Genomic DNA, 243,087 nt, shown 5'->3' on the forward strand with positions numbered 1-243,087 from the left:
AGGGCTAGCCAGGAGCTATGTCTGGTGGCCCCTAATGGACAGGAAATCAGTGACAGGGTTGGCGATGCCAGGTATGTCAGGAATCAGACCACTACCACCTCGGCCCCAGTGTTGGAGTGGGAGAAACCCCAAGGCCCTTGGTCCCGCATACACATTGATTTTGCCGGCCCTTTCCACGGCCAAACATTTCTAATTGTGGTGGATGCATTCTCCAAATGGCTGGAGATCATCCTAATGAAATCCACAACCGCGGGAGCCGTCATTTCAGCACTAAAACACCTATTCGCCACGCACGGGCTACCGGACACCCTCGTGTCCGATAACGGCCCACAGTTCACTGCAGCATTATTTGAAGGGTACCTGGCTGAAGAGGGCATCCGACATGCCCTCTCAGCGCCGTTCCACCCTGCGTCGAACGGCCTTGCTGAACGTTTTGTTCGGAGTGCAAAAGAAGCGCTATCACGAAGCAGCCCCGGAGACTGGCAGGCACAAATCGACGCATTCCTAACCGTCCAACACAGGACCCCCTGTGTGGCCACCGGCCGCAGCCCAGCCGAGCTATTAATGGGGCGGAAGCTAAGGTGCCCGCTAGACCGGCTACACCCGAACTACGTGCAGGACGGGTTCAAAACAAAACCAGATAGACTCCGGGAATTAAACATAGGAGACTCAGTGTGGGCACATAATTATAGCGACGGCCCAAACTGGAAGAGGGGGATAGTCATAGACAAAACGGGCCCCAAATCGTATCTAGTGGAAATAGACGATGGCAGAGTTTGGAGGCGCCACATAGATCAGTTAAGAAACAGATTGAGCGATAAGGCAGAATTAGGCGAGACGAGCCCTGACTATGATTTAATTAACCCCACAGCTGACTGGAACCGAGAACAAACAGAAAGCATAGAACCAAACAGAGACTTATCTGAGCCAGGCGAGGTCCAGCGACACCCTCAGGCCCCTCGAGAGGACAGCAGGTCCGAGCCGGCGAATAATCCAGGGCCGGATGGCCGGGAGGAGGAGCTCAGAGGAACGAAAAGTCCCTCCGGCAAGCTCGACTCAACTCCAGAAAGTGAACTGCGCAGGTCCGGGAGAGTCAGGAGACGCCCCACGTACCTGCAGGACTACGTAGAGAAGTAATATGCAAATATTGGCAAAGTGCCTTCTGGGAGGGAAGGAGTGTAATGTATTACTGTAAGTTTTGGCGGGAGTTTTAGGCGGGAAATATCTCGTTCCTGATTGGTTGCAGCCTCAGGCTGAAGTGTATATAAGGAGAGGTTTTTCTCCAGAGTTTTGCTGGGTCACACTATATTAAAGAGCTGTTGTCACTAACCTGGTCTCCTGCCTCGTCAATACCCGAACTTAACAAAAACCACTCATTTAGTGACCGTTCGAAGTTACAACAGCATTGAAAAAAGTGACTTATGACAATTGCAGCATCCCCATGGCCAAGAGATCGAAATTCCACCAGCTGGCAACTGGTCCATATTTATGACGGTTGCAGTGTCCTGGGGTCACGTGATCCCATTGCGACAAAGTCTACAGGGAAACCTGATTCGCTTAACATCCATTTTACTAACTTAACTGCAGTGATTCACTTAACTGTAAAACGAGGCAAAACCCACTTAACAAGTCTCGTTAGCAGCAGAAACTTTGGGCTGAGGATTCCCTATAAAACCTTTATTTTATGGAAAGTGGAGAGTCTAATAAAACCTTTAAATGAACATCACAACCTGACTCCTATTTTCCCAACATCCCCGTGAGGTGGTTAGACAGAGAGAGAGAGAGAGTACAACTGCCCAAGGCCACCCAACTGGCTTTCATGCCTAAGGCGGGACTAGAACTCACATCCCCTGGTTTCTAAGCCTTCCATTATACTCATAAAGAAAACCCAGACCTGGGTGAGCGGGCGTCTTGAACACGCATTGACCCATCTTCTGTCGGCCTTGACTTGCAATGGATGCCGCTGCCTGATTGGTGAGATTCGTAGCTGCAGGACATGTATAGTCGTATTGCATTTATAACTTCCATAGAATTTGCAGCCAGTTAAAAATGCTGCAAAAGTAAAGTCCGCTTAATCGTGGAAAAAAAAGCAATCCCAAGAACTTTCAATTAATTTAATCAATCCCAAGAACTTCTTTCAATTAATTTATTCTGCTTCCTAGATGGACATGTGGACTCCTTAATTCTTTTAAGATTCCTAAAGCCCTCGAGTGGAACCGGTTGTTTTATTATATCACAATTCGTTGTTGAAAATGCTGGAATCGTCCACCATAGTTTTAGAATGTTCCTTTATAACAGACTGCAATCCAAAACACAACCAGAGTAAGTACTGCACACACATTAGCAACGGGAGTTTTGGTTTTTGTTCAGAAGCCTCCATTCCTTTCACAGATTGAAAAAAATAACAATAGAAGGCAATTCATAAATACAGTGTCAAACCAAACAAAAACAAAATCCAGATAACAGTCATTAGTCAGCATTGTGGAACACTGGTATTTCTCCTGGAGTGTTTTAAGGGGGGGGGGCAAAAAGTCTTTTTATGCTCAAAACTTCTTTTCTGCTGTCTCCAAAGTTCCAGGTGGGGGAAGGTTGACCCCAAACCAACCCATGTCCGTTTCCACGACTTTTTCTCACCCGGTCTGGAAGGGATTCCTGCAGGAGGGACCCTTAGTACAACAACCAGGGCCAGAATGCCAAGAGCGATGGGCGCAACGAGGAACTGCGCTATCTCTTCCCGAAAAGCTTCAGCGGGGACTCAAACTGCATCCAGCGGGCATCGCTGCGCAGCAACGAAGAGCGATCCTCCGCTCAGGATTGCGCGTCCTCTTTATTCTTCTCCTGCTGCTGCTGCTTTGGCCTCCCCGGGGCGAAGAAGCCCATGCTCGTGGCGTGGCCTTCCCGGAGCTGCGCCAGCTGCCTCTGCCCGCGGCGCAGCAGGTACTCGATGAGCAGCACGTCGGTGCGGGGGATGCGGGCAGCCCGGCGGAACTCGGCCTGCACCCGCGGCAGGAAGCCCGGCTTGCCTCGGCAGGCGCGGAGGAACTGCCGGTAGAGGCCGAGCACCTCGCGTTGCAGCCGGCTGTGCCTGGCCATGAAGCCGGAGCCGATGGGGCAAAGGAGCTCCGCCGCCTCCCGGAGCCCGGCCCTTCCAGCGGCGACGGGTCCTCCTGGTTGTCCAGGCGGTGCTGCCTCCTGCACGGCCAGGACACAGAACCAGCGCCGGGCCCTGAAACAGCCCCGCTTCCCACGTGCAAAGTGCAAACCCACCCGGGGAGTTTCACGGGCTTCAGTGCACGTGAAAAGGATTCCCTCCCCAAGCCTTCCAACTGCGGATCCCCCGCCCGGGATCGATGTCTGTCCGCGGCGGGAGGCGGGGGCAGGTGCAACGGAGCCCCTTGCAGCCCCGGCTTCGCTTCTCCTCCCCTCCCGCTCGAGGTTGCGTGCTCCGCTCACCGACCTCCCGGTGCTGGCGGGAAAGTGACCCCGCCCACGAGGTCGGATAGAACGTTGAGGCCTTTCTCTCGTTTCTAATTGGCCGCTGCCCTGGGGGCGTTGCCAGGATGCCTCTAAGAAAAGGGCGGTTTTTAAGAAGGGAATTCTTTATTGGCCAAGTGTGACTGGACGCGCAAGGCATTGGTCCTTGGTGCGATTTTCAGACCGGCCAATAAGACTTCAACTCCCAGGATTCCCCAGCCAGGAAAACAGGTTGAGGAATTCTGGGAGTTAGTCCCCCCCCTCTCCCCATTTGAAGGTAGCTGAGATTGCAAGATGCTGGTCCAGGGAAGATATTAGTGCCCCAGAGCATCTGATGCAAGAAAGGCCAGGGCAGCGATGGGAGGTCTTGGCTTGACCAGGTCCTGCCTTCAGGGGTCAAGTCACTTCCCCACATTGGTATCAGGGGATGAAACCAAATTATCCCTGCCTACTCATGTACCTAACTCTGTGATTGCTGTCTGGGTTGCTCGTGGAAGTGCAAATAGGTCAAAAACCATTGGATGGCACAAGACCAATCAAAAGCTTAGGGACCCCTTGAAAAGAGTCAAGTGGGACCCCCGTTTCCTGCCTCGACTAGTTAGGTGGGATGCAAGCGGCAACTGTATGGCTCTTCCACTGTTGTGATGGAGCTGTACGCCTCAATTTAGAACAGTTCATTTAGTGACCGTTTGAACTTACAGCGGCACTGGAAAAAGTGACACGATCGTTTTTCACACTGATCACTGCAGCAGCCCAGTGATTGCATGGTCAGAAGTTTGGCAATCGACTCATCTTTATGACGGTTGCAGGGTCCCGGGGCTACACCATCTCCTTTTGCAAAACCCCAACAAGCAAAGTCAATGAGGAAAACCAGACTCACTTTAACAACCTTGTGACTAACTTAACTCCGGCAGTGACTCACTTCACAACTGTGCTGAGAAAGGTTGTAAAACGGGGCAAAACTCATTTAACGATAGTCTCAACTTAGCAACAGAAATTTTGGGCTCAGCTGTGGTCGTAAATCGGGGGCTACCTGTAGTCCAGATTCCCAGGAGGGAGGGGCTGCATGCTAGACAAGCAAGGGGCAACTCGGCTCAGAGATTTTGTGAGAGAAAGAGGGCGAAGACAGCTCCTCCTCAATAATTCCCAGAGCATACGGCTTACAGGGGGGTTAGCATGCTTTAGTTTGGCAAGATTCTGTCAATGGGCAGAACAACAGAGGAATCTGGAAGAATCACAATTTGCCTCTCTTGAGTTTTGGCGCCTGACATGGTTCATTAAATTCATCTTGACAGAAGGGCTGCAGAACACAGGCCATGGAATCCCACTCCTCCGGCTAAACAGACCAAAAGCCAAGAGGAAGTGATGTCATATGCACCTCTCCACATTTCTTTCTCCCTTGCATTAAGACATCATCACCATCGTCGTTCATATGATGTCATCGCGGTTTGTACTGCCATCACCTTGGCTCGGCTTAAGACTGGATTTCTGAAAATTTCTTTTGCCCCTTTTTGCTTATCTGGAGAGGAAAAAAGAAACTCACACCGAAGCACACTTGTCTGGAATGTATCTGACCCCCCCGCTCCAAAACTTTAATTTGTAATGATCACATAGCATCTTCCAGCAGCACAAAAACAAAACGGAACAACAAAGACCCACAATGAAAGAAAAAGAAAGCACAGGCATCAAAATGATTCGGTTTAGATTTTGTTTTGTTTTGAAACCAGAGTTGTATATACATCTGTTCTGAATCCTGCGTTATCGGTTTCCACTCGCTGTTTGGGGAGACGTCATTGTTATCCCCCTCCCCCAAATGGTTACTACAATCAAAGACATTCTGGTTCTCTGTTACTGACCTATGGGGCGTGGCATGGAAACAGCAGCATCTTCACTGAACAACCAGGGCAAAGGGACAAACAACCAACACGTTGAAACACACAGTTCTTCCGTTTCACTCAAGCGCCCTCCCCCCCCCACTCGGGATCAGAGCGCAATGGCACACACTGTGGAAACAGCGGCAACCGAGGGGGGTTTCTGCCAGCAAACACAGGCCCCGGAGACCCTCTCCATTTCCTTCCTCCCGGTCTGCTCCCCTCACATTTCATCGTCCAGCCCATAGTCCTCTTCTGGGAAGTCCCCCACAGTGACATGCTGAGGCTTCACAAAGGCTCCGTACTTCGGCTGGCATTCAAAATATTGCTTGCCGTTGAGGCTGTCCAGGAGAAAGGGAAAGGGGAAAAGGAAAGAGAAAGGAGAAAGGAAAAGAAAGGAGAAAGGAAAAGAAAGGAGGAGAAAGGAGAAAGGAAGGAGAAGAAAGGAAGAAGAAAGGAGAAAGGAAAAGAAAGGAAAAAGGAGAAGAGAGGAGAAAGGAAAAGAAAGAAGAGAGAAGAAGAAAGAGGGGAAAGGGAAAGGAAGGGGAAAAAAAGAAAAGAAGGAAAGGAAAGAAGAAAAGGAAGAATAAACACCAAATAAGCAAGTGGACCAAATGTGGCAGACTGAAAAAAAAAAAGATTTCTATTTGGAAACCACTTTTGTACTTAGTGCTTGAGGTGGAAAAAATGTGGATTTGGGGTTTTGTTGACTAGGTAGGTTTGTTGTTATAGAAATGGCTGGCAGATATTATATAAAAGTAAAAAGTCCAGGTTTTATATTATTGCCTTATTCAGCTGTGCCAAAAGGAAGTCCACGCTTTTCTTTTTCTTTTCTCCTTTACCCTACACTTTTTCCTCTTTATTATTATTATCATTATTATTATTATTTATTCGATTTTTATACCGCCCTTCTCCCGAAGGACTCAGGGTGGTGCACAGCCAAAAGTAAAAACAAACAATACAATATACAATTTAAAATACAAATTAAAAAACTTATTTTATAATTGGCCTAAAAAACTTTAAAATATATAAAACTAAAACTCCATTAAAATTAATATTAAAAAATTTAAAATCGATAACATTTAAGCCAACCCCGCGCGAATGAAAAGATGTGTCTTCAGTTCGCGGCGAAAGGTCCGAAGGTCAGGTATTTGGCGTAAACCTGGGGGAAGTTCGTTCCAGAGTGTGGAAGCCCCCACAGAGAAGGCCCTTCCCCTGGGGGCCGCCAGCCGACATTGCTTGGCAGACGGCACCCTGAGAAGTCCCTCTCTGTGAGAGCGTACGGGTCGGTGGGAGGCATCAGGTAACAGCAGGCGGTCCCGTAAGTACCCAGGTCCCAAGCCATGGAGCGCTTTAAAGGTGGTAACCAGAACCTTAAAGTGCACTCGAAAGGCCACAGGTAGCCAGGGCAGTCTGCGCAGGAGCGGTGTTATGTGGGAGCTACGCGGAGCTCCCTCTATCACCCGCGCAGCTGCATTCTGGACTAACCCTTCCCCTTCTCCTTCCCCTATTTTTCCATTATTTTCATTTCTCTTTGTATTTCTCTATTTTATATTTTGATAAACTACAGTAATAGCAAGTTTAATCCCACCAAAAGAGATTTTAAGGAGACTGGACAGCCATTTGTCTGCAATTTGTCTGCTTGAGCAGGGGGTTGGACTAGAAGACCTCCAAGGTCCCCCTCCAACTCTGTTATTCTGTTAAAAGAACTCTGACCTCAGCAAGGGGAGGGAAGCCCTTTTGTATATGTACATGAATATACAAAAATATATTTATATCAACGTACACTGAATATATTAAACTTTTTCCCCCCCAGTAAATAAATACCTGATTTTTGTTGATTTTTCCCCTTTCTTTTTGTATTGGTTTCACTGCTTTGTCTTTTTTGTCACTGTTGTTAGCTACCCGTAGTTGCTAAAGGTCATCAGCCATATTATACAGTACATCATCATTTACATACACAAGCACATAAAAGTTTAAAAATAATTAAACAGGTGTGTGCAAAGCCCCGAGTGCACTTATGCTAAACCGATGGAAATTGGCCTGATTTGCATAAACCTGCCATCCATTTTTATTTTACATTAGAAGTCGGGTTGTTTGGCTTATTTTCAAACAGGAGGAAGGAACTACTGTATTTTTCGGAGTATAAGACACACTTCCCCCCACCCCCAAAAGAGGCTGAAAATATGGGTGCATCTTATACGCTGAATGTAGCTTTTTCGAAGCTTTTTTCCAGCCCCAATGAGGCACTAGCGAGTGAAGTGATCTCTTCCGTGCTTTGCCTGCTTTTCTCACTGTTTCTCTTTCCAAAGATCAGCTGTGCTTTAGAAGTTGTTTTTTATCCCCAAGCAGGGGATAAAAACCAGCAAACTAATGTGCTGAAGCTGACCAGATTAAGGATGCTAGCCAGATGAATACCAGATAGGCAGATTTTTTTCCTTATTTTCCTCCCCAAAAACTGAGCTGTGTCTTATAATCTGAAAAATACGGTATATACAGGGGTCTGAACATTCTGCTCCTAAGAGTGGAAACGTTCCTTTTTCTCTTGGTCTTCTGCAAGTTCAGCATTCAACACTGTCTCTCAGGTAGATCTTGTGCAATAACAACCACTAGGCCCAGAGTTAACAGTATAACAGGAGCTGGAAGGGATTTTGGAGGTCTTCTAGACCAGGGCTCTCCACCTTGGCAACTTTAAGACTTGTGGACTTCACCTCCCAGAGTTCCTCAGCCAGTCTTAAAGTTGCCGAGGTTGGAGAGCCCTGGTCTAAACCAGGGCTCAGCAGCCTATGGCTCTGGAGCCACATGTGGCTCTTTCACCCCTCTGCTGCGGCTCCCTGTCACTCAAAATATGCGTCAAAACTGCCAATGTGCAACACCCGCCGGCATGCAATTTGTTGACCTTTTTAACCCCTGAAAAGAAAAGTTTCAGAAGAAACGGAACGTTTAATTCAACTACATAGGCTAGTTTTGTGGCCGCTCAAGAAATAGTAAGGCACGGGAAGGGTTTTATGGCTCCCTGTGTTTTCTGTGGGAAACGGGTCCAAATGGCTCTTTGGGTGTTTAAGGTTGCAGACCCTTGGTCTAGACCAACCCCCTGCTCAAGTGGGAAACTTTACGCTATTTCAGACAAAGTTATGTTGGTTTAACTCAGGGATCTCCAAACTTGGCAACTTTTTAAGACTTGGGGACTTCACAACTCCCAGAATTCCCCAGCCAGCCTTGCAAGGAATTCTGGGAGTTGGAAATCCACAAGTCTTAAAAGTTGCCAAGTTTGGAGACATTTGATTAATAAATAAAACAAATAAAAATTCTCCCCCCGTGGACCCTATTTTTTCCAGCCAGAAACTCAAGACACCCCTCCCCAAAAGGGGGGCTGTGGACATCCACAAGGCCAAAAACGGAGGGATTTACCTGCCATCATGTTTTCCCAACGGTTCGTCATACTTGATCCCAACCCAGTAACCAGGTTTGAATTCTGTTAAGCCTATGAAAAACCAAAGGAAGAGTCATGGGAACCGAAGAAGCTTCTTGGATGAGAAGTGAAACGTCTTCAAAGGAAAAACAACCACCAACAGAGCCCAGTTGCCTTTTGAAAAGCACCTTTGGGACATAAGTCCCACGAATACTCACCCACATACATGACCGTCCCCCGTTTGTTGGGCTGCCCCAATACTCGCACTTCACACCTGGCCCCCACGGAAATGGCCTCCGCCAGGACTTTCTCCTCCACCAGCTTCTGCTCTAAGTCAGGCTCCTTCCTCGACATTTCCTCCTTTTTGTACTGTCCCAGGTGGCTGCGCTTCATGAACGAGCGGGCCGAATCTGCAGGGCAGAGGCAGCGGCTTAGCAGAGGCCTTTTCTCCTAGCCTGGGCTTGCATGGGCTCCAAAAAGCCAACCTCCCTCCATTGGTTAAGCCTCTAAAAATTCAGTTTTCATGAAAGCATCTGCCTTGTGTGAGAAGGAAAGGAGGGCACCAAAGGGACCATCCTTTTCAATGTTTTCTGGTTCTCTCCAGCAGGTTAGAAGGCAAGCCAAATATTTATATATTTAATACATATATAATAGTTTAAATCAGGGGTCTCCAACCTTGGCAACTTTAAGCCTGGAGGACTTCAACTCCCAGAATTCCCCAGGCAGCAAATGTGTGTATGTCTATGTGTATGAATATAAGGTAAAGGTAAAGGTTCCCCTCACACATACGTGCTAGTCGTTCCTGACTCTAGGGGGCGGTGCTCATCTCCGTTTCGAAGCCGAAGAGCCAACGCTGTCTGAAGACGTCTCCGTGGTCATGTGGCCGGCATGACTCAACGCCAAAGGTGCACGGAACGCTGTTCCCTTCCCACCAAAGGTGGTCCCTATTTTTCTACTTGCATTTTTTACCTGCTTTCGAACTGCTAGGTTTGCAGAAGCTGGGACAAGTCACAGGAGCTCACTCTAATCCTAACCCCATTTCCATTTCACCCAGCAATTCCATGCTGGCCAAAGAAGTGATGGGACTTGCAGTCAAGTCGTAAAGTTGCCAAGTTTTGGCGAGCCCAGCTCTAAACCCCATTTCTGGGATGAAGCAGCGTTTGCTACTCCAACATCCCACACGGGGGACGTGACTTCTGGTTCTTACCTGCTCGCTTGCCATATTCAGTATCCGAAATCTGGAACTTCTCAACCTTGGAGACATCTTCATATTCCCCGATTGTTGCCCCGCTTCGGTCTATCACCTACAGGGCGAAAGAAGGTGTCCACTTCAGGTCACTGGTGGGTCCCAGTCCACAGAAGAAGCAGAGGTGAATGTTGTTCAACTCACTTAAAGGTCCCCCAACTGGCCAACCTTAAGACTTGCGGACCTCAACTCCCAGGAGTCATAGCTGGCTGGGGAATTCTGGGAGTTGAAGTCCACATGTGTTAAAGCTGCCATGTTTGGAGAATCCTGCTCAAGGATAACCCTGAGAGAATTAAAAACAGAAAATACTTTTTGTGATAGGGAAAATCCAAGAAAAAAACTCAAATCCAGGCAGACTCACATGGATTCGGCATCCATCGTCAACCGGGTAAGAGCCCAGCAAGGCCTCATCGCGGTCCAGCTTCATCACAAACTTGTCGTCTGGGGTGTAGAGTTCGAGTTCCATGCATGAGGCTGGGCTCCCGACAACAAGTTCCAGCTTGCACTACCGAGAGAGGAGAAAGCCCATCAGGAGGAGGAATATTCCTCATAGGTACAGGCAGTCCTCGATGTACGACCGTAACCGAGCCCAACATTTCCACTGTCGCTGAGCGAGACAGTCGTTAAGTGAGCTTTACCCCATTTTATGACCTTTCTTGCCACCATTAAGGGATCTCGCTGCAGTTGTTATGTGAATCGTGTTCGTTAATTGAATCTGGCTTCCTGTTGACTTTGCTTTTCAAAAGGTCACACAACAGGGGATCTTGTGTTCCCAGGACATTGCGACCGTCATAAATGTGAGTCAATGGCCAGGGGTCTGAAATTTGCTCAGCATGGATGTTTGCAACGGTCGTAACACTGAAAAACGGTCGTAAGTCACTTTTTTCAGTGCCGTTGTAACTTCAAATGATCCTTAAATGTTGTAAGTCGAGGACTACCTGTAGCTGGCAACACAACCGTCTCCCCCTCTTTGCCCTTAATGCTAGCAGGGACAACGTGAGCTGGGGAGTCCCCCAACCGGTCCATCCAAACAATTCAGTGGGGAAGCTATGGGCCTGGGAGGGAGAAAGAAAACCAGAATCTCCCGGCCTCCCCTGACCACCAGCCAGGATCCAGGAGGAGCAGTTAAAGCACCGTTTGGGATAACAGGACCCGCAAATAGAGCAACTTCAATGAGGTAAGAAGTGGGGCATGGGATTGCTCCTGAACTTGCTCTACGGAAATTCATTTATTTCTTTTACAGAATTTATCTGTCACCCATCTCGCTATCCGATTCTGGGCGGCTCACCATGGTATAAAAACACAGGTGTAGAAAGATTAACATTAAAATTGAGGTGAGTCACAAAGAAATGAATTAAATGTTAAAACCAAAGGACACGGATGGGATGGGGTGTGTGTGTGGAACGGGACTTTTGTCTCTCATCCCATCAATTGGCCCCATCCTTTTTAGTTCCCTGCAAATTTTCCAAAACAGATTTATTTCAGAGGGGAATTCCTCAAATCTACAGCTCTTACCGCCTTCCTTCCTTTCCTTCCCTATTCTTTCTTCCCTCTCCTAACCCTCCCTCCTTCCTTCCTTCCCCATCTTTCCTTCCCTATTCTTCATTCTTTCCTTTCCCTAACCCTCCCTCATTCATCTCCCTTCCCTTCCCTTGTGTTTGTGTGTGTGTGTGTGTGTCCATGCTTCTATATGGAGGATTCCTGCACTTACTGCTTCCCGTTTGTGTTTTAATCGCTTTCAAACAGAGGCTGGAAGTTTTTAATTTTTATTGATCTAGCCTGCAAATCTCCACGAGTCATCACTTCGGCAGAGGTGCTACAAATGAAGTAGCTTAAAAAAATAAAATAAAATCGGCTCTCCCGAGCATCAAATCCCGGTTTAATTCCCAGTTCTCTGAGTCGCAAATAAACCGCTGTTCCGATGCATTCTGGGCAGATACGATGCAGCCTGCCAAAGGGTGGCTTCAGTCCTAACAAAGGCAGAAGGGAGCAAGCGGGCTTGACAAACGTTATTCTTGATATTCTCTGCAAAATTCTCAGCACCAACATTAAATATATATATATGTATATAAATATATACTGGGGAGAGGAAACAAAAGCCAGCCCTTGGCAGAGATCCATAAGCTGGAGCCGTGCAAAGAGGGCACAAGGCTGAGTGGCAGATTTACCCAGCCAGGCAAGACATGCCAGCTGCCAGGCTGCAGTTAATCCCTGCCCGGCTGCACAATGCACAGACAATGCTATTCTGTTGATCTGGAGGGTTGCAGCTCAAAAGAGAGAGAAAAAGGCACCTGGAAAATCCATGGAGCCTTTCTTTTCTCCGAGGCTGGTAACCAAAGGTGCCAGGATCGGCGGGAGGTGCCTGGGTGGCTGAAAACAGCCGCTTTGCCCACCAAAATCAGGCAGAGGATCAAAGAGTGCCATCTGTGGAGAACCTTCTGCTTGTGTGTGTGTGTGCGAGAGCGAGCGAGCGAGCGCCATGCGTTTATAACAATCGGGATGATCAAGAGTGCACAATCTGGTGTTCAAAATCTGCTGGGATGCACAAACTCCGGGGGCGTCGCTTCCCTCTTCTGGGCATGGGAATTTTTCTCGTCCTGGGCAGACACCCCTCCCAAAAAAGGGGTAGCATTTTTAGGGTGCTTTTAATCCTCAGATCAAAACCAGCACGCCCACTGCAATTTGGCTGCCATGACAGACAGCAAAGTGGCACAGGGATGGCTCTGCCGTCGCTGGTCCCCAAGACGCAGTACTGGGTCTGCAGCAAGCAGCCGATGCCAAGAAGCCCCTTCAAATTTAGAGGTGGGGGGGGGAGGCTTGGCTGTATTTTAAAAGCTTTGGAACGAATGCTTTAATGAAGTCCTCCTTTTTATTTAGCTGTTGTCACAGCAGCCTATGGAAACCAGAACTGGACAGTGGCCGCCCATCTCCTAGAATCTCGGTGTATATGAATGGAAAGGGATCTTAGAGGTCATCTAGCCCCATCTCTGTTCAGGATCCCTGAAACTATCAGAGGAGATGGCGGAAGCAAGAGGGGGGAAAATATACATTCTGATGAGGCCACAAGTCTCATTCCTTCAGCCCTGGTGGGGTCTTCCTTAGGGACCAGATGCGGGGGGGGGGGGTCTTAGGTGCAGGAATTTAAACCCTAACCCTTCAAGCATACTCTGGATCTGGGAGGCCTTGAGGTCCCATCATCCCCAGATGGCCTTCTGGACCAAGACATCCAGAGGGTACCTGCACTGCACATTTGCGCATTTAGATTAGATGGATGGATGGACGGACAGACAGATGATTGATAGATGAGTGTGTGTGCGTGTACACAAACACAAACATACACATTTATATTTGTATATATAGTTGTATGTGTGTGTACACACACATATATACATACACATGCATGTATATAAAAAAATCTCCACATATATATGTATGTGTGTGGGGTGCTTGCGTGTGTATAATTATACATAAATACATATAATCATATAATAATGTACTAATTTACTGATACATCTACTGGTGAATGAAGCCTGAATGCAGAGAGGTTCCCCTCTGGGCTGCCTTCCTCTTTTCCTTATTTTATTTTTTTTTGGCCTTGCAGAATATTCACAATTACAGGACCATTTTTGATGCTGATTCACCAGCCTGACCCCCCCCCGGCTCCCCACTTTCCCCCAAGTCATTTCTCCCCCCCCCCACACACAACAGCCCTGCCAGGTAGGCTTGGCAGGGAGGGAGGCAGGGAGGGAAGGCGGGCGGAGTGGCGCAGAATGCAGGGTCCCCCCCTTCCGCCAGAACCTGCATGGGGCATTTGGGGCATCTGGACTCCCACACCCCTCAGCCACGCCGGCAGAGCCCCATGGGTGTGGGGGGGTGTGGGGGTGTTGGGGGGGGCGGGTGGCACGCGCAGTCGGGGCCTGTGCCAGGAGCCGCTGAGGCGGATGGGAGCCGTAGTCCTCCAGCACAGCCGCCGCGGCCTCTGCCTCCCGTCGGGCTGGGGATGATGGGCGTGGGTGGCCGGGAAGGATCCAGGCCCTCCGCCCTACCTTGAACTCGGCGATGGTGAGGCCGCGGGCATATCTCTTCAGGGCGCGGAAAGAGTTGAGGCTGCTGCTGATGGAGACCGACACCACCGCGGGGGTCCCGGCCACGCTCATCCCGGCCGCCGCCGCCGTCGTCGCTTCTCCCGGTGGCGCCCCGCCTCGGGCCCCTTCACGGGCCGCTCCCTCCGGCCAGCCAATCGGCGCCCCGCCGCTCGCCCCACTGGCCAATCGCCGCCCCGCTCGCCGCGCCTGCCCCGCCTCCGCCCTCCGTCCTGCGCGGCTCGGCCTTTCTTTCCTCCTGCGGAGTTTCTGCCCTCGGCCCCGCCCTCCCCTCGTCCGCCCTTGAAGCCCGGGCGGGGAGGCCCGCCAATAGGAAGCCGCGATGCAACTCGCGGGAGCGGAAACGGCCAATGATGGGGCGCGATGGAGAGAGGCGGCCAAGGCCGAAGCCGGGAGGCTGGTGGAGAAAAGGGCAGGGTTCCCCTAGCGGCTGGGCGCGCAGGAGCGAAAGCTGCGATGGCAACTGCGCGGTGCTTTCGTGGTGGTGGTGCGAGGGGGTCCCGGGGCATCCTTGCACCGGAGGGCGAAAGAAGGGCTCCTAATTTGGTCCGGGAGAAAGAAAGACCCTGCTTTGAGCCTGGCGCGGATTGTCTTCTGCATGCATGATGGCTGGGAAGGATGGGACTTGCAGTGCAACGTCTGTCGAGGGTCCCAGCCTGGGGAAGGAAGCCGGGGTGGGGGGGCTGACTCCGATTCTTTGCAAAAGCGCAGGATGGAAAATAAGACTGAAAAATAATTCTGGTATTAACGATGTTCCGGGACAGAATGTCCAACCTTGGCCACTTTTGACTTGTGGGCTTTAACTCCCAGAATTCCCCAGCCAGCAAAGCACCAAAGTCCCTTCCAGCCTTAAGAATTGATGATTCTATGAAACCTGCCTTTGATAAATAAATAAAATCCATGCAGAGTTTCCACTGCTGCAGGGAAAGCAAACTCAATAGTGGGAGCTGAAAACATCACAGCCTCTCCTCCCCCAGCCTGACTTCAACTCCCACAATTCCCTTCCAACCACTTCTTGACTTATTTCTCAGACCTATTGATCGTTTGGCAGTTCTAAACTGGAAAAAAAATATCATTCCTTTAACGTGTGGGATGAAGTAACTAGTATTTTTTAAAAGGTATTACTGCAGATGAATCAGGCACCAGAACTTTTCAATGCTTGAGATACTTTTAATATCAATAGCAAAGTCACAGACGAAATCCAGCCTCTACTACCCCTAAAATGTCTTTGGTCGGATGATTCTGAGAGAGTCTGCAAGGGGTCACACAGGAAGGGCCTAGGAACAGTACAGGGAGGCAGAAGGAGGCTTGGCCATGGGGACAGCAACGACCGGGGGGGGGGGGGGGAGGGGAGAGACGACGACACACCAGTTCAGGGATGTGACCAGCCAGCCATCGCTACTGGTTCGGTGACCTTGGCCAAATTTCCACTCACTTGCCCCACCCACCATGTTCATCACCATGTTCTTCATGCACGCCCATCCCATTGCCTTGCAGTCCAATGGGATGTGCATCTGCAAAGAACATGGCGGCAGCTTTTTCCACAACCTCTGGTACAGCAAAGCTGGCTGGGGAATTTTGGGAGTTGAAGTCCTCCAGGCTTAAAGTGGCCAAGGTTGGAGACCGCTGTTCTGGAGTCCATTTAAGTTCATGCCAATTGCTTCAGTGACTCCATCCAGCCACCTCCTTCTGTGCCGTACTCTTCTTCTTGTTTTGCCCTCCATCATTCCCAGCATCCGGCTCTTCTCCAGGGAGTCCTTCTTTCTCATTAGGTGGCCAAAGCATTTGCATTTCCTCTTCAGGATTAATATTAAGTTAATTAACAGTTCTGCTTAAGTGGTGTAATTTGGTATAAATTGTCTCTATTATTCTGTCATATTTTTAAATCATCTTATTTGTGATGTATTGTTTGTTTAATGATTTCAGCTCTGCTAAATCTATATGTAATCCAAGAAGGAGAAGGAAAAGGACACCCAATGTTTTTTTTTAAAGAGTAAAAATAGCAACTACTGCTGCTCCGTGCCCAGCATTATGGGCCTCCCAAGGGAGATGGGTATTTCTTCAACCCTTCCAATTTCATCCTCCTTCCACCTTGCCCAGCATTATGGGTCTCATTACGGCTTCGGGAGAATTACGACCCTCGCGGCCTCCCGTAGACGAAGCGGCAACAGCCACCCTCGCCGAGAGTGCGCCTGCGTGGTCGTCCCAGGCGCGTGCGCAGTGGCGCCGAAGACCGCTCGGCGCGGTTGCCATGGAGCCGGAAGGGGCCTACGAGCCAGGCTTCGTGGGGATCCGCTTCTGCCAGGAATGGTGAGCGGGCGGAGGGGTCGGGGAGGGAGCGGTAGTCCGTCCCGGCTTCTCCGCGAGGTCTTGAACCGTATCTCCCACCCTCCCCTCCCCTTCGCGCTGTCCGGGCCTGTTTTTCGAAAAGCTTCACCGCCGTTTCTTGCTCCCTCTCGCCCAGCAACAACATGCTGTATCCGAAGGAGGACAAGGAGAACCGGATCCTGCTCTACGCGGTAAGTGGAGGCGGCCTGCCCTCTGCCGGCAGGCGCGGACTTCATCTCCCAGCATGCTCCGGTCCGTGGGCACGTGCTGGCTCGCTGGGGGATTCTGGGAGTTGAAGTCCCGAAACCCCCCCTTGAAAGAGAGGCCCTCACCAACCGAAGGGGCTGGATGGATTAGAAGCCATTGGAAGGGGAAGGGGAGCTGAAAATCTGGGATGGGCCTGAAAATCTGTGGGGGGGGGGTGTCTCAGCCTCTCTTGCCCCACTTTGAGACACTTTGCCTGGACCTGCTTCTCAAACTTGGACCCTTTAAAAGTCCCTCCCAGGATTCCCCAGCCAGCAGGCTAATTGAGTTGAAGGTGGATGCACTACAACTCCCAGAATTCCCCGGCCAGCCGGGGTCCATGTGCCCTCCCACTACAGGGCGTGGGAGTTTGATTTATTCATTTCCCCATGGAAGCCATCGCTGGGGCTGCCCACCCCATGGAAGCGTTTGGACCACGAGGCTTCCAAAGCTCCATCAACCATCGGAGGCCGAGACACCCGGGTGGTGCCGGGAGATCAGGATCTCGCACCTTTTTTAACTCTTTCTCTTCCTCCTTCCCGCTCTCTCCGCCAGTGCCGGAACTGCGACTACCAGCAGGAAGCTGACAACAGCTGCATCTACGTCAACAAGATCACCCATGAAGTGGAGTAAGTCCCGGAGGACCACAGGAAACAATTGCTCACTGGGGGGGACAAGTTTGGGGAGGAGCCCAACTGTCTGCTTAGCAGTGGAAACTTTGGGCTCAGTTGTGGTCATAAATCAAGGACTACCTGTTATTTCCTACTATTGGATTGATTTTATTTGTTATAAACCAAACCGCCCAGGTTAAATAAATAAATCTGCTATTTTGCTTCCAGCGAATTAACACAGATCATCGCTGATGTCTCCCAGGATCCCACTCTGCCCCGGACGGAGGATCACCCATGTCAGAAGTAAGTACTTGTTGCTTTAGCTTAAAGAATCTTTTTAGGCAGGGATGTCGTAGAAAACAGCAGCTTTCTTCTAAAACTGCACCTGGGTGGCCGGGGGAATTCTGGGAATTGAAGTCCGCCCTTCTTAAAGTTGCGCTTTTCTAAACCTTGAAAGTGAGCAGAATCGGGGGGCTTTCGTTGAGATTTTATCCTGATTTTTATCCTGAACCAGGCCAAGGGGCTGGGACTCCATCCATCTCTCTGTCTGAGCCTCAAGAAAGAGAGCTTTGCAAGAAGCAGCACAGAAAGGGGCCAAATATGGAGGGTGGGGGAAATTCCTGGCAGAAGAAAAAATAGATTTGGGCTCTGGAGAGGAGGGGCCAGCAGAAATAGGTGGGTGTGGACAGTAGGTTAGAATTCTGCTGACTGCCCCAGTTGACTCCCCAGCCCTCCCTCCTGGCCGGGTGACCCACTGCAGAGGGAACTCGCAGCCTGCCTAGGCGTGTGTGTCTGCCCGTGTGCACGCGCAGGTCCCGTGGATGATTCCGCCAACCACGTTCCTTCTGCACTCTTTCCCTACCTTGTTTGATGCCTGGCTTTGCCTTCCAGGTGTGGCCACAAAGAAGCCGTCTTTTTCCAATCTCACAGCGCCAGGGCTGAGGTGAGAAGATGCCTTTTTAACTTAGGGAGGGTTTCACGTTAGGATGACATTGCTCTGAATCGCCATGAGGGGTGATGGGCCTTTGCCACCCAAGGATGGGTTGCAGTCACAAACCTGGATGCCTTTGGAGCCCAGCACGACCTGCCCAGGAGTCCGACTGAGTTTTCAGTCGATACTATAGGAGTGAAAAGTACTCAGCCTGGGCTCTGAACAGAGGTGTTTGCTTCCTTAGAAATTGCTCAAGGCAGCACACATATCCCACAAACTTATTCCCCCCATAACAACAGTCCTGTGAGGTAGGTTGGGCTGAGAGAGGGACGGGCCCAGTCACCCAGCTTGCTTTCGTGCCTAAGACAGAACTAGAACTCACTGTTTCCTGGTGATTGGCCCAAAGTCACCCAGGCAACTTTCGTGCTAAGTTGAGGCTAGAACTCCCTGTCACCTGGTATCTTAACGACTAGGCCAAACTTTCCAGGAATTGGAAATGCAGATTTCGGGTTTTGCTATTGGAGGCCCTTCCAGGGGGTTTCAGCCACCTGAAACCACCCCCTCTGTGACCCTTGTGGGCAAAAGGATGATACCCCAACTAGCCTAGAGAAGACCAGGTCAGAAAGAGCCGATTTAGGAGCCTGCTGGAGATCTGGAGGAGGCCTTTGCTTCTCTGCTTTCTCAAGTGACCCTGTCTGCAAGAAGTGACCTCCAGAATCACAAAATCATGGCTGCCTTCCCCTCTCCTCCCCTTCTTCCTTTCCCAGGATGCCATGCGCCTCTACTATGTCTGCACAGCCCCCCACTGCGGTCATCGTTGGACAGAGTGAAGCTCTCCGAGATGATCACTACCTGCCAGGCCTCCTCCTGTCTCCCGGCCCACCGATGACTTCCCCGCTGCGATTCTCCGCTATTTATCCATTCAGCCTGTCTGAATTGTCCTTTGCTCTAATAAATGATTTATTTTTTATAGAAGACTCCGCCTCGCAATGGGTGGGTGGGGGTGGGACTCAGTTGAGTGATATTGTTTGCAACATAGGCAAACAATGATCAGGGGTCTCCGCTCTATTCCGCACAGTGTCCTATACAGGTAGACTTCGACTTACGAGCACAATTCAGCCCCAGATTTCCTTAGCTAGACAGTTGTGTGAGGTTTGCCCCATTTTACAACCGTTTTCTGCCACAGTTGAGAACCGAATCGCTACAGCCGTTAAGTGAATCATGTGGTCATTATGCAAATCTGGCTCCCCCATTGACTTCACTTGACAGAAGGTTGCCAAAGGGGAATCACGTGACCCCAGGACGCCACGACCATCATAAATGCGAGTCAGTTGCCAGGCGGCCGAGTTTTGGTCACATGACCACAGGAATACTGCGACAGTCGTAAGTGTGAAAACACTCATAAGTCATTTTTTCTCAGCATCATTGTAACTTTAGTCACTAAACGAACAGTTGTAAGTTGAGGACTACCTGTATTTTTTTTAAAAAAACAACAACCCAAAACACACAGCTGCCTGCTTTGGCATCTATCCGAGTAGAAGGTGCAATTGAGGCAGAAAAGCTGCTGGTCCAGGCTTGGGGAAGTCTTCCCCCAGGTGGAGCCCTGCGGAGTGGCCCCGGCGTGTATGCCTGTAGTACTCGTCGCTGGTGCCGCAGGTAAAGCCGCAGTGCTCGCACACAAAGAGCTTTTCCCGGCGTTCCCGGTAGCCGTAGGTCTGGGGGACGCAGTGGATTTTCTTCAGGTGAGACTCCAGGGAGCAGCGCTGGGTGAAGCCTTTGTCGCAGAGGCAACAGCGGTATGGACGGATGCCTGCAGGCAGCAACAGGTGGGAGTTTGCAAAGGTCCTCGATTTACAACCGTTTGCATAGCGACCTTTCAAAGTTGGCCCTGAAAAAAAAAGGGCTCGTGTCTCGCATTTACAACCTTCCCCAAAAGTCACACGTTCCAAATTTGAACCTTTGGCAACTGGCAGGTGCTTCTGACCGTTGCAACTTTCCAATAAGGAAAGTGAATCGGAGAAGATGGATTTGCTTAACGACCATGTGACTGCCATGATTCGCTTAACAACCACAGCAAAAAAACCAGTTGTGAAATCAGGCATAGCTGGATAAACAACTGCCTTGCTTAGTGGGGGAAATTCTGCCCCCCAGTGTCGTGTGACCACCAGTTATAAACCACTTTTTTTTTTTTAGTGGGCCAGCCACTTGGAACGGTCGCTAAATGAATGTTTGTAAGTGGAGGATTTGGCCATAGCAGACGTCAATCTGTTTCCCTCTCCGGTGGGCCTGCTGGCCCTCACCTGTGTGCGTCCTCAGGTGCCTCTTGAGGTCGAAGGTGTCATTGAAACCTTTGCTGCAATAGTGGCACAGGTGCTTCTTGACAGGGCTGTGGCTTTTGCTGTGGCGGTTCAGCATGCGCTGCAGCGGGAAGCGTTTGCTGCAGACGGAGCACTGGAAGCCCACCTGCAGGGGGAGACCCCTGCCCTGCAAAGAGGAGGGAGGAGTGGCACATGATACAGACCCAGACTAATTTACCTTACAAACCAGGTTGATAAAAAATACAGATCTGGGCAATCAGGATTTGTGTGTGAGAATGGTGGGCTTTGAATGGAGAATCTGTAGTCCTCTAGATATTGGTCTTTGCTTCCTGCACCATTGGCCAAATTCCTCCCTCCCTCCCTTCTTCCCACCCTCTTCTTCCCTTTTTCACCTCCCTCCCTCCCTTTTCTCATTTCTCTTTTTCACCATCCTTCCTTCCTCCCTCCCTTCCCTTTTTCTCCTTCCCCTTCCTGCCTTCCTTTTCACATTTCCTTTTTCCCCTCCTTCCCTCTTATTTCCCTTTTTCACCTCCCTCCCTCCCTTTCTTTCTTCCTTCCTTCCCTTTTCTCCTTTCCCTTTTTCTCCCCTTCCTTCCCTTCCTCTCCAAATATATATGCCTCCCACCACATCGACTAAAAGAACTCTGGGCAACAAACCAGGATCAAAAGGCAATTCAATTACCCAAACCAACGGGGGGAAGGCAAAGTCAAGTGCCCGCCCCCATCAAAATCTCACCGAACTCTCTTGCTGGGCTACCCCCGAAATGACAGGGCTAAGACCAGGCAGGCAACTGGTGAAGAGCCCCCCTTGATTTATGGAATTCGCTAAGGTCTCCAATCCAGCTTTCCTGGGGGCTTTTCATTCTGGGCTGGCCTTACCTTGTTCTGCGGAAGATGCTTCCCCACAGCAGGTGAGGGCAAATAAAGTGGGTTTTGGACCAGGTGGTGGGGGTCTCTGCCAATCCACTCGCTCCTGCTGCTGAGGCTGAGAATTGTGGGGTGAACGAGAGCCGGGACTGCTCTGGTCTCTAAGACATCGAGGGAGCCAATAAAGACACTACATTTAGTGACTTTTGCAAATACAGGGAGCCCTGAACTTACGACAGTTCGCCTAGTGACCAACGTTAGAACGGCGCTGGAAAGAGGGACTTATGACCGTTTTTGACACCGACGACCGTTGCAGCATCCCCCATGGTCACGTGATGAAAATTCAGGCGCTTGGCAACTGACTCACATATACGACGGTCACAGCTTCCCGGGGTCACGTGATCCCCTCTAGCGACCTTCTGACAAGCCAAGTCAACGGGGGGGGGGAGCCCAATTCGCTTAAGAGCTGCAGTGATTCACTGAACAACGGCGGCCAGAAAGGCCATAAAATGGGGCAATACTCACTTAACAGATGTCTCACTTAGCAGTGGACATTTTGGACTCAATTGTGGTCATTAAGTCGAGGACTAACCTGTAGAGGATCTCCAGGAATCTGCTAGGAAAATTCTCTCGCACTTCTTCCTCTCCCTGCTGGCAGTTCTTCCCCAACTGGGTGCCCTCCAGAGGTGGGAGTCCCTCATTCCCATGATGCTCAGCCAACACGACCATAAAACTCAGAAAGACACCATTCATGGAGGTTCACTTACCTGGTACGTACGAGTCCCCCCGGAGCCGGTCAGAGAGTTCCCCCCAATTCCGTGTTCCTAGCTCTGCTGATCTACGACGTTTTATCAGAAAGGACTTCGGCATAGCTGTTTGGATGGGTTTGGGTTTCTCCCAGGATCAACGTTGAACAAGGTGGTGAAGACCAACAATGGAAGGTCCTCAAAGTAGACACTGCATCTCCAGGAGGAAGAAAATATCTTTTATGGTGCTCACCCCTGTTCCTAAACCTGGAGGTCCTTCCATATCAACTTATTTCTTCTTGTAAAAGAATAACGGGATATCAGAGTCAGAAGGGACCTTGAAGGACTTCTAGTCCAACCCCCACATCTACCATTCAAACTTACTTCCCTGTCTATAATTTCAAACAATTTGAAGAGCCAGCTTTTTCAATGAACCATAGATTAAAAAATGCAACCGATTGCTTTTTTCTTTCCAAACCAGGGACCCCAATTCCTGCCTCTAACCCCAACCCCAGCTCTCAACAAGAATAGGAAGGCCTCCAGAAGTGACCGCCTCAACAGTCTATCATCCAGCAAAGTCCAAAATCTCAACACAATTCCGATGAGCAACTCTTGATATCCTGACAATTTGCATCTAAATTGGGGTGTGTGTGTGAGAGAGGATATCCCATGGCATCTCTTTTGCATATTGGGTGCTTCTAATTACAGACCTACAACTGCTTGCATTCAACCTATGCAAATTTTGCAATTTAACTCTGGAGAGCAGAGTTAAGGTCAGTTATCCACCCTTCTGGCTGCCACCGGTCATCTTATCTTCAAAAGCAGCGACAAAAATCAGAACGTGAGAAGACCAGCTAAGCCTTCCGCCACCAACAACACAACAATCCTGCGAGGTAGGGTAGGCTGGACAAGGGAAAGCCTCAAACCCAGAACATTTGATAATATAGTAAAAAAAAAAGTGACTTAAGCACAGAAATATAATTCAATGTGCAACAGAGACCTAACCTTTGCATTTCCAGCCTTCGTCAATCTTAGCAACTTTAAGACATGTGGACTTTAACTCCCAGAATTCCCCAGCCAAGGATGCACCAGGGACCCTCTTCCTCAAGGGTCATCTAGCTAAGCCTAGCCACACACTCGCTTTTTTACAGGGCTGGGAATAAAATTCAGTTTAAGACAAACCATCGGGGAAAAACGAAGCCAAATTTTGCTTGCAAATCAAATTGGGATCCCTGGACTGGATCAGTCTATATCAGGGGTCTGCAACCTAAAACATTCAAAGAGCCATTTGGACCCGTTTCTCACAGAAAAGAAAACACAGGGAGCCACAAAACCCTTCCCGTGCCTGACTATTTCTTGAGCGGCCACAAAACTAACATATGTAGTTGAATTAAACGTTCTGTTTTCTTCTGAAACTTTTCTTTCCTTGAATTTATCCATGGTGGGCCTACTGGGGGTTGAAAAGCTCAATGAATCTCATGCCGGTGGGTGACACACATTGGTGGTTGTGATGCATATTTTGAGTGACGGAGCTGCAGCAGAGGGGTGAAAGAGCCACATGCGGCTCCAGAGCATAGGTTGCTGATCCCTGGTCTATATTATCCATCTATAGTCCATCACTCTGCTAAACAAATAATTCCCTCAACACTGTCAAACTAGTTACTAAGTTTGCATTACTATTAATCTTCTAGTCGTCCCCATCACCCATCTCCTCCCACTTATGACTGTATGACTGTAACCTTGTTGCTGGTATCCTTAAGAATTATATTGATTGTTTCCTCATGACTATCATTAAGTGTTGTACCCTATGATTCTTGACGAACGTATCTTTTCTTTTATGTACACCGAGAGCGTATGCACCAAGACAAATTCTTGTGTGTCCAATCACACTTGGCCAATAAAAAATTCTATTCTATTCTATTCTATTCTATTCTATTCTATTCTATTCTATTCTATTCTATTCTATTCTATTCTATTCTATTCTATTCCATTCCATTCCATTCCTATTCCTATTCCTATTCCTAATTCTATTTCTATTCTATTTCTATTCATCCAATGGATCTCTGGGTTGTTGAGTCGTTATTTGGGGAGCCTTGTGTCCCCAAGATTTTTCTTCCTGCTGCTTTGCCCTTGAAAGCAAACAGGTCTCTTTTCAAACAGCACCAGATTTCCATGTCTTGCTGAGTGCTCCGATTTGAATAAACCTGTTTCCGTAGTCAGTTTTTGGAGCTGTGTGATTTTAGTGGGCGCATCCTTTTTTTTTTTTTTTTGATTAACAAACCACCCCGGGAAACGGCTCACCTGCAGCTGGGGCAACCGTTTTGTGGACAGAGCTTTGGGAAACATTTACCTGCAAGCCGGATCGAAAATAGGTGAAAGGCAGGTCGTCCTTAACTTACCAGACTTCCTTTAGTGACCATTCAAGGCTACAACAGCCCTGAAAAAAAGACCATTTTTCACAGTCATGACCCTTGCAGCATTCCCGTGGTCACACAATCAAAATTCAGAAGGTTTGTATATTTATCACAGTTGCTGTGTCCCCAGGTCACATGATCCCTTTACGACCTTCTGACAAGCAGTCAATGGGGAAGTCAGATTCACTTAACAATTGTGTTACTAACTTAACAATTGCAATGATTCACTTAACAACAGTGGCTAGAAAGGTGGTAAAACTCACTTAAATGCCTCACTGAGCAACTGAAATGTTGGGTTCAATTGTGGTCGTAAATTGAGGAGTACGGTACTGTATTAAATCCGGCCCCTTGCTTCCCATGGAGCCACCCACCCACTCTTCCTTGAACCAAGTGGCTGCAGGAATGCAATCCTTCCTCGTCCTGAGCTCTATTGCAGCATTTCTCAAACATTGCAAGATGGAAATGTGTGGACTTCAACTCCCAGAATTCCCTAGTCAAAAGTCCAAAGAACTTCAGCAGGTATGGAGCTGAAATCCTTCAGTGGGCAGTTTTCAGCCAAATCCAAGCAGGGTTTTCAGCCTGAAATTTCACTTGTGTGTGGCCTGTGGAGGGCTTTTCAGGGTCTCCTCCAACTCTGAGACAGCCCATGCTCCTTACTTTACTGTAGTCTCTCTATTCAGGGGATGAAAATCCCATTTGGAATTTGGCTCCCCTTTGTTAAAATCCCAGCAGGCACAGAGCTGAAATCCTTTGGAAGGCAACTCTTTCGGCTCCCCCAGAGATGAGAAGGAATGCTCTTGGCAGACGGCAAGAGCTTGCAACCTTCCCTGTTGGTTTCCCCAGTGACTCTCTGGGAAAACTGGCAGACATGATTGCAAATGGCAATCACAAATGCGAGGCACTAGGCAACTGGTTGTAAGTGTGAACAAGTTGCCAAGCGCAGAAATCATGAATGATTGTCTGTGTGTGTGTGTGTGTGTGCACGCATTTGCGACAGCCGGAAGTGCTTGATAGGCCATCACAAACCCTTTCTTAGGCCATAGTTAATTCGAACCATTGTTAAAGCTAACAAACGTAAATTCAAGACTATCTGTAAAGAGAAAACGAGAAGACGCCAAGTCTTTCGGATGGCTGCCCAGATCCATGGAAAATAAACAAACGTGTCATGTGAGAGATTAACTAAAAGGAAGGATCAGAAAAAATTCTGGTTTGGTGAGTAGGTTGAGAAATATAAAAATTTGCTTTTTGACGCCTTTTACTGGAAAACAGCCTAAGCCTGTACACGGCTGTACACGGCCTGTACAAACATAAGCCTGTACACGGAACTCCCCTGTTTAATTTCCAGTAAGCCAATTATGACGAACCATAAACTGATTTAAAATTGATGCCGCAATCATTTTGTCAATTTTTACGGGGCAAGGAAACTCGGCTGGAACAGGAAAGCACAGCTGCCTCTCTAGAAATTCTCTCCCGGAGATTCACGCATGACAAATTCAGTCTGCACCCCCCTTTCAAATCCAAAAATACTTTATTATATTTAAAACCTTTAAAAAAAAAAAGAGTAAACCATTACAAAGCCGAGCAGCAACCAGAGTTTAAAACAGCACCACAGGAGAATTTCAAGACGCCCCTTTTCAATTTTATTCGTCTTTCCTTGCCCTTATAAAAGCATTATATTTTCCCATAAAAGGTGGTGTTCAAATTGTCAGTGTTTCTGGGCAAACCTCTGAGTTTTTCCTATGGATGCAAACAAAGTGCTAAAAGGCAACCCGTGAATCAGTACTCATGTTGGACCGTCTCAGCTCCTCGGGAGTCACACCGAAACGGACATTGTGCAGAAAATGTGCGGAAGGGCAGGAACGGGGCCCTTCAAGGCAGGCTGGTTTTCCGGGCCTCCTCCAGCTTCTTCTGAACCGCGTTCAGGAGAGAGTCAGAGTAATGCTCCAGGAGTGCGTAGGCCTCACCTTCCTGGAAGCAGATCGGCCAGAAGGACGAGGGGTCGGTGGCAGTGGCGACGTCGGCCTTATCCTTGCTCTCTCTGGTCGCCAGCTCGCTCTTCATCCAGCAGAAGGTGCTAGAAAGCGTGTGCTGGACATGGGCGAGCTCCTCCTCAGTGCCAGCGGTGCAAGAAAACACCTGAAACATTGGAAGGCTTTCTGGCATGGCCATCTGCCTATCCCCAGGAGAAGCAAGGACTTCCTTGCCTCTCTTCCCGTGGCATCGTTAAAAAAAAAGAAAACCCCAAAGTAACTGGGGTGAGGGACAGGAGGAGGGTGTGGTCAAGATGGCCATGAGGTTAATAGCTCTATTTTTTTCAACAGGTGCTGCCATGTTTCATTGTTTGATCACACCTTATGGACAGAGATGATAAAAGTAGCATCTTCTAATATAACACAGAGGTGTCCAACCTTGGTCCCTTTAAGACCTGTGGACTTCCAACTCCCAGAATTCCTCAGCCGGCTGTTGGACCCCTCTGATGTAGCACAAAGCACATTAGTAACCTAGCACACCAAGTAAAAACCCATCTTCCCTTTTTTTTCTTTTTTGTAAAACACAGAGTCACCCCCTTACCTTATCGTACAGTTGCAAAGTCTCTTGAAATTTGAGGCGTAGGCTCTGCAAGCTCCCCTCAAAATTTCTGACGAGGCCCTGAACTTCTGAGAATGAGAACAGAGGGGGAAAAATAACAACAACAACAACAAAAACATGCCCCTGTTTGGAGATTTACCAAGGCTAAGAAAAGGACAAAAATCCAGCTGACTGGAATGCCCCCGACTGCATTCTTTTCAAGGGACAGATAAACAGCTCCAACTGATCTTATCAGCTGGCTGTTCCTTTGCAGGGCATCTACAAGGGAAATGACCACCCCCATTTTATCCCAAGAAAAGGAAAAAAGGGTTGCTCCAACCACCTACCTGTTTGTTCGGCCAATATTCTTACCTGAGACACAGGATGTTTTGGCATCGAGGCTTCCTTTCAGCTCGGAGTGTATTTCTGGGGAAGGTTTCTGAAAATCAGGTATTTCACAGAGGTTAGATAGCAACTGAGCAGGTTCTAGGCCGGCAGCTTTGTTTCCCTATCAAGTCAGAAGTGTTGTGATTGCTTTGATCGAGGCAAAAAACACAAATACCCTTGTTTCTACCTAGAAACCGCTTCTGGACTTTGTGCTTGAGGTAGAAAAAAAAATGAAACTTTGATTTTGGGCTTTACCAATTAGACAGATACTACTAGGTAAAACGAAAAAGTTGTGGTGGTTTGATGTTACTCCCCTACTCTATTGCACAAAAGGGAGTCGGATGTCCGCGCCTTTTCTTTATTTTCCCCCCTTCTTTTTCACACTTCCCCACTTCCCCTCCCTATTTCTCCTTCTTTTTGTTTTTTTATTTATTTTGAACATGTTATATCATAAATTAATAAAGTTGTTATAAATATTTTTAAAAAAGGAGTGTTGGATGGGGCTCCTTATTCCACCACTGATTTTATTACTTCAAGAGGTTTGGAAACAGGCTTTCAAGCCCCTTCTTGGTCCTAAATCACCCACCAGCTTTTCTGCAGGAAGAAATAAGAGGAGATGAGAGGCTCCAGAGCGCTCACCAAACCCTTCCCATTGATATTTGGGGGGAAAGCGCAATTGTTAAAATGTTCTCAAATCAGGTAAATTTTACGATGGAGTCCCTTTCGTCCCGGACATGGGAGTCAGAATGCAAGGCATCTACAGACAGTCCTCAACTTACAACCACCCCAGAATTTTGGCTCAATGGCTATGTGATGACCCAGAGCGTGGCAGGAAGACAACATAGCCAGAGAACCGGTATGAATCCCTTTATTGGCACCAACTCGGCCTGGAGAAAAGCTCTCCCACAAACCTGAAGACAATCCAGTCCCAACCGCTGTAAACAGAATGGCTGCAATCAGTCACTCCAGCAGGGCAAGACAAGGAGTTCCAGACGGGAAGAATAATCCCAGCAAGACAAGACAGGCACACAGTAGCACGGCAGTAATTCACTCAGTCAGGAGGAAACGCCAGGGATGTAGGCCACAACTCTCAGCACCAGATTAATTCAGCATTTCTTCCTGACAAACGCCCCACCCAACTGCCTCTCCTTTAAACTCCATCCCCAGGTGTGGCTTCTGAAGGGAATCGGGGCCCTTTCCTCCCTCGTAAGCCACGCAACCCACATTGCTCTCTCCTGCGTTCTTCCCTGCGTGCCCTAGGATGAGGAGGGGGTGGGCCTTGGTCTTCATCTGAACCCCCCCTCTCCCTTGTTCTACCTCTCCCCTGCTCTGCCCAGCCTGACTTTGCCCTTCCCCAGTTTCCTCCACAGCCAATGGAGCCACTCTCTAGCTCTCTGTCAGCTGCTTGTCTTCCATCTCAGAGTCACTGGGGCATGACGGGCTGAATGAGACAGTTGTTCAGTGAGTTTTGCCCCATTTTACGACAACTGAGCCCAACATTTCGGTTGCTGAGACATTCGTTAAGTGAGTTTTCTCTCATTCTGAATAAAAAAGGTAAAAACTCTTAGATCTCAGGCAGAGCTAGAATTTTTCCAGCACCATTAATAGATTTAATTTGGAATTTGAGGAATTAATCTAGGGAATGCCAGCAACGTCATGCTCCATTGTCCCAAAGGTGCTTTTTCAAGAGGCAACTGGACTTTTGGTTTTCCTTTGAAGGCATTTCGCTTCTCAACCAAGGAGAAGCCAACCAACCAACCAACCAGTTCTTCAGCTTCTTGGATGAGAAGCGAAACGTCTTTAAGGAAAAACCAAGAAAGTCCGGTTGCCTCTTGATAAAACACCTTTGGGCCAACCGTGACCTGGATGACTGAGAATCTCCGCAGAGGCCATGTTCCATTAATACATGCCACCCATCTAATTGCTGCACAGTGATTTTGTAGGTGGCTGTTAAAATATTTGCACCGCACGAACTTGCCTTGAATTTCGTGAAATCGCTGAGCGGTATGCACTCCTCCGAGAGGTGCTCGGCAGTGGCCGCCTGCGCCAACGGACAGACTCTTGGGGAAGATGCAGCCGCAAATCTGTGTGGAAGAGAGCCGTGCTCAAAGCAGGTTTTCAGGTGAGGCTTCCCCACGAACGGAGAGGCAACGTGAACAGAAGCAGCCAACCTGCAATTCTTCTGAGCGCGCGAGAGAAACCTGGCGGAGATGCTCAGGCGAGGATTCAGAAGTGGGCTTCCCCCGTCCTCACTGTCTTCAAAAGGCTGCCGATCTCTTATACAACCGTCAAATTTTTCTGTACACAAAGAGGGAGGCAGAGAATTTGTCCGAGTGCCCATAGAAGACAACGTTGGTAGCTCAGGGGCTCTTGATGCTCTCTGAGCTTGTTGGTTTTCTTGCCAATGTTTCATGACCCAACTAGGGAACATCATCAGTGCTAGAAGGGAGGGGGTTTGTGGAGAGGAGGGCGGAGGACAACAACTATGGAGTCCTTGGTGCTCACTGAGCTCGATGGTTTTTGTACTGATGCTTCATAATCCAATTAGGGAACAGAAGATTTATGGAGAGGAGGAGGAAGAGGGTTCCTTGGTGCTCTCTGACCTTGCTTGCTTTTCTGCAGAAGTTTCATTACCCTACTAGGCAACATCATCAGTGCAAATAGGCAGTGGGGTTTGCTGATGATGTTAACCAGTTGGGTAATGAAATGCCTGGGAGCATTTTGTACCTGCAGGACTGCCTCCTCCACAAGCAAACTGGCTGTTTAGCATAGGTGAGCTGAAAAAAAGATGCCACCAGACCTGGCATGAAGTTGAGGGGGGAGGGCTGCCCCAGTTTGCTCTTGAGGCTTGGCTTGGCTCCTCTGACTCTGGAAAGGGGCCAAGGGTATGTAGGAGATGTCAGCTCCCGGGTCCTGCTTCCAATGGGGATGGTGTGGATTCCTTGCCGTGCTTGTGGGCCTAGAAATTATAGGCCACTGTGGCACTTTGGCAAGGATGGCACCTGCAGCTGATCTACAAGAGAATCCTGGCAAGTGGCCTGGAAGCGGCCCCAGACTCCATGAGCCAATGGGCTGGCTGCATTCGTCACCCCTTCACCCCACAATTCCATGCTTAAAATCCCTCTCTGTAGGAGACGACCAGGCTGAGACGAAGCACGGGTTCAAACGCATCAACAGTTTGGAGTCCCTATGCCCCAGTAACAGACTTATGTCCTAACCCCCCCAACTGTTCTGTGGGGGCTCTGACACGCCTTCTTCCTGGCTTTCCACCGGCACTTGAGGCGTTGCCAGGAAGGAGGGACCTGGAGAGGGAGGCCTTGTCGGCGCCTCTTCCTCACGCTCCGAGTCACCCTCCTCCATGAGGACAGGCTCGGGGGCCGGAGTCACAACACCACCTTAGAAAATTTAAATTCTTCTCTGGTACCAATTACCAGCCTTGACCCTAAGTAGGAACTATTCCTGTGCGCAGGTAGCATGAAATAAAGTTACGGTGCTTTGGAACTCTATCCCGGCTCCTGATTTCTTGCGCCTGGCAGAGACCGTCTCCACGTTACCTTCAAGGGAGTCCCCGGCCAGAGTTTCAAAGTGATTCTTGAGGTATCTTTCCTGCTCCGGCGTCTGGGGCAGCAACCCGTTCTGGGAGAAGGTCTCCCCCAGGTTGGCCCCCTCGGCCTCTGCAGGGCGGAAAACAAAGGGGAGGCTCAGCTGATGGGAGGGTGGGGGAGGGTTCCTAGCCCCCGTTTCAAGCAACTCTTCCTTAACTCAGGTAGTCCTCGAGTTACGGCCACAATTGAGCCCAACATTTCTGTAGCTAAATGAGACATTTGTTCAGTGAGTTTTTACTTTTCTTCCCACAGTGGTTAAGTACGATTGTTAAGGGACTCTGGCTTCCCCACTGACTTTCCTTGTCAGAAGGTTGCAAAAGGGGATCACGTGACCCTGGGACACGGCAACCGTCACAAACACGAGTCAGTTGTCAAGTGTCTGAATTTCGATCACGTGACCCCGGGGATGCTGCAACGGTTGTAAGTGTAAAAAACGGTCGTAAGTCACTTCTTTCAGTGTTGCAGAAATTTCAAACAGTCACTAAGTGAAATGTTGTAAGTCAAGGACTATCCGTATTCCTCCTGCCAGCCGCCTTCCTCCTCCTCCTCCGTCAGGAGAGACTGTGAAATGTCCCCTTGCTCTTCCTTGTCCCTCACCCTTTTGGGGACGGATGGCAACTCAGTTCTCCTCCTCTTTCTCCCACTTGTTTCCGAGCAGAGAGGACAAGACCGACGGAGGCTTGGTGCTCATCCAGTGGTGAAATTCAAAAAATTTCCCTACCTGTTCTGTGGGCGTCGCTTCGGGGGCATGTGACTGGATGGGCGTGGCTTGGTGGCCATGTGACTGGGAAAACCAACTATCATACTTTACACAAAAATAACACAAAAGCTACACAACTGACTCGCACACAATGCAAAAGCAGCTGGACCTCACGGAGTCACAGAGAGCTCAAAAACAAACTATCACACTTTACACAAAAATACCGGTTCGGGCAATAAGTAGTAAAAAAAATGCTTTAAAAAGTAAAAAAAAAAAGAAGTTCTGACCATCGCATGGCACAGCTGATTGTCGGAACCTATTTTTTTACTTTTTAAAGCAGGGATCTCCAACCTTGGTCCCTTTAAGACTTGTGGACTTCAACTCCCAGACTCTGGGAGTTGAAGTCCACAAGTCTTAAAGGGACCAAGGTTGGAGACCCCTGTTTTAAAGCATTTTTTTTAATACTGGTTCAAGCGAACTGCCTTGAACCAGTCGCATTTCACTCATGTGTTAATCCATCATTGGCACAGAAAACACGATTTCTCTTCTACGGTCGGCTTTCAGATCGCCTTCCTCAACCTGGCAACCTCCAGAAAGGTGGGCCAGCTCCCAGAATTCTTAGCAATGTCTCAGGGAATTGTGGGAGTTGAAATTCACACCTAGAAGGCACCAGATTGCTCTTTGGAGCTGGGTTGGACATTACAGGAGTTCTAGCACCAGCGGCCGGCCGTGCCACGAAAAGAACCCGGTCGATGCAATACAAGCTGGAGAAGAATCCATGAGGTCCCTCCAGGGTTCTTACCTTCATGCTGGTGCCCAGAAACAGGTAGATCAGCATCCAAGGGAGCCCCAGAGCAGTTTATCTCAGTCACCTTGTCTTTGGGGCTCGAAGCTTCCTCCTCAAACAGAGGCTGATGGAGTGATCTTTAAAGAAGAAGAAAAAAAGGAATGTATTTCTGGTGCTTCTCAACAGTGGATCGACCCATCCAGGTGTCCTGCAGAACCTGAGAGGTGAGACTGAACAGATGAGGACAATGTAGACCCTCTGCCCCGGAGCCTGTGGACCTCCCAAGCTCCAGAATACAACTCCCAGAATTCCCAGAATTCCCCAGCCAGCTTGCTCTGGGAGTTGAAGTCCTCCAGGCTTAAACTTGCCAAGAAGTGGTGGGTTTCAAATTTTTTTACTATTGGTTCTGTGGGCGTGGCATGGCTTGGTGGGCGTGGTTTGGTGGGCATGGCAGGGGAAGGATACTGCAAAATCTCCATTCCTTCCTCACTCCAGGGGAAGGATACTGCAAAATCCGCATTTCTTCCCGATCAGCTGGGACTCGGGAGGCAGAGAATAGATGGGGGCGGGTCCAGTCAGAATTTTTACTACCGGTTCTCCGAACTACTCAAAATTTCCGCTACCGGTTCTCCAGAAGTGGTCAGAACCTGCTGAAACCCACCTCTGTTGCCAAGGTTGGAGACCAGTGGTGAAATCCTACCGGTTTGCACCGGTTCAGGCAAACTGGTAGTGATAAAACTACCGGTTCCGCCGAACTGGCATTTCCAACGATCAGCTGTGCCGCACGATTTAAAATAGCTAGAAAGCAGGAAATCCTGCTTTCTAGTGAATCTAAATCGCGTAGCACAGCTATTCCCCCGCCCCGCTGTTATATTTACCTTCCGAAGCCTCCTTATTCCACGTGTTTGGCATGTCCTGTGCATGCATGTGTGTGTGTGTTTTGTGCACACTATGCATGTGTGGCCAGTGAACCGGTAGCAAAGCAGTTCAGATTTCACCCCTGTTGGAGACCCCTGGGCCAAAGGGACCAAGGCTCTTGTGCAGCTGAGCGGGCCGCCTTGGGATTTCTTTCCAAGGACGTCTGCTTAGAGAGTCTGCAGAAAACCAACCTGTCCCCGAAGGAAGAGCTGCTTTCTGCTTGGGAGATGTAGAGGGTGGTCCCGCTGCCCTCCAGCTCCTGAGCGGTGTCCTCGTCAGAAGACAGATTTGGTTGCTTGAAGTCTTTGGTGATGTTGCTGGGAGAATTCTCAGCCTGCGGGGCAAAGCGAAAACATTCTCTCCCTTTCCTTCAGTTAACTCCTTCTCAGGACTAGGCCTTCGTGATTAAGAGGGCACGGGGATAAATACAGGGAGCCCTCAACTGAACAGCAGTCCGTTTAGTGACCAAAGTTGCGGCGGCACTGAAAAAAGGGACTTAGGACCATTATTCACATTTACGACCGTCGCAGCATCCCCCAAGGTCTTCTAGTCCAGCCCCCCCCCCCCCGAAGGCAGGAGACTTTAAACCATCCCAGTCAAATGATTGTCTAATCATTCAAAGGGCTAAATAGGAGTTGAATTTTATAGAATAAAATTGTGGGTTTTTTTAATGTGTGTGAAAAACAAATGTGCCTTCCGTGTTCTGAACCACATTCCAGTATTTAAGGGGCTGCCCCAAAGAAGAGGAAGGGGTCAAGCTATTCTCCAAAGCAGGGGTCTCCAACCTTGGTCCCTTTAAGACTTGTGGACTTCAACTCCAAGTCTTAAAGGGACCAAGGTTGGAGCTGGCTGAGGGACTCTGGGAGTTGAAGTCCACAAGTCTTCAAGGGACCAAGGTTGGTGACCCCTGCTCCAAAGCACCCGAAGGCAGGACAAGAAGCAACGGGTGGAAACTCATCAAGGACAGAATCAATCTAGAATGAAGGAGAAATTTCCTAATAGTGCTTGCCACCAGACATCGTGAGCGCTCCATGCCTGGAGGTTTTTAAGAAGAGACTGGACAACCACCAGTCTGAAATGGTACAGGGTCTCCTGCTTGAGTAAGGGGCTGGACTAGAAGACCTCCAAGGTCCCTTCCAGCTCTATTCTGAATAAGACGGATCGCCTGCTTCCTCAGACTAGGGGGGATGGGGGTCACTCAGCCAAGCAGATCACACACACACACATCCTCCCCCGCCAAGAAGCACCTCCAAACCCAGCCGGTCCATGTCCGCCTCAGCCACGCTGCAGTTCTGAATGGGGGTGAAGTAGCTCAAGTCGGCCTCCAGGATGGTTTTGATGGGCTCCTTGTCGGCTCGCTCAGCCCAGCGGCCCTGGGGCTGGTAGCTCACCCTGGAGGGAAAGGCGCTGCTCTCCGAATGGTCGGCTTCGCCCAGCTGGGAAGGAAACAGAGGGAGATGCCCGGAGAAGGGGGAGTCAGGAGACCTGGCTGGCCCTGCCCACCTTGCCCCCGCCAGCTGGAAAACCCCCAGCAAAAACCTCCGTGCCCGCCAGTCCCAACACCTGAAGGGCCAGGTGGGGAAGGCCAGCTGAAGCCATGAAAGAATGGCCGGCATGGGATGGGCCCAGCGGAGCCAAGCAGCACATCGCTCGTTATTACAGGGAGTCCTTGACTTACAACCGTTCCGTTTAGTGACCCTCTGAAGTTACAATAGTGCTGGAAAAAGTGAAGATTTTCAGTTATAAGCGACACAGCATGCCCAATGGTCACGAGATCCAAATTTGGGTCACAAGATCAAAATTTGGGTCGCTTAGCAACCATGGCATAAAGGTTGTAAAACCAGGTACGATTCAGTTACTGACCGTTTTGCTTAGCAATGGAAATTCTGGTCCCAACTGTGGACATAAGTCAAGGACTACCTATATTAGTAGCTGTGCTCTCTTCCGTCTCCAAAAATCTAGGTCTCTCTGCGCTCTACGGTGCAAACTCAACAATCGCCTGCGACCTACCAGTCTCTTTGCCCACATGGGCAGTTTGCCATTGGACAGGACATAAACAGGAGCTGGGAAGCAGCATGAAAAGAAGAGAAAAACCACATTAGGACAGACGGATGCACAGTGAAGGTATACAGCCTGGACAGGGAATCCCCCTCTATGTATCTAATAACCCAAAAAATTAAGTGTGAAAGTTTATGCAATGTGTCTAAGAAGCTGTGCTCCATAATAATGAGAAGGGGATTGAATTTCCTCCCCCCCAAAAAAGAGAAAGTTATTAAAAGAAATAACAGAATAACAGAATTGGGAGGGACCTCAGAGGTCTTCTAGTCCACCCCCCATCCCTTGCTCACTCAGGAGACCCCATGCCATTCCAGGCAAGCGATTGTCCAATCTCTACTAAAAAGGACAGACTGTCAGGGTTCCTCTTGTGTCTGAGTCTATGGGCAGTTCCGAGTAAGGTGGGTTTTTTGGAGACTAATAAGTTCTAATAATAATAAATGATTATGGATCATCACAGTCAGCCAAATGTTCAGGCTGGGTTTGGCATTTATGTCTACCTATCAAGCAGTGGTCAAATCTAATTTTTTTTTCCTACCGGTTCTGTGGGCGTGGCTTGGTGGGCATGGCAGGGGAAGGATACTGCAAAATCCCCATTCCCACCCCACTCCTGGGGCCAGCCAGAGGTGGCATTTGCCGGTTCTCCAAACTACTCAAAATTTCCACTACCGGTTCTCCGGAACCCGTCAGAACCTGCTGGATTTCACCCCTGCTATCGAGTCCTTTCCAAGGACCTGGGAGAGGAATATGTGGATGTTGGATGGTGTTACAGGTTGTTACTATTATTATTATTATTATTAAATTCACTTGCTGCCCATCTCTCTGGGCAGCTCACAGGATAATAAAACAGGAACAAGCATCAAACTCATCAGATATAAAATGAAAAAAGCAGAGAAAATTGTCGCTGAGATAAACGCCGGGTGTGTCTTGCCCCAAGACATACCTGGGTCAAGGTCGCCTTTAACTGGCGTCTGCAGAGCTAATTCTTCCTCTTCCTCCTCTTCCTCCTCCTCCTCCTCCAGGTCTGACTCAACCATGTCCCGGCGGGAGACCCTTTCGAACATTCCCACCCTGGAAAGGAAATACCTCCTTCTTTAGACCGCCGGGGCAGAGCTTCTGCACCTTACGCTGGACTCGAAAGGCAAGGCTGGTCCATACCTGACCTGGGGAGGCCACGCAGAGTCCCCGACCTTCTGCTGCTCCTGGATCTGTTCCAGTTCCCTCAAGTGCTGCTTCATGCAAGCGGTAATGGCCGGGCTCAGGCGCCACACAAAGATGCAACTGGAGAAGAAGAGCACAAAAATAGGGAGGCTGCTGGTGTGGGGCACCTGTGCTGGTCTTTCCAGCCTAGATCTGAAGCGGCCCCATAGTGCAGGCAGCCTCATCCAGAGGGGGTTATCCCTCAGAACTGGCCGCATTCAATTCTGCCACCGTCCTTTCTGGGGGAGCTGGGAATCTCACAGGTCTTGAAGCTGTATGTGCACCTTGGAGAGACCAGACTGCCCACCTGTCTCCCGAGACGGTGATCAGATGTTTGCAGTCGAAGGTAAATTTCATCCCCGTGATGACTTCTGCAATGCAGAAGAAGTGAATTATTGCGCTGTCCCCCTTGATTCATTTAAACGAAGGTCTTCTGGGTATCCCCTGTGTCACTCCTGCTCCCAGGATGGACCTCTGAGCATGGGCAAAGCATTGGGCCAGCCAGCACATGTCTCTGTTGTCCAAAAATTTTGGCTTGATAACAGAGTCACTTTAATGGTGAGAGGAGGAGGAGGAGGAGGAGGAGATGATGATCTTCCTCAGCTTCCATGAGGGCCAGGAATGATGAGAGAACATCCCTCTAAATGTGAGAAGAGGAAGGAGGGACTGTGAAATGCTTCCCCACAGAGTGAAGAGGCCTATCGGTTTCACGGTGGCCTTGTCTCGACACAGGAACGTTTTGGGAATGTGCCTCTTGCAATTGTTTTAGAGAAAATCAGAGAAATTCAGAATAGGAAGACTGCGAAACAAACCTGAGTGCCCAAACATTTTGGCCACACATTCTCCAGAATGGAAGTCGATGATGGAAATGCTTTTATCTGAGCAACTAGTGGCCAGGAATGTTCCAGAAGGATCAAACTGGACCTACAGAGGGATCAGAAACCAGACATTAAGCGGTCTCGTCTCTGCAAATTGCTCTATCTCATCCATCCATCCATCCATCCATCCATCCATCCATCCATCCAGAGAGGGACTCTGGATGATGTACAAATAAAATTACTGGCCAAGGGACAGTTAGCCAAATTTGTTTTATCTTTCCTGAGCCTCTTTGAGGCATTAAATTCTCATCTGGGGGAAAAAAACTGCAAGCCATGACCAGTCCCAAGTTTTGCCCTGGGGAAAAGGCATTTTTCTGTGCCTCTCCTTCACCTTGAGCAGGGATCCGTCGTCACTGTGGGCCCCTTTGTAGTAGCCCTTCTGCTTCCCGCTGACCGTGTTGTAGATCCTGGAAGGTGAGAATTCAGCTGGCCTCAGAGCCTGAAGAACCTGGTTGGCTCAAGGCCGAGGCCTTATGGGCAGGACCGGCCCCTTCAGAAGACGCCATTCCTCTTGGGAGCCTCCTGTCTCCACTGCACCCCTGGTCTCTTCCTCCCCTAAGACTGGACTCCAATCCCAGCCTCCCTTATTTTCTCCTCTCGGGAATTCAAATCCTGAAGATGACCTCAAATGCTGCAATTCCAGAGAGCATCTCACCTGACATTCCTGTCCTGGCAGGCCACAGCGACGTACTTCTGAGTTATATCCACATCCATGTCATACAGAGTGGTCTTCTCAGCAACGTGGTGAGACCGGATAAAATTAATTCCGCCTCCGACCTGGAGCGAGGAAGCAGACCCTCTAAGCTGGGGTAGGAATTGGGATCCAGCCATCTTAAGATTATGGGTAACAACCTCCACACAAACAGGGACCCTCCAAACGGCTTGGGTCTCAACTGGAAAGCAACTGACTTATAGAATGAGCCCACCAAGAATATAGGCCGAGTGAATCTGTACACTATGACTCCAGGGAAGGGAAAGGTCATTTTAATACAAAACGGAGAAAACCAGCAATATTCTGCTAATTATTACCAGGAATTCTGAACAAGAAGCTTTAGGAATACAAAGGCCAACCTAGTCTGTTCATCCAGATTTCTGGGAGAAGAGCACAGAGACCCCCTCACAGCAATTTGGGGTCAATGCAGACTATACCCTACGCAAGTCCTGCCTGACCATCAGTTGTCTGGGTAAATTTGCGCAGGAAAGTTTTCTTCCACCTCCTTAGATCAGCTTAAAGCAAACAGCCGACACAACCCCATAGGCCACCAAATTGTGAATCAACAGCTCATGTTTAACTAAATATATTCAATTTATATGCAGCAACTCCAGCCGACTCGATTCTACGCTTTATATTTATTTATATTCTGCCCAAACAGCCCTCCAGCTAAGAACCGTAATTGCATGTTTTATAATATAATGATAAATAATTCTAAGAACCTTTTGCGCGCTGCGAAAATAGATGCTTTTGTCAGCTCCACAGCTAATCATCTGAATGCCCTTATTTCCTGTTGGGGGTGGGTGGGTGGGGGAAATTAATGGGAGGAAAGAAAGTCAGACAGATCAGCCTTCTCATGTTCATGTAATTTATCTTTTATAATATATTTTTTTTAAGATTTATGCTTTTAATAATTTTTTTCAGATTTATGCTTCATCCCTTAAATAAAGCCCAGTTTTTCCATCCTGCAGGAAGGCTGGGCTTCACGTTCCTGTGATCCTTAAGCCCACGTAGTTTGAGAAAAAGACGGTCAGGAGGATTTCACAGGGCTCTGGGCCGAGGGGTCTTAAGCGGCAGCTTCCGGGGAAGTTATTTGTGCTGGCTCACCAGTGAATTTGACCGCTGTGATAGCTGAGGAATGGTCATCCAATGTCTGCTCTAGCTTATAATCGCTTCCCACGTTCAGAACGTGAATCAGCCGATCTCGACTGGCTGAGGCCAAGAGCGCAAGGCCTACGGACAGAGGGGGGAAAACCTTCACTTGCATCTCTTTCATAGGGAGTCAAAGCTGCTCTCGAAAATCCCAAGAATTGCCACGATAGAATTGATTGTTCGGATACCTTGGCCAGCAGGGTGCGTGTTTGTGGGTTGTGTGTGTGTGTGTGTGATGGGTGTGTGGGTCTGTATACACAACACAATAGAATACAACACAACACATGGGTGTCCAATCTTGCAGCTTGCCTGGGCCACACATACAAAATACAGGCAGGCCTTGACTTGCAACAGTTCATTTAGTGACCGCTGGAAGTCGCAACGGCACTGAAAAAAGTGACATGACCATTTTTCACACGTACAACTGTTGCAGCGTCAACCGACTCATATTTATGACGGTTGCAGTGATGGAATGTGATCCCCTTTTGCGACCTTCTGACAAGCAAAGTCGGTGGGGAGGCCAGATTCGCTTAACAATCGTGTTACTAATTTAAAACCTGCGTGGATTCACTTAATGACCATGGCAAGGAAGGTCGCAAAATGGGGCAAAACTCACTTAAGAAATGCCTCAACAGAAATTTTGGGCTCAGTTGTGGTCATAAGTTGAGGACTACCTGTACATAATATAGTTAATGCATATAAATCACATAATCATGTTCAAGGTTTACGACCTCGTGGGGCCGCATTACTAGCTGTTCAGCCTGCAGCCTGCATAAATTTCCAGATTTAAAAAGCAACCTGTTTCTGGCTTGGAATATTCTAAGCAGAGGACTTCCGAATCGTGGGCCTCAAATTTCATCACTTCTGCCATGAATTTTAGCTCATGTATCCTGCAAGACAAAAAGACAGTTTTTTTTAACGGTTTGAAAGTGAACTTATGGGAATCCAAGTTTGAAAGACTTCTCCAAGAGCACCGGGTGCAGAATCAGAAGTACAAAACCTGTCAGCAATACGGAAACCTACCGGCCACAACTGATGCTCCAACACCATCGAGGGAGCGAAATCACTAAGTGTGCCGGTGAGATTTCATGGTGGTCTTCAAATTATGACCACAATTGAGCCCAAAAAGCGAGACAGTTCTCATTTTATGACTTTTCCTGCCAGAGTTGTTAAATCAATCACTGCAGTTAAATTAGGAACACGGTTGTTAAGTGAACCTGGCTTGCCCCATCGTTAGAAGGTCACAAAAGGGGATCACGTGACCCTAGGACACGGCGACCGTCATAAATGTGAGTCTGTTGGCAAGCATATGAATTCTGATCATGTGACCAAAGGAATACCTCAACGGCCATACGTGTGAAAACCGGTCATAAGTCACGTTTTTCAGCGCCATCTTGTTTTTGGGGAAACACAGTACAACAGTTCTTTTAGTGACAGTTAACCTCAAACTGTTAACCTCAAACTGTCAGTTAACCTCAAACTGTCACTAAAAGAACTGTTGTACTGTGTTTCCCCAAAAACAAGACCCTGTCTTATATTTTTTTGAACCCTGAAATACGTGCTTGGCCTTATTGCCATGCACTCAAAAGCCCGATTGGGCTTATTATCAGGGGATGTCTTATTTTGGGGGAAACAGTCAAGGACCAGCCGTACTTGTCAGATGGATGAGTCGATGCCTTGGCCTACTGTGAGTGTCAGACTAAAGTTTTATCCCAGCGTGGAAGGGGAGCCTAAGTGGGTACCGCAACAGGCAAGACGCCCACCAGGGAAGGAATAACGCCGACCCCAGACCCACCTCAGATTCCCGGTTCTGTCCCCAGAGGCCAAGTGCTGACCATCAGGGCTGATCTGCATCACTCGGACGCCGGATTTTACATCAAGGTAGCCAACGTTGTCGTTTCGCTCCAGCAAATTCGTCGAGTCTTGCAAATACTGGGTGCCCTTTTCCACGTACACAACCTTCAGCAGGTTCTTGAGGGAGGAAAAAGTGTGTGATGCCACTTCGCAATAGAGCCAGTTAAAAGGAGGTTTTAATTCTCTTCGGCCCTTGAAATAAGCTCGGCCTCGTCGGTGAGGGGAAGCCCATCTGACAACCGCCTTGCGAGAAACTTACGTCGCTGTAGACGTTCCTCTTGAAAGGCCCACGCGTGTTGTTGCTTTCCAGGTTCCAGAACCGTATAGTGCTGTCTGAGGAACACGTTAGAAAGGATCCGGGGGGCAAACAGCCTTGGTGGCCTTCAAACTCAGGGTACACCTAAGATGGAGCCCACAAGAGACAAGTGAGAATATCGACACGGATGATCTTCAGACTCAGGTTTGAACCCGAGAGGGAGCCCACTGTGAATTCTTTGGGGTTAAGTTCTTTGGAAGGAACTGAAAGTGGAGAAGGGATATTGCAAAAACCACAAGACAGGTGGGAACATCAGCAATGATGATCTTCAAACGCAGGATAAATATGTAGCTACGAGAGGGCAAGTGGGACGATCGACACTCTAGGGGTGTTTACTCATGGCCCGGGGGCCAGATTCGGCCAGGGGTTACTTAGATCTGGTCCACGGGGCCACCCTGGAAACAGTGAAGGACTGGCTTGCGGTGTTTCTGACAGTGAAAATGGGCTCCCGAGCTCCGTTTTCGGCTGCCACGGCCTCCTGCAATCCTCTGCCAGTGAAAACGGAGCTCGGGAGGCCACACGTGGCCCTCCCGAGCTCCGTTTTCACTGGCAGAGGATTGCAGGAGGCCGTGGCAGCCGAAAACGGAGCTCGGGAGCCCGTTATTGCTGGGAGAGATTTCAGGCCGCCACACGCACCCCCAACATGAGTGATGTCAAGCTGGCCGCACACACACACACACACACAGGAGGTCAAACACAACCCTGATGCAGCCCTCAATGGAATCGCGTTTGACACCCCTGCTTTAGAGAGCCCCACGTTGGACCAGTTTCTTTTCCCCACTGCTGACCTGGCCGTCCTCGTCCCAGAATCAATGGGGGCTGAGCTCCGCAGGCCAGGGAGACCAGCTCAGGGTGCAGAGGAGGCTTTCCAGGGAGGCCCACCCAGGATCTTAGCAAGTGACTTCCAGGAAGTCACTTGCTTCCTGGCGTTTCCCCTTCCTCTCCCGGCCGAAGGAGGCCCCTTTACCTCCACGTTCCAGACGAAGGAGCTGTGGAAAAGGTCAGACCACACTTTCCTGATGTGGCCGATGTCCTTCACATCCCAAACGTAGACGCTGTGATCCTTGTACACGCAGGAGAGCCAGTGACGGCGAGGGTCGAAGACGACAGCAATCGCGTCTGGGAAGGAGGCATCCGGCCTTCTGGAAAACACCAAAGACGGGCGAGGAAGGAGTGGGAAGCACGAGGGGATCCAGTGCGCTGGATCGCAACTTCCACAAAACCTATTAGCTGCTCTGGCTGCGGTTGGAGGGGTGGCAAAAAGGGCCATTTGTTGTGGACAGAGGAGTCTTCCCAAAGAATCAGGAAGTCCATGCCTGAGGCTTACTCAAATGTTGGGTTTGGAGCTCGAAACGAGCAATGTTTGGGAGGAGCCACTATAGTCTTGTGCTTAAGGCTCCAGGTTAGAAACTGGGAGAGGGTGAGTTCTAGTCCCGCCTTAGGCACGGAAGCCAGTAGCGTGACTGTGGGCCAATCATCAGGAGACGGTGAGTTCCAGTCCTGCCTTAGGCACGAAGGTTGACTGGGTGACTGTGGGCCAATCGCCAGGAGAGTGGGAGTTCTAGTCCTGCCTTAGCCATGAAACCTGACCAGGTGATTCTGGGCAGTGAAGAGAGCACAAAAGGGTGGTCCCCTGTATTTTCCAGCTCAGACTGACCAACGCCGTACCTCAGGATGGGCTCTGTAGCCACATCGGTGCCCAGGTGGTGCGGCTTGGGCAAATCCGAGAGGTAGTGCAAGTTGTGTGCTTGGAAGAGGCGCACGGTTCCATTGGCACAGCCGCAGAAAATAAATTCTTCGCTGACACAAATGCAATTGGCCAGCGTCACCTGGAGGGAAGGAGACAAATATGCCTTGAGGGCGATCCCAAAGGAGCAAACGTCCGTCGCGTAGAAGCCGAAATGGCCCACTTGCCTTCAGATCGATCCATTTCTCCAGGACGCGCTTCTCGTTGAAGAGGCAAAGGAGCCCCGAGTGCGAAATGCAGAAGGTGCTGCCGGCCATTTTGCCCTGGCCACACGCCACGTCGCAGAAGGTGTTGTTGTGGAGCTCCCCGAGGAGTCCGGAGCGACCCACCAGTGGAACCGTCTCCTTGATCTGTAAAAGGCAGGGATCATCACGGTCTAGGTAGGTAGTCCTCGACTTACGACCGTTCAAACGTACCATGGTGCTGGCAAAAAAGGGACTTAGGGCCACTGCAGCCTCCCCATGGTCACGTGATCAAAATTCAAACACTTGACAACCGGGTCATGTTTACGACCGTTGCTGTGTCCCAAGGAGACGTGATCCCCTTTTATGACGTTCTCACAAGCAAAGACAACGGGGAAACCGGATTCACTTAACAACCAGGTTACTAATTGAAGAACTGCAGTGATTCCCTTAACGAGTGTGGCAAGGAAGGTCGAAAAATGGGGTAAAACTCACTTAACAATGTGGTTGTAAGTCGAGGACTACCCGTATCGGGGGGGGAGGGGGAGGGGGGGGCAACTATGGCTTCTTTATGACCCCTGGATTCCAACTCCAAAGAATTTCTGGGAGTTAGACTTCATCTCCCAGAATGCCCTGGTGGTTGGCTCAGGAACTCTGGGAGTTGAAGTTCACGGGTCTTAAGGTCGCCAAGGTTGGACACGACACCTGGTAGAAGGTGCAGCCTTACCTTAACCTCTCTGGAGCCATCCAAAAACCAGAACTTGACGTGGCGGTGCCCGACTGTCACAAAATAGCTGTCCTCTGAGAAGGAGATGGCCATAATTTTGCAGGAGGCTTTGTTGGATGCAATGAGGGTATCACTCTGTGGGGAAGAAACATCACCCAGCAATTGCGCTTAGAGGTGCACAGGAGAGAAATAGACTCTCGACTTACAACCGTTCACTTAGTGATCCTTCAAAGTTACAAGGGCACTGGGGGAAAAGTGACTTATGACCCAGGGCTTCACCTGATCCCCTTTTGCGACCTTCTGGCAAGCAAAGTCAAGGTTCACTTAACGACTGTGTGACTCACTTCAGAACAGCAATGATTCACTTAACAACTCTGGAGAGAAAGTTCATAAAATGGGGCAAAACTCACTTAACAAAGGCCTCGCTTAGCAGCAGAAACTTTGGGCTCAATTGTGGTCACAAGTCAAAGAGTACCTGTATCCTGAAAACAGAGTCTGTAAATCTGGGTGTGGATGGCCACGTAATGCTAGCTGCAGCATTTTTAACCATGATCGAAGGACCAAGCCATAACGTCGCGAAACCAAAACCTGACCTGTCGTACCAGGATCGTCAGGATGGGAGAACGGCGTGGAAGTTCTCCTGTTCTATCCGTTCTATCTGGATTCTTCCGCTGCAGAATTGGTACCTGGTCTCTCACGGAAGACACTTGTGAATGCGGATTCCTCCCCATGGAGGGTTTCTTACCTTCCAATCCCACACGTTCACTTTCATGTCATGAGGATACCCGACTGACACGAGGTATTTCATACTGGGAGAGAAGTCCACGCAGGCCACGCCGTGCTTGTGGCCATGAAGTTCAGATACTTGGGTCTTCTCCTCTACATCCCAGACTCGGACGGCTGGCTGATGCCCGTTCTATCCGGCAGAAAACCAGAAGAGAGCCAGTTTAGTCTACTGCAGAGGTCTTCAAACTTGGCAGCTTTAAGACTTGCGGAGTTTTATTTATTTATTTTATTTGCATTTATATCCCGCCCTTCTCCGAAGACTCAGGGCGGCTTACAGTGTATAAGGCAATAAGTTCAACTCCTAGAATTCTCCAGCCGGCTAGGCTCTGGGAGTTGAACTCCACAAGTCTTAAAGCTGCCAAGTTTGAAGACCTCTGGTCTAGCGCTTAAGGCACCAGGCTAGTAAGTGGGAGATGATGAATTCTAGTCCTGCCTTAGGCATAAAAGACAGCTGGGTGACTTTGGGCCAATCGCCAGGAGACAGTGAGTTCTAGTCCTGCCTTAGCCAGGAAAGTTGGCTAGTTGACTTTAAGCCAGTCCCTCTCTTTCTGCCCCACTCACCTCGCAGGGTTATTGTTGTGGGGCAAATAGAAGGAGGAAGGCATATTAGGTATGTTCGCCACCTTGAGTTTTTTGAAAGAATAATAAAGGCAGGATACCAGTAAGTGAACGATTAGAACAGGCCTTCATGTAATCCCCAGTCAACTCAATTAAGGAGCTGCCTTAAAGACTAGCACAAAGTCCTGTTTTCACACTATTCAGAAAGAAGGAAGCGAGAAAAACTGAACCTTGAGAGAAGAAACACAAAGGAAACGTATCAAATGCAGTTCAGACCAGCTTCAATCCATGCTTCTCTGTCCCTCTCTATCTTTGGTCCTATCACTTCCAATGCGTGCTTCTTGTTTAGCCTTTTGCTCTTGAGCTTCTCTTGGCCCGTCCCCTCTTTCCTCGTGCAATGGTTTCCACGAGTTTGATTCTCACTCATTCTCTTCACTGGCCAACCTCATTGCACTTCTTTCCTAACGGCCATTCGCTTTTGTATTCAATCCGCACTCCTCCTTAAGCAAGCCCTTCCCGTTTCATCATGAGCGCCTCTTAGGCATGCCATTCCCACCAGAGGTAGTCCTGCGATTTATAAGAAGGGCCTTACGGTGCAGGGCTCCCGCGGAAGAAGAACAGCAAACTCAACTGATGACTGTTAACAGGGTGAAGAGTTGATAAATAGAGCGGTTCTTCGCAACACCCCCCCCTTTTTTTAAACCTATTTTTCTGATTATTTTTACTTGGTGTTGCTTTTTAACTTTTTAATTGTCTTCTGTATTAAAAGAGTTACTCACCTCTCCGGTGGCCATGTATTTCCCATCAGGAGAGAAAGACAAAGCGCTCACGGTTTTCCTTAAGAAGAGAGAAAAAACCTTCATTACTTTCTGTCTTCATAGAAATGAATGCTAGTAGAATACATCCACTAAGGGTAGTCCTCGGCTTACAACCTCAAAGGAGCCCAAAATTTTCATTGCTAAGGAAGACAGTTATGAGTTTTGCCCCATTTTAGGAACTTTCTTACCACAGTTGTTAAGCGAATCACAAAGTCATTAAGTGAATCGTTTTCTCCATTGACTTTGCTTGTCGAAAGATCACAAATGGGGATCACATGACCCCGTGGGGCGCTGCAACTGTCGTAAGTCCATGCCAGTTGCCAAGTGCCTGAATTCTGATCATGTGACCATGGAGATGTCATAAGACCAGTCAGAAGTCCCTTTTTTCAGCGCTGTTGTGACCTCAAGCGGTCACTCAACGAACTGTTGAAAGTTGTAATTGCTGTAAGTTGAGGACTACCTGTATTGGCTGGCTGGCATCAAAGCATGTTTGCTATCCTGCTCTCCCAGACCTTTTTATCCAATGAATGCAACACTTTTTTCTACCACTGACAATTTCTTACACCATTTGTAAGGAAATTATAAAAAAAGCTTCCTGCACCTCTTGTCCCCAGTTAACTGACTGATTGTGGAGCAATTGAACCTCGTGGTCCATGTCACTGTCAGGGCCCCTCCCTGCAAAACTCTCAAAGCTTCAAGAAGGATCAAAATCAAAATTGTGGCTTACCTGGCCGTATTAAAGATGTGCTTTTGCTTGTTCTTCTGAGGACTGAAAATCACCACCACACATCTGAGGAAAAGATGAAAATGCCGACATGGGAGAAACTTTCCCAGGATTCAAAAGGGGAGGAAAAATTTGAGAACCCTTCATAGGCGAAAGCTCATCAGATTCACAGTCCTCTGGCCTTGAACAAGAAAAACCTGGAAACTCTTTTAAATTGTATATCAGAACTGAATTTGGTGAAACTGCAGCTAAATTATTTTTTTCTGAACACGCAAGTGTGGTTTGTGATACGGGCCCCTTTAACGGAAAACATAATGAAAATTAAACACATTCCCTTCTTGGGCCCTAAAGAAAATTGGCATTTCATTAAAAATGGGAGGAACTTAGACTTAGAATAACTTTATTGTCACTTTAAATGTACGCTAATCGGCATAAATTAAAATGAAATGTCATTGTATACAGCTCTCAAAGGGTTGCCACCACTAATATACAGTAATATAACTGCTTTCAAACGTCTTTCAGAGCTGCAAGAGAAAACGACAGACAATTTATGAGCCTGTGGGATTACCAAGTGTGTTCTCGTGGGGATAAACTATGGAAAAATATTAAGGTTAATGGCAGATAACTTCTTTCTTCTGGCCATGAAAGAGGGACCAAATAGCACCGAGGATGTTATCTAGGTTGGGTAATGAAAAGGATTTTGTAACCTGTCCAAAGTTTTTTTGGAGTAGGCAGCCATAAACAAATCTAACAAATTAGCTTAAATTAAAAGCTACATCTCCCCCGTGCCATTCCAGCATTCAACCACAATGTCACCCCGACTCTCAGAAAAATTTCACTGCCTTTGGTATAAACCTTGGCTGAAGGGCTAGGATACAAAGGCATTTCCTACCCCTGAAATTTGAAAACAGGTACACAGTGCCCATCCTCCACCCCATCTGCCTTTAAGCTTACTTTGTATAATATTTATTTGTGTAGTAATTTCTATGGTGCATCTGAGAGTTCCAACCCACAGTAGCAAAGGACTTACCCTGTTGGATACGCAACCTGTCCTGAGTTTGGGTCACAAGTTAAGCCATTGCTGGTCTGAGCAGTTATTCCCAAGACTCGCTCAAGGGTCACCTGGAAAACAGACAAGGCATTGAGGCTCCTACCAAGCCTTCTTTTCCCCAGGGCAAAATGAACCATCAAAGAGAAACCTGACTAAATTTTCAGTGTGAGCCCCTTTTGTGATAAATGAATGTATGTATGTATGTATGTATGTTATGTACAGAATAGAAGAGGCATGTATGTATGTATGAATTAACGTATATGTATGTGTTTGTGTGCGTATATACAATTGGCAAAAGAAAGCTCAGGACTATATAAGTTGGAAACATGCAGAAGAGCCCTTCGCCCTGCAGTGGATAGACAATGGCTAAAATTATATATATATATATATGGATACATACAGTATTATATAATATGTGTATAATATATAGATATATATCATTTTCTGGATCACGCCCTCTCTAGCTCCGCCCACAACGTCACCCCGCCCCGGGCTCCTCCCCTTTCCCGCCGGCATTCTGAATCCGCCCACCGCGGCGGCTCCACCCTTCCTTGGTTTGGCCCCGCCCCTCACCGCTTCCTCCGGCCCTTGCTGTTTCGACCTTCGCCTCAGGCTGAGGAGAGGTGGGGACTCGAGGTTTGGGTTCGTCGTTCGCGGGTAGAAACAGCCGCCTCCTGCTCCTCCTCCGCCGCCGCCGGCCATCTTCACTCCTCAGCCGCCACCGCGGCTCGGCGCCCCGTAACCGTCCCAAACAGCGCGCGGAAACGATGCTGCGCCGCCTTTGGCTGGCGCCGCGTCAATCACGCCCGGAAGTGGCCAATGGGAGGCAGGCTTTGAGATCAACGGCCTGCCTCCAAAGTAGAAGCTTTCCACGCCGGGCGCGCGCCGCCGCTTTCCTTTGGACCAATCAGGTGGCGCCGTCCCAGCCGCCGCCCTTCTACGTAGGTCCACGGGTTCGAATCTGGCCGGACCTGCCAAAATCTCGAATATTTTTTTCTTTTTTTTTTCTTTTTCATCTTTATTCAAGTTTTCTACATGTCGGCCAACTCGATTAAATCCTAGTTCCATTAAAATCAGCAAAGGGATGCATTTAATACTGTTTTTCGAACTGGGCCACTTTAAGATGCTGGCTGGGGTGTTGTGGGAGTTGAAGTCCACTCCTGTTCAAATTGCAAAGGTTGAAATAGAGATGCAAGTTGCTTCAATTCAAGCCAAATGACATTCAGCTTCAGTGGTGTGTGTGTGTGTATAATATATACATATAGAATAGAATAGAATAAAATAGAATAATATAGAATAGAATAGAATAGAATTTTTTATTGGCCAAGTGTGATTGGACACACAAGGAATTTGTCTTTGGTGCATACGCTCTCAGTGTACATAAAAAGGCAAGATACACTCGTCGAGAATCACAAAGCGCAACACCCAATGACAGTCATACGGTAGAATAAGCAATCAAATCTTTCTAGGAAACAATCTCAATATAAATCGCAAGGATACAAGCAACAAAGTTACAGTCATACAGTCACAAGTGGGAGAAGATGGGCGACAGGAACGATGAGAAGACCAATAGCAATAGCTATGCAGCCTAATGTGAATATTTTGACAGTGTTGAGGGATCCAATCCAATCCAATCCAATCCAATCCAATCCAATCCAATCCAATCTAATCTAATCTAATCTAATCTAATCTAATCTAATCTATACAATATATATAAAAGCGAATGGAGTGCTACTCCTCTTCCGTTTTCCTATCTCTATGGCCAACCCTGGCGGCCTCCGCCCGGCGGGCCAGGGCGTCACTTGCCCTCTCTGCGCAGGCGCGGGAGGCGTGGCGGTGCGGGAGGCGTGACGCGTGACGTCATCCGTCAACAAACGAGTCGGGCTCTCCGGAGGCGCCGCCACGATGACCAAGTACTGCCGGGCGCCGCGATGCTCCAACTCGGCCGGGCAGCCGCGGCGGGACCAGCGGCGGCTCAGCTTCTACAAGTCAGCCCCCTTGCGGGAAGGGAGGGTGGGTCGAGGGTCTGCTTGGGACGCCCCCTCGGGTCCACCCGCCTCGTGCCAGGGGGCGGGGCCAGACTGGGGCTGGGAGGGGGGCCAAGGGGGGGAGGAGACCCCCCCTCTCTTCCTTGGCCTGACCCCCCCCCACGCCCCCCACCCCCAGGCGGGCTTCCCTCGCCCCCCAGATTCCCCGGACTACAACTCCCAGGGGGAGTGGAGGGATGGGCTTTGTAGTCCGGCCCAGCTGGGGAGGGGGCGTGGGACTGTGGGGGCAGCGGGAGGGTCTCGGCCTTTCCCTTGTTGTGCTTTCGGGGGAGGTTGTGTGGAGGGGCCAGGAAACCTCTTCTCAAGGAGGGGGGGCAAGGGACCCCCTTCCTAGGAGGGATAAAGAGACCCCCTCCTCCCTAGCATTGGGCAAGGAGACCCCTCTGGATGGCCTTTTGTGGTCCCAGAAGCGCTCTTAATGGGGAAGGGGCGAACAGACCTTTGGGAGTCTGTGGCTGTTGCTTCTTATGGGAAAGAGGGGTTATCTAAGCAAGAGCCTCCTCCACATTTTACCCACCTGGAAAGGGAGAAGGGGGTCTCTAGGACTGAATGGGGACCTGAATCTGGGGCTTCTGGGCAGCCCCATTAATAAGTGTGTGGTGGTTGAAGTACCAGCCTAGAAAACGGGAGACAGTGAATTCTAGTTCCGCCTTTGGCACAAAAGTCGGCTGGGTGACTTTGGACTAGCTTACCCTACCTCACAGGGTTGTCGCAGTGGTGAAAATAGGAGGAGGAAGTTGTGCTTGATACCTTCTCCGTCTTGAGCTATTTGTAAAAAATAATAAAGGCAACATACAAAGAAATAAAGTCCAGGTTGCCTGGATCCACACTGACTGGGGCTTTTCAGAAATGGGGGAAACATCTGGCAGATTTTCTAAAAGTAACAGTTGACTTCTCCTGACTTCGTGGATGTGTCATCGTGGACCTCTGGACAAAAAGGAGAAGCGGTTGGTAGATGGTTTCTTCCCCAAAACTGTGGTTTTTGGTCCGGCAAATGCAACTCCATGACTTTCATAACACAAACCCAGAAACCTGGCTCCATGTATAAGGTGGCGAGGTCGGAATTTCTCTGTTAACACCAGACTGGCTAGCATCAACAGGCCTGTCCTGCCAGCAAAACAGATTTTAATAGTCTATTAAAGCAACATCACAGTGAGATGGGCAGCATATACATTTAATAAATAATACCGTCTCCTCTGGAGTAAGCCACAGTGTGTTTTATGGGGCCAAATTTTATAAGCATTCCAAAACAGGCAGAGCTTTAACTTCATGTCGTAGCTGCCATCTTGACTTCTGAAGCTTTACAAAGAATGGAAGGAAGTTTCTGTAAACGAGATAAGGGTGTCGGCAGAGAAACGAGGAATGCAGTGGGCAGAATACACCCTTGTTTCAGTGGCCTGGGTTTTATACTTAATAATATCTCATTAATCCTGATCCTTATTTTTCCATTCCCCTGCAGGTTTCCCTTACACAGCCCTGAGCGTCTCCGGCAATGGCTTTCCCAAATGAACCAAGAAAAGTGGATCCCCACCAAACACCAACACTTGTGCAGTGATCATTTTGCCCCCTCCTGCTTTGAGTACCGGTGGGGAGTTCGCTACCTGAAACCCGATGCTGTTCCCACCATCTTCCAGACGTCGGACAGCCCACTGGTGAGAATCCTGTTGCTTTTCCTCCATGGGTGTGTGTGGAGGGGGGGAATGACCTGTCGGAGGATATCAGGAGGGAGAGGAAACAAGGCAATTGAAGCCTCTCGTGTGCTCTCTTTGGCAGCACATATACTAAAATTGGAACGATACAGAGAAGAAGAGAAGATTAGCAAGTCTCTGTAGGTAAAGTTAGAGATTTATTAAAATGTGTAGACAAGTTAAAGCAGGCGTGTCCAACCTTGGTGACTTTAAGATTTGTGGACTTCAACTCCCAGAATTCCCATGGGGAAGTTGAAGTCCACAAGTTTTGAAGTTTCTTAGTTGAGAAACACTGGATTAGGTCAGGGGCAGCGGTGGGTTGCTACCGGTTCTCCCCGGTTGGGGAGAGCTAGTAGCGGAGATGTTGAAGTGACAGCAAACCGGTTCGCTCCGACCGTCATCTGGGCCCTCCCGCCCGCCCCTGCGCTATACCTACCTTTATTCCTCCATTTTTAGCCCAGCAGAAAGCTGCGGCAGAGCAGATTGCACTGCCTCAGCTGTTCAGAAAATCAATGCGCTTGCACGAAACTCAAGTTTGGCATGCATGGGAGCAAAGTGAGCATGCACGCCCAAAACAAACCGGTGGAAACACCGGTTAGAACCCACCACTGGTCAGGGGTCTCCAACCTTGGCCACTTTAAGACTTGTGGACTTCAGTTCCACAAGTTGAAGTCCACAGGTCTTAAAGTCACCAAGGTTGGAGACCCCTGGTCTACAGAACAATACAAAATAAAAGATCATACAGAACATTTACAAGTAGATGACATAAGAGACTAAAAAGCAAGAGCATTTTATTATTTATTTATTCTTGTGTGCCTCATCCTGAAACCTCGGGTTTCCTGTTCACACAATCTGATTCTGGGGACTGAGGGTCAGAGAATAAAACTGGCCGTAAACATAAGTTCAGGTTTATCTCCGCTTGGGAAAGATGAATATCAGGGTTTTGTTATTGTCCGTGTGTGTGTGTGTGTGTGTGTGTGTGTGTGTGTGTGTATTTGCTGATAGGCCTTTGATTTCTAAACAGGGCCCTGGCGGCCACAGCCAAATATTCCGGCTCTGTAGCAGGTTGGACTTAGATCCAGGAGTAAACAACAATTGTCAGGTGACTTTAAGTGCAGCAGCTTTAATTGCCCCTGGAGAGAATCAGGTTGAGAGACAGGTATGTGCCACGTGAGGCCTGGAGCTTGTTTAGGGATAAAAGATCTGGAATCTAGGCGAGGCAAAGCCCTGGATTCCAGGCTCCCAAGCACGGGAGATTAGAAGGCATCAAAGCGTTCTCCTGCCCTCAGGGGCTTTGAACTATAGGTCAACTCCCTTTGCTCCCTGACAGCCCTTCAAGTACTGGAAGATGGTTATCACGTCTCCTCTAATCCTCCCCCTCCTCCTCCATAGGCTGATCATACATTTAGTCCTTGACTTACAGTGCTTCGTTTAGTGCCTCCCCAAAATCCTCCTCCTCCCTGAAAACTCCCCTCCTAGCACTGATGATATTCCCTAGTTGGGTCATGAAAGGTTTGCAAGGAAACCACCCAGCTCAGAGAGCAGCCAGGACCCCACAGTCCTCTTCCTCTTACCTCCTTTCCCCCGTCCTCCTCCTTGCTCTTCTCTTCCCCTTCGCCTTCTCTTTCACCCCACAAACCTCTCTCTCTCTCCTAGCACTGATGATGTCCCCTAGTTGTGTCATGAAAGGTTTGCAAAGAAACCACCCAGCTCAGAGAGCACCCAGGACCCCACATTTCAACCCCGAGCTACAAACATTCTCCTTAATCAGGGAAGGCTGCACTGCATCGTTGACCACGGGGCGGCCTTTTTGTTTTGTTTCAGAAGAGGGAGGCTCCTGCCAGACCGGCTCCAAACACACCTGCCAAGAAGCTCATTCTCGAGTGTGATGGAGTCGGGGCCACCCCCGCGGCACAAACCCCGACCTGCCAGAAGCCCGACACCATGGAGACCCTCACCATAGCCATAGACCCCAGCGTGGCCGCCACCCCGGTCTACGTGGAGACTCCATCTTCGGCCCCCAACATGGGCTTCCAGACCCTCTCGGGACCCCTGGTCGGGACGGTGAACCTCCTTCCTCTGGTCCAAATCGTGGAGCCCCTCAAAGCCGTGACCCTGGCGGTGGCTTCCCCCACGCCAGCCGTGGCAGGCCAGGTTTTGCAGGAGCCCCTGGAGCAGCAGGTGGTGGATTTTGTGGCCTCGCTGCCCCCGGCCACGCTGGGAGCCTTGCCCAGCTCTTCCGTAGGGCTGGCCGGGCAGCTTTGCACCGAAGTGGCCTTGCCTTGTGAAGTGGTGGCTGCGGGCGATCAGACTTCGATCCGGGCCCTGATGGCTGAACCGGCAGCGATGGCTGAGCAGGGGGCCCTGGTGATCGAGAACGTCTCCATTGAGCCTTTCCTGGAAGGAGGCCCTTCCGTGGCCGTCCCGGTCCTGCAAGAGACCACCAGCACCACCACCGAGATGGTGGCCTATTTTGAGACCATTCCCACGGCTCCCGTCACCGCCGCGGCCTCTTCCGGGCTGACGCCCCCCGAGACGGTGTTGTCCTCGGCCCTCAGCCTGCCCATCGTCTCCACCCTGCCCATCGTCTCCAACCAGGTGCCCCCGGAGGCCGCCCTCTCGGCCGAGGACGTGAAGCTGGAGGAGGGCAGTTCTTCCGCCGACTCTTCGGAGGAGCCCCTGGAGGAACACCGCTACCACCGGAACGAGGGGACGACGGCCGAGCTGGTGGAGGTGGTGATGGGGCTCCAGAAGAAGGTGAAGGTGCTCCAGCAGAGGCACCGGCGGCACTGCGCCAAGCTGGAGGCCATGGAGGGCATGGTGGAGCAGCTCTGGAAGGAGAACCTGGTGTCGGAGGAGAAGCTGAAGGTTCTGGAGATGGTGAGTGGATGGGGCGCTTCCTCTGCCAGGCGGAGAATCGGGGTGCAAGGAAGTAACAACCACAAAGGAGCCCAACATTTCTGTTGTTAAGCAAGATGTTGATTAAGTGAGTTTTGCCCCATTTTATGACCGTTCTTGCCACCGTTGTTAAGTGAATCACGATGGTTAGGGAATCTGGTTCCCCCCCCACCACTGGCTGTGCTTGTCAGAAGGTCGCAAAAGGGGACCGGGTGACCCCGGGGCACTGCCACCGTCGTAAATAGGAACCAATTGCCAAACGTTCTGAATTTTGATCACAGGACCCCAGGGAGGCTGCGGTGGTCGTCAGTGTGAAATGCAGTCATAAGGGACCTTTTCTCGGGCCGTTGTAACTTCCCATGGTCACTAAAACAAACTCTTGTAAGTCTAGAACTGCTGCCGATACTTCAGCGGTCTGCCCATGGTTGAAATGGCCATTTCAGTCCCATCTGGACATAGTGGACGCTGCCAGAATCCTATTCAACTGGCCAAAGGCCGACCATCCGACGTGGTGCCCAGGTATCCTAAACCCCCTCCCCCTCCCCTCTCTTTTTCTTCCCTCACCAGGCCTGCCTGCAGTCCAGCACCTTCGTGCCAGAGGCCGGTGGCGCAGTGGCCATCATCTGCCAGGACAGAGACCAAGCCTTGGTCTACGCCATGCCTCAGCTCCCCAGTGAAGGCAGCGAGACCATCCTCCAGCTGGAAGAACAGTGAGCCAGGACTGAATGGAGGGAGGGGGGGGCAGCTGAGAACAGGCCTTTCTGAATCTGGTTGCCCCCTCAGCCCTCCCGAGGAAGTGGCCAGAGCCTGCCCCACCCCCACCCCAGAGCCCCCAAGAATGCCGGCCCAGCTCAGCCAAACCTCAGCTGCCTCTCCGTGGCCTTATTCCTTCAGCACCTTATCTTGTGATTTCTCTCTGGGGGTATTTGAGATGATTATATATAATGCACTTTCAGCCCTAATCCTCCTCGGGGCTCGGAGGCTGCTAATTTGCCTCAGCCCCAATCCGGCTGGCGTGGCCCAGGCCCAGGGTGATGGGGATTGTAGTGGAAAAGGGAAGACTTCAACCGCCGTTCCTCCTCCCCTGCTTGTAATTCTCGTCAGCGTCACCGGATTAGCGGCCAACGAGTGCCCCCTATGTTTTCATCTCCTAGAATTTTGCTGTCTGTTGGTGGTTTTTTGTTTCGAAGGGTTCGGATTGTCCTTCCTGGAGGGGCTGCTGCTGGCCTCTCCATTTTTCCTCACTGATTCCAGTTATACGGGAGAGATGGTTCCGTGCTGTTGATCCCAATGGAGCCTCTCATGCAGAGCTTGCAGTCCGATGGGTTATCATGAGGATGATGATGGTTAGGGGGTTGAATGGAAGGGGAGGGCAGGAAGAACATGTAGGAAACACGGTAAGGAAAGAGAAGAAGGTCTTAAACTCCCATGAACAACCAAAAAGGGAAGTGTGGAAAAGATTGAGATACAGCAACAATCAACAATAGGCCTTGTGCATTTGGAAATGTGCCTGTGTTTTGCAAGCCCAAAACCAGCTGCAGTTGTCCACGTCTGCCTTCTTTAACCTGGCACTCTTTAAGAGTAAATCCCAGAATTCCCCAGCGATACAAGATGGAGTTTTCTGTGAATTGTAGTTCAAAGCACTTGATGGAGAAACCATCAAGATGAATGCGAATCTCTTTGTCAGCAAAATTAAGAACATGTCACTGTCAATTCGAAGAACCTCTTGAATTTCTTTCTGCTTTTCCTCGTCGCCAATTCCTGTAATTGTCTTGAAGCCCAAAAGGTCTTCCCAACTAATTGCCAAATAAGATCCTGAATGAGTTTTGATCATAAATCCTTTCATTGGTGAAATCTTCATTTAAAACACACACACACACACACACACTTCAGTGGTTTCTGTGTACCTAAGCATTGGAGGACAGATTTCATCGAAGGTTTTAAACATGCATGCCCATCTTCCCCAGTCTGGCGCCTTTCAGATATGTGGGGCCTAAGATTCCCAGCCAGGGTAGCCAAAGGAACTCCGGGAGTTGTAGTCCACCCCATAATGGAGGCTGCCAGCTCGGGGAAGGCCAGGGTAAATCCTGAGAGAATTGAGCAGGGATGATCTCTTTGCATGTGCTGTGTGTTTATACAGTTCTGTAACTTAAATGAATAAAGGGAATCTGTCAGAAAATATTTTGGTTGGCTTTGATTACATCAGGAGGAGGAAATCCAGGACGTTGGATCCAGACGTGTCCACAGGGTGGAGTTTTCCAAAGTTAAAACTGAGATCGTGTCCCCATCTTGATTTTTTTAAAACTCCCGCTGTGCGAGCCATGCTTGGATCTATCCTTCCCCACCGCGCACGAGAAGTACAGTGGAGTATCCTAAAGGGGGTCAGCATTTCTCATCCTCAGCAGTATAAAGAGTCGTGCACGTCAGCTCCCAGAATTCCCCAGTCAGCATGTTACTGAAGTGGGAGATGAGTGGACTTCAGGTCCCAGAATTCCCCAACCAGTGAACTTGAAGATGTGAATTCCCAACTGCCGTGCTCCCTGGGGAATTCTGGGAGTTGAAGTTCACGCCTCTTAAAATTGCTGAGATTTGAGAAACTTAACGAACTGGGTATAATGATGCTGGCCCAGCGTGCAGCTGTTTGGAAAGCAGCCAATTCCACATTAGACTCGCTGGCCAAGGAACCAAGAGCAAATTTACTATGCTTTATCTCATCCCTTACATAAATCTACGGTGTGATCACACTTAGTTATATTTTGCATATGTCTGGTCACCCTCCCTCATCCATCACGAGGGTAGTTCAAGAGCTGGAAAAATTGCAGACCAAAGCAGATCCAGGAAGAAAGAGAATGGAGATTTTAAGCTTGGAAGGCAGCCAAAGAGAGAGTGAGTTATCATGGCGTATAAAATCAAGCAGGATGAGATTTATTTTCCCAGAAGGAAATGGCAATTCTTCCCCGCAGTTGGCGAGAAAAACCACATTCCTCCGGGCTGTGGATATCCCAATCTGGTTTGCGCTCCTGGAATTTTCAACTGGCTGAGGTTTTCGAGATCATCTATACCAGCCCAATGAAATGGTGGGATTCAAAAATTTTTACTACCAGTTCTGTGGGCGTGGCTTGGTGGGCATGGCAGAGGAAGGATACTGCAAAATCCCCATTTCCTCCCAATCAGCTGGGACTCGGGAGGCAGAGAATAGATGGGGGAGGGGCCAGTCAGAATTTTTACTACCGGTTCTCCGAACTACTCAAAATTTCTGCCACTGGTTCTCCAGAACTGGTCAGAACTTGCTGAAACCCACCTCTGGCCTAATAGGTGGCTCTTCGCTTAGCTGCCTTCCAACAGACCGCTGTGAAGCGGTGTTTCTTCTGGAAAATTTGGGGGGGGGGAGTTACGTTTGGTGTCGGTGAAGGTGCTGGCCAGTCACCAGGGTGAATTCTAGTGTGGCTTAGCCATGAAAATCAGTTGGATGACTTTGGGTCAATCATCAGGAGACGAAGAGTTCTAGTCCTGCCTTAGGTATTAAAACTGGCTGGATGATTTTGGGCCAATCACCAGCAGACGGGGGAGTTCTAGTTTCACCTTAGATATGAAAGCTGACTGGGTGACTGTCAATCACCAGGAGATGGGGTGTTAAAACCAGCTAGGTGACATTGGGTCAGTCACCAGGAGATGGTGAGTTCTAGTGCTGCCTTAGGCATAAAAGCTATCTGAGTGATTTTGGACCGGTCACTCATTCTCCGTCCAGCCCACCTAACAGGGCTGTTGTGGGCAAAAATAGAAGGAGGAAGGGAATGATGTATGTTTGCTTATAGAATAATAAAGGCTAGATAAACGTTTAACAAATGCAACAAAAGGTTTTTCATATCAGCCTCTCCGGAGGCAGGACCCTCTGGCTGGACTGCAGCAGGACTCTGTGTAACTTGAAAGGTGGCAGGTTGCAAATACTACCACTTGCCCACATCGGAGGGGTTTGCCGGCTCTCTACCTGGAAGATGGCCAGCTGAGGGGGGGGTTCCCCCAACTTCTCAGCCGCGGCTGCCCTGGAGGAAAAAACGGGCCAGCTCAGACTACCGGCCGCCCTTGTGCCCGGAGAGACCCCAACCCACCCCGGAGTGGAGGGAGAGCCCCGAGTCAGCAACCTTGCGGACCCGTACTAGCCGTTCCCTGGGCTCGCGACCCCTCGGATCCCCGCAGCAACGACCGTCTGGAAGCGGGGGCTGCAGCAGGCGGCGGGGGGGCGGGGAGGGGAGGCGGGCGGGGGGCGGCTTCTGCTGCTGATGCCGCTGCTGATGCTGCGGGCGGCGCATGAGCGCTGCGATCGCTGCCGCCGCCTCCTCCTCCTCCATTTGCGCTGCGCCCGCCGAGCCCAGCCGAGGGTCGCTTCTTCGCCGCCGCTGCTGCATCCTCGCCGCCGCCTCCTCCGCCCGGTAGGTGGGCGCGCTGCATCCCGGCCGGGGAGCCCTTCCCGGAGGATGCCCGGCTTTGGCAGGACCCTACCTGCCGATCTCCCTCTCCCCCCCCCACCCGCCCGTCCTTCCAGCGGCGGAGATGCTCCTGCGGGCCCCATCCTCGCGCGTTACATCTCGCAGGATTCCTGCTTCTGGTCCTACCCCCGCCACCGCCGTCCCCCGGTCTTTCCGACCCCCTCCCGTTTCCCGCCCCGCCTCGGCCTCCTTCCCGCCGCAGAGCTCGACCAGGACTTGAGACGCGCCCCGCCGCCCCTTCTCTCGACCGCTGGACCGCTGGGATGCTCCGTCTGCCCGTCCCGCTCCTGCATCCCAAGATGGAAAGGATGCTGCGCTCGCTTAAACCCCCCATATCCCTCCCTCCCCATTCATTCCCCTTCCGTCTTGTCCACCATTCCGTCCCCCCGCCCCCATCAGATGCTGGGAATTCTGGCTCGGCCCTGAGGGGACATGCCCCCCCTATTTGGGGGGGCTGGATCATCGTTGTCCCCCCCCCCCACCGCACCGCCAAGGACAAAAAGGCTCCCCAGGTTAAAGCTGGGCTCATTCAGACAGCGGAAACCCCTGGAGGGAGCAGGACGGGCTCCATGTCGGAGTATTACCTCTCCCATCATCCTCAGCCCGTATTGCTATTGTCCCAGCTGCTAGGAATTCTGGGAGCCGAAGTCCCGGCGGGTCTGGAAAATGCCAGATTGAGGATGTAAATAGGCCCGCAGGATGCCCTCCTGGCTGCAATCAAGGATAGGGGCATTTTTGAAAGAGAACCCCCCCCCCACACACTCTCCTGCCGAGGAGCCCAGATTTTACTCCCCCAAAGAGGGTTTTGTTCTGTTTTATTTCATTTCATTTCACTGATTTCATTTGAATTATTATTTTATATTCTTTATATTAGTTTTGTTTATACTATTTTATTTTGTTTCATTTTATTTCATTTATATGTTGTTCTTTCATTTCATTTCATTATTTTATTTTATTTCCCTCCTTTCTTATGTTTTTATGGGGGGAGAAGGCATATCTATGGGGGAGAGGGCCTTCTCTGTGGGGGCTCCCACCCTCTGGAACGAACTACCCCCAGGACTTCGTCAGCTTCCGGACCTTCGGACCTTCCGCCGCGAGCTTAAAACACACTTATTTATTTGCGCAGGACTGAGTTAGATTTTAAATTGATGGGTTTTAAACTGGGTTTTATTTTTATATTTTTAAATTTTTGGCTTTTAGAATAAGTTTTTTAATTGTTTTTACTCTGTATTTATGTGTTTTTAAGTGCCTGTTAACCGCCCTGAGTCCCTCGGGAGATAGGGCGGTATACAAATATGATTAAATAAATAAATAAATAAATAAATATCTCTTTGCAAAAATACAAATGCACCCACTAAAAGCAAACCTCAGGAGACCCCAAAGATCCAGGAATGGGGGGGTGGGTGCCTAGCCATGCATGGCATGGGAATGGCACACACAGGGCAGCCAGCACTCCTCCTCCGTCAGCCTACAAAATAGAGCCAGCTACCTATCTGGGAGACACCCAGAGACACGCAAACACGGAGACACACATCCACACATCCACAGAGCCAAGCCGTCTCTGCGTTGTTGAAAGCCCAGCTTTGACACATACAATCTCTGCCAGGCTGCGTATTGATCGACTCCAGCTCAGGGGCCTCTCGGAAGGGAGTGTGTGTGTGTGTGTGTGTGTGGGTTCTGTGCGGGGAAAGGAGAGTGTGTGAGTGTGGGTTTTCTACAGCGTCCATTCTTATGGAATCTGCTCACCATTAAATGGATCCCAGAGTCCCTTTATGGAGCTTTAATGCTCTGTTTCGGGAATCGGAAGACAGCGGAGTCTCTCCAGAAGAGTCAAAATGTGATAGTGTGGATTGCAAAGAGGTGACAAATGGGGTGACTCTCTTGAAGCGGAATGGAGCTGTTGGTTAAAGGAAGGGGGAAAAAAGAGATGTTTTTAGGGTGTTAAATTCTCAGTCGTTTTAAATGGAAAGCCGTGTGTTTTCAAGCTTGCTAACTTGAAGAGAGGTGGACTTCAATTCCCAGAATTCCCCAGACAAAAATCACAGCAGTTCTCTAGCTTTAATAGCCTCTACCTTGGAGCAAGGTTTTTCAACTGGGCTAACTTGAAGACCTGTGGGCTTCAACTCCCAGAGTTCCCCAGGCGACAATGCTGGTCCAAGGAATTCTGGGAGTTGGAGTCCACAGATCTCAGAGTTCAATAGCATGCAGGCTGGGGAATTCTGGGAGTTCAAGTCCCCACATGCTAAACTCAATTGGCACTGTAGTAAAGTGATTTTGACCAGGAATCGTACTTAAATGTATTCTGTATTTATATATATTAAATTCAGAGGGGCTTATTTTGAGATAAATGAATAGAATATTGAAGCTTTGGCAAGCTCACCCCAGAACAAGACAGAGCCTTTCAGACAGGTTTTTTTTTGGCTGGTTTGCCTCATCCTAGGAAGCCAAAGACCATTTGTTTTGTATTGGTTTAGTGCCATGTGCGAACCAAGCCATAAAGTTGGCCATGGTTTACAGCTTAATTTATTACAGGGACCCGGCTAATTATGGCTTAGTCAATAAAGCATAATTAAGCAAGCTGTGGCTTAACCCAATGCATAAAAATGTTTTGTGATTTGATTTCAGATAAAAAGGGGATTTGCAAAGCTTAGTCAGGAATAACTTGACTTCTATAGCTTCTCTTGTTCATATTCCATGTTTTCATGTTTTAATTATTTTTTTATATAAATATTTTATTTCGCTGCTTTTATGAGCTAGTAAACTGCCCAGAGTCGCTCAACAGTGAGATGGGCAGCATATGAGTTTAACAAATGTATAAATTTAATAAATAAATTTGATCAGGGAGGACCAAGAAGTTATCCAGAAGGGAAACTTGAGCTCATTCTCTTAAATATTTCTATGTTCTCGGTTTTTGGAGAGTTACTCCTTTTGTAACCCTTAAACTTGTCTCGTGGGTGGAATAGTGTCAGCTTGATTTAGTGGTTAAGGCATCAGCTGGAAACCAGGAGATGGTGAGTTCCAGTTCTGGATTAGGCATGAAAACCGGCTGGGTGACTTTGGGCCAGTCGCTAGGTGAGTTCTAGTTCTTCCTTAGACAAGAAGGTCAACTGGATAACTTAGGGCCAATCACCTGGAGACAGTGAGTTCTAGTCCCAGTTTAGGCTTGAAAGCTGGCTGGATGATTTTGGGCCAATCCCCAGGAGACGGTGAATTCTAGTCCCTCTCTCTCAGCCCAACCCACTTCATAGGGGGGTTGTTACATGGAAAATAGGAATGGAGGAAGGAGTATTAGGCATGTTCACCACCTTGAGTTACATATAAAGATAATCAAGGTGGGTCAAAACATAAATTAATTAATTCAGAGCTCCTGGCTCTGAGTTTCAAATTCCTTCGCTATCCCCTGGCTGACCGATTTCCCCTCTCCTGTTGGAACTTGCAGAGGGAAAAGAACTTCCCGCCACCATGACGAAAGATGACTCCACTGAGCTCCCTTCCGAGGAAGACCACCAGGCACTGGAATTCCAGAGCCCAACCTTGGAGAGGAGGAAGAAGCCCATCGTCCACCCTTCAGCCCCAGCTCCACTCCCTAAAGATTATGGTGAGTTGTTTCCTTTCCATCCTGTTCTTCTTCAGCCTCATCCTTCCCTGTGAAGCATGGACAGAGTTCCTCCTTCACCAGTTGACCTGATAGCAATAGCCATAGCGCTTAAGACTTATATACCACTTCACAGAGCTTTCCAGCCCTCTCTAAGCAGTTTACAGAATCAGCATATTTGCCCCCCGACAATCTGGGTCTTCATTTTACCTACCTTGGAAGGACAGAAGGCTGAGTCAACCTTGAGCTGGTCAGGATTGAACTTCTGGTAATTGGGAGAGTTAGCCTGCAATACTGCATTCTAACTACAAGGAAGGAAGGAAGGAGGGAAGGGAAGGGAAGGGAAGGGAAGGAAAGGGAAGAGAAGGGAAGGAAAGGAAAGGAAAGGAAAGGAAAAAGGAAGGAAGGAAGGAAGGAAGGAAGGAAGGAAGGAAGGAAGGAAGGAAGTTAGTTAGTTAGTTAGTTTACAGCGTCAGCCTCTTGACCCCAACAATTTGGGTCCTCATTTTACCCACCTCGGAAGGATGGAAGGCTGAGTCAGCCTTGAGCAAGTCAGGATCGAACTCCTGGCAGTGGGCAGAGTTAGCAATAGCAATAGCACTTAGACTTTTAGACCACAGTGCTTTGCAGCCCTCTCTAAGCAGTTTACAGAGTCAGCCTCTTGCCCCCAACAATCTGGGTCCTCATTTTTACCCACTTCGGAAGGATGGAAGGCTGAGTCAACCTTGAGGCTGGTGAGATTTGAACTGCCAAATTGCAGACAGCCGGCAGGCAGCAGTAGTAGCCTGCAGTACTGCACTCTAACCGCAGCGCCACCATGGCTCTTGGTGATATCATAAGGTGATAATGGTGATGGCGATTGGTAGCTCAGATGCTCCATGGACTACAGGGAGTCCTTGACTTACAACAGTTCATTTAGGGAGTGTTGAAAGTTACATCGGCACCAAAAATAGCGACTAATGACTGTTTTTCACACAGTCCATTCACACACACACACTCAAGGCCGAGCATCATGTTGGCATCCAGAACAATGTGTGTTGCTCACGGAAAGAGCAAACTGACCTGCTGATTTTAATTCATCAGCTGCTGAATCAGGTCTCCGTTGGCACACTCAGCAACGGTTGTGCTTCAAAATAAAAAAATAAAAAAACACAAAATAGATCCCAGGAGCTTCAAATCTGCCTGCTCATGATCCAAGGAGGCTGCTGGCGAAAGGAGAGAGAAGAATTCACGGGAGGGCAGCTGATCCATGGACTCCGGCCGATTCCTTCAGCAGTCACAGCCCGGGATGAAACCGGGACTTTGGACCCCTTGGGCTGCCCTGCACGAGAAGGGAGGGGAATATGGGACAGGTAGTCCTCGGCTTAGGACCTCAGTTGAGTCCAACATTTCCACTCCTCAGGAAGGCAGTGGATGAATGGGTTTTGCCCCATAGTGACCTTTTTTTTAAAACCGCGGTTGTTAAGCACATCATACGGTGTTTAAGCGGGTCCAACTTCCCCCCATTGATTTTGCTCATCGGAAGCCGGCTGGGAAGGTTACAAAGGGGGATCCCATCACCAAGTTCAACTGTCGTAAACACCTGCCAGTTGCCAGGTGACTAAATTTTGATCATGTGACCATAGGGAATGCTGCAATGGTCATTAAGTGTGAAAAATGGTCGTAAGTTACTTTTTTCAGTGACTTTCTCAATTGTGGTCCTAAGCCGAGGAGTACCTGTATTAGGTCTCGAGGGAGAGTATCTTTCAGGATTGGCTGGGGAATTCTGGGAGTTGAAGTCCGCAAGTCTTAAAAATCCCAAACTTGGAGACCCTTGTTCCAACTAGTGGCCCACCCACCTGCGTGCCCCTGTGGGGTAAAATCCTTTTCCTCTCCCCTCCTCCCCTCTGCAGCTTTCACTTTCTTTGATCCCAACGATCCTGCTTGCCAAGAAATCCTCTACGATCCCATCACTACTGTCCCGGAGCTGTTCGCCATCATCCGCCAATGGGTTCCCCAGGTGCAGCACAAGATCGACATGATTGGCAATGAGGTGAGCAGGTGTTGGGCAGATCCCCGACGTTAAGTGGTAAAGGCTCCAGGCTAGGAATCAGGAGACTGGGAGTTATAGTCCCACCTTAGGCATGATAGCCAGCTGGGTGACTTTGGGCCAATCACCAGGTGACAGTAGGTTCTAGTCCCGCCTTAGGCATGAAAGATGGATGAGTGATTCTGGACCAATCACCAGGAGGCTGGAAATTCTAATCATGCCTTGGCCATGATATACAGCTGGGTGGGCCAATCACCAGGTCACAGTGAGTTCTAGTCCCACCTTAGGCATGATATACAGCTAGGTGACTTTGGGCCAATCACCAGGTCACAGTGAATTCTAGTCCTGCGTTAGGCACAAAAGCCAGCTAGGTGGCTTTGAGCCAATCATCAGGAAACTGGGAGTTCTAGTCTTGCCTTAGGTATGAAAGCTGAATTTGCTTAACGACTGCATGATTAACTTAACAACCATGAAAATGGTCATGAAATTGATCCTGTATCATGATGACTCGCTTAGTGACCAAAATTCTGAACCCCCCTAGCGGTCGTAAATTGAGGACTACCGGTAGCCTTTTTCTTGTTCTTCTGTCCTCTTCAGATCCTGAAGCGTGGATGCCACGTCGATGACCGGGATGGGCTGACAGATATGACCCTCCTGCATTATGCATGTAAAGCTGGTGCACACGGAGTGGGTAAGGCACAAAATACTGAAATTCATATTTATTTATTTACTTATTAAATTTATTTGCCGGCTAGCTTGCCCCCGAGGTGACTCTGGGCGGCTTAAAACATTAAAAGCTATGCAACCGGAAAGCATGCATATTTGTAAAGATGATAAAAAAAGATGGATTTGTGCTTTTAGATGCGTTAGGCTTAGACTTGTGCTGAGTTGCCCAAAACACACACCTGAAGTCTGAATTTCCTGAGCCCCTTCTTGGCAAACCTCTCTTTTCTTATAAAATTTAGATTACAATGATCTGTGTCCTTTATTTCAGAAATCTGTCCTTGATTATTGGAATATGCATTTTTATATAATTTTTCTTAGTTTGGTGCTTGAATTTTCCTTACCAGGCAAAACTGTAAACATTTTTTTTTAAAAATCCTTCTCGTTGACTCTATTTTTTTCCCAAGAAAAGAGGATCATTGTAGTTTAGATTAGAATTTAGCTCACTGGGACTTGAAGCAGAATAAAAGGCCATTCCTAAAGTACTTGCTAATAAATTCTTTTTACTTCACTTCGCTTCACTTTTCACTTCACTTTTTAATTCACTTCACTTTTCACTTCATTTTTTACTTCATTTTATTTTATTTTATTTCATTTCATTTCATTTCATTTCATATTTTATTTTATTTTATTATTTTATTATTTACTTTATTATTTTATTGATTTATGTGCCCCCCATCTCACCTAATCATGATTTACAGGGTCAGTTCCCTTTAGGGAGGCTTTTGAGGGAGCTTACCTGTGCTCTTCCTCATCCCAGGTGATCCCGCCGCCGCCGTGCGCCTCTCTAACCAGCTGCTGGCTCTGGACGCAGATGTGACGCTGCGCAGCCGCTGGACCAACATGAATGCCCTCCATTACGCGGCATACTTCGACGTTCCCGAGCTCATCCGCATCCTCCTCAAGGCCTCCAAGCCAAAAGGTGTGTTTGCACGAAGGAGGTGGGACACGTTGCCCAGGTGATGGGAGGCCAAAATGAGCTGGCATTTTCGCTGAAGCTTGCTTCAGTCGCCATTTCTAAGTCAAACAATTCATGGTTTAGGACAGGGGTCTGCAAACTTGGCTCTTTTAAGACATGTGGACTTCAACTCTGGGAGTTGGTCCACAAGTCTTAAAAGAGCCAAGTTTGCAGACCCCTGGTTTAGGATGGTGTGTCAGGGTTCTAAGTAAACAAACAAACAAACATAGCAAACAAAACTCTGAGGCAGGTAGATTCCTCAAAGAATAAGTTTATTGGATATATAGCACAGACTGGTGAAATCCAACTCTGAATATTCCTACGATTTTCACCTAATTAAAAGTAAACCTTTGCCTTTTACTTTTGGGAAAATCTTCCCCAAAATAACCCGTTATATGGCCCAATCAAGATACAGTCCAGTTGGTAGGTGACATCAGTCACCTCCTTCCAAACACCTGCAGGAATGTCCTTGGTTCCCAAGAGTAAGTATTTTGTTTCAACTATACTACCCCAACTATCTCTATTCCCCCCTTCCTATCCCTCAGTGCCAGAGTGTCAGCACTGAAGTCTCAAAATTTCAGATGGTGTAGGGTTTCCTGCCTGGGCAGGGGGTTGGACTAGAAGACCTCCAAGGTCCCTTCCAACTCTGTTATTATTATTATAAAATGACCTCAGTCAGGCCATCTTTAGAGTTGACACAGTGTTTGGCAACCTTGGGACTCTGAAGAGGGGTAGACTCCAACTCCCAGAATTCCCCATCCCTCCTCAAGTATAATAGCACCCCGGCTGCGGAATTCTGGGAGTTGAAATCCTCATATCTGAAAATTCACTAGTATGCAGGCTGGGGAATTCTGATTCCTGGTTGCTAACCTGTGGGAAACTGTTCCTGGTTACCAGCGGCTCCTCTCCTGGGATCCTTCCACTCCGTGGCAACCTTCCATGTCAGAGGGAAAGGACTCTGTGCTAATCTCTGAGGTCTTTGATGCTCAGTAGAGCAGGAACCGATCTCAAGTTTTGCCCCTGAAATGCAAGAAACGGCAAAAGGGTTGGGAGACTTTGAAGCAGGAAGTGTTGGGCTGGCGCTTATGGCAGAGATGCTAAAATGTTGGTCAAATGTGGAGAGCCAGCCCTGTTGTCTAGAGCTAGGGTCTCCAACCTTGGTCCCTTTAAGACTTGTGGACTTCAACTCCCAGAGTCCCAGAGCTTTGCTGGCTGAGGAACTCTGGGAGTTGAAGTCCACAAATCTTAAAGGGACCAAGGTTGGAGACCCCTGGTCTAGAGTCATCGCGGGAAGCAGAGCACACAAATTCGTGCTAGCGACAACAAGGACGTAAGGGTTACTGGGAGATCTATGGTGCTGCTCTCCCCCTCAGCTTTCCTTCTCAGCCAAGATGGGTGGACTTCAACTCCCAGAATTCCCCAGCCAACAGGAGGGGAGGGCGATGGTCCTCTCCTCTTCAAATACAATAGCAGGCTGGTTGGGGAATCCTGGGAGTTGAAGTCCACCTGACTTAAAGTTCTGTAGCATCTTAACTGGGGAATTCTGGGAGTTGAAGTCCACACGTATGAAAGTTCAGTAGCTTGTATCTGCTGCTTGTATCTGCTGAAAAGCTTCATGGACATTGTGGTTGGACAAAGCGAACATGGGACATAAAGACCAGTGGTGAAGTCCAATTTTTTTACTGTGGGCGTGGCTTGGTGGGCATGGTGTGGCTTGGTGGGCGTGGCAGGGGAAGGATATTGCAAAATCCCCATTCCCACCCCACTCAGGCCCACCAGAGGTGGTATTTGCCAGTTCTCTGAACTATTCAAAATTTCCGCTACCGGTTCTCCAGAACCTGTCAGAACCTGCTGGATTTCACCCCTGATAAAGAGACTGGGCCTTCCGTCCCCCCAAGGCCAGGGGCTGTACAGAGCTTAATATTTTGCAAATGCAGCCTAAAATAATTCACAATCCCGACTATATTGTTTTTTTCCTGTAGTTCTCAACTCGACGTGCAGTGATTTCAACCACGGAACTGCCTTACACATTGCTGCTTCGAATCTCTGTTTGGGGGCCGTGAAGTGTCTTCTGGAACATGGGGCCAACCCCGCTGTCAGGGTGAGAAAAAAAAGGGGGGGGGGCGCAGAGAATGGGCAAATGTTTTTTTTTGGACTGAGAATAAGAAAGACCTGCATTTTCAGAATCATGGATCATCAAACAGTCAGCCAAATGTTGAGACTGGGTTTGGCATTTTTGTCTACCTATTGAGTCCTTACCAAGGACCTGGGATAAGCACATCTGGATGTTTGACAGTGTTACAGATATTTGCTGTAGGCTTCTTCTTCTTCTTCTTCTTCCTTCTCCTCCTCCTCCTCCTCCTCCTCCTCCTCCTCCTCCTCCTCCTCCTCCTCCTCCTCCTCTTCTTCTTCTTCTTCTTCTTCTTCTTCTTCTTTCTTTTATTCATTAAACACAGAACTCAGTTAACTGATCATTTAAAAATGTGTCACAAATACCACTGACTGGCACTAATGGTTGATACGGGTTGCTGCCAGCGTCCTAGGTATCAACCAAGTACCTTCTTAAGATGTACAATGTTCCGAGTAGCCCAGTTTTTTGCAGTTCTGCTGGTGTTATTGCAGGAAGCTGCAGTTTCTTGATGTATTTTGTAAAGTTCTTGGACATGGTGCCAAGTGGCCTGATGACAATGGGTATCATTGTGACATATTTCATCCCTAATCGTGTAGTTTCAATGGCAAGGTCGCAATATTTTGTGATTTTTTTCCCCAGTTCTTTTTCTTCGACTGTGGCATCTCCTGGTACAGCGATGTCAATAAATTGTACATTTTGGTTTTGGGCAGCTGTGATATCTGGCATGCTCCAAATGATGATCTGTCTGTATTCGAAAGTATTGTTGTTGTTGTTGTTATTACTATTATTAGCAATTAGATCTTCTATTAGATGCAGTTTGTTTGTTTTATGCACGTTGTGGACTTTTGACCAACCCCTCTAGATGGCTGCCAGGGGGACAAGACCCCGAATGATGCTCTCATACAAAAATGTGTCAAACCAGATGCAAAAATTAGATTTTGAAGATGCCATATAAATAGCTCAGCCTGTTAGTCAGGAGACTTGGTGTAGGACAGCACCTCCAGTAACACTGCTGTAGGTGATATTAGCAGAAAGAAAATGGTTGTCTTCACCGTACAGAGAAGATGCCGAGACCCTAGAAAGAGTGTGGAAAAGAACAACAAAGATGATCAGAGGACTGGAGGCCAAAACATATGAGGGATGGTTGCAGGAATTGGGTACGTCTAGTTTAATGGAAAGAAGGACTGGGGGGGGGGGCATGATAGCAGTCTTCCAATATTTGAGGGGCTGCCTCAAAGAAGAGGGTGTCAAGCTATTCTCCAAAGCACCTGAAGGCAGGACAGGAAGCAGTGCATGGAAACCGATCAAGGAGAGAAGCAACCTAGAACTAAGGATAGTGAGAACCATTAACCAGTGGAACAGCTTGCCTCCAGAAGTTTGTGTGCTCCATCACTGGAGGCTTTAAAGAGTGACTGGATAGCCATTTGTCTGGAATGGTAGAGGGTCTCCTGCTTGAGCAGGGGGTTGGACTAGAACAGGGGTCGGCAACCTTAAACACTCAGAAGAGCCACAAAGGTCCTAATCGGAAGCCCTCGTTCAATTCTGGAGCTGACCGGAAGTCCGGTTCTCCCCCCCCACCATAAAGACTCCTCCCAGTGCGGTGTCCTTTTTCCTCTACCTGCCCTAACCGAAAGCCCGATCGGTTGTGGAGCCGACCAGCAACTGGGAGCCGCAGCAGAGGGATGAAAGAGCCACATGTGGCTCCAGAGCCACAGGTTGCCGACCCTTGGACTAGAAGATCTCTTAAGATGCCTTCTGACTGTTATTCTGTTATTCTTCATTGGAAGCACCCAACTTTCCTTGGTCTTTCAGTAAGGCCCTTGCAATGAGAAGGGGGTCTCAGCAGGCCCCCTTCAACCCTATGAAGAGGGCCTTCAATGCAATTGGTGGAAAGACCCTGCGTTGTCCTTGGGTGGGAAAAAACTGCATTGTTCCCCCCCCCCTCTCTTTCTCTCAACAGAACAGCAAAGGGCAGGTCCCAGCTGACGTCGTGCCAGACCCCATGGACATGACGCTGGACAAGGCCGAGGCCGCCATGATCGCCAAGGAGCTGAAGCAGCTGCTGCTGGACGCCGTGCCTTTGAGTTGCAGCCTGCCCAAGGTCACCCTGCCAAACTACGACAACATTCCTGGGAACCTCATGCTTCTCTCTCTTGGCCTGAAGCTGGGGGACCGGGTCTTGGTGGATGGGCAGAAGGTAAGGAAGGTGCAGGTGCACAAGGACCTGGGGGAGGTTTGCCCCCAGGTCCCTTGCAGGCTCATTGGAATGGCCTGCTTTTTCATCCATTCCCACCTAAGGATGGGGAACCCCGTTGTGGAGGCTGTCAGCCCTTTGAGGGAGTCTGATAGTTCGAGAATTGCAGAATTGCTCTCTTGACGTTGTAGAGGATGATTAGGGAATCTTGAAAGCCGGCCAGATTTTCCTTCCATCCTCTCTTATACAGCAGAGAAACAAGGCAGGGCTATCTTGAGTTTCTTCCTCACCTTTTCCTCCTGTCCTGGGACAGAATTATATTTTCTGTTAACAGCTTCTGTTTACCTTTGCCAAGGCTAGGTCTGTATTAATCTACAGAGGTGCAGCCAAAGATAACTAACAGATCCCGAGATTACATTTGGCAGGGAAGAAGGAAAGAAAGGAGGGAAGGAAGGAAAGAAGGAGAGGAAGAGAGGGATGGAGGGAAGGAAGGAAGGGACATTTGTGTGCAGACATAGCCACTTCTGCAGCATCCCTGAAAATTTGGGAATCTCTCAGACAGTATACATTGTTTGCAAGCTGCAGAGCTCTTGAGGCTGGGCTACACATTACACTGCCATCCGAACATCCACCTGCTCTAGTCAGCTACCTCTGCAGGCCGCTGCTTCCCCATTGGATCACCCTTGTTGAATTAGGTCTTGGAAGGATCCCCAAGTGTCCCATTAGATTCCCAGCTCAGATTACATCTGTGTATCCAGAGAGGTGACGCACAGGTAATTTTCTGTTCTCCGAGCGCCATTTGACCCCATCATGTTGTGCTACTTACAGGTGGGCACCTTGCGTTTCTGTGGCACAACCGAGTTTGCCAGCGGCCAGTGGGTCGGCGTAGAGCTGGACAAGCCCGACGGCAAGAACGATGGCAGCGTGGGGGGAATCCGCTACTTCATTTGCCCACCAAAGCATGGTGAGATTTAGCAGAGGTGGCGGCACAACCGACACAGAATTCCCCCTCCGTCAAATTCAGATTTGTCAAATGTCAGAGAAGTAGAAACTCGTCCGTGGTGGAATTATTGCCAGCGTTATTAATCTGGGCTTCTCGTTTTCTTCTCTCTTGCCTTCCCAGGGTTATTCGCTTCAGTGTCCAAGATCTCCAAAGCTGCTGACCAAACACCATCGGTCACCTCCACCCCACGGACCCCCCGCATGGATTTTTCCCGCATGACGGCCAAAGGGCGAAAGGAGAAGGACAAGGACCGGAAAGGTGCTCTTTTGAGAGGGGGCTGCAGAAGGGGCCCCAGGGGAGAGGCTGCTTCTCTCAGATTTGACTCAACTGCTTAGGTCTTGGGGGGGGGGCAGCCCACAGCAGGCGGAAGGAGAAGATTAGGAAGAGCCATTTCTTCCCTCTTTGGGGGAGAGCAAAGGGGTACAGTAGAGCACAAAGAGGTGGGAAGGGGCTACCAAAGAGGGTTGGAAGAGGAAGCGGGACAGAGGAGGGGGAGCACCAGCACTGCACACCAGGTTGAATTTTGGAGTCCTGGGTGCTCTCTGAGCTTGGTTGTTTGCTTGCAGCCATCTCATGACCAGACTAGGTAAGATCATCAGTGCTGGTGAATGTGAGGGAACCCATCCTCTCCAGCAGCCAGCATGTAGATAAGCAGGGATTAATACCAGACAAACAATCAAGCAAAAACAATACTCTAATCAAGGCACTACCAAGGAGAAAACGACACTCACTAACACTGGCAAAGAAGGCAACTCTATATAAACAGGATGCAAACTCCATCCTCCCTTACTCTGATGAAGTTACCGAGTTGGGCAATGAAACATCTGCAAGGACTAACTTCAAAGAACACCAAGGACCCCACAGTCCTCCTCCTCCTCCTCCTCCTCTTCCCTTACACTCTGCAAACTCCTTCCCCTTCGAGCACTGATGGTGTTACCTAGTTGGGTAAATGAAATGTCTGCAAGCAAACCCCCCAAGCTCAGAGGGCAGCAAGGACTCCAAACTCTTGGACTCCTACTTGAAGGTCCCCCAAAACATGTCCTTCTTATTCCTCTCTCTTCTCCTCCCAGCTCTCAGAAAGAAATCCTTATCCGTCGGCAGCCTGGACCGCGAAGGACTGAAGATCGACATCGGGGATCAGGTGCTGGTAGCCGGACAGAAGCAAGGAGTCATTCGCTTCTATGGGAAGACCGATTTTGCCCCAGGTAAGGCAGGCTGGGTGTGTTGTGTCTTGCCCGCTCTCACCGCAGCCGGGGCCTTCTTATCTGCTTCCGGAAACTGAGGAATGTCCTAGTATGCCTCCCGGCCCCAGCCCTGGCTCCATGCCCAGACAGGCTGAGGAGGAGGAAGCACCTCCAGCCCCCAGCTCTGGCTCCATGCCCAGGCAAACGGAGCAACTAGACCCCTCCCCCTCCCCCACAGCATGTGAGCCTGAGGGAGGTCAATTACCAACAGCTGCCGACTGGAGTGACCCTCGCTTCAGAAGAATTAATAGGCGGCGGCAGCATCAGAAGGAAGGGAGGGGCAGGCCTGGATAAGTGCTGAGTCATGGAGCCACACCCCATGGCCTATATAAAGGACCTGCTTTCTGGCATTCTCTGAGTCAGGCAAAGTCTAAACATATCTTGCTGAAGTCACTTTCTGGTCTCCTGCATGCCTTGAGGACTTTGCTAGGACTTTGGCAGAGCTGCAGAGGCACACCTGATGCGGATTTCCTGACCCGGCCGTCAGCGGAGGAGTGGGACACGACAGGGTGGAGGCTGGATGGGAAGACTCTGGCTGAGGGCAGGGGGCTGAGACAGGGGACCTCAACCTTTTTGTGACCCTTATTAGGACCGCATGGAAGGTACAACATAAATCACAAGTACTGCAAATACTGAGATAATGTTTACGCTGCTCTCTATTGTCCGTCTGTCTTCGTCTAGGCTACTGGTTTGGAATTGAGCTGGACAAACCGACGGGGAAACACGATGGCTCTGTTTTTGGGGTTCGCTACTTCACTTGTGCCCCGAAGCATGGCGTTTTTGCCCCCCCATCCAGGGTCCAGAGGTAGGTTGGCTGTTTGGATGCTGGGAATGAGGCTCGGATCTCACAGAATCCTAAGTAGGACTGGAAGGGGACCTTGGAGGACTTCTAGTCCAGCCTTGGTCATTTGAAGACCTGTGGACTTCAACTCCCAGAATTCCCCAGCCAGCCACGTGACCATGGAGATGGTGCAATCGTCATAAGCGTGAAAAACGGTCATCCATCCCTTTTCTCCAGTGCCATTGTAACTTCAAACGGTCACTGAGCGAATGGTTGTAAATTGAGGACTCCCTGAGATTCCATTGGATGCTAACTTTGTTCTTAAATGAATTGCAATCCCGTCTCTTGCAGAATCGGAGGTCCCAAAGATCCCCAAGATGGCACTTCCGGGAAGAAGGTGCACCAAGTCACCAGTAGGTATACCCCGGATTTCACTCGACACTATTTTGGGGGAACGGAAGTATTGTGGGAAAGCAACATTGAGGGAATTGGCTGGGAACCCACACGGCTGGGTTTCCGGCATGCCTGACTTCCACCCGAAGGCCTTAAGGTATGGACTTTGTAGCACTTGCCATATAGAATAGAATACTTCATTTGGCCAAGTGTGATTAGACACGCAAGAAATTGTGTCTATGCTGCAGAAGCTCTCAGCGTACATGAAGAACAACAAAGTAATAATCATATATTGAAGTAACAATAATCATAATAATGATATCAATAAGAGAAGGAGGTGGAGTAGACAAGGATAAATGTAATACAGCCATACTATGTGGGTAAATAGACATACGTCCTGTAGCACGGGCTAACTAACATGGGTTTTCATATACTGTAAATCTGCCTTTTCCAAATATATTGTTAGTAATTTGTAGTAAGCCTTAACCTTCAAGAAAAACCTCCCTTTTAGTAACTAGGACTGGTAGAAAAACATTCTGTATATTCTATGTAAACATTTCAAAGACAAGAAAAGCCTTAACGTGGGTTTTCTTGTCTTTGAATGCAATGGTACTACAAAAAACACATTTCAAGTATTGCAAAGTCCATTTTGTGTGGCCCTCGACATCTTCTCCTGCAGGAGCAAAGATCCAGGGGCCGAGGGGGTATCCAACCGGTCCCTTTCTTGATTTTAGAACAATGTTGACATTTTCTCCTCTCTCGCAGTTTCACAGCCAAAGCGCAATTTTACTACAGTCAGATCTCCGAAAGACATTACATCGGAAAATTCCCTCTCTAGGTAAGGGCGACTGGCCATCTCTGGAGCTTTGATGGCTGGGGAATTCTGGGAGTTGAAGTCCACCCATCTTAAAGGGCCCAAGGTGGAGAACCATGGTTGTAAATCCACGCCTCTTGCAACAGGCCGTGGGGAGGGTGCAAAATGATTTCAGAGCCCCTGAAAGAAGAAGGCCATTCCCCTCTTGAGTTTTTAGATCCTTCCGCGGATGATTCGCTTCTTGGTGGTTGAATCTCATTCCACGATCGTGCCCGAGTATCCCTTGCTCCATGACTGGATGTCCTAATTGTGGAGTACGGTGTTTCCCCGAAAATAAGACCCTGTCTTATATTTTTTTGAACCCTGAAATAAATGTTTGGCCTCACTCCCATGTGCTCAAAAGCCCGATTGGGCTTATTATCAGGGGATGTCTTATTTTGGGGGAAACAGGGTAGTTAGTTGGGTCTTCTTCATGCGATGCTCCCATGGATCTCAATCCTACCCTAAGCCACCAAGAATTCCTTTGCCACTTGAGGTTTTCTCCATTGACTAGGCAGATCTTTCCAAAGGGTCTTAGAAGATCCGTGGCCTTCTGCAGCTTTCTTTCCCGCTATCCTTGAGGCCAACTGCACCCCGTTTCCTTTTCTCTCCCGCAGGATCCTATTTTGTTGCTGGTTCCCGTGGATGCTGCGTGCGGAAATGCAGCCGTAGAGTTTCCCCTCCCCCTGCGCCCTCCTCTTCCTCCTCTTCCTCCGCTCTTCCTCTGCTCTCTCCACGTAATCAAAGACTGCTCTTCGGATCTGTCGCTCACCTCTCCTGCTCCCCTCCTCCATCACCATCCTAGTGAACCCAGTGCCTTGCTAGATCACACAACCACCCCAGTAGATCGTGAGAAACGCTAAACCCCTCCCGTTTGTCCCCCCATTTTCTGAGCTGTGGCACCACCGGTCTCTTCTAGCACTTCTTTTGAGGATCTGGCAATGGCCATTAGAGTCATTTTCTACCGGGGGGTGGGAGTACCGGGGGTGGGGGTAGGATGTCCCTTCAGTTATGCTTGGGAGACCTGTCTTGGACCTTTCCCGCAGTCAGGAAATGTGTAGTCCAGCTCTGAGATCTTCACTGCAAAATCCACATTCACACATCGTGAATCCAGTTGGCTTCCTTGGACAACTGTTTGTCTGGGGTGGAATAAGATCTCCTGCCTTGGGCAGGGGGTTGGACTAGAAGACCTCTGAGGTCCCTTCCAGCCCTAGGGTTCTACGGTTCTAAAATTGAGTCTGCAGGCTGATCTTCCAGCCCTTTGAGTGACAGACATGGAAACGCTTGTTTCTAAACCTGCTGGCGCAGGGATTCTGGGAGTTGTAGTCCGCGCACATTTTTCACGTTGCCAAGTTTGAAAAACACTGCCTTGGTCCAACGTAGACCACAAATGCTCCATTGAGGAGGGCTGTGATCAAGGATCACTCTGTTTGGTTGACCGGTTAGTATCCTAGTCCCAAGCAGGTGGCTTGTTGAACGTCAAGCTAAGATTCTCTCCAGAATCACGGCTTGTTCTTCCATGCCAATGCAGACCTCACTAAAAGTCCTTGGCGTCTCCCTTCTATCTTCCTCCTAAGCTTTGCTTATCTTGTCTGTCGCCAACCAAACACTTTCAGAAGCCAGTCGCTTCTCGTCCGCCGAGTAGCAAACCTCTGCTGACTTTGGTGACTTAATTCTTCTTAATCAAGCGTGCCCATGAAGGCGGATTTGAACGCGGCTTGAAATCCCCTCCCTATTTTGCGACTAACGTGTGAGCAGGATGGGCCCAGAGTGCCAAGGCCTTTGCCCACTGATGCCGTACGTAGCCTCTCTCGTTAGCCGTCTTCCTTTCTAACCGAAAACCTCCGTTTTTGGATGACTGACGCAACAAAACACCTTTAAGGAAACCTAGTGTGTGTTAGCAGCCCTGCTTAGCTTATGTCTGTGCAAATGAACATACAGGGAGGGGTGTGTAGTGTTTGCGTGTCTCTCTGTGTGTAAATACAGTACCAGAAGTCTGCTCTCTTTTTTGTTTTTTGTTTAAAAAGCAAAAGGCAGGGGAAGATATTATAACTGAATCTGATCTTAATCTTGCATTTATCAGCTACGGAACATTAGATCTTAATCCAGAGTTGTTGTTTCCCCCCCCCACCGGCTGGGGAATTCTGGGAGTTGAAACCCACCCGTCAAGTGGCTGAGTTGGAAAAAAACACTTGTCTTAATCCATTTTAGAAACATGTCAGCCTTTTATTTATTGCTTCCTCTCTTAGTTGAACTGAACGTAGTTTCCACGGACTTTGGGGGAGGGCAAAAGGCCCAAATGGTACAACTCGGGGGGTTGTACTGCGCCTGGATTGCAGGGGTGAAGAACAAACTCCCGATGCAAACTCAGAAAGCAGAAACGAGGTGCTGATCGTAGAACGATCCTCTAGGGAGAAATGTTGATGTTTCTCCATTCGCTCTTGACTCGCGTTGAGGTTCTTGAGTCATCTGCTTTGAAGCCGAGCCTGAAGTCTAGAATTTTCTCCTGGCTTGGGAGGCAGGTCCCTCCCCTCCCTCTGGCCTTGAGCAAATTGCTCACCTGGCCATCCCTCTTCCAAATTTCTTTTCTTTATCACCTTGGTCAACCCACAAGAGAGAGATGGGAAGAACCATCTACTCATTGACTAGAAACGGAGGTCAAGGTTGACCCTCTATGCCTTCAATCTTTGTGCTGTTGTGCAGAAATCCAAGAAGGTTGGGCTTTGCAAGGACAGGTATCCAGGGGCAAGGACACTGGACAACCTATTCTCCAAAGCACCTGAGGGTAGGACAAGAAGGAATGGATGGAAATGAATCAAGGAGAGAAGCAACCTAAAACTAAGGAGGAATTTCCTGACAATTCCTACAGAGGTTGCAGATGCCCCATCACTGGAGGCTTTTAAAAAGAGACTGGACAGCCATTTGTCTGGAATGGCATAGGATAGGGGTGTACAACCTTGGCAAATTTGGGAACTTATGGCTAGCCAGGGAATTCTGGGAGTTGAAGTCCACAGGTCTTAAAGTTACAAGGTTGAATACCCTGGAACAGGGTCTCCTGCTTAAGCAGGAAGTTAGACTACATGACCTCCAAGGTCCCTTCCAGCCCTAGGATTCTATGCTCTGTGCTCTGTGCTGTATGAATGCCCCTTTCATAGGTGGGGCACTAAAACATACAATGAATGGTTGCAGGAACAGGGTATGACTAGCCCAAGAAAGAGAAGGACCAGGGGGTGACATGGTAGCAGTCTTCCAGTATTTGAGGGGTTGCCACAGAGAAGAGGGGGTCAGCCTATTCTCCAAAGCTCCTGAAGGCAGGACAAGAAGCAACGGATGGAAACTAATCAAGGGGAGATCCAACTTAGAACTAAGGAGAAATTTCCTGATAATTAGAACAATTAACCAGTGGAACAGCTTGCAACCAGAAGTTGTAGGTGCGTCATCACTGGAGTCTTTGAAGAAGACACTGGACAGCCGTTTGTCCAGAATGACATAGGGTCTCCTACTTGAGCAGCAGCGGGTTGGACTAGAAGACCTCCAAGGTCGCTTCCAACTCCGTTATTCTGGCCTTATGGTATAGCTGTTAAAAGACCACAATATTCCATTTGGAAAAATGGGGTGAACATCAGAAGGGGAGATGGTGTGGGCATCTATTTTTGGACTGATTTTAAAAAAGGAAAAATGAAGGGTGGCATTCGGGCCACCAGAAGGAACCCCAAGCTGGGTGAAATATTGGGGACCTTTATGTACAGATATATAAAACGATATTTTAAAATAACCCAAATGGCTACATCAAATCTTCCAATCCATTTCATCCCACATCCTTCCCACGCTCATTGTTGCCTTTTGTTGTGGGGAATCTGATCCTTGTGCCCTCCCCTCTCCAGTTTAGACCCTTCATTCTCATCGAAGTCCGAACCAGCTTTCCATAAACTGGCTCTCCCCAATAAATTGGAATCACAGTTCCCAACACTGCTGGAAATTTAAAATAAAAAAATACCAGACCCATCTTGGAAGATGCCAGATTATAGAAAAACTGCTGGAAACATTTCAATTCACTTGTCCACCCTCTTGACACTGACTAGCAATAAACAAACCTTTGGTTGACTTCAGTTTGACATCGGGCACAATCTTGGTTTGTGTCTCCCCTCTTCTGAACGGAGGGTAACCCCCTGCCCTGGATATTTATCCACCAAGACTGGCCTAAACCCTCAAAAGGCACAGACCAGTCTGGAGAGCAAGACCTTCCGATGGCTTTTCACAACTTTTCTTTCCGTAGAGCTCACGCAGGATTGTGTTCTTCCTGCCTAGATGTCACTTTCGTTTTTGTTTTTTTAAATTTTTCCAAGAGAAATAACTTTGTAAACTGTCAACGTGGGACAGCCTGCCGTGCCCGCTGCTAAACTCCCTGTGGACTCTTGCATGGTTTCTGTCTTCCCTCCCTGCTCATCCAGGCTCTCTGGAAGGAAAGAAAATAAAAATGAGCATGACAAAAAAAAAATCTCAGTATGTTATTGCTTATCTGTTATTAACAAATTAATAAAAGGTGTTTCTATGTGCACTGTGTCCGGGACTCTTCTTTTCCGCTCGTCGTCAGAGGTGAATTAGGACATGAGCCAGTTCGGAAATTTTGCAGGTAAAAATGCCCAGGTTGGAACAACCACGTAAGTGTATAAAGAAACATTGCAAGACGTTGCATATTGTTGTAACCCAGGCCCCAGTAGGTAGTAGGAAACTCAGTCAATGTAAAAACACAAACAAACTTTATTCGAACAGCTGAGAATTACTTCATTCCCAGCATCGTTCAACTCAAATTAAAGCAAATTCCTCCCAACACGAATTCCTTAGTCCTATCACAAACCTTGGTCCAATTAGGCAAACTGCCAAAGGCCTTTCTTGGCAAATGTTCAGAAGTCACCGATACAAAAATAAATGCAAGAAGATGAAGCTACCAACGTTGTTTTCCGGCATAGAGCCCAAACGCCATTGCTGGTCTTTTAAGCCTTATGGGAGGGGCCAATCATCTCTTGGCCTTACTCCTGAGTCGTCCTCTCTGCTTGAGCTGCTCTTCCCTTCTGGCAGCTCTTCTCATGTGTGCATTAGGAACAGGCTCCTCCTGTTCCTCTGCCTCACTACTGTCAACCTCTGGAGGCTCCGGAGTCTGCACATCACTCCCCGATGGCCCTGCCCCAACTTTGCCTCTGATGCAGAGCTCCCATCCGGGCCTTCCCCAGCCTCCAAGACTGGTCCATGTTATTCCTCAGCCTCACTGCTGTCTGACTCCAGCTGGCTGCTGGCAGACCACAACAGATATGTCTGGTTTAATGAAAAGAAGGATTAGGGGTGACATGGTAACAGGCTTCCATTATCTAAGATATCCAATATGTTCAGATGATATCCAATATCTGGGGAAAAAATTAACCAGTGGCTCCAGAAGTTGTAGGTGCTCCATCACTGGAGGTTTTCAAGAAAAGATTGGACAACCCATTTGGCTGAAATGGTAGAGAGTTTCGTGCCTGAGCAGGGGGTTGGACTAGATCAGGGGTCTCCAACCTTGGTCCCTTTAAGACTTGTGGACTTCAACTCCCAGAGTCCCTCAGCCAGCAAAGCTGGCTGAGGAACTCTGGGAGTTGAAGTCCACAAGTCTTAAAGGGACCAAGGTTGGAGACCCCTGGACTAGAAGACCTCCAAGGTCCTTCCAACTCTGTTATGTGGAATTCTGTTCCGAGAAATCCCCAGCCAGGAGGGCCAGTGCTAAGAATTCTGGGAGTGGAAGCCTGCACATCAACAAGCCAGCCAGGGTTACCTAGGACAGCGAGCTGGATGGCGGAGAAATTTAATAAATAAAACACATGAAGCGTGTTGGGTGCTCTGAGCTTGCTTGGTTTTTCCCCCCCAGATGTTTCATTACCCAACTAGGTTATATCATCACTGCGATAAAACACAAGTTTAAAGTTCCAGAAAGGTCAGCTGAAGAGCAGATCAAAAGCTCCGCCTGGGTAAGAATGAAAAGTTTAAAAAGACTCAAAATGGGCTATATAGACTCTTCCTCAGACTTCAGACTTCAACTCCCAGAATACCGAGCGAGCCGGACTTTCCTAATTCTGAATACGGATTGGTTCTCTCCACCCCCAGAAAGGCGGGCTCGGCACAGCTCGGTTTTGATTGGGCAAAGCGGCTGCCGCTCCATGGGCTACCCGGAAGGGAGCCGGTGGGGATCAGCATGTAAGTGACTCCTGGGACGGAGGGGGCTCAGCCTCCTGGGGAGTGGGAGGAGGGGGGCGGGGATCTCCTGAAGCCCCTCCTTCTGCCTGCAAATCTAACCCCCACCCCCTTTTTACAGGACCCTTGAAGCTGCAGGGCAGGCAGAAATTCAGCAGATGCTGCAAGGGCTTTTTTGGCAGGTTTTTATTTATTCATTAAAGTTGTATTAATGTTGCTTGATGAATTTTGTTCATTACATTTTTTGCAAGGTTGCTTCAAATAGAAATCGGCATAGCCTCCTAGGGTGAGAAGGAAACTTGGAGGTCTTTTAGTCCACACACACACATAGAGCCAAGGCAGGAGACAGAATTGAATTTTTCCTTGCAAAAGGAAAAGAGGACCCAGATTGTTGGGGGGGCAATAAGTTGACTTTGTAAATATACAAATAGAATGAGACTATTGCCTTATACACTGTAAGCCGCCCTGAGTCTTCGGAGAAGGGCGGGATATAAAAATAAAATAAAAACAAAACAAAACATTTTTGGGGGTGGGGTGGGGTGGGGGGAAGAGCCAGAGCTCAGGGCAAGATTATAACGAGCCACCCTTCCACCACCCCCACCCCCATTATCTTTCCACAGGTGAGAAGCGGAGGGTCACCTGTCCTGGCCAGGTGCGGAAGCCTCGGCTAGTAGGAGAAGAAACCAAGGAAGCTCTGGATGGCTGACCCTGGCTCTGAGAGGCCGAAGGTGTGGGTGATGGAGCCCTTTCGGGTAGCCAAGGTATTTTCCCAGGGAAGGTGGGTTTCTGGTGTCGGCTGAAGGTGTCAGCTGTGGACTGGATGAAGGCGGATTTTTTATCTATCTCTCTATCTCTCTATCTCTCTATCTCTCTATCTCTCTATCTCTCTATCTATCTATCTATCTATCTATCTATCTATCTATCTATCTATCTATCTATCTATCTACCTACCTACCTACCTACCTACCTACCTATCCCATCCATCTTATCTCTCTCTCTCTAAATCTACCATCTCTCTCTCTCTCATTTATCTGCCTACCTACCTACCTACCGTCTGTATTATTACAATTACAAATAAGGCAGCAAATATATCTAATACTCCATCCTCCTCCTTCCTCCCCACAACAACCCTGTCAGGTGGGCTGAGAGAGCGAGAGACACTGTCTCAAAGTTGCCCAGCCAGCTTTCATGCCTAAAACAGAACTAGAACTCACCATTTCCTGGTGATTGGCCCCAAGTCACCCAGTCGGCTTTCATGCCTAAGCCGGGACTAGAATTCACCGTCTCCCTTTTTCTAGTCTAGTGAAATTGCCAGGGTTCATGCCTCAGGCTAAGTCAGACCTCAGCACAGGTGCAAACCTAGGTTGTATTTTATCACCCTGGTTTGGGGGGCTAACCCTGACTAGGTGGCTCAAGTGGCTAAGAAACTGAGCTTGTCGATTAGAAAGGTCGGCAGTTCGGCGGTTCGAATCCCTACTACAGGTCTCCTGCATGAGCAGGGAGTTGGACTAGATGACCTCCAAGGTCCCTTCCAACTCTGTAACTGATTACTGATTAGCAACCTATCCCCCTGGCCAGGCAGCGCAGGTCTGTTAGGGGTCTCATTGGTTAAGAATTAATTCCTGACCTCTTTTCTGTTTACAGTCTCCACCAGCCGCCTATTATATTCCAGACTTCATAGATGAGGAAGAAGAGCAATACCTTTGGCAGCAAGTACGTGCAGATGTTGTGACCTTCCGGTGGCGCAAAGGGGAACCTTCGAATGATGATACCCTCCATGTGATGCTTTGAGAGGGAGCTGCGTGCGCTGGTTTGCCTCTCAAGCCAGCATTCCAGAAATTAATCTCTGTTCCCTTTCCAATTTCCAGATTTATAATGCACCCAAGCCCAAGTGGACACAGCTGTCTGGCAGGAGACTGCAAAACTGGGGTAAATGGTGGCAATAAAAGAGAATTTCCATATCTCAGGGGAGAATAGAGGGGTCCTTGGTGCTCTCCGAGCTTGGTAATTTTCTTGCAGGCGTTTCATGACCCAACTAGAGAACCTCATCAGTGCTATGGGGCTGAGGAGGAGGAGGAGGAGGAGGAGGCCTGTGGGGTCCTTCGTGCTCTCTGAGCTGGGTTGTTTTCTTGCAGACATTTCATGACCCAACTAGGGAACCTCATCAGTGCTAGAAGGAGGGGAGTTTAGAAGGAGGCGGAGGAGACCTGTGGGGTTTTCTTGGGGTTCTCTTTCTTGCAGACATTTCATGACCCAATTAAATAGCATCATCTGTGGGGAACTATTTGTCCGTCTGTCCATATGCAAGTTCAGGGGGAAAAAACCACACCTTTATTTACAAGGAGTCTTTGGCTTACAAGTTACATCCAGAGCTGAGAGCAGAACTTCCCGTGTTAAGCAAAAGGGCCAGTTAACAGCAGTGCCTAAGCGAATCACACAGCCATTAAGCGAATCTGGCTTCCTCTTTTGACTTTGCTTTTCGGAAATTGCCCGGGAAGGTTGCTAATAGTGATCATGTGGCACACACGCATACCCCGGGATTCTACAACTGTCATAAATACCTGTTGGTACACCTGAATTTTTGATCCCATGCCTATAAGCGGAAGGACTGGTTGCCGGTCATTTTTTTTCAATGCCACTTTAGTTAGAATAACAAAATAGAAGACCTCCAAGGAAGGGACCTTGGAGGTCTTCTAGTCCAACCCCCTGGAAAGGATTGTAAGTTGAGGACAACTTGTATGAACAAATTTATATGGCTGCCCAGTTTACGCATATAGTGGCTGACACCCAGGTCTGTATTTACATGATAAATAATCTTTCGTTTTGGACACAAAAAGGTTAGTTGATACGAGCGCACTCCGTTCAAAATTGGAAACTTTAATTAGACCCTGACTGATTAACGGTTCCAAGTCTCTTTTCCTTTTCCTTTTTTTTCCTGTGTTTATCCCCGCTGAGATTTCTCTCTTTTACAAATTGGTTTCAGTGGGAAATCACCTTTTGGATGCTCTAAGGTCCTTTAAGGATGTCTGAGAAAAGAGTTTATTTGTTTAATTATTACATTTATTGGCTGTCCAACTTACCCACAGGGCAACTCTGGGTGGTTTACAATATGAAAAAGTATAATAATATAAATGCAGTATCACAAAATATAAATATATAGTTAGCATGGTGTTTTTTCAGCCTTGGCAACTTTAAGACTTGTGGACTTCAACTCCCAGAATTCCCCAGCTACGTCTTTCTTCCCCAACGTGAGGTCCTTAAGTGTGCTAGGACTACCACACCCAGAATTCCCATAGTTTGGTCCCATGCTCATTTGGAATTCTGGGCAATTGAGGTCCTTTCTCTTTGGAATGTACCATTTGCGGGGGAAGAGAGTAGGTCTGGTCCATTCTGTCTCCATCAAAATCACTGTCTCGTTGGTGCCAAGAATTAGTGTTCAACATTGTCTGTGTGTTGCTCCCACCCCGCAGGAGGGCTGCCCCACCCAAAGGGGATGGTGGCAGAGAAATTGCCCCCCTGGCTGCAGCGTTACGTGGATCGAGTGTCTTCCCTCGGAGTCTTTGGAGGAAAGCCAGCCAACCATGTCTTGGTGAATGAATACCAAGCCGGCCAGGGCATCATGGTAACCATTTCCTCTCCCCCTCCTCTTTTTCTCTCAGAGTGGGGGTCCTTTACTAATTCTCGGTTTGCTTGCAGCCGCACGAAGATGGACCACTATATTATCCCATTGTTACCACCATCAATCTGGGGTCACACACCCTCCTGGACTTCTACCACCCCATCACCGGAGAAGCGCCCCCCGAAAGCCAAGAGGTGAGGTCAAAACACAAAAATCACAACCATCCTCCAACTTCACAATTAATCCTCGATTATGACCCCAATGGAGTCCCAAATCCCCATTTGCTAAGCGAGAGAGTTTTTAAGTGAGTTTTGCCCTATTTTACGCCTTTTCATCCCATAGCTGTTACGTGAATCACTGCAGAGGTTAAGTTAGTAACACCGTTGTTAAGTGGATCTTAAGCTTCCTCATTGACTTGGCTTGTCAGAAAAGCACAAAAGGGGATCGCTGTGAACATCATAAATATGAGTCATTTGTCAAGTGTCTGAATTTTGATCATGTGACCACGGGGATGTTGCAGCGGTCGTAAGCATGAAAACTGGTTATAAGTCAATTTTTCAGTGCTATTGAAAAGAGAAGGCAAAATAGAATAGAGAACAGAATAGAGTAGAACAAAATATAGAAGAATACAATACAATACAATACAATAGAAAACACAATAGAAAACACAAAACACAATACAACTGGTAGACTACCGTATATACTCGAGTATAAGCCGAGTTTTTCAGCACGTTTTTTGTGTTGAAAAACGTCCCCTCGGCTTATACTCGAGTATATACGGCTTATACTCGAGTTTTTTTTTTTCTTCTTTTTTTCACATTATACCGGATGGCGCAAACTTGGCGGGCTTTTGCATTAGCGCGGGGAAGCCCTGCCGGTGCAGTGAGAGGGCGGGGCGGGGGAGCCGCCAGCCTTCTCGGCTGAGGGAGGGAGGGTTTTCCCGACCGGTAGCTGCCTCATTTCCCACCCTCGGCTTATACTCGAGTCCCCAGTTTACCCCAGTTTTTTGGGGTAAAATTGGGGACCTCGGCTTATACTCGGATCGGCTTATATTCGAGTATATACGGTAATATAGAATAGAACAGAGCAGAACAGAACAGAACGGAATTCTTTATTGTCCAAATGTGATTGGACACACAAGAAATGGTCACTTAGCAAATGGTTATAAATTGAGGACTGCCTCTAGTAGCCTCTACTCCAGAGCAGAGTTTCTTCAGCCCCTCACTTGAAGATGGGTAGACTTCATGGCTGCATGGAACTGGCTGGCATTCATTTGATGCAGGCTTGTTAAAGGAAGAATCTGGCTCTGAGCATCTGGTGTTGTAAATTATCTTTTTTCCAACCGTGTGAGCTTTTTCCCTCTGCAGACTTCGGCCCCGCAGACCCAGGAGGAGCGCCACGCTTTCTCCCTCCTTCTGAAGCCCCGCAGCCTCCTGGTCTTGCAGGAAGACATGTATGTGCGCTACCTTCATGGCATCCGCCCCGTCTCAACGGACACCGTGACGCAGAAAGTGGCTAACGCCGGCCTGTGTGGCTGCGAGATTGGGGACACGTTGCCGCGTCAGACCCGGGTGTCTCTCACCATCCGCCACGTCCCCAAAGTGCTAAAAACGTCCATTATTCTCGGCCGGAGGAAGTGACCGGTGTTTTGCATGGCAGGGGTGGTGCCCCCAGGAGGCGGTGAGAGGGAAGAGCTGCGAGCCCCCCACTCAAAATCACCAGCGCTGGGTGCAGAATGCAGCTTCTAACAGACATTGGCATGCTTGGCCCACAAAAGGCTATTTTTTCCCCAGCATGCTAAAATTATGCAAATAAACTCCCAAGAATTGTACGCAGTTTATTCGGCATTTCCTAATTAGGTCAAGGATGAAACGATTTCAAAGCTTTGCCCTCCGGCCGGTGTTCAAATGTTTTCAAAGATTAAGGTTCTCCAGGTGTTCCCAGAAAATTATGTTTATGATGTCAGGAAGGCAGGCAAGCGGCTTTAAAAAATTGTTTTTAAAAAAAAAGGAAGAGAGAGAGGGATTTTTCTCAAACTGCCCTGGAGGCCAATTATGAACATCTTTTCTGCCTGTGATGGACAAAGTTTATTTTATTTATTAAATTTCCATACTGTCCTCCACACCTGAATTGTGCGATGTCTCCGTCAGCCATCCGACTAGCGGAGACAGATAATGGGACCTGTAGTTCAGGAACACCGAGAGGGTCATTCTTCCCACCAAACCTTTTTGGTTAGCCATCTATTAGGTCAGACTATAAATTGAAGAAAGAAAAATCACAATTACACACTCGGCCCGTTTTGATGCTCTTCTTGGATGCTTCAAACGCAGGTAGTCCTCCACTTAACGACCAGAATTGAGCCCAAAATTTCTGTGGCTAAGCAAGACAGCTGTTAAAGTGAGTTTTGCTCCATTGTACGATTTATCTTGCTGCCGTTGTCAATGTGAACCATTGCAGTTAGTTACGGGGTTGTGAACTGAACCTGGCTTCCCCATTGACTTTGCTTGTCAGAAGGTCGCAAAAGGGGACCACGTGACCCCGGGACGCTGCAACCGTCATAAATACGAGTCAGTTGCCAAGCATCTGAATTTTGATTACGTGACCACGGGGATGCTGCAGCGGTCATAAGTGTGAAAAACGGTCATAAATCACTTTTCTCAGTGTTGTAACTTTGAATGGTCACTCAAACATTCTTCCCAGTATCAAGTTCAAATAGAAATAAATTGTGGAGGGAGGTTTTCTTTACAAACGTTATAGTATTATCAATTTTTTAATAAAAAGAATGCTGTCAGAAATAAACAGTCTGCTGGATATCTATCTTTTGGGAGTCCTCGACTTACGACTACACTTGGCAGCAGAATTTCTGTTGCTAAGCAAGGCAGTTACTAAATGAGTCGTTCATGATTTTAAGACTCTTTGCCTTCGTGGTTAAGCGAATCACCTGGTCGTTGAGCGAATCCAGCTTGCCCCTTTGGTATTTCTTTTCAAAAGCCACCTGGGAAAGTCGCAAATTGTGATCACGTGACCCTGGGATGGGTCCTTTGAAGAAATCTAGAATAACATTTTTTTTTCTTTTTTAAGATGTTGAAAAATATCTTATTTGCACCTGCCTCTCCCAGATTGAAGCTTCTGCAAAAAAAAAAAAAATGCAAAACCTTTTAGTCTGTCGTCGGCTTCCTTGTTTGGTTTTGTGTAATTGTGATGATTTTGTCTGCTTTTTTGGACTCTGGAGCCCAGCTTTGGTGGCTGTTTGGGGCCAAAGGTCTTCCTGACTTTTACACTGTTCTAGGTTATCAGGTTTCCGAATTGTACTTCCTTAAACTGTGGTTGGGGCTTTTCGGTGCGAAGAAATAAAGCACATTTTGGGAAGTGTGGTGTTTGTAGCTACAGTGAATATGTTCCAGATGAATAGAATAGAATAGAATTCTGTATTGGCCAAGTGTGATTGGACACACAAGGAATTTGTCTTGTGCATATGCTTTCAGTGTGCATAAAAGAAAAGATGCGTTCATCAAGAATTCTAAGGTACAACACTTAATGATGGTCATAGGGTACAAATAAGCAATCAGGAAACAATATCAATATCAATCGTAAGGATACAAACAGTTTTTTCAACCTGAGCCACTTTAAGAGGGGTGGACTCCAACTCCCAGAATCCCCCAGCCCTCAGGTTTAGAAACAAAAGGCCGGTTTCCTATGCCTGTCACTCAAAGGGCTGAGTCAGTTGCAAACTATGGGGGAGACCATTGTCCCTCAGCCTGCAGATTCAGTTTTAGAACCATAGAACCCTAGGGCTGAAAGGGACTTTGGAGGTCTTCTAGTCCAACCCCCTGCCCAAGCCAAGAGATCTAATTCCATCCCAGACAAATGGTTGTCCAAGGAATCCAGCTGGATTTGTGATATGTGTGGGTGGGGTTTTGCAGTGAAGAACTCTGGCTGGGGGATTCTGGGAGTTGAAGTCCACAAATCTTAAAAATTGCCCAGGTTGGACACTTGTGTTAAAGGATCTCTGGAGGCTAAACCGTATGATGAACGACCGAAGGGATTAGACATGCCTACTCTAAACGAAGAGAAGGACCAGAGGTGACATGTTCATTGTCTTCCAGTAATTGAGGGGCTATTACAGAGAAGAGGGGGATCAATCTATTTATTATGGATTTGTTCTCCAAAGCAGGGGTCTCCAACCTTGGCAACTTTAAGCCTGACGGACTTCAGCTCCCAGAATCCCCCAGCCAGAGTTCTTCACTGCAAAACCTCATGTTCACACATTGCAAAATGCAGTTGAAGTCTGCCAGGCTTAAAGTTGCCAAGGTTGGAGACCCCTGCTCCAAAGCACCTGATGGCTGGACAAGAAGCAGTGGGTGGAAACTCACTAGAGAGAGAGAAGTAACCTAGAAATAAGGAGGAAGTTCCTGACAGTGAGAACAATTAACCAGTGGTACGACTCGTCACTAGAAGTTTTGGGGTGCTTCATCATGGGAGGTTTTAAAGAAGAGATTGGGCAGCCATTTGTCTGGAATTATAGAAGATCTGCCTTGAGCAGTGGGTTGGACTAGAAGACCTCTAAGGTCCCTTCCAATTCTTGTTATTATTGTCCAAAGCACCTGAGGGCAGGGCAAGAAGCAACAGGTGGAAACTAACCAATGAGGGAAGCAACCTGGAACTAAGGAGAAATTTCCTGACGGAACAATTCACCAGTGGAACGGCTTATCTCCAGAGGTTGTGGATGCTCCATCTCTGGAGGTCTTCAAGAAACATCTGGATGACCATTTGTCCAAGAGGGTAGAGTAAAAGTCTCCTGCTTGAGCAGGGGGTTGGACTAGAACAGGGGTCTCCAACCTTGGCAACTTGAAGACTTGTGAACTTCAACTTCTGGGAGTTGAAGTCCACAAGTCTTCAAGTTGCCAAGGTTGGAGACCCCTGGACTAGAAGACCTCCAAGGTCTCTTCCAGCCTTACTATCCTATGTTCTATGTTCTTACGTTCAACGAACCTCCCTTCCCTGGGTGGGGCACTCACCTGTCCAGCCCCACCGGGCTTGGAAAACGGCAGGTGGCATATGTGACTTTGGCACCGTGCCCTGCCGGAGAAGCAGCTGCCACCCAGAGCTGGAAATGGGTTGGGCCAGGTCCTTTCGCCCCAAGAGAATCGAGTTACCTGCCAACCCTCCCTGCTTGCCTTCCTGGCGCAGGTGAGCTGGAGAGCCGCTCTCTGCTTGAAGAGCAGAAGAAGCAAACCTGGGCAGGGTTTTTTTTTTCAGGTTTCCCCCGCCAAGCCTGTGCTGGGCATTTGCACACCTGTTTTCCGTCACGTTGGCCAAGGAGGAAGAGGATGGCGCTCTCTGTCCCGGTCCTTGTTTGTCACCCGTTTAATGATTGACAGGCAGGGGAAATGCAGCAGCTCAGAGAGAGGATCCTGGCTTCTGGATGGCAGGTAGATTCGGAGTTTCTCTTTCGGGGAGGGAGGAATTGCTGCGCTGCCTGAAGTTGGGGTCCCCTCTGAGCCTTGGGGGGGGGCAGCAACCTGCCAGGGAGGTTGCAAAGTCTCGGTGCCAGCCCTTTTCTCCCACGCGGGTTCTTTTGGTCGTGGGAGTGAGTTTGCAAAAGCTGCAGGACTGAAAATTGAGCGCCGTGAAAATTCAACCTGCTTGTCTCGATGATCTGTGCAAGGCGGGGCTGCAGGTTGAAATGACAGGTGATTGATGGACACGCTAAGAGGGACTGGAATTCTCTCTCTCTCTCTCTCTCTCTCTCTCACACACACACACACACACACACACACACACACGCGCGCGCACGCACAAGCATGCTCCGGGAAGGGGACGGGCGGTTTCTAAAGGTGATATATCAGTAAAAATAAGTATTTTTCTTTGAAGGCTGGTGGGTCACAGGGCTCAGGCTTGGGAAAAGGCAGGGCTGAATGAAAGGTGGACTTTTAGCAAGGATGGCCGTGTGATTCAGGGGCGTCTGGTACTTTCAGGGACTTGGGAAAAAATGCCCCAGCAGGAGATGGACAGGTTGCTCAGAGGTAGGCAAGGTGCGCTCTGTACACGCTCAGAGGCTGCTGAGGGGTGCAGTAATAGACATTAGAGAAAGGATGATTCCAGTGGAAAGTTAAGGAGAATTTCCTAATTATAAAAGCAGTTGGATAAATTGGGAGAAAGGCTTCCCTTCTTCCTTCCTTTCTTTTCATTTCCTTCCTCCCTCCCTCCATCCATTCATTCACCCATTCTCTCTATATTCCTTCCTTTGCTTCTCCTTCCTTCCTTCCTTCCTTCCTTCCTTCCTTCCTTCCTTCCTTCCTTCCTTCCTTCCTTCCTTCCTTCCTTCCTTCCTTTTTTACTCCTCCTTTCCCTTTCCCTTTCCCTTTCCTGGGTAAATTCCTCTGAATACAACAAAATACCTTATGCCACCAGACTTGAAATCTTGAATTTAGAAAACTTAGAACGCCGCCGCCTTCGACAGAACCTGTGTTTAACTCATAGAATCATCTACTGCAATGTCCTTCCTGTTGAAGACTACTTCAGCTTCAATCGCAATAATACAAGAGCAAACAATAGATTTAAACTCAATGTTAACCGCTTCAATCTTGATTGCAGAAAATATGACTTCTGTAACAGAGTTATTAATACTTGGAATACACTACCTGACTTTGTGGTCTCTTCCCAAAATCTCAAAAGCTTCAACCAAAACTATCTACCATTGACCTCACCCCATTCCTAAGAGGTCTGTAAGGGGCATGCATAAGAGCACAAGCGTGCCTACCGTTCCTGTTCTATTGTTTCCTTTCATTATATCCAATTAATATGGTTGTTGCATGCTTATGCTTATATATATATATGCTTATATATAGGTCTTTGGTTATTCGGGTTTTCTCCCACGCAAAATTGGAAGTGTCTTGGCGACGTTTCGACGAAGTCTCATTCGTCATCTTCAGGCTTCAGCTTCGTGCTTCTGGGAGCAATGTGTGATTGCAGCTGTTTCTTCCTTTTTAACTGCTAGTGGGGGTTTGAACTGATTGGGTGGGAGCTTGGCTGTGCTCTGATTGGATGGGGTTTTTTTTGTGCTCTGATTGGCTGGGGGTGTGTCCTGTTTGGGTGGGGGCTTGGTTGTGCTCAGATTAGTCTTATTGACAAACGAGTCCTTAACACAAGGAATGACACCAGACCCACACTCACGAGGTCCACACAGGATGTCACCACCACACATCCACCCAGAAAGCAGACCCAAACCCACACTGATCAGGAAGCACGACCAAGGACCAGAAGCCAGACCGCAGCTGCAACATTAGCCATTTCAAACCCCTCCAATCCATACATGCAGCAGACTGACACCCACTACGAAGATGTAGCACGACCACGAACATGAAGCCAAACAGCAGCAGTGCAGCTCACCAGCTCAAATCCCCCTGCAACTCAGACTAATCTGAGCACAACCAAGGATTGCACCCAAGTCATTCTACTTCCATTTGTGTATTTTTTTTACATAAGTTGTATTTTTTACATAATGACCAGTGGATTAATTTAGCAATTCGGTCGTGTCTAGCTTTGTAATCAGTTTGTGCGATTTTGCTGCATTCACATATTAAATGTGAAATAGTTTCGACTTTGTTGTTGGCAGTGTGGATTGTCAGTGGATTTTTGTATCTTTGCTTTCATGGCATTAGTTTGTAGTGCTTGTTCTTGAGTAGCGAATATTAAACCTTCTGTTTCTTTCCTGATGGTTCCCATCTTAAGCCATGCCCATGTAAAGTTGTCATCACATTTTTCTTCAATGTTTTTCAAGTGCTGTCCATGCAAAGCTTTGGATTTCCATCTATTTAATCTGTCATCCAGCTGTTTTTCCTTATATTCTGCCTTTGTTTCTGTTGTTTTTATAATGTTCTCTGTTTTTACATCCTGCAGCAATTTTTCTGTACTTTGGTTCACATAATCATTCAAACTTCGTTTTTCTTCTTCCACAGTTTGATGGATTTGCAATAGCCCTCTGCCCCCTATTTTTCTTGGCAGGTACAACCTGTCGATGTCACTTCGTGGATGTAAAGCATGGTACATATTCAAAAGTTTCCGTGTTTTCCGGTCCAAGTTTTCCAGTTCAGCCAAAATCCAGTTGATGATTCCAACTGAGTAGCGTATCACTGGAACTGCCCATGTATGAATGCCTTTAATTATGTTTCCAGCATTCAGCTTTGATTTTAATATTTTGCGGACCCTCCTGATGTATTCCTTTTGCATTGACTCTTTGACTTTTCCATTCAAAATGTTATCTGCTTCCAATTTGCCTAGGTATTTGTAACCATCATCCTTTGCTAATGCTTTTACTATGTTTCCATTTCCCAGTTCTATTCCTTCTGTTTTTTCCATTTTTCCTTGCTGCATGGATAATATAGCAGATTTTTCAAGTCCAAAGTTCATTTTGATGTCGATGATAATGATGATGATGATGATAACAATAACAGCAGTGGGAGGGAGATGGAATTTTTTGGGAAAAAATAAGGGTTTGCAAAAATGTGGGGCTATTTTTCATGCATAAACAAAAGCATACATACAGGGAACAAACCCTGAACATAAATTATAAACCGAAGAAGTCAGGAAAGAAAGAAAAATGTTTGCACACACCTTTGTAAAGGATGTGGCTGTTCTCCCCTGGAGCCAGATGAGCTGTAGTTATATAAATACACTTGGCACGTGCCTGATGTGCTGTGTTAAATAAATGCAGTCTGTGCACACCCATGTTGTGACTGCTGTTATTTATTCATTCAGCGCCGTGCGCCTTCAAGGCTGTGCAAAATTAAAAGTAGATTTGCATGCCATAAAGCAGATCAGAGGCAATAAAAACAGGTATTCCGGGATCTCTAATTGCAAAGGGAATAATCACCTCTTTAGCATGGATCGAAACTTTAGCCAAGTTGGTGCGTGAATCATTTGGAGGGCAAAATGCTAAAAATCGATATATATTGTCAAAGTCTGCCTGAAAAAGCCTGCTTCTTCTGACGCTGGCTTCTTCTTTCTTTCTTTCTTTCTTTCTTTCTTTCTTTCCTTCCTTCCTTCCTTCCTTCCTTCCTTCCTTCCTTCCTTCCTTCCTTCCTTCCTTCCTTCCTTCCTTCCTTCCTTCCTTCCTTCCTTCCTTCCTTCCTTTTGTTTTCTAGAAGTCTGAACAGGATTCTCCAGATAAGGCTGGCAAGAGGATTTTGCCTTCTTTGAAGCCAGTGGGAGCAAACCGGAGGCATTTGGGGTTTTCTCCACCTCCAGGGGAGTTTTGGGAAACCAACATTTGGGATGCAGGGAAGAGCTGTGAACTTTGACCTTTTCCCGGATAAGCGGAGATGCCACAGATGGTCTGGGGAGCCGATGACGCCAGTAAATACTGCTTGCAACCTTTGCATGGTGACTGTAGAGAAACGGATCAGGTGAGGGGAATGAGCTTCTTAGGAGAACAAGTAGTCCTTGTTTAATGACCACAATTGGAACCGACAGTTGTTAAATGAAGCGGTCACTAAATGGAAAAATCACATGACTGCAGTGGTGCTTTCCATTTCTTCACTCCTCTGCCCTTGGGAATTAGCTTAGCAAGAAGGGAATTAATGTTTGTGTTTATATTCATTGGAGAGAAAGGGATTGTAAGAGAGTAAGCAGGCATAGAATGTGCAACAGTCGTAGAAAGGAATTGATTTGGGGGTTCTGAAAAGCTCCTAAAACCCGGCTTTAGATCCAAGGCTGGGCTTAATATGCTTTTTTTGATGGGAAGGGCTGCCCACAGTGTTTTATTACCTGTTTTCAGTCCAGGCTGTCTGATTTTATTTATGTTTTTAATTATTTTATCTTGGATTGGATTGTGTAAACCATCCAGAATTGTTGGAGTGCGTGGCTATAATAAAATGCAGTGCATGAAATTAATTGTGCTAGAAAGAGCAGCAAGGCTTTCTAGGTTTATGCCTGCACAACACATCCATCAGCCAAGTTTCATACTGAGCGGACAGAGCATGGAGGAAATACCTGGAGAGGAGAGAGAGAGAGATGGATGGATGGATGGATGATAGCTAAACAGATAGATAGATAGATATAGATAAGAGTGGATAGACAAATAGAGAGAGCTAAATAGATGATAGCTAGATGATACCTAGATAGCTAGATAATAACAAGATAGGTAGGTAGGTAGATAGATGGCTGGATGGCTGGATGGATGGATGGATAGAGTGGAGAGAGAGAAAAAGAGAAAGAGATAAATAGATGATAATGAGATAGCAATATGATAGCTAGATGATAAGATAGATGTTAGATAGATAGATAGATGTTAGATAGATAGATAGATAGAGATAGATAGATAGATAGATAGATAGATAGATAGATAGATATGGATGGATGGATGGATGGATGGATGAATAGATGGATGGCTGAATGGATGGATGGATAGTGGATAGTGGATAGAGAGAGTGAAAGAGATAAATAGATGATAGCTAGATGATAGATAGCTAGATAGCTAGATAATAAAGATAGATATATGGATGGATGGATGGATGGATAGAGTGGAGAGAAAGAGAAAGAGATAAATAGATGATAACAAGATAGCAATATGATAGCTAGATGATAGCTAGATGTTAGATAGATAGCTAGATGATAGATAGATAGATAGATAGATAGATAGATAGATAGATAGATAGATAGATAGATAGATAGATAGATATGGATGGATGGATGGATGGATGAATAGATGGATGGCTGAATGGATGGATGGATAGTGGATAGAGAGAGTGAAAGAGATAAATAGATGATAGCTAGATGATAGCTAGATAGCTAGATAATAAAGATAGATATATGGATGGATGGATGGATGGATGGATGGAGTAGATAGAGAGAGAGAAAGATAGCTAGCTAGATAGTCCTTGTCTCTGCGTGCTTTTCCTTTACTGAGCCATCTTCCCCTTGGAGAAGGGCATCTTTTAAGAGCCACCCCTGTTGCTGGACCGATGTTCATGAGCCACGTGCGTCTGCTTTCCCAGGCAGGAAACACTGAGTCCTTTTCCATTCAGAAGGGAAGAAAGAATGGGGGCTGGGTGGGGGTGGGGGTGGGGGGTACCCATCTCGGTCTTTCATGCCCTGCCCTGCCCTGCCCTCAGGGAGGAGGAGGCGTGGACCCTCCAGAAGACCCTCCAGGACGGTGTCTTCCGCTTCCAGGACTGGCTCCAGGCGGCTGAGACGGTGGCCGCGTCTCCCAGGTCCTCCCAGGTGTCCCTCGCTGGCTCCAAACAAGAACTGCAAAGGTTCCAGGTGAGCAGAATTCAGCTTCTTCTGGATTTTATGTTATTTATGAAATTTGTTTGCTGCCCATCTCATCACAAGCTGACTTGTTCATATGCTTTGCCTTTTTCAGTCTTTCTGTTGATCAAAATCAAAAATACATCTTTTTTTAAAAAAAAAATACTTTTAAAAAGAAAATGTATTTCTAAAATGGTTTTTGAAGTTAAGTGTTAAGTATCTTTTTAAAATTTAAAATAGGGTTTAAAACCCTTTTTTAAAATTAAACACATTTTAAAAACCTTTTACAAACTAAATATATATTTTTAAATCACATATTTTTTTTAAAAATAACAATATTTTAAAAATACTTTTAAAAAGAAAATGTATTTCTAAAATGGTTTTTGAAGTTAAGTGTTAAGTATCTTTTTAAAATTTAAAATAGGGTTTAAAACCCTTTTTTAAAATTAAACACATTTTAAAAACCTTTTACAAACTAAATATATATTTTTAAATCACATATTTTTTTTAAAAATAACAATATTTTTAAAAAAATACTGGAAGTCCTCGACTTACAGCCACAATTGAGCCCAAAATTTCTGTGGTTAAGGAAGACATCGGTTAAGTGAGTTTTGCCCCCTTTTACGACCATTCTGGACATGGTTGTTAAGTGAATCATTGCACTTGGTAAGTTAAGGTTGCTGCATCATCAGTGCTAGAAGGTGGTTAACTGTGAAAAATGGTCATAAGTTGCTTTTGTCACTGCTGTTGTAACTTTGAATGGTCACTAAGTGAACTGTTGTAAGTTGAGGACGACCTATAATTACATTGTTACTGGTAGTATTTTAACATTTGTTGTTAGCTACACAGGTCATTCGTTTGAGAGGGGCGGCTGTATAAATTCATCTCAATTTTTTAAAATTTGTTTTATGATATAAAATAGAAAGGAAAAAACTGAGCAGAAATAGGAAATGAAGGGAAGGGAGCGAGAAAAAAGGGGTTTGTGCCTGTGTATCAATTGAATCAATAAATGGAATAAATTTACAGGCTCCCCTTTCTCCCTGGCGAGGAAGGGTTGGGTAGCTCTCCGGATCTGCAGAGATCCCCGAGATAAACGGAGCTCTTTTGATGGCCAAAAATCACAAGGAGCCAAAAGTCACAGCAAACAAACATGGCATTGAGAGGCCTGTGTACACCTTTGTGGAGAGTCACAGAGGCAGCTTTGTGTTCCCTGCTCTGAATGTGTCTGGCGAGGCGTGAAATCTGAATCAAAATGCAAGAAAGAGGCTGCAAACCAAGGGCCCCAGAGATAGAAATAGGAGAACGAGGTTGCAAGGGACCTTTGAGGTCTTCTAGTCCAACCCCTTGCTCGAGCGGGGGACCCTGTACTAGGAAGGGTCCAATCTGGGAACTTTTAAGACTTGTGGACTTCAACTCCCAGAATAAAATGGACACAGTTGAAGAATACCAGGCTAACTTTGTATATTTATACTTTTGTAATATTGGCATTTATATTATTTTATCCTTTAATGTTGAAAGCTGCCCAGAATTTCCAGGTGGTAAGATGCTGGCTGGGGAATTCTGGGAGTTGACATCCACATGTCTTAAAGTTCCCAAGGTTGGATACCTCCTAGTTGGACATACTGCCCTATAAGGTAGTCCTTGACTTATAACAGTTCATTTAGTGACCGTTCAAAGTTACAACAGCACTGAAAAAGGTGACTTATGACCGCTTTTCACACTTTGTAAAAAAGCCCCACGATCATGTAATCAAAAATTCAGATGCTTGGCAGCTGACTCATACTTATGACCGTTGCTTACGACTCGTACCTACGACCATTGTGTCCCAAGGTCATGTGATCCCGTTTTGCAACCTTCTGGCAAGCAAAGTTAACAGGGAAGCCAGGTCCACTTAACAACAGCGGCAAGAAAAGTTGTAAAAATGGAGCAAAACTCACTTAACAATGTCTCATTGTTGGCTAAATGTCTCATTTAGCCACAGAAATTTTGGGCTCAATTGTGGTCATAAGTCGAGGACTGCCTGTACAATTCCAGACAAATGGCTGTCCAAACTCTTCTTGAAAACCTCCAGGGTGGAGCACCCAATATGTAGTTGGAAACTCAGTCAGTGTAAAAACAAACAAACTTTATTCGAAAAGCTGAGAATTACTTCATTCCCAGCATCGTTCAACTCAAATTAAAGCAAATTCCTCCCAACACGAATTCCTCAGTCCTATCACAAACCTTGGTCCAATTAGGCAAACTGCCAAAGGCCTTTCTTGGCAAACGTTCAGAAGACACAGATACATACAAAACAAATGCAGCAAGACGAAGCTATCAACATTGCTTTCCGGCAAAGAGCCCAAACACTGTTGCTGTTCTTTTAAGCCTTATGGGAGGGGCCAATCATCTCTTGGCCCTACTCCCGAGTCGTCCTCTTTGCTTGAGCTGCTCTTGCCTTCTGGCAGCTCTTCTCATGCGTGCATTAAGAACAGGCACCTCCTCTGTTCCTCTGCCTCACTACTTTCAACCTCTGGAGGCTCTGGAGTCCGCACCTCACTCCCCGATGGCCCTGGCCCCACCTCTGCCTCCGATGCAGAGCCCTCATCTGGGCCTTCCCCAGCCTCCAGGACAGACAGGCCTCATCACTGTCTGACTCAGTTGCCAGCTCCACAGGCTGCTGGCGGACCACAACACAATATTTCTGGTGGCAAGCTGTTCCACTGGTTAATTGTTCCCATTGTCATATGTTAAATAAATCAATAGATCGTTTCTTTGTGCCAAACCTGGCAGGTTGGTGGACAAGCGATGCAGAAGTGATATGAACTAGAAAGTTTGAACTAAATTCCCAGGGGCCCAACCAGCCATGTTTACGCAAACTCTTCCATGCTTCTGATCTGAACTCTTCTGGGATTCCCCGCCCAGGCATTGCAGAAGGACATCTCGGAGAAAGTATGGTCTTTGGAGTCCTTGAACCGGCAGTACCGCCAGCTGGTGTGGATGGGGAACATCGGTCCATGCCTGAAGTCCTCCGTGCAGGAGGTCAACTGGCGCTGGGAGGAATTGCAGACTCGAGCGGCTGCTGTTTCCAGGAGGCTCCAGGTGAGCTTGGCCAAGCCTTGAGTGGGAAGAGAGGGAGGGTCCCTTTGGTGCCGTGGGTTGGTCCCAGCCAGCTCTGGATTGGGGGTCATATTTGGACAGCCCTTGGTGATGGTGCTCCCCACCAAACCTTAGGTGTCTCTGTGGGGTGCTTGGTGCTCGGTGAACTTGGTGGTTTTTTGCAGATGTTTCACAACCCAACTGGGGAACATCATCAGTGCTAGAAGGAGAGGAGATTGCTCTCGGCTGATATACATTTTATTTATTTTTATTTTATTTATTTAATTAAACTTTTATACCGCCCTTCTCCCGAAGGACTCAGGGCGGTGTACAGCCTGCATTAAAACAATTTATATACACCCTAAAATAACAATTAAAAAAACTTATTCCATAAAGGCCGAAATTAAAACCGTCCAAATTGACCATATAAAATACCCAATAAAATGCAATTAAAATTTAAAATTTAAGAATTTAAAAATGTAGCAATTAAAAAATCAGGCCAGTCCCGCTTGAATGAATAAATAAGTTTTCAGTTCCCGGCAAAAGGTCCGAAGGTCAGGTAATTGGCGTAAACCGGGGGGAAGTTTGTTCCAGAGGGTAGGTGCTCCCACAGAGAAGGCCCTTCCCCTGGGGGCCGCCAGCCGACACTGCCTGGCGGACGGCACCCTGAGAAGACCCTCTCTGTGAGAGCGCACGGGCCGGTGGGAGGCATGTGGTAACAGCAGGCGGTCCCGTAATTTCCTTCCAGCACTGATGATGTTACCTAGTTGGGTCATGAAACGCCTGCAAGAAAGCAGTCAAGCTTAGAGAGCACCAAAGACCCCCCCCCCGTCTTCTTCTTCTTCCTCCTCCTCCCCCTCCTCCCGTCTAGCACTGATGATGTTACCTAGTTGGGTCATGAAATGCCTGCAAGAAAGCAGTCAAGCTTAGAGAGCACCCAGGACCGCACAGTTCAACCCTGAGCTACAAAGGTTCTCTTCCTTCTCTTCTCGGCTGTGAGGATGAGGAGCCTCATGTTTTCATCCACTCTGGATTCTCCCTCAGCATTTTGTCAACCAATGGGAGGAGTTTGGACTGAAGAAGGAGACCATCCAGGTGCGGCTGATGGAACTGGACTTGCGGCTGACCAACGTCGAGCACTTCTCCGGAGGGACATCACTGGAGAAAATGATACAGCTGCAGGTAAAATGGATTCTGTGTCCATCGGAAAGATAATCAGGTGCTTCTCTGCTCACCTTTGCTGGTTCCTGATTTTTTCCTAAAGGTTCATCCAATTTTTCTAAGATCTGGACTGGAATCCTTACCTGGGATTTGGCATCCTTCGGAGGATTTTCTAGCTCTGGAGGCAAAATACCCTGAGATGTTTCTGAGTTATTTTGTCAGCATCCAGCAAAGGTCTATAGAGTTTAGACCAGCGAGTCTCCATCTCACCAACTTTAAGAGATGTGGACTTCAGCTCCCAGAATTCCTCAGCCAAAACTCACAGGAGTTCACTACCTTTAGTAGCTTCTACTCTAGAGCAGTGTTCCTCAACCTTGGCCACTTGAAGATGAGTGGACTTTCAACTCCCAGAATTGCCCAGTCAGCTTTCCAGAATCTCAAAATTGAAAGTCCACCCATCTTCAAGGTTGAGAAACACTGATTTTAGACTAAAGGAAGCTGCACCCAGGCACCAACAATCATGAGGACTAGGAAGTTGGCATTGAACAAAGGGTAAAGTGGCTTCTCCCATTTGCTGACTCCCAAATTCAGGGTGGGGTTTGAGGGGCCCAGCAAAGGGCATGGATGAGGTGAAGATGTCCATGCAGAAACTTGATCCGGGTCCTGCCCTTCTTTGCTCTCTCTCCTTGATGTCCAGGCATTCCAGCAAGATGTCCAGACCAACACGGAACACATCGATCATCTCGTGGTCTGCGCTGAGAATTTGATCCAGAAGAGCCAACCGGAGGATGCTGAGATCTTGGAGGAAGACCTGAAGGAGCTGATCGGGTTCCACCAAACGGTCTTGTCAAGGGTGTTTCAGTTTCAGCGGCGCCTGGTCAGCATGCGGCTGGTACGTCAAGCATCTCATGTGAAGTCTATGTCTTCTCCTCCTCCTCCTTCTTTTTCTTTTTCCCCTCCTCCTCCTCTTCCTCCTCCTCCTCTTCTTCCTCCTCCTCCTCCTCTTCCTCCTCCTCTTCTCCTCCTCCTCCTCCTCCTCCTCCTCCTCCTCCTCCTTCTGCTTCTCCTCCTTCTTGCATTGGTAAGACCACACTTGGAATCTTGCCTCCAGTTCTGGGTCTCCACAAGGGAGTTTAACCGGGGAGCATTCCCACGTGCCCAGATGGTTTTTTCCCACGGAGGTCGAGGCCGTTGTCTGCACATGTCCATCCTGTCTCCAGGTCTTCGAGGACCAGTGGGAGTCAGAGCGAGACAGCGACGTGGAGTCGGACTGCTTCACGGAAGGATCGCTGGGATTTCGCACGGGGGACCCTGAATCCGCTGCCCTGACTCCTGAGGCTCTTTGGGGCCACTCCACCCCGCAACCAGTCCAGTGTTGCAGGGTTCCCATCGGGGGCTCCTCGGCTGCAGATCTGGAGTGGGACCCCTCGGTGGACGTGGGGGGGTCCACCTCGCAGGATGAAGATTCGTCGTATTACAGTGCCGTCATGGGTAGGTGGGGGCCAGGAGAACCAGGTACACCTGTTCTACGCAGGTAGGCCACGATTACAACCGGTTCAAAGTTACAACGGCACTAAAAAAAGTGTCCCACTTTTTTTAGTTTTTCACACTTATGACCGTTGCAGCGTCCCTGTGGTCACATGACCAAGAGTCAGAGGCTTGGCAACTGGCATGGACTTACGACGGTTGCCGTGTCCCGGTGATCAGTTTTTGCGACCTTCTCACGAGCAAAGCCAATGGGGAGGCCAGATTCACTTAACGACCGTGTTACAGGTAGTCCTCGACTTACAACCACCAGTGAGTCCCAGATTTCCTTTGCTAAGTGTGTTTGGCCCCATTTCACGACCATTCTTCCCGCAGTTGTTAAGGGAATCTGGCTTCTCTATTGACGTTGCTTGTGAGCAGGTTGCAAAACGGGATCGCATGACCCCCCCCACCCACCCCGGGACACTGCGGCCGTCATAAATGTGAGTCAGTGGCCAAGCCTCTGAATTTTGATCCCATGATCATTTGACGCCTCAAAGGTCGTAAGTGTGAAGAACAGAAGTCACATTTTTCAGCGCTGTTGTAGCATCGGACGGTCACTAAACAAACGGTTGTAGGTCAAGGTCTACCTGTTCTAACTTAACAACGGCAGTGATTCACTTAACAACGGTGGCAAGGAAGGTCGTGAAATGATGCAAAATCCACTTAACAACGGTCTTCTTTAGCGACATAAATTTTGGGCTCAATGGCAGTCTCTCTCTCTGTCCTTTTACTTTGATATAGAATAGAGAGAATAAGATTGGATGATTTCTCCCCGTCTATCAAGCACCCATTTCTGTGTTTTCATTGCAGAGCCCCAAAGGTCTTCGGTTATGTCCCCTCCCCATAAATTGGGGGGGGAGAAAAGAGAATTTTTTTCTGTCTCGTAGGCTTCGGCCGGGGGGACCATCTTCGGCGAAGGAGCCGTTCTTGGCGCTGGAGCTGGGGCAGAACGGAAGAATTTTCGGTGGGTATCGGAGGAAAAGGAGGAATTTGGGGGGGGGGGGCGGTGGTGGAAACGAATCAGACTGACCAGATGTTGCTTTGCGGAAGAAATGTTCTAGGTTGGCCAGGTAGACTGCCACGGATAGGGGAGGCTTCCTTTGACCAATAGTCTGCTTACAGGTAGTTCTCGATTTACAAGAGTTCATTTAGTGACCATTCAAAGTTACAACGGCACTGAAAAAAATGACTTAGGATCATTTTTCACACTTATGGCCCTTGCAACGTCCCCAGGATCACGTGATTCACACTGGGACCCTTGACAGTTGACTCCTCTTTATGACGGTCGCAGTGTCCCTGGGTCACGTGATCCCCTTTTGTGATCTTCTCCCAAACAACGTCAGTGGGGAAGCCAGATTCACTTAACAACCGGGATACTAACTTAACAGCTGCAGTGATTCACTTAACAACATTGGCAGAAAAGGTCATGAAGTGGGACAAAACTCACTTAACAAATGCCTCACTCAGCAACAGAAATTGTGGTTGTAAGTTGAGGACCACCTGCCTTTATTATTTATTTGTGAAATAAATTTACAGAGCTACCCAACTCACATCCTCTGGGCAGGTTACAACATCATTCCTAGCAGGGGCCCCTTTCCTGCAATTGCAATGCAACTCTAATCAATCAATCCATCCATCAATCCAGGGCAGTGATTCACTTAACAACTGCGGCAAGCAAGGTCATTAAATGGGTCAAAACTCACTGAATAACTGTCTTGCTTAGCCACAGAAATATTAGGCTCCATTGTGGTTGTAACTTGAGGACCTCCTGCAAACAAACTGTCCAGTTGGGAAGAACTTTTGTGGGTTGTGTGGCGGGGGGGGGGGGGGCGGGGAGGAGATCCAGGCGCCCTTTTCTAAGCGTGTCCTTGGCGTGTGTTCTCTGTTCTCTGCTGATTGTGCAGGTGCAGAGCAGTTTCCCAGAGGAGGGGGAGCCCTGCAGCTGCCCGGGGGCCCATCCAATGGAAACAGATGTTTTGGGTGAGTTGAGGATTTTCCTTTTAAAAGGTACTTTTACATTTAAGTCCCTGGTTGGTTCCGTGTTCTTGAGAAAGTCGGCATGTTGTTAGCCGTTGACCCATTCCTCCTTTAGTGACCACAATAGGAACCAGCCAGTCGTTAAGCAAAGCAATCACTAAAGGAAGCCACGATGGTGCTTAAAGATCTGCCTTCAAATTTTCCTTCGCTTTACACAGACTTGCGAAGCTCCTACAACAGTGGTTGGTTGCTACTGGGCGAACCGGTAGTAGCGGTGGCAGGAGGCTCTGCCCTCCCACCAGAATGCCATCAAATACACTCTGCGCATGCAAGTTGCAAAGTTGCAAAGTTACGAGTGTCACTCTGAAAGGTGGCGGTCACTAAATGAGGACACCCTGTGCTGTTTCCTCCATTTAGAAATGCCACTAGCCCATAGTTTTTGCCGACGTGCCTTTGAAAGCTACTGGTTTATTTATTGATTGATAGATATTCATTAATTTTTTTATGCTGCCAATCTGCCCTATAAGATGACTCTGAATTAGAGCCAACTGGGCATCTTCCGGTTCCGCTGGGATCACAGCATCCATCCTCCACAGCCAACAGTGTGATCCTGCTGTATCTGGAGGTGGAAATTGCTTTTAAAAAGCTTAAACAAGTTTATTTTTCTGACAGTTGCTGAAGTTTCTTTGGCTTGCAGGTCAAAAATTTCATTTTGGGGCTCCTTTCCACTTTGTCGTTCCTTTGGGTAGGACATCCCGCCCACCAGGAGCCAGGAGCTGCTCAGCTGCCCAGGACAGGGGTCTGCTGCCCACCCCTCAAAGCCACGGGGTTTGATCCCAAACGCATTGAGACCTGGCTGGACCAGAACTGCCAGATCCAAATGGGAATCCCTCCGGAGATCAAAGAGGTACGCTATTCATCAAGGGAAGCAGAGTCAGAACTTGCAAGGTTCAGTCGCTTAGCGACTGAAATTCGGGGCTCAATTGTGGCCATAAGTGGAGGATTACCTTATATATAAGCTTTTTAAAAAAACTACCAAAAAAAAAGGAATAAATCTGTCTGTAGGTAAAATGAGGATCCAGATTGTTGGGGGCAATAAGTTGACTTTGTATATAAATATACAAATGGATGAAGACTATTGCTTGACATAGTGTAAGCCGCCCTGAGTCTTCGGAGAAGGGCGGGATATAAATGCAAATAAAATAAATAAATAAATAAAAATAAACCCAGTACATTATTTATGGGCTAAAATTAGCCTACAGCAATTAAATCAATCTATATCATGCAAAAATCAGCTAACAGGTAAAATCCTCGCCGGGGCTGGTTTGAGGTCCACTGAATGAAAGCCGAGAGGTTTTGCACGCAGATGGTCCCACCTGGCAAAAGCTCTGAAGCTTGGAGAGATCCTGGCAGGCGCTGGGGGTTATTGGAAAGTTGGTGGGGGCATAGTTTTTTCTGACAAGGGTCCTGCGGAGAAGCTGTGGGAATCCAGTGGGCAACCCACCAGGGAGCAGCGGAGACCAAAACAACACTTGTTAGTCCATCACCCCCTCTTATACGTCTGAAACAGTTGGGGTGGTTGGCCTTTTACAAGGTTTTATGGTGGGTCTTTTTCCTCCTGCCATCGTTCACCTTCCAGGTGAGAAGGAAAGGTGAGGGCTGAATGGAATCTCTGGTCTTCCAACACTTCACTTCTGCTACGCTGCTTCTCTTCTTCCGTTTTTCAGGACTCCGTAACCCATGTGGATGCGCTCCCACTGGCCAAGGAGCTGCAGCTGCCTCTGCAAATTCAGATGAGGGGGAAGAAGGTCCACCGATGGTCCAGGAAAAAAGGCAAACAGAACCTCATCCCCAGCCAGTCGGAGAAGGGGCAACGGGTAAGACCACACCATGTTTATGGCCAAAAGCCTGTGGGATCCACGACGTCAGCGACAAATCAGAAATGAAACATAAGTGAATGTGGGCAAGATCTGGCTGGGAGATCACAGAAGCCATTGGCAAGGATCTCCTGAGCATGTCAAAAGCGCCTTCTCCTCCCTCACGGTCAGCTCCCATGAAGGAGGTGAATGCCTCAAAATTCAGCAGCCCAACCGGTTCTACCATCTCTTTTATTATTATTCATTTGTTGGTATCCTGTCTTCAGTATTTTTACAAATAATTCAAGGCGGTGAACATATCCAGCACATCCTCTTCCTCCTCTTTTCCCCATAACAACAACCCTGTGAGGTGGGTTGGGCTGAGAGAGAAAGAGAGGGGCTGGCTCAATATCACTCAGTTGGTTTTCGTCCCAAGGGCAGGACTAGAACTCATCGTCTCCCAGTGATCGCGCCAAAGTCACCAGCTGGTTTTCATGCCTGAGGAGACACTAGAACTCCCTGTCACCTGGTGATTGACACACAGTCACCCTTCTGGTTTTCAGGCCTCAGGTGGGACTTGAACTCACCATCTCCCACTTTCTAGCCTGGTGCCTTAACCACTAAGCCAAACCGGCTCTCTTGTGTTTTGAAAGGAAAATTTTAAAGCAAATCCCGCTTTTATAACCTGTTTTTTAAAAAAAAAAAAAAAGTTTGATGTTGTTTCCTTCTTGTGAATCTCTTCCTAGATCTCCAAGATGCTAAATTCCCGGTCAGCAGAAATTATGGTTACTATTGAGAAAGAGTAAGTGGCTTTTTAGAAGTTTTTGAGAATAATTGTCTATGGATTCAGCTTGTTTCGGCCACTGTGCTGCACAAATTGGGGGGGGGGGAAAGGGTTAGTTTAGCAACCAGGCGGTGTGTCTTGTCCGAATGCAACCGGGAAGTCTGTCCCTGCATTCTGGTTGCTGGAGTATATCGATAGCAGGATACTCCTGGGATTGGATTACAGGTAATTCTTGACTTTTGACCACAATTAAGCCCAAAATTTCTGTTGCTAAGATGAGACTCAAGCTGTTAAGTGAGTTTTGCCCCATTTTATGACCTTTCCGGCCACTGTTGTTAAGTGAGTCACTGCAGTTGTTAAATTAGTAATATAGTTGTAAAAAAACACGATCCAGTTGCCAAGCGTCCAAATTTTGATCATGTGACCATAGAGAAAACAATCATCAAGCACTCTTTCAGTGCCGTTGTAACTTTGAACGGCCACTAAATGAATGATTGTAAATTGAGGATATCTGTACTTGGTGGCCCATCTGAAATCTAACATTGAAACCGTCTCTCCCTTTTCTCTCTCCAGATGTGACCTGCAGCTGCCCACCGAGATCTGTGCCCAGCCCCAGAAGCTCTGCAGAGCCTCCGTCCTCTGGCTGCTCTTGACCACAACGTTCGCGGTGCTGGTGTGGTTGCTGTGCCAGTCCTCTTTCCTGCCCCTCTCCCAGCCCCCCTGCCTCCAGACCAACGGCTTTGCCAAATCCTTCCACCTCATGCTAAAATACGAGGGTCCGCCCCCCACGTAGAGGAGATTGGAGGAAGGGGACGCTGCAATCAACCAAAGTCGAGAGTCCTGTAGGAAAAATTGGGTTTCTAGGAGTTGGACCGGCTTCTTCTGGACTTCAAGAAGTTGTGTTCCTTGTGCCTACATTTGCTCAGAGATAAGCTCCAGATCAGGAGATCTGGAAGATCTCTACAACTACGGGAAGGTAGCTTGGATTTAGGTCTGGAGAGCCACCTTGGAGTAGTCCCATGTAAAGATGGGGCTGACTTTCCTCAAAGATCATCTAGCCATGCAAAGAGGCTGGACATCAACCTGTGGCCATGACTGCTCAGGTGGCATCTACTGACCTTTGGAGAAAGAAGCTCCAGCAAGGTCTGCTGTGGACTGAGCAGATTTCTGAAGAGATCCATTTTGGGTGGGGGTTACCAAATCTTGAGTAACTTCCAGCTTTGGATGATGGGTACTTTTGTACATGGGCTACCTGTTTTATACCTTTGGCATCTGCTATTTTCTAATAAAAAAAAGAGAGAAATGTGGTTGGTTGTGGCTGGTAGAAGAGGTGATCCAGGAGATGACACCAATGTCAAACTTGATCCTCAAAACAAGACCCCACCCCTACCAGAAAGCTCTCGAGTACCTGAAAGATCCCAAAGAAGCAAGGATGGAGTATGTCAACCACAGCAACTTTAAAATGAGTGGACTTCCAACTGCCAGAATTCTGGGAACTGAAGTCCACCTCTTTTCAAGTTGAATTGCATGACTGGGGAATTCTGGGAGATAAATCCAGACATCTTTAAAGTTCATTAGCATGCTGGCTGGGGGATTCTGGGAATTATAGTCCACCCATTTTTCCAGTTCAAGAGCATGCTGACTAGGGAATTCTGGGAGCTGCAGTGCACACACCTTAAAAGTTGTCAAGTTTGAGAAACAATTAATCATGGAAACTGACTACCGTGCCTTTATTTGTTCAAAATATGTGGCAGCAAAGAGGATAGAAGAAAGAATCCGGAGTATTGACAGTAATGTATTTATCCACCGCCCATCCAAGGAATCACATTCTCTAGCTTCTCATATTCTGGTTCACATGACTTTTTAGCAAAGTGCATGATAAAAATTTAGCCTAAAGGTTCGTTTAATGTAGGGCTGGGGAGCTATGGCCCCTTTAAGACCTGTGGACTTCAACTCCCAGAATTCCTGAGCCAGCCAATTCTGGGGGTTGAAGTCCACAGGTCTTAAAGGGGCCATAGCTCCCCAGCCCTGATTTAATGGCTCCGTGCTTCATGAATTCCCAGCCAACACGACATCCCAGCAGAAGCTGAAAGAAATAAAGACGCGTCCACGGATTAGTGGGATAGTGGTTTATTTTAAAAATATTACTGCATTAAACACTCATGGCTTTCTCTCTCCAAAGACATATTCACAATTTCAAAATAAATTAATAAGTAATCTTCCCCTCCTTCACCAGTCCACCCGTTATTCAGATCGGATCTCCAATGAAAAAACAAACAATGAAGTGATCGGATGTTTCCCCATAGGGTCGGCGCAGTGCAGAGAAATTCAGAAATTGGAAAGGGGAAGAAATCGGAAGGCGATTTTGGGAGGGCGAAGACGACCAGGCACCTTTTGTCTCTTTGGGCCCCAAATCTCTCAGGAGGCAGAAAGGGACCGAAGCCGGGGAGGTGGGGGGCTTAGACGATGCTTTGGATGAGATATGAAAAAAGCAAGGATGAAACAGACGGTTCCTGCTGTGCCATGTGAGTTAATCAATCGGGTCTCAAGGCTTCCGTGGGGCAGCCGTGCCACGTTGAGGGCCAACACAGCCACAGCAAAGGACTCGCAATCCAGCCAGTGAATACTGAGTGCTAACCACCCACGCGGGAACTTTTAATACGGTGGTAGCTCTGGCACTAAACCCGCTTTTGGTCCCCGTTCAAGAACATTTCCAGGGCTCAACGCTGCCAAATCTGGAGTCAGATGTTACTCTGGCCCAAACTCACCCTCACCCCTGTCTAATGCAGCGGCTGTTAGGGTCTTTCTTGCTGACCTGTGCTGCTCATCTGCACATGCAGGACGGCCCAGGACACCCCCATAATGGACAACAGGCATTTTATCCGTCTCCCCCAAGGGAAAAACCCCCCTCCCACTTTCTTTCCTACCATGCAGGCAAATACGGACAGAGGCCACGGTTCGTCCCTGGCCAGCGTCCGAGTCTGTTGCAGAGAGCCTTGAGTTGCAACTCAGCAGTTGGACGGGGCTCTCTTCTGCTCTGGATTCACATTCGGACCCGACCCAACCCTCACATGAGGAACCTGCCTATGGGCAGCAGCTCCGGAGGTTGCCAGGAACAAACGCCAGATGTTCACCCCATTGCAGAAAAAAAATCTTGCTTCTAAAACCAGGCTGGGAGGGGGAATTCTGCTCGTCTCCATCCTCCACTCCAGCAGGAGGTGGGTCAGGAGTCCTCGTCCGGCCAAAACTCCAGGATTAGAAATGCAGAAAGTAATAAAATAATTCTTTTATAACCATTTACAAATATATATATATATATATATGTATAGGTGTGTGGGGTTTTTTTTGTATGTGTGCACGCTCATGTATATATATACATATATGGATAAAAACCATATACATATATTAAAAAAAAAAACACCAGTTGGAAAAAGAAAGAAAAAAAAGAGAGGAAGAAATGGGAAGGTGCTTCCCCGATGCATCCTTTGTACAAAACCCGTCAGTGAGAGCGGTTGAAGCAGCTGGCCAAGATGCCAATTTTATTCCATCTTGGACATTTCAAACTTTGTGGTCACTATTTCCTAAGGTGGAAAGAAAGAGAAAAAGAGGAAAGAATTAATTTTTTTAATGCTTTTCAGCCGGACAGGTCCTTCCTTAATTTCGGCTTGATCACAAGGGATCTGTGTTACTGTATTTTAAAATTTTTGGCCAATCGAATAAGTTTTTTAAGGGGCTGTTCTTAATATTATATGTACTGTTTTCTTTGTTTTTTATTCTGGCTGTGCACCGCCCTGAGTCCTTCGGGAGAAGGGCAGTATACAAATTAAATTATTATTATTATTATTATTATTATTATTATTATTATTATTATTATTATTATTATTATTATTATTATTATTATTATTATTATTATTATTATCTTCCGTGCACTTCCTCTTTCTTTCGGTCGCCTCCCTTAAAGACTCTCTGAACACTTTAAAACAGTGTTTCTGAAACTTGGCTGCTTTAAAATGGGTGGACTTCAACTCCCAGAATTCCCCAGCTGGCATGCTAGTTAACCAGAGTTCAGAACTATAGAAATTGAACAAATAACTAAATAAATTTGGGCTTTGGGGCAAAAGATGCAAAGTGGCAGGTTTACCTCATCGGAGTCCAGCAGTGGTGGTAGCATACTGGAAGAGAAAGGAGAGAGGAGGTTACAAACAGGTGGAGACAACTCGGAGACGGCGGACAATAAAATTCTAGAAATTCTAGGTTTACGGCACTCTGTTGGATTGAACTATATAATTTCATGGAGGTTTTTCTTGCCGAGCTCCAAAAAGACCAAGAAAGACACCCCCCCCCCCCGAGTTTCTTCTAAGCTTTTTGACTAAAATGCAGGAATTGAAATGTTTACGTAATAATACCTTCAAGGATGCAATCCTTTATTACAACCCTACAACAGATAGGACCCCAATGACCCAAACGCAGGGAAAATATCTTAAACCAAAAAAAAAAAAGACTTACACATCAGCCATGGAAGAGGGAATGTTTTCTTCCACCCATTTCAAGTCTTCATCCTGCATCTGGAAGGCGACAAGGGGGAAGAACTTAAGCCCGTGATGGAGGAGGAGGAGGAGGAAGAAAAAAGAGGAGGAAGAGGAGGAGGAACATTGGGTGGGGGAGGAGGAAGAAGAGGAAGAGGAGGAGGAAGAAGAAAAAGGAGGAGAGGAGAAGGAAGAGGAGGAGAAAGAGAAGGAAAAAGAGAAGGATGAAGAAGAAAAAGGAGGGGAGGAGGAAGAGGAAGAGGAAGAAGAGGAGGGAGACGAGAAAGAGAAAGAGGAGAAAGAAGAAGACAGGAAGAGGGGGAAGAGTAGAAACAGAAGAAGAGAAGAAGAAGAAACTCCTTCCAAAATTCTTACCACTCGGTTGCCTTTTAGAATCCCATTGACTTCCGGTTTCCCACCCCTCATCTTCATCCCTGTGCCAAAGAGAAGGAGGGAAATAGCAAAATACAGAGAGAAAAGGGATGAGTGGATGCAGGGAGGCCAACCCCTCCCCCTTCCAGATCCGACACACCATCTCAATCAAGAACCAGCCCAGGTGGGCGATATTTTTCCTTGGCAGCAACGTCTCCCGCAAGGGGATTGCAAGAGATTGGCCGGAATGCATGGGTGTGCAAGGGGGGGGGCACACTTACAGGCATGCAAACCCACACCAACCACTGGAGAAAAGGCAGGCCAGGCCAGCCTGCCGGCAGGACCCCATCTGGGGTCCAAGAGCCGGAGTGGGGGTCCTGGGGCGGAAGAGACCGCTGGCCAAGGCTTACCAAAGACTTCGTTGACCACCTGCTCGTCTTCCTCTTCCTCTTGCTCGCTGCCCTCGTCCACCAGAGGCATGAAGGCGTATCTGTGGGGAGGGGGCCAGGAAGGGGGCGTGAGATGGGGCTGGGGGCTCACCTGCGGGAGACCACCCCCCCTCCCTCGCTTGAAGGAGACGCTCCATCTCCTCTCAAGGAGAAAGGTGGGGTTTTCCCCCCTTGAGAAGAGAATGAAAACACGGAAGCCCGATGGGCAAGGGATCTAGAGAAAACTGTCCTGGGTTTGAGTTCCGACACCTTTGATTATTGGCGGAGGGTCTCCAGAGGAACATGATCACCAGCAGAATGATGGAAAAGAGGAACCTCCAGAAGGCGTCGTCGATCCAGAGTTCCCGCCAGTCCTAAAGGAGAAGAAACGGGAAGGGTTGTTGTGCAGGAAACCCGAGAAGGTACATGCGATGTCCCTGTCGGAATCTGAATCTGTGGGGGAAGATGAGCTGGAACAAGAGCTGACAGAGATCGAGAGGGCGGCTCCGTTGGCCTTGGAGGAAACTGGGGCAGAGTCAATTCGGGGAGGGCTTTTCAGGATTAGAAAGGCCTGCAGACTGAGCTCAGGCGAGGAGCAAGGACCACCCCCTCCTGATCCTAGAGCACGGAGGGAAGAGAGAAGGCGAGAACAACGCAGACTGAGCTGGCTAGGAGGGAGGAGTGTGCCCTGCCCCCCCCTTCACAAGACACACCTGGGGACTGAGACGTAAGGAGGTGCTGGTGGGAGGGGCATCTGTCGGAAACAAGCGTTGAAACTGTGGAGCCTCGTGTGCCTTGCCGACACATGGAGACCACTGTGCTCTGTCTTGTGGGACTTGCCCGGTTCGCCTGCTTCGCTGAACGTCTGGCTAACCTGGCTTCCTGGACTACTCGCAGCCAGAGGCAGCTGAAGGTGCGTGTGAGAGTTTTGCTCCAGGACTTGTAGAAACATGAGGATGTTTGGGGGCAAAGTTGGAGCACTAAAGGGGACTTAGACCTGTTCTCTGGCTGTGTTGCTTTCACGCCACGCCCTGGGTCGTCACGGAACAGGTAGAACTTGTTTACTGACTGTTCGAAATTACTAGGTCACTAAAAAAAAGCGATTTATGGCCATTTTTCACACCTTTGTAGCATCCCCAGGGTCAATTCATCAAAATTCAGAGACTCGGCTACTGATTCGTACTTATGACCATTGCAGCATTATCTGTGGTTATTATGTGATCTCCTTTTGCGACCTTCTGAGAAGCCAAGTCAATGGGGGGAGCCAGATTCATTTAACTGCCAGAGGGATTCACTGAGCAACGGTGACCAGAAAGTTCGTAAAACTGTCTCTCGCTTAGGCACGGAAAGTTTGGGTTTGGCTGGGTTTGTAAGGTGACCTGTATGAATTTTCTTTCTAAAACCTCACACATCCAAAACGGAACAGAACAGAAGTTGAAAGGGACCTTGGAGGTCTTCTAGTCCAGCCCCCTGCTCAAGCAGGGGAACCTATACTATTTCAGATAAGGGACTGTCTAGAATCTTCTTGAAAACCTCCAGTGATGAAGCAACTTCAACTTCTGGAGGGAATTTCTGTTCCACTGATGGATTGTCCTCACTGTTAGGAAGGTTCTCCTTAATTCCAGGTTGCTTCTCTCCTTGATTAGTTTCCATCCATTGTTTCTCATCCTTTGGAGACTAATTTGAGCCCCTCCTCTCTGTGGCAGCCCCTCAAGTATTGGAATATTGCTATCCTGTCTCCTCTAATTCTTCTTTTCTTTAAACTAGCCAAACCCAAATCCTGCAGCCGTTCTTCACATGTTTTAGACGCCAGGCCTTTGATCATCTTGGTTGCTCTTCTTTGCACCCCTTCCAAAGTCTCAACGTCTTTTTTGTAGTGTGGTGACCAAAAGTGTTTGCAGTATTCTTGGAAGAAGAACGTTTTAGTGGTGTAAGGGTCAATTGTTTTAAAATATGTGGGTCTAAAAAAGAACCGCAGAAAGGGAGCCAGCCTGCTTACTCACTGATTGGCAGGTGGCAAGATGGAAAGTCTTGGTGGTCCAGACGATGAAGATGAGGGAGGCTGTGGAAAGAGATAGAAAAATACGTGTTGTGGGCGACTGCAGGAGGGAAGCGTCTTCTGGAGGCAGCAGGAAGTCTTTGAAATTAAAATTTAACTGAGGGATTTAATATCCTGCTCTGGGCGTTATGTTCCCAGCCTATCTGATAAACGCTGGAGGGGTTGGGGTGGTAGCAAGGAGTTCTAAAAAAATAAATCTGAGCAGATATAAAACAGCAGGGCTCTGCGGAAACCTGAGCCGTAGCACAGAGCTCTTCCGCCAAATTTTAATTTTAAAGCTGAGAATTTCCTAAGGACAAGACGATCGTGATCTTATCCACGTTCGCTGCTGAATTGAAATACAAACAAAGCAAAATCCAGCGGCTTTCCTCCGAGTTCATCCCCCCTTTTGCCTTAGTTCCATTTTGCAATGTCACCTTCCTCTTCCCCGTTTATTTATTATTTATTTGTATCCCACCTGTATTGTTTTTTACAAATAATTCAAAGGTGGCAAAAATGTCCGACACAGCTTCCTCCTATTTTCCCCACAACAACAAACCTGTGAGGTGGGTTGGGCTGAGTGAAAAGGCCAGGCCCAAAGTCACCCAGCTGGCTTCATGCCTAAGGCCGGTCTAGAACTTCCAGCCTCCTGGTGACTGACCAAAGCCAGCCAGCCAGCCAGTATTCATTCATTCATTCATTCATTCATTCATTCATTCATTCATTCATTCAAGGCAGAACTAGAACTCACCGTGTCCTGGTTTCTAGCCTGATGCCTTAACCACTAGACCAAACTGGCTCTTTAAAGCAAGTCCTGGCCTCAACAAGGACCTCCCCCCCACACCTGAGCAACAAGAGGCAGTGCCCCCCCCCCGCAAAGCCACCCCAGGCCCCGTCTCACCTATGACGGCGAAGATGAGGGTGTTGGTGAAGTGGCGGTAGAGGGAGAGTTTAACCAGGTTCCTTCGCAGCTTCAGCAGCTTCATGGTCTGCACAACGCTGATCAGGATGTGCCCGGGGTCAAGGAGAACAACATGGCAAGGAGGTGGGGTGGGTGGGTAGGGGGTGGGAGATGCTGAGAGGGGACCCCCGCCAAGAGGAGAGGAACCTGGGTGCCTCTCTTAGAGAGCACAGCTTGCTAGCTTGGTGGTTAAAACCCAAACTGGCGTAGGGCTCATCAGGGTAGGGTTTGCACCCAAAACTGGACATGGACCACCTCCCCCAAACCCTCTGCAGCAGGGGTAAGGAACTATGGCCCCCTTTATGACCTGCGGACTTCAACTCCCAGAATTCCTGAGCAGCCAATGATGGAGCACCCACAACTTCTGGTGGCAAGCTGTTCCACTGGCGAATTGTTGTCACTGTCAGGAAATTCCTCCTTAGTTCCAGCTTGTTTCTTGTCCTGCCTTTGGGTGCTTTGGAGGATAGCTGGACCCCCTCCCTCTTCTTTGTGGCAGCCCCTCAAATACTGGAACAGCGCTTCCTTACCATGTCACCCCCTAGTCCTTCTTTTCTCTAGATTGGCCATATCCCAATTCCTGCAATTGTCCTTCATATGTTTTAGTCTCCAAGCCTTCAATCCTCTGCGTTGCTCTTCTCTGCACTTTTTCCAAAGACTCAACATCTTCTTAGTAACGTGGTGACCAAAACTGGATGCCGTGTTTCAGGTGAGGCCTTACTAAGGCTTTACAAAGCGGTACTAATACTTCTCGTGATTTTGATTCTATGCCTCTGATAATGCAGCCTAGGATTGCTCTGGCTTTTTCGGCTGCTGCCACCCACGGCTGGCTCATTTTTAAGCGATTGTCCCACTCGGACTCCAAGCTCCATCAAGGGGTCAAGAGAACTCCACAAAGCCCACCCACCCCCACCTGAAACCAACTCAAGCCCATTATCCGGACAGCCTCTTCCCTTTCCAAAGCCCACAGGTTGACCAACTGTTTGAGGAGGAGGGAGGGGGGCAGGAGGGAGAGGAGGAGGGAGGCCCAGGACCCAGAACCCCCCCCCCGCCAGACACCCCCTCCCCCAGCAGGCCAGGACCACAGAGGATATCCACCAGCAGAGAGCAGAGTCAAGCAGAGCCAGGGGAATGGCTGCCAGCAGCACCAAGTCATCCTGAGCCTGGGATAAAACGAGAGAAAGGAGAGAAGGAGGAAAAAAAAGTGACGGAGAGGAAGAACGAGGAGAAAAGGCAACAGGGGGCGCCCTAAACACAGGGCGAGGGCGAGCGGGAACGGGGGTACCAGGAAAAGGATCGGAAGACCAAGGGAAGGAAGAAGGGATTGTGGCCTTTGAAGTCACAGAGGAGGTTTGGGCCCGCTTACAGTTAGTCCTCGGCTTATGACAACGGCCATAAAGCAGGTCATTCCTATGACTGACCTAATTTTATGATGGCCCTAAAGTGAACAAGATGAGCCGAAAACCAGAAATAAATGCTGGTTTTAGGCAAAAATGTCGTAAAAGGCAGTCACGTGACCCATGGGATGCTGCAAATGGACGTTAAGCGAGGCCAGTTGCCAAGTGCCCAACGGTATGTGTGTGTGTGTGTGTGTGTGTGTCACATGGCTACATGGCCCCCACCCACCACTGCTGTCGAAAATTCAAAACTGGGTTGTAAGTAGCCTTGGGGAGCATTGTTGGCCACTAAGCAAACCGTCGTAAGTTGAGGACCACCTGTACAGCGTGCACATTTGGGAAAAGACCAGTTTTTAACTGGGGGAGGGAGGGGTTTGGAAAACCACAAATTCATGATCTTTCACTATTTAAAATAGGAAGAGATTCATTTTTTAGGGTGGGGGGAAACGAGCAGCAGAGCAAAACCAAAAATCAGTCAGTAAGTGGGTAAGTTCATAAGTTACAGATCCTTTTTGGATGTGTTTTTACTGACCGAATAGCCTAATTTTTTTTTTTTTGTGAGGGGCTAATTCTGTTTGCAAAGCCAGATTCCTCCTCCTCCCCCCACCCCACCCCACCCCGGATGCCCTGAAACCAAGAAAGAGGAGCCGGAGGGCCAAAGTTTCGGGCAAAGGATATCCACCAGACGATACAGGAGTCCACAAAAGCGAGAAATATCTCGCAAGTCAAGGTGACCATGTTAGCTTGTTCCTGGGGTGGGGGGAATAATCAGAAGCTGAGCAAATGGACCCCAGCGCCCCCCCCCCCGCTGCAAGGCTCCCTCCTGGCCCCATCCCCCAGTCCCAAAGTCCTCCCCCCCTTACCGATTTAACCCGCAGCACGCCTTCAATGATGGAGAAGACCAGGTACATCAACCCAACGCCAACCACGCGGTTCAGAAGGGCCCCCAGCCGCGGCCTGCGAGAGAGAAGCCGAGGGGGTCACGATGGGGGTCCAGCTTTGGGAGGGGGGGAGTGCCATTATTGTGGTTTGGCCTTAGGGCAATCACCAGGAGACGGTGAGTTCTAGTTCTGCCTTAGGCATGAAAGCCAGCTGCGTGACCAAGACAGGGTGAGCTGTAGTCCCACCTTAGGCGTGAAAGCCGGCTCAGTGATTTTGGACCAATCAACAGGAGGCAGGGAATTCTAGTTCCACTTTAGGACCAGGAGACGGTGAGTTCCAGTTCCGCCTTAGTCACAAAAGCCAGCTGGGTGACTTGGGCCAATCACCAGGAGAGGGTGAGTTCTAGTCCATCTTAGGCATGAAAGCCAGCTGCATAACTAGGAGTGGGTGAGTTCTAGTTCTGCCTTAGGCATGAAAGCCGGCTAGGTGACTTGGGGCCAATCACCAGGAAATGTGAGTTCTAGTCCTGCCTTAGTCACGAAAACCAGCTGAGTGACTTTAGGCCAGTCAGCCCAACCGACCGCACAGGGTTGTGGTGGGAAAAGAGGAGGAAGGAATATTAAGTATGTTCACTGCTTTGAGTTATTTATAAAAACAAGGAAGGATATAAATGAAGAGACAAATCCTGCAATTAAGCTAAGTTGTGCCAGAAGCAAACAAAATATTGACAAAGAGTCAATATTCTGATTCACGTCATCCAACGACTGTGAAAGTGAATACATCGGAGGCTGTTTCAGAGCCTGTTTTTATTCTGCATGAAGCTAGAGAGATCGTGTCCCCGCCTCCTCTGAAACCACAGCCCTGCGAGGTGGGCTTCAGGGCCGAGGAAAGAGCAAAGTTGCCCAGCTGGCTTTTGTGCCATCCGGCTGTGCCCGGGGCGCCCCTCCCCTGTGCCCTCCGTCCGCTCTCACTTGACAATGCCGTATCCCAGGCTGGCGATAATGACGAGGACCCGGGCCAACATCCGCTTCACGGCACACAGCACCTCGCCGAAGATCACGGCGCCTTGGACTGCAGAAGGGAGAAGGAGAGAGAGGTGGAGAATGGCGCACACGGATCAGCAGACATTAAAATGAAATTTCCTTGCGTACAGCTCTCAAAAAGTCTCCACCTCCCATACACACCATGCAAACATGACAAAATAAATAAATACGTAACTATGCATACACCAACATGTATTATACGAGATGACTGGGCTGGAACCAGTGGTGCGATTCAAATAAACTGGTTCCCTGCCTTAATGACTGGCTGGGTGGGCGTGGCCATGGTGGGTGTGGCCAGGGAGTGTGACAGACAGCACCTGGCCTCCTGCACCCACCTGGGAGCAAAAACGGGCTGTGGGGAGGGCCCATTTTCAACCTCCCTGGGCTCCAGAGGCTCTCTGGAGCAGGGGTCTCCAACCTTGATCCCTTTAAGACTTGAGGACTTCAACTCCCAGCTTTGCTGGCTGAGGGACTCTGGGAGTTGAAGTCCACAAGTCTTAAAGGGACCAAGGTTGGAGACCCCTGCTCTGGAGGCAAGAAATAGGCCCATTTTCACCCTCCACAAGCCTCTGGGAGGCCCGTTTTTCACCTCCCTGAGCTCCACACGTCCCCTGCACTTACTCCTGGGAGGGGCAGGGCAGGGCCAGCCGGTCATCGGAACGACCGGTTCGCCAAACTGGATGTAAAATTAACATCCGGTTCACCTGAATCCCACCTCTGCCTGGAACCCAGAAAACGGGGCCCAACCTTGGCTGGTAGAAGCCAACCCCTTGCGGGCTCAAACGGGAGCCCTGGGGATGAAAAGGACCCAAATGCCCATCCTCCCCAGCCAACAGCCATGCCCACCCAACTCCGCAACAGCAAGGGAGACTGGACAGCCTGCCGTCCGCTCTGCAAAACTGTGGAAATGTTTCAATTAGCCCATAAAATTGTTTAAAAAACTTATTTAATTTTCCTTTGTTGAATATTTACAAGTCTTCAACGCTTTATACCTCTGCATTTAAGTTTGTACGTTTCCCAGAGTCGCCTTGCCAGTGAAACGGGGCAGCAGATAAGCATAATACAGGTAGTCCTCGACTTACCACAGTTCACTTAGTGACCGAAGCTGCAATGGCACTGAAAAAAGGGACTTATGACCGTTTCTCACACTTACGACCCCAGAGTCATGTGATCAAAATCCAGGCACCTGGCAACTGACTCACATTTACGACGGTCGCAGTGTCTCTGGGATCATGTTATGCCCCTTTGCGACCTTCTAACCAGCGAAGAGTCACTGAACGACCATGTCCCTTAACAACTGTGGCAAGCAAGGTGGCAAAATGGAACAAAATGAACTTAGCAACTGCCTCACTTAGCAACAGAAATTTTCAGCTGTGGTCATAAGTCGAGGACATACTGTAAATAAAACCCATGAAAGACACAAGCCGTCTTAGTCTCCCCTATCCCGAGGCTGTCCAGATCCATTGGAGTACAACACCCATAATTTATTTATTATTTATTTATTTAATCACATTTTTATACCGCCCTATCTCCCAAGGGACTCAGGGCGGTAATCCCTTTTTATAATCCCTTTTTAGTGCAGCTGATAGGCGATGGGAACTGTAGTCCAGCCTGCACAGAAGACGCCGCGCTGAGCAAGTCAGAAGAACCATCTGGCCACAGATAGGGGGGAGGGTCTCTACCCACCTGATTGCCCCTCGCTCTGAATGCTCTGAAATTCGGCGTAGAAGACCGCCTTCTCCAACATGCCCAGCAGGATCACGCCACCGATCCAGAATTGGATGCGCAGAATATCCCGCCAGTAGCAGGCCAGGAGAATCAGCCACAACACGCCGTAGAGCACGTACACGATGCACATCACCATGTAGAACTGTGAGGAAGAGGAATCGCACCACGGATGAAGGAAACAGGAGCAGAAGGGCCAGCAAAGGTTGGGGGATGAAGAAGGCCCTCAACTTAGTCCCTCAACTATGGGCCAAAACTGTCTCTAGAATAGGGATCTCCAAACCTGGCCACTTTAAGATGGGTGGGCTTCAACGACACGTGGCTCGCTGGGGAATTCTGGGAGTTGAAGTCCACAAGCCTTAAAGTGGCCACATTTGGAGACCCCTGCTCAGGGTGGGGAATTCTGGGAGTTGAAGTCCACAGGTAGTTTGGAGACCCCTGCTCTAGAACAGTTTCTCCAACTTGGCAACTTTCAATTGGGGGACTTCCACAATTCCCTAGGCAGCATGCTAATCAGAGGTGGGTTTCAGCAGGTTCTGACCAGTTCTGGAGAACCAGTAGTCGACATTTTGAGTAGTTTGGAGAACCAGTAGTAAAAATTCTGACTGGCCCCGCCCCCCCATCTATTCTCTGCCTCCCGAGTCCCAGCTGATCAGGAGGAAATGGGGATTTTGCAGTAACCTTCCCCTGCCATGCCCACCAAGCCACACCCACAGAACCGGTACTAAAAAATTTGAAACCCACCTCTGATGCTAATGAACTTGAAGAGAGGTGGACTACAAATGTGTAGGGAGAAACAGGCCACGATGCCCTCTGCTCACCTGTCTCCTGAGCCATAAAACGGGGTTTTCAACTTACCACCTTGAGGGGCCATTCCGAGGCGGAGATGTATATGTACTCAGGGTGTTTCATCTGAACATCAACTACAAGGCAGAATGGGAAAAAGACACGGGAGAAAAAGCTTGCAGAAGAACAGCAGCTTCTGGAGAAGAAGCAGGAGGTGAAACGCCTGTGATGGAACTCCACCCCAACCTTCCTTGACTGCTGGGCACCTGAATCCCCCCCCCCAAAGTGGAGCAGCTGTATCCCACCCCAGCATGGCCTCTGGAAGTTATCGGCCCTTGTCCAGGACAAGGGTGACTCAAGAAAGGCCTGGATGCATTCTTGTCCAACTTGCAGAAGGCCCCAAGACCAAAGAAGACTGGGGAGAGGGACTGAACGGCTGAAAGTGGAGCGTCCTTGCTCCCCAGTCTCCCACAACTAAGTCCCTTTAGAAGAAGACCTAACAGTCCCCTCTACGGGCGAAGGCAACTTAAATCAGAAGATATTATCTTTTGCTTGGTCCATCAAAACCGGACTGTCCACTCACTCGAGAGCTCCCAGTTGGCCAAGGGGCTCGTGATGCTGAGGATGAAGACATAAGGGCCATCCTTCCAAGTTTCAGCAACTGTGACAGACTAGACCAGAGACAAAAAATAATAATAATAATATTTCAGGTAAACCAAGAAGCTGCTCACAACACAAGATGGATTACCTGCTTCCAGAACCCTCTTCATAGAAGAGGAGAAGCAGCAGAGACAGCAGTGGGCTGATTTCTCAGCAGGAAATGGCAACCATGGAGTGGTCTACACCAGGGGTCTCCAACCTTCGCAACTTTAAGACCTGTGGAGTTCAATGCCCAGAATTCCTCAGCCAGCGAATTCTGGGAGTTGAAGTCCGCAGGTCTTAAAAGTTGCCAAGGTTGGAGACCTCTGGTCTACACTATCTTCCTCCATTTGTAGACCATCTTGATGGTCCTTCTATAGACGTTGTGAAGGCCACGTAGTACCAGATACCAACTTCCAACATAGACAGCTTCTCTCCAACCTCTGAAGATGCCCTCGCTTCCAAAACCTAGAACCACTCCCTCAACCTTCTCCAACTTGGAGCTCTAGAAATGGGCTGGATTTGAAGCTTCCCAGACACTCTTTGGCCAAGGAATCTCAGCTGGTGGGGGACCAGGAGACGCACCTTCTCTGCCATTGTCCCTACTGGAACGTCCATCCTCCAGAGATCAAGATGACCTCCAACCCTGATGACCTCTCAGGGTTAAAGCTTTGAAGAACTTGGCTGTATGCCCAGCCCGGGGGGGGGGGGCTTGGGTGTGTGAAGTTCCCGTTTCCTAGTTATGTTGACAGCAACGAATCTAATATCTCTTGGCTGCTTATTTATTTGTAAAATTCATTGGCTGCCTATTTTACCTCAGGGTAACTCTGAACGGCTTGCAATCGTAAAAGATAAAAACTAGGTAAATCAAAAACATAAATATAAGTTCACTCTTGGCTGCCGATTGCATTTGATTTTCCCCCTTTTTTTGGCATTGTTTTAATTGTTTTGTTTTTAGGACTGCTCGCCTCCCAGCGTCACCGGTTGGAGATGGGTAGTTATACAAGATGGATGGATGAATTCCTGAAGTTGCCATCCCAACACCTCTGGAAAGTCCTCAATTGGGGAAGATTTGAGCAGAAATCATTGTATTAAATAACCACCTGCCTCCTTGGAGGACAGCTTCGAAAGACAACTGTATTTGGCTGAACCCCAGATTCCCTGCAGCGTCATTAAAGGAGGCGAGCCCGTTTTATCTCGAGAAGGGAGATAAATATTTCAATTAATGTCCTAACCAAGAACCAGGAAAGGAAGTTTGGTGCCCCCATTCAGCAGAAGTCCACCAAGGAACACTCTGAATTCCTGCCTGCCTGCCAACCCCCACCCCCACCCACTTACCCCCGCCTGCAAGGCCCAGGACCCATGCAGACCACCAACCTCCAGGTTCCTCTTCGGCGCCTCCGCTTTCTTCTTGGGGTCTTCTGTAGGTTCTTTGTTGGCCGAGGGAGGCGGCTTCACCTCCTGGGTCTCGCTGGGCTTCTGGGCCTCTTGATTTGGGGGGATGGACCCCTTCTCCTTGTCTCCCTTGGCTTTGGGGGCCTCTCTCTTTTGCACAGAGGTCTGCGGAGAAAGGAGGGGGAGGAGGAGCGGAGGTCAGGAGGGGGAGGAAGGGGAGACCCTCCATATCCCGTCTACCGCAGAGTCCCTGAAGTTAAAATACATGACGTTTGTTGCTTTAAATAATCTCTCTTTTCAAAGGGGGACACTCGGTGGATTTCCACGCTGCCTCCTGTACAGGGCCAGAAAGGACCTCTAGGTGAGGGGAGCAGCATATAAATTTAATAAATCCAGTTAGTCCTTGACTTACGAGCACAACTGAGTTCAAGACTTCTGTTGCTAAGCGAGACAGTTAAGTTTGCCCCATTTTACAACTTTTTTTTGCCACAGTTAAGCAAATCACTGCCATTGTTAAGTTAGTCCCACCGTCATTAGGCAAATCTGGCTTCCTCGTTGACTTGGCTTGCTGGAAGGTCACAAAAGGGGTTCATATGACCCGGGGACTCCTGCGACCGTCATAAATATGAGTCGGTTGCCAAGGGTTCACATAAATTTTGATTACGTGGCCACGGGGATGACGCAACGGTCGTTAAGTGTGAAGGCACGTCCCAAGTCCTTGTTTTCAGAGCCATCGTAACTTTGAACGGTCACTAAACGAACGGTTGTAAGTCAAGGAGCCCCTGTAAGGAGCTTCATTCCATAGGTTTACTCATTTTAAGGCAAAGTTAAGTCACCTGCTGGCCACCAGCAGCGCCCCCTATCAGTTTCATCCTCTCCCCCCCGCCCCATTGCTAGAATCTCAAAGTCCCCCCAATCGGTTACCCTTTGATCTGGGAGGTGCTTCAGCTTTTTCGGAAGTGGGAGTTCCTGGACATTCAGCTGAAACAGAGAGAAGAAGAGGCAGTGGTATTAGTCAGGACCCTCCAAATACTACTCCCACCCCCATTCAAGTGGACAAAGTTATGAGCTCCCCACTTTGGGGTCCTTGGTGCTCTGTGACCTTGGTGGCTTTCTTGCAAACGTCTCATGACCAAGCTAGGTAGCATCGTCAGTGCTAGAAGGGAGTGGGGTTTCCTCTCAGTTTCATATGCAGTGGTTTGCCCTGCCCGTGTTAGCGGGTATGGTTTTCCCTTTGCTAGGGTTTTGTTTTCTGCTTGTTTATCTGGTGCTAATCCCTGCTTATCTAGATTTTGGTTGCTGGAGAGGATGAGTTCCCCTCACCCTAACCAGCACTGATGATGCTACCTAGTTGGGTCATAAAACCTTCCGTCGCGAGCTCAAGACACATTTATTCATCTGTGCAGGACTGGCTTAGATTTTAAATTTATAGGAGTTTTAAATTGGTTTTAATATTTATATTTATATTTTTTAATAATTTGGCATTAGAATAAGTTTTTTAATGATTATCTTAATTTGTATATAAATGTTTTATGTGCCTGTGAACCGCCCTGAGTCCTTCGGGAGATAGGGCGGTATACAAATATGAATAATAAATAAATAAATAAATAAATAAATAAATAAATAAATAAATAAAACGTCTGCAAGAAAGCCACCAAGCTCAAGGACCCCACAGTCCTCTTCCTCCTCCCTGCAAACCTCCCTCCCTGCTACCACCGTTGATGTTACCTAGCTGGGTCATGAAACGTCTGCAAATTCAGAGACCAGCAAGGACCCTGCATTCAACCCTGAGCTACAAACACTCTCTTCTGTCAGGCTTGTTCACCAACCGGGGTGCCCTCCTCCCACCAAGCTACTCTGGTTTTCCAAACATTTCAAGGCCACCCCTTGAGAGTCCTGCATGCTGGATCCGCACCTTGTGCAACTGTCCACACTGCACCACAGTGAAGTTCCAGATGTACTGGCCATCTCCAAGGGCGCTGGCCTCAATGTCGGGATTGCTCAGGTAGGTCAAAGCTTCATTTTCCTGAAAGAAGAAAATAAATCAGAGGGGAAATTACAGAATGCTAAGAGCCCACTCATTCAAACCCCTGGAACCATCCACCAGCTGTGAAGTGGGTCCAGATACCCGGCCTTGAGGAAGGGGCTTCCTTCCTTCTGAGCCCCAGAGGGGGGGGGATTTCCAGCCTTCCCCACCCCATCCCCCCCAAATCTACCCTGTGGAGACCAGCGGCTCACATTTATGTAGATTTCATGGTGGCAGCGGGAGCTGCGGAGATACCAGGTCACGTTCAGGAGCCCTTTCCCGCCATTGCAGGCTTCATGGGGAACTGTCCAAAAAATAAGAGAAAAATATAAAAATCCTGTAACTTCACCCCCCCCCAACTACTCCAAATTTTGATTTAATTATCCTGCTCGTGGGAGGCTCCGTACTTACATTTCAGGATAATCCAAGTCCCTTTAAACATCGTTTTGGAGAAGATGAACAAGTTCTTTTGGTTCTGGAAAACAAGAAAAGACCGACAAAAGGTCGGTCACTCCACCAAAGGGCTCGAGTTCAAATCCATCCTATTCCTAAGATCCAGCTAGGATAGCATGAAATAACTTTCTGCTCTGAACAAAGGAACTTCGGGGGAAAATGTTTGTTTGGAGTTTCTTTCTGGGAAGAAACAGCCACTGAGGGGAGAATGAAAGGTGTGGTAGATTTTGGGACCCCCCCCCAACTTCAAGAGAGATGTCAAACAATGCTAGAATACGGATAGAAGAGAATATTCGTAGCTCAGCATCAAACTGCGGGGTCCTTGCGTATGTTTTATGACCCAACTTCATCAGAGCAAGAAGGTTTGCAGAGTGGAGGAGGAACAACAATTGTGGGGTCCTGGGTGCTGAATGAGCTTGGTGGTTTTCTTGCAGACGTTTCATGACCCAATTAGGTGACATCATCAGTGTTAGAAGGGAGTGGGGTTTGCTCTCTGTTTATGTAAGTAAGCTTTCTCTGCCAGGGTTGGTGGGAGTTTCTTGCTGGTTTTGTGATTAGGGAATAGTTTTCTGCTTGCTTGTTTGTTTGTCTGGTGTTAATCTCTGCTTATCAGGGTATAAGTGGCAGGGCAAGCTATTTAATATATATATAAACACAGGGAGCAAACCTCATCTTCAGAAACACTGATAATGTTACTGATAACGCCTGCTATTTGATTGGCATCCAAAGGAATCTTCTCACCCAGTGGCCGGAGATCTCCCACCCGAACTCGGCCGGCCATCCAGTCAGCATTGCTGACTGCCCAAACTGTCCAGCCCTTCAGCAGAGGGCCAGGGCCATTCGTTCCTCTCTATGGGGGGCGGGGGGGGGGAATGGAGAAGCCCCTTCGGAAGCCCCCAGCCCAAAGTCCCCTTTGCAAAGGAAGCTGACACCCCTGCAGAGCAGGCCGCCCCTTCTGCCCATGCTTTCTTTGGAGGGCGGGGGGGGAGGGTCTTTGGTAGCTATTGAGGGAGGGTCCTTCCTTCTTTTTTGCCCACCCGCAGCATCAAACATTTAAACCCTCATAAAAAGAAAAGAAAAAGAAAGTTGCCTGTCCCCACCGTGAAATCAGTTGCTATGGGAGGCTGCTGGGGTCTTTGGAGTGGGGAGGGGCAGCCATCCAACTATCCCAGAGAGGGACCCCAGCCCCACGGGGGGGGGGTGAGGGGGGGAAAGAGAGAGGAGAGGAAAGCGGGCCAAGGGGCCTCCCGGCTGCCCACTCCCCACCCACCCCCAGGCCGCCGCCCCCCCTTGAAGAAAGACAGGGGGCACCCCGAGGCCATGTAGCCTGATCTTGGAGGGGCCCGACGGGGGGGGAGGAGCGACCCGGGACCCCCTCGGGCCGCCCAGCCTGCCAGCCAGACCCCCCCCCGCCCATCCTCCCCAGCCAGGCGCCGTGCAGGATGATGGGTGGGGAGGGTCCCGGGGACGCCACAGGTCTGGCCAGGCCCCGCCCCCGCACTCACCCCGCCGGCCGTCCGGCTCCAGCGGCCCGGCTCCGACGCAGCCCCGCCGGCCGGCCCCGGAGCCAGCGCCGCCCCGGCCAGCAGCAGCACCGGCAGCAGCCGCCACCTCCGCGCGCCGCAGCCCGCCGCCATCCTCTTCCGGCTCGCGCGTCACGTGGCCCGGGGGGCGGGGCGGAGGAGGCCACGCCTCTCCAGGGCAGCGGACTCCAACTCCCAGAATTCCTCTGCCGGATGAAACCCTTCTCCAGGCTCGCTAGCAAAGCTGGCTGGGGATCCTGGGAGCTGGAGTCCGGCCGCCTTCAAGCTCGCTAGCAAAGCTGGCTGGGGATCCTGGAAGCTGGAGTCCGCTTCAAGCTCGCTAGCAAAGCTGGCTGGGGATCCTGGGAGCTGGAGTCCGGCCGCCTTCAAGCTCGCTAGCAAGCCGGCTGCGGATTTTATTTTTATTTATTTATTTATTTTGTCACACAGTATATATAAGCATAAGCATGAAATAATTATACAATATATAAGTATATATATAAGTATGAGTATAGTAATAACTATATTGATATAACGAAAGAAAACAATAGGACAGGAACGGAAGGCACGTTTGTGCTCTTATGCACGCCCCTTACAGACCTCTTAGGAATGGAGTGAAGTCAAATGGATTCTGGGAGTTGGAGTCCAGCCGCCTTCAAGCTCACTAGCAAAGCTGGCTGGGGATCCTGGGAACTGGAGTCCACCCCTTTTCAAGTGGCCCAGTTTGAGAAACCGTGGTCTTAAGCGGCCGTCTCCGTCTTTGCAGCGCTCTGTACCTGCTCAGAGGCGCCTTTGGCTTGAATTGCAACACTTCTGTTTCTTTCAGTGAGTTTCCGTCCGTTTCTTCTTGTCCTGCTTTTCTGGCGCTTTGGAAAATAACTTGAGCCCCCCTCCCCCTTCGGGGGCAGCCCCTCAAACACTAGCCTGCTGCTCTCATGTCTCCCCTGGTCTAATCGGTTTCTAGTTTATTTATTTATTTATTTATTTTTGTCACAACATCATACAAAAAGATTATATAGTATATACACATATAAACATATATAGGAAGAAGAAAAGAAGAACAATAGGACAGGAACGGTAGGCACGTTTGTGCGCTTATGCACGCCCCTTATGGTCCTCTTAGGAATGGGGTGAGGTCAATAGTAGAAAGTTTTTGGTTAAAGCTTTTAGGATTATGGGAAGAGACCACAGAGTCAGGTAAAGTATTCCAAGCACTGATGATTCTGTTGCAGAAGTCATATTTTCTGCAACAAAAAATTTAGAATAAAATTTTTTTATTATAAAATAAAATAAAATAAAAAATAAAAAAAGTTAGAAATGATCGGCCTAATTAATTCCGGAATGAAAGAGATGCGTGAGTCCAAGGGCTGGTCCTGCTCTTTTGCGGTTTGGTCCACCGCGCCGCTTTGCATACCCCCCCCGGCTCCCCCCCCACCCCCCAGCAATGATGTGCGGGAGAGGCGGGGCGGAGGCGCGGAGAGCCTCTGGAGGGCGCCCGCTTGCAAAAGGGCCGGCAGGCAAGACCAGGAGGCGCTAGGACCCCGCGGGCTCCCCGGCTGATCCGCTGCAGTGAGTAGTCCGGGCGTGGTAGATCCCGCAAGAGATCCACCGCCCGCCGGACCACTTGCCCCGAGCAGCCTTTGGCGGCCAAGGTAAGCGGGGCCGGGGGTGGGGGAGGCTGGGCGGGAGTTGGGGGGCTGGCGGGTCTTCTTTCCTCTGCGCTGGATCCCGCTGGCTTCCCGGGATCCCCTCGCCGGACCGCGGGAGGAGAGCTGCTTCCTGCCCGGCCCGCCTCTGGCCTGGCCTTCTGACCAGTTTCAGAGCGCTCCGCTCTCCGGGATCAGTGGTGGATCGCTTCTCCTCCGCCCTACCAGAAGGGATCTCCCTAGATCCCTCCGGGTTAGATTCCTCTTGCTCTTGGGATCTCCTGGGCCGCCTTCCCCCCGCTCTTCTCCCGATCTCTCGCGTCGCCTTATTGGGGGCGCAGAGGGCAGCCGACGGCCCTCGGGCTTCGGGTCCCATCAGGCCCAGCCAGGGGAACCGAAGAATACCAGCCTGGGAACCCCGTTTAGATTCTACTCCCCTTAACTAAACTCCTTCATTTCTTCGAACTCCCCCCACTCCCATCAGCCACAGCCAGGATTGGGTTTTGATGGGTTTTGTAGTTCAACAGCTTCCAAGGATCTACCATGGTCCTTGCTTGGGCTCCCGCTAACAGTCCTTCATTTCTTTGGACACCCCCCCCCAATTCCCATCAGCCACAGCCAGCGGGCAGGAGTGATGGGTATTGTAGTTCAACATCTTCCAAGGGATCCACCATTGTTCTTGCTTAGATCTCCATGGGGGTTGGGGAGAGAAGATGCCTATGGCAAATGGCAGCCAGCCCTACAGAGGCCAAAGTGGGTGACCCCCATTGGGTGCCCACAGGGACCCCGAGAGTCATGAGCGTGATCCGTCGCACCCCTGGCGGAGTTTGTGCATTGCCGTTCTGAGATAGGATTGCTTGCTTGGGCTACCTTCCCAGTCTGCGTCAACCTTGCCAAGTGTGAAAGCTGTGGACTTCAACTTCCAGAATTCCCCAGCCAACAAGGGGACTTCTGGGAATTGAAGTCTTCCTGGGGAATTCTGGGAGTTGACGTCCACAACTCGGAAAGTGGCCATACACTACAGTCGGGGTTGCTTTGGTGATAAAGGCTTGATTTGAAATGGTGTTGAAATACACGATCTTTTTTGTGTCTTAACAGGTTGGTGAGCTAGTGTGAAATTCTCTTTATTTCCGTGTTTTTCAACCTTGTCAATTTTAAGATTGGTGGACTTCAACACCCAGAATTCCTCAACCAGCAGAGCTGGCTGGAGAATTCTGTGAGTTGAAGCCCACCCATTTTAAACCCACCAAGATTGACAAACACCGGTTTCTTGCAGTGTTGCTTCTTGAGTGACCCTAGTTACTGAATTTGTATTACCCACTAAACGGCTCTCAAGTCAACCAGCTCTCTTTTTCTGTAGCTTCTTGTGCAAACCAGATGGTGCAGGTACTCCATGCTTGGATGCAACCTGCAAACCCAGGGAACTATGTGGACTGAGTAAACTATGAGTAAGCCCTGGCTTGCAAATCGAGCTGTATGACAGGTTTATTTGTTTAGTACCTGAAGGGAATGGTTCTTTCATCTGGTGATCCTTCCCTGCCTCACCCATCTGATGGTTCTTTAGCAGGCTGGGGGATCCGGGATAAGGGGCTAGGAGGGGAAACTGAGTCTCATGGGGGATTGGGAGCCCTCATTTCTTGGCAGAGAGCCTGGTGAGTGGAGTCCGGTCTTCCCAAGGGGAGGGAACTGGCTGGGGAATGTATCTGAAGGGCACCAGCTCAGCTGGAAGGGATCTGAGAGATCATCTAGTCTGACCCCTTACTCACTCCAGAAATCCATACTATACCATTAGGAGGAGCTAGATTTGAACCAATCTTTCCCTCTGCTAGTTTTTTTTAAAAACCCATTCTGCTTTGGTTCCAGTCCATTTGATGCTGACCGGTTGGTTTTGTAGCCTACATGTGTAGTCCTCAACTTACGACCGTTATTGAGCCTGCAATTACAGCCGTAAATTGACTCTAGATGAGAAGGATTATCGAATGAATGAATGAATGGTGCTGGTCGTTAAGCGATTTGTCACATGACCCTGGCCAATTTTGCCGCCTTTTTTGCAGCAGTCGTAAAGTGAACCTCACAGTCGTTAAGCAAATGGCTTGTTCACCGGAAGTGTTTTTTCTGGAAACGGGAAGTAAAGGCTGGTCTTCATTCAAAACATTGTAAATTCGGTCACCGCAGGACATAAAATGGTCAAGGGTTTCCTGCCTAAGCAGGGGGTTGGACTAGAAGACCTCCAAGGTCCCTTCCAACTCTGTTATTCTATTCTATTCTATTCTAGTATAAAATGTGGGCCAGTTTCCAAGAGCCCAAAATGAAGTTCACAGGACTGTCGAGGGTGGGGATAGGCAGCTGTCAGAACTTCAAATCCAGGGTGTGACTACCTTTTAGGGAGGTTCGGCATAACTTTGAATGGTCGCTATGCCACCGGTCATAAGTCCAGGACCACCGGTGATTGATGTGTGAAGCCAGTCTTTCCCCCGTAAATGCAAGAGGATTAACTGTAACTAGTTTGAGCTACTTTCCTGAAAGTGTATCCAAAAATTAAAAATGAGACTTTGCATCTGATGCATTAAGGGGAGACGGATTCATTGTGGCAACTGAGAAATTCCTGTGTAGCTTTTACCCATCAAAGCAGTTTTTCTCAATTTTGGCAACTTTTAGGATTGTATTTTTTTCTGTTTAACTCTTTGGACTAAAGAGCCTTTTGTGAGTTGTGGGTCACTTCCTCCAAGAGGCATTGACTCATTTTTTTTTTCATCAGAAACAAGAAGAATTTTTAGTCATGAATCATCAAAATATTAAAGATCTGTAACATTTTAAAAACTTTCCTCTTTTTAACAGGGGCCCCTGCGCAGCCTTGACTTTCCTGCTCCTTTCTTTCTGGAGTTTTCTCCATTTGGAGGTTTCCAAATGAGGCGTTTACTCTAGAGACACCGTATTTTCTATTTCTTTTTTTAAAAAACCATTCCCTGTTTTGCTTTGCATATTGATTTCTGTCTGGTTTTCTTTTCTTCAACATGCAAATAAGTAACTATACTGAATTAACATAAAAAGTAATTGGGCAGAAACTCCAGGTGTACTGCACCATATTAAAACTTATTATCATTTACCATATCTTCTCTCTCTCTCTCTCTCTCTCTCTCCCTCCCTCCCTCCCTCTCTCTTTCTCTCTTTCTTTTTCTTTCTCTCCCTCTCCCTCCCCTTTCTCTTTCTTACTTTGTTTTTCCCTCCTCCTCTCTTTCTTTTCTCCCTCTCCCTCCCTCTCTCTTTTCTTTCTTTTCTCCCTCTCCCTCCCTTTCTCTTTCTTACTTTGTTTTTCCCTCCCTCCCTCTCTTTCTCTTCTTCCCTCCCCCCTCCCCCTCTCTCTTTTTTCTTTCTTTTTCTCTCCCTCCCTCTCTTTCTCTTCTTCCCTCCCCCCCTCTCTTTTCTTTCTTCTTCTCTTCCTCCCTCCATCTCTCCCTCTCTCTCTACAGGTCCCCTGCATTAAATCCCATTTCTTAGCACTTCCTGAAAATGTTCCTTGTCAAAAACTTCCTCGGAGGCGGCGGCGGAGGCGGTGGAAATATCAATATTGGAAATGTCATTGGAGGATTTATGGGTGGGGGCGGAGGGGGTGGGGGCGGCCAAGGAGGAGGAGCCATGAAATTTCTGGGCGGAGTCATCAGTGCCATCAGGTGAGTATGCTCTCTCTCTCTAAATTTTTATACTTTATACATTTTGGTTTTTGGAGAACTATCCATCTCACTCTCAGAGAGACTCTGGGAGATGTACAAGAATAGGAAAATGTTTAGTATTATATTATTGCACTTGTATTTTATGTTAGAATGCTAAGGGGTTGGAAATGGCTATTTTCCTGGTCGCATTTGGTGAGTTTGAAGTACTTTCCACACCTCCAAGAAGGGAAGTTTCCTAAATCATTGTTGCCACTTTTCTTTCAGTGATCTGCTTACATAGAGGTGTAGCAAGCATGGAGGCTCAGCTCAAAAAAAGCCAAACACCTTATGGACTAGCAACTTGCCTTATGAGACGTTGCATTTCAGGTTCTTTGTGCCAAATATGAACATCTCTAATTCTCCCCTTTAAGCGCCCAACTCTGTGTATCTCAACATGCGAGAGAGCTGAGATCGAGAAAGCTACATCCCAGCCAGATTCACACGCAACCTGATTTCTGTACCAGAAGTGGAGGCTTACGTGTATTGACCCACAATTTAATCTTTTGTGGGAAGATGTAAGGGGGAAATAATGGGGACCCCCTTCTCACAGTAAAGTTTGGGGCCCCTGAATGCAGCTATGCTCATAATCAGGTTTTTCCCCGAAAAGGAATGTAACTTACGAGTCACCAGATCTCCAATCTTGTTTTCTCCGTTTGGAATTAACTGTGGCTTAAGACGGGGTGAAGAACCAGGATAATGGGCTTGGAGTTTGGGTTTGCAGACCTCCTTGCACACAACTTAAGTAGCCTTGCAGCCCCCTTGATTGTCACCTGGCACACCCCTTCCCCGCCCCCTAAATCACACTCCCCCTTTATTTTCACCCCCTTCTACTTTTGACTTGGGTACCTCTCAGGAAACAGGGCTAGGAACGAAGCTGAGTAAATTATGCAAAGGTGCTTCCTTTTTTTTTGCATTTGGGTCTACCGGCACAGGACACCCTGGGCGCTCCCCTTTACGAGAAATTTCTGCTGGGGTTTTGTTTACAGCCAAACCGGTTTGTTAGCCTTGCCACAACGATGCACACGCCATCCAGCAAGCAAGAATGCTGAGTTGAAATTCAGATCAGCATTTCCGGATGGCTGAAATCCCCAGTTGCACGAAAGATGGTGTGTGTGGAGAAGATAACAGATTGGTATTAAAAAGGAGCAATCTGGAGGGGTGGAATTTCCTTCTGCTTTTGGTGCTTCAGCAGACGGCAACAGAGGGGAATGCAGGGAGTTTCTGGCAGAAGACACTTTGGTGCAGGATACCCATGTTCCCCGAGCGCCTGTTCCCCCGCGATAATTTCCTGCAAGACCTGCTGCAGCAGGAAGTGGTCTGGGCCTATCTTACGATTGCTGGATCAGTTACTGTAGAGCAATGTTTCCTCTGTCATTTTAAGATGGGTGGACTTCAACTCCCAGAATTCCTCAGTCAGTGACGTCCACCCAGCTTAAAGTGGCCAAGACAAGTTTAGAGAAACTTGTTTTTTCTTCTTCCCTTCCCTTTCTATTTTCAAGGAAAATTTCTGCACAGTTGAATTTCAACCTCAGTTATTGAAAATAGCAGTGTGGCTGGTGGGAAGATGGAGTTTGGGGAGCAAAATCTCTTTTCGAGTGCCCAGCAGTTGCACCCTCCCAGGGTTTTCCGTGCAATATTTATTCATGGATTTGATTTTAATCCCTCCTTTATTATTTATAAATAACTCAGGGTGGCGAATATACATGACACTCCTTCCTCCTGCTGTTCTTCCCATGGAGTGGGCTGAAAGAGAGGAACTGGCCCAAAGTCTCCCAGCTGGCTTTCATGCCTAATTTTTTTTTTTGTTTGTTTGTTTACATTTATACCCCGCCCTTCTCCGAAGACTCAGGGCGGCTTACAGTGTATAAGGCAATAGTCTCATTCTATTTGTATATTTTTACAAAGTCAACTTATTGCCCCCCCAACAATCTGGGTCCTCATTTTACCTACCTTATAAAGGATGGAAGGCTGAGTCAACCTTGGGCCGGGCTCGAACCTGCAATAATTGCAGGCTTCGGTGTTCTTAATAACAGGCTATTACCAGCCTGAGCTATCCGGCCCTAATGCAGAACTAGAACTCCCAGTCTCCTGGTGATTGGTCCAAAGTCACCCAGTCCGCTTTCATGCTTAAGGTGGAACTAGAACTCACAGTCTCCTGCTGATTGGCCCAAAGTCACCCAGTGGCTTTCATGACTAAGGCAGGATTAGAACTCACAGTCTCCTGGTGATTGGCCCCAAGACACCCAGATGACTTTCATGCAGGCGGGACTAGAACTCCCAGCCTCCTGGCTCCTAGCCTGATGCCTTCTCCATTGGACCAAACTTTTCCAGGAACAGGGCCGAGGTTTCATCTTCCATTCTGCCTCCTGGCACCTGGTCTTCCCAGCATTTTCTCTTAGGCCACGTCTGGGGAGCCCGCCTGTGGTTTTCACTCCAGCAGATCATCCTCTGTGCAAGCAGATAGGTAGCCAAGAGGGAGAAACAAACAAGGCTTGTGTGTGTTCCCACACCTTCCTTTTCCCACCCGGCTGAATCAACACCTAGAATTTTCCTGCTGCCTTTGAGGCAAATCCTCCGACCGCAGTGCAGCCCTCCTCGGATGGATCAGGGAGCTTCTTGTACGGAGGTGCTGACTGATCCCTCTGCTTATTGGCCATTTCTTTGAGACTAAAGCTCTGCTCATGTTTTTAAAAGTAAAGTTGGTGGTTATTATGGGTTATAATAGTGTGTTTTTCCACTACATGGACACACCTGTTACCTCAGGCCTAAGCCCCTGGTCCTGGATTTGGACTGTCTGGGAGGAATAATAGATAAATAAATAATATTATGCAGAGATCTTTGGTTTTCAAGCACTTGTGGAATAACCATGAACCCACTGCTTTTGTCTTTGTTTTGTTTTCTTCCAATTCTGCCTTGCAGGGTTATTGCAAAGACAAAAGGAAATGTTAGGGAGAGGGAGGGAGAGGGAGACCAGTGCCTTAAAGCATGGCCCGAATTATTAGTAGAATAAATCAGTTATATCAGTAAATGGTGTGTCCGGATGCAACAATTGCAAGAAACTTTTCATGTTAAGGCAGCTGCATACGTTCTGTGTGTATCAAGCCCAAGGCCCAATTGCTTTTGTTCTGGGGGTGCAAGAGGAGCTTGCAATTCAGCTCTGAACAGCTTTGTTGGGTGGGAGGGGGGGTCGTTGTAGCCATTCTGCGTAGCCTGTTTGTGTCCAAATGTGTGCCAGCAGAGTGAAAGGAGATTTCTCTGAAATGCTGTCTTTATTTTTCATGCCTTCCTGCCTGCCAGTGAAGCAGCAGCCCAGTATAACCCAGAGCCTCCGGTAAGCCCCTCCAACTCTTCTCACCTGGTTGAAGGGATGTGTCTTTATTTGACTTGGCTCCTCCCTCCCTCCCTCCTCTCCCTTCCCTTCCCTTCCCCTCTTCCCTTCCCTCCCAGTGAACCCAATAAATGAGGGAGGGCCTCTTCTATGCAGCTGCAGAATCTATCACCCCAGCAAGCAACAGCCAACTGAACAATCATAGAAGAGAAATATATTTTATTTTAGTCAGCAAACTGTTAAGAAAGAATACCCACTTCCCAGCCAAGACCGGCAGGGCAAGATACTATTATTTAAACCACCGGGCAACCTTCACTCCTTAGGCATGGATGTCATTACCTAGCTTGGCAATGAGATGTCTGCAGGAAAACACCCGAGTTCAGACCCTGCTGTGCCTGACCCACTGCAGCTTATTTGAGGTTTCCTGTCCGCCTCTTTTAACGGGGGTCTCTCGCATCCTTTCTTTTTCTCTAGCCCCCTCGTGGCCATTTTTCCAACATCGAAGCCAATGAAAGTGAGGAAGTCCGGCAATTCCGAAGACTCTTCACCCAACTGGCTGGAGATGTGAGTATAAGGCGGGTGTATGGCTTACCAACAGAAATTGGGGGCTCTATTGTGGCTCATAAATCAAGGACTACTTGGAACATACAGCAAAAGTCACAATTCAAAAGGTCCCCTAAAAAGCTGTTCTCGGACATTTCCCAAAAAAGCAAAAAAAAAAAAAGGTGGGATGTATTGAAATCGGAATCATTTATTTTCCTTCTTGAATCTACCTTCTAATCATAGAAAATCTCAGATTGACATCCTTTTGTTAGGCTGCTCAACCCGTAACTCTGATCTGTGGCTTCAGAAAAAATTAAAGGCCCTTGCTCTCCTGATCATGGCGTGCTGGGGAAAAAGTCAAAAAAGTCAAAATGGTGGCTACGATCTCCTAATCTGAATCTCCTCCCCTTTAGAACAGGGGTCCCCAACCCTGGCAAAGTTAAACCTTGTGGACTTCTGGGAGCTTCGCTGGCTGAGGAATTCTGGGAGTTGAAGTCTACAAGTCGTAAAGTTGCCAAGGCTGGAGACCCCTCCCTTTTAGAAGACCCTGCTCCTTCTAAGCCAACCTTCTCTTTTTGTAGGACATGGAAGTGAGCGCAACGGAGCTGATGAACATCCTGAACAAAGTAGTGACTCGACGTAAGTAGAAAAACTACTTTTTAGGGGCTCCCCAGAGACTCAGAGCTGGGCGGGGTGGTTTCTCATCTATGTGCGTCCCCCCAAAAAGTTCTACATCAGGAGAATGAAAGGATACCTTTCATGACCAAATTAGGTAACATCATCAGTGCTGCAAGAAAACCATCAAGCTCAGAGAGCACCAAGCTCCTCCTCTTTGCAAACTTCACTCCCCTCTAACATTGATGATGTTACTTAGTTGGATGGTGAAACGTCTCCAAGATATGAAACGACTGCAAGTATCCAAGTTCAGAAAACACCAAGTATCCCATAGTTCTCCTCCTCCTCTTCTCCGTTCTAGCATTGATAATGTTACCTAGTTCGGTCATGAAATGTCTGCAAAGAAACTACCAAGCTCAGAGAGCGCCAAGGACCCCACAATCCTCCTCCCTGCAAAGCTCTCTGATGATGTTAGCTAGCTGGGTGATGGAACGTCTGCATGAAAACCACCGAGCTCAGAGAGCACCAAGGACCCCACAGTTCCATCCTGAGCTACAAACACCCTCTTCTGCTGCAGACCGCCCACACACCCCTGGTCTACAGCTGCAAGGACCAGGAAAAAAAAAACTACTTGAGCCCCCCAAGAAGGCAAATAATGGTTGCTCCCCTAATCCCAACCGATTCTTCTTCCCCCAAGTGGAATACCATTGAGAGAAGAAGCTCACAAGTTTCAGCCAATTTCCTCTCTTTTTCAGATCCGGATTTGAAGACGGATGGGTTTGGGATTGACACCTGTCGTTCCATGGTGGCCGTGATGGACGTAACCTTTTGCGGTTGGCCTGGTGGGGGGGGGAGGGGGTTTCCTAAAGAGGTTGGGCCAGTGGGTTGGGGAGACGCCCGTCTCTCTCCTTCCCTTTCTGATTCCCTTCTCTTCCTCCTTTCCCTTGTTGTTTTTTTGTTCCTGCAAAAAACCCAAAACAAAACAGGGGGAACCATCACTTTTTATTGTTTTTTATATGTTTTTTTCATCTTCATAAGCCACCTGGAGTCAGAGAGTGAGCTGGGTGGCCATAGGAATTCTTAAATAAATAAAATTTAAAAATCTAAGGTAGACGGGACCCTCTGAAGGGGTAAAATGTGGCCAAGCTGACCCCTCCCCCCCAAGGAGGTTGACTCTCAAATGCTGGTCCTGGAGCCCAGGAGCCCACCTTCTCCTCCCTCCTGCCCTCCCCCACAAAAAAACTCCCCTCTTCCCCTTGATTTTCTAGTGTTCTGGGTCTCTGCTGGTCTTTGACTCGGCTTTCTCCAACCTGGGGCACCCATTCATGCTGAGTTTTTAATCCCACTTTTATTATTTTTATAAATAACTCAAGGCGGTAAATATATCTAATAATCCTTCCTCCTTCTGTTTTCTCCATAACTACAACCCTGTGAGGTGAGTTGGACTGAGAAAGAGGGATTGGCTCAAAGTCACCTAGCTGGGTTTCATGCCTGAAGTAACACTAGAATTCCCAGCCTCCTGGTGATTGGCCCAAAGTCACCCAGCCAAATTTCTTGGCTAAGGCGTGACTAGAACTCATGGCCTCCTGGTGATTAGCTCAGTTACCCAGTTGGCTTTCACCCCTAAGGCAGGACTAGAACTCACCATCTCCTGGTTTCTAGCCTGACGCCTGGTCCCTGTTTACAACTCCGTTGTTCCCAGCCACCATGGCTGTACTATGGGGCAGAATCCTTGTATCTGGAGAACATTTTCCTGGTCCAAACAATTGTCCTAGGCCAAGGGTCTGCAAACTTGGCTCTTTTAAGACTTGTGGACTTCAACTCCCAGAGTTCCTCAGACAGCTGGCTGACGAACTCTGGAAGTTGCAGTCCACAAGTCTTAAAAGAGCCAAGTTTGCAGACCCCTGGCCTAGGCCCTCTACATCCTTCAAGTTTTCCTTGACGATGCTCCCTCCAGAGTGACACGACGGGCAAGCTGGGCTTTGAGGAATTCAAGTATCTCTGGAACAACATCAAGAAGTGGCAGGTACCAAATTTGCTTCCCCTTCTTAGGGGGCAACTGGGGTCTGGCCCTCGGGTCTCGCTGGCCAAAGGACCTTTTTCACCTCCTGGACAGGAGCTGACCTGCGTCTCGTCCTCCCTTCTCACCCTCAGTGCATCTACAAGCAATATGACGCTGACCGATCCGGCACCATTGGCAGCAGAGAACTTCCAGGAGCTTTTGAGGCCGCAGGTGAGAAGGGCAATCAGAACCAGCTGCCAATTCTTCCAAGGCCCCCGTTCTGATCCTTAGCATTAGACTAGAATAAGAATAGAATAAGAATAGAATGGAATGGAATGGAATGGAATGGAATGGAATAATAATAGAATAGACTAGAATAAGAATAGAATAGAATAGAATAGAATAGAATAGAATAGAATAGAATAGAATAGAATAAGAACGGAATGGAACGGAATGGAATATAGAAAAGAGCAGAGCAGATTTGGAAGGGACCTTGGAGGTCTTCTAGTCCAGCCCCCTGCTCAAGCAGGAGAACCTAAACTAGTAATAGCGAACCTTTTAGACACCGAGTGCCCAAACTGCGCACACGTGCATTCTCAAACTGAAAGGCGCATGTGCGAACATGGGCATGAACAGACATGTGTGAATGTATGCATCTGCAGAAATGCCTGAATGTGCAAATGCGCAGACGTGTGCATGCGTGGTCATGCATAGCAGAGACCCGAAGACCAGCTGGCCCGGTGGGAGGTGAGGCATCCCAACACTGGAAGGTCCCTTCCAACTCTGTTAATCTGTTAAAAGTCAAAGGTTTATCTATAAATAATTTCCATTTTTCTCCAGGCTTTCATCTCAACCAACAGCTCTACGCCATGATTGTGCGCAGGTACTCGGACGAGAGCGGGAACATGGATTTCGACAACTTCATCAGCTGCCTTGTGCGCCTGGATGCCATGTTCCGTAAGTGGCTGGGGCAGCTGTGCCCATTGGCGCCCTTGCTGCTTCCTCCATGGGGCCAAAGGGGACCCCAGCTCAGATGCCACCGGTGCAGCTTCTCCTCCAACTGCCATCTTGCCCCACGGTCAGCCAGCCTCACCCGAGACTCCCCCAGCCAGGGGGTGCCTGTTGGAGGGGCCGACATAAAAGCAGCCTTCCAATATTTAAAGGGCTGCCCCAAAGAAGAGGGGACTCAACCTCTTCTCCAAAGCACCAGAAGGCAGGACAAGAAGCAACAGATGGAAACTAATCCAGGAGAGAAGCAAGCTGGAATTAAGGAGAAATTTATTTAATTGTTAGAATAATTAACCAGCGGATATGGCTTGTCTTCAGAAGTTGTGGATGCTTCAACACTGGAGATTTCAAAGGAGAGATTGGACAGCTATTTGTCTGAAATGACATTGGGTCTCCTGCTTGAGGAGGGGGGTTGGATTAGATGACCTCCAAGGTCTCTTCCAACTCTATTGTTCTGCATTCTAAGTTTTATGAATCCAACATCATGAGTCAAAGCCTCCTATTAGCTCCTAAGCTCTGTGCTATAACCAGATCTGAAGGACTAGGAATGGCATGATAGCAGTATTTGAGGGGCTTCCACAGTGAAGAGGGGGTCAACCTCCTCTCCAAGGCACCTGAAAGCAGAATAAGCAGCAATCTATGGAAGCCAATCCAAGAGAGAAACAACCTGGAACTAAGGAGAACTTTTCTGATAATTAGAACAATTAACCAGTGGAACTCCTTGCCTCCAGAACATGTGGGTGCTCCATCACTAGAGGCTTTTAAGAAGAGACTGGACAGCCATTTGTCCGGAGTGACATTGAGTCTCCTGCTTCAGCAGGGGGTTGGACTAGAAGACCTCCAAGGTCCCTTCCAACTCTGTTATTCTGGCCTATCTTGGTTATTATACTTCAGCACCCTGAATCTCCAACCAGGCTGGGCTTTGGTGGTAGGAGGGGATTATGGAAGTCAGAATGCCACACCTCTGAAGGGGGGCAGAGGATGTGCCTTCCTTCTGTACTCTGGCTGAGTCGTCCTTGGGCGCAAGCAACCAGAGCCACTCATCAACAGCTAATGAAAGCAACTTTATTGTTCTCTGCCTATCTTACAAGAATCTTCCCGAACTCCTCTCCTTCCCCTGGGAACGACCAGATAAGGCTTCCTGGATCTGATGGGAGCGGTCACGTTCGTGCCTCTTGCGGCTACGCAAGGACTTGAGACTAAGCTCGCTCTTGACCCCCCCTCCCACTTTCCCCTTCCCCTTCCAGCCTAGCTGGCAATTTCCCAACACGGGCTTTCTTCTTTTAGGTGCCTTCAAATCTTTGGACCGAGATGGCAGTGGGCAAATCCGTGTGACTCTGAAGGAGGTGAGAAAGAGCTTTGACTCTCGCTGTGTTCAAGCTGCGGTTGCGGAAGAGTTTTCAGCAAGTACCAAAATGTGCCAGGAGATGTCAGAGGCAGTTTTGAAGGGAAGGGCTCCAGGAAGTAGGATTCTGCCCTCTCCCCTCCCCACCCCAAAGTTGCTTTCTCTTTCTTTGCATAATTTAGAGCAGGGGGTGTCCTTCCCTCCCTCCTTCCTTCCTCCCTCCTTCTTCTACTTCTTTCTTTCTTTCTCTCTTTCACTTTCTTTTTCTTTCTTACTTTCCTCCCTCCCTCCTCCTCCTACTTCTTTCTTTCTCTTTCTCTTTTCTCTTTTCTACTTTCTTTCACTTTTACTTTTTCGTTTTCTTTCTTTTTTCCTTTTCCTTTCTCTCTCTCTCTCTCTCTCTCTCGTTCTTTCTTTCTCCCAGAGTCATCTTGTAGAGGAGATGGATGGCACAGAAATTTAATAAGTAAATAAATGAGAACGTTTGTATGCCATCGGCACATGGCTGGCTGAGGAATTCTGGGAGTTGAAGCCCAGAAGTCTTAAAGTTGCCAAGTTTGGCGACCCCTGTAACAGGGATGCAAAGAGGAAAGAAAGGACAGGGAGGAGCAAAACATGAGGACTAGAAACTTGGAGGGGAATCTGGAAGGTGAAAAGTCTCTCTCTTTCTCCTTTTTTTTGGTACAGTGGCTGCAGCTCACCATGTACTCCTAAGAGCCACCGGCCGTCAACGAGGACACCACCCCCACTTCCTCTACCATCCCCAATTCCCTCCTGGAGTGATGTAGAGTTTGGCGTCACCCATTGGCAAACCCGTCTTCAGCCTGAGAAAATCTTAAGAAGATGCTATTCTGCGGTTCGGCTTCCTTTCCTGAAAGCCAAACAAAGAAACTTCCTGTTTTTACTCTTTATTTTGCATTGCAATTTTTAATCCCTGTTGTAAAAGCCACAACCTGGTTTTTCGCATTGGCTCTTCACTTGCTATGCTGCTGCCTTTTCAAAGCTCCAGGAGTGGGGATGGCGGCTTTGGGGGGGGGGGTGTCTCTTGAAAGAGAAAGCTCCCTTTCCCCTCCCAAACCAGCTTGGAATTCGAATGTTGCCATGCAGATTTGATAGGGTTTTTTGTTTTTTGTAAGTTTCATTTTGGAAGAACCGTGTGTGATGGAGGGATCGGCTTACCTTGCAAAACCAGATCCCTTGTATATATATGGGGGGGGGGAGTGTGTAAGGGATTTTGCAAATGGGGGGCCAAAGTAATTTCTTTACGGACACTGTGAGCCAGTGACCACAGCCACCTTCCTCATTCGCATTTTTTCCCAACCAGGAGCATTAGGAATAGGATGAGGTGAGCTCGATGGTCATCGTCCACCTCTTCTCACCCCTCCCCAAAAGAAGCTGCTTCCCCCTTTCAAAATCCCCAACGCCCTCTGCCTGGGTAGGACTTTACAAAGCAATAATTTAGCAGCTGAGGGAACCAGTGCTGAAGCGACTTCAATAATCCGGATAGATGACAGCTTGTCCTTTATTTTTTTTCCCCTCAGGCTGCCAATAGAGGCCTGGCTCAGGATCTTCAAAGTTAGCTTTTGAATTCTATTTAAAAAAAAAAAAACACAGCATCTTTAATGCACACATTGTGGCTGCACCATGCGAATTTCTGAGCAATGCACTTTTTGTCACGTGCCAATATTATGCATGAATTTTGAAGGTCTGTAAAGCAGGCTGGCCAATCTTGGCTGCTCTGAAGACTTGAGGACTTCAGCTCCCAGAATTCCCCAGCCAGGGAGTTGAAATCCACAGGTCTTCGAAGTTGTCAAGATTGGACACGCCCAGGTATATGAAGGAGAGCTCCAAATTTTATGGGAAGTATTTCTAGAATTGGTTTCCTTTAAAATGTGTTGGGGTGTGTATGAACCTGTCAGATTATGAAATGTTGGACATTGTGGGTTTATAAATCCTGGTTTCTCCCCTTTTTTGGGGGGAAGGGCAGAGAAGGGACTCAGAATAACATTAGAGGCTCCTGAAACTTCTAGAAAGCCGCAAATTCCCCCCCCCCATTTTTTCTGGTTTTTTTTTTTTTCTGGATTCAGACCCATCCTTGGCTTAAAATTGTCATGAATGATGTTTTGTTTCCTCTCTGCCTAAAATTAGGAAATGTGAGGCGGACTTGAGGGGGGAGGGGGCTTTTGCAAATAGTCCTTTTGGAAATATCCCCGAATTCTGGCAAAAGGTTTTGCCGGCTCAAAGAGAGAATTTGCTCAGGTGGGCAAAAATATATATTGCAATGAATCATTTGCAATCTCTAAGTGGGGCCGATGTCCTCTCTTTGAACTGCTGGCAGATCTTTTTCTGTGTGCCCCCCTCCCCAACCTCCAAAGGCCCCCCAGGGTTAGAGGCTGCCTCCTCTATGTATGCTCAGTTTTCTAATAGCTCATTAGCAACAGGAGTAAATGTTGCATAATATTAAGAATCCTTGTGCCTCTGTTGTCTTGTTTGCTCAGCACCTTCTCCAGCAGAGGGAAGATTCACTCTATTTTCACATCCCTGCACTTAAAACTGTATGAACTTCATGGCCCAACTAGAGAATTTCGACAGTGTTAGAAGGGAGGAGGAGGATTGTGGGGTCCTGGGTACTCTCTGAACTGGGTTGTTTCCTTGCAGACATTTTATGACCCAGCTAGGGAACTTCATCAGTATTAGGAAGGAGAGAATTGTGGGGTTGCTGTCTGAGCTTGATGGTTTTCTTGCAGGCATTTCATCGCACAACTAGGTAACATCATCAGGGCTAGAAGGGAGAGGGGTTTGTGGAAGGAGGGGGAAGAGGAGGAGGAGGATTGTGGGGTTCTTGGGGCTCTCTTGGTGGTTTCTTGCAGAACGTTTCATGACCCAACTAGGTAACATCATCAGTGCTAAGAAAAAGCATCAAACCAACTGAAGAAGCTACCGTTGGCAAGAAAACCACCAGACTCAGAGAGCAACAAAGCTCCACATTTGGAGGGCTGCCTTAATCTTGCTTTTTTGGAGCACAGGGAGGGCCTGTTTTCCAGTAGGGCTCAAGCCCCGATTTCGGTCTGCAGACGGATCGATGGGGTTGTAAGGAGGGGCAATGGCCCATTCGTCATATCTTGGGCACATCGCGGTCTCCTTTGATGGATGTACTGCCTCTGCCGATGAGTCACCTGGGCCGAAGGCTGGACCAGCTTTGAGTCAGGAGAAGGTGCCCGTGACTCTCCGTGACTGGGGGAAACGGAAGGGATTTGAATAATGATCGGAGTGTGGAAGGGACTGGGAGGGGGGGTCTGGAGCTCTTATGGTGTGAAATGATATCTATCTGTCCTATCTATCATCTATCTACCGTATCTCTCTATAGCTGTGTCTGACGGTCGGTCGGTCGGTCTGTCTGTCTATATCGGTTATCTATCTCTGTCTGTTTACCTATCTATCTATCATCTATCTATTTATCTGTTATCTATCTCTCTCTCTTTCTCTCTATCTCTCTCTGTTTTTCTACCTATCATCTACCTATCATCTATCTGTTATCCATTTCTTTCTTTCTCTTTATCTATCTTATCTATCTAACTCTGTCTGTCTGTCTGTCTGTCTGTCTGTCTATCTATCTATCTATCTATCTATCTATCTATCTATCTATCTATCTATCTATCTATCTGTCATCTCTCTCTCTCTCTCTCTCTCTCTTTCTCTCTCTCTCTCTCTCTGATTTGTTTGTCACCCAGTTCATCTAGAGGCAACTTCTGGGCAGCTTACAAACATTAGAAACTGATAAACGTTAAAATGAGAAAGTAATAATAACAAACCAAATAATCCTTACAATAACATCTGGGGAGGAGGGGAGCATCAACCACGTGGGGAGAGGTTGAGGGGGGGGGGAGAGGTCTTTTAAGAGAATTTGATAGCCCCCTGCAAAGCAGGGCATCTGCACTGGAGCCCCAGGCTCGAAGACATTACAAACGTTGGGTGAGAGTTTTCTGCTGGAATAGCAAGACTGTTTGAAAAGCAGCGTTCTCTATCCTGCCCTTGTCTCCCTCTGTGTGTGTGTGCATGCATGTGTTTGTGGGTGTGTTTGTTTTGCGTTCCACCCTGTTTGAGAACCACCTGCAAGAATAAAACATTCTCCCTGGGGGATTTTTGAAACCAAGGATGAAAATGGGCTGCAGGTGACACCCAAGGCAAGGTGTGCTTGGTGTTTTCTTGCAAAGAAAGAAAGCTCTCTGCAAGGACAGTTTCTTTTCCATCAGACCCCGAGTGATATTTTTTGGCAAGTTTGCCCCCCCCCCCCGCTCCCCGCCGCCATCATCCACGCCTCTAGGCTTCAGTGATGGGGTTTGCCTGCAAGTGTGCCAGCTGTCTTGAGTGTCTCTGACACCCACTCTGTTTTCGGAGAGTTCAATAGAAACAGGAATAAAAGTTGCATAACAAGAAATCAGCCTGGATTTTAATCGGGGTTGTCACACGATGAAGCTTCCTTGGCAGGGAATGGATCTCACCTTTGAATCTTGTCTCTCCAAATAAAGCCGGATTCCCGCAATGCATTTATTATTTGCAGCCACGATGTAGACCAGATGAGAACAACATTTGCAGCTATGTATGTGTTGTGAGTAGCCAACTACGCACGCAAAACACCCCCCCCTCAATCAGCAGTGAATTTATACCACTGGCATCCAACGACGTGTGCCTCCCACTTTTTCTGAAATTAATGTATTCCTCATTGGTATTGCTTTCACAGAGAACATGACAAGTGCTAAATATTCATCTGGGTTCCCTGTTTTCTTTTTGAGGCCAAACAAGCAGGTTTTGCCCAGAGATTTCAGGGTGAGGCGCAGAGAGGGACGCCCCTGGGATTTTGAACCAAATGTAACTTGTCTCGCTTTCTCAAGTCGTCTTTTGACATTTTCTCTATGGGGCTCCTGTGTTGGCACTTGTTCTGCGTTTTTGGTGAAACAGATGAATACTGAAGGAAAGTGAGAAGACCACAGAACCGTCGGTCTGGAGTTAGGGAAAAGGTTACCTACCAACCAAGAACTAAGGAGGAATTTCCTGACAGTGAGAACAATTAACCAGTGGAACTGCTTGCCTCCAGAAGTTGTGGCTGCTCCATTATTGGAAGTTTTCAAGAAGAGATTGGACAGGCATTTGTCTGGAATGCCGTAAGGCAGGGATGTCAGAAGTTGCTAAGGTTGGAGCTTCTGGGATAGGATCACCTGCTTGAGCAGGGGGTTGGACTAGAAAACCTCCAAGGTCCCTTCTAACTCTGTTATTCTGTTTTTGTCCAAATTCCCTTTTCAGATAGACTGCCTTTCTTCTTCTTCTTCTGGCTTCTCTTTTGTTCCTCAGGGGGAACCTGGGCCATCTTTGGCATTTGCCAAACTGGAAGTTATCAAGCTGCGGTGCCCAATTACCCAAAGATGCTGCGGTTGCCTTGGTTACCAAGACATCTGCTGGGTAACCAAGAGGTTCCAGTTGCCCCGGGTTACAGAGATGTCCAAATTGCCAGGTTACCATGCCAAAAAGCCCAGGACATATCAAAATCTTGGCCCGGCATTAAGAAGCCAAGACCGGCCAAAGTTCACAGGCCTGCCACCCCCCAACCTGACCCCCTGCCCCTACGGCTCTACGTGCCTCATGCTGGAAGTGGGGTCCCTGGGGGCTTAAAGTTCATTGTGTCAGCTGCAGAGTTGCTCAGGTGACGGCACCAACTTGCCATCTCCATCCTCCCGGCCTCTCATCGGGTTGCCCTTGGCAACAGCATCCCCTGGAGGGAGGGAAGGAGAGGGTACCAGCTCTAGCCCTGCCCCACCCTTTCTTTTTTCCCTACCAGGCAGCCAATGGGGAGATTCCGCTGGCTGCCTTTCAGGGTCCCTGCCCAATGGCCTCCTTCCATAGGCGGGAGCCAGGCTGCCTTGATCTTGGATGGGAAGGCGTGGCTCCTTTCTGGATGAAGCTTGGGGTGAGCAGAGAGCAGAAGAAAGGCAGTGAAGCAGGAAGAGGTACGTGGGGATGGGGGCAACAGGGTGGGCGGGGCGAGGTGGTGGGCTGCAGGAGGAGGATGGAGGGACCCTTAGGAAAGTCAGCCTTTGCCACAAGCATCCTTGCCAATCTCCCCCGGATTCTGAACTTGATGTAAAGCTGATCCTGGGTTTTCCCCTGGGGACAAACTCCAAGGTTGTTGTTTTTTGGGGAGGGAACTGCCTGATCCCAGATCCTTTGCAAGTCTCTTTCCGTGATGCGTCAGAGGAAGCCCAAGGAGTTCTCCGACTTCTCCGGCAACCTGTTGTTTACTCCTCTCAGCGGGACCGGTTGGCAAACTGGCAAAGGGCTCGGAGCTCATGTGGTTGAAAAAGTGAATTTGCCAGGAAAAAAAAAATTGCCAGGAAGAGTCAAAAGCAGGTGGTGCCTGGGAAGATGGACAGCTTTTCGCCAGTCTTATGAGCGGTGCGGCAGCCCAGCACGACCAGGGAAATGCATGTACCTCTGTCTGTCTGTGTGTGTGTGTGTGTGTGTGTGTGTGTGTGTGTGTGTGTGCAGGTTGTTTGGGGAAGCAACCAGCCAGACAGTGAAGACAGAGCTGCAATCTTCAACCTGGCGCCCTCCCAATGCCTTGCGTTAACCCCTCCTCTCCAACCTTCTGGAGACCCCAAAATAAGAGTTCTTGTTTATTTTTCATGTACTTGCAAGGTGTAGCTCAGGAAATTCCTACAGGAAGCTTCCCAATTCTCCCCCTTCCCCCCCCCCAGGATCCAGTCTGGATGGAGACGGGTCCGTATCCCTTTGGAGGGTCTCTCTGCGCAGCTGCTTTTCCTATGTTTTTCCAGATGTGAGGGGTGGGGACACATCTGGTCTACCCAGCCCCACAGCTGGATAAGTTGGTTAAACAGGACTCAACCTTTTCTCCCGGGTGTCTCCTGAAGAAGAATTTGTATTTAAGGATTCAGTCCCTGTTTTCTCGCTGGAAGTCAAATTCCTCTCCCTGGTTTGTCTTTCTCAACTTCTGGCTTTTGGCTGTTCCCCCTTTCCTCGCAATTCTCACTTTTCTGCTCTAAACTTGGGGATTCCAGTTGCAAAGGGTAGGTTTGGTTCGAGAGGTCAACCCGCAGCATATCAACCTGCTCTCTTGCAAACACTCACACTTTCCTTCTTCCGCTTTCTTGATTTCAAGATGCTGATCTTTGCAAAGAGGCCTCTTAAACAGATGGCGCCGGTAACAAAGTTAGCGCGTTCTTGTTATACTTTGGACCCTTCTCGATTCATGGCATACATTTTCACAAGTTGGGGTATAATTAGACAGGGAAGCTCTTAGCTCAAAGGCATCTCTCTGATGCAAGAAAGAAAGAAAAAAAAGAACCCCCGAAAATCTACTCTGTGCCACCCAAAAAGGTTGGAATAGAATAAGCTGCAATGAGTTGGAAGGCAGTAAGGCAGTTTGTCCCATGAGGATTGAGCCAAGCTGCAGGGATGGTTGGGGACTGCTATAATCCTAGTACTGCAGGCTGAGGATGTTGGGACAAGTTCATGATGAAAGCACATTGTTATAGAACGATGGAATGAATCACTTTATAAAGTGAGTTGAACGGCATATACATTTAATACATGATAGATAATAGATAGATAGATGATAGATAGATGATAGATAGATGATGGAGAGATAGATATTAGATATAAAGATAGAGAGATGATACATAGAGATGATAGATAGATAGATAGATAGATAGATAGATAGATAGATAGATAGATAGATAGATAGATAGACAGACAGAGCCATATAATAGATGATAAATAGACAGAGATAGATGATACATGATAGATATAGCAATAGATAAATGATACATGATAGATAATAGATAGATAGATAGATAGATGATGGAGGATAGAGACAGATACAGACAAACAGATAACATAGATGATGGAGGATAGAGACAGATACAGACAGAGCCATATAATAGATGATAAATAGACAGAGATAGATGATACATGATAGATATAGCAATAGATAAATGATAGATATAGACAAAGACAGAGATAATAGATGATAGAGAGAGAAAGAGATACAGACAAACAGATAACATAGATGATGGAGGGATAGAGACAGATACAGACAGAGAGATAATAGGAGAGATAATTGATACAGATAGATAGCGGTAGATAGGTAGGTAGGTAATTAGATACATACATACATAGTGAGATGATAGAAAGAGAGAGAAATAATAGACAGACAGATAAGCATGTTGAGATGTTTGGCAGCCACAGTGGTGTTGTGGTACAGAAGTTGGACCAATCTGAGCAGACCCAGGTTCAAGTCTGCCCCCAGCTATGAAAACTCATCAGGTGATTTTAGGCCAATCGTTCTCTCTCAGTTCAGCCTACCTGACAGGGTTGTTGTGGGTTACGTGATGAAACAGCATTGTGAAGGACTCTTGGGAAGCCGGGACAACCCCATGTGGGCTCCTGAACTGAACAAAGACAAGAAGGAGAGGAAACCTTGAGGTAACGGTACTCAAAGGACCCTCCCCTTCCCTCTCCCCTCCCCCACAGCCGCTTTTCCATTTTACAGCGAGCCAAAACATTCCTGGGTCTGAGTCACTCTCAACAGCTCAATTAAACTGATGTCCTGGGTGCGCCTGAAGCAGCCATCTCTTTTTTGCATAAAATAATGGCCAAAACATTCGGCCGTCCCCACTGAGTCTGGAAAGGACAATGGTCCTCTGAAGACTTTCTTCGGTGCTGCCAATTTAATCCATGCACACCTAGGAAAAGAGAAGCCTTTCAAAGCCTCGCGTTGCCTCGATGGAAGGCGGGGGTGGGATCACCCACTTCTGAGCAGCCCATTTCCTTTTGTGTTTCTTCCTGGGGGGCTCAAAACGTGTCCAAATGGGGAGCGAAGAGCAGGATGGACAGTGGTGGGGCTGCCCCCCCCCACCTTTGTCTGCTGGCAGCTTTAAAAGGCCTTTTTTGAGGAATTTGCAATTTCCCATTTTTTTATTCCTTCGAAGGTGGAAAAGTGGAGAAGGATGACAGGACGGCTCTGAGTAGCCGAGGGGAAAATTTTGAGCAGGGCAAAGTTGCTGGAAAGGGATCAGCTGACATTCGGAGTGCCAGATCCCCACAATCTGCTGTTTCTTAGCAGGCAGGCAGGCAGTCCTTGAGTTATGACCACAATTTATCTATGGAGATTCTCCGTCATCCAGGTCACAGCTGTCCCACAGTTTCAAGAGGCAACTGGATTTTCTGTTTTTTCTTTGAAGACGTTTCGCTTCTTATCCAAGAAGCTTCTTCAGCTCTGACTGGATGGTGGGGAATGGAATTCTTCACTCAGAGCTGAAGAAGCTTCTTGGATGAGAAGCGAAATGTCTTCAGAGAAAAAAACAGAAAGCCCAGTTGCCTCGTGGAAAAAGCACCTTTGGGATGACCAGAGTTAAAACCAGAATTTCCATTCCAGGCCTGATTTTACGACCTTCCTGGTCACGGCTCTTAAGCGAATCGCTGGGGTTTTGAAGCGAGTCACGTGGCCGTTAAGCGAATCCAGCTTCTCTCATTGCCTCTGCTGCTCAGATGTCTGCTGGGAAGGTCACCAAATGGAGATCACGTGACCCCGAGATGTAAATCCATGCCGGTCGCCAAGTGCCCAAATTTCGACCATGTGACTATGGGGAATGCTGCGACAGGTCATAACTGTGAGAACTGCTCATAAGTCACTTTTCTGAGACTTAGGACCATCACTAAATGAGTGGTTATAAGTCAAGGACTGCCTGTGTATTTTTCTTGCAGGTCCTTTAGGTAGAACAAACAGCCTTGGAATTCACAATAAAAAATCTGGAAACTTCTGCTCTTTAGGATAACCATCAGCAATCAAGCCAAACCTAGTCTGGACTTTGGCCGAGCAGCCAAGAGGGCCTTGGAAAAGTTACTCACAGTCTATATACAGGTGGTCCTTGACTTACAACAGTTCATTTAGTGACCATTCAAAGTTGCAACAGCACTGCAAAAAGTGACTTACGGCCGTTTTTCACACTTCTGACCGTTGCAGCATCACGTGATCAAAATGTTCAGATGTTTGGCCACTGACTCGTATTTATGACGGTCGCAGTGTCCCAGAGTCACGTGATCCCCTTTTGCGACCGTCTGACCAGTCAAGTTCATGGGGAAGCTCGATTCACTTTTTAACTGTGCTTCTAACTTAACAATGGCAGGGATTCGCTTAAGAACGGTGGCAAAGGTTGTAAAACGGGACAAAAGCCACTTAACAACTGCAGGGCATGCACCGCCGCCCCCAGTCAAGGATGCCCCTTCGCTGTCCGCCTTGCCAAGAGGCAAAGTTAAAGCTACAGGCCTGCCTTGACTGCACTGATTGGAATGTTTTTGAAGATACCTCTGCAGACTTAGTTGAACTCACAGAGACTGTAATATCGCATGTCAGCTTCTGTGAAGACCGATGTGTACCCACCAGGAACTTGCGAATATACAGTAACAACAAACCTTGATTCACAGCTAAACTTAAGCAGCTACGTCGTTCCAAAGAGGAAGCCTACAGAAAAGGTGATAAAATGCTGTACAATCAGGCCAGAAATGTATTAACAAGGGTGATCAGAGCAGCAAAAAGAAGCTACTGTGAAAAGCTAAAAATCAGTTCTCAACAAATGAACCAGAAAACATGTGGAAAACTCTTAAAAATATCACCGGCTACGGCAAACCTCCTTCCCAGGCTGAAGGAAATCAACAACTGGCAGATGTCCTGAATGTGTTTTACTGCAGGTTTGAAAGGGAACTACAGCCACCTATCTCCACAACCCCCATCTCAGACACACCAACAACAGCCAAGCCTCTGACAACTGACCCCATCCCAGTGGTGGGATTCAAGTAATTTAACAACCGGTTCTCTGCCCTAATGATTTCTTCCAACAACCAGTTCACCAAACTGCTCAGAAAGTTAACAACCGGTTCTCCCGAAGTGGTGCGAATTGGCTGAATCCCACCACTGCCCCATCCCATTGGGTTCACAACCCCTAGTGATCACAGAAAAGGAAGTGCAAGACCTATTTCATGGACAAAAGCCAGGAAAAGCTCCAGGCCCAGATAAGATAACTTCCTTCTGACCAATTGGCCCCCATCTTCACCCGTATCTTCAATAAATCACTAGAGATGTGCTATGTTCCTTCTTGCTTCAAACGCTCTACTATCATCCCAGTGCCGAAGAAGCCCACCATCAAGGAACTGAATGATTACAGACCAGTTGCTCTAACATCTGTAATCATGAAAACCTTTGAAAGGCTAGTGCTTTCCTACCTGAAAACCATCACGGATCCACTGTTAGACCCCTTGCAGTTTGCATACCGAGCAAATAGATCAACAGATGATGCTGTTAATATGGCTCTGCACTACATCCTACAACATCTTGAGTCTCCAAAGTTCAGCATTTAATACCATCATTCCAGACACTCTTCTAACTAAGCTAAACCAGCTACAGGTACCTGAACAGACTTGTAAGTGGATCAAAAGTTTCCTAACAAACAGGAAGCAGCAGGTGAAGCTAAACAGAATCACATCAGATACCTGTACAACTAGCACAGGGCCCCCCCCAAGGCTGTGTGCTCTCCCCACTTCTCTCTGTATACCAATGACTGCATCTCCAACGATCCATCTGTCAAACTACTGAAGTTTGCAGATGACACAACAGTGATTGGTCTCATTCGAGACAATGATGAATCCGCATACAGACGGGAGGTTGAACGACTAGCCTCGTGGTGCGACCGGAACAATCTGGAACTGAACACAGTCAAAATTGTAGAAATGGTGGTAGACTTTAGGAGAAACTCTTCCATACTTCCACCTCTCATAATACTAGACACAGTAACAACAGTAGAAACCTTCAAATTTCTAGGTTCTACCATATCACAAGATCTAAAATGGACAGCTAACATCAAAAACGTCATCAAAAAAACACAACAAAGAATGTTCTTTCTGCGCCAACTCAGAAAGCTCAAACTGCCCAAGGAGCTGCTGATCCAGTTCTACCGAGGAATTATTATCATCTGCACCTCTATAACTGTCCAGTTTGGTTCTCCAACCCAACAAGAAAGACACAGACTTCAGAGGATAATTAGAACTGCGGAAAAAACAATGGCTACCAACCTGCCTTCCATTGAGGACCTGTATACTGCACGAGTCAAAAAGAGGACTGTGAAAATATCTACAGACTCCTCACATCCTGGACATAAACTGTTTCAACTCCTGCCCTCAAAACAATGCTATAGAGCACTGCACACCAGAACAACTAGACACAAGGACGGTTTTTCCCCGAAGGCCATCACTCTGCTAAACAAATAATTCCCTCAACACTGTCAAACTATTTACTGAATCTGCACTACTATTAATCTTCTCATAGTTCCCATCACCAATCTCCTTCCACTTATGACTGTATGACTGTAACTTTGTTGCTTGTATCCTTACGATTTATATTGATATTGATTGGTTCCTGATTGCTTATTTTTACCCTATGACTATCATTGATAGTCATATATGATTCTTGACGAATGTATCTTTTTTTTTATGTACACTGAGAGCATCTGCACCAAGACAAATTCCTTGTGTGTCCAATCACACTTAGCAGATGGGAGAGAGCTCCCCCCCTCCCACTCCCACCCCTCACTTTCTTTCCACACCCCGGAGCAAAGCCTTGACTTCTCCGGGAACAACACCAGCAGCTTCCCAAGTTCGCAGCTATAAATAAGCGAAGTTTTTAAACACGGGGCGTTTTTCTGTTTTGCAACGCGGCGCCCGCCTCTCCTCCTTTGTGGAAAGTGACAGCGACCCCGGCTTTTGTTCTCCGGAGGCATCCCTGGGCTCCTTCTCTCCGGAGGACCCTCCTTTCCTCCCCCCCAAGTGCTATCTTTGGCTGCCGGGAGGGGTCGTCGGCGCTGTGCCTCCCCCGCCTCTTCGCCGCTTGGCGCAAGATCCGCGCACAAAGGCAACACCTGTTCTGCAAAGCCGGGCGGGAGATGCTCTTGGGGGGTGGGTGGGGGGTGGAGAGGGGAGGGGAGGGAGGCAGCAGAAGGTGGGGAAGACCTGAGCTTGGGGAGGGAGAACGAGGGGGGGACTGTTCCTGGCTCCCGACCCGCGACAGCTGCGCTTTTTCCCACCCGGTAATTACACGCTTTGGATCTGGTGCGGGGAAATTCGGATCGCGAGGGCGGGGAAGAAGGAGCTGCCTGCCGGGGTCTGCGGTCCTCCCTGTTGGGTTCCTCTTCTTGGGGTGGGGAACAGCAACAATATCCATATATATATAAAACAACCGCGCTCACCCCACCCCCGCGAGTGGGTATTGCGAGGTGGAGCAAGAGTGGCGTGGCAGCTGAACAGTTTTGTCCCTCGGTGTCACTGTGGGGTTTTTCAGGCAGAGGATGCCGAGACCAGGCCCTGAAAAGGAATGGGGTTGTGTGGGTGCGAATCCATCCATGCATGCACGCACAGGTATAATAAATTCAGTGGTGCCCAGGTGGCAATTCTGGAATATTGTACTTTTCTTTTCTGAAGGGTTCTTTTTCCATTGTATTTTCATCATTTTGTTTTGAATTGTTTTCGATGCTTCGCTTTGAGGTTTTTTTTTTTTTTTTTGAGGGTGTGTGTGTTTGTGTGGGTGTGCCAAATCTATGAAATGGGCAGGCCTATAAACTCTAATAAATAAATAAACAACCCCACTTTCTAGTACTTGGTACAAAAACTCAAGGAGCCTGGAATGATGATTTTTTTAAAAAAAGCAAGTTTCTAGCCCTGACGGCTATAAGGTCATTTTTGAATTCACCAGGCTAGCTGGGGAATTCTGGAAGCTGAAGTCCACTTGCCTAAAATGGCCAAGATTGGGGAAAGGTGGGATAGATCATCTCATGGTTGAGCTGCCCACCTACCCAAAGGAAACTTCTCCCCTTGGTACAACCTTTTCTTTTGCAGGAGACCCTGGCCCTTCCCGTCTGAGGGTACCCACCCCCTCTGCCCTCTCCAGGGAGATCCCAGCATGGCAGCCCACAGGGTGGCAGGACCCGAGTCGGAAGACCTGGAGCAACGGATCCATCAGATCAACAATGAGGTGGGGGGCTTTGCCAAGGCAGACAAGAACCCCCAAGCCCCTTCCTCCTAACAGCATGGCCGTTGCCCTCACCAGGAAAGGGGGTAGAGGACCAAGAGGGCACCTGGCAGGGTGGGAAGCATCTCACTTGGTTCAGCCCCATATTTCTTCTTCACACTCCTTCCTTCCTTCCTTCCTTCCTTCCTTCCTTCCTTCCTTCCTTCCTCCTTCCCTCCTTCCTTCCTTCCTCCCTCCCTGCCTCCCTCCTTCCTTCCTTCCTTCCTTCCTTCTTCCTCCCTCCCTCTCTCCCTTCCTTCCCTCCTTCCTTCCCTTTCTTCCTTCTCTTCCTCCTCCTTCCTTTCTTCCTTCCCTCCCTCCTTCTTTCCTTCCTTCCTCCGTCCCTCCCTCCCTCCTCCTTCCTTCCTCCTCCTTCCTTCCTTCCTCCTTCCTTCTTCCTTCCTCCCTCCTTCCTTCCTTCCTTTCTTCCTTCCTCCGTTCTTCTTCCTCCCTCCCTCCCTCTCTCCTTCCTTCCTTCCTTCCTTTCTTCCTTCCTTCCTTCCTTCCTTCCTTCCTTCTTCCTCCCTCCCTCTCTCCCTCCCTTCCTTCCTTCCCTTTCTTCCTTCCCTTCCTCCTCCTTCCTTTCTTCCTTCCCTCCCTCCTTCTTTCCTTCCTTCCTTCTTCCTCCCTCCCTCCATTCATTCATTTATGAATTTATTTGCTTTTTGCAAACAAAAGCCACGGAGCAAAACTTCCAACTTGTTACAGGAAGTCCTTGACTTACAACCATTCATTTAGTGATCGTTCATAGTTACAGTGGAAAAAGTCCCATTTTTCACACTTACGATTGTCCGTCCCGATGGTCAGATGACCGAAATTTGGACGCTTGTCAACTGACTCATATTTATGACGGCTGCCGCATCCCCAGGGTCCCGTGATTTCCCTTTGCGACCGTCTGACAAGCCAAGTCAATGGGGAAGCCGGAGTCACTTAACCATGTTTACTAATCTAACAAATGCAGTGATTCACTTAAGAGCTGGCACAAGAAAAATCGTATAATGAGACAAAACTCACTTAACAACTGTCTTGTTTAGCAACAGAAATTTAAGGCTCAGTTGTGGTTGTAAGTTGGAGACTGCCTGTCCATCCCGGTGCGTCCTCTGACCCGATCCACGGTTTTGGTTCCTCCCGCCAAATTAAATAAAATTGCAGGATCAAATGATTCAGGGTGGATTTGTCAGGACTCCTGCAGGTTTAATGAATATTTTGCTCCTTTGAAATGAGCAGCTTCCTGAGCCTGGAAATAATTCCTATTTCACAGCGTTTGCTGCTTAACTAGCAAATAACTGGTTAATGGCTCCTTAGCTGTCCTTTAAGAGGTTTGCATTTTCTTATTTTTCGATTAGCAGAACGGTGCTGTTTTCTTTAATACGAGGAGAGAAAAAGAAAGGAAATTGTAATTAAAGCCATCCAGTGTCAGGGCAATTAAACAGCAGTTTAATCAACAGTTCACCAGCCATGTTGCTGCCACGTGGAACAAATACCAATTAATGGCAGAGGCTTCCAGCAAAAAGCTTCTAATGAAAGTTTCAGCGGAATTTTCTCTTAACCTCAGAGACCACAAGGAAGGAAGGAATTCCAGGCTTATTTTATTAATTTAATTAATTTAAATTAATGACGATTGGATGAAATCTAGAATATGAGTGGTTATACAGATAATTCTCAACATCACCTTCATTTGATGACCCCATAATCCCTCGCGGGGTGGAGTCTGGGCAACGGAATGGAGCTAGCAGAGTGGCCGGATGCCCTTCCCTGTCACCAATGCGGAGTTTTGTTCAGCAGAGATTTTCTCAGTGTGCCCAGAGAGAGAACTATCTGCCTCTACCTAGGATCGAACTCACAACCTCCTGATTGTGAGGCGAGAGCTCCACCTCTAGGCCACCACACCATTCCGAGATAGTTCTCAACATACAAGAGTAAATTTAATGATGGTTTAAAGTTACAATAGAATTGAAAAAAGTGACTTAATGGCTGTTTTTCACACCTACGACCATCGTAGTGTCCTTGTAGTCACATGATCAGCATTCAGATGCTTGGCAGCCACTTCATACTTATGACTGTTGCTGTATGTCAAGCCTGACTAGGTGGCTCAAGTGGCTAAGACACTGAGCTTGTCGATCAGAAAGGTTGGCAGTTCGGCGGTTCAAATCCCTAGTACAGGTCTCCTGTGTAAGCAGGGGGTTGGACTAGATGACCTCCCAGGTCCCTTCCAACTCTGTTACTGTAAATCACCTGATCCCCTTTTGCAGCCTTCTGACCAGCAAAGTCAAGGAAGCCAGATTCACTCAACAACCGTGTGACTAATTTAAACACTGCAGTGGTTCACTTAACAATCGTGGCAAGAAAGGTTGTAAAAATGGGGCAAAATTCACTTAACAAACGCAACAGAAATGTCGGGCTCGATTGTGGTCGTTAAGTCGAGGACTACCTATATATGTTGAGCAGGAATATCCACTGGATTTTTCCTTTTGCAATCAATTTTTAGGTCCTGACAGCCCCTGGAGAGCTTTAACGCTGGTTATGCATAATATTTTTCACTTCCAATTAATGAGAAAAATATGCAGAATAGGCAGCAGAAGCTGATTCTTTAAAAAAAAAAACACCTATTTTTTAAAACTGAAATTTTGGAACGTCTGCAATGGAGTTTCCTGGATTCTTTTTTAAAAAACAGATATTTTTTTTTAGTCCACTCTTCTGAAACACACGATACAGAAGGATAACGAGTGTTTTTCTTTCCTAATATTGCATTCTTCTTTCCTTTTTTTTTTTTTTTTTTTGCAGTCTTTGGAAAGTACCAGGCGAATGCTGCAGCTGGTGGATGAGGTAAGAGACGAAGCGAGGGAGGAATGAATGGCTTGTTTATGACTAGATCACTGGGGGAAAAAAAATGAGACGCCCTTCTTGGAATTCTAGCCAAGCCATTGTTCATTCTTGTTTATTTCCGATTTTCCAACAGAGCAAAGATGCCGGGATTCGAACTCTGGTTATGCTGGACGACCAAGGGGGTAAATGCTGAGGTTTTATCGCAGTGTGAAGTTTGCTGGATGATCCCCGCATCCTAAATGGCAGTTTCTTTGACCATGGTTTATGTGATGCACCCAAGTCTTATAAACCAGGGATCTCCAACCGTAGCAACTGTAAGACTGGTGGACGTCGGCCAGCTGAAGAATTCTGGGAGTTGAAGTCCGCCAGTCTTAAAGTCATCAAAGTTGGAGACCCCTTGTAATTTATACCACAATTACACCCACATGTTAAATCAAATCATATTAGGACAGCGTAAAATTCGAGCCTGCTCATTGTTTATCTGGGTTTCTTTCCTAATTTTTATACACCATCCCGATTGTACAGTTCTAACTGCTCCAAAGTTATCAGAGAAGAAAGCAAAATAAATTCAGGCCCATCACAATCAGTTAATGAGTTGGTTCTCACCCTTACGACCATCACAGTTCCCCACAGTTACATGATCAAAATTTGGACGTTGGCAACTGGCATGTATTTAGGATGGTTGCAGTGTCTTGGGGCTGTGAGAGCGCCATTTGCAAGTTTCCTGGCCAGTTTCCGACAATGGAGGAAAACTGGATTCACTTAGTGACTGCATGATACGCTCATCAGTGAATCAACAAAGGTGGCGAAAAGGTGGTAAAATCACATGACTGACTGAACAACTGTCTTGCTTAGCGACGGAAATTCTGGGATGACAGGTGCCATGCAAGGAAAAAAAGAGGTAGAATTTAATTAATTTAATTAATCAGGTTGAGCATGAGTCACTTGATTGTGGTGATTCACTTAACAACCACAGGATAAAATGGTCCCCAAATTTGTGCAATGGTCGCCTCCATCCTGATTCTTTGGACGCAACCGCGCCTCCCGTATGGATGCCCTCAGGAGGGCCCTTCCTGAGCCCTGTGTTCACAGTCTTCCCTCTCCCCCTCAGAGCAGCTGGACCGCATTGAGGACGGCTTAGACCAGATTATCCAAGACATGAAGGAAGCGGAGAAGAACCTCAGCGACATGGCCAAATGTTGCGGCCTTTTCGTCTGCCCCTGCGCCAAGTGAGTTCTCCGGTGGTCGTGGGAAACGGTTAAGCCAGGATTCGTGGTTTAAGCACGATGAGAGCCACGGTGGCATCTTGCCTGCATGTGCACGCAACACATCGGCTAAGTAGACAGTCCCGGATTGGAGCCGGGTGCTTCAGTCCTGGATTTCACAAGCCCTCTCCAAGGTGCGGGTTTGCAGATAGACTGCTCTTGCATAAGGAGGCTTTCCTCCTCCTCCTCCTCCTTGTGGCTCCCTGCTGGCCTTTCCTTCATGGGTTTATTCTGCTCTCTCCTCCTCCTCCACCAGGGGCCCTGGTGGGGTTTTCTTCTACAGAAGCATCTACAGCAGGGGTCTCCAACCTTGGCAACTTTAAGCCTGGAGGACTTCAACTTCAACATGGCTTGGGACCTGGGTACTTACGGGACCGCCTGCTGCTACCTCATGCCTCCCACCGACCTGTACGCTCCCATAGAGAGGGCCTTCTCAGGGTGCCGTCCGCCAGACAATGTCTACAGGGCAGGAGGAAAGTCAAAGAAGTCAAGATGGCAGCCTAGAAAAGGAGACCAGCTTTGGGCGAACTTCCCCCTGGTTTACGACAAATACCTGACCTTCGGACTTTTCGCCACGAACTGAAAACATATTTGTTTGTTCGTGCGGGGCTTTCTTAATTGTTTAGTTTATAATTTTAAATTTTTAGTTTTAACTGGGGTTTTTAGATGTTAATTATTTTAATTTCGGCCACACTGTGTAATAAGTTTTTTAATTTATTTTTTAATTGTATATTGTCTCTTTTTATCTTGGCTGTACACCGCCCTGAGTCCTTCGGGAGAAGGGCGGTTTATAAATCTAATAAAATAAATAAATAAATAATAAACTCCCAGAAGTTGAATTCTGGGAGTTGAAGTCCTCCAGCCTTAAAGTTGCCAAGGTTGGAGACCCCTGGTCTACAGGGCAGGGAGGGAAAGTCAAAGAAGTCAAGATGGCAGCCTAGAAAAAGGAGACCAGCTTTGGAGCGCATGGTGGTGGCTGCCATCTTGACTTCTTTGAGCCTCCGGGACCCCCCCACCCCCCCGTGTCTTCTGGGAGGGAGACTCAGTGATGGTGCAAGCGAGGATGATAGCCGAAGTGTTGGTTTTTTTCTCTTCCTTTTCCGTTCCAGGTTAAAGAACATGAAGGCCATGGAGGCTAACAAGGCGGCCTCTGGCAACGCCCAAGATGTGGTGTCACAGCAGCCCATGATGATGACTGCCGGGACGCAGATGATGATGAGCGGGCCCTTCATCCAGAGGTAGGGCAAAGGGTCAGCGGAGGAGGAGGAGGAGGACGGTGAGGTCTCTGATGCTCTCTGAGCTTGGTTGCTTTCTTGCAGGTGTTTCATGACCCAACTAGGGAACATCATCAGTGCTAGAAGGGAGAGGGGTTTGTGGAGAGGAAAAGGAGGAGGAGGAGGGGAAGGAGGAAGAGGAGGAGGAGGACTATGGGGTTCTTGATGGTCTCCGAGCTGCGTTATTTCCTGCAGACGTTTCATGACCCAACTAGGGAACATCATCAGTGGTAGGAGGGAGCTGGGTTTGCAGGGAGGAGGAGGAGGAGGAGCGGGGGGAGAACTTGGGGACTCATGAATGTCATGGTCATTCCTTGCTAACACGAGCAAGTTTATCACCTGCGAATCCTAACTATAAGAGTCCCAGAATCCGTCCTTGTGTGAGGATGGGCTCCGAATGGGTCCCTGCACGTCTGTTCTTGCTCAGGATAATGAAGGACGACGTGGAGGAGGAGTTGGAGCAGAATTTGACCCAGGTGGACAGTATGCTGAGTAATCTGCGTAGCATGGCGGTGGACATGAGCAACGAAATTGATGTCCAGAGCAAGCAGGTGGAGAATATCAAGGAGAAGGTGGGTGATGCGCCCAGCCTGAGTTAAGGCGCAATAAATTAGGATTGCAAATGTAACATCCAAATTTATACCTTGAATAAATGACACGGGTTAGTGGTCACCCAGCAAAAGTTAAAAGGAAAATGAAAAGAAAAACCACAGTCTAGAATAGATCAAGGGTGTGTCTAACCTTGACAACTTTAAGACGCATGGACTTCAACTCCCAGAATTCCCCAACCAGACAGCCAACCAGCCATGCAGTCCAACTGCAAGCCAAGGTTGATGTATCTAATTGCAACCTATCCCTCCACCATTACCATTTGCAAGGGGCTTTTAAGAGCCACAGAGGAATGATGTCTTTGCAGCCAGGATCATCATTTTTTTAAATTCATGGCAATTGCTCAGATTTTTTGAGCCATGGAGGAGAAACATGTATTGGAGACGGGAATGGGGGTGAGTGAGAATTAATAGTGATTCTTTAAAAAAAAAAAGGATTGTCTTGGTGTAACGTGGGGTCGCAGTGTGGAAATAGGGTGGATGGTGCAAAGCAAATAGGACCACAGCTCTGACTGGGATGACCTGTTTGGCTCTGTCCTGTTAATTTTTCGGTGGTCTTCCTTTGCTCAATGTTCTGGAACAAAGACGATAAGATTTATTAATTGATTGGTTGGGTTGGATTTAATTTGATTTGTGTGCTTAAAAACCATTCAATTAGCGACCATTGGACGTTACAACGGCACTGAAAAAAGTGATCGATGACCACTTTGTACATGCATGACCCTTGCACCATTCCTGTGGTCACACGATCCAAATTCAGACTCTTGGCAACTGACTCACATTTATGACGGTTGCCGTGTCCCAGGGTCATGTGATCTTCTTTGGCGAGCTTCTGACAAGAGCCAATGGGAGAGTCATTTAACAACGGCAGTGTTTCACTTAACAACAGTGACAAGAAAGACCGTAGAATGGAGCACAATTCACTTAACCACTGTCTTGCTGAGCAGCAGAAATTTTGGTCTCAGTTGCGGTCGTAAATCAAGGGCTTATATCTGTAGGTTTCTGTAGCTATTTCTTGCTTCAACAGCAGAGGGTGCTGTTGCTTTATTATTTAAAACAGGGGTCTCCAACCTTGGCAACTTTAAGACTTGTGGACTTCAGCCAGCTTTGCTGGCTGAGGGATTCTGGGAGTTGAAGTCCACAAGTCTTAAAGGGACCAAGGTTGGAGACCCCTGGACTAGATGACCTCCAAGCTTTGCTGGCTGAGGGACTCTGGGAGTTGAAGTCCACGAGTATTAAAGGGACCAAGGTTGGAGACCCCTGGATTAGATGACCTCCAAGCTTTGCTGGCTGAGGGACTCTGGGAGTTGAAGTCCACGAGTATTAAAGGGACCAAGGTTGGAGACCCCTGGACTAGATGACCTCCAAGCTTTGCTGGCTGAGGGACTCTGGGAGTTGAAGTCCACAAGTCTTAAAGGGACCAAGGTTGGAGACCCCTGGACTAGATGACCTCCAAGCTTTGCTGGCTGAGGGACTCTGGGAGTTGAAGTCCACAAGTCTTAAAGGGACCAAGGTTGGAGACCCCTGGACTAGATGACCTCCAGGCTTTGCTGGCTGAGGGACTCTGGGAGTTGAAGTCCACAAGTCTTAAAGGGACCAAGGTTGGAGACCCCTGGATTAGATGACCTCCAAGCTTTGCTGGCTGAGGGACTCTGGGAGTTGAAGTCCACAAGTCTTAAAGGGACCAAGGTTGGAGACCCCTGGGCTAGATGACCTCCAAGCTTTGCTGGCTGAGGGACTCTGGGAGTTGAAGTCCACAAGTCTTAAAGGGACCAAGGTTGGAGACCCCTGTTCTAGTCCAACCCCTTGCTGAGTGTTTCTTCATTTTCTTCTTCTTCTTCCCCCACAGGCCGTTGCCAATGTGATCAGCATCAACGAGGCCAACAACCAGACCACCAAGATGCTCAAGAAAGCCTGAGGCCACTTCGGGCCCTTGCGCCCCCCCCCTGCCCGCCCCCCACCCCCCCGTCACCAAATGCAACCACAGTTACCAACTTCCGTTCTCCGCTCCGGAGTGGATGCCAAGCGATTTAAAACCAAGTTTCCTGCGTGAATCTCATCCATCTTCTGAATCACCATGCATGCTTCCTGGTTGCTAAAGTGATGCCCACGTGAATGGCAAGGGAGGGGGACTAACTTGAGCTTTGCCCCCCCTGTGGGGTGTGTTTGTGTGTGTGTTTCCCTTGGCACAGGAACCCGCTGAGCTGTCTCGGTGCCACCCAGCCCACCTCCTCTTTAATGGCTAAGATGGCCGATGAACAGCCACCTTGCTGGAAAAACCGCTATGTTGAAGAGGAAAGAAACTTCTCTTGAGAAACTGACTAGGCCGCTTCCCGGATTCCCCACGGGAAAAAGTTAGGAACGGCTATTTTTCAGCCCAATGGCAAAAATAAACATCCCCCAATTTGGTTTAGTGGGGCCAAGAATGTTTCTGTAGCTGAAGGCTACAGAGCTTGGGGAAGCCAAGAGCCCTGGTGGGACACTTGAGGTCATCCAAACAGGGATGGGGGTGAAATGCCGAAAGAGACAGTGGTGATCTTCTCTGGGGTATCAACCCAATATTGTGGCTAGAAGTGGGTCCATTAAAAAAACCAACAGTCCAGAGTTTTAATTTATATCTAGGCTCCATCCAGGCTTCTTCCAGAGTCTGTCCTGAGGGAAGGGAGGAGAAACAAGTTGCCCGCTTGCCCGGGCACAAGACCAGGCAAGGCTGGCATGGCTCAATGGGGACATTGGCCAGACGCAGAGAAGGACCCTGGCCAGCAAGTGCAAGAAGGCAGCCCCCCCTCCCCGTTTCCAGCCCGTGCATCACCCCTGAAAATGTGGCTTGGCTTACATGTCACTGTGGATTTCAACACTCTGCCTGTTTTCCTTTCCGTATTTTTTTAAAATCTGTTTCTGACTTATGACATGCGTGATGGATTTTAAAGTCCAGGCAAATCATGGTCTTTGTTGCGTTTGTTTATTCATGTCACTCTAGGCATCACATACATTTTGGGAAAAAAAACCACACACGTTTCCTTGCTGGTTCGATCTTGCAAGCGCTCCAAAATAGGTTTTGCCCTTCTCTGCTTCCGGAATTTTCTAAACAGGAGCAGGGGGTGGGTGGGTGGGGGTCCCAGGAGGGTCTAGCCTTGCATTTCCAGCTTCCTTCTCAATGCTTCTTGATTTTTCCAAGCTCATATATGCCATAGAGCGCATAGCTAATGCCTGGAGAGAAATATTCAAAAACAGGCTGAGTTAAAACCCAGGTGATTCTCGTCTTACAACCATTTGTTTTGTGAGCTGCCGCAACACTGAAAAAAGCGACCAATAGCCAGTTTGCACACTTATGGCCGTCGTGGCAGCCCCACGGTCACGGGATCAAAACTGGGACGCTTGGCACAACTGACTCGTATTTATGCTGGTTGCAGCAACTCCGAGGGCGCACGAGCACCATTTGTAACCTTCCCGGCTGACTACTAACAAGTTAAAGTCAACGGGGGAACCAGATTCGCTTAAGGACCGCATGACTGGCTTAACAACAGTGGCCAAAAAGGTCACACAATGGGGCAAAACTCACCTAACCATTGTCTGGCTTAGCACCGGAAATGCTGGCCTCAACTGGGGTCGTAAATCGAGGATTACCTGTAATTTGGCTGCTTCGTTCATCCGGCCGGACCCCAGAGAACAGTTTCCATGGGGCCTCCTTATGCCCACCCTTGAATTGGGGGGGGGAGGGAGCAGCTGGGTTTCTATGACCGAGCTATATGTGTTTGTGGGTCCGTGTGTATGTACGCTCCCCATAAAAGTCTACTGTCAGTTGATGCCACTGTTGCTTTCATGTGAACCCTTGTCGCTTCACATTTTGAATTTTTGGTCCCTCCCCCCGCCCACCTTTCTGCAGCCCACCCCGTCTTTCAGCCCCCAAAGCCCAGAGCGGGAAGCGTCGACTTCACTCACCCACGGTTCCGATGATCATGGTGGCACGATACATCACCATGTCGGACATCCCCCTTTTCAGGTGCACCGGCAAATCGTTGTCTGCCTGGGGTGGGAACACGAGAGACCCCCACTTAATTCGGTGACATCCACACCTCTTAAAAGGGCTCAGGTTGAGAAGCACCACTTTGAGGTGGGGAGTTTTGTGGCTCTCCGAGCTGCTCCTGGGCTGCTGAGTAGCCCCCCCCCAAATACACCTAGAACTAGTCTGGTCTATTGGTTAAAGCGCCAGACCAGAAACCAGGCGACAGTGAGTTCTAGTCCTGTCTTAGTCATGAAATTCAGCTGGGTGACTTTGGGCCAAGCACCAGGAGACGGGGAGTTCTAGTCCTGCCTTAGGCATGAAAGCCAGATGGTGCCGATCCTAGAATCACGTGATCACCACTTGCGACTTGGCCAACCAGATTCCAACAAGCAAAGTCAATGGGGGGAGTCGGATTTGCTTAACGACCGCCTGATTCACTTAACAACTGCAGCAAAAAGGATGTCAAATCGAGTGTGACTCACTTAACAACCACCTCGCTCAGCAATGGAAATTTGACACTACAAGGGCAATGCCGGTGGGGGCTTTAAAAGCTTGGCTGCAGGTTGTAGCTCCGTCTGCCCACACTCAGGTTGAGAGCCTATCAGCCGCAAATGGGGGAACAAGGGTTGTGGGGATGCGGCCGACGTCTCACCTGGAAGATCTTCTGATATTCAGGGACTTTGTTTTCCATTTGCCGGCCGGAAGTGGTGAAGCATCGAAGGGACTGTAAGCGAGTCACCTGTAACCAAAATAAGCTCTAATAAAGATTTGCCCCCCCCCACAAAAAAATCTTTTTTTTTAATTTTACAAATCCATCAAGGAGAAAGAATAGAATAGAATAGAAAATAATAAAGAAAATAATTACTTTCCCACCACCCCAGGGCCTCCCCTTGCCCCAAAAACATTTGAGACAGGAAAAAGCCATCTGGGGGTCAAAGGAGGGCAGCCCCTTGAGTTAGGGGCCGTAGTAAAAAAACCAAAACATTTCCTTTCTGTATCTTCTCGGGTTCAAAAAAATGCGGCCAGAGGAGCAGTTTGTGACGATCACAACCGCCTGTGCAGTTTCTCTTCCGTTGTGGGCACAGGGGTGTGTGAAAAATAGACCCCCCCTCCCCTCGGGGAGGTTGTGGGAAAGGAAACTATGTTTGCAAAGAACTCACAAACCCTCTGAAAAAGTTAGAAGAAAGATCCAGTTGCCCTGCAGAATTATTCCTACTTCTGTTTTTTGCAAATAAATAAGTGCAAAACACACTCAACCCCCTCACACCCACTTGAATTTCCTGGGTGTTTTTTTTTCTTCGGGGGGGGGGGCGGGGGACCAAAAAGCAGAATTGAAAGGTCTTTCTTTCGATCGACCAGATGTGACCAGCTGTCTCACCTCCCACCAACCCAGAATGGGAGCTTCAACGGAGACCTGTTACTCCTCCTCCAAAGGAGCAATTTGCACAAACAATTTGTTTGTGCGAATTGCATGGCCAAAGGGCAAAATTTGTGGTTGCTGTTTTTTTGCTCAACCACTGAGAAGTAGCCCCGAGCTCTCCAGGGGAGGAGGCTGCAATGAACTGGGTTTTTTTTTTGTTTTTGCTCCCCCAAAATTCTGTTTTTACCAGCAAGGATCTCATTTTCTCCTGGGTCTCCTTCTCTCCTCTGCTCAGCTCTTTCGCGGGTGGGCCTCGTCCTCTGCAAGGATACTACAGCTAGTGCCAAAACAGCTAATGGGGGTGGAGACAGCTGGACGTAGTTTGACCAGATGCCAGGAGTAAGGCAAGCCAGGAAGGACAAAATACGAGTTGCAACTTAATGTTCTCGGGGGCCCCCCCCAAATACACATCCGAAGGGGGAACAGCAGAAAGCGAGGGGGATCTTCTCCCCTTGGTACCAGATTGAAAGACCCCCTGCTGCAAGTAATCGGCTGGGGTCCAGAGGTTGTGGGGGCTCCATTGCTGGAGGTTTTCAAGAAGAGCCTGGACAGCCATTTGTCTGGAATGCCATATAGGGCAGGGATGCCCATCTTGGCTACTTTGTGGACTTCCCCACCCAGAACAGGGGTCTCCAAACGTGGCCACTTTAAGACCTGTGGACTTCAATTCCCAGAATTCCCCAGCCAGCTGGCTGGGGAATTGTGGGAATTGACGTCCGCAAGTGGCCAGCATTGGCTACCCCTGTTGTAGGGTCTCCTGCTTGATCTTGTACTTATGACGGTGGCAGAATCCTGTGGTCATGTGACTTAACGACCCGCATGATTCACTTAACAGCTGCATTGATTCGCTTAACAACTGTGGTGTAAAATCAGGCATGTCTTTAAACATTTTTAAGGTTGAGCAATCACGAATTAAGGGAACCATCCCTAGCATTACTGTCATGCTGGCTGGGGAATTCTGGGAGTTGAAGTCCACCCATCTTCAATTGGTCGACGTTGAGAAATTGTGCCTTGAGTCGTTCTGCGAAACCATGAGGTCTCCATCTATCTCTTCTACCAGCCCATCGTTTCAGGAGGATGTGAGACCTCATGGGGGGATTGGGTGTGGGTCAAATCTGAACCCTGGTTCCTCTCCATCTATGCAGAAGTGAAAGCAATTGGAGGCTGCTTCTTGCAGAGTAAATTGGCTTCTGGATTTTGGAGGGGACAGATGTGGTGATATCAGGTACGCTACTCACTGTCCTGATGTGCTGGGAGAAAAGCTGAACCTTGGCTGACGGGGACCATCAGTGTTGGCCAGAGGTCCTCTAGCATTTTGGGCACCCTCTAACTTTCCAGGAAGACTTCAGCAACCAAATCTGGAATCTTCTGCAGTAGAGGTTCTGCTACCAGGAACCTGTGACTTCTCATCACCTTGGCCAACTTCTTTGTCCAAGTTGTTGGAGCCAACTGAAGGACACGAGGTCTCCTGGCACAGTGGGATGCCAGGAGATGACCAGCTCTGCTCTGACTCCCTTCTGCTTTCCTTGTAGACATGCCGTTGAGCTGGGCCACGCTGGGCTTCCTCTACACTGGATCTTTCTTGTACCTCTTGAGCTCTGTGAAGCTGTGGGAGAAGTCGGAGAAAGACTACTCCAGGTAGGTGGGACACCTTGCGAGGACGAGGGCTGGGGAACCCAAGGCAGAGTGATCGAGTGGTTGACTTTTCTCACAGGCTCTGTCCTTGGGAATGCCTGATCTTCGTCCAGATGTGGCCCAGCTCCTTCTGCGTGGTGAGTAGACTACAGGTTTTCTTCCAAAGAGGAGGGCCCGATGCATCACCCTCCAAAGAGCTCATCTAGGATTGGATTTCAACAATTAATGAACCATCAGTGGAAACAGCTCCAGGAGTTGTGGGTGCTCCATCGTTGGAGGGTTTTAGGATGGGATTGGATCACAACTCCCACATTTATTTAGAGAAGGGAGGGGCAAGTCAACCTGACAATCCGTTTTTGAAATGATCTTCAGATTGGACTGGGACAAGGGCTGTGTGTGTTGGATTTTGGGATTAACGGGTGAATCAGATAGTGCTATCAGGACAGGAAAGAGAGTATCAATTTTATTTTTACTAATTGAAGAGAATATTTGTAGTTCAGGGCTGAGCTGGGTGCTCTCTGAGTTTGGTTGTTTTCTTGCAGATGTTTCCAGATCCAAGTAGGTCATCAGTGCTTTGGTACTTCTCTTTCGCACTGATCGTTACCTAATTGGGTCATGAAATGTCTGCAAGAAAGCCACAATGGTCAGAGAGTACCAAGGATCCCTCAGTTCTCCTCCTCCTCCTCCTCCTCCTCCTCCTCCTCCTCCCCACAAACCCCATTCCCTTCTAGCACTGATGATGTTACCTAGTTGGGTCATGAAACGTCTGCAAGGAAACCACCCAGCTCAGAGAGCACTAAGGAACTCATAACGTTATTTCTTTTCCTCTTTTGCTTGAAGTCTCTACCGAGCAAGTATGACTGCGTCATGCCCGAGAAGGTGGCAAAGAACTGGACCATCCATGGATTATGGTGAGCTGCTCCCATTTGAAATGAAACACCTGCCTTTCTTGTAACCCCAATCCCTCTTCCGACCCTGTTTTGACCATCATGGCTGCCACCAAGGGCACCCTGGGAAATGGAGTTTTCCCAAGAGAAGCTGAGAAAGGGATTCCTACTGTTGGGATCATGGCCTTCACCCTTTGTCTGCACAGGCCCAGTGACATCCAGAAATGCTGTCCCTATTGGCATCTCTTCCCTTCCGACCTGATGGTATGTAAACGTTTCTCCTAAGGGCGTCAACAGGTTCATTGTTATTGTAGTCTCGCTCTTTGGCCAGGTCCTCTTATCCAATAACCCAGGATGGGCTTTGCACAGCCCAGTTTATTCAACAAAAGAAGATCAACTGAATATTGGCTTAGTAGTGTAGAATAGAATAGAATAGAATAGAATTTTATTGGCCAAGTGTGATTGGACACACAAGGAATTTGTCTTGGTGCATATGCTCTCAGTGTACATAAAAGAAAAGATACGTTCATCAAGGTACAACATTTACAACACAATTGATGATCAATATATCAATATAAATCATAAGGATTGCCAGCAACAAGTTATAGTCATACAGTCATAAGTGGAAAGAGATTGGTGATGGGAACTATGAAACGATTAATAGTAGTGCAGATTCAGTAAATGGTCTGACAGTGTTGAGGGAATTATTTGTTTAGCAGAGTGATGGCCTTCGGGAAAAAACTGTTCTTGTGTCTAGTTGTTCTGGTGTGCAGTGCTCTATAGCGTCGTTTTGAGGGTAGGAGTTGAAACAGTTTATGTCCAGGATGCGAGGGATCTGCAAATATTTTCACGGCCCTCTTCTTGATTCGTGCAGTATACAGGTCCTCAATGGAAGGCAAGTTGGTAGCAATTATTTTTTCTGCAGTTCTAATTATCCTCTGAAGTCTGTGTTTTTCTTGTTGGGTTGCAGAACCGAACCAGACAGTTATAGAGGTGCAAATGACAGACTCAATAATTCCTCTGTAGAATTGGATCAGCAGCTCCTTGGGCAGTTTGAGCTTACTGAGTTGTAACAGGTAGACTTACATTTCTGTCTGGATGTTGGTAAAAACATAGCACGGATGAGGACCTTACAGGTCACGCCAAAGGGAAAGATATGTGTCATATAATATATGTAGCCATCTGCATAATTTTATATTTATTTATTCATTTGTCAGGTTTATGCAGTGTATATTGGAGGTGGTGATCCTTTGAGAGCTGCATGCACTGAAATTTCACTTTAATGTACACTCAAAGTGACAACAAAGTTAGTCTAAGGCTGAGCTAGGACCTATAAAACGAGGGAGGGGTTTTTTCAATCTCCTGCCCCCTAATATGACATGCAGAGAAGAGCAACAAAAATGATCAGAGGTCTGGAGGCCAAAACATACAATGAACGGTTGCAGGAACTGGGGATGTCTAGACTAATGTAAAGAAGGACTAAGGATGACATGATAGCATATTCCAATATTTGGGGGAAGGGGCTGCCCCAAAGAGGAGGGGGCCAACCTATTCTCCAAAGCACCTGAAGGCAGGATAAGAAACAATGGATGGAAACTAACCAAAGAGAGAAGCAACCTGGAATTAAGGAGAAATTTCCTAACAGTGAGGAAAATTAACCAGTGGAACAGCTTGCCACCAGAAGTTGTGGGTGCTTCATCACTGGAGGTTTTTTTAGAAGAGTTTGGGCAATCATTTATCCCGAATGGATTGGACAGGGGTGTCCGACCTTGACCTCTTTAGGAGCTGTGGATTTCAACTCCCAGAATTCCCCAGCCAGCTGCACTGGCTAGGGAATTCTGGGAGTTGAAGTCCACAGGTCTTAAAGTGGCCAAGGTTGGATACTGTGGCACAAGGTCTCCAGCTCTAGCAGGGGGTTGGACTAGAAGACCTCCGAGGCCCCTCTATTATTCTGACACAATCTGTGGTGATGTCTCTATAGTCATCTATGTTTTTTCTCCTTCTCACAGAACCTGGTGCCCGAATTGAACCGTCATTGGCCAACTTTCACCAATCTCAGTAACTTCCAGTTTTGGTAATCCCAGTTAGAAGGAAAGGGTGACCCTGTGGCAGTCTGGTTGATGAGGGGAGGTGTGGGGATGGGGACAGAGCAGAAGCGATGATGGACACGGGTCCTTTCACCCAGGGGCTTCTCAACCGTAGCCCCTTTAAGATGTGTAGACTTCCATCTCCCAGCACGAGGAATTCTGGGAGTTGAAGTCCACACATCTTAAAACTACAATATGTAGCTGCTGGAAAGGTGCAGTCCTCGATTTACGACTGGAATTTCCGTTGCTAAGCAAGAGATCTGTGGAGTGAATGCAATTTTGCAACCTTTTTTTTGGCTACGATCGTTAAACAAATCCTGCGGCTGTTAAACAAATCATGTAGTCATTAAGTGAATCTGGTTTCCCCCCCCCCCCGACTCTGATTGTCATCATGAATGACACTCACGTGAGCCCGGGATGCTGCCTGCAACCCTCATAAAAACACGTGATGACGTGTATTTGATCACGTGATTGTGGGGAATGCAGTGAGTGACGGTCATAAGTGTGAGGAACGGGTGGGAGACACTTTTCTCAACAGAGTTCAAAAGGTCTCTAAACAAATGGTCCTAAGTTGAGGACTACCTCTAGAGAGATCCTCCATGAACCGCAGCCTTATTTGTTTCTCTTCTTCCAGGGAGAAAGAATGGGAAAAACATGGAACGTGTGGCAGTTGCATCGAAACCCTGAATAGTCCGAAGAAATTCTTCGGGGCTGCACTCTTCCTCCACACCAAGTACAACATTGACAGGTGACCCAGGAAAAAAGGGGATCCCCAGGGGACCCCGACTTTCACAGGAATTTGAAGCAGAAATTTAAAGTTGGCTTCTCTTAAAGGGAAAATTGTCGAGTCGCTCTGGTTATCTTGAAATCCGGGTTATATAATCCGTCTGCCATGCTGGGAGCGGGTGGGGTGTCCACTTCCGGCCCCCCCATTTCTCAACCCAGAAATAATGAAGGGTGACTTAACTGGAAATGCAGGTTGCGCAGCCTCAAAGGGCCAGATTCGCTCATCCTAGGAAGGCGAAGGTGGTTTGCTGGCTTTTAGAAGAGCAAGCTGTAAGGTTGCATCCCGTCTTGGTTTATTGAGGTTGTTCAAAACAGGGGATGGCAGCATAGACCCACCCTGGATGCGTAGAGTCACCAGGACTCAAATTATTTTATTTTGTCATGAAATTTATTTGCTGCACATCTCCTGTGCAATGATTCTGGGCATCTTACTATATCAAATGATGCCTTGTTCCTCTCTGGAGTTGAGCTGGACTGCACAAATTTGATTAATAAATAAGATTAAAATAATAAATAAGATTAAATAAATATGATCTGGCCAAAGGAGCTACAGGCTGCTGCTTTAGGGAGAAGGTGGCTCAGTTCAGCTTAACTAGGAATCTCAGACATTAAGAGGATTAACTTGTAAAGTTCAGTTTTAAAATAAATCTCAAATAAAGCCAAAATGATTCTGCCTTTCCATTAATTAGCTCCCTTTTGTTTCCTTTTTTTTAATTGCAGGGCTTTTGCAAAGGTTGAGATTATTCCCTCCTGCCAGCAGAGTTACCAGGTACCCGTTTTTTTCCCTTCGCTTCCCAAGAATGGAAGGTCTGCAGAATACGGACGAAATAGTCTTGTTTGAATCACTTGGTCGCTAAGTGAATCTGGCTTCCCCTCTTAACGTTCCTTGTCGGAAACTGCTGGGAAAGTCACAACCGGTGATCACGTGACCTCAAGATTTTGCAACCAGGCTGCATGCCAAGCTGTGATCAACTGACTATGGGGATACCGCAACAGTCCTAAGTGTGAGGACCGGTCATAAGTCACTTTTTTTCCAGCGCTGTTGTAACTTCAGTCACTAAAGTAATGTTTGTAAGTTTGTACATTTGGATGCTTAGCAACCGACTCATAGTTATGACAGTCGCAGTGTCCTGGGGGTCATGTGATCCCCTTTTGCGACCGTCCGACAAGCAAAGTCAATGGGGAACCCAGATTCACTTAACAATCGTGTTGCTAACTTAACAAATACCATGACTCACTTAATGGTGGCGGCAAGAAAGGCTGTAAAATGGGGCAAAACTCACTTAGCAACTGCCGTGCTTAGCAACGGAGGACATAAGTTGAGGACTACATGTCGTCATAATGCTAGGCCGGGTCTGTGGGTGGGTTTCTTAGCTGCAAAGGAGGGGCGTTGGGGTCCCCACCCCTAGGATTGCCGTGTCTCTCTTCTCTGACTCCCCGTCTCTTTCCACGGTCTCTTCTCCCCAGCTCAGCACCTTCGCGGACACCCTGGAGCCCCTCCTGGGATCCCAGTTCCAGCTGCAGTGCGTGACGGACGGGCAGGTGGGTTTGCTACCTTCCCTGCAGTGCGGGCCTCTTCCACCGCGACCCTCTTGACTCTCTCCTCTCCGTTCGTAGGGGCGGCAGCTGCTGGTTCAAATCAAGGTTTCCCTCTTCAGCAACTTCTCCACGGGCTGCGTGGCAGAGCCTCCCGTGGGCATCTCCCCTTACCACCCTTGCAGGGCTCAGAGGGGGATTCTATTTGTACCTCCCAATCAGAAGGACCCCCGCCACCCCTGCCCATGATGATCCGAGAGAGATCAGCTGGAGGCAAGAGAGACCGGAAGAAAACCCATCATCCTCAGCCAGGGTGTTTCCAGCAGCGGACTCCAGACGGCCAACCATTCATTTCTTCCTCCTGCACCGGTTTTGAGGGTTTAAATCCTCTCTGTGGCCAACCGTGAAACCCATTTGCCACACGTGGCCGGTTATAATAGTGGCTTCAAAGGAGTTCTTGAAAATGCTCTAGTCCTTGACTTATGACCACAGCGAGGCTCAAACTTTCCAGAAATAGCAGCCGGGCGATGCAGCTGCCCAGCTGGGAAAACTCCCAATCTCCCTTCACCGATTCTTTTGATTTGTCATACTTGATTGTATTTAAACATGGGGAAAAAAAGGATTGAAATCTTCCAATCCTGAAAAATATGGCACAGAGCAGCTGCTTAGCGGAGGAAAATTAGAACAAACAGATTTAATAAACGCTCTTAAATAAATACTTGGTGTCTTTTTTGGGGCAGGAATAATGAAAATAACTATTACCTTGATAGTTTAGGCTTTTTTTATAAAAAAAAAAATCTGCAACATTTTCAGGAAAGGTTGCAAAAAAGAATTTGGAAGCCCCCCCCTCCCCATCTTCAGGTTGGCTGGGGGATTCTGGGAGCTGAAGTCCAGCCTTTTGAGGGGCCAAGCTTGAGAAGCAATGCAGCTCCCAGCCTACTCCCGAGCTCCGGGTGGGCTCCCCGCAAAGCCAACATCGCCTGGGGCGATCCCCGATGAGACCCCCCAGAGACCCATCTGAGAGCGCCTTTCTTAAGGGGAAGGGGCTTCGAAGGTGGAGTCCCCGCCTGGATCCCATTAAGGAGCAGTTTGCAAAGCGCTCCAGCGGGGCGGGGGGGGGGGAAAGGCTCCAATAGCAAGGCAGCAAGAGGATCCGAGCTCCTGATTGACTGGTGGGGGAGCAGAGTGGATCCCCTTCCCCTCCCCCGAGAAGGAGGGGCGTGGCCAGACCTCTTTCCCGGCCGCGCCTACCCAGGCTCCGCTGCCGCCTCCTGTTGCAACCGGGCGCCCTCCGCAAGCGCTGCTCCCTGGGTCGACGGATGGCTGGCCGCCCCCTCCCCTTCTGCCCCCCCCCAGTCAGCCAGAGCTGGCTGGGGAATTCTGGGAGCTGACTTCCACCCATCTGCAACTGGCTTGCAATTTTCAAAGCCTCCGGGAGTGAAAATTGCAGCCTCCAAAATTGGTGCTTTGCAGGAAAAAGAGGAGAAAAAAAGGGAATGGAGGGTGAAAACGGGGGGGAAGTGAGCCTTGCGCCCCCCTCCCGTCAAGGACCGAGGCAGAGCCCCCCATCCTGGAAGGAGGAGCAGCTCCAACCTTGCGCCCCGGAAGATCTGCACCTTCCCCCGCAGGCTGCAGAGAGAGGTGGGCGCTGCTGGGTGCAAATGGGGGCTGGGAGGGCGGCAAAGGGGGGGGGCTTGAATGCAGCGCCCCCAACTCGTGGAAGCCCCGCTGCAGGCGTCCCGAGCGGCAACTTGCGTGTTGAGCGATCAGGGAAGCTTGCAAAGTGCGTGTTCCGTTCTCTTGGGAGTTTAAAGGAGGGAGGGGGGATGTTAACAGGTGTGTGTGTGTGTGTGTGTTGCAGGGGGCTGCACACCCCAAGTTGAACATTTAAGAGGAAGGAAAACACAAATGAGCCCGCTGACAAAATGGGCAGAATTGGAGAGTTGTATGAATTATAGGCAGTCCTCAAATTACAACCGCTTGTTTAGTGACCGTTCCAAGTTACAAAGGCATTGAAAAAGGTTGAGTTGTGATCGTTTTGGCAGCGTTACGACCGACCGTTGCAGCCTCCCCTGGGTCACAGGATCAAAATCCAGACGCTTGGCCATTGACTCGTATTTATGACGGTGGCAGTGTCCCGGAATGTCACAAGATCCCCTTTTTGCGACCATCTGACAATCAAAGGCAACGGGGAAGCCGGATTTGCTTAGCAACGGCAGTGACTGAGAATGGTTGTAAAATGGTCAAAGCTCTTTTAGCTGTTTCGCTTAGCAACAGAAATTTTGGGCTCCATTGTGGCCGTAAGTTGATCACCCCGTGTGCTCGATTCCATGTGTCTTTCATTGCTAGCTGCCTCCTGAGGTCTTCTCCTTGTTAGAAGCTTTGCAAAATCTGTAACACTCCTCCTCCTCTTACTCCCCCTCCCTTCCCCCTCTTCCTCCTTTTCTCCTCCACCTCCCCTCTTCCTCCTCCTCCTCTTTCTCCTTCTCTTCCTCCTCCTCCTTTCTCCCTCCTCTTCCTCTTCCTCCTCCTCCCCTCTTTCTCCCCCTCCCCTTCTTCCTCCTTTTCTCCTCCACCTCCCCTCTTCCTCCTCCTCCTCTTTCTCCTTCTCTTCCTCCTCCTTTCTCCTCCTCTTCCTCCTCCTCCTCCCTCTTTCTCCCCTCCCTTCTTTTCTCCTCCTCCTCTTCTCCTCCTCCTCCTCCTTCTCCTCCTCCTTTCTCCTCCTCTTCCTCCTCCTCCCCTCTTTCTCCCCTCCCTTCTTCCTCCTTTCTCCTCCACCTCCCCTCTTCCTCCTCCTCCTCTTTCTCCTTCTCTTCCTCCTCCTCCTTTCTCCTCCTCTTCCTCCTCCTCCTCCCCTCTTTCTCCCTCCCTTCTTTTCTCCTCCTCCTCTTCCTCTTCTTCCTCCTCCCCTCCTTTCTCTTCCTTCTCTTCTCCCTCCTCCTCCTCTTCCTCCTCCCTTCTCCTCTTCCTCCTTCTCTTCCTCCTCCTCCTTTCTCCCTCCTCTTCCTCTTCCTCCTCCTCACCTCTTTCTCCCCCTCCCCTTCTTTTCTCCTCCTCCTCTTCCTCTTCTTCCTCCTCCCCCTCCTTTTCCTTCTCTTCTCCCTCCTCCTCCTCTTCCTCTTCCTCCTCCCTTCTCCTCTTCCTCCTTCTCTTCCTCCTCCTCCTCCTCCGGTGGACTGAGCAGGTGTCTAGCCTGATCCACCTTCTGGTCTTCCTTCCCCAGAATCTTTCCATGAAGAGCGATGCGCAGCAGTCACCAAAATCATGTGTGAAATCCTTCTCAAGGAACAGCCAGCCTACCAGGACTGTTTGGGCAGCGTGGCGGCCTTCATCCTGGAGCGAGGTGAGCCCTGGTTGGCTTTTGGAAGGTGGCCCCTCAACGCCAGGCCAAGTTCACCTTCTCCATTGCACGGGTGGCCGCCTCTCTTCTCTCTTCACAAGCAGTTACGACGGTCCATTTCCTTAGACAGACGGTCCTTGACTTACAGCCATTCGTTTAGTGACCGTTTGAAGTTAATAATGGCGCTGAAAAAAGTGACCTAGGAATGTTTCTCACACTTACGACCGTTGCAGCCTGTCCGTGGTCACATGATCAAACTTCAGACATTTGGCAACTGACTCATATTTATGACGGCTGCTGTGTCCCGGGGAGTCCCGTGACAAGCCAGATTCACTTAACAACCAGGTTGCTCACTTAACCACTGCAGTGATTCGCTTAACAACTGCAGCAAGAAAGGTCATAAAATGGGGCACAACTAATGTCTCGCTTAGCAACAGAAATGTTGGGCTCAATTGTGGTCGTAAATTGAGGACTGCCTGTATAGCATCTATCCTGTTGTGATGCTGCAGCGCCCTTATCTTACATGGTTTTACCCTAATTTAATATTTCGTCTTGTTTATTGTATTGTCCAGAGGCTTTGCATCCATGTAAACGCTGATAATAGAATAGAATAGAATAGAATAGAATAGAATAGAATAGAATAGAATAGAAGAATGGAATGGAATGGAATGGAATGGAATGGAATGGAATGGAATGGAATGGAATGGAATGGAATGGAATGGAATAGAATAGAAGAATAGAATAGAATAGAAGAATAGAATAGAATAGAAGAATAGAATAGAATAGAATAGAATAGAAGAATGGAATAGAATAGAATAGAATAGAATAGAAGAATAGAATAGAATAGAATAGAAGAATAGAATAGAATAGAAGAATAGAATAGAATAGAATAGAATAGAAGAATAGAATAGAATAGAATAGAATAGAAGAATAGAATAGAATAGAATAGAATAGAATAGAAGAATGGAATAGAATAGAATAGAAGAATAGAATAGAATAGAATAGAATAGAATAGAGAACAGAATAGAACAGAAGAATGAGAATAGAATAGAATAGAATAGAAGATAGAATAGAATAGAAGAATGAATAGAATAGAACAGAAGAATGGAATAGAATAGAATGAGAAGAATAGAATGAGATAGAATAGAATAGAATAGAATAGAATAGAATAGAAGAATAGAATAGAATAGAATAGAAGAATAGAATAGAATAGAATAGAAGAATAGAATAGAATAGAAGAATAGAATAGAATAGAATAGAAGAATAGAATAGAATAGAATAGAAGAATAGAATAGAATAGAATAGAATAGAAGAATAGAATAGAATAGAATAGAATAGAATAGAATAGAATAGAATAGAAGAATAGAATAGAATAGAATAGAAGAATAGAATAGAATAGAATAGAAGAATAGAATAGAATAGAATAGAATAGAATAGAATAGAATAGAATAGAATTTTAATTGCCAAGTGTGATTGGACACACAAGGAATTTGTCTTGGTGCATAACAGAGTCGGAAGGGACCTTGGAGGTCATCTAGTCCAACCCCCTGCTTAGGCAGGAAACCCACTACCATTTCAGACCAATGGCTGTCCAATCTCTTCTTAAAAACTTCCAGTGTTGGAGCATTCATGACTTCCGTTGTTCCATGGATTGGTTGTGCTAATTGTTCTATTTGTGCTTGTCCGTATGACTTGTTTCATTAGTGTTCTGTGTCGGTGACCGCATGGCCTCTGTCGATGCCATACGCTAAATGAAATAAATCAAATTTTCTTTGAAGAGGTGTCCGGCAGCCAGGGCCCCTGCAAAGAGACTTACGAGCTGGTGGCCCTGGGGACAGGAGACGGTTGCTCCAACGGCTGGATGGAATTCGATGGCCGGAAAGTCCACGACTTGCATGGGCTGGTGGTGGCTCGCCGAGCGCTGATGAGGTAAGCCTCCCCTCTCCAGAAGCAGCCCTGGATTTGAGGAAGGAAGAGAGAGAAGGACCCAGGCTGAGATGCCTCCCTTCCAGGGGTGAAATCCAGCAGGTTCCGACAGGTTCTGGAGAACCGGTAGTGGAAATTTTGAGTAGTTTGGAGAACCGGCAAATACCACCTCTGGCTGGCTCCAGAGTGGGGTGGGAATGGAGGTTTTGCAATATCCTTCCCCCAGGAGTGGGGAGGGAATGGGGATTTTGCAATATCTTTCCTCTGCCGTGGCCACCAAGCCACACCCATAGAACCGGTAGTAAAAAAAATTGGATTTCACTACTGCTTCCTTCTATAGGGAGTCCTCGACTTACAACCACAATCAAGCCCAACACTTCCGTTACTAAGCGAGACAGTGAGTTCTGCCTCACTTTAGGACCTTCAGTTGTTAAACGAATCTGGCTTCCCCATTGACTTTGGTCACAAAAGAGGGTTACATGACCCTGTTACACTGCAGCCATCGTAAATACGAGTCGGTTGCCAAACATCTGAATGTGTATCACGTGACCCAAGGGATGCTGCCACAGTCATGAACTTGAAAAACAGTCATATGTCACTTTTTCCAGCGGCATTGTAATTTTGAACGGTCACTAAATGAACTGTTGTAAGTCACGAACTACCTGTAGTTCTTTGATGATGCGGTTGGGCTGCTTCGGTCCCTGTTCAATGGGAGGCTCTATTGAATAACCCCCGTCCCCCCCCCCCCAATCTATGTCACCCCACGATTCCCTCCCTTTGGTTCTGCTCCATCCTCAGATACTTTTACAAGCAGCTCCTGCTGTGCTGTAGCCAGGATCCGGCCGCATTGGAACAGAGCATCTTTTGCCAGGTGGAAGATGGGGAACACCTAAGATTGAAGCCCCGGTGCTACCTGCACCTGTACCTGAGCCAAATGCCACATGGAGCAGTGAGAAAACTCGAGTGAGTGTCGTGTGAACGCTGGGGCAGGGTCCAGAGCGGGTTGGGGGTGGAAAAGGGGGATTGGATCAGACCGGGGTGAGTGTTGACGTAGCCAGGAAATACGTCGTTCATCTTCCAGTTTTTGGAAGATACAATAGAAACCGAATCTGGGACTTCGATTCTCACCCAAACGGGAGGTGAATGTATGCCAGCCTTTCTCAGCCTTGGAGGCATGAAGACGAGTGGACTTCAACTCCCAGAATTCCCCAGCCAGCAGAGTGGTTAAGCAGATCTGGCTTCCCCCATTGCCTTTGCTTGTCCGAAGGTTGCAGTGATCCCAGGACACGGCAGTTCTCCTAAATAACAGAAGTGCAGCTGACCGTGGGGATGCTGTAGCGGTCATAACACCCGTACATCCCCTTTTTTAGTGCGGTCGTAACTTCAAACGGTCACTAAACGAATGGTTGTAAGTGGAGGAATGCCTCCGACCAAGTTGCTGCTCCAACCTTCATCCTTCCCATGTCCAAATGGCGTTGTTGCCATGAAGGACGTGTCGGTTGGAACCATTCCGGCGCGCTCAGAATTTTGGGGGTCAGGACATCTTTGTCGATCCCATATTTGCACCCTCTTTCCTGCCGCATTGACCTCCCCCCTCTGCCTTTGCTTCCTCCCAGCCCCCCTTTATTGAAGCCCAACCCTTCGGTCGATCTGCACCTCAGTGTCAAAGGGCAGCTGAAGCCTGTCTCGGATTGCAGCCCCACCATGTTGTCCGCCTACATCTACTGTGCCTCTGGCAGCGACAAACTGACCCGCTGGACTGTCCTGGGGGTCCAAGGGGCCCTGCTCAGCCACTTCCTTCATCCCGTGTACATTACCAGCATCGTCCTAGGTGAATATCGGATACGTTCGACTGTGGTCGTAAGTTGAGGACTGTATAAAGTTGCCATGACCCGTGTTTTCTCTCTCTTGTCACTTTTGGACTTCTCCATGTTTAGCTGACCCTTATCACAACCACGACATTCTCTGTCGGGTCCTCAACGAGCGTGTGCAGCTAGGACCGGAGGATGGCTTGCCCGAACCGTATGGTCACAAGAAGATCTACCTCTTCGAAGGCCCCCCCACAGCCCCTCTCAGCTCCCCGTCAGAAGGCGGCTCGCTGAGTCTGAACTGGTGCACAGGAGACGAGATGCTGGAATGTGTGAACGGAGCTGTCGGGAAGGCCGTAAGGGAGTGAGTGGAAGGGGTTGAGGGCTGGGAGGAGGCAGTGGGGACAGGAGGCTGGGGGAGACCCGAGATTAGTCTCTGCTGGCTGGGTGGTTGAGTTTGATTTAGGATGATTGATTTGGGATTGAGGAGATGAACTTGGGGGTGAGTTGGGATTGATTGGAGATTGATTTGGGATTGATGAGACTGATTTGGGATTGATAAAATTGATTTGGAATTGATGAGATTGATTTAGGATTGATTTGAGGTTGACTTGGGTTCGATTTGAATGTGGCTCATGTAGAAATCTACTCTTTACAGTGGTGTTAGCCCCAACATGATCCATTGTACCCTTGGACAAACTACGACTAATACAAGCTCGGGTTTAGCATACTCCGTCAACTGAAGGCACTCTGTGACAATATTATTTTGATGCCCATTGTTAAAAATTCGGCCTTCCCATCACTACACAATTATTCCCTCACAGCCTAAGCCACGTTATCCAAGAAAGTCAGGGATCTGTCATTCCAAAAATCTGCTAACTCAAGAGCCATTCTTGTAAGCAGTCTGTTTCTCCAGGAAATATTTACTTAATTACTTAACCCTTTAAATATTGAGGACATGGGTGTCTATTAACAATTAAAGGCAAGATGGAGATGTTTCAATTGTCAGAATTCTACATTTCTGCCATCTTTTAGACCAATGTTGGCACTTTGGCAGCTTCATGATGCGTGGACTTCAACTCCAAGAATTCCTTAGAATTCTGGGAATTGAAGTCCACGCATCTGAAAGCTGCCAGAGTGAAGAACCAATATTTTAGAGAGTCCAAATAGGAGGTGAATAGAGGTCTACAAGCTTCTGAGTTGTGTTGCACCTTGTTTTAGATCTTTGTTTTAGTAGGCCAGGAGTTGTGAAGGATGTGGGCCAGGTATTCATAAGTTTATCTCCAATCCAATGTTCCTATCTCTGGTTTTGTTGATCCAGTGGTCCATAGGATTGAAAAAGAATGGGCTCAAGAGTTGGTTTTTGTTTTCCCTGGCTGAAAGATTCACTCCAGGTCCTCCACAATGGAAGTTTTAAAGAAGAGATTGGACAACCATTTGTCTGAAATGGCGTAGGGTTTCCTCCTAGAGCAGGGGGTTGGACTAGAAGACCTCCAAGGTCCCTTCCAACTCTTGTTACTCTGTTTTTCCCTCCAGCATTGCAGATCCAGGAAGCAAGTCCCGACCTAGCCGGCTGTGTAAGGCTGCCATGTTGAAATCCTTCAGGAAGGTGGCCCAGGGGATGAAGAGGGAGGACCTGATGTTGCTATCCATGTATCATGAAGCCAAGGTGAACCTTGGACTCTGATCTCCATCCTTCAGGTCTCTCCACAGGAATGGTTTGGTTGTGGTTTAATGCATTGTACACACAATCCCACCTTTGGTGGGACTTAATTCAAGAAACCATGGTTAAGCAAATGCTTGTACAGTTTTCACTGGTCAGTATGAGTCCTTTGTTTGCTTCTTGATTTAAGGGTGGTGGACTCAAGTTGAGTAGTTCTTGAACGTTCTTCCTAGACTATGTTTCTCAAACCTGGTAATTTTAAGGGGAGTAGACTTCCTTTCTTTGAGGTGACCTAATTCAAGAAACCATGATGAAGCAAATGCTTGTGTGGTTTTTACCGGTCAGTGTGAATTCTTTGTTTGTTTCATGAGTCAAGGAAGGTGGACCTCAGATTGAGTAGCTCTTGAACTTTCCTCCTAGTGTTTCTCAAACTTGGCAACTTTAGGAGGGGTAGACTTCTTCTCCTTTGGGGAGGAAGGCTAATTCAAGAAACCATGGTTAAGCAAATGCTTGTATAGTTTTCAGCAGTCAATGTGGCCTTTTGCTTCTTGGATCAATGAAGGTGGACCCCAAGTTGAGTATCTCTTGAATGTTCCTCTTAGACTTGTGTTTTTCAACCTTGGCTACTTTAAGAGGTGTGGACTTCCTCTCCCAGAATTCCCCAGCCAGGATTTTTCTAAGATGTCTAGACTTTAATGCTGGCTGGGGAATTCTGGGAGTGGAAGTCCACACCTCTTAAGGTGGCCAAGTTTGAGAAACACAAGTCTAAGAAGAATCTTCAAGAGATACTCAACGTTTGCTTCTCTTTTCTCACCCAGGTTCAAGCCACAACTTATCAGAGTGCAAAGCTCCAACTATACACCCACCTAAATGTTCGGGATTTGAGCAAGTGGCCTCAAAAGCAGCTGGTGGACACTTTTTGCAGATAGACTGGCCTGGGCAGCTGAAGATCTCTCCAGCCAATGGATAGGAGCAAGTTCCAGCAAGATCCTGTTTTCGATTTCGTTCCCTAAATTATGGGATTGTTGGTGTTAGTAAGTTTCAACCCAAGACTTGTAAAACTAGCTGGTTTCAACAAACCGGAAGTACGGTGAACTGCAATTTTGGTTTCAGGCCTAATGTGCAGATAAGATGGAACTGCCTTGGTGAGCAGAAATGTAGGCTGTACTCTCAGGTCTTCCTTCAGCCAGGAGGCCTGAATTTATCTAGAACAGGGATCTCCAAACTTGGCACCTTTAAGACTTGTGGACTTCAACTCCCAGAATCCCCCAGCCAGCTTTACTCTGGGAGTTGAAGTCCACAAGTCTTAAAGTCACCAAGTCTGAAGAGCCCTGATCTAGAACTTAGACTTATGTTTTGCACTGGTGTGATCTGATCTAGAACCTACCCGCTGTGTTTTATACTGATGTGGCAGTTAACACATGAAAAAGACACACCAATATGTGAGAGTAGACAAGCTTGAATTAAACAGCTGCATTTCCTTTGGAAAAATCCAGATACTTCCAAGAAGCACATTTTGAATGATGTTGAGGGTGGAATGTTTTTTTAAAAAATCTATACAAAATACTGTATATTCATGTGTATTTTACCTTCTGTAGATGGAACTCTTCTATTCTTTCAGAGTTTAACAGTAGGATCCAGATAAGCAAGTAGGGTTGCTTTTAAGCAAATTACAGTCTTGTTGTTAGTTTCAGTTCTGCCCCTCTTGTTCAGTTTTAGAATTGCCCTTGGGGAAATTTCAATGTATGCAGATTTATTTATATTTTTAGATATATGTTATTTATTGATGTTCGTTTGGAAATGTGTTTTCTCAGCTGCGGTTTTTGTAGACCAAACTTGACTGCCCACTATCCAATTTAGAAAGTGCTGGTTTCAGACATTCTTGGTGTCTTGTTCCGAAATGCTACCCAGCACCGCGACCTTGTTGGAAGTCATGCTAAGCCGAACTGTGGTTTGTTTGGCTTTGTCTGAATACATGGTGAGACCCTCTGAGTTGTGTTTCATTCAATAAACCGCAATTAAGCAAACTGGGCTTAGCAAGCAGGTGTGGATTTGTTCAACCCCTTCTTCCCTTACAGATGTTGGGGTAGTCTGAGAAGCATGGAGATCTGGAATCGGAGCCAACCCAGGGGCGGGGGTGGGGCAGGGTAACAGTTGGGAGCAGAATTATGCGAATTGAAGATGGAGCCAAGCTGCTTGGTGGAAGCATTCGGCTTCGGGAGAGTCAAAAACAAGACATTGGAGGGGCAGGAATCCCAAGACGAGCGACAGGGTTAGGATTTCGGCGAATTCAGAATGGTGAGTGGGGACGCCCAACTTTCACATAATCCTGCTCTGTGAGGTGGGCGACTGTATAAAGATGGATGGATGGATAATATATTGGATAGACGGATGGACAGATTGGATGGATGGATGGATGGATAAAAGATAGTGAAGAGAGATGATAGATGGATCAATGGATAGGTAAATGGATGGATGGAAAAGAGAAGACATGATAGATGGATAGGTAGATAAGGACAGAAAAGAGATGGAAAGATAATAGATAGATAGATATAGATATAAAAGATTGCATAAGCAACAGGAAGGACATCCGGCCATTAAAAAACACTCTGCTAGCTCCATTCAGCTGCCCCGCAAGGGATTATGGGATGGTTAAAAGACGATGGTGATATAGATATAATAGATGGTAGATGATAGATCGATAGATCAATCTTTGGAACGAACTCCCCCCTGGTTTACGCCAAATACCTGACCTTCGGACTTTTCGCCGCGAACTGAAAACATATCTGTTTGTTCGTGCGGGGCTTTCTTAAATTGTTTAGTTCTGACTTTTAAATTTCTCTTTGGTTTTAATTGGGGTTTTTTAGATTCTTAATTATTTTAAATTCGGCCATATTGTATAATAAGTTTTTTAACTGTATTTTAACTGTATATTGTTTTGCTTTTTATTCTGGCTGTACACCGCCCTGAGTCCTTCGGGAGAAGGGCGGTTTATAAATCTAATAAATAATAATAATAAAATAATAATAATAAGATAGAGGATAGAGGATGGATGTAGACTGATGATAGATGTAGATAGATAGATGTATGATTGAATAGATAGATGGATTTATTAGATCATACATGATAGATTTAAAATGATGATAGATGATGGATAGATAGATGATAGATTAGATGGATGGATAAGTGGATGGATAGGGCTTTATCGGGGACTCTGGAGTAGCCAACACTGATGCACACCAGGAGCATCTGCATTGCTGCTGCAGCCCCAGAGGAGTCTTTGGGGGGTGAATGACCTTAAATCAGGATGCCCCCCCCCTGCAAGGCATCCTCACCCTCCCAGCCAGCCCCACTTCTGCAGACCCAGGGGAGAACGTCCCCCGCCCCGCCGATTTCTTCCTTACTGACCTAGAGACCGAGCCAGGTGTGGGGGAGAAATGGGTTTATTGAACACGTACAACATGGTTAAGGGCCCAAGGACGACAGCGTCGGTTACTACAAGGGTTTTAAAACGGGCAGGAGGACATGAAATTTGGTGGGTCTAAAAATAATAGCGGATCCAAAAAGGATCAGAAGACATGCAAATGGGGTCCAGCAGCTCAGCCCACCCTCCTCCTCCCCCCCACTCAAGTTGTGTTCCCAATTGGCCTGTGCACCAGCTGCATTATCGGATGCAAAATGGCTCTCGTGCCACGGAAAGTAAACTGGGCAGCCTACGTGGTTCCAGTGGGACTTCCTTACCTGCCAAAATCTCTCTGCGATCCAGTCGCTCTCAACGGAGGACACAGATTTCTTAAGCCCTCAGATCATCTCATCTGGCAAGGTCTGTATTGCTCCTCATTTTAAAAGGTGTGGATTTCAACTCCCAGAATTCCCTAGTCAGCATGGCCAGTTGGGGAATTCTGGGAATTGGAAGTCCACACCTCTTAAAGGGACCAAGGTTGAAACCTGACTTAATGTCTTCATGAAATGCAGCACAACAGGACTTGGGATGAAAAATTAAGCTTGCACAGTAACAGTAACAATAAATCAGTCCAACAATTCTGGTTTGCAGGCAAATAAGAGGGTTATGGATCCTAAATCTAAGGAACCGAATGAAAGGGAAGCATTTTGCATATACGAATTTGCAGCTCTCACAAAACTTCCCTCTCTTCCACATGACAAGCATAAAACACACGTGTGGCTCTTTCCTTCCTGTTCATACCACCCTCATCCTCCAAGCAACAGCCTTGGGCTGAGCTGATGGCTGATGGATTCACACAACCCTCTTAACCTGAGTAGTTACAAACCATGCAATTGCACATTCTCTTAAAGTTGGCTTTTTAGTTTGTAACCTTGGTTTGTTGTTTAGGGCTTAGCGTGTCGTTAGGTTAAGGTACGATTCAGCCCACTGCCTGAACTTTAAAAAGATGTATTTTAAAAAAACAAATAAACACGGAGGTTAAACAAACTGTGATGTCACTCTGCTGGGGAGAAGTTAAACTGTCTGACTCATTCAGTCCTATGACCTCTTGGAGGCAGGAAAAACAGGGCATATGAGCTGGAAATAAAAACTTAAGTATGAGTTTCTTTGCACCCTTGTGGTGCACGGATAAAAATACCCAGGAAAAGGGGTTTGTAGGTTAAAAAAAATGGCTATGTTAGTATTCAAAAGCCGTATGAATCTGCAGGTTCACAGATCTGCTGATCAGGGTCTAAATATTTGATCTTTCCTGGCTGAAAAATCTTGCTGAGTTTAGGACTTTTATTCCCAAGAAAAGTTTTGTGAAAATCCTGAGGTTTTCTGAATCAATATTCTTCCCACAAATTTGGGGGTGCTTTCATTTTGTGGCAAATTGTAAGCTGCCCTGAGTCTTCGGAGAAGGGCGGGGTATAAATGTAAAAAAAAAAAAAAAAAAATTTACACTAGAAAAATCAAGCTAGACCATTTTCAGATGTGTGGACTTCAATTCCCAGAATTGCCCAGCCAGCTTGGCTGGCTGGGGAATTCTGGAAGCTGAAGTCCACACATCAGAAAATGACCTAGCTTGAAAAAAATATTGGTGTATGTTAAGTAGAACCATGCATTCCTACCATTTTTTCTTTTTAATTTAAAAGCTTAGCTTTTTTTCCTTAGGGAATCTTAAATTCTAGGGAAGCAGGCAAATAAGGGAAAAGTGGGGAGGGAAAACAAAATTAAAAATATTCCCGAGTTACGATGGACCATTTTCACGGTTGTTAGAACCATAGAGAACTATTTGCCATATGATTTCCGTCCCCCGAGTGAGGAGAAAACCGGCCCCTAGGAATTGGGATGGAGACGAGAGGGGTGACTATCTCTTGGGGGTTCCCCTAAGGGTCTTCAACCATGAAATAAGAGGGGGTGTTAAAGAAACGAGAGGAAGGGGCTGCGACCCCCACATGAAATATAACGGAGGGCATGCAGTATGTATAATGGAATAACAGAGTTGGAAGGACCTTGGAGGTCTTCTAGTCCAATCTCCTACTCAAGCAGGAAACTCTTTATGTTCTGAGGAGTGGGGTCAGTGAGTTTCTTCTGAATATGTGCTCCAACTTGGCCATTTTCTGGACAGCGAGATGACCACATCTGGACAGTGCAGTGGTCAGCCTTCTGGTCCAGGGAATCCCGATGGCGAAAGAGCCTGGCGTAGGAAGAGGTGGATTAAGGACAAATGTCCAAAGTCCAGGGAAGTGGAACGAAGCCGCCGCAGACCAAGCAAAGGTGACGCTACGGTCAAATGCTCCATTTTGAGATTCCGAGTCTGCAAAGGTAAGCTGGGGGCGGGGGCTTCCCAGGGCTGGCATGGCCCCCTTCCCGGGCACTCCCCGAACTCTGCCCTCCATGGATGGCGGCCTCTTAACAGCATCCTCTGCCCCCGTCTTCGCCGGCCCCGGTGCCGTCTTGCCGTAAGGGGCCGCTCTGGATGTGGACGGCCGATTTGTGGCTGTCGTTCTGCGTCGGGCCGCTGCTGACCCGGTTCTTGATCTCGGCCGCCATGGTCAAGAAAGCCTGCTCAACATTGGTGGCATTCTTGGCGCTTGTCTCCAGGAAGGGCACGGCCAGCGAGTCGGCATATTCCTGCATCCGGAGAGGGCAGAGTAAGAGCACGGTAAAAAGCTCCGTACAGTCCTCGCTTAATGGATAGGCCTCACTGAACGACTGGTTGCTCAGCTACCAAAGTTTGATGGACCTCCCCAGAGCTATTTGTTTATTTGTATCCTGCTTTTTTATTATTATTATTATTTAAAATAACTCAAGGTGGCAAACATATCCAACATGTCTTCCTCCTCCTCTTCTCCCCACAACAAATAAAAAATAAAAAATATGAAAAATATGAAAAATAAATAAATAAACAATCCTGTGAGGTGGGTTGGGCTGAGACAGAGAGAGAGTGGCTCAAAATCATCCATCTGGCTTTTATATCTAAGGCAGGACTAGAATTCACCATTTCCTGGTTTGGGCCAAAGTCACCCAGCTGGCCTTCATGCCTAAAGTGGGACTAGAACTCACTGTCTCCTGGTACAGTACTGTAACCTTTATAACTTCTTGCATTCGATATAAAATCTGTTCGGTTGGTCAGGATATTTATATTTTTGCTTGATGTAAAGATAGGGGATTTATAACTTAAGCTAACACCATTGTCCTGCCCCTGACTTACTACTGGGAGTTGTGGTTGAGCGGAGTCGTATGTTGGCAGTTCCCTTCAACCCCATCTGGATCTATTTCAGGTCAAGGCTAGATCAGACCTGGAGTGGGACCCCCCCCCCATCCCTTCCCCTCCCTCCCAGAATGAACCTTGGCAGTTGTGTAATCCACCGCTTTCTTGCTGGAAAGATCACTCTTGTTTCCCACAATCAGCTTGTTGACGTTTTCGCTGGCATAGCGAGTAATTTCATCCAGCCAAAGATGCATGTTGTTGAACGAATCCTACAAGGAGGAGGAAGAGATGTCATAAAATACCTGCATTTGGAGTTATCGCTTCACTTGTACCTAATCCAGAGACCTGTTTTTTTCTTAGGCAAAAAATTTGCATCTGTCTGTCTATATCCGGGATGGCATACCTATGGCATGCGTGCCACAGCTGGCACGCAGAGCCGTATCTGTGAGCACACAAGCGTTGCCCTAACTCAACTCCAGCGTGCACGTTGGCCAGTTGATTTTCGGGCCTTCTGGGGCCACCGGAAGTTGGGAAAGGGGCCATTTCCGTCCTCCGGGGTGGGGGAGGCTCTTTTCATCCTCCCCAGGCTCCAAGAAAGGCTTTGGAGCCTCGGGAGGGCGAAAAACAGGCTTACCGGTAACCATTTTTGCTGTTGTGTGCCATAAGCAGGGGGAGTGCGGGGGGGCGTTGTACACACATGCGTCGGGTGGGCATTGAATTACGGATTTGGGCAGGCATGTGCGTGACCCCCCACCACCGCACTCCCCCTGCTTTTGGCATGCAATGGCAAAAAGGTTAGCCATCACTACTCTGTATCATCCATCTGTCTGTCTGTATATGTGTGTATGTATGTGAATGGAGATCACATTCCTTTTACAATTGTGCTAGTAACTACAGTGATTTAACAACCATGACAACTGTGACAAGAAAGGTTTCAAAATGGGGCAAAACTCACTTAACAACAGAAATGTTGGGCTCAATTGTGGTCATAAGTCGAGGATTAACACTACTTGTAGAAGCTGAGAATGTTAGTGGTTGGAAGGATGGAACACAGAAGATAAAACAACAGGTTTGGAAGGGATTAGGAAAGGCTTCCAGAAATCTCCAACCATGGCAACTTTAAGACTTGTGGACTTCAACTCCCAGAATTCCTCAGCCCAGTTTCTGCCAATTGAAAGTCCACAAGTCTTAAAGTTGCCAAGTTTGGAGACCCCTGTTCTAGCTCAATCCCCTGCCTGAGCCGGAGACCCCACAGATGGAGGAAACCTAACAACGCTTCTTCTCTGCCTGCCGTGGAGAACCACCTGCCTTACCTGGTCCGTCACATCGTAGACGATGATAATGCCGTGCGCGCCTCGGTAGTAGCTGGAGGTGATGGTTCGGAAGCGCTCCTGGCCAGCTGTGTCCCACTGAGGAGAAAAGAGATGTGAGAGACCCCGGACGGTGGAATCGACCAAGCTGACCTGGGTGACAAAGGAGACCTCTAGGTCCCATCTGCAAGGTGGATTCTGCTCAGTCAAAACTGAGACAACAGAGATCAAGGGTTCCTCCTCTAGGACAGGGGTCTCCAACCTTGGCAACTTTAAGACTTGTGGACTTCAACTCCCAGAATTCCTCAGCCAGCTTTGCTCTGGGAGTTGAAGTCCACAAGTCTTAAAGTTGCCAAGGTTGGAGACCCCTGCTCTAGGAGACCATGGCTGCAGTGGAGAAATCTGAACTGGTTTACTACCGGTTTGCTGACTGCACATGCATGTTGCACATGCGCAAGCACCATGCACACCATGCAGCAAATGCGAGGTGTGCACCCACACACAGTGCATGCCAAAAGGAGGCATGGGGTAAGTAGAACAGCATGTGGGGGAGTGATCAGCTGTGGCATGCAATCTTTTTTTTACTTCTAAAAGCATTTTTTTTGCAACCTATTTGGCCGAATAGGTTGTAAAAAAATGCTTTTAAAAGTAAAAAAAAGAGGCTCTGATGATCGTGCGGCTCAGCTAGGATCATCAGAGCCTTTTTTTTTTTACCTTTTAAAAGCATTTTTAAAAAGAAGCGGGCAAGCAGGCAATTGGGTGGGCATGGGTGGGGGGTGGCAGGGATTTTTGCTAGCGGGTGACCATTTTTTGTTGCAACAAGGAATGGTTAGAATGGCCTTCTAGCAGGAGTATTTTATACTTTGGCAGTTTCCCTTTTGGCCTTGAGTGGAATGCCTCAGAAATGCATGAAATAGTAAATATTTCAAACTCTGACATCCTATTTTGGGCCTTTTATAGATTTCCTAGGCATTGATCAAGTGCCGAATTTCACACATGAAATTCCACACAGTTTCATGGCAGTAACCTATATAATGGCCACCTTGATTCATTGGTTTTCCATCCCAGGAGTAACTCCTGAGTAAGAACTTCAGCAGCTACAGTTTTCCAAGTAGAGGACAAGAAGAACCAATTCTCTTCCTCTTCTCTGGCTACTGATGCGGAAGTTACGCCAGGCATCTAAAGAGGGGAGGAAACAGCAGAAGACCTGATTCTCAACCTCTCTTCTAACCCCCTGAAGATACTCACAATTTGCAATTTGATGGTCCTTCCTTCCAGCTCGATGGTCCGGATTTTGAAGTCCACTCCGATGGTACTAATGTAACTGTCTGTGTAGGTGTCATCCTGGGGAAGAAAAAGGATCATTAGAGATTTAAGAGCGTAGACCAGAGGTCTTCAAACTTAGCAGCTTTAAGACTTATTTTTTATTATTATTGGCTGGAGAATTCTGGGAGTTGAAGTCCACAAGTCTTAAAGCTGCTAAGTTTGAAGATCTCTGGCATAGACATTCCTCAAAGAGCTCTCCCAAGAGTTGAGGGTTGGTGGACTCCGTAAGTTCTTGAAATTGGGGAACCTTTGAACCAGATGTGAGGATTTGCTCGGGGTGTGGATGAGGATTCTCAATCCTCCAGGTCATGGTTGTCCCAAAACTATTTCCCCCCCCTCCCCCCCCAAAAAAAGGCGACTGGATTTTCTTGGGATTTTTTTCCTTGAAGGCGTTTCACTCCTTATCCTCGTGAGCTTCTTCAATTCATGAAGTTCAAACCCTGAAGAAGCTTCTTGGATGAGAAGCGAAACATCTTCAAGGGAAAAGCCCAGTTGACTCTTGAAAAGGCACATTTGGGATTTGGTTGGAGGTGAGGGATGTTCCTCAAAGTGACCATAGTCTGGATTATTTATCTGACCCCTGTCCAGGTGTCCCTTGCTCTCTATCCCGAAGAGATTTGAGGGACAGGTGGCCTGAATCTGAATTCGGTCCCGCTGACTTCCAGATTGCAAAAAGTCCTCCGAGGATTTTCTCAGAGGCCTCGCCTTCCTCCTATAAGACCCAAACTCAACCTGGCACTGAAAACGAGGCCCTGAGTTTGAATCCTGCCCGCCCTCCTCCATCAGTTTCCACCCGAAATCCCTTCTTACCGCAAATCGTAGGAGGAGGCAGGACTTCCCCACTCCGGAATCTCCAATGAGCAGCAACTTAAATAAATAATCGCTGTTGTTGAGGAAGCAAAAATAGACAAAACGGGGTCAGCATTTAAATGTGAGGTACAAGTAGTCCTCAACTTATGACCATTCGCTTGCCAACCGAATACGGGCATTCGGTATTTACAACGGTTGCAATGTCCTGTGCTTACGGGATCGCCACCTGCGAGCTTCACAGATGGCTTCCGACAAGCAAAGTCAGTGGGGGAAACTGGACTCACTTAATGACCGTGGCTAAAACAGTTGTAAAAATCAACCTGGCTTAGCAAATAGACTGTGGTCATAAGTCGAGGACCACCTGTATTGCAAAGAACCCTGTCTTAGATGTTTCTTTTTAATTTGACGGGTTTCAATTTTTTGTGATTGTCAACTGTTGCTGTCAAAAATCCAGGATCCGGTTGGAAATGGCCGAGTGAGGGGTATCCTAGAAATATAGGTAGCCCTTGACTTACAACTGTTCGTTTAGTGACCACTGAGGGATCCCCATGGTCAAAATTCAGATGCATGAAGTTTGTATTTATGACGTTGCAGCGTCCTGGGGTCACGTGATCCCGTTTTGCAACTTTCGGACCAGCAAAGTCAATGGAGAAGCCCGATTCATTTAACAACTCTGTTAAAAACTAAACAACTCTAGTGATTCGCTTAACAACTATGGCAAGCAAGGTCGCAATATGGGGCAAAACTCACTTAACAACTCTCTCAGCAACATAATTTTTGAGCTCAGCTGCGGTCGTAAGTAGAGGATACCTGTAAGCCCTTATTTATTATCTGCTTCGTTCAATTTCCTTGCCCATCTCACATGTGTGACTCTTTTTCCATCATCCTGAGCTTAGCGGGGATGCAGGTAAGACCCTCCCGGCAACAGAACCGTCTTGGTTGCAGAATACTTACTATTCGGGGCTGATGGTTGACATGGTAGCCACAATTCCTTCCCAAAGTCCAGCGTTCCCACTGGTTTGAGTTCGCCAAGGAAGGTGCGTGGGCGTCTTACGTTGTGACTGTCTTTGGGGCAAGTAAGTCTGGGTGGGTCCAAGATTTTTATACTGGTACCTTTTAAATTAAAAATAATTCACTTTTATTTTTTAACTTTTAAATTCAAAAATAAATATTTGAAGCATGAGCATCTATGTTACAGCACCACCAGGAAGTAATGCTGAATGGAAAGCATTTTAAAATTAAATCCAGAATAACGGAGTTGGGAGGGACCGTGGAGGTCTTCTAGTCTGACCCGCTGCTCAAGCAGGAGACTCTATTTCAGATAAATGGCTGTCCAGTCTCTTCTTAAAAACTCCAGTGATGGAGCACCCACAACTTCTGAAGACAAGCCGTTAATTGTTCTCAGTGTCAGGAAATTCCTCCTTAGTTCCAGGTTGCTTCTCTCCTGGATTAGTTTCCATCCATTGCTTCTTGTCCTGCCTTCAGGGGCTTTGGAGAATAGCTTGACTCCCTCTTTGGGGCAGCCCTCAAATATTGGAAAACTGCTATCATGTCACCCCTGGGTCCTTCTCTTTGTTAGACTAGACCAGGGAATTTCAACTTTCTGGGAGTTGAAGTCCACCAGTCTTAAAGCTGCCAAGTTTGAAGACCCCTGGATTAGACATACACAGTTCCTTATCAATTATCAATGCTTTTCTTTTTATTGCTGTTCTAATTTCTGATTCAGGCCCAGTTCTTTCTCCCCGTCCCAGAAATTGGGAGCTTCTCGCTAAGAAAAATATATATCAAGAAATCCCCTTGGTGCTTGTGCTCCATTCTTTATTTTTAATTGGCCTCCACGACTGCAACCTATTTCCACCCAGTTCCACCCATTTATAAATGCAAAAAGGTGGACATCTGGCCAATCTTTTAAGCCCATCCAAAGGACTCTTAAGGGAAAGGAGGGAGCACTTTGCACATGCCCAGAAACTCCTTTGATAGTTGCTTCGTATAATCTCAGGATTGGCTGTTGCTGGAATCGGGACCTTCTCATACTCCACCACCCCCACTTTTTTTTTTTTACATTTAATAGAATTTAATCCCAGAGGTGTTTTTTTTCAAGAGACAATTGGCTGGGGAATTCTGGGAATTGAAGTCCACAAGTTGGACATCCCTGCCTAGGGTCTGAGGTTGGACTAGAAGACCTCCAAGGGCCCTTCCAACTCTTGTTATTCTGCATCCTTGTTTTGAATTCCGGTGGGTACGAGGGCCCCAGAGTTCTAGCTAGCCACAGATGGATGGTGTCTTGTTTTGTTCTTTTGCGTTTACTTGGGTTTGTTTGACCCAAGAGGAACCCCACCCACCTGCATTAAACTGAACAGCCCCATAGATCGATTTAATCCACCCATTTTCCATCCTGGGGTCCCCCCACCCAAGCCTTGGGAAGGTGCAAATTTATCCGGGTGGTGGTGGTGTTGTGTTCACAAACACAGATGCAGCTAAATTCTGGGCCTTGTTGCAAGGCCTGGGGGGCAGCTCAGTCCCCACATCTCCACCAATACAGACCCACTCCCTCTAAAATAAGCAGGGACCCCCACAGCCAAGGCTTTGGGGTCACAAACCACGAAGGGGCATTAAGGGGGTTCAGGAAAAACAGATTTGGGGCCCTCCCTGCTGATTCTCCCCCCCCCCACAAGCCAGCCATCCTCCTCCAGTCCCACGGTCCCCCCTTGGAAAGACCGAGCCCAGTTTGACTCCCCCTTTCTATTGGGTCTGGGGGTCGCCCGAAGGGAAGCTGGCAAGGGCAGCCTTACCTCGTTTTTTCCCCTGGAGCGGGGCCAGAGATGAGCTCCGCAGAGGCGAAGGCGGACGTCCGCGGAGGATGCTCGGGTCGGGCTCCGCCGGACAAGCCGGGGGGCTACCCTACCTGCAGGGTGGGGGGCGCGGGGGGCTCCTTCCTGGGGGGCTGCTGCTGCTGCTGATGCTCAGGCCGGCCATGCCGGAGGGGAGCCCCGGCCGGTCCCCGATGCAACGTGGGATGGAGCGGCTCCGCGATGGAGACAAAGAGCCCCTCGCGACCCCCGCCCCTAAAGCAGCAGCCGCGGCACCAGCTGGCGCGCTCCGTCCCCGGCCCGGCTGTCCTGCAGCGGGGGGGGGGGAGAGGGGGGCTCCAGCTGGGCGCGCGCCCATTGGCCAGTCCCGGGAATGACGTCATGAGACCATGCAGAGCCGGGCTGCAGTGGGTGGGTGGGGGGGGGGAGGGCAGCATCAGCAGGTCAGCCCCAGGCAGCGCCCAGGTGGGGAGGGGGCGTCTCCCGGGAGGGGCACCGGTGGGGTGATGGGCTGGGCTGGGCTGGGCGGGGAGACGCATCGAGGAGCCGGGAAGGAGGCTGGGTGGGCAAGCGTGGCATCCTTCTGGACGACGAGGAGGTTGCTTTGCATTGAGGACAATGCACCAGTGGAACGGCTTGCCACCAGAAGTCGTGGCCGCTTCATCACTGGAGAAGAGACTGGAGAGCCGCTTGTCGGAAATGGGATAGGATAGGTAGGGTGGACTAGAAGACCTCCAAGGTCCCTTCCAGCTCTATCCTAAATCCTGAATCATCTCTCGCGTGCAGGATCCTGCCCCTGCCTGAGGAGGGGGAGAGGTGGGGCGACCCCCTTCCCCCTCCCCGAAGAGGGCTTGAGGTGTTGCAAAAAATGCCTTCTGTGCGGGGGGGGGGGGGGCGGGGGAGGTTTGGCACCACGTGCAAGGGTCAAACTCTGAAGGGGGGTCTTCACTTCGGGCAGAGAAGCCGTCACTAGAGCTGGGAATTAAGGGGTGGGCTGGCCCAGAGGGACTCAGTGGTCTATTCTACCCTCCCCTACCCCAGGGCTATGAAAAGCTGTCTGGGAAACGTAGCCCAGCCCACCTTGCAGGGTTGTTTTTCGGAGGTAAGAGAAAGCAAGCCCAGATAGTTTGGTGTAGTGGTTTAAGATGCTGGGTTAGAAACCAGGAGACGGTGAGTTCTAGTCCCGCCTTAGGCACAAAAGCCGGCTGGGTGACTTTGAGCCAGTCACTCCTTTCAGTTCAACCCACCTCACAGGGTTGTTGTAGGAAAATAGGAGGCTGGAACATTACGTACATTCAACACCTTGAGTTATTTATAGAAACAATAAAGGCAGGATGGACATCAAGTAAATAAAATAAATCACTTGAACGTGGGTATAATAGGTGGGGGTGCATCCAGCCAATAACAAATGCAGTTTCTTTTGTTTCGAAGCTGGGCAGGGTTAGGGGGCTTTGCCATGTTTTCCTTCCCTGAAAGAAATTCACGGAAAATCTCCACCCACCCCTTGCAAATTCTTGGCTCAAGAGTAACTTGGGCAGTTGGCAGCTCAGCCCCCGCCAGCCCTTCCCCCCCCCCCTCTGCCTGGAATGCGGTGTATGCCAGGGCTGTTGATAGCTGGTGGGTGAACTTTCCTGGCAGCTGAAAGTAAGTTAGAACTCCCTCCGTGGTTTTATTTTTATTTATTTATTTATTTTGTCAAACACAACAATATATATAAGTATAAGCATGAAATAACCACACAAATTGAATACGACCAAAGGGAACATTAGGACAGAAACGGTAGGCACGCTGGTGCTCTTATGCACGCCCCTGGTTGTGAAAGAGAGAGGAGAGAAAGAGAGAGAGAGAGAGAAAGAAAGAGGAGAGAAAGGGACAGAGAGGAGAGAAAAAGAGGGAGAAAGAGAGAGAAGAGAAATTACAGAGGGGAGAGGAGAGAAAGAGATAGAAGAGAAAGAAAGGGTGAGAAAGAGAGAGAGACGGGGCTCCCTGATTTTGCTTTCTTCCTACAGGTAGTCCTCAACTTAAGTCCACAATTGAACCCAAAATTCAATTAGTCCTCAACTTACGCCCATGACCGAGCGCCAAATTTCCCTTGCTGAGCAGGATGTTGCAAAATTTTACGACCTTCCTGGTCACAGTCATTAACCGAATCGTTGTGGGTGTTAAATTAGTAGCCGAGTTGTTAAATGAATCCCTGCGGTCGTTAAGGCAGTCGTGCGGTCATTAAGCGAATCTGGCCTCCCTATTGACTCTGCCGATCAGAAGGTGGCCAAAGGGGATCACGTGACCCCGTCAAGCGTCTGAATTTTGATCACGTGACCCCGGGGATTGCGGTAAGTGGGGAAAACTTATTTCAGTGCTGTTGTAACTTCGGACACATAATGAATGGTCGTAAGATGAGGACTACCTTCAAGCACCACACCCATTACATAAATGGCTCATTTTGAGATCGCAGTTCTCCTAATTCCTAACTGGAGGTCTAAGCTGCAAGCATCAGCTGTCCGAACTCGTGGGTCGCATCTCTGAAACAAGCTTTCTGTGCACGCTCAGGAACCCACGAGAGAGCTGATCAGATTCCGGAGGCTGTTTTTCTTCACCCTTCGCCATAAAGCCCCCCTGGACCTTCCTCATTTCAGGATTCGTAGACTCATCTTCTGTTCAATATTCAGCTTTTCCACCGACTGCAAAAAAACCCCAAAAAAACAGAGAGGGAGATTTTAGGAAAACCTTCCGTTGATGCGAGGACAGAAAGTCCTCGTCTTACGAACACAATCGAGCCCAACGTTTCCGCTGCTAAATGAAACAGTTGTGAAGTGAGTTTTGCCCCGTGTTATGACCTTTCTTGCCACAGTTGCTCAGTGAATCACTGCAACTGATAAGTTAGTCAAACGGTTGTTAAGTGGCTTTGAATTTGCTCGTCAGAAGGTTGCAAAAGGGGATCACGTGACCCCAGGACACTGCGACCGTCATAAATAGGAGTCAGTTGCTGAGCGTCTGAATTCGGATCATGTGACCATGGGGATGCTGCAACGGTCGTAACTCTGAAAAGCGGTCTTAAGTCACTTTTCCTCCCAGCAACATTGTAACTTTGAACGGTCACTAAACGAACTGTTATAAGTCAAGGACTACCATATTTAGCTTTAGAACAGGGTTGTCCAACTTTGGCCACTTTTAAGACTTACAGGCTTCAACACCCAGAATTCCCAGCCAGCAAAGCTGGGAATTGAAGTCCACAGTTCTTAAAATTGGCCAAGGTTTAGGACTATCTTTCCATGCTAATTTCTCAAAAATAGGTGCAAAGTTTTCCCATCACCCTTCTGAGTGTCCAGACCTCAGCTAAAAATTAGATTTCTTGCTTTTTGCTTTCTATAGTTGTCGCCTTCTCCAAATTCTGCAGGAATGCCTGGGACGTTCCTGATGTTGTAGTCCCAGCACTTCTGGAGGGCACCAGGTTGGTCAAGCCAGACAATTACAGGCAGTCGTCAACTTAAGACCACTTATGACCAGAATTCCCATTGTTAAGCCACCGGTTGTTAAGTGAGTTGTAACTGATCTCCCCATCTGCTTTTTGCCACGGTTGTTAAGCAAATCCCTTGAAACAGTGATCACGTGGGATGCTACAACCATTATAAATACACGCTGGTTGGCCAGCACCCCAATTCTCATCATGTGATCATGGGAACGGTCGTAAGTGCAAGGACCACTCAGAAGTCTCTTCTCCCCCCCAGTGGTCTTGTGACTTTGAACGGTCGTTAAAGAAATGGTTGTACATTGAGGACTATCTATGGAGTGAAACAGCTGCCTCCCCCTTCCCAGCCTCTCTGCATCCGCACCAGAGGTTAAATGCTTCACCTGATCCGGTAGTGATGGCAGTGGGTGGTTCGGAGAACCGGTAGCACCCTCCCCCATGTCCAGCTGAGCCGGGCAATCATCAGGTTTTTTTTTTACTTTTAAAAGCATTTTTTTTTCAGCTGAAAAAATGCTTTAAAAAATAATTTCTAAAAAGCCTCTGGTGATCGCGTGGCTCAGCTGGGATTGTCAGAGCCTTTTAAAAGCATTTTTTCTACAACCTCTTGGTTGTAGAAAAAATGCTTTTAAAAGGCTCCTCTGGTGATCCCAGCTGAGTTGCCTGATCATGAGAGTCTTTTTTTTCTTTTAAAGGCAAAAAAAAAAAAAGCTTTTAAAAGAAGAAAAGCCTCTGATGATCCAGCAACTCAGCTGGGATTGTCAGAGGAGCCTTTTAAAAGGCCGAAGAGGTTGTAGAAAAAATGCTTTTAAAAGTTTTTTTTTTAAAAAGTTGGCCACGCCCACCCAGTCACATTACCCCACCCACCCACCAAGCCACACCCACAGAACCGGCAGTAACAGATTTTACATTTCACCCCTGATCTGCGCCCCCTAAAACTGTCATTTTCTTTTTTGCCCAACCGACCTTGGCAAACTCCTCAAAGGAGATGGCCTTGTCTCCATCTCTGTCGGCCTCCTGGATGGTTCGGTCCGTGATGTTCTCGAGCTGGTCGTTGGTCACCTGGAGGCCCACCATCATTCTCAAGACCTGGGTGCGAACAGAGACAGCCGAAGTTGAGTGCAGCCAGAGAGGGGTGGGGGGCTTGCGGATTCCCACCCCCTGGGTCACCTCTTGATGAAGGCCAAACTTGGATTTTACAGGGAAGGACCGACCCTCCGTTAAGAAGAGAGTCCACTCTGGCTTCACGGTGCAAGTTAAGCCGTTTACCATTTTCACAGGAGTGGATTTGAACTCGGAGCCCACCCCAATCTGTTTTTCACTGCAAGGGGAGAATCGAGCCTGGTTGCTTTTCGCCAGAGGCATCTGCACAGAGCATCTAGATCAGCGTTTCTCAACTTGGGCCATTTGAAGACAGGTGGACTTCAACTCCCAGAATTCCCCAGCCAGCTTAGCTGGAATAATAGGGTTGGGAGGGACCTTGGAGGCCTTCTAGCCTCTACCATTTTAGACAAATGGCTGTCCAGTCTCTTCTTGAAAACCTCCAGTGGTGGAGCTCCCACAACTTCTGGTGGCAAACTGTTCCACTGGTTAATTGTCCTCACTGTCAGGAAGTTTCTCCTGACTTCCAGGTTGCTTCTCTTCTAGGTGAGTTTCCATCCATCGTTTCTTGTCCGGCCCTCAGGTGCTTTGGAGAATAGATCACCCAGCAATGAATTACCTGCAGCATTTCAGCCCGTGAGATCTTCCCATCCTTATCCTGGTCGTATAACTGAAAAGCAACTTTACCAGAATCAGAAAAAGCAAGAATTAGAACCGAGGATGAGAATCAGGAGATCAAAAGTACTGGAAATACAATGCCAACTCTCACAAGACTGAGTTGCTCATTCATTCGTTCGTTCGTTCGTTCATTCATTCATTCATTTGTATCCTGCCTTTATTACTTTTACAAATAATTCAAGGCAGCGAATATATGTCATACTCACACTTCAGCTTGCTAAGGGGGCTGTTGATGTCCTCGGGGCTGCCGGGGGCCTCCACTGGCCGGAAGTGAGCCAGCACACGAGCAAAGGAGCGGAAGTCGGCTTCCTCAGTCCTGGGGGAGAACAAAACCCCATTCTAAGAATGCTCCTTATCCGGGGACATTACCGGATAAAAAGAATACGTAGAATAAGAATAGAAAGGAGTGAGGTTTGCTGTTTACAAGCAAGCTACTTCTATATAAACACTCCCTTTTAGTACTGATGATGTTACCTCGTTGGATCATGAAACGTCTGCAAGGAAACCACCCAGCTCAGAGAGCACCAAAGACCCCCCCCCAGTCCTCCTCCTCTTCCTTCCATCCCCATCTCCTCCACTCCACTCCCCTTCTAGCACTGATGATGTTCCCTAGTTGGGTCATGAAACGTCTTCAGGAAAACAACCAAGCTTAGAGAGCACCAACGGCCCCACAGTTCTCCTCCTCCTTCCTGCAAACCCCCTTCCTTTTTAGCACTGATAATGTTCCCTAGTTAGGTCATGAAACGTCTGCAAGGAAACAGCCCAGCTCAGAGAGCACCAGAGACCCCAATAGTTCAACCCTGAGCTACAAAGATTCTCTGTTATTGCTATTTAGCTTCACTGCCCCTCTGTTCTTTCTGTGCCAGCTTGTAAACAAAAGTCAGGTGGATCAGAGTCCACTTCCGTTGATGAGGGCAGGGCATAAGATCTATGGCCTAGCCAGGCCTGACTCCTCCTCCCGGGCTGGACTTTGGAGGCTGTCCCGGACTCACCCGTCCGGGAAGAAGGCATTGATGATCCGGTCTCCAATAGGGTTCACTGCCAACTTGCCGATCCCTTCCAGATCGTATCGGCTGCCAGGAGCAAAAGAGAAAAATGGTGACTTTACAGCAACCGATTAAGCCAGGGCTGTCCAGTCTTAGCCACCTAAAGACCTGCGGACTTCAACTCCCCAAATTCCCCGGCCAGCTTTGGAATTCTGGGAGTTGAAGTCCACAAGTCTTCAAGCAAAGCCAGCTGGAGAATTCTGGGAGTTGAAGACTACAAGTCTTAAAAATGGCCAAGATTAAACTGTAGATTCACATCAGAATTAATTGCATTTTCTAACACGTTCCGCTGAGGTGCTCCAGGGTGGAGAATGATAGAAACACAGTGGGAACTGGATGCACAAATAATCAAATGCAGATATCAGTCAGTCATAATAAAATGAAGTTTCTTGTTTCCAAAACAAAAAGGTATTTTGGGACGCTTATTTAAAGTCGGCTTTCTTAATTCCGCTTCCTTCTGGAATTTGCTGTTTCCCTGCTGATTACTACCTGCTGTGGAGGCTTTGTTTGCAACTGAGGTGGCAGAGTTGTTTTTGGAGACGGCTGAAAATACAGCTTCTTTCCAGGGGCCTCAATTTATAGAGCAAGACAAATAAGGCAGGATGGAAAGGAGAAAAAATCCTCCATATAAAAGAGAAGTTGCAGAATGGCCTTTTAAGGGGAGAATCTTGGAAAACATTAGTCCTGTGCTGTGTCTTATTAAAAAATAAAAACAGCACCATTAGCTAAGAATTATTATAGACAGTCCTCGACCAAAATTGACTGCAAAATTTCTGTTGCTAAACGAGACCGTTGTTAAGTGAGTTTTGCCCCATTTTACGCCCTTTCTTACCAGAGTTGTTAAGTGAATCACTGCAGTCGTTAAGTTAGTCACATGGCTGTTAAGTGAACCTGGTTTCCCCGCTGACTTTGCGTATCGGAAGGTCGCAAAAGGAGATCATGTGACCTGAGGACACTGCGACCATCATAAATATGAGTCAGTTACCAAGCATCCAAATTTGATCATGTGACCAATGGGGATGCTGAAATGGTCATAAGTGTGAAAAACGGTCATAAGTCACTTTGTTCAGTATTGCTGTTCAGCCAGTAAGCAAATCAAGAACCACCGTCTTTAAATTTTTCTTATTTTCTCCTGGAGTTCTTTTAATATTTTTCATTTTCACAGTTTTCATTTGAGTAGATTGCCATTATCTTTTTCCTGGAGTTCTTTTAATGTTTTCAATTTTAATAGTTCAGATTTAAACCAGGAGAACTGATTTATTTTTCTAAGGTGGCTTTCACCAACTTTTTAATGCTCTCTCCATTTTTGAAGAGGGCTGAAAAAATCCCGTTGCCCAAGGCAATTTGGTTTTCAGGTTCATTGGTTTGTCCTTCTGGCTTTCTGCTTTGTCACTTGCCACACAAAGTAAGTAGCCCATCGTTGGAAGATGGCTTGTTTGAAACTAACCCTAAGTAATGCACATTTCAGGTCAATGTCAGCTGATATTGTGGTTAAGGAAAGGGGGGGGAAACTCCATGCAGTGATAAGAAAGCTTCAAGCTTTGAAGGTGTGCCTTGCGCCCCAAAGCCCCCCCCAGCCCCCTTTCCTGCCCCCCCTGCTCTGCCTCCCCATCCCACTTACTTCAGGTAGCCCTTGTCTGCCGTGTCCAAGGCCTGGAAGCGCTGGTAGAGGCGGGCGAGGCTGGCTTCGGAAACTGGACAAAATAAGAAAGGATTGATATGCTCAATTGCAGGGAATCCGGCCAGGACCTGGCAGGTGCCAGAGTGAAGCAGCAACGGCTTTGGGGGCTGCAAGTGTGGATTTGAGGAGGAGGCTGGCCTGGCTGGATCCCCAGGGAGAAGCAGTTGCCCTCTGCATTGAGGGGGGGGCAGGGGTGTGGACCTTTTGGAGGGGAGATAGGTGGGGAATGCCGGTTCACCTGGACCTTTTGCTGGGGGGTAGAAGAGGGGCCGAGGGAGGGTGGGGGTCAGGCCTGGAAGGGGGGTAGGGGGGGCCCTTCCAAGAGGCCAGGCAATCCCGTGGCCCCAGGGAACCCCTCGGGGGGGGGCAGGCAGGTTGAGAGGGTCTTTCGGACCAGTTGCCCCCGGGGCAAAGGGGCAGCCCGGCTGATTCGCTTCTCTGGGGGGGAGGGGGCTTAAAACTAGTGGACGGGCAACGGGCCGCCCCCTCCCCACCCAACCGACAGCCTGATTCCTCCCCACCCGCCACGAAATGTCCGTCGGGGCGTCTGTGGCAGCGAGCCGGACCTTCCCCGCGCCCCAGGCAGCCCTTCCCCGCCCGGCTGGGAAACTTCAAAGCCGGCTGGGTGGGGGGAGGGGTGGGGTGGGGGTCGCGGAGAGGCCCCTCCCCCAACCGCCCCTTGGCCGACTCCGGCCGGGACCCCCGCAAGCGGCGCAGCAGCCGGGATGGGCGGGGCCTGGGCTTGGGGGAGGGGGTCGTCATGGAGCGGCCCCTCCCCTTCCCGAGGGAGCCACGAGGAGCCAGAGGGTCTCCCGGGGCCCCGATCCGGCTTTGCCGACCCAACCTTTCTGCGGGACTACACCGCCCAGCGGCCGCAGCCGGAGGGGCACTGATCCCCCGCGTCCCCGGCCCTGCGCTGCCCTCCCTCCGAGCTCCCGCGGAGACCCCTCCCCGCCTGCGCGCCCTCGACCCCCGCCCGGCCCCAGCTGGGCTCTCCCGCGGATGATGGGCGTTGGAGTTCTGGGGAGAGAGAGAGAGAAAGGCGCGGCCCGAGGGGCTCCCTTCCTCCCTCCGGGGGGGCGGCGGCGCCTTACAGCCGGTCTCAGCCAGGATCGCCTCCTGCTCCGGGACCGGCCGCTCCTCCTGCGAGCCCTGCGCGCCCATCACCACCGCCAGGCTGGGCGAGGAGGAGGAGGAGGAGCGACCCCCTCTCGGGCAAGGCTTGGGACTGCCCCGGGAAGCGGAGGCGCCGCCGCGGGGTCGGGTCGGGTCGGGGGGCGGCTACCTGTGGGCGGTCGGAGCTCCCCGCCCCGCCCCGCTTGGCTCCCAGCCTTCCCGGCCTCCCAGCTTAGTTGGCGGCCGCCGGCGCCGCCTTCGTGGGGCTCCCGGATCGCAGCCCCGCGGACGGTCGGTGGGGGCGGCGTCTCTGCGCTCCGCGAGGAAAGCAAAGGCGGCGGCTGGCAAAGCTCTGCAATCGGGGGTGGGTGGGGGGAGGGGTCTTCCTGGAGGTTTTGTCCCCCGCGGGGCTGGCTGGAAAGAGAGGCTCCCCCAGCCGGCCCGTAAGTGGAGGAAGGGGCTCGCAGGAGGGGGACTCCCCGAAGAGAGAGAGGCGCCTTGGCTGCTTCCCAAGGGTGAGCAAGTGGGCCGGGGGCCTTCGGGGAAACCCCTCCCTGCCAGGGCGGTGACCGTGGGAGAAAAGTTGGAGAAACTAAAGGAAGGGGAGGAAGAAGAAATTCTCCATACATCAAAACACGGATGCAATCCCTGCCTAGGTGGTAACAACCCAGCTCCGAGAGCACTTACAGAGTTTGAACTGGATGACTTGTTAGTTTTCCAACAAGGCAGAACCGAGATCCAAGCTTGTTCTTGGAATTCCAACGGGGTTGCTTAGAGGAGAAGGCTGAAGTCCCTAAGCGATGTAGGAACTGTAGCGGTTTGCTTGGCTAAGTCATTCCCAGCAAGGGAATACATGAATGGCCTGAATGAGGAGGAGGAAGTTTTGCACACCTTTTACGCAGAATCTGTGAAAACCTCGTGTCCACGGCCACCTGCTCGGCCACCCGGCAACCCATCAGAACAGAAGAAAATATCAGACAGATTACATCTTGCGCAAAATAGATATTTTATATAACTTTCTTTTGCGAGAAAACACCTTACATTTTCAAAAAAACCACCACACAGAATAGTTACAGAAGCTGGGAAAAGATACACCAACAAGACACATAAATATACACAATGCACAATATGAATATAATTATCTCCAGCAGGATTTTCTTACTTATTTATGGTATACTGTACAATATTTCTTGTTTGTTTTTAAATTAAAAGAAGGAATATAGGGGAGGGGGAGATAACTTAAAAAGTACTGCTGTGCTTCTTGGGATTTTTAAAATTCCTGATTTTGCCATCGGAGGCTATACATCTTTTGAAATAAACCAAGAAGGCAGCTGCCACTGGGATTCAAATTAAATTAAGAGGACTGTTGCTACATAAGCGACGCTTTTAAAAGTATACTTTTATTCTGTCACTTCATACTTCGGTCTTCATTCCCAAACATTCCCTTTTTGAAAAACAAATATCTCAACTTTTCTATAACTGGCGAACAAAAAAAAGGTAAGGTCCCTTCTCTAAAACTCCCAACAGGTTGAAACAAAATTAGAACAAGGGACAAGCAACTTACAAAGTGCACCCAATTTTTTTTATGTAAACCTCCCATAGATTCTATTGGTTGTGGTTGTTGAAATTTTATAGAAAAGCACTGAATACGAAGGTAAAAAACGGAAGCTCTCTGTACGAATTCTGCAGAGTCCATTCGGGGCTCAAAGTCCCATCCTCCACACCCAGGGAACTCTTAAGGCAGGGGTGGGAGGTTCCATATCGGCAGAATCTTGAGTTGTTTTTCTTTGATTTCTTTCCACAATTAAATTCGGACCCTGAGATCAGGCAACTGAAAACATGTGCAAACTAGGGATGCAAGCATGCTAAGCATTAAGGACCAGGGTGCCTCTGAGCATATCCAGAGCTCAGGAACTATTGACCAGTACCAAAACCAATCACAAGCTCTTCCCGAAATATGCTATTGCTATTGCAACGAGAGGGGAGGAAATGCACATATACTCCCCCTTGTAAATTGTCTATCGCTACTCCAGGGTGACTCAGTCTTCTCTGGAAAAAATAATAATCTTTAAAAAAAAAAAAAAAAAGATAAGAGAGACCTCTTTCCAAGCCAGGTGGCAGGACGTAAATTTGGTTGAGCCGAAATCTTCTGCAAGGTCTAGAGCGGGCGGGTGCAGGCTGGCTTTGGGGGGTGGGGGAGCAGAGGTCATCCAGCAGGACAAGAAATGATGGTTTGGGGTCTCTGCAGAGGAGGGGAAACAGCCCTAATATCTCTGCTGCTTTGTGGTGCTGCCCTCATGTGGCAAAGGATGGCATAACCGGGGGAAAGCCATTTTCAGAAGCCCATGGCGTGGTCGACATACCGTGTGTGCTGCCCATCAGGAAGGTTATTTATTTACTTAATTTATTTATTAGACTTCTATGCCGCCCATCTCGCCTAGTGAATACCGGCAGTCCTGAACTTATGACTACAATGGAGCCCAAAATTTCTGCTAAACGAGAGATTCGTTACATGAATTTTTGTCTCATTTCACGACCTTTTCTCGTCAGTCGTTAAGTGAATCCCTGCAGCTGTTAAGTTAGTCACACGGTTGTTAAGTGAATCCGGCTTCCCCATTGACGTTGCTCATTGGAAGGTCACAAAAGGAAGATTGCGTGACCCCAGGACACTGCGACCGTTTTAAGTGTGAGTCAGTTGCTAAGCGTCTGAACTTTGATCCGATGATGATGGGGGATGCTGCAGTGGTTGTAAGTGTGAAAAACGGTCATAAGTTACTTTTTTCCGTGCCCCTGTAATGTCAAACAGTCACTAAATGAATCGTCGTCAGTAAATTGCCTTCATTCCTGAGCTGGCGCTGCAGATTTCTTGGCTACCAAACCAAACTTTTCTGTTTAATATCGGAGGATTTGGATTTAAAAGCAGAGCAGGAATCTAATGCCGACACTTACAGCTTCCTATCCCGGGCAACGTTTTTCCTTTTTCCAGGAAAAATCCCACCAAACTGACACCGGGAGGGGGGGGGGGAGAGGGAGGAATTTTCACAAAAAATTATTTCAGATCCAGCACTTATGTAGGGAAAGGGCCTGCCCTTTATCCCCATTCAGATAATCCTAGTGCAGTTTTCTTCCTTTCCTATCTTCCTTCCCCCCGCCCCAAAATCATCTTCTCTTCTTTTGCCCCCCCCAAAAAGGAAAAAATTCTTTGAAACCCGGCTTTCCATTTGCATTTTTTCCTCCCATCTCTTGGTCATTTCCGTTCTGGTCAGATCCAACTTTTCCGTCTCTTGTTCTTAATGCCAATAATAATAATAATAATAATAATAATAATATTAACAATAACTATAAAAATAGCAGCAAGAATAAATATTAAATATCTTCCTTTAAAAAAGGAGTCTTTCTTATAATACTATAGAGATTTCAAAAATAATCATCTGCAGGTCGGCAGGTGGCCCCAGGGGACTTTTCAGTGTGCGCAATCTGTAAACATTCTTTTAGCTGAAAAATATTAAAATAAAAGAGTGGACGGAGGCCAGGTTCCGAGGCTTGGCGGGTGGATCTCCTTTAGACCTAGAAAAGAGCAGGGAAGAAATTAGCACATCACACCCGGGCAAAACATAGAATTTGGAACGTTCGGCTAAGATGCTCCCGGATTAGAATCAGAATAGAGCTAGAAACGACCTTGGAGGCCATCTAGTCCAACCCCCTGCTCAAGCAGGAGACCCTAGCCTAGATCATTTCAGACAAACGGCTGTTCAGTCTCTTCTTGAAAACATCCGGTGATGGGACTTCCGCTGGCAACGCAGGCTTCGTGGACATTCCTTTGGGATCGTCTGCCCTGGGTTTCGTCAAACCGTCCCTGACAGCGTAAATGGGCTGTCAAACGGTTTGGAATTCTCTCCCCCGGGAAAGGGGGAGGGAAGAGTGGTCAGGTTTGGGTAGAGCTCCCCGGGAGCCCCTGGAATTTAACCAGGGGATCGAAGGGTGAGAGCTCCCCTTTAGCCTGACGAAGCTCTGTGCCCAGGGTGCTTCTGTTTATACAGAATGAGAAGCCGCGGCCATCTCTGTGCCAAGATTTATTTTTAAAGAGAACTCAACACAGACAGAACAAAGTAGGAGGACTAGCAAGAATTTGCAAGTAATAAATCTTAACTTCAGCTCTTAAATAGCTTTCCTTTGAACTAACTTTCAACTTGAGTGGATTTTAAAATGGCGTTTGCAATATACAAAGGAAAGTGAAACTATAAAAGGACAAAGGAAGAGAAGAACATAACAAGCTACTTTTTAAATGGAATGAATAAGAACTGTTAATGATTTTTTTTTCTTTTTACCTTTTTCTTTATCACAATGTTTAAGAAGAAAAGTTTATTGAATTTCCCCCCCCCCCTCTTTTTGGTAGATTTTACAGTTTAAGAATGGCTCTTAAGCAAACAGAACTAACTACTAAAATCTTGGAAACTTCTTCACTTCAAATATGGAAATTTTTTTTTTTATAGGAACTTTTGGGGGCTTATCTTTTCTTAATAAGTTTTTAAACAAGAGATTTTTACACCAATATATTAAAGATTGGAAATTCTTTATTGTTAGATGTTGAGCTGATTGGTGAGTAGATGGTGGAAAATGTGTAAGATAGAAGACAAGGGGAAGGAGAATGCTTAAGATGTGATTTTGATGGTATTTTTTTTAATATATATACATAGGGTTTAATTTTTACAACTGACTTATTTTGGGTATAAGGTGTTACTATTTGATATATGTGAGGTATAAAGGAATGGGAAGATGGAATATTGTTTAACTTTTGGAGGACAGATAGAAAAATTTATGGATGTAATGTTGGTATTTGGTTAAATAGAATTTAATTGTTATAATTGATATATTTTGGATATAAGTTATAATTTTAATAATGTTATTTGACAGATGTAAGGTAAATTGAAGAAATAATAATATTAGCAATGTTATTTGATTTATGTAAGTGATATTAAAGATATGAGAAGATAGAATATTGTTTATTTTTGGAGATTGGATAAAATTTAAGAATTTAAGCTGGAAATATGAATTATATTTGGGAGACTGTTTAAGGAAGAAAGGTATATTATAAAAGAATTTCTGATGAATACTGGAAGATGGAATATCGTCTTGGTCTTGATCGATGAAGATTGGATATTAAAACTATAAGATTCTGAAGACTTCAGGAGTGGAATGGATTGATATATATTTGGTCTTAATCGATGAAGATTGGATATTAAAAACTATGTATTTTATTGATGAACTTGAAATACTAATTTAATTGGAAGATTCTGAAGATTTTAGGAATGGAATGGACTGATATATAATGGACTGGAAGAAGAATGTATTTGTTTCTGGAAGGGGAGTTAAGGTCTTAGAGAGGAGTGACTATGGATTATGACTTATGTTGTATTTTAATTTATGATTGTTAATTTTATACCCTGTACTTTGTTCTGGGAAGTCTCAGGGTGGGAGGGGAAGTGGGGAGAGGGGGAGATGAAGGATCAATGTAAAGGAATGATTGAAGATATGTAATTAAGAAATAGAAATAATTTGAAATGAAATCGGGGCTGCTAAGCTGCCATTTTAGAAGGAATGGAAAGGAGAGGAGAGTGAAGGAAGAAAGTAGGTAGGAAAGAGAGAGGTAGAAAAGGGGGAAAGGAGAGGAAGAAGAAAGGGGAAAGAGAGAGGGTTAGAAAGGGTGGAAGAGAAGAGTAGGGAAGGAGAAGAGGATGTAGAAAAGCGAAGGAGAGGAAGGATGAAGAAAGTAGAGAAGGGAGGAGGAAAGGTTTGTTAAGGAAGGAAGTGATAGCTGGGCAGGTCCGAATAAGTAACAAATGAAAGTTAATGACTAATGTTGAATAAGAGACCGTATATTGAATAGGTTGTTGGAAAATGGAAATAAAACTTTTTTACTAAAAAAAAAGAAAAAAGAAAGAAAACATCCGGTGATGAAGGACCCCACAACTTCTAGAGGGAAGCCCTTCCACTGATTAAATGTTCTAGGATTATAGAATCACAGAGTTGGAAGGGATCTCAGAGGTCTTCTAGTCCAACCCCCAGCTCAAGTAGAAGACCCTCTACCATTGCAGACAAATGCCTGTCCAATCTCTTCTTGAAAACCTCCAGTGATGGAGCACCCATAACTTCTGGAGGTCATTTCTGTTCCACTGGTTAATTGTTCTCACTGTCAATTGGGATACAGAATAACGGAGTTGGGAGCAGGGGAGAAAAGCTACCGGTTCACTCCAGTTCGGGTGAACTGGTGGCAGCGGGTGGTTTGGCGACCCAGTAGTGGTGGCAGCACAAGGCTCCGCCCACCTGCCTGGATGTCGTTACTGGTTTTGACCCTCTGCGCATGCGCAGAAGGCTTTGCGCATGTGCAGAGGGTCTATAATCGGACGTGAAGATGGCGCATGTGCGAGCAAAGCACGTGTGCATGGCGTGCGCGCTTCCGAACTGGTAGGGAAGGGAAGGAGATTTCACCCCTGGTTGGGAGGGATCTCGGAGGTCTTCTAGTCCACCCTCCCCTATTCAAACAGGAGACCTTGTACCATTCTAGACAAATGACTGTCCAGTTTCCTCCTCCTCGTCTTCTTTAAAACCAAAAGGTCTCTTGAGTCCCTGCAGGGCCTGTTTCTTCCCAACGTCCTTTGAAAGGCTGAGATCAGCCCTGACAGACCCTCCGAGCACCAGGGTAGCATCGGTGCCTTACCTCTGTGGCGTAAACGCAGGGTTCCACCTGGCCGGGGATGATGTAGATCGGGTGGTAAGCGCCGTCCTTCGGACACTCCGCACCAACGGGCCAGCTGGGCTCTGACGGTTTACTATAGGACAGAAAACAGGCAGACGGGGGTGGTGGGTGAGGATACGTTGCTCTTCCCCCTCAAACCGGGGTCACGAAGGGCAAAATCTGGACGGGGGTCTCTGCAGGGATGTCAAGAAGGAAGCCGTGGGATGGAAATGCGGCTCCATTTTATGTGCATGACAAGCTTTGCTCAAGTCAATAAATCATGAAACTTCCTCCCTGATCCAGGATGGTTCCCCACCCCACAAGCTTTGAACCCAGAGCCAGGAGCTCCCTATAGGCCTCCCAAAGTCAAACTCTTGCTGGTGCCCAGCCAGGTGGTCGGGTAGCCTTTCCTTGAGATGTCCCGTAAAGCAGGGGTCTCCAACCTTTGCTTTGCTGGCTGGGGAATTCTGGGAGTTGAAGTCCTCCAGGCTTAAAGTTACCAAGGTTGGAGACCCCTGCTGTAAAGGAAATGTCCTGTGGGCTTTTTCACCAGCATTCTGCCCACAAAATAGGATGCCTCCTTCTCAAATGTTATTGGCAGGCACGAAAGATCAGGTCTCTGCTTGAAGATACAACAAAAGTGATCCATTGCTAAAGAACTTCTGCACATGAATCTGCTCAACTAGTGGTTAGCGCCTGGCTAGTTACAAGAAGGGTCCATGGCAATCAAGAGAGGTTGTGGCTACATAGAGATTCTAGGCTGGTGCCTCTCTTGACTCCACTTCCAGATTCTGCCATTCGAAGAGGTCGACTTCTGTGGTTGGTGTTAAGATTCTGAAGTGTAGTTGGGGGGGGGAAGGAGGAAGCTCACCTACGTAACCAGCAAGCACTATGTTGGGAAGAGAATCCAGTAGATCTGGAGGGCACCAGCTTGGAGAAGGCCCTGCCAAGCTTGGCAGGCAACAAAGGAGTCAGTTCACCAAGTCTCCCTCCTTACCACATCCTTTGAATGCCATAGAGTTACAAGCCATCATGGCTTGTAACAGATGCCTAAGTGAGGCTCGGCATGCAAACACGAACCTCTGAGTTTGAAGGGTTCAACTGAATGGTTTTTCTTTTCTTCAGATTAGGTTCGCGTGACTTGAACACAGCATCTGGATCATTTTCTGATCACATTCTCCATTTCTTGCCCCCCACCACCCCGGGGCTGACCAACCTGGGCTGACCCGCATCCTGACCCCCAAGTTTCTGGCTCATCATGGCCAAACCAAGACCAGGTGTCACTTACTTGTCCAGCTTCTTGCAGATGGACTCGTAACTCTGGTCCAGGAGCTTCCTCTTGCAGTTGAACCGGTCCCCGTGAAACCGGGCCTCCTTGTTGGAGACTTTAAAGCAGCTGCGTGAAAGGAGGCAGTTTTCCCGGTCTCTGAAGTTGTTGACGGCCGCCAGGTCATTGCAGACGCGGCTTTTCAGAGGGTGAGGCCCGTTCCTCATGTGCCGAAGCACCACCAGGATGGCGCAGGCCGCCAGCAGCAACGTCAGCAGCCCCAGAGCGAAGGAGATGGCCAGGGCGGTGGGGAAAGGTCCCTCGGCCATCCACGGGCTGCTGACGGGTGTGGGCAATTGGACGCGGAACTCGCAGCTGGAGCCCATGAAGCCGGTCGGGCACTCACAAACGTGGCCGGAGAAGTGAGTGTAGCAGGTGCCGCTGTTCTGGCAGGGGTTGGAGCTGCAGGCATCCATGCGCACGCTGCAGTCCTTCCCCCCGTAGCCCAGGGTGCAGGAGCAGGAGTAGGAGTTGGGGCCGTCGACACAGGTGCCCCCGTTAGCACAGGGGCTGCACGCACAGTCGTCGATGTTCAGTTCACAGCGGGAGCCGGCAAACCCCAGGCGGCACTTGCAGAACATGCTCCGGCCAAGGTCCAGGCAGCGGCCACCTGAGATTGAAAGAAGGGAGACGGTTGCTGAGGTCCGCCAAGACATTCCTTGCTGTGGCTGATGTGCAGCCGTCTAGGCCCTGGTCACTGTGGGGTGGGGAGGGGCAGAGGGAGAGGCGGTACCGAGTATGTCACACCTGGATCGTCCACTCAGGACAGACGCAAGGATGAAAGGATGGAAGGACACCCTGCCAAGAGATCTTCCACATGCTTCTCCTAGATGGCTCCTCTCCTGAGTCCTTTGGGAGAAGGGTGGTATAAAAATCAAATAAACCTAAGCCTAAGAAGAGGGTCAACCAGTCCTCCAAAGGACCAGAAGGCAGGACAAGAAGCAATGGATGGAAACTCATCCAGGAGAGGAGCCATCTAGGAGAAGCTTCCTGACAATGAGGACAATTAACCAGTGGAACAACTTGCTTCCGGAAGTTGTAGGTGCTCAATCCCTGGAGGTGTTCAAGAAAGTGGGACAGCCATTTGTCTGGAATTGTATAAAGTAAAGGTGTCCAACCATGGGAACTTTAAGACTCGTGGACTTCAACTCTCAGAATTCTGGGAAGTCCATAAGACATAAAAGTTCCAAGGTTGGAGCCTGGTGGTAGAAGGGTTTCCTGCTTGAGTAGGAGGCTGGAATACCTTCAAGGTCCCTCCCAACTCTGTAATTCCGTTATCTACGTGGAGTCCTGAGCTCAAGGAGACCATTGCTGGTCCTGGCCTTGGAAGAAGCTGCAGTTAATGGGTTAGACAGGAAGGTCTACAATTGATCCAACAGTGAACAGAACCAAAGGTAGGTTAGTCCGCTCTATTGTGTTCACTGCAGCTTCCTCTGGTTGTGAAAGTTGGACCTTAAAAAAAAGCAAGGCAGGAAGAAAATCGACTTGTTTGAGCTGTGTTGCTGGAGAAGGCGCCTGCATCTTCCTTGGACAGCAAAAGTGGCTAACAAGCAAGTATCAGAGCATGTAATGAAGGAAAAATCACCAAACTGCGTCTCACTTTCTTCGGCCATGTCATGCGGGGGAATTCAATGATGTTGGGAAGACTTAGCGGTAAAAGGAAACCAGATGGCCAAAGAACACAACGGCTGAAGACCCTCAAAGTTGACACCAGCCAGAGCACAGAACAGGGGTATCAAACTCAAGACATCCTGGCTCCCCAAGGTCAAACGTAACCCTGACGGGACCTTCAATGAAATCGAATTTGACACCCCTGGCATAGAACAATTCAAAGTAGTAGCACAAGATTCGGGCTCAACTGAATGGATAACATCATCATCATCATCATCGTGATATGAGAAGCAGAGAAAGCAGGAGGATCCTGTACTCTCGCTGCAGGTACAGGATAGTTGGAGATCATGGTGGAGAATATGGGTGGCTTCTGGAAGGAATGATCGCTGGAGATTCCCTTCAGGTGGACATCCATAATTTGAAGCAACGAGAAGAAAACAAAGGTGGGCTTTCTACAGAGGTCCTCCCCTTAGAAGAAAGGGCACATTTGCTAAGCCCTCCCTGAAGCAGAAACCGTTCCTCCTCGTTCCTAGGGAGATCCATCAGCGTGACACCCCAAGATCAACCTAGGACCTTCACCTTCTCCTTCACACTTACCATTCAAACAGGGATTCTTGCTGCACCGGTCTATCTTTTTCTCACAGTTGGAGCCGTGGTAGTTCAGGGGGCAGCGACACGTGTAGCCCCCCAAGGGTTTCTCCGTGCAGGTGCCACCATTGAAACACGGCCCGTCGGCACAAGTCATGGCACTGATTTCACAGTTCTTGCCATAGAAGCCTTGCGGGCAGGTACACTTGTAGTCGTTCTCCAGGTCCTGCAAAGAAGGAGACCACCAACCGTCAGGGCTTTCTGCCCAAAGCTGGGTGGGTGGGAGGGGGTGCGAGGGGAGGGGGGCCTGCCTCCTGGGGAAATCAAATGAAGTCCCCCTTTATTACAGTCCTAGATCGTGCTGGAGAAAATCTCATCAGAAGACGGCTGTGCTCTCTGCCCTGCCCCCACCAGCACCTCCACTTGGAGGGTTCATGAAGGCAGGAGGAAAAGTAATGGATGGAAGCTTAATCAAGAGAGAGCCAACCTAGAACACAGGAGGAATTTCCTGACCATGAGAACAATTAACCAGTGGAACATCTGGCCTCTTGAAATTGTGGGCATTTTCAAGAAGATATTGGACAGCCATTTGTCCAGGATGGTGTAGGGTCTCCTGCTTGAGCAGGGGGTTGGACTAGAAGACCTCCAAGGTCCCTTCCAACCCCATGGTTCTATGTTCTTACTCCCACTCCTCTTAGCTTGAGGTAGCAAAAGCTGAAAAGGAGGACACACAGAAAGCTAAAATATGCATCAAAGCAATCTTTGGATCCAACCCATTTGCTTCGTCTCAAGACCACTTGGGCAGACATATAACTATAGCACTGATGGTGTTACCTAGTTGGGTCATGAGATGTCTGCAAGAAAGCAGCCAAGTTCAGAGAGCACCAAGGATCCCACAGTCCTCCTCCTCCTCCTCCCTCAAATCTCACTCCCTTCCAGCACTGATGGTGTTACCTAGTTGGGTCATGAAATGTCTGCAAGAAAGCAGCCAAGCTCAGAGAGCACCCAGGAGCCCTCATTTCAACTCAGAACTACAAATATTCTGATGGTAACCTCTATTCCGTTTAAGGTTCCTTCTGCTCCCCCAAATTTAGAGCCTGGGTAGGGGGAATGAAAATTGTTCTCCCTGCCAAGGGTGACATCAAAGGAGTAGACCAGCCTCATCCCACAACATGGCCACAGAGAGGGGCACAAATCAGCAGGGATCCCATCTTCTGCATACCTCACTCACTCAGTCACACCACCCAAACCAAGAAAAGTGAACGTCCCACAGGCTCATCGGGGGGGGGGGGAGGTAGGGGTTGGGGGGTCAAGTCTATTGCACTCAGCCAGGCAAGTTGGGGTCCCTTTCCTCCCAATCCAACACCCTAAATGTAACCCCCAGGTAGAACTTGGCAGGTAAGGGCTGTTCCCTCAGCTTGTGTTTCCATCTGAACTACACCTCTTTCCTTCTCTTGCATGTTGATCTGTTGGGTGGGGGAGGTAATCATGGGCTGGGGGGAGCAAGAGGAAAGCCCCCACTATAGGAGATGTTGCACCCCATTTTTTAATCTCCTCCCTCCCTCCCTCCCCCTCCCCAGTCTTCCTTTTCAATCCACGGCAGAAGAAACTCGGAATAAAGGACCTTAATCTCACAGGATCATCCTGTCGCTTCTCAAGGCTGACGTAGAACTTGGAAAGCTGCTGAGAAGAACCAGGAAGTGGTGCAGGGCCATTCATGAGCATCCCCCCTGCTTTCTGGGACACCCGGTGCCTATGCACATCCATGGGCAGAGTGGGGTCCTCGTAATATCGGAGCACCGTATCAAAGGGGCCACAGCGGCCACTGACAGCGAGGACAATGCTGGCTCCCTTCCTCCAGAGGTTGTAGGTGTCCATCACTGGAGGTTTTCAAGAAGAGATTGGACAACCATCTGTCTGAAATGGTCTAGGCCAATCTTGGCAATTTTTAAGACCTGTGATTCTGGGAGTTGAAGTCCACAGGTCTTAAAGTTGCCATGGATGGAGACCCCTGGCCTAGTCCCAAATGTTTTGCTTCTGATCCAAGCAGCTTCTTAGCTCTGAGGAGCTGAAGGTGGTTCTTGAATAAGAAGTGAAACGAAAACCCAGAAAGTCCAGTTGCCTTTTCAAAAAGCACCTTTGGGACCTGGAAGATGGAGCATCTCCATAGATACCCCTGACCTAGGGTCTCCTGCTCGAGCAGGGGGTTGGACTAGAAGACCTCCAAGATCCCTTCCAGCTCTTCTTATTCTGCCATCCGTGAGATGTTAAAGCAGAAAATGGGCTGCCTTTTTCTGGGTCCATCGGAGGGACCCCGCCAATGCTCTAGGTGGCGTCTCTTCATGGCACCCTCAGTGCCATCGTCCCCTGTGCCAGCCTCAGAAGGGGCCCCTTGCCTCGGATGCTCACAACAGCCGGATCTTCATCTGGGTCATGGCTGGACCAAGCACTTTTGCAAACATGTACAGGTAGTCCTCGAGTTACAACAGTTTGCTTAGTGGCCGTTCAAAATCACAACGGCCCTGAAAAAAGTGGCTTATGATAAGTTTTTCACTTACGGCCATGATCAACATTTGGATTGACTCGTGTTTATGACGGTTGCCATGTCCTGGACTCACGTGATCTCCCTTTGGCGACATTCTGACAACCAGATTCGCTTAACGGCCATGTGACTAACTTGTCAACTACAGTGATTCAGTTATCAACGGTGGCAAGAAATGGTCGTATAATGGGGCATAGCTCTCTTTAACAACTGTCTCGCTTAGCAGATGATTTGGGGACTCAATTATGGACATAAGTCGAGGACTACCTGTACAATAGACATTTCCTTCTGTGTCCTGTTCTTTGGTTTGGTTCCCAAAATGCTGGCAATTAATTGTCCCGTTGAAAAAAAGCTCCTAGCTCAAGGAGAATATTCCAAGTTCCCTCCAGCCATTCAGACGGTCACTACCACATCTGCCCCCTCTGAGTTCTCCCAGGCTCAGGCTCAGCGCAGCATCAGGAGGGGGACTCCCCCCCATATCTGGCCCACTGCACGGCAGTGGAGGGTCCCCCCAGCTGCTCCTGCCCCCCCTTCCTTCTGCCCCTCTGTATTGTATTATCTTCATCTGCAATCCTCTTTTGAGGGAAGGACCCCTCAATCTGCACCCTCAAGTCCACGCCTTGCTTTTCCCTGCAGAGCCCTTCCAGGTGTGCCTGCTCGAGCAGGGGGATGGACTAGATGACCTGGGAGGTCTTCTTCTTCCTTTCCGGCACCCAGCATTTCCTATTCATCAGGTCATTATAAAGTACAGTTTTACTGTTATATATTTTTTGTGATCCCCACCCCCCGCCTGCCCGCCATATAGGTAGTCCTCAACTTATAAGTTTGTTTAGTGACTCTTCAAATTTAAAACGGCCCTGAAAATAGTGACTTTCGGCCATTTTTCACACTTACGACCATTGCAGCATCCCTACAGTCACGTGATCAGATTTCAGACGCTCGGCAATTGACTCATATTAATGACGGTCGCAGCGTCCCGAGGTCACGTCGTCCCCTTTTGAAGTCAATGGGGAATCCCGATTCACTTACCGCAACCACCGTGGGACACACTGAACAACGGCAGCGATTCGCTTAACAAGTGTGGCCAGAACAGTTGTAAAATGGGGCAAAGCTCCCTTAATAACCGCCTCGCTTAGTTACAAAATTTGGGGCTCTGGGTTGGTCGTAAGTCAAGGACTACCTATAGATAGCAAGCTGGCTTGGCTTTAGATGCTATGACTTCCTTCCTTTTTTTTTTCCCTTGCTGAAAATTACTGGATCCCTTCTTAAGAGAGAAAGCTCAAAGCCCAACCGAGGCTCACTGGGACCCCAACGCAGCCCAAGACCCCCTTCATGTAGACTCCACCCTCCTCTTTGCAACCAGGTGCCCCCCAAAAGCTCTGTGCTCACTGGAAGAGTAGTTGAGCATCCTGCTCCTAGGGCACCAGCCACCCCTAAAAATTGTGGTCTTTCTCTCTGCTTTAATGTTCCATTAAACACTTGGGTTAGTGTCATGGGGGCTTCTATCTATTAATCTAATCTAATCTAATCTATCCCTCTATCTAGGTAAGTGGGCTCCAAAACTCCAAGAATCAACACAACCCCACCTGACCCGCACACAACACACCCACCAGTCTTAGGCTGTTTCAGTTTCCCAAACAACCATCTATGGCAACTTTAAGACGTGTAGACTTCAACTCCTCAGCCAGCTTTGCTTTGCTTTGCTGGCTGAGGAATTCTGAGAGTTGAAGTCCACAAATCTTAAAAAGTTGCCAAGGTTGGAGACCCCTGATCTATGGAGATGCTCAGCCATTCGGGTCCTGGTTGTCCCAAAAGTGCTTCCCCTCCACCCCAAAAGGCAACTGGACTTCCTTGCTTCTTTTTCTCCTTTGCAATTGTTTCGCTTCTCATTCAAGAAGCTGCTTCTGTCCTCACTGACTGTTAGGAAATGGAAGAATTTATATTGCTTGCAGTCAACTGGTGGTTAGTTACTCTTTCCGAGAGTCGTTGAGGCCACTTGGATATAATAAAATCCTTCCGGAGTTGAAGTCCACTCATCTGAAACTTTTAAAGGTTGAGAAACGCTGGCATGGACTTTCTCAGCTATGAAAGATCTAAAATTCGCCTCGCCTTCAGAAGTTGTGGGGTCTCCCATCACTGGACAGCTGCTTGTCTGAAATGGTCTAGTCTAGGGTCTCCTGCTTCAGCAGGGGGGTTGGACTAGACGACCTCCAAGGTCCCTTCCCACTCTATTATTCTGTTAAATCTGCTCACAAGCAGAAGATAACACGGAAAGCCAGAAGCAGCCTTTAAACCCCAACCTGTAGATGGCATTAGGGGGACATATTCAGAATGGACCTGAAGACTTATTGGGGTGCAAAACCCCCCCCAGCCCCCAAGAAGCTTGGGATTGTCCACTTTACACCAAATGCAGCTCCCCCCCCTTTTCCTCCTTTGCTCCAGTGGGGCATTTTCCTACGAACGGCTGGCTGGATTTGCCTTTTCTGTCGCTCCAGGTGTTGCATGGCTCTGCAGGCCCATGGACCACAATCCCCTGAAAGGCATGGCATGGTAAAAAGACCCCTGAAAATTAAGGCAATCTCATTGTCCTTTTTTAGGAGGGGGTGAGGTGGGAAGAGGGGTGCTCCTAAGCCATCTTCAGCCCCATGGAATGCTTTTCATGGGCCGCTTAGCCAGGCCACTGGACTTTTTGTTAAATCCAGGTTTGTCACAATATGCCGGGTTTTTTCTGAACCTCAGTAACTTCAAGCTAGGTGGACTTCAACTCCCAGAATTCCCCAGCTGGGATGCTTTTAAGATGGGTGGACTTCCATTCCCAGAATTCCCCAGCCGGGATGCCCTATATACCCTGCCTTTCACAGTCCTGGGCAAATCGGAGGCCCACATAACATACATTCTCTTCCTATCCTAACTTCCCTTTTCTTTGCTTTCACCCAAGAAGCCCCTCGCATGAGCCCCCTCCCCTCTAGGCCTGCTTTCTGCAGAACGAGGGTCTCCCTCGGCCTTTGAAACACTTTTTTTCATCAGATGCAAACGCTTCCCCAAAGAGAATAGGCAAGTTCTAGAGTTCTATCTAAGTAAATGGGGTGAACTGGGAAATCCGGGGGGTGGGGCTGCTTCACTCAGGACTGGGACCTCAAATAAATCCACAGCAGGTATAGACTGGGGGAAGAAAAGGATTTGTGAAAAGGACTTGGAATAAGAAGAGTGAGAGCCAGCAATGTTGACGCAGCAGCGGAAAAGGCTAATGCGATCGTCAACAGGACCAAGACAAGCCCAGTTTCTAAATGATGGAATCATTTGACTTGGGCTGCTGGTCTTGATGCCACATGTTAAAACGCCCACACTTTCTCAATTCTAGAAAAATGGTGCCAGTTAAGAGGAAGGCCGCGAGGAGGAGGAGGGGCTGGAATTAAACCTTGTGGGGCAGGGGGGAGAGACCGCAGGGAGCAGGAAGACTCAGCTGGTGGCTTTGGGTCAGTCTTTCTCTCTCAGCCAAGCCCACCTCACAGGGTTGTTGTTGAGGGCAAAATAGAAGGGAGCCTTGAGTTATTTGCAAATAATAAAGGTGGGATTAAAAACTCAAATAAATAAACCAAAGGACTTCGCTAGCCATCCTCGATTAGCTGCAGACTACCAGCCTCAGTCACTGGAGCCAAATGGGTCAGCAGGAAGGAAGGAAGGAAAGAAGGAAGAGAAAGGCAGGCAGGAGCCTGAATGCAGGTGGGAACCTTCAGAAGTCTGAGGATGGCTGGAACCAGAACAGGAAACCCCCCTCTGCCGAAACCCCCCTCCGTTAAGCCACTATACAACACTACATGGCCTTCTTCAGGGACATTTTGTTTTTTCCAGCCCTGGTGCATTACTTAGTGGTCTCCCATCCTTTGTTCTCCCTCCCCCTTCCCACCTTAAGACCAGGCGCAGGAACCCACCAATCAACAGAGAAGAGTCAGGGTCATTCGGGCAAAGGGAAAACATGGGACAGTTACCCTAGCGCGTTGCCCCCGGTGTGTGGTCACAACCGCTACAGCAGTGAATGCAAATTCTTTTTCAGATCCTCCTGTCAGGGTCTGGAGCTAGGCTGCCTGAGTGCTGTGGGACGGTCAGGGCACAGAAGTCGGGGTACTGAAACTCTGGAAAGCAGCCAGGGACCTACCTGAAGTTTGCATCGGGCAGGAGAAATCCCCCAAATAAAATAAATATGTGGCTTCTCCAGAAGGTGACACCCCACCAGCCAGCAGCCTTGCTGCCCCCCAAAATGTGTTCCTTCTCTCCTCCTCCTTGCCCCCAACCCTTCTGAAAATCTGGGGGTCTCATGAGGTGCTTTGGATCATGTCCTTCTGACCCCCAACTTGTAGTTCTGTTTTCAAGTGAGGAATTCGGGGAGGCGAAGCACCTCCACCCACAAAACCTTGCAGGCTCCATGTCTTCTTCCTTCTGGACCCCGAGGAGGGAATCACTTCTCAGTGGCTGTGCTCGCCAATCCTGGGGGGCAGCTTTGGGGGCAGAGACCGGGTGGGATCTTAAACACCACCCCCATTTTTTCTGGCACCCCCTTCAAAATGCTGAGAACGAAGCTGCTCCCCACTGCTATCTTTAAGCCAAGACTGTTTCTCAACATCTACAGCTCGAAGAGGTGTGGACTTCTTCAACTCCCAGAATTCCCCAGCCAGCATGCCTGAATTCCGTAAACACCACGGATTAATTAAATGTACTCATCACCCATCCCGCCAAGAGGAACCTATAGGCGGATACCGTGGAAGTGCACTGCTGGGGAATTCTGGGAGTTGGAAGTCCACCCCTCTTCAAGCCACGGAGGCTGAGAAACATCACTCGGCCAATGTCCAGCGATCACCACACGGGCAACTGAGACTCCCCATCCTCCAGAGCAGGGGTCTCCAACCTTGGCAACGTTAAGCCTGGCGAACTTCAACTCCCAGAATGCCCCAGCCAGCTTTGCTGGCTGGGGAATTCTGGGAGTTGAAGTCCGCCAGGTTTAACGTTGCCAAGGTTGGAGACCCCTGCTCCAGAGGCCCCTCTCCTGGGCCAGGCTAGCCAGCGGCCAACTGGGGACCTGACCCAGATCTCCATCCATCTGCTTTGAAGGCTGAGGACTTGCCTGGGGGGGCGGGGGGGTGGGAAGGAGGGTCAGAGGGCAGGAGCGGTGGGGGTCAGGGCAATACTGACACTGCAGCTGCCTCCATTCCTGCAGGGGCTGCTGTCGCATTCGTTGACTTCCACCTCGCAGTTGTTCCCCACAAAGCCCGGTGGGCAGGTACAGGTGTAACTCCCTTGGCCTGTGTTGGTGCAGGTGGCCCCGTTCTGGCACGGCTGGTGGTTGGTGCAGTAGTTGAGGTCCTGGTTGCAGAAGAGCCCCCCCCAACCCTCCTGGCAGTTGCACTGCCAGGGCTGCAGGCAGGAGCCGTGCAGGCAGCCGGGGTAGCGCACACATTCGTCGCAGGAGGGGCCCTGCCAGCCAATCCGGCACTTGCACTCGCCGGGTTTCTCGCAGTAGCCGTGGCTGCGGCTGCACTCGGCCAGGCAGATGGCTGCAAGGGAGGAAGGAAGGAAGGTGAGCGGGGGGGGGGGGGAACGTGAAGGGGGGGCAGAGAGAGAGAAAAAGTGTTGCTTTTCCAGCTGGCGAGACAGCAGTTGTGCCAACCTAGGGCGTGGCTATCCGGCTCCAACCGTACCAACCTGCAAGGGACCCTCGGGGGGGGCCTGACTGGGCTGGACCACGCACCCCCCGTCCTTCCCTGTTTCTAGGGAGTAAAAGAGGAGGTCCTGGGGAGGGAGAAAGGGGGGGGGCACAGCCCCATATGCAATCCACCCACCCACCGAACAAAGGGAGCCCACAAAGAGCTTGCCTGAGCCTCCCTAATTTTGCCCTTCCCCGTGCAGCCCCTCCCGGGGAACTTAACCAGCCCCTCCATATGTCAAGGCGGGGGAGGGGGGCTTTGTCCCTCAATTAAGCGTCTGGGGGTGGTGGAGGAGGGGAGAGGGACTGGCCAAAACAGCACTGAGCAGGTGTTTCGGTCCACATGTTGACCCTCATGGCTTCCCCTTCCCAGAGGTGAAGACTTTTGGGGTACCGCTTTGGCTTTCCATCCTCCTCTCAGCCTTCCAGCATGTCCGCTGGGCTATTTCAGGGATCGGGACCAGAGCTTCTGGAGGGCCAAGAAGCAACAGGTGGAAACTTATCAAGGTGAGATCCAACTTAGAACTAAGGAGAAATTTCCTGTCAGTGAGGACAATTAACCGGTGGAACAGAAATTGCCTCCAGAAGTTGTGAGTGCTCCATCACGAGAGGTTTTCAAGAAGAGACGAGACAACCATTTGTGTGAGACAGTTTAGGGTCTCCTGCTTGAGACTGGAAGGGGGTTGGACTGGAAGACCTCCTTATTCGCTATTCCAGGGGTCTCCAACCTTGGCAACTTTGAGACTGGTGGACTTCAACTCCCAGACTTCCTCAGCCAGGCTTGCCAGAGAATTCTGGGAGTTGAAGTCCACCAGTCTTAAAATGGCCAAGGTTGGAGACCCCTGCATTGTGCCCTCCCAGTAGCACTCTAATGCATAGCGCGGGTGGGGGAACCAAAAGAGGTGACCCCGTTTTGTTTGTAAGAGGGAAGGGGAGGATGGTTTGGGCTATCCTGGCTTGCTTTCAAGCTCCCTCCAACAACGGCCAGCTCAGGGTACCCGGTTCCCCAGGGAGAGCTGCCCAGTGGTACCATTGGGCGATCTCCTGCTCATGATCCCTGGGATGCCCCATGGAAATCAGGACGTCCCTTCAGAATGAAAAACGAAATTTGGAAACTGCTATTCTGGGCTGTGGTTTCCTAATCTTTCCTGCCAAACACGGGGAGAAGGGTACGGCCTTATTTTGGGGACCCTTTCATTATGGGGTCTTTTCTGGGCTAAAAGCTGGCATGTCTTCAGGCAGCCACGTCCAAAAATCAGATTATGTGCACGCCAAAGCTCTTAGAATAGGGGTGTCCAACCTTGGCAACTTTAAGACCTTGGACTTCAACTCCCAGAATTGCCCAGCCAGCCCGGTAAAAAGGGGCTTGCAACCAGTCCTCGCATGTATGACCGTCGTAGCATTGCCACGGTCACATGATCGCAACTTGGGGCACTTGGCAATTGGCATGTCTTTACGACGATTGAAGCGTCCTGGAGTCACGTGATCTCCTTTTTTTGTGACCTTCCCAGCCAAATTCCAGCCAGTAAAGTCAATGGGGGGGAAGCTAGATTCACTTAATGACTGCATGCTTCACTTAACGATTGCAGAGATTCGTGGCAAAAAAAAGACGTAAAACTGGGCTCACTTAATAACCGTCTTGTTTAACCACAGAAATTCTGGTCCCAAATTATGGTTGTAAGCCAAGGACTACCTGTAGTCAGGAAACAGGCAGATTCTGAGGGGGAAGGGAGGAAATTGAGGAGGGTCATTCAAAGACCTTATTTATCTCCCCCCCCCCGGATATATAGCAACATCCCTACCATTTTTGGGGGTGGGGAGGAGAAGTAATAAGATGGAAAGACTTCCTCACTTCCTTCACCCGGATGGGTTTTTTTTTTAAAAAAAAACTTCAACTCAATTCCAAATTTGAGACCGCCAGCCGAGGAACCAAACCTGAATGCCACTTTACCTGGAATCTGTTTACACCTGAGGCTCCTCTGAATCACCTGCAGGCACTTTTAACAGGCTTTAAAAAAAAACAACCACCAAGGAAATGATCTTTCGGCTTCTGGTGCAGAATGTGGACTTTTCAAAAGTTTAAAAAAGAGCTCAGCGTTTTGTCTAGTGTCCCCCCCACCCAAGTACCTGTCCCACTGCTGGGATCTCACCTGCAGCTCAGGTAAAGCAACAGCCACAGGGAGCTGCTCTGCCCTCTTGTTGTGGCACAAAAGACCCCCACTGTGCATCTGTAGCGGTCGATTGAGGCTGTCTAATTATGTCTAAGTGCTCAGGGGTTATGTCTAAGTTGTCATTTGGGTCTGGGGGCTATGTCTAAGGCCAAAACGAGGCTGGGATCTATGTCTAAGAGCTCAATTGAGTCTAGGGGCTATGCTTAATGGATCAGCTAGGCTGGGGGCTATGCCTAAGGGGTCAATTGGGGCTGGGGGATTTGTTTAAGGCCTCAAATGGGGCTGGGGGACTTGTCTAAGGCTCACCTAGGCCTGGGGGCTATATCTAAGGCCTCCAAACTTGGCAAACTTTATGACTTTTGGACTTCAACTCCCAGAATTCTCAGCCAGCCATGCGGTGTTGGCTGAGGAATTCTGGGCGTTAAAGTCCACAAGTCTTAAAGTTTGCCAAGTTCGGAGACAAGGACTCTACTGAGTCTGGGGGCTTTGTCTCAGGGTCCAACTGGGGGCAGGCCAGGAAGCTGAAGCCCCTGGGGGGCGGGGATGGGCTGTCCCTTCCCGGCTACTCACGTTCCGAGCAATAGTCTCCCTGCCATCCGGCCAGGCAGATCCGGCGGCCCAGCTCATCGCAGGTGTAGTGGCCGAAGGTGTCGTCACGCGGCCGGCAGTAATCTGAGCAGCTCTCCCCGTAGTAGTGCTCGTCGCAGGTGACATGGTAGGAGTAGCGTAGCTCGCTCTGGTCACCCAGCTGCACGTCTTGCGACCACTCCTCACCCACCACCAGGCGACGTCGAGTCGCCAACCTGCTGATCAGCCTCTGGGCATCCTCTGGACGAAGAAAGAATAGAGGGTCAGCAGACCCTTAGAAAGAGAGAGCACACAGAAGGCAGCTAACAACCTCTAAATTAATGTTTCCCAACCTTTGCAACTTTAAGTTGCGTGGACTACAACTCCCAGAATTCTGGGAATTGCACTCCACAGATCTTTAAGTGGCTGAGGTTGAGAAACACTGCTCTACAGGCTATTAAAGCTGGAGAATTGCTATGAATTTGGCTAGTGGATTCTGGGAGTTGAAGCCCACACATTCTTAAGGTTGCATGGATATAGGGATAGTCTAATGGGGACGGCAATTCCCTTCTCTCGGTAATATTCGGGGGAGGGGGGAAAATCCATTTAATTGGCAAGCTGACATACATTGAAGCAGGGAGTGATTAAATTTATATGCCACCCGTCTCCTCTGGCAGGGAGTCTAGATTGCACTTTTTAAAATTATACTTTGCAGATGTCCCTGATGAGAAGATTAGTGATCCAAGCATCACTTTTTCTAGAATTGACTGGTTTTGAAACTGTATGCCCTTCACAGGCCATCATGGCTGGGTGCCCAACCCAACCTGTTGAATTATGACCTACAATAATATAAGGACTCCATTTCCCAACCAACATGTTTTCCAGTTAATGTATTTGATTTAAAATGAGAGTAGAGCCCACTCCCTCCTAGCACTGATGATGTTCTCTAGTTGGATCATGAAACATCTGCATGAAAACCACCAACTCCAGAGAGCACCAAGGACCCCACAATCTATCACTCTTTTAAAAAACAAAGGAAACTTTCATTTTCAAAACTTGTTAGGAACAGAAAAGTGTTTTTATACCTGCAGACTCCCAGTTTAGTTCCAACAATTTTTACGGTTTGATCACCAACTGGGGGTGAAGGACCCACAAAGGGGAGGGGGCAGCCCCTGCTTACCTGTGGATGGCTCTCCTGATTCAGCCCTCCAGGATTCAATAATGAGAGAAAAAGTGCCCTGGGGAAAAAAAAGAAGGGGAGGTGGGAGAGAAAAATGTTACATAATCCTGAAAGGAGGAAAGAGACAAGTAACAAAAATTCAGATGTGTTGACAAGGGCTCTACAATCATTGTACTGGCTCCTGTTAGGGGCTCTTCGGACATGAGCCAAATGCTGCCTTTTAACAGAATAATAAAGTTGGAAGGGACCTTGGAGGTCTTCTAGTCCAACCTGCTGCTTGAGCAGGAGACACTAAATCATTCCATACAAATGGCTGCCCATTTGCTCTTTTTAAAATCTTCCGGTGTTGGAGCACCTACAAGTTTTGAAGGCAAGTTGGTTCCACTGGATAATTGTCCTCACTGTCAGGAAGTTTCTCCTTAGTTGCAGGTTGCTTCTCTCCTTGGTTAGTTTCCATCCATTGCTTCTCCTCCTGCCTTCTGGGGCTTTGGAGAACAGGTAGACCCCCCCCATCTTCTTTGGGGCAACAACACCTCAAATGTTGGAAGAATCCTACCGTGTTTTCCCTAATCCTTCTCTTCAGTTCTCTTCGCTCTTTCAATTGGACTGTGTTTTTACAAAAGGCAGCTGGACTGTTTTCTCTTGCCACAGTCATTATTTATTTATTTATTTTATTTATTTTATTAAATTTTTATACCGCCCTTCTCCCGAAGGACTCAGGGCGGTGTACAGCCAGAATAAAAACAAAATATATACAATTTAAAACAACATTTAAAAAGAGCAAATTTTAAAGGCTGATTATTAAAATTTAGATTTAAAAATTTAAAAATATTAAGAATACCCAATTAAAATTCAACACTAATTATGCCAGTCCCGCTTTAATGAATAGATATGTTTTGAGCTCACGACGGAAGGTCCGAAGATCAGGCACTTGACACAGGCCGGGGGGAAGTTCGTTCCAGAGCGTCACTGCCCCCACAGAGAAGGCCCTACTCCTGGGGGCCGCCAGCCGACACTGTTTGGCGGACGGCACCCTGAGGAGACCCTCTCTGTGAGAGCGTACGGGTCGGTGGGAGGCACAGGGTAACAGCAGGCGGTCTCGTAAGTACAATTAAGCGAATTGCTACAGTTATTAAGTTAGGAACCCGGTCATTAAGTGAGTCCAGCTTCTCTATTGACTGTTGCTCGTCAGAAGATCACAAAAAGGGGATCACGTGACCCCGGAGCATAAATATGAGTTGATTGTCAATTGTTTAAATTTTGATCACGTGATCCTGGGGATTGCTGTAAGTGGGAAAAAAACTTTTCAGTGCCATTGTCACTTTGAATGGACACTAAACAAACGGTGCCACAATGGTCATAAATGTGGGAAACGGTCATAAGTCACTTTTTTGTGCCATCATAACTTTGAATGGTCACTACATGAGGTGTTTATGTTGAGAGCTACCTGCATTATTATAAGCCAACTTTGTTGAGGTGGAAAATCTCTAGATTGAGGATATAACATGCTGAACTGTCTGTCCGTCCATTGTGGAGTGCAAGACATCAGCAACAAACCAGAGAAAGGCAATGTTAGTTCCAAAGACTAAGCCATCATTGGCTGAAACATGGTTTGCTCAGAGCAAATGTCTGAGTTTATACAACATGGCAACCATTGACTAATGCAGGGGTGTCCATCTTTGGCAACGTTAAGACTTGTGGACTCAACTCCCAGAATTTCCCAGCCAGCACATGCTGGCTGGGGAATTCTGGGAGTTGAAGTCCACAAGTCTTAAGGTTGCCAAGGTTGGAGACCCCTGAGCTAGCAAGACAAAACTGCCCTCTACACAAAACTGAGTGGAGATGGTACTTTCCCCCTCGCCCCACTAGGGGGCAGCACGTCACCATCTTCACCGAAAGGTAAACTGAGTCAGACAGAGTTACTCTCAAGATACACGCACCACCACCCCATCAAGAGTTAAAAGAAGTTTTTATCCTTATTAAGACATTTAAGATTTGCCACTCAAGACGGCAAATCGCTCTGCCCACGGCAAAGAAAACATGATAGACAACTACCGCAAAGTCGCCAGGAGCCTTGAAGGAGTGGCTTGTTTTCATGCCTAGTTGGGAACTCAAGGATTTGCACAAATCCAGTGTTGGACAAGTGAAAACCGTCGCATTGTGAGGACGCCGCTCTACACAAAGGAATCAGCAGCTTCCAAGTGTGTGCAGAACCCCCCCCCCACACACACACACCCATGTATTCCACAGCAAAACCAGACTTGTGACTTTCAATGCTTAAATATTCCCTTCTCTATTTCCTCTCCTCCCCACACCCCCCACACCCAATCTTCCTTTGCAGGGACTGAAAGACGGGGTCAAAAAAGGAAGCAGAAGTTTATTTATTTACATCCTGCCTTTATTGTTTTTACAAAACAACTGAAGGTGGCAAACATCTCCAATTTCCTCCTCCTATTTTTTCCCACAACCACCACCCTGCGAAGTGGTTGGGCTGAGAGGGAGCGACTGGCCCAAAGTCACCCAGCTGGCTTTCACGATTAAGGCAGGGGTCAGATTCCAAGGAAAACCCCCAACTAGACCTCGCCATCTCCTGGGGATTGACGTAAAAACACTCAGCTTTCATCTCTAAGGCAGCACTAGAACTCACCACCGCCTTGTGAGTGTTCTAAAGTCACCCAACCAATTTTTGCGCTTCAGGGCAGGAGGAGGAAATTTTTGGCCTGGTCAAGAGAGTTCAGCTCATACCTCCCCAAATTACATTGTAGAGCAGGCCAGGACCCCCAACCTTTGAAGAAAATGAAGAGAGATGCTGACTTCTCCAAACTGTAGCAAGACCCATCTTCCACGGCGCCTTCCTTTCTTCGAACTTTTGCGTAGAAGTAGGATCCCCACATTCCCAGCCAGGAAAGTACCCCAAACCAAAGGACAATAAGCCCCCTCCCCCCCCATGGAGTGATAGGAAGCACAAGGAAGCAAGGAAAGAAGGGCAGGAAATTGCCCCATAGGAGAACCCACAGGGGGGGAGGGGAAACACGGTCCCAAATCCAGAGTCCTTGACTACGTGACAGGTGGCAAATAAATTTCATAATAATAAATTAATAAATTAATAAATTAATAAAACACACAGGGTTCTGTGTTTGCTGCAGGAGAAGACAACAGAAGACAAGACTGGCTCTGGGGAGGGGGGAAGGGGGAGGGGGGCCCGACGGGGTCTCTCACCGGCCACTTGAAGTGGAAAGGGACACGGATGAGTCCACTGGCAGCCACAGCATGACGATCCGCAGGGACGATGTTGCTCAGGGCTGCCCCAAAGGTGCAGGGGGGCTCCGGGGAGACCACAGCCTGGGCGTGTTTGAGGCAGACCCGGAAGAAGAGGCGGCAGGGCTGAGCCCCCCGGCAGAATTTCTGGGGGTTGCTGGTGGTGAAGGAATGCACCTGGAGTTCAAAGACCCCCGCTGGCTCAGCCTGTTTGTAGAGAAAAGGAAACTGAGCATTTCTGTGGGTCACCCCAAGAGAGGACAAAGACAAGATCCCTTGGGTTAGATGCTAAACCATTAAACCTTCTTTAGATGCCAAACCAGGATTCCCAGCTCACACATTAAAAACCACAAACCTACAATCCAGGTTTAGAGAGTCGTTGGATACCAGATGGGTGGAAAATAAATGTGATAGGTAGATGGATGGAGGGACACAGACAGACAGACAGACAGGGATTCCTGTGCAGGATGTAGCAGCTTCTCCCCACCTCAAATGGCCACCTGAAATTCTGCACCAAAATGAGGTGTTTTAAATCAAACATTTCAGCAAAAAGCATAGAAGGAAGAATTCTGGTTTTAGCAACAGAGCCACTGGGTTGAATTGGGCAGCTATAGAAATTTAAATTGGGTAAATAAATAAAAATAAATAAAAAATAACCAGGAGTAATCCAACCGTACAATCAGCCTTCCTGGATTCTCGTCTGATTTTTAGATGAGGGTCCATGAAGTTTTTTAGATTTTAGATTTTTAGAACATAAAATATGGACCCTGAGGGGAGGGCTGGAAGGGACCTTAGAGGTCTTCTAATCCACCCTCTGACCAAGGCAGGAGTCTTCATACCATCCTGGTCAAGTGGCTGCCTAATCCTTTAATAATCAGTTCATCTTTAATCTCTTTGATAAGTTTCTTCAGAAGTCTTTCTAATTGATTGACAGGTTGCAGAATTTGCAGGAGGAAAGGAAGGAGACTGGCTGTCTGCAAGAGCTGGGGGGGAGGGGGGAGCAAGGGCCACAATTCTCTACTGGTAGATCCTGGGGAGGGCCCTCCCACCTCCCACCTCCCACCCCCAAGCAGGCCCCTTTCCTGTTGCCCTTCCTTGCTGGCTTTAACTTTGAGCTGGGTGATGCCCACTGGACGGAAACCTGAGCTTGAAACTGCCAAAATTTCTCCAGGCTTTGATAAAAAAAACCTTGAAGTTTAGCTTATTCATGGGGAGAAGGGAGGGGGTGGGACTAGTCCAGGGCACCTGCAGCAGCAAGGTTACATTTTGAAAAAGCTGCTGTAAATGCCAGGATGGCAGCAGAGGCAGCAGGAGAGCCAGATTCCACAGGTGGCGCTTCAGAGAATCACAAAACAGGTGGGGTGTAAGGGCAGCCCTGCAAGGTAGGCCAGGTCAGACTAGCCCCCCCCCCCCTCCAGCTTTCACAGGTTCCCTCCATCACCGGACTTTGTAGTGGTTCCTCCAAGTCTCTTCGGTAGCTCACTCCTTCCTTCCTTTCCTGTTTCCTTCCTTCCTCTCATTTTTCTTTCCCTTTTCCTCCTTCCTTCCTCTCTTTCTCTCCCCCTTTCTTTTTCTTTCTTCCTCTTTCACACCTTCTTCAAGATCCGCTCTAAATTCCTCGATTGCGCCTGGAGAGTTCTACCTGAGAGAAAGCCAACGGAGGAGCAGCAGCAGCCCCGGGGGAAGGCAACCCACCGACCCCCCCCCCACTCCACAAGCAGCAGCCCTTAAGACGTCCCCCCCTCCCCTCCCCTCCCCTCCCCTCCCTCGGCTTCTTCAGGCTCCCGTCTGGTCCCTGCAGGAAACTCCCGGGAGGCGTCGAGGGGGCGCCCGCTTAACCCAACCCCCCCTCCCACGAAGAGCTCCGTCCGCGGCACGCCCGGATTCTGGGCTCAGGAGGACCCGAAGGCGAATCTGCGGGACCGCTCGCTCGCCTTGCTCCGGAGCGCGGCATCCAGAGAGGGAGCGCAGGTGCTCCGACGGCGAAAGCGGCGGAGGGAAAGAGCCTCCCCGAGGAGCGCAGCCGGCTGGAAACGATGGGAGCGGTACTTTCTCCATCCTATCGGCTGCACCGCTCCGCGCAGCGCATTCGGCGCGTCCCGAGCTAGGATCGCGGCCGCGCAGCGCACTTACCGGCGGGGCGCCGAGCAGCAGGAGCAGCAGGAGGGGGGCGGCGGCGGCGACGAGGCTGGGGGCCATCAAGCTGCCTGCGGGGGCCAGAGCGATCCTAGGTGGCGCAGCGAAGGCGGAGAGGCGGCCGCGGGACAGGAGGCGCGCAAAGAGCCGGGCAGGAGTGGCGGAGGGCGACCCCGGCCGGCCTTTTATCGGCCGGACGCCGCGGCCACGCCCCCCCAGCCCCCTCCCCTCCCCTGGCCGCGCCCCGCCCCCGCCCTCGGGCTGCTGCCCTGCTTTGCGGCGGGGAAGAGGCGGGGCTGCCCTTTGGCCGGGGGAGCCCCCCTACCAGAGCCTCTCGGCTTCTCTACTCCGGGGGTCCAGGCCTCCTGGCAGGCGGCAACCCAACCGGTGCAGCTTTCCAAGGAAAGGGCTGCAGAAGCGAGGGGAGGGTTGGTTAGGGTTTCCTGTCCGCCAGGTTTGGTCTGCCTTGGGAAGAGCCGCTGCTGCCCCCGAAGCGCCCCGCTTCCTCTTCCTCATTTGATCCCCCCCTCGGTCCCGTCCCGTTCCGTTGCAAGTGGGGGCGACTGCAGAAGAGTGAAAGGCGCCCCCAACTGGAGCGGGTTTCTTGGGTGGGTGGGTGGGGAGGGAGGGAGGTTGAAAAGTTGGAGGGTCTGCTCTGTGACCTCTGGTTACAAGTCCAGCGCACCCCTAGTTTCTGCAAGGAGGGGTCTGCTTCACGCCATGTCCCCCCCCCCCTTGGCTTCAGCGTAGCCTGTTGCAGAGTCCTGGGAGCTTGGCTGCTAAGCCACCCTCGACAGTTCCCGTGGGGTACAGACACCCCTCTTGCTGCTTTAACAAGCCCAGGTTCAGCAGAGTCCCCCCCGCCCCGCCTCCCCCGCGTGTTGAACCCGCAGCCTCTTGGAGCATTGTGTGCAAATCGCTTGTGCGGCTCAGCGGGCGCGAGTCCCAGAACCGGAGCGAATTCGCTATTGAGACCGGGGAAGTGGGGTCCCTTCCGAGCAAAACCCCCTTGCCTTTCTTGCAACCCGCAGCGACTTCACAAAGACCCCCTTCCAGGCACTAAAAGAGCTGAGGGGGGGGGTCAGCCGGGAGGGGCACCGACAGGACGGTTTTATTCCCTTGAAAGGGCTGGGGGAGGGGCGGCATCAGCTGTATGCTAATAGCAACACCTGCCCCCCCTCCAGAGTCTTTCTCCCTCCCCCCCTTTGAGACCCATGGACTTGTTGAAATGGGGGGGGGGAGGCTGATGCAGTCAGCTGTGTTCAAAGCCATGGGGCTCTCCACCAAACTAACTTGGTTAACCCTGTACATAATTGTAAAATAAGATTTGTGATGTGCTGATAGGTTATTACGCTTTAATCCCCAGGCCTCTTTCTGGCCGCCTGTACAGTATCGCTCCTGAGGGTGGGGGGCTGATATTCAAATTAATCAAGGAAGCTAGCATGGCCAACTAGGAGGGGGTCCCTCCTATTAATTAATGGCACACTATGAATCTCAATTAATGGCATCATTGGAATCCTATTGAACATTGCAGGAGAGACTCAGAATCAGTTCAAGATCATTACATACCAGGAGCGCCGATAATGGCTATCTCCTTAGGATTAAATTGTCATCCTCGACTTTTCCTGTGAAAATAAATAAATATAAATATAAATTAAAAACTAAAACACGAACAGTATACATTTATTTTGCTAATGGGCATCCTTCCTACCAGAGCAAAATTTAAAAGTAAGAAGAGAATAGGAGGAGCTACAAACGCCCTCAAAGGGGAGGAGAGGAGGAGGAGGAGGAGGAGGAGGAAGACGACGACTGTGGGATCCTTAGTGGTCTTTGAGCTAGGTAGTTTCCTTGCAGTCGTTTCATGACCCAACTAGGCAACATCATCAGTGCTAGAAAGGAGACAGACCAGACAGCAATCTCAGTCACTCCTAGCACTGATGTTGTAACCTAGTTGGGACAATGGGGAAGCAGGTCGAGATTTAAATTCTACCTTAAAAGTGGGGGAGGAAGATCCGATCACCTCCAGGAGCCTTCAGAGTTGGCCTTCAGACTTTATCCCAGAGCGAAGGCACCTCCCCAGTTTGACCAGCAGCTTCGAAATCCAGACTGCCCCCCCCCCAAGCCCAGCGCAGCTGCTTCTCTGCTTCCACACTTCCTTCTTTTTTCCTTTCCTTCAAGCAGAGGGGAGGCTTTGGCCCTCTCGGTGCAGGGTGAGGGGCTTTGCATCGGCTGCTGGTGGTAGCAACATCAGGTTCCCACCCCAGGCCGGAGTGCAGAAAAGAAGCCAAGAAAGAAGAGGGAAAAGGCTTTGGCAGAAGAGACTCCTGCAAAATAGGATCAGCTGGGGATGGGGGGATCTGCATGCTCTCTCCATGATGAGATTAGATCTCACCACAGAAGCTGCCTCTCTCTCTTTCCCTCCCATCCATCCATCCATCCATCCATCTATCTATCATCTGTGTATCATCTATCTTCTGTATCTCCTCTCTCTCTCTCTCTCTCTCTTTCTCATCAATGGTATTTGCTGCCCATGTTGCAGTTCAAGGCAACTCTGAGCAACTAACTTTTTTCCACCATTTTCTCATTGAATCAGGGAATCCTGTGGCTGAAAGGGATCTTGGAGGTCTTCTAGTCCAACCCCCTACCCAAGGCAGGAGATCTTCTACCATCCCAGACCACTCTTACAAATACAGGACTGGGGTGTCCATTTCATCTCTTTTTTGGGGGGGAGGGGGTTTGAACACTTGAGCCTGGAACTGAATCAATCCACAAGTCTCTGGACCTTGCTCTGAGTCTCGTCATCTTGAGGACCAGAAACTTAAAAAAAAAAGGAAGGACGATATCAGGGGCAGCTTCCCTGGAAGGAACTCAGCCATTCTCCAAAGGTCAGGGATTTCTCACCCCCCCCCCCAGAAGGCCTTAATGCTTTTCCCAGGACAGGCTCTCTGTCCTCCCCCCTCGCCCCCTCCAAATGCATTTGCCAGACGGAGGTGTTGGAAGCAACAGGAAAGGTGTCAGAGGAGGGGGGAAGAGAAGGGGGGCTGAACTCAAATTCCTGCCATGTGCCTCCAGAGTGTGAAATACAAGGGAGGGGTGGAGGGAGAGGCACACTCACACATTCACACCTGGACACTTGGTGGAGAGGAGGAGGGTCCCACACAGGCTCAGAGGAAAAACACACCTGTTTCCCAGGCAAGGACAGAAGCCCCTGGAGGGGGGGAGGGGGGGATTCTGAGCTCTGTTGGGTCCATTTCATTTCTTTTTGGGGGTTTGAACACTTGAGCCTGGAACCGAACCAATCAATCTATTATCTGTGTATCATCTATCCTGGATATGCTGACTTAATAAAAAGAGCTTTGCTGAATCCTAAGGCTGCAAGAGATGTTGGAGGTCCTCTAACAAAGCTGGCTGGGGGATTCTGGGAGTTGAAGTCCTCCAGGCTTAAAGTTGACAAGGCTGGAAACCCCTGCTCTAGCCCAACCCCTGCACAAGGCAGGAGTCCTCATTCCACCCCAGATAAATGCTTGTCCAGTCTTTTCTTGAAGACCTCCAGCGATGGATCACCCACAACTGCTTGTATCCTCAGAAGGGACCCTTCCTCCTTCCTTTAGCTGTATAGGAGACGTGGGGCGAAAGAGCAAGATTCGCATTACAGACAAAATGGAATTAGCTCACCGGTCATGTTTCCCTTCTGGTCTACCTCGTAAGGCTGACCGGGTGGCTGGGCTGATCTGCCCTGCTTAGTGTCAGCAAGGCCGGCGTTCTCCCGGGACAGCAGCCAAACCGCTTTCAATGGGCCTATTGATGCCAGGGCTGGCTTCCCTTCCTCCGCCGTGCCGGGGCTGTAAACAAGCATTAGTTTTGCATTAGGCGCTGGGCATGTCAAAATATTGGCACTGCCAACGCAGAAGGACGAGGGCAATTAAAGCCCGACAAGAAAAGGCTCTTTTTCCTTGGGGACGTGGAGGACCAGAAAACGGCCATGTTTAAAAGCATCTGTGTTTGCCAACAAAGGAACGGAGCGGAGAATCAAGGAAGGCCTGGCAGCTTTTGCTGGGTTGGTTGGCCCTCCGAGTGGCACTCTTGGCAAGCGGCGCTTTGTGCCTCTACCACTGAGCAGCAGAAAAGTGGTCTCTCCTTTCTCCCTCCTCCTCCTCCTCCTCTTCTTCAACTTCTTCTTCCTCATCATCTTCCTCCTCTTTTTCTTCCTCCTCCTCCTCTCCTCTTTGCCAATTCCCCTCTCTTCTGGCACTGATGAGGCTGCCTACTTGGGCCATGAAATGTCTGCAAGGAAACAGCCAAGCCCCAGGGACCCCAACATCTGGACCCTCCCCATTTTGGAGCCTCTTCCTCTCTCCAAGACTGCACTCACCTCCCCCCCCCACACACACTAAGAGATCAGGGCAGCCACAGCATGGCATGAAATGCTGACAAATTCTCTTGGGGCCAACTTTCTAACACAACACACACACACACTCCTTCCAAGGGATGTCAGCAAGGAGGAATTTACAGCTCTTGGTTTTGGCTTCTGTGTCCGCTGAAATAAGCCAGGAGGGGTTTCAAAGGAGGGGAGGGGGCTGCAGCAGGGAGATGCAACTGTGAAAACCATCAGGAGGACCCTAGGTGCGCAGACCTTAGGCCAGGGGTCCTTTGCTCTGCCTATTCATGGGCCCAGTTAGAAGGGCACGGAGGTTGGTTGGCGAAGGTTGGGGTTTTCTAGAGAAGGCCCTGGGCCTCTCCCTCCACCAGCTTTCCCTAGGCGGGCACCAAGACCTGGCACAAAGGCATCCCAATTTGGAATTATTTGCCCTTGCGGTCCTGTGGAGTTGGAGGAAGGGGCAAAAGGCCCCTGCCCTGGAAGTGTTTACGGATTCTGAGTCTCAGAGTTTCTTTTTCCAAAGGCAACTGGACTTCGTTTTTGCCTTGAAGACTTTTTTGCTTCTCATCCAAGGAGCTTCTTCAGTTCTAGACTGAATGTTCTAATTCAGGGGTCACCAACCTTTCGGACCTCAGGGACCACTAAATTCATAACTTTAAATCCTGAGGACCACTAATATGAATTTTTTAAAAAGATAAATAGTATTTAGTGCAATATAAAAAAACGCAAATAATTTTTCTGTGGACCACCAAAATTTTCTTGAGGAGCACCAGTGTTCCACAGACCACCGGTTGGTGACCACTGGTCTAATTCATTCATTCATTCAGAGGAATATTAAGAAACAAACATGGATTTTTGCCCCAGGATGATCTACGGTATTTAAAACTTTTGGGATGATCTGGGATACTTAAGATGCCATGGTAAATTTTATTTGAGTGGATTACAATAAGAGTTTGTTAATGAGTTCTGGAACTTTGTGTTCTGTTTTACTATTATTGTTTTTCCCATTAACTACATTGTCACTAATACAACCTATAGAAGACAGGTCAACAAACAGTTACTAGATTTAGTAATTTAAAAATTTGGGGAGGCCCTGTTTCGCAAGGGGTGGGAACTAATCTGGTAATATAATAATCAGTATTCAACTAGAGGGAATAATATGTTTATAACATGATGTATAATGTACCTTTTATAAAAATGTTCTGATCGCTTTTTTTTTCTTTTTCTTTTATGTCTTCTTGGATTTTTATTTGGTTTTGTATTTTAACTTTGTTCTCAATAAAATAATAATGAAAAAAAAAAAAAGAACTGAAGAAGCTCCTTGGATCAGAAGAGAAACATTTTCTTCCTTAAGGTAAAAGCAAAGTCCAGGTGCCTTTTGAAAAAGCACTTTTGGGACAACTCTGACCTGGATGGCTGGGGTCTCCAGAGACGCACAGATTCGGGGCAGATTGAGAAGAAGGAATAAAAGGATGGAGGCAACCAGGTGATATTCACAGGATCGCACCGTACTGGTTGAATCCATCTGGATCTGCTCAGTCACCAGAAAGCCAGAGTGCTTGCCCCTTCCGTGGCCCTCCAAGTCCTCCAGCCGCCTCCATATGCAGACCCTCTACCCCTTCCCCCTTTTCTCTTCCAAGCAGGCAACTCGAAGTGTGTGTGTGTGTGTGCCAAGGAGAAAGGGAGGAGGAGGAGGAGGTGAGGGTGGGCACAGACTCCCTCCAGTCCCAATGAATGGGAGGAAATGCTTGCCGTTTTGTCTCCAGCTTGTCTGCCAACCACAGCTTGGGTTCGGGGAGGGAAAGGCAGGCCAGCCCCCTCCCCGTTATTTTAGGAAATGCAGAGCCGTTATTATGAGGCTGGAAATGATTTGACCCAGACAATCTTGTGCCCTGGTCTTCCGGTGATTGAAGGGCTTGGGAGCAAAACCACTTCTTGGATCTAAGAGGTTTATTGAACTTTCTGACCATGTGATACCATTCCATCATAGCCGCCTTTCCTGGGTGTTGACAGACAGTTCAGCCTTGAAATAAAGGAGAATATTTGTAGTTCAGGGTTGGCATGAAGGGTCCTTGGCGCTCTCTGAGCTGGGTGGTTTTCTTGCAGACGTTTCATGACCCAACTAGGTAACATCCTCAGTACTAGTAAGGAGTGCAGTTAACTGTGCACAGTGTTTACTAGCACTGAGGATGTTACCTAGTTGGGTCATGAAACGTCTGCAAGAAAACCACCAAGCTCAGAGAGCACCAAGGACCCCACAGTTCAGGCTGTTGTGCTGCTTTAAGGGACTTTACCTACTTGGCTAGTCCTCGACTTATGATCCCAATTGAGATCAGCACTTTTAATGGCTGAGCAAGGCAGCGGTTAAATGAGCTGTACCTGACTTTACAACCGTTGTTAAGCAGCTCGCTGAAATCACCTTTGGTGCTTTCTGAAGGATCTTGGATCATACAACCCTCAAGCTGGTCCAGCAAAGATCTAGTCAACTCCTCAAGTCTTGGCTACTTTGGCTAATTTGGTGGTCCTAATTCTTGAAGGACAGCTGGGCTCCTAGTAGATCACAGGAGAGCCATTCTGAAGATACACACGCAGGGGATCTACAGTGGCTGGACCTATGGATGGTCACCTCTTCCGCTGAGGCCAGGGATGGGATCCTCCCGGTTTAACAAACAGTTCGGTGATCGCGTGCCTGACACATGCTGCGGGTGCTTGCACAGTTTGAAGAAATCTTCACTTTCGTGTTTCTTCAGAGGAGAAAAACAGCTGAGGCACAGCAATCTGCTCTGCGAATCAGCTGAGAAGATAAAAGGTAGGAAAATCCCAGCTGATTGACGGGACAAACCAGTTCGATCCCAGCTGATCGTCGGAGCTACCGGTTCACCCGAACCAGTCCGAAGCTGTAGAATCCCACCCCTGGCTGAGGCCTTGCAGTGGCTCAGATGGTCCTAAGGGGATCTAAAGGTGGATGGGAAGCTTGGAGAAGACCCAGTCCAGCCCCACCTAGGATAGGAACGGCCCGTGCTCCCGCATCCCCCCAAGTGGCCTTCCGGGTTCTGCTTGAAGGACATTCCCAACAGCTTTTTTTTTTTTCAATTCATAAAAAAGTTTTATTTTTACAATCAATTGTTTGTTTGTTTGTTTGTTTGATTCCCAACAGCTTTCATGACACCTGCCCAGCATCCTGACAATGGAGCCACACCGTGTTTCTCAGGGCTCTCCCGACCTTGTTTTGCAAAGGGGAATCTTTGTAGCAACAGCGGCAGCGGCCCCTCACCCCGCCGTCTTGGCTCCCTATTCTCCTCCTCCTCTTCCTCTTCTTCCCAGAGTGGAGGGGAAGGGTGAGGTAACGTCAAAAGGTCCAGGAAGCGGATCTATTATCCAGGCCAAACAGGAAGCAATGAGACAAGCCTTGGCAACCTTGGGATTTACTTGTTTACTTCAAGGGAGGAGGAAAAAAGAGGAGGAGGAGGAGGAGAAGGTAAAGGAGAAAAGGGGGAGGAAGAGGAGAAAAGAGAAGAAAAAAGGGGGAAAGAGGAAAAGGGAGCGGAAGGTGAAAAAAAGGAGGAGGATGGAGGACCTGGTATATACGAACAGCCTCCCCACCTCTAAATCTACTCTATTACCAACACCCCCCTCCTTTATTTCCAGGGCTAAGAAACATCTATTTGCTGCCACATCCGGATGGCTTCCCAGCTCCATCTAACTTGCTCCTGGGCTCCTGCAAGCCCCTCCCCCCATGGCTTCCCCATCAGTTGTCTTCTCCTACCTGCCAGTGTTGTGGTCCGTCAGCAGCCTACGGAGCTGGCAACGGAGTCGGACAGCGATGAGGCTGAGGTGGGGCCAGGGCCATCGGGAAGTGAGGTGCGGACTCCAGAGCCTCCAGAGGCTGATAGTAGTGAGGCAGAGGAACAGAAGGAGTCTGTTCCTAATGCACACATGAAAAGAGCTGCCAGAAGGGAAGAGCAGTTCAAGCGAAGAGGGCAACTCTTTGTACGGGTCTGGATGGGGAGGAACAGGCTCAAGCTCAATCCCTCCAAGACGGAGTGGTTGTGGATGCCGGCACCCCGATACAGTCAGCTGCAGCCGCAGCTGACTGTTGGGGGCGAGTTATTGGCTCCAAAGGAGGGAGTGCGCAACTTGGGTGTTCTCCTGGATGCACGGCTGTCGCTTGAAGATCATGTGGCGGCCGTCTCCAGGAGAGCCTTTCACCAGGTTCGCCTGGTTCGCCAGTTGCGCCCCTTCCTTGATCGGGATGCCCTATGCACAGTCATTCATGCTCTTGTTACCTCCCGCCTGGATTATTGCAATGCTCTCTACATGGGGCTCCCCTTGAAGTGCGCTCGGAGGCTTCAGTTGGTCCAGAATGCAGCTGCGCGGGTGATAGAGGGAGTCTCACGTAGCTCCCATGTGACACCTCTCCTGCGCAGACTGCACTGGCTTCCTGTTGCCTTTCAAGGTTCTGGTTACCACCTTTAAAAGCGCTCCATGGCTTGGGACCTGGGTACTTACGGGACCGCCTGCTGCTACCTCATGCCTCCCACCGACCCGTACGCTCGCACAGAGGGCCTTCTCAGGGTGCCGTCCGCCAGACAATGTCGGCTGGCGGCCCCCAGGGGAAGATCCTTCTCTGTGGGGGCCCCCACTCTTTGGAATGAACTCCCCCCTGGTTTACGTCAAATACCTGACCTTCGGACTTTTCGCCGCGAACTGAAAACATATCTGTTTGTTCGTGCGGGGCTTTCTCAAATTGTCTAGTTTTAAATTCTAAATTTCTTTCTAGTTTTAATTTGGGGTCTTTTAGATTTTTAACTATTTTAATTTCGGCCACACATGTATAAGTTTTTTAATTTATTTTAGCTGTACATTGTTTCTTTTTGCTTTGGCTGTACACTGCCCTGAGTCCTTCGGGAGAAGGGCGGTTTATAAATCTAATAAAATAAATAAATAAACTCGGGAGTAGGGCCAAGAGATGATTGGCCCCTCCCATAAGGCTTAAAAGACCAGCAACGGCGTTTAGAGCTTTGCCGGAAAACATTGGTAGCTTCGTCTTCTGCTTTGTCTATGTCTTGTCTTTATTTTTGTGACTTGTGTACATTTGCCAAGAAAGGCCTTTGGCAGTTTGCCTAATTGGATCAAGGTTTGCGAGAGAACTGAGGAATTTGTGTTGGGAGGCATTTGTTTTAATTTGAGTTGAATGACGCTGGGAATGAAGTAATTCTCAGCTGTTCAAATAAAGTTTTTTTTTTCTCACGGACTGAGTTTTTTACTACCTACTTAGGCCTGGATCACAACAGCCAGAGCCCCGAAAACCCTTTCCTGAAACTTGCAGAGTAGCTGCTCCACAGGTGGGGCACACTGCGGTGGTGCCCCAGTTCTGAGTCCCTGCAGTAGTAGCTACACCAGGGCAGAAGCCCCAGAGGTCCTCCTTCATCCCCTCCACCCTCCACCACCATCATCTTCTGATGTCTTCTTCTGTGCTTCTGGGCCTGGAATGGCCCAATCAAGGAAAAAATGAAGGGATTTTCCCTCAGCCTGGCCAGAGCAGAGCAACCTGGCCTGGCAATGTGGAAGCCAGCAAGAAGCTATCTTGACCGGTGTCCTTCCAGGTTTCTGCCCAACTGATGTTCTAAGTTGGTGCTTTTCAAAGTTGGCAACTTTAAAGATGGGTAACTTCGCTTCCCAGGAGAGCTGGCTGGGGAATTCTGGGAGCTGAAGTCCACAAAGGGGCCACGTTTGGAGACCTCCCTGACTCGTGCGAGGGAAGAAACTGCTCCTCCAACTGAAAAAGGGTAAAACTACGCACAATGTTTATGCATCGGAAACAAAGCACCTTCGGAGGCCTGGCGTCCCCGCCTCCCCCCCCCCCCAGAACATTCCAGCTGCTTTCCTTTCCTGTTTACAGCTGGTCTCAGCTTCAAGACAAAGAGCTGCAACTGGGTTTTCAGTGGGGAGATATGGAGGAGGAGGGGGGGGAAGGCTGAGCAGATACAGGTGCTCAACTCAGGGGGCAAGAAAATTGGAGCACCCTGCCTGGCGTTCTTTCTCCTCTCCTTCTTCTTCTTCCCCTCGACCCCTGCAGAAACAAGGCCTGTAACCCCCCTCCCTCCTAGCACTGATGATGTTATCTAGTTGGGTAGGAAAACATCCGCAAGAATACAACCAAACTCAGAGAGCACCAAGGACCCCAGTCATTTTCTTCCTCCCGCTCCCCCTCCTCTCCACAACCGATGATGTTACCCACTTGAGTCATAAAACATCTGCAAGAAAACAGCCAAGCTCAGAGAGCATCAAGGACCCCCTCCTCCTCCTCCACAAACCCCCCTTCCTTCTGCCACTGATGATGTTACCTAGTTGGGTCATGAAACGTCTGCAAGACCACCCAGCTCAGAGAGCCCCAAGGGCCCCACAGAAGACCCACATAGCAGCAGCATCGTTCTTATAAAGATGGCCATTTATTTGGAGTGCACCCAGCATTCCTTTCCATTCACCCCAACAGGCTGACCAACAGACCGTCTGTCGCCCGA

General features: G+C 48.4%; 19 protein-coding genes across 30 annotated transcripts; 9 read left to right on the forward strand and 10 right to left on the reverse strand.

Moving 5' to 3' along the window:
• Nucleotides 1-2,100: 2,100 nt before the first annotated feature.
• On the reverse strand, nt 2,101-3,500 carry SDHAF1 (succinate dehydrogenase complex assembly factor 1). Its single transcript, XM_058195844.1, has one exon. It carries the CDS (start codon nt 3,091-3,093, stop codon nt 2,809-2,811), a length of 285 nt encoding a protein of 94 aa, XP_058051827.1. The 5' UTR covers nt 3,094-3,500; the 3' UTR covers nt 2,101-2,808.
• A 1,659-nt stretch (nt 3,501-5,159) lies between these two features.
• TBCB (tubulin folding cofactor B) lies at nt 5,160-14,351 on the reverse strand. Its single transcript, XM_058195843.1, has 6 exons — nt 14,050-14,351; nt 10,365-10,508; nt 9,965-10,061; nt 8,976-9,167; nt 8,757-8,829; nt 5,160-5,686 (listed from the first exon to the last, which is right to left on the reverse strand). The coding sequence occupies exons 1-6, from the start codon at nt 14,158-14,160 to the stop codon at nt 5,569-5,571; spliced, it is 735 nt and encodes a 244-aa protein (XP_058051826.1). The 5' UTR covers nt 14,161-14,351; the 3' UTR covers nt 5,160-5,568.
• A 1,163-nt stretch (nt 14,352-15,514) lies between these two features.
• POLR2I (RNA polymerase II subunit I) lies at nt 15,515-19,188 on the forward strand. Its single transcript, XM_058195665.1, has 6 exons — nt 15,515-16,416; nt 16,571-16,625; nt 17,233-17,306; nt 17,517-17,591; nt 18,180-18,231; nt 18,987-19,188. The coding sequence occupies exons 1-6, from the start codon at nt 16,211-16,213 to the stop codon at nt 19,047-19,049; spliced, it is 525 nt and encodes a 174-aa protein (XP_058051648.1). The 5' UTR covers nt 15,515-16,210; the 3' UTR covers nt 19,050-19,188.
• A 557-nt stretch (nt 19,189-19,745) lies between these two features.
• Nucleotides 19,746-22,274, reverse strand: OVOL3 (ovo like zinc finger 3). Its single transcript, XM_058196490.1, has 4 exons — nt 22,172-22,274; nt 21,417-21,565; nt 20,520-20,745; nt 19,746-20,029 (listed from the first exon to the last, which is right to left on the reverse strand). The coding sequence occupies exons 1-4, from the start codon at nt 22,272-22,274 to the stop codon at nt 19,746-19,748; spliced, it is 762 nt and encodes a 253-aa protein (XP_058052473.1).
• Nucleotides 22,275-26,088: 3,814 nt separating this feature from the next.
• On the reverse strand, nt 26,089-32,331 carry LOC131204867 (uncharacterized). The gene is made up of 7 exons (XM_058196491.1): nt 32,290-32,331; nt 31,074-31,275; nt 29,691-29,817; nt 29,498-29,603; nt 27,505-27,571; nt 27,136-27,221; nt 26,089-26,700 (listed from the first exon to the last, which is right to left on the reverse strand). Exons 1-7 carry the CDS (start codon nt 32,329-32,331, stop codon nt 26,434-26,436), a joined length of 897 nt encoding a protein of 298 aa, XP_058052474.1. The 3' UTR covers nt 26,089-26,433.
• A 148-nt stretch (nt 32,332-32,479) lies between these two features.
• Nucleotides 32,480-49,096, reverse strand: WDR62 (WD repeat domain 62). Its single transcript, XM_058196202.1, has 24 exons — nt 48,863-49,096; nt 48,269-48,360; nt 47,242-47,304; nt 46,476-46,533; nt 45,098-45,268; nt 44,353-44,487; nt 43,611-43,793; nt 43,365-43,525; nt 42,664-42,838; nt 41,640-41,780; nt 41,322-41,497; nt 40,325-40,416; nt 39,482-39,607; nt 39,097-39,164; nt 38,318-38,439; nt 37,994-38,069; nt 37,597-37,708; nt 37,092-37,155; nt 36,743-36,865; nt 36,528-36,655; nt 35,540-35,592; nt 34,777-34,965; nt 33,721-33,863; nt 32,480-32,748 (listed from the first exon to the last, which is right to left on the reverse strand). Exons 1-24 carry the CDS (start codon nt 48,989-48,991, stop codon nt 32,535-32,537), a joined length of 2,994 nt encoding a protein of 997 aa, XP_058052185.1. The 5' UTR covers nt 48,992-49,096; the 3' UTR covers nt 32,480-32,534.
• A 1,045-nt stretch (nt 49,097-50,141) lies between these two features.
• On the forward strand, nt 50,142-57,116 carry THAP8 (THAP domain containing 8). Of its 3 annotated transcripts, none has more exons than XM_058196199.1 (4): nt 50,142-50,277; nt 51,797-51,989; nt 53,850-54,905; nt 55,491-57,116. In XM_058196199.1, the coding sequence occupies exons 1-4, from the start codon at nt 50,195-50,197 to the stop codon at nt 55,635-55,637; spliced, it is 1,479 nt and encodes a 492-aa protein (XP_058052182.1). In that variant the 5' UTR covers nt 50,142-50,194; the 3' UTR covers nt 55,638-57,116. The 3 variants fall into 3 exon arrangements, with proteins under 3 accessions (XP_058052182.1, XP_058052184.1, XP_058052183.1); XM_058196201.1 differs by having other exon boundaries at nt 50,173-50,302; XM_058196200.1 differs by lacking the exon at nt 50,142-50,277 and adding an exon at nt 50,403-51,284.
• A 2,106-nt stretch (nt 57,117-59,222) lies between these two features.
• Nucleotides 59,223-79,854, forward strand: CLIP3 (CAP-Gly domain containing linker protein 3). Of its 2 annotated transcripts, none has more exons than XM_058196212.1 (14): nt 59,223-59,353; nt 62,850-63,008; nt 64,898-65,037; nt 65,632-65,725; nt 66,518-66,679; nt 68,698-68,816; nt 70,807-71,043; nt 71,869-72,004; nt 72,164-72,301; nt 73,114-73,248; nt 73,969-74,092; nt 74,420-74,485; nt 75,227-75,299; nt 75,932-79,854. In XM_058196212.1, the coding sequence occupies exons 2-13, from the start codon at nt 62,873-62,875 to the stop codon at nt 75,297-75,299; spliced, it is 1,560 nt and encodes a 519-aa protein (XP_058052195.1). In that variant the 5' UTR covers nt 59,223-59,353; nt 62,850-62,872; the 3' UTR covers nt 75,932-79,854. The 2 variants fall into 2 exon arrangements, with proteins under 2 accessions (XP_058052195.1, XP_058052194.1); XM_058196211.1 differs by having other exon boundaries at nt 74,420-74,481.
• A 1,652-nt stretch (nt 79,855-81,506) lies between these two features.
• Nucleotides 81,507-86,983, forward strand: ALKBH6 (alkB homolog 6). 2 transcript variants are annotated; one of them, XM_058196253.1, is made up of 8 exons: nt 81,507-81,536; nt 81,655-81,715; nt 82,154-82,294; nt 83,178-83,246; nt 83,402-83,462; nt 85,004-85,155; nt 85,230-85,346; nt 86,520-86,983. In XM_058196253.1, the coding sequence occupies exons 3-8, from the start codon at nt 82,232-82,234 to the stop codon at nt 86,790-86,792; spliced, it is 735 nt and encodes a 244-aa protein (XP_058052236.1). In that variant the 5' UTR covers nt 81,507-81,536; nt 81,655-81,715; nt 82,154-82,231; the 3' UTR covers nt 86,793-86,983. The 2 variants fall into 2 exon arrangements, with proteins under 2 accessions (XP_058052236.1, XP_058052235.1); XM_058196252.1 differs by lacking the exon at nt 81,507-81,536 and having other exon boundaries at nt 81,655-81,711.
• A 3,132-nt stretch (nt 86,984-90,115) lies between these two features.
• SYNE4 (spectrin repeat containing nuclear envelope family member 4) lies at nt 90,116-108,095 on the forward strand. Of its 4 annotated transcripts, XM_058196379.1 has the most exons (14): nt 90,563-90,584; nt 93,160-94,061; nt 94,299-94,559; nt 96,267-96,417; nt 99,310-99,486; nt 100,528-100,665; nt 101,342-101,536; nt 101,865-102,135; nt 103,059-103,135; nt 104,076-104,151; nt 104,898-105,055; nt 105,876-106,025; nt 106,751-106,806; nt 107,362-108,095. In XM_058196379.1, exons 3-14 carry the CDS (start codon nt 94,429-94,431, stop codon nt 107,579-107,581), a joined length of 1,800 nt encoding a protein of 599 aa, XP_058052362.1. In that variant the 5' UTR covers nt 90,563-90,584; nt 93,160-94,061; nt 94,299-94,428; the 3' UTR covers nt 107,582-108,095. The 4 variants fall into 4 exon arrangements, with proteins under 4 accessions (XP_058052360.1, XP_058052364.1, XP_058052363.1 ...); XM_058196377.1 differs by lacking the exon at nt 93,160-94,061 and having other exon boundaries at nt 90,116-90,584; XM_058196381.1 differs by lacking the exon at nt 93,160-94,061 and having other exon boundaries at nt 90,116-90,584; nt 96,325-96,417.
• An 807-nt stretch (nt 108,096-108,902) lies between these two features.
• LOC131204601 (transmembrane protein 87A-like) lies at nt 108,903-127,108 on the reverse strand. 2 transcript variants are annotated; one of them, XM_058196024.1, is made up of 20 exons: nt 126,962-127,108; nt 125,415-125,478; nt 125,216-125,307; nt 124,893-125,003; nt 123,902-123,958; nt 122,960-123,142; nt 121,527-121,614; nt 121,016-121,080; nt 120,119-120,302; nt 118,361-118,460; nt 117,371-117,464; nt 116,203-116,273; nt 115,054-115,160; nt 114,118-114,176; nt 112,385-112,488; nt 112,097-112,176; nt 111,690-111,748; nt 111,295-111,353; nt 110,930-110,960; nt 108,903-110,369 (listed from the first exon to the last, which is right to left on the reverse strand). In XM_058196024.1, exons 1-20 carry the CDS (start codon nt 127,091-127,093, stop codon nt 110,328-110,330), a joined length of 1,782 nt encoding a protein of 593 aa, XP_058052007.1. In that variant the 5' UTR covers nt 127,094-127,108; the 3' UTR covers nt 108,903-110,327. The 2 variants fall into 2 exon arrangements, with proteins under 2 accessions (XP_058052007.1, XP_058052006.1); XM_058196023.1 differs by lacking the exon at nt 116,203-116,273 and adding an exon at nt 117,184-117,257.
• A 546-nt stretch (nt 127,109-127,654) lies between these two features.
• CAPNS1 (calpain small subunit 1) lies at nt 127,655-143,645 on the forward strand. 2 transcript variants are annotated; one of them, XM_058196034.1, is made up of 11 exons: nt 127,655-127,804; nt 132,096-132,296; nt 135,633-135,666; nt 136,138-136,227; nt 136,788-136,845; nt 137,577-137,641; nt 138,779-138,847; nt 138,976-139,054; nt 139,664-139,780; nt 141,119-141,177; nt 141,864-143,645. In XM_058196034.1, the coding sequence occupies exons 2-11, from the start codon at nt 132,136-132,138 to the stop codon at nt 141,888-141,890; spliced, it is 759 nt and encodes a 252-aa protein (XP_058052017.1). In that variant the 5' UTR covers nt 127,655-127,804; nt 132,096-132,135; the 3' UTR covers nt 141,891-143,645. The 2 variants fall into 2 exon arrangements, with proteins under 2 accessions (XP_058052017.1, XP_058052016.1); XM_058196033.1 differs by lacking the exon at nt 127,655-127,804 and adding an exon at nt 128,487-128,631.
• A 136-nt stretch (nt 143,646-143,781) lies between these two features.
• LOC131204604 (synaptosomal-associated protein 25-like) lies at nt 143,782-164,097 on the forward strand. 2 transcript variants are annotated; one of them, XM_058196030.1, is made up of 8 exons: nt 143,782-147,178; nt 155,130-155,265; nt 158,086-158,127; nt 158,261-158,309; nt 159,239-159,356; nt 160,502-160,630; nt 161,094-161,238; nt 163,124-164,097. In XM_058196030.1, exons 2-8 carry the CDS (start codon nt 155,194-155,196, stop codon nt 163,190-163,192), a joined length of 624 nt encoding a protein of 207 aa, XP_058052013.1. In that variant the 5' UTR covers nt 143,782-147,178; nt 155,130-155,193; the 3' UTR covers nt 163,193-164,097. The 2 variants fall into 2 exon arrangements, with proteins under 2 accessions (XP_058052013.1, XP_058052010.1); XM_058196027.1 differs by lacking the exon at nt 143,782-147,178 and adding an exon at nt 147,368-147,623.
• Nucleotides 164,098-164,279: 182 nt separating this feature from the next.
• On the reverse strand, nt 164,280-167,031 carry LOC131204610 (cytochrome c oxidase subunit 7A2, mitochondrial-like). The gene is made up of 4 exons (XM_058196043.1): nt 166,888-167,031; nt 165,933-166,019; nt 165,217-165,301; nt 164,280-164,484 (listed from the first exon to the last, which is right to left on the reverse strand). Exons 1-4 carry the CDS (start codon nt 166,900-166,902, stop codon nt 164,429-164,431), a joined length of 243 nt encoding a protein of 80 aa, XP_058052026.1. The 5' UTR covers nt 166,903-167,031; the 3' UTR covers nt 164,280-164,428.
• A 318-nt stretch (nt 167,032-167,349) lies between these two features.
• Nucleotides 167,350-174,335, forward strand: LOC131204605 (ribonuclease Oy-like). 2 transcript variants are annotated; one of them, XM_058196032.1, is made up of 10 exons: nt 167,350-167,925; nt 168,233-168,338; nt 168,415-168,472; nt 169,176-169,246; nt 169,429-169,486; nt 171,232-171,296; nt 171,944-172,057; nt 172,816-172,864; nt 173,563-173,637; nt 173,713-174,335. In XM_058196032.1, the coding sequence occupies exons 2-10, from the start codon at nt 168,235-168,237 to the stop codon at nt 173,878-173,880; spliced, it is 762 nt and encodes a 253-aa protein (XP_058052015.1). In that variant the 5' UTR covers nt 167,350-167,925; nt 168,233-168,234; the 3' UTR covers nt 173,881-174,335. The 2 variants fall into 2 exon arrangements, with proteins under 2 accessions (XP_058052015.1, XP_058052014.1); XM_058196031.1 differs by having other exon boundaries at nt 167,351-167,925; nt 168,039-168,338.
• Nucleotides 174,336-175,329: 994 nt separating this feature from the next.
• On the forward strand, nt 175,330-183,447 carry ADAD2 (adenosine deaminase domain containing 2). The gene is made up of 8 exons (XM_058196492.1): nt 175,330-175,414; nt 176,855-176,974; nt 178,750-178,900; nt 179,696-179,860; nt 180,514-180,728; nt 180,835-181,069; nt 182,242-182,374; nt 183,187-183,447. Exons 1-8 carry the CDS (start codon nt 175,330-175,332, stop codon nt 183,295-183,297), a joined length of 1,215 nt encoding a protein of 404 aa, XP_058052475.1. The 3' UTR covers nt 183,298-183,447.
• Nucleotides 183,448-187,270: 3,823 nt separating this feature from the next.
• On the reverse strand, nt 187,271-195,564 carry LOC131204608 (ras-related protein ORAB-1-like). The gene is made up of 7 exons (XM_058196041.1): nt 195,266-195,564; nt 193,428-193,586; nt 192,474-192,546; nt 191,586-191,681; nt 190,341-190,436; nt 189,165-189,296; nt 187,271-188,447 (listed from the first exon to the last, which is right to left on the reverse strand). The coding sequence occupies exons 2-7, from the start codon at nt 193,448-193,450 to the stop codon at nt 188,226-188,228; spliced, it is 642 nt and encodes a 213-aa protein (XP_058052024.1). The 5' UTR covers nt 193,451-193,586; nt 195,266-195,564; the 3' UTR covers nt 187,271-188,225.
• A 1,383-nt stretch (nt 195,565-196,947) lies between these two features.
• Nucleotides 196,948-204,512, reverse strand: LOC131204609 (calcineurin B homologous protein 2-like). Its single transcript, XM_058196042.1, has 7 exons — nt 204,350-204,512; nt 203,196-203,268; nt 201,521-201,601; nt 200,735-200,844; nt 200,470-200,531; nt 199,716-199,838; nt 196,948-197,964 (listed from the first exon to the last, which is right to left on the reverse strand). The coding sequence occupies exons 1-7, from the start codon at nt 204,417-204,419 to the stop codon at nt 197,911-197,913; spliced, it is 573 nt and encodes a 190-aa protein (XP_058052025.1). The 5' UTR covers nt 204,420-204,512; the 3' UTR covers nt 196,948-197,910.
• Nucleotides 204,513-207,671: 3,159 nt separating this feature from the next.
• DLL3 (delta like canonical Notch ligand 3) lies at nt 207,672-232,329 on the reverse strand. The gene is made up of 9 exons (XM_058196022.1): nt 232,183-232,329; nt 230,011-230,256; nt 226,792-226,849; nt 225,615-225,872; nt 222,363-222,724; nt 214,643-214,859; nt 212,396-213,044; nt 211,090-211,201; nt 207,672-207,938 (listed from the first exon to the last, which is right to left on the reverse strand). The coding sequence occupies exons 1-9, from the start codon at nt 232,246-232,248 to the stop codon at nt 207,933-207,935; spliced, it is 1,974 nt and encodes a 657-aa protein (XP_058052005.1). The 5' UTR covers nt 232,249-232,329; the 3' UTR covers nt 207,672-207,932.
• Nucleotides 232,330-243,087: the final 10,758 nt, after the last annotated feature.

This window comes from Ahaetulla prasina, chromosome 10 (assembly GCF_028640845.1).
Source record: "Ahaetulla prasina isolate Xishuangbanna chromosome 10, ASM2864084v1, whole genome shotgun sequence".
Taxonomy (NCBI): Eukaryota; Metazoa; Chordata; class Lepidosauria; order Squamata; family Colubridae; genus Ahaetulla; species Ahaetulla prasina.

Bases quoted from the DNA above. Each gene is read 5' to 3' on its own strand.
- THAP8 (XM_058196199.1), top strand. From the start codon at position 50,195: ATGACCAAGTACTGCCGGGCGCCGCGATGCTCCAACTCGGCCGGGCAG. The intron at 50,278-51,796 runs GTCAGCCCCCTT...ATTCCCCTGCAG, and splicing joins CGGCGGCTCAGCTTCTACAA to GTTTCCCTTACACAGCCCTG. The intron at 54,906-55,490 runs GTGAGTGGATGG...TTCCCTCACCAG, and splicing joins AGCTGAAGGTTCTGGAGATG to GCCTGCCTGCAGTCCAGCAC.
- OVOL3 (XM_058196490.1), bottom strand. From the start codon at position 22,274: ATGCCGAAGTCCTTTCTGATAAAACGTCGTAGATCAGCAGAGCTAGGA. The intron at 21,566-22,171 runs GTAAGTGAACCT...TCGATGTCTTAG, and splicing joins GGGGGACTCGTACGTACCAG to AGACCAGAGCAGTCCCGGCT. The intron at 20,746-21,416 runs GTAAGGCCAGCC...AAGGTAAATTAG, and splicing joins AGCATCTTCCGCAGAACAAG to TCTGGGTCTGTATCATGTGC.
- ALKBH6 (XM_058196253.1), top strand. From the start codon at position 82,232: ATGGCTGACCCTGGCTCTGAGAGGCCGAAGGTGTGGGTGATGGAGCCC. The intron at 83,247-83,401 runs GTACGTGCAGAT...TCCAATTTCCAG, and splicing joins AGCAATACCTTTGGCAGCAA to ATTTATAATGCACCCAAGCC. The intron at 83,463-85,003 runs GTAAATGGTGGC...CCCACCCCGCAG, and splicing joins CAGGAGACTGCAAAACTGGG to GAGGGCTGCCCCACCCAAAG.
- LOC131204601 (XM_058196023.1), bottom strand. From the start codon at position 127,093: ATGGCGGCGGGCTGCGGCGCGCGGAGGTGGCGGCTGCTGCCGGTGCTG. The intron at 123,959-124,892 runs GTGCGGATCCAG...TCTCTGTTTCAG, and splicing joins AGTGTGGACAGTTGCACAAG to CTGAATGTCCAGGAACTCCC. The intron at 112,177-112,384 runs GTGTCGGAACTC...CCCTCCCCACAG, and splicing joins CCCTCCGCCAATAATCAAAG to ATACGCCTTCATGCCTCTGG.
- TBCB (XM_058195843.1), bottom strand. From the start codon at position 14,160: ATGAGCGTGGCCGGGACCCCCGCGGTGGTGTCGGTCTCCATCAGCAGC. The intron at 8,830-8,975 runs GTGAGTATTCGT...GGTTTTTCATAG, and splicing joins GGGGACGGTCATGTATGTGG to GCTTAACAGAATTCAAACCT. The intron at 5,687-8,756 runs GTAAATCCCTCC...TCTCCTGGACAG, and splicing joins TTGGGAAAACATGATGGCAG to CCTCAACGGCAAGCAATATT.
- SYNE4 (XM_058196377.1), top strand. From the start codon at position 94,429: ATGCAGGGAAGAGCTGTGAACTTTGACCTTTTCCCGGATAAGCGGAGA. The intron at 96,418-99,309 runs GTGAGCAGAATT...TTCCCCGCCCAG, and splicing joins AAGAACTGCAAAGGTTCCAG to GCATTGCAGAAGGACATCTC. The intron at 106,807-107,361 runs GTAAGTGGCTTT...TTCTCTCTCCAG, and splicing joins ATGGTTACTATTGAGAAAGA to ATGTGACCTGCAGCTGCCCA.
- CLIP3 (XM_058196211.1), top strand. From the start codon at position 62,873: ATGACGAAAGATGACTCCACTGAGCTCCCTTCCGAGGAAGACCACCAG. The intron at 68,817-70,806 runs GTGAGAAAAAAA...TTCTCTCAACAG, and splicing joins GGGCCAACCCCGCTGTCAGG to AACAGCAAAGGGCAGGTCCC. The intron at 73,249-73,968 runs GTAAGGCAGGCT...GTCTTCGTCTAG, and splicing joins GAAGACCGATTTTGCCCCAG to GCTACTGGTTTGGAATTGAG.
- LOC131204609 (XM_058196042.1), bottom strand. From the start codon at position 204,419: ATGGGCGCGCAGGGCTCGCAGGAGGAGCGGCCGGTCCCGGAGCAGGAG. The intron at 203,269-204,349 runs GTAAGGCGCCGC...TATTTTGTCCAG, and splicing joins GATCCTGGCTGAGACCGGCT to TTTCCGAAGCCAGCCTCGCC. The intron at 199,839-200,469 runs GTAATTCATTGC...GTTCGCACCCAG, and splicing joins CACGGGCTGAAATGCTGCAG to GTCTTGAGAATGATGGTGGG.
- WDR62 (XM_058196202.1), bottom strand. From the start codon at position 48,991: ATGGCCGGCGGCGGCGGAGGAGGAGCAGGAGGCGGCTGTTTCTACCCG. The intron at 48,361-48,862 runs GTGAGGGGCGGG...TCTGTTTTCCAG, and splicing joins AGCAAGGGCCGGAGGAAGCG to GTGACCCTTGAGCGAGTCTT. The intron at 32,749-33,720 runs GTTGGTTTTCTG...TCTTCTTTAAAG, and splicing joins AGCTCTTCCTTCGGGGACAG to ATCACTCCATCAGCCTCTGT.
- SDHAF1 (XM_058195844.1), bottom strand. From the start codon at position 3,093: ATGGCCAGGCACAGCCGGCTGCAACGCGAGGTGCTCGGCCTCTACCGG.
- LOC131204604 (XM_058196027.1), top strand. From the start codon at position 147,415: ATGCGTCAGAGGAAGCCCAAGGAGTTCTCCGACTTCTCCGGCAACCTG. The intron at 158,310-159,238 runs GTAAATGCTGAG...TCTCCCCCTCAG, and splicing joins TATGCTGGACGACCAAGGGG to AGCAGCTGGACCGCATTGAG. The intron at 160,631-161,093 runs GTAGGGCAAAGG...GTTCTTGCTCAG, and splicing joins AGCGGGCCCTTCATCCAGAG to GATAATGAAGGACGACGTGG.
- ADAD2 (XM_058196492.1), top strand. From the start codon at position 175,330: ATGCAGCGCCCCCAACTCGTGGAAGCCCCGCTGCAGGCGTCCCGAGCG. The intron at 176,975-178,749 runs GTGAGCCCTGGT...TTTTCTTTGAAG, and splicing joins GGCCTTCATCCTGGAGCGAG to AGGTGTCCGGCAGCCAGGGC. The intron at 178,901-179,695 runs GTAAGCCTCCCC...CTCCATCCTCAG, and splicing joins GCTCGCCGAGCGCTGATGAG to ATACTTTTACAAGCAGCTCC.
- CAPNS1 (XM_058196034.1), top strand. From the start codon at position 132,136: ATGTTCCTTGTCAAAAACTTCCTCGGAGGCGGCGGCGGAGGCGGTGGA. The intron at 132,297-135,632 runs GTGAGTATGCTC...CCTGCCTGCCAG, and splicing joins GGAGTCATCAGTGCCATCAG to TGAAGCAGCAGCCCAGTATA. The intron at 135,667-136,137 runs GTAAGCCCCTCC...CTTTTTCTCTAG, and splicing joins AGTATAACCCAGAGCCTCCG to CCCCCTCGTGGCCATTTTTC.
- DLL3 (XM_058196022.1), bottom strand. From the start codon at position 232,248: ATGGCCCCCAGCCTCGTCGCCGCCGCCGCCCCCCTCCTGCTGCTCCTG. The intron at 225,873-226,791 runs GTAAGCAGGGGC...TTCTTCGTCCAG, and splicing joins ATCAGGAGAGCCATCCACAG to AGGATGCCCAGAGGCTGATC. The intron at 222,725-225,614 runs GTGAGTAGCCGG...CCTCCCTTGCAG, and splicing joins GGGAGACTATTGCTCGGAAC to CCATCTGCCTGGCCGAGTGC.
- LOC131204605 (XM_058196032.1), top strand. From the start codon at position 168,235: ATGCCGTTGAGCTGGGCCACGCTGGGCTTCCTCTACACTGGATCTTTC. The intron at 168,339-168,414 runs GTAGGTGGGACA...CTTTTCTCACAG, and splicing joins TCGGAGAAAGACTACTCCAG to GCTCTGTCCTTGGGAATGCC. The intron at 172,058-172,815 runs GTGACCCAGGAA...TTTTAATTGCAG, and splicing joins ACCAAGTACAACATTGACAG to GGCTTTTGCAAAGGTTGAGA.
- LOC131204610 (XM_058196043.1), bottom strand. The intron at 165,302-165,932 runs GTGAGACGTCGG...TTCCCACCCCAG, and splicing joins AATATCAGAAGATCTTCCAG to GCAGACAACGATTTGCCGGT. The intron at 164,485-165,216 runs GTGAGTGAAGTC...ATTTCTCTCCAG, and splicing joins CATGATCATCGGAACCGTGG to GCATTAGCTATGCGCTCTAT.
- POLR2I (XM_058195665.1), top strand. From the start codon at position 16,211: ATGGGTCTCATTACGGCTTCGGGAGAATTACGACCCTCGCGGCCTCCC. The intron at 16,626-17,232 runs GTAAGTGGAGGC...TCTCTCCGCCAG, and splicing joins ACCGGATCCTGCTCTACGCG to TGCCGGAACTGCGACTACCA. The intron at 17,592-18,179 runs GTAAGTACTTGT...TTTGCCTTCCAG, and splicing joins GAGGATCACCCATGTCAGAA to GTGTGGCCACAAAGAAGCCG.
- LOC131204608 (XM_058196041.1), bottom strand. From the start codon at position 193,450: ATGTCAACCATCAGCCCCGAATA. The intron at 192,547-193,427 runs GTAAGTATTCTG...CCTCAACAACAG, and splicing joins TCAACCATCAGCCCCGAATA to CGATTATTTATTTAAGTTGC. The intron at 190,437-191,585 runs GTGAGTATCTTC...TTTTCTCCTCAG, and splicing joins GGACCATCAAATTGCAAATT to TGGGACACAGCTGGCCAGGA.
- LOC131204867 (XM_058196491.1), bottom strand. From the start codon at position 32,331: ATGAGTGAAATGCGACTGGTTCAAGGCAGTTCGCTTGAACCA. The intron at 29,604-29,690 runs GTTGGCTGCTTC...TCTTCCACACAG, and splicing joins CGCGCTCAGAAGAATTGCAG to ATTTGCGGCTGCATCTTCCC. The intron at 27,222-27,504 runs GTAAGAATATTG...TCTCATTCTCAG, and splicing joins CAAAACATCCTGTGTCTCAG to AAGTTCAGGGCCTCGTCAGA.